Source organism: Lagopus muta, chromosome 7 (assembly GCF_023343835.1).
Source record: "Lagopus muta isolate bLagMut1 chromosome 7, bLagMut1 primary, whole genome shotgun sequence".
NCBI lineage: Eukaryota > Metazoa > Chordata > Aves > Galliformes > Phasianidae > Lagopus > Lagopus muta.
This window is the reverse complement of record NC_064439.1, coordinates 30,582,199-30,827,828: the sequence shown is the minus strand read 5'-3', so window position 1 is coordinate 30,827,828 and position 245,630 is coordinate 30,582,199. Positions and strand designations below refer to the sequence as shown.

At 42.0% G+C, this 245,630-nt stretch overlaps 6 protein-coding genes and 1 long non-coding RNA gene across 16 annotated transcripts; 3 read left to right on the top strand and 4 right to left on the bottom strand.

Moving 5' to 3' along the window:
* The first annotated feature begins 13,410 nt into the window (after positions 1-13,410).
* IGF2BP3 (insulin like growth factor 2 mRNA binding protein 3) lies at positions 13,411-116,397 on the top strand. 2 transcript variants are annotated; one of them, XM_048950994.1, is made up of 16 exons: positions 13,411-13,712; positions 14,144-14,345; positions 15,163-15,223; positions 34,592-34,640; positions 75,393-75,444; positions 75,537-75,600; positions 83,557-83,841; positions 86,639-86,773; positions 87,322-87,444; positions 89,038-89,173; positions 90,895-91,026; positions 103,736-103,855; positions 108,211-108,285; positions 111,693-111,824; positions 112,811-112,924; positions 113,773-116,397. In XM_048950994.1, exons 2-16 carry the CDS (start codon positions 14,171-14,173, stop codon positions 113,872-113,874), a joined length of 1,755 nt encoding a protein of 584 aa, XP_048806951.1. In that variant the 5' UTR covers positions 13,411-13,712; positions 14,144-14,170; the 3' UTR covers positions 113,875-116,397. The 2 variants fall into 2 exon arrangements, with proteins under 2 accessions (XP_048806951.1, XP_048806952.1); XM_048950995.1 differs by lacking the exon at positions 13,411-13,712 and adding an exon at positions 13,730-13,880.
* On the bottom strand, positions 114,218-125,064 carry MALSU1 (mitochondrial assembly of ribosomal large subunit 1). Its single transcript, XM_048950996.1, has 4 exons — positions 124,911-125,064; positions 123,698-123,876; positions 121,250-121,331; positions 114,218-119,903 (listed from the first exon to the last, which is right to left on the bottom strand). The coding sequence occupies exons 1-4, from the start codon at positions 125,062-125,064 to the stop codon at positions 119,746-119,748; spliced, it is 573 nt and encodes a 190-aa protein (XP_048806953.1). The 3' UTR covers positions 114,218-119,745.
* Positions 125,065-125,225: 161 nt separating this feature from the next.
* Positions 125,226-144,356, top strand: LOC125696152 (uncharacterized). Of its 3 annotated transcripts, none has more exons than XR_007378203.1 (5): positions 125,226-125,371; positions 127,348-127,451; positions 130,601-130,768; positions 131,746-131,918; positions 144,257-144,356. It is a non-coding gene; the product is annotated as an uncharacterized LOC125696152 (long non-coding RNA). The 3 variants fall into 3 exon arrangements; XR_007378201.1 differs by lacking the exon at positions 144,257-144,356 and adding an exon at positions 139,331-142,494; XR_007378202.1 differs by lacking the exons at positions 127,348-127,451; positions 144,257-144,356 and adding an exon at positions 139,331-142,494.
* Positions 125,523-142,548, bottom strand: GPNMB (glycoprotein nmb). Its single transcript, XM_048951447.1, has 11 exons — positions 142,479-142,548; positions 138,026-138,172; positions 137,211-137,354; positions 135,733-135,903; positions 134,498-134,656; positions 133,731-134,039; positions 132,516-132,638; positions 131,734-131,836; positions 130,665-130,870; positions 128,245-128,332; positions 125,523-127,471 (listed from the first exon to the last, which is right to left on the bottom strand). Exons 1-11 carry the CDS (start codon positions 142,546-142,548, stop codon positions 127,318-127,320), a joined length of 1,674 nt encoding a protein of 557 aa, XP_048807404.1. The 3' UTR covers positions 125,523-127,317.
* A 10,072-nt stretch (positions 144,357-154,428) lies between the features above and the next one.
* Positions 154,429-164,190, bottom strand: NUP42 (nucleoporin 42). The gene is made up of 7 exons (XM_048950631.1): positions 164,027-164,190; positions 163,258-163,501; positions 161,923-162,017; positions 161,529-161,605; positions 160,407-160,493; positions 158,893-158,977; positions 154,429-158,758 (listed from the first exon to the last, which is right to left on the bottom strand). The coding sequence occupies exons 1-7, from the start codon at positions 164,121-164,123 to the stop codon at positions 158,193-158,195; spliced, it is 1,251 nt and encodes a 416-aa protein (XP_048806588.1). The 5' UTR covers positions 164,124-164,190; the 3' UTR covers positions 154,429-158,192.
* Positions 164,191-164,628: 438 nt separating this feature from the next.
* On the bottom strand, positions 164,629-189,069 carry KLHL7 (kelch like family member 7). 2 transcript variants are annotated; one of them, XM_048950629.1, is made up of 11 exons: positions 188,732-189,069; positions 185,186-185,288; positions 184,331-184,424; positions 183,086-183,210; positions 180,936-181,111; positions 178,197-178,371; positions 176,742-176,884; positions 170,850-171,090; positions 168,132-168,333; positions 167,354-167,451; positions 164,629-165,819 (listed from the first exon to the last, which is right to left on the bottom strand). In XM_048950629.1, exons 1-11 carry the CDS (start codon positions 188,849-188,851, stop codon positions 165,536-165,538), a joined length of 1,761 nt encoding a protein of 586 aa, XP_048806586.1. In that variant the 5' UTR covers positions 188,852-189,069; the 3' UTR covers positions 164,629-165,535. The 2 variants fall into 2 exon arrangements, with proteins under 2 accessions (XP_048806586.1, XP_048806587.1); XM_048950630.1 differs by lacking the exon at positions 188,732-189,069 and having other exon boundaries at positions 184,331-184,447; positions 185,186-185,290.
* A 17,543-nt stretch (positions 189,070-206,612) lies between these two features.
* FAM126A (family with sequence similarity 126 member A) lies at positions 206,613-244,261 on the top strand. 6 transcript variants are annotated; one of them, XM_048950841.1, is made up of 13 exons: positions 208,108-208,211; positions 208,596-208,691; positions 223,732-223,811; positions 226,254-226,355; positions 230,057-230,236; positions 231,125-231,205; positions 231,610-231,725; positions 232,044-232,139; positions 233,749-233,865; positions 234,604-234,691; positions 236,082-236,241; positions 240,754-240,768; positions 241,886-244,261. In XM_048950841.1, the coding sequence occupies exons 3-13, from the start codon at positions 223,761-223,763 to the stop codon at positions 242,440-242,442; spliced, it is 1,563 nt and encodes a 520-aa protein (XP_048806798.1). In that variant the 5' UTR covers positions 208,108-208,211; positions 208,596-208,691; positions 223,732-223,760; the 3' UTR covers positions 242,443-244,261. The 6 variants fall into 6 exon arrangements, with proteins under 6 accessions (XP_048806799.1, XP_048806798.1, XP_048806804.1 ...); XM_048950847.1 differs by having other exon boundaries at positions 240,754-240,968; positions 241,886-242,007; XM_048950846.1 differs by having other exon boundaries at positions 240,754-241,043; positions 241,886-241,998.
* The last annotated feature ends 1,369 nt before the right edge of the window (positions 244,262-245,630 follow it).

Sequence of the window (245,630 nt, the reverse complement as noted above, 5' to 3'; positions counted from 1 at the left end):
TCCCTGAATGCTCTGTTGTTGACCAGAAGAGAGATAAAGAAGCAGAGAAATCAGGTTATAACCTGCACTGCATACTTGAAGGCCTTTCCTTGTGTGTGGGGGGCCGAACAGTAAAGCTACCAGCTTCTTCCTGGTGGACTGTATTGGGGCTGAGAGTAATACCTGGCAGGCAGGCAAAAAAGGGTGATGGTGGAGCTGGAGACAAGTGCTTGCTCACACTGAAGCTTCCTTCACAAGTCTACAATGAACAAAACAATGGCTGTGCAGGACCTGCGGCACGCGTCCAGCACTGCAGCTGGGGTGGACGCTGCATTCAGCTTTGCTATGTTATCCCCTGATCTTCAAGGGAGAAGGCAGTGAGCACAAGGCTTCGCTAAAAACAAACATCCAGTTCTGGTCTCTCACTCATAAAAGTGCAGTGGTTTGTTCTGGGGTTAACATACATCTTTCAAAATCTCGACTTCCAGGCACTCATCTACAGTGTATCTGACATCTGGCTGCAGCCCGGAAAGGAGCCCATGCAGCAAAGACCCCTGAGGGCTTCACAGAGAGCAGACAAGAAAAACAGGTATTCAAAATACAGGATGACAAAGCCTGACTGGAGCTGAATGCTGGACCAGACACTGGTCTGGCTAAGGATGTTCTCTGGTAAGTCTGTGCTGGGACAAAGTCACTCCATGGTCGTTCAGCTCCTGCCTCAGCTCGCTTTTAACCTCAGAGTGTGGCATCTTGCTTTTCTGGCTGTGAAGACAAGGATGAGAGTCTCCCTTCTCTCATTATCTTTTGTTTAGAAGACAATGGGCAGTTTGTGAAAGGATCCATGAAAGATCAAGCAGTGAGGCACCTAGCAGTGCCTGCAGACTGCACACCCCAGAGCAGGGCTGGGCCCTTGTGCCACGGGGCTGCAGGTATGCCTTGAACCAGGCTGGACATGGGGCTGGAGCTGGGCTGAATCAGGCTACAAGCCAGACTACATGGGGAGCTGGATATGGGCTGCAGGCACTTTACCCAGTCCCAACTCCATTCCCATGCAGTCATGCGATGAGGCAGAGGCAGAGGGACAGCTGCTCCCTCATCTCCCTCTCGTGAGTCTCCTCTGACAGCAAATATCATTAATCAGTTTAATTAATCGATGGGGGCAGGTAGTTGGGAGATGGCAAGCCCTGTGAAAGACATGCCTGTTTTTAAAATGAGCTCCCCACAGCAGGCAAATGGTTGCCTCGTTATTTCCTCCGTTATCCTCTTTACAATCTTTCCATTGTGGACACTCACTGTGTAGTTCTCCCCTGCTGAGGTCCAGGCTGAGGCCACGGATCCTGCTTCCTGGGGTCTTACCCTGCTGTATGCAAAGGGGAAGGCATGCGTGGCTTTCCTAATGCTCAGGAGGAGTCAGGAAGTAGGAATCGTGAGAATTAAGTTAATAATAGGGATGGATCATTCACAAAGCAGGGAGTGGGTGAACTGGCTGAATGAAGACTTGGCAGAAGTGTGTTGTGAAATGGGCAAATGGGACCTTATCTGAAACCAAAAGCTTTCAATCCTGCACCCCTTCCTCTGCAGAGGATCCTGAGCCTGAGCCCCATGGAGAGCCATCAGAAGAGCTGGTGGCTGTGTGCTGAGCAGCCTCTGAACACAGTATCTCCCACATTTGGGGAGAGCGCTGACATCAGCCTGGGAGCCGGGCAGGAATAGAAAGCAGTGAGTGATACAAGAGATTTTTAATGAGGTGAGCAGCACGGAGATCTGGAGAAGCTCCTTCAGACATTGTCATGGAAAAGACCCCCCTAGAAAGGCTGTTACAAGAGGATGAAAACTGCCACAGGGAAACACAGCAGCATCTCCTTGCCCTTTGTGTTAAGGGGATGCACACAGCAATTAATGCTCTCTCTGCTGGGATGTGGGCAGCTCTCACACACCCATGCAGCAGCGGGCAGCCTGTGAGGAGCTCATGCTGCTGCCTTCCTGCAGGACGCTGCTCTCTCCCCGGGCTCAGCAGCTGCGACATGGGGCAGAGTGGGGTGTAGTGTTCATTTATTTCAGCTCCTGAATGCAGCCAGAAAGGCTCAGCCATCCTCATCAGATGGCCTGTGCCCATAAAAGCACAGCAGTGCCTGGATGGCCACACTTGCTCCAAGCCTGCAGCAATCCTTCCCAGAGCTCCCCTCCTGCCCCGGAAAACGAGCCGGGCCATCTTTGAAGCACAGCCCACCCCAGGTGTTGCAGGCATTGCGCTCTTTACAAAAGTGATCCGACTGCCAAATATACCCCTGGAGGCACCTGGCGCCAGGGAGCAGCCCACAGCCAGGCGAGCGGCAGGAGGATTTCCACTCAAATCCCTTCCCACATAGCTAACGCCATCCTCCGTGGCATGTGGAAATGGAAACCTTCATTTTTCCCGCCCGCTGAAGCCACCTGCTGCGGTCTCCTCCTGCTTTCTACTTTTAGCTCGTTAGTCCCGCCAGCAGTGCCCTGCAGCCTCGCTGCCCCTCATTGCGGGCATGTCAGCGGCGCTGAACGGCCGCGGCAGCTGGGATGGGAGCAGCCATGGTGTGAGCTGAGCGGCGGCCCCACATGAGGGGAGCTCTGAAACCCCATGGCTGCACAGCCGTGTCCTGGGCTCGGCTCCTCCCCAGCTCCTGGCCGAAGCCTTCTATGGCCGTCAATTGCTTTCTGAGTTGGCTGCCGAGCTGTTGGCTCGCTGAAGGACGCGGCCAGCCTGCTTGTGGTGATGATACCCATTCAAAAAGTTGCTGTGATCTTCTACTAATCATGACGAATGAGAGGATATCTGAAGAACTCCCCAAGAATGTCCCAAATTTCATTAGGTGCAATAGCTCAGACTCAGAGAAGGCTCTGCTTTCATCTCTCCCAGGCTGGGGAGGCAGCCCTTCTCTGCAGCACTGCTGAAACTGGCACTGGCTCTGCTCGACATTCAACTCCTCTTTCACAAAGATGAGGGAGAAAAAGCGTCCTGTACATGGGGAGAGACAGAAGGGCTGGTTACGTTGAGTGTGGGGACAAAGCTGGGCGCCATTCCTGAGCTCCAGAGACTGCAGCACAGCGAAGGAAGGAAGAAAGGAGGAAGGTGTGATAAGGGGAATTTCCACTACTCTGCTGGATGGTGTGGGAGCACCACGGGGAGAGGGGAAGAAGCAGCAGGGCTGAAGGCAGCAAGGGGAAGGTCAGAGCTCACCCTGGGAGTTACAGAGATGCAGAAAGGAGCAGAGCAGAATGGTGTGGGTCATGGAGTGGGAGAACCTCAGAACAGCCGCAGTGAGAGAGGAGCCCGGTTCAGCCACACTGAGAGCCCAGCCATGGACTGGGGACTGAGCAGGATGCAGGAACGGGAGATGCAGGGCTTGGGCAAGAAGCAGCCTGGAAGGGGACTTTCTGCTCGATCCCAGCATTCTCCTCTCAGAGCCCCAGGTTGCTCTGCAGTGCTGAGAGCCATCTCCTTGCCTCCTACACAGTGGTGTTTCTCATTACGCAAAGTTGCTGTGGGATGAACCTGTCTGAGTGGTGCTTTGCTGAATATGAGCTGGTAACCTTTGAGTTACTAACCAGGGAACCTGTAAAATTTCAAAACAGCAGAGATCTGCAGAGAAGATAGGGGTGATGTCTGCTATCTTAAAGTGCTGACAGCAGTAAGTTAAGGAGCACCCATAATTTTCTGAGTGCTCCAGAAACAGCTTGCTTTTCCTTCTTGCGACCAGCAAATTGTTTTTCTCCTGCAGCAGAGTGACTGGTAGGCATCTAAGTGAACAACGTGGATTTTCACTACTGCCCTTCTCCTTTCTTCTTCCCTTCATGCCGGCATGAATTGGCTCTTCCTGTCAGCCACCAGTTGCTGCAAACCCACAAAGATCTCGTCTGCTTTTCACTTCCTCCCCAGCCGGGCTCAGTGCTCCCCTGCCCAGCACCCCGACAGCTGCTCACCAGGCGCTGCTCTGCATCTGCTGCACCCGACGTCACTCCACTGCCCCGTGTCTGCTGTGCTTGGACCCACTGCCATCTCCTACTTCCCTGCCACTGTGTTCCCACCGCTGTGTCCCCACTCTGCGACCCCCCAGCACTGATCTTGAGGAGTACAACCCCAGACCCAAGCAGTCTCCCAATGCTCTGCTGCTGCTCTGCCTTCTCACAGAGTTGCCCCAGAGAGAGACTGACCTATGCTGGATGCTCTCCCCTGAAGTTTATTGTGCTAAGTATTGTGGTATTTGGGGACCAGTGTTGCACCAGGGAAGTCTGCAAGCTGGGTGCTCCCAAGATGTGGCTGGTTTATGGAAATCCTGATCAGAGATGTTAAATTCTGACTTCTGGTGTGGGGCAGGACAGCAAAATGTACACGTGTGCCATAGAACTGGCACAGAGTAGAAGTGAGTGCGGGGCAGCCAGGAGATGGAGGCACAACTCCTGAAGAGAAGAGGGAAAGGAGAAGGGGGATCAGGGGACATAGCTGGAGGAAGGGTGGGAGCTGAAGGTCAGCAGGCAAAAAGGGAAGCGGGGCAGGAAGAAAAATTGGGTGAAACAGGAAAGGCATGCTATGAGCAGAGCAAGCGAGAGCAGGGAGCGGGTTGTGACATCCCTGCACAGAGGGGAGCAGCGAGTGTGACATCCCCAGCATCCACCTGTGGGTGGACAGGCACCGAGCTGGCACCTGTGCTGAGTAGGGAGAGGGCTGCTCACCAAGATCTGCTTCCCCAGAGCCGGGTTCTGTGGCCATGCCCAGTGAGCAGCGAGGAACCAGGGGTTGTGGAGACCTGAGTGCAGGCGGGCACGGCTCTCGTGGGTGCTGCCTTTGTGCCGCTGCCCTTCTCCCTTGGGCTTTTGCTGCAGGAAAAGGAAGTGCTCTGATCATCATCGCACAGCACGCTGTTCTCTCCAGGATCAGGTTCACCTATAGCTCTCGGGAAGGATGCTGTGTTGTAGCAACACATGTATGTAAAATACACTTTTTTTGGGATCCACACGTACACAATTTGCTCTGGCTCTGCCGCCTCCTGTTTGAGACCACAGCCAAAGAAAATAAGCGAAGCCAGCACCCCTGCTAGGGGCATATGTCTGAACAGGCACGAGCTTAATAATGTCCCTATTTAAATATGTATAGAGCCGATTGTTAATGTAAAGCATGCACATGCTAGAACATTTTCAGGCAGTGGTGGAGAGGTGAGGGCACCTTCCACGAGGTCAGCGCAAAGGAAATCTTGGTGTCTTCCCTTCTCCCGCTGCTCCAAGCCAAAAATTGCTGCTGATTTATCCCCGTCTTATGCCTTCACTACAGCGTCCCAGCATCCCACAGGCTCCGTGTTCCCCCCCAGACCACTGTCTGGAGGGCAGAAAACAGAGGCGGGGACATGATGTCCCCAGGCTGCCTCCTCCCCAGCCTCTGCCCCAGTAGCTGCCGCTCTCCCCCGGGGGGAGGAGGGACGGGCTGGGGAACCCGAACCCCACGGAGCCATCGTGGTATCTCTGGCTCCAGCCATGCCTCCCCCCTACCCTCACCACGGCAGAAGATGTCCTTCCCGCAGAGCTTCCGACGTGGGCTCGCTCAGCTCCTCCAGCAGGTTTCTTCCTTAGCTGCAAGCTGCTGCACTCCAAGGCAGGAAACAAAGGAGGGGAAGCGTTACCCACCCATTCTGAAAGCCCACCCGTTCTGAAAGCCTCCCCATTCAATTTTTGGTGGGATCATTGCACTGAATGTTCCCCCTTGCTCAGCTGGAGGTAGATCGGCTCAGCTCCCTCCAAAGAGTGCCCAACTTTGTGGGGACAGTGTGCATTGGAGCAGGGTCTGCTGGCCTGGCCATATAGCAGTGGGACCCACGCTGTAGCTTGTATGCGTGTTAAATCCAGGAGGTTTTATCTATTAGCACATATCTCTAAGCAATCTCTATTCAGGAACCTCCACAGCCAAAGTGGAATGTTACATCTGTGAATTGTACAGTTAAAACGGTGACTGTGAAGCCACCTTCCACCCACTGAAACAGCAGAGATCTGGCTCCCAGGTGCCTCATCACTGCTCTTTGTCAGATACTGAGCCATGATGAAGAGAAAGGCGACTATCTCCCATCCCCAGGGAAGGTGCCTGCAGAAGGGCTGTGGGAGCCACAGGGATGGCGCTGCCCTGCCCTGTGTGCACTGATCTCCTCCGAAGGTTGCTGAGCTTTGTCAGAAGGAAGAAGTCCTCCATGGAACCCCACATTCGTTTTAGGATAAAACCTCACTGTGAGAAGGGAACGCTGCCCACAGATGGAATGGGTTTAAGATTTGTGCTAATATAGTCTCCGTTGGTGTGGATTCCTCGGTTTAGTTTAGTTGCTAATAGATCTGAATTTAAAATAGCAACTAAAGGTGATGTGGTTTTTCATGGTAGAGCAAGGAAAGGCATCCCTCTGCCCCTCGGTTCTCTGCTGGTGTTGGTTCCAGTGCGGGCAGAAGTACAGAGCTCTGCTGTGCCTGAAACTACTTCCTGTGTTGTTGCAGGGGTCATACAGAAAGGATCATGGAAAGGAATGCCTCTCCTGAAAATAGTAAGTGCTGTATCTCAGCATTTCATTGCAAGAAATGCCTCATATCTCATACTAAAAACAAAACCAAAATTTTGTTCTGCTCTGCTGTCTTTATTCCTTGATTCTTATGGTATTTCTTACTTTTTGAGGTGCCTGGGCAAGATTCATGAATGTTTGAATCTGTTAAGTGTGTAAAAAGAATATGAACAACAACAAAGGAGGTACTATCGATTAAGCTGGTTTTGAGACCAGAAAACTATAAAAAAATTCAAATAAAAACCAGAAATCGTGTAAGCAAACTAATAGCAGTAAATTAACAGGTTCGCAAGAGCCAGTTAATGCAGGAGACAAACCCCACAAGCGCAATGTGTGAAGAGAATCCGAAAGAAAAGTTCTGCATTATTCGTTTAAAAACACAACCGTTGTGCCCCCCGCCCCACGAGCAAGCCCAGGTTCTGCAGTCTGGGCCATGGATGTCCTGCTGGAGGGCTGGGCAGCAGCACAACCCCCAGCCCCGGATCCCGAGGAGCTCAGCACCTCCCTGCTGGACCCACAGCTGCAGCACAGCGTGCCCTGGCTTGCTGCTGTGCTGCGGGGCTGCCAACGGGCACCGGCACGATTCCTGGTGGCAGGGAGCCCACTGCAAGGTGCCCGGCGTGAAGGAATTACCATTAAAAAAATAATAATTAAAAAAAAAAAAAAAAAAAAAAAGACATGCAATATTTTGTATGAGAATTGAAAGAATCAACTGCAACTTTATTTGTAGCAGAAGGAAACAGGAGAGGGTTCTGGTGGGGATTTCAGGTGTGAAATCTCATATATTTTTCGTTCCTTTTCCACACATAATTTATAGAGAAAACGAAATATTCCCTTTGGCTACCATTTGTTGTGTTTTTTTTTCCTGCTCAGAAGGGCTCCTGAGCTGTGTGAAGGCAGCATGGGACAGAAACAGTGTGTTCCAGGGGGAGCATGGGCTGCTCCCTCTTTCCCAATGATTGGGACAGCCGGACTTTGGCACCCGGCGCATGGCTGCGCACCCACGAGCAGCCCCTATGAGACAGGGCAAAGGTGGAAACATCAAACGCTGACCCACTGAGGGATGGATCTCCCCCAGATCCCCACAGAGGCCCCCAGAGTCCCCATTGCAGCCCCTGGCCAAGCCCCGCTACCCTCAGCCTGGTGGAGCTGGGTGGAACCTTTCAATGGCTGGGCCAGCTCAGAACAACACAACGGCTGCCATTGAAACGAGAACTGTGGGCTGGGAATATGGCATATTCCATCACTCAGTTAGACTGAGCCTCTGACAGGAGGCGTCTTCACTTAACCATTGTCTACAAACACGTATTCGATTGTTTTATTGTTATTTTGTTTTTATTTTGATTTGAAGAGACAAAGTTCTGTATTTTCGTTATCTTGCAGGCGCTGGGGGAAATTCAAGGGGAATTTCTGGAGTTTCATGGTTTAATTCAGCAGCTTTAGCACCCGTTTTGATTAAGGCTGCGTTTCATCGCCATCAGAACCAGCATTTGGATTTTTTTGTTTTGAGAAGAAACTCTACCGCTCTTTTGATTTGAACCACACCTGGGTTCAGTGTTGGGATGCAGCCTTATTGGCACCATAAACCCAAACAAAGCTGAAGGAAGGAGGCACGAAACACTCTCGAATTTCCTTGGATCCAATGCTCAATGCAAGACAGTACAATATTGTGGATAATTTCATTTTTTTTCACCCAAAGAGCAAAAGCAAACAAACATTGGCATTTCGTTGGTGGCACAACTTGCCTCTGTTCTTACATTGCTACGTTGTGGCCGGGAAGGTGGACAGGAGCCTTGCCTCCAACCGCTGCCTATCAGAACGCCTCGGTGGATGTGTGTGTATGGGCGGGGGCTTTATCATGGCTCTGATGCAAGAAAGCTGCATTTTTCCTCTGGCCCCGTGACCCCATCACAGCACTGTGCCCGCGCGCTCCGCGAGCTCAGCCCCACTGCCACAAGCCCTGATCCGCTCACACAATGCCCTACAACGCGCTCACGGCGAACAGCCTCTCACCACACCTAAATGTGGCATTTCTCTCATGTTTCCCTCTTGGATTTGCAAACTTTAGTTTAAGTAAGATCTGAAAAACATTTGAGTGTGCAGAAAAACTGTTCACTGTTCCAAAAAAGAAAGAAAGAAAGAAGAAAGAAAACAAACAAAGAAAGAAAGATAATAATTAAAACAAATTATCTGCTGTGAACCCAAAAATATTTTCTGCAGAAAAACCTGGGGCTAAAGTTAGTAGAAAGTGCTTCTTAGTTTGGGATACATTTCTGTGCCACAGTGGCATCAGGGATCGCCCCACTGAGATGCAAGTGGATCCTCAAAATGGCAATGAATGAGCAGAGAGCGGGGCTGGCTGGCTGCACTGGGGCTGCCGTTTATTTCCCCAGGCTGGAGCCTTGGGGATGCACAGCACTGCTGGGCTATGTTGATTTCTCTGCTCCCACTTCAGTACTTTTTTTTTTTTTTTTTTTTTTTTTAGTACAAGTTTTAGCTGCTCCCATTTTCTTTTTTAAATTAAATTAAATTAATTTTTTTCTTTTTTTTTTCTTTCTTTTTTTTTTTTTTTTGCAGTAACCATGAAGTGTTGTAGGAAAAAAAAAAACAAAAAAAGGTCAAACTTCATTAGCTAATTAATTGTCAGAAACCCATAACTTGGGGGGGTGGGGGAAACAACAAAGAAAAAAAGAAGAAAAAAAAAAGGCATTTCCTCCCCTCACATGGCTGTGCAGCCATTTTGCACCGACAATACCATCCAAACAGATCTCCCCTCATCAAAGTTCCCCACGTTTGTCTACCTAAAGCCATGAGCCATGCACTAAGGTAATGCACAGCACAAGGCAAACAGCTCTGGGGAACGGCTTTGTGAGGAGCACAGAGCACTGAGCAGAGCTCATTTCAGGGCAGATGAAGAAGGACAGAAGGACGCAGGGAGGAGGTTGGGGTGCAGGAGGGGCAGTGGGGTGGCCCTGGGCTCTGTAATTTGTGGGCTAAGCTGTCCAAAGAATGGGAAGAAAAAGCCAAAGCTCTCAGCACTGGGTCGCTCCTGAGCACAAGAAAAAAATATAAGGAGCAAATACGAAATTGTATATTGTGAAGGGAAAGGGCATTTTCAACAGAAGTGTTTGGGAGCTGGTTCTCCAGAGGGTATGTGGATTAATGGCTGAGTTGAAGCTGGTTTCAGGGGTGTTGCCTTGCTATTGGGATGTTATAAACCATACAAATATGGTTGGGTTTGTAAAAAGACAAAACCAAAATCAACCCCAACTATCACAGGAGCGGGGAGGGGCTGAGCTCTTATCAACCTCCAGCAAAGGAATAAATATCTGCTAAGATATTAAACCAATTTAAAATAAAACAACCAAAAAAGTAAACTCTGTCAAACCCCAGCAGCTAACATCTCCAATCGTGCTTATAAGATACCTAAAGAAACCATCGGAACTCAAAATAACGTCGCTTTTTTTTTTCTTTTTTCTTTTTTTTCCCCCCTTTTTTAAATATCTAAAGAAAAATGTTACAGAGCTTCCTCCGAGGCAGTGCCATACCAACATTTGTGGAGAAAGAAACGAAGATTTCTCCTCCGAACGCCTAACGACTGCTGGGCAGGAGCCGGGGGCGTCCCGCCCTGCCCGCGCGGGGCTCCCGGCCCCGACCCTCCCCCGGCGCGGAGGGACCGGCGGAGCCCCCGGCCCGGGCCCTGGCGGGAACCCAGCGCGGGGCCGCGGGGCGCCCATTGTTCTCTCCGCGGGGATTTCACGCTCGGGCTGCTGCCCCGTTTCCCTCCCTCGATATCTTTTTCCCCTCGGCTAAAAGAGCTCCTTGAGCGAAGCGGGAAGCGGAGCCGGATTTCTCCCGAACGCACCCGAACGAAACAAAACAAAAGCCGAACAAAAAAACACGTCCCGAATCGAGTTAAACCCCCTTCGACGGGGGAAAGCGGTCCCGCGGCCGAAGCCGCGCTTCGTTTCCAGCCCCGCGCTTCCAGCGGGAGCCCCGCGGAGCACCCCGGGCCGGAGGAGCCACGTGGGGAGGGCTCCGGCCGCCGGCTGGGATGGAGCCCGGGCAGCGCCCGCCGGGGTTCCCTCTTCCCGTCTCCGCCACCGCCGGGAGCAGAGCTCGCGTCCCGGACGCCGCAGTGCCCCGTCGCAGCGGGGCCGTTCGGAAAGCCCCGTTCGGAACGCGGCTGCGCCCAGCGGAGTCGGAGCCGATAAAAAGTTGACGGCCGGTGCGTGCCAACGTGACTGCAAATTGGATTTGGGTTTTAAATGCGCGTGAGAGGATTTTTGGTTTTGTACGATCGGTTTGCGAATGTTTTAAAGCTGAAAAGGAGATAAACCGAGCAACAGAACCCGGAGCCTGCGATCACAGTACAGAATGAAGAAATAAAACCTTTGCTCTCCGAGCTGAGCGCGCAGCTCCATGCTGAGCCACAGGCACCGCGCTCTGCACACCGGAACACTCGCTCAGAAATGGGGTTTGCATCGTTTCGGTAGCGCGCGGCGTGACCACCGCATTACAAAGTAAGGAGTCCCTGTGGCTTCCCGGGCGCACAGTCACACAGACACCGAGGCGATCTCTTTGCGGCTCTGCTTTATTGGAAAAACCGCCCTACCCGGCGCGGGGCCGCCCGCAGCGTTATCTCCAGCTCTCCGTCTTCATCGCTGTCCAACCGCCCGGCCGCGCCGCTAGCCCGGTACCCGGTTCCGAGCCGCCTTCGAGCGGCGCGCGGTCCGAAGACAAAGCCGGGACCGTACACCGGGGATCGGCGGCCGCTCGCCCTGCATCCCCGCGGCCCCGGGCCCGCCGCCGCCTCTTTTTCCGCCGCGCTCACCGGCACGGCCGCACTTACCGCGTGACAAAGGCCGGGCCGCCACCGGCTCTCCCCGCCCTCGCCCCCCGCTCCCGCGCCCCCTTCTCTCTCGCCCGCGCCCCCTCTTTCGCGCCACGCGGGCCGGCGCTTTAGCCAATAGAAAGCGGCGCAGCGGCGCGCTCGGCCGTCCGCTGGCCAATGGGAAGAGGCGGCGCGCCACGCCCCGCGCCGTTTTACTACGAGTGGCGATGGCCGCCCACGGGTGGGAGTGGAGCCGCGGCCCCGACGGCTGCCCCGGGCCGGCGCGGAGTGGGGGTCGCCGTACGAGGGCCCGCCCGCCTACTCTGTACAGGGCGGATCTCCGCACCGCGACCCCCGCTCCACCGGGTGCTCCTTTATTTTCTGGCATTTCAGCCTTCGGATTTACTCACGAAACCGCTACCCAACCCACACTTCTTGCAAACAAAGCTCCGTATTATTGAGCATTAGAGACAAACATTCCGCCTTATTAGCGAGATGTTTCCAGAGGAGCAAAAGAAAGGGACTGCTAATAAACGGGGTTTTATTTCTACATTATTTTTTTTTCCCAGCCATCCGATTGCGATCGTGCTGTGGACTTTCAAGCTTCATTTCTTACAGTAGATCTCCCAGCAAACACATCCGCAAAAGAGGACACTGCATGGGCGCAGCCCGGCTGGCGGCCGGAGGAAATCCCGCAGCCCAACCATGGCGGAACGAGCACATGCACAGCGCTGGGAAATTCGGCACGGATCGAATTCGTGCAGAGCGCAACGAAGCCTCGAGGACGGCGGCCGATGGCTGCCCGGGTCCGACCGAGCGCGGGGCGCTTGGCGGGGGGCTGCACCCGTCTGACACAATTGTTTCTTTCAACGACGCCATAACGTTTGAAACGATGCAACACAAATTCATTTCGGGAAATGCCTCAGCCGGCGTTAAAGAGCCAGGAGGAGGTTAATACAGTCGGGGGAAAAAAAAAAAAAAAGGGGTGGGGGGGAAGATGAAGAGAATTATTTGCTCATTTCCAACAAAACGGAAGTAGTGCTTAAATTCCGATGAGCGCAGCCCAGCCGACAATCCCTCCAGCCGGCTCCGAGCTGCCGCGCTCGCCCATCCCGGTTCCTGGCGAAGCCGCGGGCACCGCCGTGCACAGTGGGAGGGCCGCTCTGCGCGGCCGCGGGAAGGCCCCGCACGATGGCTTCGGGAAGGAGCGGCCCCCATGCCCCCGGAGTGCGGGGAACAAAGGAGCGGCCCCGTCGAGTTGTGCCGAAGTTGCGCCCCGCGGCCGCTGCGGCACGCGTGGGAACGAGCGCGGCGCGGAGAAAACAGCGGTCCGCCGCGCTCCCATCGTGCGGGGCCGCGCGGGAAGGGACGCACCTCCCTCGGGCGCGCCGAGCCCCGCTGGACGACCGCACGGAGCGCGGCCCGGCTCTCATTTCCGTCTCCTCTCCCCGCTGAATGCGCCTTCCCTCGGCCCCCCGCCCGTCCCTCCGTGCTTCCCCCCGCCCCGAGCCCCCCGCAGTGCCCGCCCGACCGAGTCACTAACGGCTCTGGGGGGAGGGGGCCGCGGCCCTTTGTGTGCCCCCGGCCCGGCTCCGGTGCCCCAAGCGAGGTTCCGCCGCTCCCCTTTCCCATCCTCCCCCGCTGCCCTCCGCCCCTTTGTCTTTTTTTTTTTCCCTCTTGTATTTTTCCCCCCTTTCTCCCCTCCTTCCCCTAACGCCCGCATCGCACAACCATTACCAGATGGGGCTCCGGAGGGGCTGCGCAGCCCCCCGCCCCATCGCAGCCCCCCAGCACGCAGTCGCGGCCGCTCCCCCAACCCCCCAATTCCCATTCCCATCCTCATTCTCCTCCTCCTTCTCTTCCTCCCCCCGACCCTCCCGGCGCCTCGGGCTCTCCGCGCCGCGCCACCGCTGCCCAATCCCCCGGCCCGGCCCGGCGGGGAGGAGCGGGGCGGGGGGCGGGCACTGCGGTGCCTTTTCCCCTCCCTCCTCGGGCCGCCACCCCTCTCCCTCGCTCCTTTTCGGGTGGCTGGGGCCCCCCGGCGGAAGGGCAGAGGCGGGGGCAGGGCTTGCGCCCACCCGGCTCCGCGTTCCCCTTCCCCCGCCCTCCGCTCTCAACTTCTCCCGTCCCGCCCGGCTCCCCTCGGCCTTCACCCCGACCCTCCTCCTCCTCCTCCTCCTCCTCCTCCTCCTCCTCCTCCTCCTCCTCCTCCTCCTCCTTCCTCCCACCCCCCACTCCGGCCCAGTCGCTCGCTAATTGAAGAGCCGGGATTCCTCACGTGAGAAGTTGATTTGTAGTTTGAACACGTGGCTCATTCAAAAAGCCGGAATATTCAAGTAATTTTTTTTTCTTTCCCTTCTCTGACTCCCTCCCTCCTTCCTTCCCCCTCCCCTCCTCTCTCTGTGTGTTTTTTTGCAGCGAGAGGCGGTGCCTGCGCGCACGTAGTGTGACATTTCCATAGTCCGCCCGCTGCTGCCGGAGGGGCTCGGGGGCAAAGACAAAAAGTACTTTTTTTCCCTCCCTCCCCTCCTCCTCTTCCTCTCGCAGCCCGCCATCGCGGCCCGGCGCCGGCTGTTCCCGCGGCCCCCCATGCGCCCGGGTGGCACGGCACGCACTTAGGGCTCCGTTCGCCTTCGTTTTCGTTTTATTTTTTACCCCTTGAGAGAGGGAGGGAGGGCCGCGAGCTGCGGAGCCGATTATCCTCCCCGTCCTCTCTCTCTCTCCTTCCTCCATCGCGTTTTGTTTTCTCCCCACCTCCTCCCGCCAGCCGAGGGCTGCAGCCGCCGCCGGGAAGATGAACAAGCTCTACATCGGCAACCTCGGCGAGAACGTCAGCCCGCTCGACCTGGAAAGTCTCTTTAAGGACTCCAAGATCCCCTTCTCGGGCCAGTTCCTGGTGAAGACGGGCTACGCCTTCGTGGACTGCCCCGACGAGAGCTGGGCCATGAAGGCCATCGAGGCGCTTTCAGGTGAGCGGCCCCGCGCCCACCCCCGACGGCCCCCGTTGCCCCCCCCCCGCGCCCAGGTGAGACTCCCCCGGCGCGGCAGCGGCCCCCGGGGGGGGGGGAAGGGGGGAAGCGGAGGAGGGCCGGGCCCGCGGCCCCCTGCTTTTTCCACACCCCGGGGCCCGTCGCGGGGGCGGGCGGCCCTCGGTGCCCCCCCTCCCCCATTCCCTCCCCGCGGCCCCTCGGCTCGGCACGGCGCAGGCCGCGGGCTGCCCGCCGAAATGCCCCGCAGCCGGGAGATGGGAGCCCCGCCGCCCCCCCCTCTCTCGCTCCGCCCGGTATTTATTTCGGTTTCTTTTCGCCGCTCTCACGCACCCATCACCGCCTCCAGCAGCGCTCCTGCTCCCGGCCCCGACATCCTGTTTTTGTGAATTAAAAAACAAAACAAAACAAAAAAAAAACCCAAAAATACACAACGCCGAAAAACCGCCAACAACAACAGCAACAAAAAACCCCAACAAACAACGTAATAATGACAATAATAATAAAAACAGCGGGTGAAGCTGCTTAGCGGAACCTCCGCGAACGGCGGCCCCGCCGCGGTCGGGCCGCTTTCCTTGCGTGCTCCCGGGCCGGCTTGGAGGCCCGCGGCTCCGCGCAGCCCCTCTCGCCTTCCCCGGGAGCAGCGGCCCGCGGCCACGGCTTTGTTCCCGCCCCGGGCCGCCCCGCGCTGCCCCGCGGCCGATGAATGGGCTCTAACGTGTTGCGCTCCGCTTTGCTGCCTCGCGCCGCCGCGAGCCGCACGGCCGCTCTCCAATATTTTCCCTTCTGTTCTTCGCAGGTAAAGTGGAGCTGCACGGGAAACTCATAGAAGTTGAGCATTCAGTCCCTAAAAGACAAAGGTAATTTCTCTTTTTTCTCATTATTATTATTGTTAATTCCCTCTGCGTTTCCCTAGTGATAAGTGATTTGAAAAATTGCATAGGCTTGGGTTTCTCATCCTTATAGATAAAGGGATGTCTTTCTTACACCCGCAGCTTGTTCTGTGCCTAATGGCCCCGTGTATTTCTATGTATTGCATTGAGCAGGGTTGTATTTAAAAAAAAGAAAAGTAAATAAAAGAAAAAGGCCTTTTTGTGAAATGATCAGGTTATTGCATTGCAATGGTGGAAGGTTGGTAAGATTTTAAAGTTCCCTCAAGGAGTGAAAATTCGGTGTGTGAGCAGGAGCTGCAGAGTGAGGGGCTGTGGAGCAGCGAGCACATGAGCTCCAGCAGCAGAACGCGTCGTGTAAATACGCTGCTGTGTACATCTCTGCTCCTGCCATGTTGGAGTCCAGAGCGTTTTATAGGCACGCGGTGCAGAGCTGTGTTTGACTATCTGTGTGCAAGAGGGTTTGTATCTCCTTCGAGTCGGTGTAGTGAAGCAGCAGGAGGATGACTTCTTCCTAAGAAAGGCTGGATTAATGGGTCCTTAATTTCAAAATGCATGTTTAATTTTTTTCAGGGTAGTAATTTAGTGGGCCTCGTGTATAGAAGCGATACTCGCGATACAGCAGGGCGGTGTTTTTCTGCTGCCTGTAGCAATTCAGCCACAAATGCTAGATTGCAGGGAACCTGGCGTGCACCAGATAATACCAGCAAAAGGCACTAAACTTTGCACGTGCTTGTTTCTGAGCTCCATTATTCGATCTGAGAAGTACATCTGTGTGGAACTTTGCGGGAGAAGGGCTTCTGCCATTTCAGCATTCATTTTAAAAGCACGGTCATTTGAAAATAGCTGATTGGAAAAGGAGAATTTGGACGTAGTAATGGGTTGCTTTGGGAATTGAAGTTTAATCACTGTTAGGTGTTGGAGGAAATCTTTGCTTGGGAAAGATGGGGGATTTTTGATCAATTTAAGGGGCATAAAAAGAAAAAAGCACAACTGAAAACCCTTTCTGGAGCATTTCACAGTGTGCTGATCATTGTGGTTGCATTTGGTATTTCTTTTAATTGAGAATTAATGTACTATGTGCGCTCCTTCATTTGTTATGCGAGATACGTGGCTTTGGTTTGCAGCAGTCTGCATTTCAGGTCTTCTGTATATAAAAAGAAATTATTGTGGAGGGAAAATATTTTTATGTTTAAGAAGGAAGAGTCCGTGGGACACGTAAAGACTGATCACTTCCTCTCAATTTCCATAATAAATGAGCGTATCATTCTTATTCATCTTAAGCTTGCACAAATTATTCTGTTCACATTGTTGAAAACAAATTTATTTTGCTTATGGTAGAGGCAAACTGAACATTGCTGTGTTCCTCTCCCCAAACTTTTTTGTATTACTGTTTAATGTGCTTCAGTGTATTTTCCTGCTCTCCGAGCTGTTGTCAGATGTGGATTAGTGTAAAAGTCCCTTCTTCACGTTTGTTGGTGTCTTCCTGTATTTGTGAATTCCCAGCTATCACCAGTGTGGATCTGTCTGCACTGGGGTTGGGAACAGGGCTGCACTGGACTTCAGCACTTCTCCAGCCTACATATGGGCATAGCAATAGGATTAAAAAAAAAAAAAAAAAAAAAAGGCAGATACAATTGTATCAGCCTAGCCGCCTTGTTTCTCCCCAAGCCCTCACTAGTTAAAGCACACACAGCTCCGATTTACGCTGCCATTTAAGAGAAAATTAACTTGCATTTCTCATAGCTGCACTTCCTTCCCCTTTGTTTCTACTACTCCTCTTCCAAAATCAAATATAGAAACCCATTTAGAATTTGTTCAGTGGCCTCCGTAAGTAAAATTGCCTTTCCTGCTCCTTTTATAGATGTAGGATACTCTTCCATTTGGGGGTGGGACTGGAAGGAGGGGGGGGGGGGAGGGGGGTTGTCAAAAAGTTGGGATTTTTTTGCGTCTCCAGACATTGCTGACTGGGTGTGTATGTAGAGTGGTGAGATGTGTGAGAGTACGGCCTTCCTAAGCTGGCGTTTTGGTGAGGCTGGTTGTTAACGTGTTCAGAGTAGCTTCCTGCAGCCCCCGTATCTCTTGATGCAGGGGGTGCTGGCTGGGCCTCCATGGGGCCTCACGTGCTGCTCTGCCTCCGAGCCGGCCGGAGGAGTGGCACTGTTCACAGCACCGGCGAATACACTGAACCTGTCCCTGCCTGTGAGCGTACAATTAAGTTGGGTCAAGTGATGTTTCTTAAGAGCAAAAGTTGGTTTGTGGTGCGTTGGAGTTGTTGTATTGCCCCCTGGTCACTGTGAGGCTGCTTTGTGGGGAGCTCCAGCTCACTGCCTCACAAATTCCTCTATTATTATTATTATTTATTTTTTTTTTAAGACTGTATGGCTCCCACTGGTGGTTTGTGGGTGTCCTTCCAGGGAAGGGTGGGAGGGAAGGCCGAGTGCTTGGCCATCCGTCTCCCTGTCATGCGCAGGAGGTCAGGATGCCATAGGCCGGGGCTGCCATGATGCTGATGGGTGGAGAGGGACTGAGGGCTGGGGTGGCTGCATTCCAGCCTCTGCTGGATCCCCATGCTGGGAGTGGGCACACCCAGGCCTGCAAAATTGCCTCCCTACCTGCTGTGCAGGACTGTGTATGGCTCTGCCTCCCCTCCCCCTGGAAGTATTTAAAGACAAGGGCTGTGCTGAAAGAAGGGGCCTGGTCAAGGTTTTCTTGATAGAAGGGTGGGGAATTATTTCGGGGGAGGTGCAAAGTCTTTAATAAGCTCAGCGTAGATTTCTGACTTACTATGGAAATCTCAAGGGAATGTGAAAGGAATGCAGAAATTCTACATTCGGACCCCTCTGCACGGAGGGAAGGCCATTGCAATATTTAAAGGTTTAGGTCACTTTATTCAAAACTCTGTGGAGGCATCGCAATCATCCCGCCCGCCACTCGTGTTCCTCCGAGGAACGCGGGGCACGGTTTGTGGCAGCCGTGCCTTGGCCCGGCTCTCCTCCCTGGGGCCAGCACGGAGCAGCACATGGCACGCCTTTGGGTGCTGCCTCGTGGCACGGCAGGAGCAGCTGGCACCTCGCGAGGCCGCCTGCGCTGTGCCTGGTCGCTGACGTGGCCCTGTGTCACTTGGGCTGTGCCATTCCCCCTCATCACACCCCAAATGGGGGCACCTGGGGCTGGCCCCTCCCCACCTCCCGTCCCTTCCAGGTGCTTAAATCACTCGTGACACCTGAACTGCATTAATGAGGAGGTGTTTTCTCTGATTGGGAGGTTAATTTTTTTTAACCGCACCTCTGGGGGCCCTTTGTTCTGTAGAGAAAATAAATTCCCTTTCCTTCTGCTGGAGGGGCTTTCTCTAGGAGAGGAGGTGACAGAGGTGTGCCACGTGGGTGAGGCCTCCTTTGATGTAACACCCAAGCGGGTGATGGCTGATCTGAGGGCAGCAGGCCCCAAAGTGCTCGCAAAACCCGTCTGTGGGAGCCTTGCGCCGTGCTGTCGGATTCGGTTGCTAATTTCTAGTATAATTAGGGCTTGTGTCTTCTGTGTGCGCAGGGCAGTGGGAAAAGGCTTCAGGGCCAACCTATGCAGGGAAGCTACGGCAGTCATGGGTATTTAAAAATAATTTTGTGGCAGACATTTTTAGTCTTGCTTCTGTAAACATAAAGCAAGGCTAAGCATGCTGTATGTAAGGAGATGTGATAGAAAATGTCATTCATTAACTGTATTCGTGCCCTTTTCTGTGGAACGAGGCTGAGGCCGCGCCTGGGTGCGGATCAGCATTTTAGAGAGCGGAAAGTCAAAATGCGCGATTTAAAATTGGAAGCTTTAGTCTCTGTTCTCACACTTCTACTTGCAGATGTGAGCAGGGATTTTTTTTTTTTCCTCCCCTCTTAATAAATAAATAATTGTTTGAAAGCTCGCTCTTGAAGTAGAAAATGTGATCCTGCGTAACTCTTGTGATTCCTATGTGGCCAAGTTGTGACGGCAAGAACAAGAAATTATTTGCTGACCATGTTCTCTTATGTTGTTGAACACTTAAATTTTACAACTACTCATACTATCTCATCACTTAAAAAATATGTATCCTTTTTTGCTGCAGTTTTTTTTTTTTTTTTAAATAAGCTAAAATACAGGAAATACATCCCCCAAGTTGTGCCCTGAAAACTCAGTTTCATTCTCTTTTTACTTTATGGGAAAGCATACCTGTAGTAGACATTAAGTTGTATGTAGATTGGTAAATCCTGAAGGGAAGGCATGAAAAATAGCATTTTTCGAAGAGTAATGCAGAAGTAGTGAAGTTTAAATAGGAAATATTTAAAAATTCCCAGTTTTTCTTTTTGTTCTTACTGTTGGAGTAATGAGAGCCCTTTTGCACCTTTTTGAGCCCTTGAAGGCGGTATTTTTGTAAAACGGGGGTATTCATATCAGTTGCTCTTTCAAGTGCAGAGCTTAGGACTCTGCAGTGCTGGAGTCCTTTTATAGCTTCTGGCTGGCTTTTGGGTGGACTTCAAATGCTCAGTTTTGACCTGAAAAAATCTTGAAGAGCTTGGCATTTATCTCTCTAACAGAAAACATAGAGCTTCCCACAATGCTTTTGAGCAAGGACACAGGCAGAAATGAAATGCACCTTCTTAGCCATGGTTAGGGCTCACATAATGAATCCTACCTCCCTAAGCCTGCTCCTCTCACTAAAGACATTTTAACTTTCAAGGCTTACTCCTCCCAAACTTCTGATAATGTGTGGAGCACAAGTACAGCTCTTTTCTGGTGGCTTTGTCCTGTGCCCAATGAGGCAGGCGTGGTGTCGTGTGGCACAAACTTCAGATTTTTGTTCTCGTAGTTTGAGCCAGTTTTGATTTGAAATTGAAATTAATTGAAACTTGCTCCTTTAAAACAAGAAAATAGGTGGAGTATGGGGGGAAAAAGATAAATGTTATAAAATATCAGGAGAATAACTTCATCTTTTTCAGAGGGACAAGGATAGGTGGAAAAGCCTGAGCAAGGTTGATGCATTCAGCAGTGCCTGTGTGCAGTAGATGCATCCAGGGTTCTGCAGTGCAGTTCTCTTCTGAAGCATGCTCTCAGTTTTTGTATGCAACGTGGTTATCTGCATGTTCTTTCTCTTGGCTGAAGCAGAGTACAAAGCTTTATGTTTGCTAGGATAAAAACCTAACTTTTCCTTATTTTGTCTAGATAGGTGACGCTGTCACCAGAAGTACTGGGGGTTCCATCCACACACACATGTACTTTTATATTTCCCTGGACGTGCAGAGAATACACATTTATATAGATTTCTATCTTGCATCTTTGCTCTACAAATCTTACATCTGTTGTCCAAATAAAGGCAATATTGTTGATAAACTGTGGGGAGACCCTTGGCATGGACTGCTGCGCAGAAGCAGATTAGGTGCTCCTCAATCTTCTGAGGCTCACTTATCAGAGCGGGCACTTTAGGGGCAGTTGTTTTTTCCCATTACCTACAATGTAAGCAATCTGCCTTTGGGAAGTTCCTGTACAGAAGCAGGAGTGTTTGGGCATGTTTCAGGTAATTTAAAAATGAAAATAATTTTTAAAAAATGATTGGGAAGATGGAAAAACAGGAGGAAATAAGAATCAGCAGTGTTAGTTGGTGTTGACAGATACACACGTTTGGCCATAAAGATCTTCGTGTTTTAGTTAGATATCTTTATACTGGGCAAATCAAATGTGCTGCTTGGGTCAATACTTGGGAAAATGTTAACCTACTGAACATAAAACAGCAGTAAGAAACAGATAGGAGAAAGGTGCTTTATTCATAAGTGTACTGAAATATGATATGGAAAACTATATTCAATCATAACGTTAATTGTTATTTTGTTGAAATGTGTTCTCAAAGGAGGTTGCATAAGAGAAACCTGCAGTGTAAGGGCCGCCTTCTGGGCAGTGCAACCCCAACACCAAAGTGCCTCTTAGTTGATTGCCTCTTCACCAGCATCACCCTAAATTGTCCTTGTTCTCATCTGAATGGAAAACTGACTCTAACAGGAAACATGAGACATTCAGCACTGTTAGTCTAGTTCAGATTTGGGTTGGAGCACAGATAACAACATAAGTGAAAGAAGGATCTGATACTTCCTGGAGATGGGACTAAGAATTGAAACCGTCTTGGAATGAAAGGTCTTCAGGTGGGATGGGCCTTATTCCATTTGATTTTTTTTTGGGGGGGGGTATCTTGAGACTTTAAAAATGTGAGTGTAGCTTGGTCAGAAATAATGCTGGGAAATGTTTCTAAGTGTGTGTATGTATATATAGCATGTGAAAAAATATATGTATATATAAAAAAAAGTATGTTATAAAAGCACGTTACTGTAAAATCAGTGCAGTTTAAGGAGAGATTTACTGAAAGTATCCAGGCAATCTATAAAAAACAGCCCAGGTTATTGGCAGTGGCTCTTCTCTTTTTGCTAGTGTTAGCACACTTGAACACAATCGGAGATGAATGTTCACTTTTGAAAGATTAACTTCATGCTCAGCTGAACCTTAGGAACGCAATTTTAAAATACGTAGTCTGTACTGAGTGTCCATTACATTTTTCCCCTCTGAAAATAGTGGAGCTTTGTTTTGGTAAATTGATTAAAAACTTAAGAGGTACAGACCCTGTCAGTTCTCCCTTAAAAATGGAGCTTGTTGCACCTTAATGGAGACTGAAGTATCGAGGTGCAGAAACGCGCACCAGCTGTACCAGGAACATACGTGCATCGTCTGGCAAAGGGAAAGGTATCCCTTTAAAATAAGTAAATGAAAAACAAAAGACAAAAACAAAACACACAAAAAACCCCCCCAAAAAACCGAAAATGAAAGACCAAACTACTGTTCTACAAATAAAACCCACCAAACTACTGTTGGTAGTTTGGTGGGTTTTATTTGTAGAACTGTTACATGGCCAATCCAGGAATTTGTTTTCAGCCATCAAGTGGACTATTGGGTTTACACGTGTGTGGAAGGCTCTTGATGTGCTGGTGGTTCTACAGTTAGCACGTAAGAACAGTTCAATTTGTTCTCTGACTTCTACAGTAAAAATTTCAAAGCCATGTGTCTTCAGGACAGTACTTGAAAAATATATTCTGTAGATGTTTGAGGAATTCAGGCAGTAGTTTGAGATAAGAGACAAGATAATGTGAAAATGATGTATTTTCTTTTTCTGGTTACGAGTTCTGGTAGAAGTGCTTCAGATGGCTTTCCAGTGAAAGTTTTGCAGCAGCTGCAGGCACATCACTTGGGGAGAAAACATTATTTGTCTACAAGTATTGCGCACTGGTTGGTCACAGATGGGTATTGCTGTGCCATCAAGGATGTGTGGGTCTTCTCGTTGAGGCTCTGTGGTATCTGGAAGAATCATGTTTTCCTTTGGAAAACCAGAACTGGGGTCGAGTGAGAGCTTCTCCAACCTTTAGCAGCATTGGTCTCCATGGGTTCAGGTGCTGGCAGTGTGAGCTGCTGTGCAGCAAGGCTGCAGGGATTCTGGCCCTGACAGGACAGCCGCACTGCCCTGTTGCTCATTCCTTACTGACTGTATGGACTCTGAAAGATTTTCATGTGGGATACTTTTTTAGCAACGTGTACCCCTCAGAGCTACTAGGTATTTGAAGCTGTATGGCAATTGAGATCATTTTTCAGTTTCAAGTACAATAAGAGATATTAAGCGTGTAGTTGAACATGTGTTCTGTAGATATACTAACATGTACTGAAGGAAGAGAAGGGTCCTATGATGCAGCATGGGTATTTAAGCTGATTCTAATAAACTGTGCTAAATAAAGGAGGAATGGACAGCTCTTAAAGCCTGAACACAGATTTCTTCTTTCTTTGCAGTACTGCATGCTCAGCATTAAATTTCTCCTGAGTTCAACGCTGGTGCTTTGTAGCAGTGGTGTAAAACTGCTTTCACTCTATTAATACTGCTTCATCCTGAGATGCACAAGAACTTTTTAAAAAAGACCTTAAAAAACTAAGTCACAGTAGGTGACCATTAGTTCTTGCTTCATTTCTTCATTAAATGTGAGGTTTGGTGCTTGGTGCTCTGGCTCCTGATACCAAATGGTGAAATCCTGGCACCATGCTTTGGGTTCTGTTCACCTTGTTTTCCTGAGCTGTGCTGTATATCTCTGTTTAGAAGACTTCATTTTCCCATTATGCAGTTGAGAGGTTTTTTTTTCCCCAAAAGAAATGTGATTTCCAATCTCTTTTTGCCCCAGCTGCTGTCTTAAACAAGAAATGCCTGTGCACACGTGAATGTAGTCCTGTTATGCACAGAACTGTGAACTCTGCTGAAGTGGCAGATTACACACCTTTTGTACAACCAGATTTGATGGTGGTTGTTCAGTTACACACAAGTTGTGAGTGGAGTTATCCTCTCAAGTGCATAGCATGCGATTTGTCCTCATGGAGGTGAAGCTCCGTTGTTCACTGAAAGTAGTATTGGAGAAAGACTTAGAGGATAAATGCAGAAGATGGATTTATCATTATAATTTGCAGGGTCCTTTTGGACTGAGTTAAAGATTGCTTTCCCTTTGTGTTTGAGTAGCTCCAGTAAAATCACAAAATTGCATTCATTTTGCCTGTCTCTTTGGTAAATAATAAGCTTATGCACGCTGCTCTTTGCCTCAACGCTTGTGTTCCCAGCACCTGTCCACACAGCTCACTCACTGAACTGTCACTGGCTTTGGTGCTTGAGATCAGCACCGTGGCATGGCAGTGCTGCTTCTGAGCGCCTGGCCGGCTGCGGGGATGCAGCGCTGCACGAGCGTTCATGACAGCATGCTGCAGAGCGCTGCTCCGCTGGGCACGGCAGCTCCGCAACGTGGCTTTTGGGATGGAGGCGCAAGCTGTGCTAACGGCTGAGCTGCGTGCTGGTGGGAACGGTGCTGGGCTGTGCGCTGCAAAGCTGCTGGGGGAGGGAGCTTTGCCTCGCGCTGCTCAGTGGGTCTCCTTGGGTGATACCCTTTAAAAGAGGGGGGGGGGGGAGAAATAAAATGATAAAAGGCAAGGCTTGGGAAATTCTGTTCAAAACTTGGATGTCCTGATCTGCTGTTGCTCCTCTGACATCCAACTCAGAACCCCCCAGTGCCCTGTGCGTGATGTGCACATGGTTTAGGAACCCTTAAACACTCCTTGAGGCTGGGGGGAGGTGAGGCTACTTGGGTTCTTTGTCTCGCTCTGTAGTCCCAGAATGGCATGAAAGTGGTGCAAGAGGAATTCAAAATGAGCTGAAATTTGAGGGGTGATGCTGGGGAGAAAAACGAGTATGCACAGGCACTGGTGTTAGGAGGGAGTGAGCCGTGGTTCGCAGGGAAGAACAGTTTCCTTCTGTGGTGAATGCTTATCTTATGGAATCATTGTCTTCCTTATGCTGGCTTTTTTTCTGGTAATTGGTATTCTAAGCTTTTTTTTCTGCTCTCTATTCCTCCTTTAATATCTTCTTCTTTGGTCCTCAGTAGCTGGGCACATGTAGGTGCATGTGGAACAGCTGAATTTCAGAGCTTTGTGAGGGGTGTTTGAGCTGTGCTAAGCCACGTGCTCGCTAATGGCAACTTGTGATAGAACGGGATAGGCACCACCCGATGTCAGCGTCCTTCTCAGTCATCTGTACTGCAGAACTGCAAGAAAGCTGGTAATTACTGTCTTGGTGTGATAGTAAGCTCACAGATCTCTGTACAGACTGAATCTGGAGCAATCAACTGCTAAATAATGTAACCTTGGTCAGAGTTATCATTGTCACTCATACAAACTCTGCTCCTTCTCTTGACTTAAATATCTCAAAATACTGTGTTTGAAAACAAGTTATTAAAGGCAAATCTTGCTTCTAATGATCATAAACTCATAATTTACATAAACTATAATTTACAAAATACTTATGAATTAGTTATTAGCTGCAGTATGGCATGCAGTTTTTTGGCTTTATTGAAATCTACAATGCTCGGCTTAATGCAGAGTGAACTAAAATAGTTTAAATGTTTGTTGGCTACACTGTGAGTACAGTGCAATCTTTAGGACTGCAGAAACTTTCCCTGGTCATAACAGTGTATTTTGAATGGGCAGTGAGAGTGGAAGAAGCTGATGCTGACCACCCTCAAGCGATTTTTCAGGATTCTGTGAAGAAGGAAATGAAAAATAATGGGGTTATTTAAAAGGTTGTTTAAATGGCTCTCCTACAAGTGCTTTCACAGAACTTCCCGCAATCGTGGGGGACTTTATAGTATTAGAAAGGTGTGGAAAAATAATTTAATAAATGTAAAGGTTAACAAAGAAAATGTGCTTATGCCTCTTACGTGCAAGTGTTTGTAAGCATAAACTTGATGCTGTGGCATTTCACAATTCGACAATTTTTTTCATATCTTAAGGTCTCTCACTACTTGTGTTTTAGTTACTGGCTTTTTCATTTGGGCAGATACTCGGAGGCCGTGGTGAAGGGCTGGTGTGAAAGTTCAGGGACTGCCTTCATAGTAACCCTTTATGTGCTGAGCAGGCCTGCTGTGGTGAAAACACAGAAGGTGCTTTGGCAATTCTTAAAAAATAGCATTTAATGAAGGTAAAATTAACAGTGTACTTCTTAATTTAAAAAAGCATTAGCTATGAGGATCTGTGTTCGCAGAGGAAGTGGTGTAGGTAGTACTTTACAAATTTGGTTCTAAAGACATGGAAATCATAAAGCTGTGTTTTCCAGTAATGTTTTTAGACCAACACATGTGTAAAATCATGCATGCATGCAAACTCTGTGCATGATGTAGTGCTGCACCCTGGCTGAAAGGCAGTGCTCCATAACATGGGAGAATTGAACTTCTTGAGGGCAGAGCATGCAGTTTTTGTCTTCACGTAATCATGTAACAATCGTGATTAAAAGTGCAGCTGTGAAATAAGTGTGGTACTGCTTTGCCCACATATTTTATGTGCGGTTGAATGGGATTTTTTTCTTTTGTAGGGAATTCTTCAGAAAATATTAATTTAGGAAAATGACAGTGCTGTTTGAAAGCCATGGGACTGATTTATTTGGCTTTCTTTTCTTGCACGTGGTGACGGTCAGCAAGAAGATGACAAGCTGCACAGTGGTCAGTTTCTATGATACTTGCTTTGTGAGAGGGCAATTGGAAAAGAAGGAAAAAAGATTTGGTGATGGAAGTGCGTAACTCGCAGGTTGTACTGCTTCTGAGAGGCATGTAATGTTTGGATAGATCAGTGTGCAGACCAGTAAAATAATTACTAAAACATCCATATAGGAGTCGATGTCTTGGTTACGTGCATCAGTTTATACTTTAAAGGTTTGATCTGCAAAAAACAAAACTTTTCAGTTGTCATTGAGGTTTGTTACACTGAATCCTTTGAGATGGAAGATCTCACTTAAAGCAATAGTAATAGGAAATGTATGACAACTTGGACATATCTAGTGTTGTAAGCCTGGCAAGATACGAATTCAAATCTATTCCTGTTAACTCAGTCTTGGGGATTTAAAGGCAACTGTTTTGCCATTGCATTTTAAATGTTTCTTGGTTTGTCTTGAGATTGAAGGGTGGACAGTAATAAGGAGGAAATTAATAGGTTTAAAACTTAAACCATCAACAACAATAAATAAATCCAACTGCAAAAAAACCATCAACACATAAGCAGGCTGGCAGTTGTCTAAGTAATTAGTACTTCTTAAATATCCTTCTTGTATCATGGAAATGCTAGTGAGCCCATCTGCTAGCTGAAGTTCATATGTACACTTACAATCTCCCCTTGGCTCTGACTTTCGTCGTATTCTAGTTACAGCATGTGAGCTTCTTGAAGTGCTCCAGAAAGTACTATCTACATCTCTCAGACCCTCAGAAAGATCATCATTTACTGAGGATCGGTGGAATTGGATGTTAATTTGTCTTTTTTTTTTTTTTCGTAGAATAGTCAATGAGAGGCAGAGAGGTTTTTCTTAAAAAAATAAAATACTATTATATATATATATAGTAATAATAAGTCCATGTGTGGGGTGAAATTGTGAGGCTGCAGCAGGGTGTGCACTGTGATGCATCCTTGTGTTCCCTGAACACCTAAAGCATCTCTCAAGTTAAGCTCTAGAGCATGCAGCATGCCCTCGGGCTGAGAGGCTTAAATCAGGTATTTACTAGTAAAAAAAGTAGCAAATAATTCCCTGCTTTTTGATGTTATACAACAGAAGTTCCATGCTGTGTGTGGTAGAGTTAGAACACCTCTTGCTATTTTATTTCAAGCCTTCTGTAACGTTCAGTGCAGAAGTGTGTTGGAATGGTTAATGTGTAGCATACAGTCACCTTAACCTGAGTATGAATAGCCTTTGTTTCAGTTGAAGTTGACCTGAAATTAGCCAAAATGTGTTATGCTTATGTGGTAACGGCGATGTAAGAAATCTGGAAGGCATTTCCAATATTCTTTGCAAATACAGTCTCATGGGTGAACAAATTGGGAATGTAATGGTGGGAAATCAGGCAGTTGGAAGTGCTGTAGAGTCTGTCTAGCAACTGCATCACGAAGCAAGGCGTCTGGTTGGCATCTCAGTTCCTAAAACTTTGGACCCTCTTTCCCTTTAGAAATGACTCTGAAGTGTCCTGCACCATTTCTTTCTACCTCTCTGCGTTTTTAATAGTATCTCAGTTCATCAAGATTATTGAAACTAAGTAATTCTTCTTTTCCTTAGAGATCCCTAACCCGGAGCACAATCTTATGTTGCAGGGATGTTGTACATTAACTTCGGTCTAGATCTGCTTCTGCAGCTGGTGTAAAGCTCTGCAATTGGTCCATGGGAATGTTGGCTGCTTCATCTAGTAGCCTTGTGGGCACCAGGAAAATAAGGGGATAGAAGGAGCATCTGACCCTTTTGGTGGCCAAGGGAAGGGATAGGACTGAGGAGAAAAGAGTGGGAAAATATGAAACAAAAAAATATTGTTACATTACCAAGGGATTATTAACTTGGTTGGGTTAGGATAGCTTCTAGACAATTTTTCATATGTCTAAAAAGCACTTCTGTGTTTAAATGTATTATTTTTAGTTCTTCTTATACATTCTGAGTATTTTTGGTGTTATCCACATCCCAGCTAATTGCAAGTTAGCTGTTGGGATGGGAGAATAAATGGCAAGTGACTATAGCCCTAAAATATCTGGTGAAAAAAGTCAACTCAGTAGTGACATTGTTTGAGCAATATAGACTTCCCCCTTCTAAGAGGGGAAGAGAAACTGTCATTTAATCAACAACTCTCTTCATATTTTCCCCCCTTTCCTCTCCCTTCCACCCCCCCTCCCAGTCCAAAACAAAACAACCAAAAACACACTTTCCATTTCTCCAAAGAGTTTGGAGAAGAGAGGGAGAGCTGAAATGTTGGGAAGCCACCAAGCAAAGGGGAGGTGAGGTGAAAGTTCTTTTCCTTTTTCAATATTGGTACTTCCCATTAATTTTGAAGCAGTGCTTAATCCCTTAATTAAAGAACAAATATCTTAACAGCCTTCAGTCATTAACAACACCTGGAAAATGTTTTTAAAATGAGACATTCAGCATTAATGTGGTAATGGAGGAATCTGAGAATTCTCTTTTTAAAATGTCTTAATGGAGCACATGTGGGAATTTACAAATAATTAATGTAAGCTTTTACTTTAATTAGTGGTGTGAGGAGTTGTCAAAATGAAATCTCAAAGTAAGTGGTAATAGGTGAAAGCTGACTGCCTGTCTTGCCTCAGAACACCACATTTACCTGTTCTGTGTGACTTAACTTGGATATGCTAATATAAGCCTTCTGGTTGTGCTTCCTGTGCTATGTCCTGCCCACAAATATCCAGTCTCTTCCACGCACTGAGGTGGAGCAACCCCAAAACTAGGGTGCACATGGGGTCTGGTGGAGCTGGGCTGGTGCCTTGGAGAATGGGGCCATGTAGTCTGCAGGCAGCTCCAGTTGCTCCTGGAGGGGAGTAGTAAGCAAATACAATGTTTTACAGGCACTGAGAGGAAATCTGATCATTCACACAGTAGAATCCATGAAGCAATCCAAAAGGTAGATTTTCACATTGAGGGTTTAGATGATACACCACTGCAGTACTGCTCCTGTGTGGGTTGTGTGCAAGATGAGGCGGGACAAGTGTACTTCAGATCCAACTGTAATGTCCTGTGTGAACCTTGAGAATTTGCTTTCCTGAATTTCATAGGAAATGCTTATTCTGAGTGTAGTGCAGTGCTTTTAAATCCAGGTGTGGAGTTAAATAGCGAGGCAACACAAAGAGAAGCACCGCTGCAGTTTGTGGCTTATCTAAGCTTTGTCTGCTCGACCTGCTGATTTTGGTCTGTCACAGGAGCAAAAATGTTTCATGTACCCTACTGTCCAGAGCTCAGTATTGAAATAGAAGGAGGTGATGTTTGTTAACAAGTTGGTACCTGAAACCATTCCCCTTTCTTATCTAGTAAGGCAGCAAGAGGAAATTTCTGGTTCACAAGCTGATGGCTTGCTTAGATAAAATACAGCAGTGGTGTCGTTAGCATGCCTTCTAATATACTCTAGAAATTAATTACCTCTTAATAGAAGTAATATAAAAATCTCAATTTGTCACTTTACTGAGTGTTTTTAACAGAAGTTACATGTGCTTCTTTTTTTTTTTTTTTTTTTTGAGCAACAAATGTGACCACGTGCTTTTGCAGGTACCCAAACTACTTGTTAGGACTAAATGCTTTACATACAAAATTTGATGAGTATCTTTATATTATACACACAGTTGTAAATACCATTATATATAAAACTGCATATATTTTTAAGGTATGTGGAAAAATGGTTTAGAAGTTTTACTCAGATTTATTACCAATGATGGGTGCTCAGTCCTGTCCTTTTTTTTCTATTCCTCAGCCACACTAATATTAACAGTCAAGGACTCTTTTATTTAGTACTTTTGCACTAGAAAGACATTTTGAACACTGATTCACTCTGTTGTGGTACAGCATTGCCTGCTTGAAGGCAATCCAGGGGAACAAACTAATAAACTGTGTGTGTGTGTCGCTTTTTGAGGTTTATTTGCCCATTTTTGTTCTGATGGTTGCAGAGTAACCAAGGTATCTTCTCTCCTTCCCCCCCCAAATTGATTTCAGTAGCAGCAGTTTTCCATTTGGGCATAGGAGTCACTAATCCTGTAACTGCAGTTGATCACATTGAGGCTTCTTACACCAAAATAGTTTTCTCTTTGTGGCTCTCAGTGCTGATAGATTGTGGTGCACGCTGCAGCTGTGCCCGTGGAGTGACGTGCCAAGGCTTTTCCCATGTAGCCTGTCCTAGAATGGTGCCTACCTGAAGTGAATGAGATGGATGTGTGCTTGCTCAGTGCCCAATCCTTGGAGTAGAGAAGAAGGTGGACCATTTACTTTCCATCCCATAGGTATTGAATTCTAACAATTGAATGGACTGATGTCACTGATGTTCACCCAGTCTCTTCTTAAACATGTTTAACTTGCTCCACAGAAATGTCTAAAGAGTAGTTCTGTGCTTTTGTGCTTTTTTTTTTTTTTTTTTTTTTTTTTAGCATTAACAGTGTGATGAAGGCAGTTCGTTGTCTGCTCAATTAAAACTGAGTGTTGTGTGGGGTTATTGTGGAAAAATGGGAATTAAAGAGAAGATGGCAGCGGCTTTGGGGTGGCGGGATGAAGGGTCTGTGGTGAGTGTGAGCACAATGACCATGCAGAAATGCGGTTACTTAGATACGTGTGTGTGTTTCTCTCCATGCTGGTCAGACTTGGGGAGATCTGTAAGATGCCCTTTAGCACAAAAAGTTAAGAACTCTAATTAAAGTGTGGTATTTTAATGTTTTGTTGTTGTTGTTTTTTACCTTATAAATGCATCTATTCTGTTCTTATTTAAACAAACAAACAAAAAATCCCTGAAGGAAAGAAGGGTCTTTTGTGCACCCAATGGTAGATGGAAGGGGAAAACAAGTGTATGTGATAGAACAGAGAGAAGGAAGGTGAGTACAGTACACATTAACAAATGCTGAAATTGTGGGGTTCCCTTCCCCACTTTCCCAAGATACGGTTAATGTTATTTCTGATATGTGAAGGTTCTCACGGGTTGTGGACATTGGCAAGATGACCACGGGCCTGTTTTCTGAATTTTCTTAGAGGAAATTGCTCTTCCAGAGAATGCTAAGAGCATCTTTTGTATGTGATCTATCTGATGCTACTTTGCTGTTTCTGTCTCTGTGTGCACATAGGGCACAAATGCTGCTTTCCATGTAAAGGGGCAATGACACCTTGTTTTGCTTGCTCTCAGTGCAAGCATGTGTCTCCCAAAGTGAAGGCTGTGTGTCCTCAGCGTTCACAGAATAGATGTGTTAGCATGTCTGCACGAACCAGCAGTGGGCTGGAGTAACAAGCCACTTACCTACATAGTTCCTGGAAAAGAGAGTTGGACTATTTGCAAATGGACTTAAAAAAAAAAAAAAAAAAAAAAAGTTTTTCCAAATAATAGTATGGACAACTCAGGAAACAGAGAAGTCTGCTTTCATCACCAGTAAGACATTCGATGTGCCGAATTCATGTGTTGCAAACCACAGGTAGCACGTGAAGGCTTTGAAAGGTATGGAGCAGAAACACAATTTGCCAAGGCTCTTCAGTTGATGGCCACTTGCACTGCCAGTTCAGAATGCATGAATAAAATAAGCTTGCTTGAAGTAGAGAAGGAGCATGCACCAGATGCACGATTTGTCACCTGGTGGAAATAGGCTGGCAGTATCTGGAAGAAATTTTGGTTTTTCTTTTTTTCCCCTGTAGGAGCTGATAGTAACTGAGAGAAATCTCAAATTTCACGAGAGAGAAATCTCATGCTTTTCTACCTGATGCTGTTCTGTGCAACTCCCCTTTGGTCTGCGTAAGGCTTTGTTTGCTTTCCCCTTTTGCTTGTTGCAGTACAGCAATAATGTAAAAAAACACCAATTCTTTTTAATTTTTCACATGCACCAACAGACAGCCACTTTAAAGCTTGTGAATTGGGTACAGAGCTAAAATTGCTTGTGGTGCAGACAGGCATCTGATTGTGGTGTAAATAGCGTCAAACGGCATGGTTCGTGTGGCTGCTCTCATGTTTTGAAGTGACCTTTCAGTTCTGTACAATAGGTGTCTCACTATAGCCACAAATTGAGGTGCACAGCAGGACTGTCCCCGTTCTGTACGCAGCTCTCCATTTCCTTCTGCTCTGTGTGGTGGAGGAAGGTGTAACTGGGAGGTGTGTTTCTTCTGTGCCACTCATCCCTTTCAGGATACCCAAGTTGTTTCTGTGCTCTGAAAGCTGGCTGGCAAAGTTCTAACTTGCATCAAACCACTCCATCCTTCAAAGCCACGCAGGAAGAAAGAAAACGCCAAAAGCTTGTGTTATGTGCTTTCATTAAGTGGGTGTAGAGGCTGCTGCTCGTGCTTTCAGTGTATCATTTGTGTGTCAGCTGGTCCAGCAGATATGCAGCTTTGCTTATGAAGGTAAATAGGAGGTGTACAGGACTGGTGTGCATGTTTCTGGATGGGATGCTCCCCTTCTCCCCACTGTTTGCTGTGGGGTGGCTATGGGGCACGGTTCTCTCAGCACGCAGCTGGGACCGTGCGTTCCCAGGCCCCTCTGCGAGTGGCACCGCTGGCTGCGAAACCCTCATGAATTTTAATTTGGGTCTAGGAGGGCGAGAGACTGATGGCATGACACAATTGGAAACGCAGTGAATAGCGTATTGACTGCCAATGATGTGGTTTGGGATTTTTCAGCGTTACGATTTCCCAGTATTTGTAATATTGAATGAGTGTCCCCTTCTTTGTTCCGCTTCAGGAGCGAGCGTTCAGCTTCCAGGTTGCTGTGTGAGATTCCCGTGATGTTTCAGAGCAGCGTCTCTAATTCACAGCCGTTTCATAGCAGTTTCTCTCGCTGAGAGCACAGCTGAGAGAAGTTTTCAGGCTCTGAGGAGCTTTCTCCCCTCCGTTACAACAACGCAGCGCCTGACTCTGCTTTATTGGAAATGACAGCTTAAAAGGGGTTGTGTGATCCGGGTTTTTGCTCAGCCGCTTCTTTGCCGATTTACGTGATCGTGATCAAACGCAGGAACGGGCTCTTTGCTGAGGGGGGCGGAGGGCAGCGCGAGGTGCTGCCCCTGCAGGCTGCCTCCTCTGTGGAGAAAGCACGGTGCTCGGGTGCACTTCTGGAGGTAAAACTATGCGCAGAGCGCTCCGAGCAGAGCAGCTTTGTGTGCGGGGAGCGCGAGCTGCACCCAGAGCACAGCCTATTGGGAGGAGCATTTCCCGACGCAAAAAAAAGAAAGCCCAACATCCATGAAACAACATTCGTTGCGGGGCCGCATGTGGGTGGCGGTGCTGAGGAGAACCGAGGCTCTGAATTAGGTTGCCAGGCGAGGACATCTCTGAAACTTGTTTTGTCGCAAGACTTTGTGAGATTCACCAACTTCCGTCGTAAAAGGGTCCCTAAGACGCGCCGGGTTTCTCAGTGAGGGGTCAGCAGCGAGCAGCTAAAGCGCTGGGAAGAAGTGCGTGTTGGAGCACGGGACCGGGATTGAGTCGCTGCGGTGGCCGCGGCCCCAGGCGCGCTCCCCGGGCTGCCCCGCGGCACTGCCCTACCTGAGCCCCGCCGCTCGCACATTCCTGCGAGTCCCCAGGGGCTGCTGGCATCTCTGGCATTTGTTTGTTCTCTCGCTTTGGGGGAAGGGAGGAGACAAAGGAGTTGGCTGTGAAGGCCGCAAACACGCTGCCGCCCGGCTCGGCGGGAGCACTTCAAAGTGTGGGTTCTCTTCACTAGATTGGTGGAAATGATATAAATTCGGGCTCGAAATGCAATTAAATTGTTCTTTCCCTTCCTGTCCTCTAACCAGAGATGAAGAATATCAGGCATATGTGTTAAAGTACAGCCCCTTGTTAGGCTAATGAAGAGCGTGGTGTTGGAGTAGATGCATTTATTCAAGTTTATGGCCCTTTCCTTAAGGGGCAGAAGTATACCGAAGGATCGTTTCAGAGAATTTAAAAGAAAAGAATCTTAAGGGAAGGGGAACCTATTACAAATACACAGGGTTATCACACCCGTTCATAATGGAGGGTGTTGGATACTGATGGCCTTAATGCTGAAACAGAAATAGTCTTCAAGAAAAGTGAGCAATTCATAAAACCCAGCAGCTGCCCAACAAATAACAAGGCGTACTGTAAGAGTTCTTTGGACACACAGGTTTTGACCTGATGTTTCACATTTGCTTTTGTCCCTCCGAGTAGAAAATGGTTAAATATGGATGCTGCTGTGTATAGATTGCCTTCTAACAGTGTTTATTTCTGTTTATTAACTGTGTTCTTTAATTAATTTGCAGGAGTCGGAAACTTCAGATCAGAAACATCCCACCTCACTTGCAATGGGAGGTAGGAAATTAATTTAGAATTAAGACATCCATGTTTAAAACTGCTTCTGTTTCTCTCGGCGTCCCCAAGACTCTTCCCCTTCCCCCACCTTTCATTGCTGTGCACACACCACCCATTCTTTTCTGGGGAAAAATCCTTTGGAAGAGGGAACAATAGAGCCTTCTAAGCAATTCAGATAACTGCCTTCATTTCTGCGCTCCGAGTTAACCATAAAAAATGTTGAAATGGATTCTTTGGTGAATGCTGACTTCCTGATGCAGTCACTCTTTGACTGAAAGCTTGTCCATTTCAGACCTCGTTGGTGTGTGTGTTTGGTAACCTTGGTGCACCTTCAGATTTAAATACTTGGCCAAAATCTTTACAAAAGGTGAACATTCATACAAATTGGTTTTTTCTTTAAGTTTTTTTCTTCCTCTTTTTCTCCTCTGTAAGTGGGTGTGGCATTGTGGCAAATTGTTTGCTCATGTTATTATAGTTACTGGCTTTCCCAACTGTATTATGAACTTGTTACGTTAATACTCTGCAAAAAGTGATACAATTTTTAAAATAGATGAGCAGGCATGAGAGCAGATCTGTTTTCTTTGCTGTTTTTCTTACCTTGTGAGTGTTTAAAACTTTGTTTTCATTTTTTGTAGCAGTAAGTCATCCTTTTACATGAGGGAACTTGGGTGGAGGGACAGAGAAGCAGTGCTGGTAGCATTGTATGGAGCACAGTTGGTCTATTCTCAGAGGGTCTGCGTGCCTCACCTGGCTTTGTCCACTGCTACTTCATTTGCATCGTTCCCTAGCTTAGGAGAAAGATGGAGGTACGACTTGCCCAGTCCAGGCTGTCAGCTGCAGCGTTTCTGTTGGGAATTGACAAACACCAACTTTTGCTGGTGTGTGCCATCAGTACCAGCTGACTGAAAGGACTGAGCGTCAGAGCAGGAGCATATGAATCAGAAAGACTGGGAATGAACGCTGATGTAAGCACTGCTGAGCACAGACATCAAACAGCATTCACCTTCTTGTTAGATCTTATGCACATGTAGCTTTTACTGCTTGTAGGTAGCAGCTTTCTACCCTGCTTTTCATCTGCTTCCTGATTTACAAATAATTTCCCTTCCCTTCTCCATTGCTTCCAAAATCATGGTCCCCCTGCCTCACTGTTTCAAAATGCTGTCTTCCCAAAGTTACAGAGCAAGACTTCAAATGAGTGGCAAGGGCACCACCTCGGTGTCCTGCAGCTGGCTGTACAGGCTGTGTCTGGGCACAGAAGTTGAGGGATCAGGCCCTGTGGTAATTTGTACAGTGCTTTGGTGCTTCCTCACAACATCAAGGCTGCTCACAAAATGTGTACTTTTCACAAACTTCCTGTCAACTTTTCTTTGTAAATGCAGGGTTTCTGTCACTTCTGTACTAAGCAGGTAAGTTTATAGGTTCTCAAAAAAGTGCTACTGGCAAAGTATGGCAACTGATGCCTGAATTCAACAGTTATATCAAGCTTTCCTTGGGCTCTGTTGTCTTCTGGTGTTGAAGAACTTTATCAGAACTTCTTTTTAACATCATTAAAAAAAAAGCTTTGAATGGTCACTACTGAAACCAAGTCTTTTTTTGCAGTCAGTTACTTAGTAGGGAGAGTAAGTTTGTGTGTACAATATGTACAGAGAGGAGTTTAGGTTGGAGTCATGTTCTTGCATGATATTTTCTGAGTGGTATATGTGCAGCAGCCGTGGTAATTTTACTTATTGAATTGTTTCTTATAGTCCCTCTGAGCCAATTGACTGACTTCATCACCCTTCTGTTAATTACTTGAATGAAGACTGACTTCTAATGGGTGTGAAGTTCTTAAGACCAGACCAGAAACAACCAACGAAGGAGATTTCTGGGTTAGCTCAGTCTATTAGCCCTCTTTCAGTAGCAAAACACAGAGCACTTATTATCCTGCAACACCTTTCTTTTTATATTGGTATGAAGATCTGAAAAAGAAACAAAGAAAGGTGAATGTTCTTGAGATTATTTTTTCTAGAGTAATTGTTATTATGAAGGTTACCTTGTCATTGCATGCAGAAGACACAGAAGCTTCTTAAGCTCTGTTGAAATAATTGTCATGTTTTGCTCTTTATAGAACACAGGTATTTTACATAGAAACCTACAGCTGTGCCCCAACAAGCACCATGCATGCCTCTGTCTCAATGACTAGCAGCTCTCCTAGCAGTATGTGTTTCACAGAGGTATCTCTGGGTCATGGGCCACATGCAGGGCTGCAGCTCCACAGGTGGGCTCCTTAGTGTATGTGAAAAATGGCCCACCAAATCTCTGCTAAGGAGGGAATCCACACTGCTCTGAAATGCAGCTTGCTCAGGTCGGAGGAGCAGGTTAACGTTAAGAAAACCTTGACTTCACTTTTGAATGAAGTGACTATCCTGAGGACTCATGCAAGAGGTAGTTTTACTCATAAATTTATTCCAAATGGGCTGGGAAATTGTGTGTGTAAATGGTCAGGTGGTGGTAACAAGCATTTATTAATAAGATTTTATTAAGAAGGTGCCCAAATCCATACCTTTGTTCTTCATTTTTCTAGATGTGTTTTTGGAGAAGAATGAACCTGCTACTTTCCTCTTTTACATAGGTAGAACGTTTTCCTGAAATAAATACTGACTTGACAGGCAGCTGTAGCAGTTGGATTTCTATCTGTTTCCTCTGCATTTCCTGTGTACTCATCAGACCATTGTGGTGTAAGCAAAATAGGTAAAACAACCCTTTTAGACCACGTTCAGAGCAGAGAGGCTGAAGAAAGGCAGGTGATGACCTGCTGTAATCTGCTGAGTTGCTACTCTGAAACAAGATTTCACACTGAAAAGCTTGCTCTTAAAGTGCAACTGTAAAAGATAATATTCTGATGTACTTCAAGGCATTCGTGGTTAAGTTTGTACAAAACTTGTCCATTTGTTTGAACTTCAAAAGAAGATTTTTTGCGAGGTCCTGCAGGTTGCAGGGAATTGAGTATGCTTGTACTTCTCTTCCAGCTGGGGGAGATACTGGAGGTAGGGAGGAGGGCAGCATCTCTGCCTGAAATAAGAATACATAGTTCTGGCCGTCGGCTGAGGCTGGAGGTGAACTGCTGGGACTTACCTGGGAGTGCATTCTCTGCTCATCCAGGAGATCACATGCAGTTTCCCCTTTCCTCACTGGACTGTTTGGGCTTGAGAACTCTGAACGTGTGTGTGTTTATAAAAGCACGGTCTTATTTGGAGTGATCTTCTGCCTCTTCCTCTGCTTGCATATGAGGTGCACACAGAGGCGGCTCTACCAATCTTGTAATTTGGAGGCCATGCGCATTAACAGACTTTATTTCTTAAATAAAGTACTTTTGCTTGTTATCAAGATTGTTTGGAGGAGCAAAGCCACAATTAGTTCACCCCTTTTAGTGACAGTGGGTGGGTATATGTATTTTTTCCCTTTCTCTCCTTCATCAAATATGAAGCACAAATTTGATGCTAAGAAGCATGCCAAGAGGTGGGTTTGCTGTACTGCTTCTTCCATCTTGCCTCTTTCTCATAGGAAACAGCTCCCTGGCTTTATGGTCTCTGCAGAAACATTGAGAGCTTTATTACCCTTTCTGGAACTACAGTCTCTTCCACAATACCAGTTTTGACTCCTAATTTTATAACCTCAGGTTGTCTTTCTTAGCTTGTAAGCATTCATTTGCAGGATAAAACAATGAGATCTCCAGAAGGGAGGTCTAGGCGTGGTGATTTCTAATCTATGATTTAAAGTGGAAGCATCCAGGCTCAGTTCCTGGTTAAACATGATGAGAATCCAGGTATAGGGTTCTTTTCCTGAGAAGGAAAAGTTGTGATTTTTTTTTTTTTCCTCTTAAAGCATTTTATAGCTAGCTTCTTTGGTGTATAAGATGCCTCAAGAAATTTGCTTTCCAAATATTTTTTCCGTGTTTAGTGAATTGCTAAAGAACAGATTTTCAGAACACAGATGGTGCCAGAAACAGCACTTGCTGGCTCAGGGGGAAGGTAGCTGCTGAAGAGTTCGCACTTAACTTCTGCAGGCCTGTTCCCTTACCGGTTTGTTTGGAGCAGATAAACAGATACGGTGTTGGTGAACTCTGTAATAGAAAAGGTGGAGTAAAAGCCCATCTCATGGAGTGTGAACCTGTTGAGCTAGCAGAGAGGCAAAGAAACCTTGTGAGTGTGTGTTTCTAGCTTTGCTGTGAGACCTGCGAGTTGCCTTTGGGGGTAGAAACACGTGGGATGGGAGGTCTGAGTTAGCTCCTCCAAAGGTAGAGAGGTGTCACCAACCAGGTTTTGCTTCTCCTCACTTTTCTGTGGGAATGAGAAAAGTCTCATAGTTACCCTGAGACCTGGTGCTTTAGATTCTCTATGTCAGGAAAAAGGATTTCTAGATCAGAGTTACAATGTAATTGCATGTTCTGCATTGAGATCTGTCAGTGCAAGAAGAGTGGAAATGGCTCAAACCCATCTGCATATATTGTAAGACAGTTTTCATTTTCTTTAAATGAAGTGAGACTATGACTGTGAGTAAAAGTTAGTAAATTTTACACTGCACATAATAACTTCTCCAGAGGATCTTACTAGCTTTTGTTATTACTTATTAAAACAGCTGAGCTGTGTGAGGTTTTTCTTTTGATTGTATTTTTGGTGTATCCAGTTTTGCTTTTGGACTAGTTTTGTTTTATTCTGTTATAACAATGCAGTGTGAAAACTGCTTTTGCTCTGAAAGGTAGCTACTCATGATGCAACTTACTCCAGAATATCAAAGATATGGAGAACGGACAGGTGGGGAACCCTGGTATTTTAAGAGAAGCATGGAAACATTGCATTTAAGAATGAATTAGGATTATACAAAGCAGATAATTCTCATAAAGCAAGTTGTAAAAGGAAGATGCAGAAATGAGCTGCACTTTAATGGAAAGAATTCTACAAGAAAGAAATGTCCGTACATTTGATTCTTAAAATATATTGAAATATGAGCTTTCACCTCAAGCCATCTCCAAGAATCATAATTTAATGTTATGCTATAAAAATAATATACAGCTATAAAAATGCTAGTAGAATGCTAAGCATGCACAAATTATTTCTATCTGCTGCTGCTGTCTAGGTGTAGGAATCTTTGTACCATGCTGAGGAAGAAACAGAAGACATCAGGCAGTAAGCTGTGCAGTTCTTGCCAGGTGCTACTAGCCCCAGTCTGCAGGAAGATGGAGAGGAGAGTGCATTACTTGGTTGTATGCAGCAGTTTTACATGTTTGGTGATTTATAATGTGCAGAGAGGGGTAAGGAGAGAATTGAAGCTCTTTGAGTATTTCCTCAACATTCATGCTTTCAGGTGTTCTAGTGACTGTCCTCTGGAAATGTCTCATGAGGCTTTACCCAGAATAATTTCTGTAGTTTAAGATCACTTTTGAGTTCTTGCCTTGTCCTTTGTTACATCTGCATTTCGTTTTAGCCTTGTGCTCTCTTTCACTGTAATAAATGTAAACACAATAAAATATTAGATGTGATTGTCCTTGCAAAACCTCATGAAATAGACATTTTTAGTTTGGTATTGTAATGGCTCGTATTGGCTGCTGTCTGCTTATAAAGTTAACATCTCACCTGCAGTTGTAGTGTTGCCTGTATTTAACTCATGAGTCTGCTGTGGGGAGGCAGCTGTGTAAAAAGATCTGTGGCATGTCCCATGCGTGCAGATTTCGCATAACAGAATTGCTGACTGGAGAGACTAAGAATCGTGCATCTCAAACAAAAGTTGAGATGTTGATTGTCACATTGGTTTTCACCCAACTGCTTTTCCTATTTGCATTGCACTGTTATCTCAAAGGATGGGGACCTACCATCCGCCTTCTTACCTTCTTCTTGTTGCGGTCTCTTCAGGAATATACGAGTACCCTGGCTGGTCTTGCATCTATGCTTGGGGAACACAGGGGCTTTGCTCTTCTGCTGAAAGGAAAAGGTGGTCCTCCTTACTTTCTGCTCTGAGCAGGGCCCCACACTTTGCATTGACTATTTGTGCAGATTTCCCATTCTCTAGCTGGTCGTAGCAGCAGGTGAGGCAACCTGATATAGGGAAGTGACCACCTCTGTGGCAGACCACCCTGTTTTGCACTTGAGACAACATAACGGCTTATATTGGGGGAATTTAATTGCCTGGCTTAATTATAGGGGGTGATATTTACTGGTATATGTGAGGTAATAAACACCTTTTGCAGGTGTTTAAAATGCAGGGTGTGGGAGTGGAGGTCCCCGGGTAAACATATGATATGTTTTTAAGTATATTTCTCACTTGAAGTGATTTATTCACACAAGTGTTGGCTGGAGCAGAGCTGATAATCAGCTTGCAGTTGTTGTAAACAAGGGGGAGAATAAAATGGGGAAAACCTTTATTTTTGGAAGATGGACTCCAAATTTCTACTCAAAATACTCAACTCTTATTTTTTTTATTGAAGTAAAAAAATAAATCAGGAGTTTATTAAAAGTAGCTGATGTTGATTTGCTTCTGTCAAATACGTCCCCATTTTAGAGCTAATGTTCCTGATGCCCCCGCTGGATATACTGTGGTGTGATACGTATATATTTTGCCTTTAGGGTTAGAAAAACAGTACTACATTAATGTTACACTTCCAACTTGTATTACAGCTGCACAAGTAAGATATAGAGAAGTTCCAGGTGAGCTTAGGGCTCAAGAAAGCGTAGAGGTTGTCTTCCAATGACGAGAACTAGAAATACTGTCAGTGTTCCATTTCCAAGAAATTGCAGTTCCTACCAGCTCAGAGCTGGTTTGATGAACGCAGTTTAGAGGCATTCTTCCTCCTGGGTGATAACTTGAAAGTGCAAGTGAAGGATTTTGGAGCTTGTGCTGTAGGGTGCATGGTGTCATGCAGATGCCTCTGATAGAGGCAGAATGTTTGGCTGAGCAACTTTTGAAGAAGATGCTCAAGTTCCACAGCTCTTCAGCTCAGAACATTAAGTAAGTGGAATAACTGCTGCTTTCTTTGACTACTGTGAGCAGTAAGCTGCAGAGACTTGCTGTTTGTTAACACTGCTGCGGAAGTAGGAGGGTAAGGAGAAGAGGGCAGCAACTGTTTGGGTTTGAGACGTAATCTGTTGTCTCATCTGAGCTTTATGATTCAGAGATCTGCTGAGATTTCCACGTTGAACTATGAGCTGGCTTAGTCAGTGTTGGGCTTAAATGTCAGAGCACAGAAAACTAGTGAGCTGTGTGTTTGATATGTGACTATTTCACCTAAGGCAGTCAGAAGCTTTGTCTTTGTGGACCCATAAATGCGGTCTATCTACATTTTCTTCCAGTGTTGAGATGGAGAAGTAGTTAAAACACTGTTTCAGTGTACCCCCTTGATCAGTGCTATGTCTGATCCAGCCTTTTTCTCCTGATCCAGACTTGCTCCATCATTTTGTGACTGAAGAAAAATTGTTTTCATGGTGAGTTTTTGATCTTCTAGGATACAGAAAGTCATAACCAATGGTCCCTCAACTTTTGAGAATTTTTCCAGTAACTAAAACTATTGGTGTGCAAGAATTCTGGCATTGTCTATCACCACAGGGTTACTTGGTGATGTTAGAGTAATGCACTGCTCACAGTCCTAGAGTAATATGATTACTTGTGTTGATGGGGTGGTTTTTGACCTGTATGCTCGTACGTAGAGTACATGGATTTAACAGTCTCTACAAAAGTTGAACAACCTAAAAAGATGCAGAAAGCTTGGTTGACTCAGCATATTTCTTGGGAAACCAGCTACCAAACATTTTATTTAAAATTCTAGAAAGATATATGGGAAAATATTTTGTCACAGGCTCAGCTGCCAAAGCCTTGCTGTCCCTAGTTATTCTTTTCAATTAAGGAGTAATTTTGATCATAGTGCAGCATCTTTATTCAATGTTGTGATGTCTTCTCACAGAATTACAAAACCATTCAGATCGGAGGGAATCTTAGGAGGTTTGTAGTCCAAATTTCTGCTCAAAGCAAAGATCTGAAATGAACTTAAACTAGATTGCTTAGGATTTTAAGTCTTGGAAACCTCCAGAAATTGAATTTGTGCAAGCTCTGTGAGCGACTTTGTCTAAGACTTAATCATTCTTAGTGAGAATTGTCTTTCTTCCTCAGTGAAGACCTTTCCCGTGTCAGCTTGTGTTTTATATTGTTCTCCTACCATGCATCTCTGATAAGCCCGGCTCTGTTTTCTCAGTGATCTCTGTGCCAAGCTGCTATGCCTCTTCCAAAGTTGCCACCTTGGGGCTGAACAAGCCCAGCTCTTTCAGCTTCTCACTGTGCCCAGCCACCTTAGAGGTCCTCTAATTTGTTCCATGTTATCAATGTCTTTCTGTACTCAAGGTCTCCAGATTGGATACCAAGTCTATATGACAGATCGTCCCTCATTATTCAGCATTTGTTTACTATTGTTGCCCTCCAGGTAGAAGAGTATTATCTATGTGGAGTACTGTCCTCTGAGCCAGGCTGTCTGACTGTCTCCAGTAGTTTCAGTTACCTGCTTTGTCAGAAGATGTAAGTAGTAGGAATTGTCTCTTCAGAATTATCAGTTGTGTAAGAAGAGTTGAAGGAGTTCTGTGAGTGAGATGTTCTTTAGGTAGTAGTAGGAGAAATGTTATGAGCTCTGATTGATTATAGCCAATGAAGGAGGAAAATGTTAACTTCAAGTGACCTCAATGATTCTCTTTCAATCCATTTACAGAGCATGTGCATAAAGAACAGAAAAGTACATTGAGTTAGAAGGTTGGTATATAGCCCTGTATTCTGACTCTTCTGAGCACTTGAAAGAGTATGGGAATAACGACAAGATTTTAGTGATCCTTCCCTATAGCACTCTTGTGGCTTTTTGTATTTTGTAGCCTTGGAACTTAGCAAGCCGGGAAATTATGCCTTCAGGCTTGAGAAATTAATCTAGAGCTTCTGCAAACGTGTTCTTGAACTAATGCAAATGCTTAGCATTCACAATATTCTGCGATGGAGAGCTGTATGGTTTAAAGATCCTTTTCAGGAAGAACCATCTCTTTTTGCTTGCTTTGAATTTCTACCAGCTAGTCTCAAGCGCCTCCCAGCTCCTGTACTGGGGGGAGCAGCACAGTTGTTAGATCCATGAGGTGCTTCTCCCTCTCTCCTTTCCTTATTATTTTAAGGACCTTTATTCCTCAACCATTACTTCTCCAGGCTGAAGAAGAGCCATACCCTTAGTCTCTGTGTTGAAGCAGGTTCCTGTCTTTTGATCATCTTCACCCCATTCATGGAGATTCTACTAAGTGATTTTTGAGTTGAGGAACTGGATCTGTAGAGTTATGTCATTCATTTTAAGTTATTTTGCTTCATGAGTATATTTGCTCTCAGAGCATTGTGTATGTCTTGGATTTGCTTCTCAAATAAGGAAAATACTGTAGTGAAACTGGTGGAAAGCTGATCTGTGGAATGGAGTTTGCTGCTGATGTCTCAAGAGATCATGCAACTTTTTTTCCCCATGGTTGTCATTAAAAAAAAAAATCGATATTATCAGTACTGCAGATCCTCCTCTGGGCTTGCTGCTGGCTGCCAGGAAATGTTACATTTGAATCATATGCGTACCACATGTTGACCAAACCTTATGCAACTGGCTCTTGTGTAAAGGGAGGGGGAAAAAAAGTGCTTATTTCCAAGGGGCCAACCAGTTTCCAGACCTCTTGATTCTGTAAGGCAATGGCAACAGGCATCTCTCTCCTCAGTCTTGCACCAGGGGTCTGGGTTATTCTTTTCTTGTTGATTAGACAGTTGGAAATGGCTTTTGGGCTAGTTTTTGTAGGAGTAACCCTGCTGACACTCCTGCAAAGGCTGCCAGGCTGCTGCTCCTTCTGCAAGCCCACTGCTTCATTATTCCTCCTGCAAGGCTCTTCACTGCCTCTGTGTTCCTCTTCTACTTCCTTCGCATTGACTTTCAGCTGAAGTCTTGGGCATCCAAGACTGATCTTTGTCTCTTCTTGCATCCCCTCTTGCTTTCATCTAGTATTACTGGGATATTTCCTGGACATGTGGGGGAAAAAAAAACAATATGAGCTCAGCTACAGAAGGAGGGAGATGCTTGACCAAGGCGAGCAATGAGGTCATTGTGTCAATGTGTCAAGCAAGTGGAAATGGCACAGGCTTACAGGAAGGCAAGAGATGCTGGCACATTTGCCCCAGCTGCTGCACAGTGCTATCTCATGGAGCAGCTAGCTCAGATGGTAGGAGCTCAGATGGTAGGAGTCCAGATGCTCCTGTGAGGGTTAGGTCCTTGCTGCTAGTGTGGGGCCTTGGAAAGGAGCAGCAAGGCCATGAAGAAGGGTTAGTATCTGAAGAATATCTAGATTCAGCTAGATCTTTAATATCTAGCTGGATGCCAACAGAGCTGAAGCATGCTGAGCAGGAGGAAGGGAGATCAAGTTGTGTTAATGCATTTCCTTTTTTAAGTTTTCATTTTATTCTGAAGTCTGAAGCTCCCTCTGATCCTGTGTCTCAAATTGGTAGCCAAGTATATGTGGGCAGAGAAGGAAGGGAATGTAACTTGAAATAGCTATCTTATTTTCAGATTCTTTAGAAGTTGTGGCAATCAAAGAGGGGTTGTGACTAAAAGCCATCAAAACCACTTCCAAGCACATGCCTTTTTGCGGAGCAAATGAGCAGAATTTTGAGAATATAATGCAAACAGGAAAACACTGAAAGCTATAGCTCACCATTAACTTGGAAAGATGGGAAGTTATATTAAAACTATCCTTGTAAACAGCCTTCTTGTTCTTGAGTTCCTTTTTTCCTAATAGGGGATTGAGTGCATGTGTGAGAAACAGATCCAAATCAACATATCTTGGGACACCTTTTATTGGGTGTTGGTTTTCTTTGGTTGCTCTTAGTTAATAGAATCAGGCTGTTATGTGAATGGCAAATAGCTATTTGTGCATATTCACTTGCATAGTTCACTTTCTGAACTCAGTTTTCTACTATGAGCAGCAATAAGGCCAATCTCAACTATTTACTCTAAAGTGGAGGCTTATAATGATGTGCTTGTGGCCTCTAGATAGGTGTTCCTTAGCTATTGGTTGCATTGGATGTATACATCCATAGCTGCCATCTGCGTACAGCAAAAAAAAAACCATCTGCCTTTTAGGATGTGGTCTTAGCTGTGCATCTGTTGCTGACATTCATGTGTGCTGCTAGGCTTTGTGTAAATTCAGAAAGCTTTTGGTATGGGAAAATCCCGCATACCTTCTCAGCACATCTTCTCTCTTTCAGCATGTTGTGTTCTAGTAAATCCCTATCCAAATGTCTAGAAGCGAACAGTTCCTCTAAATGTGAGCTTACAAAGAAGGGATGCTTGCTACATTCCATCTGCTGAACTTTTTATTCTGTTGTGTTGTGAGCATGGGCCAGTAGCAGTCCAGCAGACAGTGTGGGATTGGCTTGTTATCCCTAACCTTATGATTCATGGGACTATGCACCCCCAAGTGTTTGCTGGTTTAGTAACACAAACCATGATGACTCCTTAAGAACTTAAATGTCTGCATCTTTGTAGGAAAGTTTGTTTGTCCCCTTGTAGCAGTTCCATCCTAACACACATTAGTGTGTGTGTTGTCACCCAGTAGTACACCTGGGTTTTGTACCCAGGAGATGTGTTACTGTTTTCTGAACACATAGAAGAAAAAGTGGGGGTACTTGAGACTTGAAGAGGTTTTGCAGTCTGGGACTGCAGTGTAAGTGTGCTGTGGGAATTCATGACAAATCAGTAGTTGGGACTCTGACCATGAGAGCTCCATGGAATTTTTATGAGTGATGACCACATTTAGGGATGCGTGCAGTTGCTGTCAAACAGATATGAACTTATTTTATGCTGCACATACTCCTTATATCCAGCTCTCTGATCTCTGAGGCCTAGAGCTCACTGGCTGTGAAATCCACTATGGGATCTATCAGGAGGGTGGAAGGGCTACGGAGAGAGATCTTCGTCTTTTCTCACTGTAGTAGCTGAGTGGGAAAAGTCTGGTTGTGATTCTCAGTGGTAGAGATAAGAGTCCGTGGGTTTCACTGCTTTGCCATATGACTTTAATATCCATGCCCATGTCCAGTGATGCCTTTGTACTTTGTAGAAATGCACATGTTGGTAGTTATTTTGTGTTGTTATATGTTGGAAAGTTGCTTCAGTGTTCATGAAGCAGGTATACCTCTGAGTGGTTTCCTCACCTGGCTAATTAGGTATATTATCTGTGTCAGTGTGAGGCTGTGATTTTGTTTACAAAACAGGTAAAGCTACTAAACCAAAGCAGGCTGTGACAACTGTGATCTTACAGCTTCCCCTAGTTGTGGGGCACTGATGTGCTTGTAAATGTCTTCTATGTCTTACTGTTTAGAGTGAGCGGGTGATCCTCTATTGCTTAGTGAAGTTGCTGTCTGCTGCAAAAGAAAAGGCAGGAACAGCTGATTTCCTTCGCACAGCAGGAATACTTTTTTTTTTTTTTTGTGAGATAGTGTGTACCTGAATTTGCGTACTGGAGAATCAACGGTTCCAATTAACTGCAAAAACCAACCTGCCAAGTGGCCACACCTCAGTTTGATTGCTCATTTTCCTGTTGTAGAACATCTATTAATTTCTCTGCTATTCAGGCAATTACAGCATTAATGTAGCTTCCCAGAAGTGAGCCAAGCATATGAACATCAAAACTGGAATGTGCAAGGGATCTTAAAGCTGCAGCCTCCAGTATTCTTGGATAGTGCTGACCCATTCTATGTTGTTCCCCATTATTCTGCATGGCATCGGCAAGAGCTTTATGGGATGAAATATACTGCCTTACCTAGCTTGCTTTTGAATATCCTGCTTGACCAAGTTACAGTGCTATATCTTGCATTTTTCTTGCAACAAGATGAGCTGTTTTGAGTTGACGGGAGCATCTCAAAGGCAGCAGAACCCTGAGATTTGGGAGGATGCTCAATAGGTGCTGTTTGTAGAGTAGTGACACAAAAATCCTAGGATACTCTTGCAAAGCTGCTGGGAGAAAGGTGAAAGATGCAGTATGAGTGAACAAGCATGAAACTTCTGACTTTCAGAAAAATTTACCCAATTTCAGAGAATTAAGTGATGCAGGTTGTGTGAAAAGGTGGGAAAAATAAAGAGAAATGCTATTCTCTGTGCAGATATGGCCATAGAAGGAGGTCTGTGTGAGCAGCCTGTAGACTGCACCATAAGTGATAGGGTGACACACCTTGTAGCTTATGATATCTTGTCTCTTAAAAATGTCTCATTTTGGTGGAAATAAATGCCAGAAATAATCAACAGATGCTCCAGCAACACCTCAATTACTTTCTGTATGTATGTGGTAGAAAACTCTATCTGTGCCTTTCTTATATCTGATCAAGTTATGTGGCTGTGTATGATATGGAAAACTTCCATTCTGTGAGTAACAGGAAAGTTTGCCTTCAGTTGCAGTAGGAAACTTGCAATGAGTGACACAGCTCGTGCATAAAATCTATGGGCAGACACCGCTGACTTTGCTGCCAGAGAACTTTGTGTGTGCATGAGAAATACTCCTAAAAACAGAAATACACACAACAAAAACCTTACTGACTCTTGTTCAGTGCTGACTTTGTTCACTGTTGCACCTTCTGGTCATGGCAAATGCAGGTTAGCGGTAAAATGAAGTTCTTGAAGCCTTTAGAAGTGTTGAGAAGGAAATCTTTCTCAAGAGTACCTTTTGTAATCTAATTGGAGCAAATAAAGTTACCAAGTTACTTCATAACGATTTTCCTCTCATTCAGGCAATAGTAGCTTTGTAATCAAGTGAAGCATAATCTTAATAATGAGTTTCAGAATAGTGATACCATCAAATTTAATTTGTGACTAACAAGTTAATTATAGATAGTATATTAGTTCTGCTTTTTCTTTTTGACATCTTAAACTTGGCAAAAGGAAACTGTAGATTATAGAAAGATGGAAAATCAACGTCTCTAGTTGAGTTCCAACATTTAACGGCAGTTATCTGAACTTTTTAAAAGTGCTTCTAAATAGATCTTCCCAGGCTGTTAGTCTGACGTCAGATGAACGGTTCAGGGGTATTTCCATAAATCAGCAAAAGAAAACTTTATTGTCAGATGAATCCTGAATTTTCTTCTGTGAAAAGGAATGCTTAGAGGAGGGAAAAAGAAATGACACCAAAATGCACCACACACTCACCCATCTGCACTTATTAGTAAGCACTTTCATAGTATTATCAGAAACTTATGTTTGTCTGCAAATTATTCCCTTGTTCCAAGCTCCTGCCCTCTTCTTTCAAAGTATTTGTCATTTATTAATTAAGTTTTTCTTCGAGCAAAATGTAAGTAAAATCATGTTTCCATTTGCTTATGTGTTTTCTGGCCTTTATCAAGTTGATGCTAGGAGTAAAGCAAATGTGAGTGATGCATGTAGACCTGTTCTGTGCTTCAGTTTGTTCTTGGGAAGAAATGTGACCCATGGCTTCTAGGCTTTCAAAGTGGCACTTAAACTAGTGGGTGAGATTTCATGCTTTAAAGGCTTGCCTCCCTCTAAATTAAAACTCTCTGCAGCCAGTGAGCCAAGATCCTGTCCTTTTTGGCATAAGAGCATTCTGTAATGTCCGTTTTGTCTCCACTGCAACAAACTGGAGAAAGCTGTGTTTTGTTGGTTTTTTTAATCCTCTAAGAGCAGTAGCTTTGTGGTAGCACCACTGTGCTGAGTCCCCTGTGTCCTAGAGGTCCTGGGCTTTGTGGGACATGCAGAGCTCTTGGGCCGCTTGTTTCCATCAAAGATTGGGGCAGGATTGAGTGCTAAGGACATCTCTTCTCCAGGCTCTATTAGCTAGGATCTAATGCCCAGTCCCACTAGGGTATGGAAGATGGTTTGTGAGCTTGAACTAAAGAAGTTTGGATCAGTAGGTGGATTTTTAGCTGCTGTGATATACTGACACCAAAGGTGTAGGGTCTATAAACCCCATCAGGTAGCACAAACCTGAGGGATGTGGACATTGCTACCATACCAGCTGCTGCTTGAAAACAGATGCTGCACACTCACCTGGGCTACAGTGAAAAAGTCTTAAACATATTCTTTTTCTAGGTGAATAAGGGATTACTAGCTGGAACTATGCAGTTCAGTCTTTATTTGACAAAAATAAGCTTTCCAGATCCTTTTGATGTATTTTTCCTCTCATTCTTTTAAAATGACTTAAAGTGATTCTAGAATTTTTTTGTCATGATGTAATTTGTATGTGTTGCAGATATGTCCTTAAACTTAGACTACTTCTTCACTCGCAACTTGTGTGATGCTTTCTATGAATTCAGTGTAAAATTCCTGCTTCTATATTAGTTTAAGAAAAATTGGATTTGAGGTACTTTAATTGGGCTAAATAAATTTTTTAAAAAAATATCTTTATAACCAGAATTGTGAAGAAAGCTTATACTGTGTTGATCAAAGGAATTTTTAGTACAAAGGCTCTATATTCCGTGCTAGTACACAACAGGGATCTTTGCACCTTTGATAAATGTCAGCATGTATATCAGCCGCATGTGAGATCTTTATAGGGCAGTTTATGGCTTTTATCTACTGCATTATAAGACTTGATAAGTTGTGATTGTTCTGTAGAGGAAAAAAGTTAAAACCTACTCACTGCCTAATCTTCATCAACTGCTTATCCATTCAGAATGGAAAGAAAAAGTACAAATCTGAAGAAAATTTTCCTAGGGGGACAGGCTGAGAAAGCTGGGGCTCTTCAGGCTGCTGACCAGGAAGGCTGTGGATGGTCCCTTCCTGGAGGCATTCAAGACCAGGCTGGATGGGGTTGTGAGCAGCCTGGTCTAGAGGGAGGTGCCCCTGCTTGTAGTCAAGGGGTTGGAACTAGGTGATCTTAAAGGTCCCTTCCAACCCAAACTGTTCTATGAAATGAATAATAGGGAAAGGAAATTACTTGTAAGTAGGCCTACATCTGCAAACACCCTCTCTGCTACTATTGCTAGCAAGAAATACTGTTCTATGGCTTTAGAAAAACAAGGTTTGTTTTTTCCCCCTAGAATTTAACTGATAGTACCACTACAAATGCTTCCTACAGAATTGCTTGTGTATCATAGTCTTCTGCTCTTGGAATCAAATTCTGGTGGGTTTTCTTGCAGTTCTGCGTGTTACCTGTCTGTACAGAAAAAGCAGGAACAAACCTCCTTGTTTAGGCTTTCCAAGGTCTAGCTTACCTTGTGGTGCTGCAAGAAAAGCATTTCTAAGAGTATAACATGCTCTTTCTTAATTACCCATCAGCTGGCTGTAAAAAATTTTTAGTGATCAGTGCACTGTGCTATGTGATGTTTCTGTGCTTCAAGGTGTGATGATCACTTCTGATTTGCCTGCAGAGTGGTAACTTGTGGTAATGCATGTTGACTTTTCTTTGTTATTTCTGCTAGTGCTTGAATTCATCTAGTAGCTGCTTCCTGCATGATTTGTGGCTTTGATTTAACTGATGGTGCATCTTGTGGAAGCGTTGCTTTTCATTAACTTCTGAGAGCAATCCAGGAGTAGTAAGGCTGTCTTTGGGAATCCTGCTGTTAGACTCTGGCTGTAGCCATAAGGGCACCCTTAGCATGGGTTTTGCTCCTTGTGGCAACCTTGTGCCCTTGCAGCAGTAACCTCTGGTGCTGTATGCCTGGGAAGTAGCTTACCCTGTGTTGGCTCAGCATGGATGGGTGATGCTGGAGTGTATGTGAATTGTAACTTCATTCTTATGATCACTCAGTACCTGGAGTATGTGTTATCAACAGAGCTCACACCCAATAGAGCTGCAGATGCCTTGGTGTTTGCAGTTAGCACTGAGGTGCTGTGATCCACAACAATGCTGTTTTGGGATCATTAAAAAGTCATTTAAATGACTGGAGTTTTTGCTTGTTTATGTGCATCCTGTGAAAGACTTTTGGTGACTTTCATATAATCGCAGAATATCCCAAATTGGAAGGGACAGATGAGGATCACCAGGTCCAGCTTCTGGCTTCGCATGGCACTACCCAAAATTCAAACCCCGTGTCTGAGAGTGCTGGCCTAATGCTTCCTGAACTCCATCAGCTTGGTGCCATGACCACTGCCCTGGACAACCTGTTCCATGCCCACCGCTCTCTGGTGAAGAATCTTTTCCTGACATTCAACCTGACCGTCCCGTAACACAGCTCCATGCTAACTTCAGTAGAGTCTGTTGTGTGTGCGCGGAGGATTCTCTGTGAAGAAAGGTATTTGACATCTGAGGCTTTCTAGTTTGGCTTGGGTGAGGAACGTACTGCTTTTTTAGAAGTCTGGAGTGTGGTGTTTGTTCAGAGATCTGTGGCAGCGTCCCCTATTGCCTATGGAGGAGTTCACTGCATTTGGAAGATCTTCACAGCCCTTTCAGCAGCACTGGGCCGACTGCGTTCCTCATGGCCTAGCCCACAGTGCTGCATTGCCAAGGTTGCCCACGCTGCAGTGTAGCTGACAGAAGGGGGCTGTGCTGGTCTCAGATGTCGGGCAGGGTGTGGATGCGTAGCCTCCTCCGACAGGAGCCCTGCAGTGAGGCCGAAGGCACGCGGCCCTCCCTGATGCGGGCAGTAAGCTGAGTGCCGTTCCTCGAGTGCGGATAACGTCTTCTGTGTGATCTGGTTTGGGATGCTGCCCGCTTGGCTGTGCTCCTCCCTCCCTTAGTGACTGCCCAAAATAAACATGGCAGAAATTGTGTGTTCCTCAAACAAGCAATCAGCAAAAATTGCTGTACTGCCACTAAGATTAAGAATAATCCAAGTGGGCAGTGACTGCAGGAGGCTGTCTTTGTTTGAAGTTTGTTCTAATGAAGTCTTTGCTGCCCTGGGAAGGCGTGGAAGGAACACAAAATGACACAACCTACAAAAACTTTACCACTAATTGCTTTTTATGTTCTTCTGCTGTACCGCGCTCTCTTGATCGCTGGCCATTGGCTTTGGTAGTAAGCCCCAGTGGTAGAAAGGAAAATCTGGCACAGACAGCAAGACTTGCTGAGAGGTGGGGGAAAAAGCCTCTGTGGTAGATGTTCATTAGTGAGAAATTAAAAAAAAATAAAAAAATAAAAAAATCCTGTGCAGTGGTAATTAGGCTAAGTAGGGAAAAATAATTTGCATTGGAAATGGTTACGCTTTATGAAATCTAGTTTACTGTGTGAATAATCCCTTACAAAAATAGATAGTGATTTAAGAGATGACTCATTAATGGTTTAAAAGCAGTATAGTAAAAGTGAAACTTGATTCTCTGCATGAGAAATATCTTTAATGTTTTTTCCAAGTTGTTTTGGGAGACGCTTTCAGTGGGTTCCTTCTAACCATCGCCTTACCCAGGACTGCCCACCTCATGTTTTATTGCTGGTGTCAGGACAGTGAAGTTCTTCATGCAAAAAGCATGGGCAGATGTGCGGCTTAGGGGCAACATCAGAATGAAGCTTACCTTAAAGTTCTGGTAACTTGTTTGTTGTTGCATGAAATAATTTCTTCTTATTGTACTGAAATTAGGATTAAACTTTGATTTACTTCTAACTTGTACATCATTGCAGTGAGAGAGGTGGTTGGTTGTCTTGGCTGATGCAATGTGTGTGGCTTTCTCTCCCTTTGTTTCTGGGTTCCTTGACTGAACACTGGTGGTCACCTTAGCAAAAGGGAAAAGGAGCTTCAACTGTCACAAAGCTTGAGAAGAAGCAGGGAGTACAAGCTCTACATCTTATTTGTTGTAGTATCTCTTACTCAGTGTGAGACTTCTTTTGGTATGCTATATGAATCACTGTTTCATTTGCTATTTTAATGAGAACATTGGACATACTGAGAGTATGAATATCTTCTAGAAGATATTTTTTATTTGCATTCGTAGGAATTGAGTAGCATTAACACTTTACTGATGTCCTCTCATTTCAGAGGCGTCTCCCTACTTGACGACCCTGCTCCAAGAATGTGTTTTCATGGAGTTGTAGGGAAAATAACCAGTGGAGGCTGGGTTCTGCACTCAAGCAATGTCTCTTGTAGGAACACTTTTATCTTTATACCTTCCAATTACCAAAACTTAATTCTTCAGATTTAGAGACAAGCGTTTAGGCTGGTCTTAAAGTAATGGGAACTTCAAATTCAGTGGCTCATGGGAGGTTTGAAACCAGAGTGCTTTTCTCAGCTTGGCCTTCTTGTAAGTATGTAATCGTAGCTTGAAATATACCCTCATTTTACTTTGGTTTGCTTTAAAGCTGCATATTTTTGTGTGAAACTTCTGTCAGAAGCAGCCCATCTGAGTATTAAAAAAAAAAAAAGGCCCAAACACCAAAAAAAACCCAACATCCTATCAGAAGATTTTTCAATAAAGATTTAAAGTATTAAGTCAAAATTTAAAGTAAGACATATTTACAAAAGTTCATTTATAAACACTGGACCACGAAGAGTAAGCAATCTATTGATTTGTCAGACACTGAGTCTAATGTTTGCTACACAACTTAAGCAGATTCCGCTGGGAAGTTGGTACGTCTTATATAAAAGGCAGGTGACCCTTTTAAAGTAAGTACTTCCTTTCTAGGCAAATTCATTCTGAATTAATCTATTTTTAAATGACTTATGTTTCAGATGGTGGAAAATTGCAGCCTTGATCACGACTTTGATTCTTTCAGCTTTATGTAGCTTTACAGTGATGTTGCTGTACCTTGCTGCTGCTTTCCCCCTTTGCTGTTGATTTGTACATGCTTTGCTGGGTAAAGAACAAGCTCTGCTTCCCTGTGCCCCTGTCTCAGTGTGGCTTTGCTGTGGGCCAGGGCTGGGCATGACACTGGAGCAGAGTCCAGGCGGCTCAGGGTGGGACAATTTATGCTTTATGTGACTCTGACCTCCTGTGGGGCAGCAGGAGGGCAAGGATATCCAAACAGCACTGGAGTTTAAGGTTTTAGATAACGGTGCTACAGCAAATTCCTAGTTGCTTGGACTTGGAGAATGAATTACCTGTGTTCTTCAGGTTTTTGCAGGTGGCTTTTCAGCAGAGATGCATCCAAAAGTTAGAGTTAACTGCAAGTTGTATGGATGCTCACGAAATAGCTATGCTGGATTGTTTTGCCTATAATATGTAGGATGGCCTGAATAATGGCATGGGAGTGCAATTACACCTTGATGTTTCAGGAGAGAAACTGTAGTGTGAGGATTAAGCCTCTATCTCATCTTGTTTAAACAGGCACAGAAATATCTTGTAAGTTGGAACTGGTCTTTATTTTGTTCTGTTTTCTGTCATTCTTCTAGTAGTGCATTCTGTGTAATGCATTTTCTACAAGCATTAAAAGTGAAATATTGTTTGGTGAACATCTGTTCCTATGGAAAATTAGTAGGATTTGTATCACTCAGCAGCTTACTTACTAATGCAGCAAAAAGGAGGTACAAATATCTCTACCGTTCTTTGCCCCTCATTTGTACTTGTTTGCTGGCAATAATGTCTCCTACTTGTTCCTTGTTATCCTGCCATAAGAACAGCACGGCATGCAGGAGAGTAGCACCAGGTGAGGCCATACAAGGCAGTTTCTACATGTGAGTGAACTGGTCAGGATTTTTTGTAATTGTCCTCTGACTTGAGTCTGTATAGTGACCAAATAGATGCTTCTTCCACTGGAGACATGTGACAGCTAGATCTTGGTTTCTGTTTTCAGAAGAATAGGCTGCTAATGCTTAATTGCTGTTGTGTTCCTGTTCCTTGTAAATGTGCTGTGAGGTGTGAAAAGGTTTCTTGGTGCAGCAGGCACTAACATAACTTGAAATAGCAAGCAGCTTTTGGATACAGAAGTTCTTTGGTACCTTCAGGTAGAATGCTGAAGGTTTTGGTTTTTTTAGTTTGGACTTTTTTTTTTAGATTGTGCCTTTGTCCTATTAAATTCTTAATTTGTATTTACCTCCGTTTATTGCCATGCTTCAGACTCAGTGCTTTCTAGTCTTCTGTTTCATTTACATACAACGTACCTTCTTGCCAGATTTCTAATTTGACTGATGAGCCTTTGGCTATCAGACCTTGCCTCTGGCAAAAGCATTTGTTAAACTGCTCACAAGTGGCTTAAGCTCAGCTCTTCTGACACCAGCAGAACAGAGGCAGAAGGAATATCCTGTTTTCTGTACTTTCACAGCAGTCCTGTTCATCTTCAAGAGTGGACTGCAGAGGCTGCAAGCACCTCAGTGAAGCAGCCTTCTTTATGAGCGGTTGAAGCCAGGTGATTGTTGTTCCAACCTGGGCTGCTCTGTGATCATTTAGTCTTTGTTGCTTTCCTCACTGCACTGCTCATTAGCTAAAGTGTATTTAAGGATAGCCTAAATCTATTAAGGAATTATGTCTATATTAAGGAATTTACTTGAAGCTATTCAACTGATAGTTTGTATAAGAGAGACCTGCTAGTGGAGAAATTGCAGTGAACTTTCCTTGGAACAGTGCTTGGGCGCAGTTGCAGGTGTATAGGCATTTTTTGAAAGTAGAAGGTTGAGCATATGAGTATTAAGGAAATGTTTGCTAACTGTATTAACAAATAAGATCCACCGGGTAATGAGTAATGCTGTAATAGAGACTGTGGTCTGACTTGGGAGGCATTAAATTGTAGAACCACTGAAGTTAGAGAAGGCATCTGAGATTATCTATTCCAACCCCAATGCATCCCCACCATGGCCCTCAGTGCCATATCTTCACATTTCTTGAACATTTCCAAGGGCCGTTACTTCACTACCTCCCTGGGATCACCACTCGTAAAAGAAAAGTTTCCAACTTGAACCTTCCCTTGTGCAACTTGAAGCCATTACCTGTTGTCCTATCACTGTTACCTGGGAGAAGTAGCGGACTCCCACCTCACCGCAACATCCTTCCAGGCAGATGTAGAGAGCACTGAGGTCTCTCTGAGTCTCCTGCACAACAAATAATCCCAGTTCCCTGAGCTGCTCCCCATAAAACTTGTGCCCTGGATCCTTCACAGCTTCACTGCCCTTCTCTGGACATGCTTTGGGGCCTCAATGTCTTTCTTGCGGTGAGTGGCCCAAAACTGAATCCAGTACTTGAAAATGTATTAAAAACAATGACCAAGATGGTCAGGCTTCTTGCCTTCTTTAAATGACTCTGTGCACACTTTCATCCACAGATGAAAGATTTTGTTTTGTTCCTTTTTTGCAGCTGACATTGGATGTACTGACTAACAAATTGTCGTAGGTGGAACACAAAGTAGCAAACAACTGGGAATACAAGGTTTTCGATGATGCTTTGCTATTTTATCTTTATATGTAAATAAATAATATTTACCAATATTATCTAATATTCATTAGAAAGAATGTAACTTAATCCACGTGCTTTCAGCCTGTTCTGGTGCCCTGCGATTGTATGCCACAGCCTGCCCCCCGCCCATGCCACCCACATCACTGAGTGGCACTGGGCCGGCATTGCGGCAGGAGAGCGGAGGCTGCTCCATGAGTCACCTGGCAGAACTGAAACGACCCCATGTGATTGCTCACACATGAGACTTGGGCTCATCTGTCTGTAAATACGCATGTGCTTGCCTACCTTGTTTTTCCTGCAAACTGCTGAAGCAGTGAAAGCGCTTTCTAGGCATGTGCCCTTGACACACACTTCTAAAAATAGGACTGCTTGAAATCACTACAAGCTCTCAGGCTTCCTATTTGTCTAAAAAGATGCTCTCCTACTTAAGCAATCATATGAATGATCACGTTTTTTTCCGGAAAGCAAGTAGGAATTCTAAAATACTTGGATGTCACTTTGATTTCTATATATGAGTCCAGTACATAGAGCTCCCAATTCACCTCTTTACGTGACCGAAATTCAGTATGTGGCATATCTGTTCATAATGCTCAGTAACTTTTTATAATCTCCCTGGGGGAGGGGGGAGAATGTTCAGTCATTTTAACACATCTGAGCTCTTTCTGTGTTATGCGGTGCTTTTGTGAGGATTTCTAACACTGCTGATCTGGTTGTGAAGTCACATTTGTTGTTACCTCCTTGCAGATTATTGTCACTTGTTGTTACTGAAAGTACTCAGATGTGGTTGTGATGTGGTTGGAGAAATAATCAGCAGTATTAGCTAAAGCTGTCTATTTTTGACTGTGCTTTTATCGTCCTTTTTTTTTTTTTTAAAGAAAAAGAAAGCTGAACTATTGAAGCTAATGAAAACATTTCCTGCTGTGTGACGATGTGTATATCGTGTGAAGGTTTCTATATGTCTCTCAGATGCATTCCTCAAAACTTGCGTTTCTGACCCCGGCAGTTTGCAGTGTTGCCAAATGGCGTTTTGCCTGATCCTGCAGGGAGGGATCCCTTGGAGCACAACCCAGGATTTATTTCAGTACAAAGCTCCCATTTGCGCCTAAACTAGGCTTGTTGTGCTCCAGATAGGGAAGCAGGATAGGGAAGCAGCTGGGTGTATGAGGCTGAGGGCCCTGTGAGAACTGTGCTTGGCTAACACATGCAAGGAGCTGCCCTCTGCATCTACCTCAGCTTGTCTTAGCCTTTGGAAGCCTCTCTACCATCTCAGGTTCATCCGAAGACCAACTTTCTTCAGGCTTCTCTTTTGTAAGTGATGGGGCCGCAGGACTTTTGGTTATTTCTAGGAGGCCCCATTTTGCAGGCTGAGGGCGGCTCTTCACGCTGTGCTGCAGGTACCTTTAGGCAGTTTGAACATCTCCAGATGGTGGCATAGGGCAGCAGGCAGGGCTCCAGCGAATGACATGGATGGGAAAAGGTGTTTGGCATATTCCAAACTGATTGCCCTTGCAAGCAAATAATCTGTTTGCACTGTATCCCACTTTATAATAACCTTAAACTTTGCATAGAATTTTCAGACACCGCTATCCCTCAAATTCCAAGATGAATTTCACCACTTGTATAAATGATGATTAGAGCCTGCGTGTCATTCTCTATTGCTTCAGAAGTACGACTGCAGGTCTGCAAGCTGTACTTAGTTTTCTTCCCAGCTTGAACTGGCATAAAGTGCAAATTACACAGTGTTAACAGGCAGATACAAGGACGTAAAGTTGCCCAAATTAAGCTGTGCATTTCTAAATCATGACTAACTCTGAAAACTACTGTAAATATCCCCTTCAGGCGTTTTGCAGTAGGTGCACAAATGGCACGTGGCTGGTACAAAGCAAAGAGGAAGGATAGGACTCAGGAATACCTCACTCGTGTCCATGATAACCACCTCTGCTGGGACATCCTGTGTAGGATGTGGTGAGGTTGATGCTGGGTGCAGCAGAGCACAAGCTCTCTGTGGCGCTGCTCATGGCCACTGCCTCTTGTTGCTAGCTTTACAGTCTGCTGAGCTCTTCTGGGGAAGTTATAGTTGTAAACAGGCGTGTACTCCACACACATGGCTTTGTGCTGGTGTTTTTAAGGAGGGAGGAACATGACACACTACAACAAAATGTGCATGGCAGTTGTCATACAGATGGCCATGCCCTCATGTGGTCAGCTCTGTTACCAGATCAGTTGCGTGCTTGTTATTGGATTCGGGCTGTGTGCAAGCAGTGTTCATGTAGTTGCCTGTGTAATTTAAAGGCTACACAGATGCAAGTCTTGTTATGTAGTAGAAATGAAACTAGTATACCTGGAGGCTCTGGTTTTCTGTAGCTATATTAATTAGATCAGACTTCTCTTTAAAACTGGGATATTTGGCCTTTCTGCTTAGAGGGGCAGAGCTGTTAAGTTCTGCTGCTGACTTGTTCTGGGTTAAGGAATTTAACTTCTGACATCCAAGTTAGAAAACCCACTGCTTTTTTGATCTTGTAATTTGGTAGTTTGTAAGCACCCTTACAGCTGCAGTCCCCATTACTTTATCTCAGTGCATCTCTGCTACAACCAGGTTGTCTTCTGTTGTGTTTGGCTCTATCCCAAGTGGTGACAGTCTTCTTGTGTTATCACTTGCTGTTCTGCAATGTTCCCAGTACAGAGATTTTTTTTTTAATTGATTCCCATCGCAGTGTTAACAGACTTCAAAAATCAATGGAGAAATATACTGCAAGACCCCATCCTCAAAATGAAACAAACCCAAACCTTCATAATTGTTTACAACTTAGAGATACCATAAGTTTCATGCAGCTTTCCACGTATCTAGAGCTTTTTCACTTGCCTAAAACTACTGCAAACCTCCTTGATGCTGCTTCCAAGATGCTTTACAAGTCTATTTATGAATGCATTAGAAGTTTGTGAAGATAAAGGAAAGGAAAATGTATGACTTTTTCAGTGTTACTTTATTTCCTTGCATGTTTTGTATTTAAACTTCAAGAATGTTTACACAGCTGTCTATATTCATGTAAGTCTGCTCTCCCAGTATGTGAACTGTGTAATAGATGGATGACAACATTTTGTCTATGTGCTTGCACATAGATTTATGTTAACAAATTGTATTTGTTTTACGTTCCAGTTTCTTTTAATACAGAGTAACTTGCACTTTATACTTGGCTCAAGCTGGGAATGAAACTAAAGAGCTTACAAGCGCCTTAGTATTGTTTCGAAAGCAATAGAGAATGATGGAGTGCAGAGCTAGTCTAAGCATCCGTTTCCTGAAGTGTCTTGGTGATTTTAAGGTGAAATTTTATTCATGAATTTGATGGATATAGGCTTATGCTAAACCAGTTACTGATGCCTCAAATGATATTTGTGGAGATGAGAATTCTAGCAGATGAGATTTCTCAGGTGCTGAGGGAAATGACTCTGGGTCATTCTCTCCATACTGCCACCTCCTTTGAGGTGAGAACTCCAAACGTTCTCATTTCAGCTGGTTCTGCCACCTTAGTATTTTTATCCTGGGCTCTGTGGCTCTGGGCTTGCTCCTCAAGTGCCATTGTGTCACACAAAGCGTGAAGACTGCTTTTAAGGGCATCTTCAGCAAGGAAAAAAAAATCACCTCCAAGGACTTGAGGTCATTATATCAATCAACAAGTGCCTGAGATGTTTTAATATCTGTTGTAGATGAGAGAAATTGTAGAGGGCTTCAATAATTAAACTTGCAGCAATCAGGGAAGGGTATTTCTGATAGTGTCTAAAATTCATTCATAGTTACACGTCTCGACCTCTGGAGATATTGTATGTTTTTCTTGTTACTGAGGTGCAGGTGATGGTATTTCCAGCTGCTAGGTTAAGTGGCATGTTGAGATACTGTATGACTTTGGTGGTGTGTGAAACTTGCCTCTAGTGTTTGCACCTCAAATTCTAGAAGTCAAATTCAATTTCAGTCAAGGTTCTGGTTCATTAGATCAACCCTGCTTCTGGAGTCAGACTGCTAAGTCTGTTAAGGGACAAATTCTGGACCTCATCTTGCAAGTGTGGACATAGGCCATTAAATCACTTGTTTTAATTCAATGCTATTTATGTGTGAGTTTGATGTGTTCCTTTTCAAAGTAGTAGAAGAAAAATACTGCAAATATTTCAGTTTTAGGCTAAGGGAGCACCTGTGTGTGGTGTCAAAGTACTGGATTTCTGTCCCTGTAGGAGGCACGATTAAGTGGACATGAAGCCCACCAGTGCATATGACAACACTGCTGTTTGTGATGAGCTGTTCTTGGTGTTTCTGTCTAGTATTCAGTCACAGTATACAGAATGGAGGGATGAAGAAGTCTTAGCTTTAAAACTATATATTTTGAGCTGTAGTGTTGTAAAACTTCTGCTAGCTGACTTGCTGATATAAGTTCTGGTCATGTTTTTTCCACTTTGGCTGAGAAGTGTTTTCATTCTGCATATCTTTTTAGAGACCAGCTTGAGTTGTATTTATCAAGTAGCTTAAGTGCATGATGAGAGGCTGAATTGAGTAAACAATATTCCGTATGTGCTACCAGACTTTGAGATGTCACCTTTTAAATGAGCCAATCACATAAGTGAGATGAGCATTATTCATCTTACACTAACACTAATTCTTTAAGATGTGCGCTCTGCATGCATCCCACAACAAATGTTTTCACTCGTGATGCATCTTCTCATACCAGATTGCTTTTCCCCGCTCTAGTCTTGCTATCCTGCAGGTGGGTGGAATGTGAATGAATATGTATGTGTTGTGTGCGTATATATGTACATATATACTCAGAAATATTTATCAAGTAAGGGCAGCTAAGCTTTTGATTTAAAAATAACATAAAATAGCAGTCAGCTGCATGTATTCAAGCATTAGCAGTTGGAACCAACATCTGTAGCTTCCATAATGCAGTCCTATCCAGGAGTCTGGAGAGAATGGGAAGCAGGGCCATATTTGTGGACAGTTTTCTAAAAATCATCCTGAGTTTGAACTTGCTAAGATTTGTCTGTCAACCGCTGGGACCAGCCTGAATATTCGTGAGCAGGAGAACATAATAATGTAGTTAATACAATAACTTTATTTGTGCTGGTGAAGTATTCCTGTTTTTCATTCTCGCGTGGTGCAGCTTGAGGTGAGCACACTGCTATCTACATATTGTTCTGGTTAAAGCTCACTTTAGTGCTTCTCTTAGTTTTAGTGATGAAAATCTGGCTGGAGATATTGGTACCTGTACATTAACAAGAACCAGGTGTAAGGAAGTGGTAGTACACGTTTGGCTTTCTTAAATTAAGGACTGGTTATTTGTATAATATACTGTTACAGCCTGTAGTCAAAGCGTAGATAAATCAGGCTTTCTTTTTCCAGCATTTGGACAAAGACCTCTTGAATTATTGTTTCCTGACTTCTCATCTCAAGGCATAGAAATACCACGGGCATTGAAGAATTCAATTGTAGTTTTGATGCTGCTAAAACTGTGAGGATCATGATATAATAAGAGCGTCGCTGTTCAGAGACCTTGTCAGTGGAATGTGAGCAGCAACTTTCTTTTCTAGCCAGATGTTTAAGACTGACTTTTTGAGCTGAGCCTTTTTTTTTTTTTTTTTTTTTTTAATCGATAAATAAGTCATACTCTTTTAAATGGAAAACCCATTGCTACCTTTTAGGTACCTGTTATTGTTTATCCCAGGTTAGACCTTTGCAAGTATTACCTCTTGTTCTTGTGAATGTATTAAGGAAAAGGTTTGTCCTTAATAGTTTTAGGCAAGACTGCCAGAAGGAAAAAAGCAATGGGGGGGAAGAAAGCACTGCAACTAGCATTGAGGTGAGTGTAGGGGTGTGATTGCCAGAGTGGAGCAGTCTGGTGCATCAGTAACAAGAAGCTGGTCTTCCCATCCGGAAATAGATTGACATTTACTTGGTTCTCTCCCAGTACTTCTGAAAGGGGCAAGTGAAAAAACAAGTTGAAAGAAACGTTGGTCTCCGGGCACCCAGAAATGAACACAAACGTTTTTTGAATATTTTACCTGAGAAGATCCCAATGTACTGAAATTTGATATCAAGGATGGCATATCTAATCAGCTGCCAAAAAAAGAAAGAGAAGAAAAAAGAGAAAACAGGGGCCAAACTCAACTGTTAAGTTTAGCGATGATGATGCCTGGCGTGCACTTCAGAAGTTTCAATGGTCACTGCTAATTCAGGTTAAAAGAAGCCCCGTGTTGTGCTGGTGGGAGATGCAGAACAAAACCCATAGGTCTCCTTGTCACAGTCTGTTCATATTTTGAAGCATTAACCTTGGGGGAATTTCTTTTATCAAATTGGAAAGCATGATTACCTTTATTTAGTATAAGAAAGACACACCCTGCACATGTTGTAGTGTGTGCAGGCGAAGTCTGTCTGTCTTAATTGGGTTTTGTTCCTGAACCTTGCCCAGCCTGGGCTGCGGCATGACAATGAATTTTTTCTCCACTTCTAGGAAAAGCTAATATAGTCACGGGGGGAGGAGGGGGAGAAATAAAGAACACACGTGAGAAGTAGGCGTATCTCACTATCGGCCTCTTCCTTGCAAAAGCTCACCATTTCAGATAATGCTATGTACAGTAGTCTTCCATGTGCTGGCTGGGAGCAACAGCAGATCGCTTGGAGCCTGCAGCAGAGATGAGCTTGTTGCAGTGTCTGTTTACAAATCAAATATTGGCCTGGCACAGCATGCCCTGGCAGCAGGGCTGCGCACATGCTAAAATTAAAGAGGAAGGCTGGAAAGGGAGGCATTCCTCCTGCTCTGGGCTGGTCTTGTTGGAAGCTGACGCAGTATGGCTGCACGGTGTGTGCTCAAGCAAGGAGGAGATGGGAAAGATCACTTCTCATAGAGAGGTTTTTAGAAGGCTAAATCTTACCAAAACAAGTTCACAAAACTATGTATCTGAAAAGAAGCTCAAGTGACTGCCACTGACCTGCTGCCAAACCTCTTTGGGATATTTCTTTCCACGCGCTGCTGTTATCCCATCCTGTAAGATGTTCCTCTGCCATAGCTGAGCTTGCTATTTATGCTAGCTTGAAAGTTAAGTGTCCTCATGGATAGGCAGAGGGCAAAATAATTTCATCACTGGTATGTGGAAGACTGGCCAAATGTGTGTATTTTTGGGGCAGCACGGAGTGTGTATATCTTGAACCCTAGCAAAGGGCATTCGGGTTTCTGACCTGGCTTCTGGGGTAGTCACTGCGCTGCCAGGCAGAGGTAGCAACACGTGTGGTGCCGTGTCCTGGAGGGGACAATGTAGTGGCCTCCTAGTTGGAATCTCTTAAATCCATTTTCTGTCAGAGCAACTTTAAAAGTGCTGCTAAAAGGTCCCGGAATCAGCGGGGCTCTTTATAACATAAACATCTGGAAGAAGGGTGTCCTCAGTTACTGTTCTAACACAGTAGTGAGGAGAAAGTCTGCTAAGTGGGCTGTTTCTGGTGCTTCCATCAGCTGGGCTGGCACAAACACTCCTCTTCAGCATGCATATTTTATTTAGAGCTACTGACAAATTCTGGATTTTTGTTGTGAAATTTGCTGCTAGCTTCATGGGGGAAGAGGGTGGGTAGGATTTTCTTGTTTGTTTTCTTGGCATTTAAAGTATTTTGCATCTCCTCTGGGATGCTGTACTGTTTGTATCTTGCGTCTGTTATTCATAATTTAAGAACCTGTCTTCCTAGTACAACATTTGCACCAGGCCCATCTTTATTCAGTCAGCTCTTGTCTGAAGAGCATCTTGGAGCATCTCTGCAGAGTGCAGCTCTGCTTTGCTTTGTGAGAGGGTCCCAACTGCCATGCTTCCATTTTTCCCTTGTTGTTCCTTTTGACTATCTGGATGATGAAAATCATGTCATCAGTGCCTTGTCTTGTGCTTTTCAACACTGAAGCTTTAGTGTGCGGTTGCTTCTGCATGCTGAGCTATTTCTGTTGCCCTGAAACTGAGGACTGAGGTGTAGGAAGCAATATGAGATTAGGAGAGAACGCACATTGATCTGTGCTCCTGCTTTCTTCCATTTCTCCCATTGCGTTCAACATACCTTACTTACCCTGGAAGCTGCTCTTGCACATTCACTTGCCAGCTGCTGAGGTGGGATCCCATCTCTGTACCTATTCCAGATGGGTTGTGGTGCAGCTCCAATGCTGTTGGAGAGCTTTTTTGTATGTTGCCTTTCTTATTTCGGAAGTACTTACTTCAATAGCAGGCATTCTCTCCACCATCATCCCGTCCTACTCAACAAAGATCCAGTTCTCAGTGAAGTTTCTCCTGTAGGCTCCCAGAAGTCCAATGGCTGTGATGCTGTCACTTCCCAGCTGGGCTGGACTTTCTTCAGTGCTTGGGCTGGCTGATTCACATTTCTGCCAGGCTACAGCTGCAGCCCAGGCTGGATGGGAGCATCTGAACCAGAACACCAGCTGAATATTTTCATTTTTCTTCCTCTGATAATTCCCCATTTGGTTGTTCATAGAATCATTTGAGTTGGAAGGGACCTGTTTGGTCCGACTCCCCTGCAATGAACAGGGACACCTACAGCTAGACAAGGTTGCTCAGAGCCCTGTTCAGCTTGACCTTGAATGTCTCCAGGGATGGGGTACCCACCACATCTTTGGACAGCCTCCCTGTTGTGCCTGTTGGCTGCACTTCGTAAGCTCTGTGAGGCACAGTCTACCTCTTGCCTTTGTTATTCCCAGTCGCTGTTTAATGCAAAACGTGCTCCACCGTGGACTTAAAATCAAGTTTTCTTCTGCTCCTCTACTATTTCTTGCTACGTTAAGCTCCAAGTACCACATATTTCATTCTTATCCAGATGCCATGGTCAGGGATTGAAGAGCTGTGGCTCTCTAAATAGTCAGTGGACGAATGACCAATATTTCCTAGTTCCTCTTACACAGTCTTCTCTTTCTTCTCATGCTGATCACAAAGCACTGAAGTACTCTTCTGCTTCAAAATCTAGTTCCCCTTCTGCTGGGCTGAGGATTTCACTATGAATCAGAGAAAAATCAGAATGAAGTGTATATACATACAGGCATAAACTGAGGATTTACGTTCTCACTTCCCTTATTTTAAGCAAAAGCTGACTTCTTATATGTCAAAAACTTAAATTGTAATTTTTTTTTTTTTTTTTTTGATGAGGAGAAGCTCTTTTGACAAGAGCAGGTAATTCATTCTATAGTACATGTGAAACTGATAAATGGCATACAACTTCTTGGTACCCTTCATTATTGTTCACCTTTACTCTTCATTTGTTACTATACATTTATATAGGTGTTTTTGTTCCCTATTCAAGGGAATATTGTTGTAGTGAGTTGGAGCACTTTGAGCAGAGGATGGCTTGGAGAGCTACCTATGGTGGTGCAGTAGTGAAACAAGACTGGGCTTTTTAGCTGAAGACTTGCAGTGCCCATGTCGGGGCACAAGGGAAATCGCACTGAAAATGAGTGCCCAGCTTTCAGGGAAGGAAGCTTATTTAAAGCAAAGTGTGTTTTCCTGGCACCTGGTTCTACCAAACTGCTTAGATGTTTGTACAAGAGCTCCTTTTTTTTTTTTTTTTTTTTTTTTTTTTTTTTGAAGGATAGTTCTAATGGCTCTTTTAGCAGCTAAAACGTGATGTGCAGGATGGAGCTGATTATTTAGTTTGATTTAAAACTTGACTACAAAATGTAAGACAGACTTATGTGTAAACTTTGCTGTGGGGACACTGGAGCTGTACCAGAGCAGGCCTCTGCTGTGGCGTGTTTGATGTCTTGTGCTCTTTCTTCCTACATATGTCTGAACAACTGTAGGATCTAAATATTTTGCAGGTAAGCAGTCCCACTTGAATTAGAAAACAAAAAAACTGAACTACCCTGCAACATGTTGGTTTGTAATTGTTCTTTTCTCTATGACTTCCAGGATCTTCAATTCTCAGGTCATGCAATCATCAAGTGATAATTACTGCAAAGAAAGTGGAACAGTGTAAACTTGCCTCCATTGTCATTGCCTTAGTCTTATTTCTCTTCTCCCAATTAACAGTGAGGCATCCCAATAAAATTAGGGAGGTGGTGACTGATACACCTTACGGGGCCACAAATAGAAAACTTCCAATTTTTTTATAGGAGGCTCTGAACACAAGGAGGTGGACACAGCTTCCTTCTAAAGCACAGTAACACAAGTTGTGGGCAAATCATTTAGTTGTGGCTTTTCTCCTTGGGTTGTTCCAGGCATCTAGCTTGTCAGTTGATCGCTCATTCACAACTGACACTTAAAAGTAATTGATAGGCTGCAAGCTGTTAGCTAGCATCAGTATTCAAACTGAATTGTTTTGTTTGGAGATACATAGGTCAAATGGTATCAGCATAGACCATAAGGCTGGGATCCTTTAAGCCACACTTTAGAATCTCATTGATCTTGCTGAATGTGTGTTAACAAAATTTCATGGTCATGTCCCTTTAACTTGTGGTGGTCTTCTGAGTAACTTTTTTTTTTTTGTAATTAGCTTTAAGAAAAAAAAAGCCTTTGTTTTTATGACTGTCTGCATGTATCTCTGTCTGAATCTGTGTATCTGCTAGACAGTGGTTTGGTTTTTCACCATAAAAATTTTCTGCCCCCAAAAGCCTCATGATCCTTACTTGCTGTGAGGTTCATGTTTCCTCAGCTGGAAGGCTTTCACAGTGCTTAATAGCTGTTGTTTGCAAGGCTCTCATCTCTGCTTTAGTACTGTCCACAGGTTTATTGTAAGTTATGTTTTGACCTGACTGTGTCTCAAAGTAATTCCAGTCCTCGAAACCTGGGACTACTGAAGTCACTGAGCTGCACCTTATGCTACGAGGCTGCTACTGATAATGTGCATGAAGGTTTAGGTGTTCGCTGTGCCAGGATAGTAACAGTGTAGGTGAGGTCGGTTACAGTACCTTTCGTGCACTGTCAGCCAGATGGTAGAGTTTTGCGTGAAAACATCCAGCAATCCATATATATAAAATGAAGGTAACCTCTCTGTAGTGGTCCCTTACGTTTCAGACACCAGTTGCTCAGAGGCCAAGCCTCCTGGTAAGTGTCTGTCTGAACCACAGCAGTGCTGTCACTTGGGCTTCTGGTACGCATCTTACGGCTGGCTTGTTTTTAAGTAAAGGATGGGGGGGCTCTTGTAGTTGTAAATCTAGTAAAATGCTTCAGCCATCTTATGGGTTTTTTTCCTATGTTATAAGGAGATCTGAGTTGTTAAGGACACTTCCTGGAAGCTTTTCATCCAGAGTCTTGTGTGTAGTAGAAGGAATGACTTGGATGTGAGCACCATCTGAGTTCTAATATATTTTATTTTTATCTGTGTTAATCTGAGACCTAAATCCATTTTACAAGATTTCCCTCCGATTTGCTCTATCGCTTTCAGATAGTTACAAGCAGATTCTAGAGGAAATGCTTACAGCTGGGATATGGTACACACTTGCCCTAGAATCAAACCTGGGTGTGTTTCTAAAAGGCACCAACACAGCTGTAGCAGGAGAAGCACTTTTCATATATGCAGCCATGTGAAATGATCCTTGTGTCGTTCAGAGATCTCTTGGAACTTGCAATTGTTGATGGCTTCCAAAAGATGGTTCAAAAACTGCTTTGTCTTAGTCTGACAGGTTTCTTTCATAGTTGCAGGTTTCCAACTTTGCAGAAGCAGGTTTAATTTTTGTTTTAAATGAACAAATTATTATATTGAACTAAAACATATCAAACTAACAGCAGCCCTGTAGAGTGATAAGGAAATGGCATCAAGAATTTTTAATAAGTACTGGAAAATAGCTTCAAAATATGCCCTTTCCATCTGTTCACACAGTAGAAAAGAGTGAAGTGTGTAGTTGTCCCTAATACTTTTCCCAGTTAAAAAGACCACATTTCTCATTATGGTACTGAGTCAGCAAAATTGGAAAGAGTGAAAGGTTTTGGAAGGGGGAAGGAAAAATTGGACCGTTTTCTAAAGGGCTTTTTATGAGAGAGCAGGATGCTAAAGCCTGCCCCATGGAAGAGTTGCACGGCAGGCACTGTGACAGCCCTGTGCCGCGAGTGTCTAAGGCATAGTGTAGGACCTGTCAAAGGAGCACTGGTTGCATTCAAACAGTGAAAGAAGAAAACTCGCCTTTATCCCAGCCTGTTTTCCAAATGTTCTTTCAGAATTTGCTGTCTCTTGTGCTTTTGTACAGTCTACCATGTAATCTAAGTTGGGAAACTGATACTCAATGGGTAGTAATGCTTTTTCACAGTTAAAGTTTTGTCGTTCCCCCCATGAGTACCCTGTCTTTGGCAAGCTCTAAATGAGCTTGTAGAAGCAGAGGTGTGTTTCTGCTTGAGCTGGTGTGGGAGCTGGAGGCTCAGCCTGAGATGTGCTGCTGCTTTCTGCAGCACCACAATGCCCAGCTGCTTGCAGAGAGCCCTCTGCATGCATCCCGACCTCTCAGGAGCACTGGCTGCTGGGATTAGTGATCACCTGGTTTTATAAACTCTGATGTTATCTGTCCCTCCTCCTGTGGTTTCAATGGGAGGAGAGAGGGGATTAATATTGCGGCAGATATTGTGTGGTGCTTAATTGCATTCAGATAACGTTGCTTAAATAGTTTTCTCTGTTTTCAAACTTGTTTTCATTTAATTTAGATGAAGGGTGAATAGAAGCTGCCAATTTGGCCATCTCTACATGATTCGTTATTTCATAATACCTGTATCATATTCCCTCTCATTCCTTTCCAAACTGAGTTATCTTGCTCCCTTTAATCTCTTTACGAAGGAGGCCACCCATGCATCTAATAAGTTTTTACCTTTCTCTAACCATTTCTCATGCACTCTTTCTAACCTTGGACACTATTTAATGCTATTTGTCAGCATTGATAATATGATCCTCCTTTTTATTTTTTATTTTTCTGGCATCCCCTAACTCCTTAGTGTAATGCACACTAATCTTTCCTCCCTATCGCATGATCAGGAGATTTTCCAGCTCAGAGTGTGATGTGGGAACACAAAAGCACACATGAACGCTCAGCCTGCCAAACTGAGTACCTGGCCTAATTTCCACCTCCAGTGTTGTGGCCCAAAAATTCATTTTGCAATTTCTTCTGTTTTCAGAACTCCCTTGGAAAAACACACTGAGGGAATTCAATAACAAATCTGTATGCTAAAATGGGGGGAGAGGGGGGAGAAGGTATTTCTGATGCTGATCTTCATAGATAGTGATTTTAACCCATTTCTTTCATTTGTTGGATTCCTCTTAAGTTTTTCTTTGGAAACTACCTTACTCCATCTGTGAATCATGCTAACCATACTGTGTGATTATTTTTTTTGACTTAGCAGATTTAGGTTCTTTTAAATGTTGTTCTTGAATACTGTTATGGCTTTAAAGCGTTTACTTCTCTCATCTTTTGATTTTATGTGTCTATGTATAAAAATGTAAATGTTTGAGCAGTGTTACCTGAAATTAGTTGTAAACATGTGGTATGTGAAATCAGTTGCAAGGGTTGTAGTTATGGTTGCATGTGATGCTGTACCTGAAATCTATTTCCAGTTGCTTATATTTATTTTGCTTAATTTGAAATGCTGAAATTGATATAACCCACATCATCCCTTAATTTATTCTTTCTAATCAGATGTTCCAGATATTGGAGTAATGAGAGTGAGGGGAAGATGACGCCTGCTGTTCCTCCCTGTAGGGGAGGGACCTTGGCTTGGGGTAGGAGGATGGTTCTTTGGTCAGGAAATTAAAAAAGAAATAAAATTCAGAAAGTGCATGGTGAGTTGAGGACTTTCAGGAAAACACTCCCCTTTGGTTGGGACTGCTGTGGAAAACTGAATTCTATACCATGCCTCAGCTGCCTCGTACTGGGCAGAAGCTGCTGCAAGTCACCTGTGGTGTGTCCCGTGGTTGGTTTGTCCTGTCAAGAACTTTGGTTCCCTCTTGGAGAAATGCATGGTTTTCCTTGCTGCTTTGTGCAGCTTTGAAGTTGCACTTTGAATGCACAGAAGTGCTGAGCTCTGTGGAAAATGAAGCCTTTGGTGTCCAAATTGGTCACTCAATTAGTAGTTCCTTCTGACAATTTTGGGTTTGTTCTCTGTGGTTCAGTTCTACATTCTTAAAACCCTGGTAATGCCACCTAAACAGAACTGTATTATAGGGTAAACTTATTAATAGTTTTGAACATTTGGTTACAACTGTAAGTTCCCAGGAGAAGAATTCACTCCAGGGTTTGTATGGGATGTGGTAAATAAGCCAGAGTTATTGTTTTCAGGCACTGCCTTTCTGGTGTGTGCAAACAATAACTTCAGCAGCTTCCAGACTTATTTTTCTGATTCTTCCAGACTATGGTCGTGGTTTCACGAGACAGTAAACTGGGGACTGAAGGGCCTACAAGATGAAAAACACCATCACCACATGTTGCAATGTGTTGAGCCACTGCAATCTGGCTTTGCCTATTCAAATGCCTTCATAATGTTTTGAAGGAGCAGCTTTGCCCCAGCGGACTTCGTGCTGGTTTGGATACTCCATGCCTGTCCTGCTTTGCCTCTACAGGAGACCTGTGGGGTCTTGCTTTTTTTGGTTTAAAAAATAAAATCCAAAAAAGAAGCAAAGGTGCTCAGTTGATGCTCTGGCTTGAGGCAGCAGACAGACCAGCCTGGCACCACCTCAGCAGTGGTGCGGCCTTGTCTAATTGCACCTCTCAGAAATGACAGCTTCCTCAGGGATTTATGAGGCGCTTCTCATTTAATTTTTTCTGTAAGCCATGCTGTTTGGGCCCCCTACTGGGGACACAAGTTTCAGCAATGAAAAGAGTACATAAGCCAGAAGGAAGCTGCTCCAAATTCCTCGTTGCTGTAAATTGTGGGGCTGGGTGAGTGCAGGTGGCTCTGCTGAGGCATTGCTTCGTGCACTGATGTGCACCAGGGCCTGGTGGGGATTACATCATGTTGTTTTGTTGCATCAATGTATTTTAAAATTGCATTTTTTGTGGACATGAAAATACAGAACAGCTAAGGTGTACAGATGGCATCGGTGTTTCAAGCAGGCTTGAAATCTGGAGCTATACCAGGATTGCCTCACCCAGCTCTTTCCCTTTCTTTCACCTTGACTCTCTTCTCTGAAAACAGAAGCCGTTTCACCAGCATCTTCTTTCCTCATATTGTTGCCAGACCTTTTTTTCCCTTTTTCTCTTTTTGTTAAATCACCTGGAACACTCAGCATTTGCAGCCAAAAACATCCACGTAGTCTTTTACTGAATGACCCTAATCTTCCCGTCTCTATTTCTGCCTCTGCTACCTGTGATTTCAGTTGCTAATTATAACTCCTGAGCATGCTAGGAGTTGTAGAAATTAGGATGGTGGTACAGTGCGTTTGCTTTACATGAGCAGATTCTGCAGTAATACTTCAAGGTTCGTATGTTGTATGTGTGTGGGAAACAGTATGGAAAACTGTTCTCATGGACCTAATGCCTTGAGACTAATCCGTTCATGGTACAGGGCAGAAAACCTACAGTAAGAAGGGATGTATGAAATAGCGTGCTCTAAAAGAGCAGGAACAGGCTCTTCTGGCACATTCAAAGGGGCTCCACTTCTAAACCCATGAAATCTATGTGAGAACTGGAATATTTCGATGTGGGCTTCCTGATCTCAGTGCTGCTGAAGAGTAACATTTGCTTGTGAGGCAGCACTTGTAGAGCAGCCGCAATCTGTGGGGCTTGGTGTAGGGTAACGCTGTTTATAATGAAGTCAGAACTGGCTTTTAAAGCCTGATGAATGAAAGTCCACAGTATAAGACTGCGGCTTTTTTGTGTGAGAGACATCTGTGCTATAACAAGAGCAGGAGACCCAATTTAGACAACTGCTAGAACAAGAGCTCAAGAAAAGCGAAGCAAGGACTTTTTTTCCCCCTAGCTTAGATGAAAAGTTTATACAAATAAACTTCTCCTTTCAGCTGCTCATCAGAATTGCTGCTGCACCACCAACTTGGCTTTGAATTTTGTTCTGATGGTCCAACAAGGCTGTACACCAAGAGTATTACGGAAGAGCAGCTTAAACAAAACATGTTTGTTTTGCAGCCGAATTAGGAGGCTTTGAACTAGAGGAAAAAAACTGAGGAGAGGGGAAAAGACTGGATGAGGAGAAATGTGAAAAAATGAGGGATGTGAACAGAACCTGGCTGTTACAGTAAATAGATGTTAAGCAAGAAACATGCGGGACTGGATTTCTATGTTTTGCCAGTGAGTTACAATGGAGGGGGGGGAAGAGGGGAGTGTCTAGTTTTTGAGTAGTTGCAGTGGCTTTTAGCAGCTGGATGAATTGGTTCTGATAGTGTCCACAGCAAAGCTTGCTGATCCCTGGAAAATAGATGCATGCACTCCCATCTCCCCCAACCACTTCTCATACATTTTTTACTAATATGTTTCAAATAGTCTGCTTAACAGACTGTCTTGATGGTGCCGCTTACACTTACAACCTTCTTACATGAGCAAGATGAAAATAAGAGTGTGTGATGGGGACTGTGCTGCTAAGAGCGACTCTACTTCACTCAACAGGGATTGTGTATTTTGTTAAAGTTCCAGTTGTCCAAGGAAGCTTACCGCAAATCTGCTTGATTTGGTTCAACTCCATTAAAATGAAAATGGGAGCTCCAGTCACTTAAATTAACGCTCTGAGATGCACACTCTGCTCTCTCTGAGATAGCTCAGAGGAGGATTAAGGAGTAGTATAACTGGAGAACTTCAGATGAAGAGGAGTGGGATGTTGAATACTGAGCAATTCCTCAGTGCTGGCAAAAGAGCCTTTTGTTTCATAGGGTTCTTGGAGTAGATGCATGTCGAACATGTTGAGAGCATTTTGATAGCTGACTCTAAGTGTACTGAAAGCAGTAGTTCTGGGAGTGCATGCAACACCTTTTGGAATGCTGCATAGTTTCAGCTTGAAAGCATTCCTTTTCCTGGTGAAGATGGTGACTTTAAAAATCTGGTTCTTCATTAAAATGTATTCTTAAGTCAGAACATAAATTTAGTGTGGAAATAAATTGCAAAACGTTTAACTTTTATTTCAGCATTGCTCTTCTCCCGTATGAATGAAATGAAGTTCAGTAATTTTTGAAATCATGCAGCTTTTGGCTAGGGTGGGCTGTGGAGTTCAAATGTAATCAAAATTTGTCATAAATCACTAAAACATTAGCTCACACTTGTAATGCAGTCTTCTGTGTAGTACAGCGCTGGTGTTGACATACTGTAGGGACAAAAATTGCTTTTTTCTGACTAATGAACTCTTCAGTATCCTGTTTCCAGTAAACATCTCAAAGTGGGTCTCTGAGCCAGGGACTTGGCTTGCTTTTGCTTGTTTTTGAAGCACTCACTCCTGCTCATCTGTTGATCTCAACTGAGGAAAAATTATCATTTGGGCCATCTCTAGCAGAAAGCTTTTCACTAGTCACATGCAGTGACCCTCCAGGCTTGTGCTGATGTGCAACCCTGAGCTGTAAGACCTCCCAGGTCCCATTTGTCTTGGTGATCGTTTAAATGGTCTCCAAAGGTTTTCCCCCAGGCTTCTCATTTCTTCTGATGCCCCAGAACTTCTCTGCTATCAGAAATATTTAGTGAATTTCGGAGTAAATGTGTTCTTAGTTTCAGACTCTAGAATTTGAGGAGTAGCAGAAAAAACTCTTAGGGGATCACGAAGGCTTTTCTAACTTCTTAGTTTAAATTGGTTGCTTCTGCAGCATCATTTTAATTCTCAGAACAAAACACTAGACACAACAGAGCACAGTGGTATACTCGTGTTCTGTGCTAGCCACTGTGGAACAGTATGGAACAGTATTTCTCTGCAGGAGGAAAGTCAAGTTTACACCATCTGGATTTTAGAAGGGCTATCAATGTGTATTTTGGTCTTTTTATTTGAATGCTCTGATACCTTGATTTTTCTAAAGATGTGATTGTTTCTTGCCCTTTCATTTTCCAATTGACTGGACTAAAATTAATTATGGCCTCATGAAACTACTTTTTTCAGCTGCCTCTTCTTGTGTTTTTTTCCCCACTTGTTTTCTTCCTGACTTTCTACCAATGGACAAATGAAATGTGACTCTCAATAACTGTGAGGATGTTCTTGCTATTGATTCCTTTAGAATGGAGGATAACACTTTCCTATGAAACCAAAGAGTAATTATTCCTGACTCTGTTTTGCCCCGCACTGTGAACAGGTGGTTTCAAGGTTTATTCCCAAAAAGCTGGGACTTAGGTATTATATTGCTTTAGCTGTGTTCTTTGTTTTCAAATTTGTCAAGTTTTGTGTGGATTTTCTGAATTCAGAACAAATGTAACTAATGCATGCTTACTCTTTCCAAGCTGATATGACTTATAGCTTATCAGAGAAGTTGTCTTGAATGCTCACGTTCTGATAAAATCATTATAAATTTTAGTGTAATTAGTCTTTTGTTAACAATTTTGAAATTGAAACCTTTTATTTCTTCCCCCCTCTGTTAGGTGTTGGACAGTTTGTTAGCTCAGTATGGAACAGTGGAAAACTGTGAGCAAGGTAGGCACTCTGACCTCAAATTGCTTTTAAATTTGTAGTAAGAAGTGAATGCATGCTAAATTTACCTTCTTTCCTTTTGTTTTCCTCTCTAGTGAACACTGACACAGAGACTGCAGTTGTAAATGTAACATATGGCAATAAGGACCAGGCTAGACAGTAAGTATATTAGTATTTGCTGCTGTAGGCTGGCTTACATGTTGCAGTTCATGTTCAGATTTTATATGCATCTTTTCTTCTGATTAATCTACCAGTAAAATTATCATGCGAGTGATACCGCTTTAAGAAAGCCTCTTTGCCAAGTCTTGTGTGCTTTACCTTAGTGTTTGCTATTTTCTGTCATCAACTTTTCCTACACGTCCAGAGTGTGTGTTTGTGTCAGATAAAATTGAAAATTTGGGTAAAATTATTTGTGTAGAGAGGGTTGAAAGGCCATTGATCAGGTAGGGGCTGGGAGGATTCCTCTCTCTGTGTGCTCGTGATTATGGCTTTTGCCAAGCTTATGACTCTCTCAGAATGGTTGGTGTCCCAGCACCAGCTGTCACGCTATAGCTGATTTGCTTATCTGCTTATTTTGTTTGCTTATGTCTTCAGTAATCAATGATTTTTTTAATCTAGATCTTAAAATTTAAAACCAAAATGTTTTCTTAACCAACAGTTGTATAATTTCCCTTTGAATATTGATATTATTTCTTATGCTATAGGTTTAAATTTGCTTTTCCTTTGTAGCTAGGAACTCTAGTTCTTTTTCTTAATTTCTAATTTGGAGACTCAACCACTTTTTTCCCCCCCTCCTTTTTAATTATAGCAGGTTAAACAAAACCATACCCAAGGGAACAGCCTGCAATGAATTTCCTTTTTTAACTTTGAAATTTCTGCCACCTTGTGGCTAACTAGAATGAGCATTAAAGACGTAGGCTATGCTGATGGTATGCATTAATACAAAATTACAGATGAAATACATTTGTACACTTAAGCATTTATGAGTTCCGTGCAACTTGAAAGCAACACAAGTCATATGTCCAAATGTTAGGTTGCTTGTCAGTACTGGAACTGAAGGAAACTACTTTTCTTCAAATCACTATTGAACTTACCTCCTCAGAACCTGAGTTGATATTTTCCTCTCTGTAATCTTTTGTTTCTTCTAATTCTGCTGCAAAATAATTTAAAAATATGCTGGATTTCTTGTTCCGAAGGAGTCCAGTGGGGTGCAGTGTTAGAAATTGGTTGTAAGTTACCTCTTCAAAAATGTAATGAGGAAGTACCAAAAGCGCCACGGAAAGAAGCGTGATGCATAAATTTGATCTGCCACCTGTGATGTGGTTTCCTGGATTTGTGCACTACATTCTGAAGCTGAGGACAGCAAAGTGCAATTTCTTCTCCCTTAGACAATATTTGTTAAATTTTGTGGATAATCCTGAGAAAAATGCCACAGTAAGTTGAGTCTGTGAGGAAGTGATTGAGATTAAAAACAAATAATCTGGTTTTGCATGAGAAATTGCATGAAAAAATAATTGAAGGTACCTTGAGTTTGAAGCAGGTGAAGTAGTAGACATTATAGACATTGGTGGAGGACCAGATGTAGTGCAAGATGAACGATGACACGTAGTGTGTTTGCCTTGAGCATGTAGGGCAAGTGCATGAGCCTTGAATTTGCTTTTGTGAATACTGTGACAGAGACTCAGGCCTACCTAAGGGATTAGTTAATGTATGCCAAGAAAATGTTGGTTCAGGTTGTAACTCTTCAGCTACTGGAAAAAAACCAACCCAAGTGGCCAGATGGATGTTCTTCTGGTGAAAGCAGTGAGGAATTGCCAGGTAGAATCACCACAGGGCACGTGTGGCTGATCTCTAGGGACACTGGTGTTTCAGTTGAGTGTTTTTGCGAGACACGACTTAGTTGTGCTTCTTGGATGGTTGTGGTAGACAGCAGTGGCTTTAGAAGGGAGGAGTGGTACGTGAGTGTTTGACATCTGATAGAAGTCAGCACTGGTCAGCCCATGCAGTAGCGGGAGTAACAAGAAATACTTATTTGAAAGTTGCTCAGGCTGGCTGGGAATCAACAGCTAACAAAAAGTTTTGTATGTTGAGATAAAGCAGCTTAGGGCAAATATTGCTATTGGCAGTGCTGCTAGCACATCACAGCATCCTGCACACGTGACAAAGACAAAGAGATCATGCAATGCCTATGGTGCTGTATGCAGTGGCTCCCCAATTCTCAGTGTGTTTTACACCTTTTGCACACATGCTAACCTCATGGTTGGTGACAACAAAACAGGCTAAGCTCACTGCTTCCCTTCTGAATAGAAGGGGCTGTGTACTGATGGAATGGTGCAGTGATGGTGCTGCACCACAACCTGGTTCTGATTTAAACTTGTGATATGCAGTTTAAACACGTGGCGTGTATTGTTTGAAGGATGTTACTTTTGAATATAACTCCTAGTTTTGGCCAAGTTGGAAACTGAGCTTTCCTTGTCTTACTTGCTGTGGCAGAGGTTTTCTTCTCCCCCATTTTCTGGACTGGTGCTGCAGTTCTGGTTCTAAACTGAAGGAGCTGAGAGGTCGGTCCAAAGAGGTAATGCTATGCCATTGCAGTGAGTGGGAGAATAAGCCAGGCCAACCAGAATAGTGACAAATGTTCCTTATCTACCTCTCATGACCACAGCATCACGGGTCAGGATGTCAGCCATCTCAAGGGCGTGTAGAAATTGCTCACTTCTCTAGGGAAACCTGCATACTCTGCTCCCTTTACTTCTCTTAAGTGCATGTATACAAGTGTACACAGCACGAGAAGTAAACAGGAAGAACTAAGGATCTGTGTGCAGTCACAGAGCCATGGTCTCATTGCAATCACAGCAACTTTGTGAGACAGCTCATGTGACTGGAATGCTGTCATGAACGTCTATGTACTTTTTAGGAAAGTCAGACTAGTTAGGCAAAGAGGTTTGCAGAGAGGCATAGGGCAAGCAGTAAGAACTCTGCTCCCAGGATAGTGAGAAGAAATCTGGGACTGTCTGGGGAGCTCTGTGACCTCAAACCACTCCTCTTGCAAGTGGCTAGAAGGAGGAAGGAGTTGTTCCAACTCAAAGCCCTATCATTCTCATAAATTAGAGTCTTAACAAGTATACATGCACTGCTCTTAAACATGCAGTTACTGTTGTGATGGATTCTGGGATATCTGGGAGAGAAGTAGAGAGGGCAAGTGGCAGAGCCCAGATCATGCAGTGCTGGCTTGGTGTTCACCCTGAAACATGTGTGTCTTGAGGTGACCTGCTGGCTAAAGCGCCCTCCTCTTCTTCCCTTGTTGATCCAGGATGGGCTGACCATGTCTTTGTGGCCACCTCTGTGGCTGTCGTTGTCACAGTCATGCTGCCTTCTCTTTCTCTCCCCCAAATGTTCCAGAGTGTAAGCATTGAGTGCTACAGAATTTAGCTCTGGTTTTTGGAAGGGATTTCCATACAAAGCTGGTCTTCTGTCTGTGGAGTGGGTGCCTGTTATTTCAGGATGGGGCTGGATGACCATTTTTTATATCTTATTTTTCACCTCATCACTGAGCTATGGCTGCTGATTGTGTCTCATAACTGATGGAGTGTTTTAACTACTGGCTGTGATGTGAGGAGGTCTGTGTCTTAGCAGATACAAGCAGATATACTTAAGATGCTGATGATGGCTTTTTAATGAGAATATATACAAAACAAATGTTGTTACCCCTTTCATTGAAGCACAAAGCTGTGTGTGCATACAAGGAAGCATCTTTGACAAATGGGTAAGAGTTCACATAACTAATATTTTCATACACCATCATGGATCAGGATGGTAACGTTGCCATAGGAACGATAAGACTGAGAATTCTAAATGGTATGTGATTATAAGCTAAGATTTGTCTTTTGCTTTGTTTTTATTTTCAGAAATACTAATGAAAACTATATTTTTACTTAATGTGGGGGGAAAAAAAAGTTCAGCCAAAGAAAGATTACTACGTAAATCTGTCTTCTTGGTATGCAAATGTATCTGCTTAGGGAGGAAAAATGAAAGGTAGTGTATATATAAGCTGCATGTGGGAGTGAAATGTGTTCTCCATCTAGTGTTTAGCATTGTTGTGCTATCAATGGGTGAATGATTACCTGCACAAGATTTGATGCTTCTTCTGTATTTGTTAATTTAGAATGTTTAACCTCTACCAGTATCAGAAGGTAGAAGGCTGGTCAAATATCTTCTCATAGGAAGCTCGCAAGAGGACAGCAGTAAGATGCAATTTTGATGGGGGGAAAAACTCAACTGACTGCATAACAGAGTATTTATTTAGTGGCTTCATCCTCACAAAGTGATCCTCTTTTGAGTAGGTCTTACCTGAAGAGTAAGAGTTACAAGCCAAGCTGTAGTACAATCTAACAGAGCACAGACAGTGGTCATTGAAAAATTTAGTTTTATTTTATAAAAAAAAAAAGAGGAACTACAGTGAGATTTCTGCCAGCTCTTGCTGGCATTTGAAAGGTAAGTGCTTTCAGTTTTCCCCATTATCTTAATTAAAAAAAAAAAAAAAAAAAAAGATTTTGGGCATGGAAGTTACTCCTTGGTGAGGAAGCTTACTGAAGGTTTCTCCATCTCCATACTCATTAAGTCTCTGTGAGGCTTTTAGCCCTCATGTAAAAGGTGGTGAGTACCAGCAATGACTTCTGACAGAGGTAACCTGTGACATCTTCATAGCTGTGATCATGGGAGGGGAGATCCTTAGCTCTGTTTGGGAAAGGAGAGGCCTTGCTGAAAGGCAGAGGTGGTGTAGTTGGAGGTTCTGAGGTGGTCATCGTGTAAGAGGATATACTTGGAAGAAAGGAGTGGATTTAATGTATCTTTTGGTGGACTGCAAAAAAGGCAATAAGTATGGCATATTTTAAACTTTTCTCTGTATGTATCTGAACTAGTCAAACCAGTGATGCCACTGAATATTTCTACGTGCTCAGGTGCACACCCCTGCTATCTAGCTTGAGAAGCGAGCTTTAAATCATGCTTGCTTCCAAATGCCTGCTCAAAACCAACCTGTTCAGTATTTGATATTTTTTCTCCCCTTCTCATCATATGGCTTTGGTAGCCAGGGAGGATTGTGTACTGCTGATATGATTGGTTTTTTGTTTTTTTTTTTTCCCAAAACGGAAAAATGAGCTTTTCTCAGTTTGTTTCAAGTTTTAAGTCATATAGAATATCTCATAGAAATGCTTAACAGTTTATAAATTGCTTTTAAGCAGAAAAACTCAAATTCTTTCCAGAGGAAGTATGGTATATGTCAATTGTTACTTTATAATATCTGTTGTGACAACATGATGTGTCTGTAGGTTGGTTGCAAACAAAAGCCTAGTCTTTTCCTCCCCTGTTACTTCTCAGAAGAGTGGGATGCCTCTTGCACTGGTTTAATGTAGGATTTTGTAAGTGCTGGGATTCTGCCCTAGGAAGTTTTAAAGCCAGAGAAGCTGGAAGCACTTTAGGAAAGAAGCAGTGTCTGAACTTGTCAAATGAATGCATGGAAGGGAATGAGCTGGTATGAATGTCAATCTGCTGCCTACCAGCAAAATGGTTGGAGCTCATCTCTTCAACATCTTGACGTTTGATTCCAAAAGAAACAGGGCTTGGGCAACTGCTCTGGCTGATGGTGCCATTCCCCTTCCCCACAGCTTTTCAGCTTCTTGGCTGATTTCAGAAAAGCTCAAACCGTAAATAGAGGTTGCAGATATTTGCAATCAGTGAGAACTCTCTTTCAGGTTACATGAGAAGATGAGACTTCATACCCCTTCCCCAAATAATATCTCCACCAAGAGAGACCCACTTTGGGGAAATGCCTTTTCAGCGTTACTACTCTGTGCTGAAACTTGAGAGACAAATCCAAAGGACAGCAAGTTTCATTAGTAGTACTGCTCAGTCTTTTCTGTTCTTGCAAACAGCATTTTGTGTAATAAAATGCTCTCTGGGCTGTGGAGTAGAAATTCAGAAGCGACAGCTTTGAAATGACCTCAGCAAATTTTAATCCAGCTCTCTTCTGCCATATGCTGTAGGAGATTCTCCCATTATGGGAACAATTACACTTCCATTCCATCCCCAGAGGACTTCTGTCTCGTTTGGTGAATAGAAGTATTTAATGAGCAGTGATCAGTTATTCAATATTTTGCTTTTCTTTTGTTCAGTGGGATTGCCTTAGGCCTTATTTATTACCAACCCTTATTAGATGCTGCTCCAAAGACAAGAATTAATTTTGTAAGCTCTTCACTGTCCTATTGGAGTATTTCACAGACAGCGGTTTACTCCCTGAGATGTGAGGGTGTATGTTATCCTCTTTACTGTACCTGAAGGTCATTGTCTTGGTACCACTTCTGTGCACGGCTGCTGCTCTCTTCCAATAGTGGTTTGAGGCCAGGGGCCTGACGGTCAATGGGGACACCTGGGAGGTGAGCAGTACTTTGCTAACTGCCCTTGGAAATGGTTGGCCTTGTATCACTGTGGCAGACGAAGGAGTAAAGTAGTCCTGGGGAGCAGTGTGTTGTAAACCAGCTGTCGCTACACACATGTGAAAACTAGATTCAGTTTCTGTATCTCCAAGACCTTGCTCCAGAGTGTATGGTTACTATGAGTTACTATTAAAAGAAAATGTTGGTGGAATTCCTTATATGCAATACGAATCTCCCTCCCTCTCACAAATGTTTTTAATTTAACCTTTAAGCAAAGTCTCTTAGTAATTTTCTTTGTCCTAGATTAAGCCTGGTGTTCATAAACTACTCCCAGATCGATGCACGGTTCAGTGATATCAGTATATGGCATTTCTGATAATGTCAATAACGTGCCTTCTGTGGTCAAACTCAAACTTTTTCAAATAGATGCATGAAGCTTATACTAATATGTTTCCAGCATGTTGTGGGTAGCTTAGTTATCCCTACTGCTTCCTGGATCTTCAATTTTATTGACACGTCCTCTTCTGCTTGCAAGTGCAAGGTTGTCTACCTTTCAGAAATCAGTTGTTTTGGGCCCTGGAGTTGTGCTTCTGCAGAGAGGAGGCTGGGTCAGGTTGACCTGTGTATGTGGGACTTTGCTTAATTGAAAAGGCTGTTTACAGATGATGGTCTCTCCTTGTTATCATAATGTCCTCAGGGCTACGAAGGGGCATGGGAGCTACTTTATTTGTGGGTGCTGCTTAGAGCATAGGTGACCAGGGTATTTTTGTATTAGGTAAAAATAACCTGCTGCAATATGCCTGTCCTATGGTGTTCCCTCTACAGGAAACCAGCAATGATTTGCCAACTGATCCACCAAGAGATTCAGATTTAAAGCTTCCAGTAGCCGGGGGCCTCTACTAAATGTAGCCAATGTCTGAGTGGCCTTCAAGTGTTCAGTGTTATGCTGAGGATGTGCTCTACTCAGTGCAGTGGGATGGTGTGGTCTAAAGGGCAGAATAGATCTTGAAACACCATGTCTTCAAACACCTTTTCATCGATCAAGAGCAAAGATGCATTAGTTTTAATTTGTTGGTTAACTTTTAATCCATAACTGGTTGGTAAGCTGATGTTTCAAGTGCCATTGACTGGCTTTGAATACTTTCTCTCCTGCTGAGAACGAAGCGCGAGCGGTTTTTCCTATCTTTTTCTGTCATAGCTATGTCAGTTAGTGCAAAAAACCTCCAGCCAAATAGCTGTGCTGGCAAAAACTCTAATGAAGGTGCTGTGATATCAGCTAAAAAGTTTTCCCTCTGGTGCAGATTTAATTCTATTTGGGAAACTGATTTAAATTACAGCAGGCAAAAGAATGCTTTTGAGTATATAAGCCTTGTCTCCTGTGAGGTTTTGCTGATAGGGCTGCACCAGCAAAACCTTTAAAGTGCACAGAAGCCCAGAGCAAGCAAGAGCTAACTTGTAGTTCTTAATATGGTAACTTTACTGTCTTCAGTCAAGATTTAGATTAAAAAAATAAACAATTGAATATAAGCTTTCACCTGGGAACAGATTTTTAGCTTGTTTTACTTGGGAAGTGTGGAAGGCTACATCTGAATGATTTCTCATTCTTATGGTGTCCCACCTGTGACTTTCTTCTTATTTTTTTCTCCCAACCCCCTCCTACTCTTCTCCCCTTTGCAAACAGAGCAATAGAAAAACTGAACGGGTTTCAGCTTGAAAACTATTCCTTGAAAGTTGCGTATATCCCTGATGAAATGGCGGCACAGCAACCTCCGCAGCAACATCCCCAGGGACGGCGTGGATTTGGACAGAGGGGCCCTCCAAGGCAGGGCTCACCCAGCGCAACCGCGCGGCAGAAACCACAGTCAGACGTTCCTCTACGGATGTTGGTCCCCACGCAGTTTGTTGGAGCCATTATTGGGAAAGAAGGAGCAACCATCAGAAATATTACAAAGCAGACTCAGTCCAAGTAGGTTACTGTAAAGATGTTACTGTAAGTTTCAGTGTTGTGTCCTTGTCTACTGTGTGAAAGGAGAAGCAAAATTTCTGCCTCTTCTATGGGATGAGTGTATTTACAGTCTGTTCAGCAGTTTGTCTTCCTGTAGGAGCTGCTGGGAACACTTTGCCTTAGCACTGTGTGTTTTCTGCTGTGTTCTATGTGTGCTGTGTCTTAGTTTGTGCACACTTTTTGTTTCTGAAGGAAGCTCAACCTTACAAATAGAAGGAAGGGGGGTTCTTTTCTTTTTTTTTTTCTTCTTTAAATCTGGAATATTTATGCTATTGGAATGTTCTTGGTTACAGGACGAGATTGTCTCCCACTTCTCCCATAATACTGTTACAGCCTTTGAAAGGCTGCGGTTTCCTCAGCAGCATCATTTTTGGAGACCAAACATTTTTGTTTCAGCTTGTGTAACCAGTGCTGCTTTCTGTTCTGAGATGCCAAGTAGTGACTTTAGGAACACCTAAATCATGTGAAATTCCACAACAAATGAAAGTAACTGCAAATAGAAAATTTTGGGCAAGATTTAAGAGCTTGATTCTGCCCTTGACACATGTTCAGATACTTGCCTTTTTTTTTTTTCTCCAATTCACTTTGAATGAAATTAGCAGTGCTAGTAGGATGATATTGATGCCCGAGTTACTTAGCAGGTGTACTAATAAAACTTGGGGAATAAGAAGGAAAACAGAAAACTGAAATATATTGGTCTGCAAAATGTGTAGGCAGTGTGGTGACATATCCAAGCCTTTAAGTGCTTACTGTAGCTTTAGTTTAATTTAGAGTATTCTTTGGATTTAAATTTGTTCTCAGTTATGGGTGGGAAGCTGGGAGCAGGAAAAAGAACTTTCAGCTCTTTCTTCCTTTATACCTTGTTCTAATTTATCTAATATATTCTTTGCTATCAAATTGCAGACCATGCCAAAATAAAGATTAAGAAAATGCACAAGGCAAAAAGCAAGCTGCTGATTGACCCAAGAAGCTTAGAGCACTAGGGTCCAGAGACACAGAAGGAAATTGTTTTTAGAGTGTGTTAAATCCCTACCCACAAGGAAGGTGTAAGCACAGATGCAGAGGAAGGTGGGGGTCGCAATCAAAGAATTCTTCTAGGATTCTCCAAAAGGCACAGGATGAAAGATACTGCCTTGAGTAGTGCAACAAAAAAGAGGCCTCCTGCCCACCATACCCAGGATTATCTTGATGCTAATTTCAATTTCTCATTAGCATGCTGTAACCCAGGAGACTATTCTCTGTGTTTAACAACAAAGATTTAAGAGATTTGTGGTGTCCTAACAAGACTTGGTTGTAGTTTGTCTATGGGCAACCAATTCTCAGGTGATATCTAAAACTTCCAGGCTTCTTTACCATAGTATCTGAACTAGAATTTGTCATAAGAAGACTGAATAGAGCAGAAACAATTGCAGCTTGCTAGCTCTAAGGATACACTGCTTCAAGAATGATTTTTTTCCTGTTTGGGGGATTGAAGAAAGAGAAGTCTACTTCCAGTTGCACTGAGGATTGTCATGGACTTTTCAAAATGTTGCATCATGAAACAAAATGATTTTTCAATATCAGAACTGGAAAAAAAAAATACAGGGGTTAAGAAAAGAGTAATGTGGTTGTTTTTTTTAAATTCAGAAACAGCTATCATTTGGGGGAAAGGGGGAGGGAGGAAGCAGAAAGAAGAGATGGGAATAAAAATAACCTGCATTTATTGGCAGAGTACAGAAAATATTCAAAGTATTGTCTTGTAGGTTGTGATTAATTTTAAGTTCTGCAGCTACATAAAATGTGATGTAGATTCAAGCTGCTGGTTTCAGAATGTCAGAGTGTAGTTGGTGGACAAATTTTAGGTTTAAAACACATAACAAGTAGTCTTTAGGATAAATGCAAACCCTACTTTCCACTTGTTAGTGGGGAAGTGCTAGGAAAACCTGTTGTTGAGGCCATGAGAACACCAAGGAGGGACGAAGTCTTGCTGTACCTGTAGTTGCACTCATTATTAGTGGAGTGGTGGGGCTGCTGACAAACATTCAGAGCTTTGGGAAACCTTGATGAAATCTTCTCTTCAGTGGAACATCACAGATTGTCAATCTAATGTCTCCTTTGAATGCAGTTTGAAGAATGAAGATCCTAGCATTCAAATAGTACAAAGCTTGCTCCAAAAGTAATGCTTCCTATCTGTTTCTGTGGAAACTACACCAGAAACAAAGAGCACAGTAACTCTATTTAACAGAGCTGTTTCACAGTTGCTAGGATGATGATGTTGCTGGGAAAATGTTGTTCGTGCAGTCCAACCTTCACTGTGCTAACACACACTGTTTGGTCTCTGCTACTGCTCAGAAAGCTGACACTGATGGGTATCAATGGATGCAGATTCTTCCTCCTGGAGAAATTCAGTGCTACGTCTTTGCCTTCATACACACTTCCACGTCAGACACCATTTTGTCAGACTGCTCTCTGCTGCATCTATTTTGTGGCAACATAAATGACTTATTGGCAGGAAGGTTCAACCTCCACTGCTGTACCACCACCATCTGCCTCTGACATTGTGGGCCAACATTGTAAGAAGTACTTTCAGAGCAGCCCTTGTATTTAGGGAATGTTTAAGTAATTGTATCCTCTTGAAATGAAAGTACTGAAATGTAGTTGTTGCTAGCTCAAAGTTAATTAGTTCTATGAGAGTTGTAAGTATGCAGAGTGTGGTTAGTATACAGTATGTGTAAGTATACAGTATGTGGTTACAGTTGGTGTTTTTCTTTCTTCTAAGAATTGATATTCATCGTAAAGAGAATGCAGGTGCTGCTGAGAAACCAATTACCATTCACTCAACTCCTGAAGGCTGCTCAACAGCTTGTAAAATCATTATGGAGATCATGCAAAAAGAAGCTCAAGATACTAAATTGTGAGTAAAAGCCATTTCATTGTGAAGGCATTAAAAATTCTAAATCCTTGTTGATTTCATTTCAAGAAGGGTTCTTAAAATCTATTATGTAATGAATCTTTCCTGTGTTGTTATTTGCACTTAACTAGAGAAGTCTTGCTTCTTTTACCTTCTAAGGATGGTTTAATTGCTTAAGTATCCTTCAGTACCTGTCTACATTCCCAGCTACTCGGTGCCTGCAATTTTGAGGTGAAGTGGAGCAAATATTGAAAGTTTTTGAGGCACTAGTAGCTTCAGTGAACTATCACTAAAAGCTTTAATATCTTGCTTCCTTCCCAACAGCTCTTGCTACTTCAGTAGGACTTCTGTTTGCAGATACATCACAAGAAATCTTTAATTGATAGTGCTGAAATAGCATTGCACCTGTATTCATTCTGCATCTCTTATTATAAGCGTGTGGGGGTGAATAGGAGTGGTAGGCATTTCTGTGAAAATACAGTTTATCCATAACATGCATAAAAGTTTGCACTCTGGTTTTCAAGTCTCACTGGGTGTAACCTCTGTTACAGTACGGAAGAAATTCCCCTGAAGATACTGGCACACAACAACTTTGTTGGTCGACTTATTGGCAAAGAAGGAAGAAACCTGAAGAAAATTGAGCAGGACACAGATACTAAAATCACGATATCTCCGTAAGTTTTTGGTCATATAATATTTTAGTGAGATGTTCAATGCTGCTGTGGTACATATGTTTAGGTGCAGAACTCTTATAAATGTTGCATGTTTTGAAGAAAGCAACGACTGCTCAGGGACATGATTTAGTGGAGGGTTGTTAATTAGGGGAGTATGGTTAGGTTATGGCTGGACTCCACAATCTTTAAGGTCTTTTCCAACCTGAGTGATTCTGTGAGTCTATGACACACCTTTGGAGCCACATTCAAAATTTGGGTTTAACTGCTACCTAACATCAGTTACAGTGCATGTAAACATCAATTCTTCATTGCAAATTCAGCCAACAACACCTAAAAATAATAGAAGCTATATGGAGCTCACCTTAGAAATACATTTTAAGTGTTTGTTGTTTTTAATATATTATGCTGTGTGCAAGGAATGGTGTTTTAAACTACAGGGTTGGATTAGTTCTGTGTGTGTGAAAATGCATGAAACTACCAGTCTTTCTTGTAAGGATTCTGGCTTCCACTACAGATTAATTTTTTGACAAGAGGGAAGGAAATCAAATGAATACTGAAAAGAGTATTTTTAGTGGTGATTCTGTCCCTCTCCGATCACTAGCAGCTGAACTAGGATATGTTGACTAGTCTGCATCTGAGTAACAGATTTTGGTTTCTGAGTTTGTGAAGGTAACCAAGACCTATTCAAATTTATCTGAGATCAGGAAGGAATTTTCACTGTAACGGGAAAAGTCAGTGAGGTGAGGGAGGAAATCACTGATTAAATATCTCTGGAGAAGTTTGGCTGCTAATAGCAGTTTTACCCTGGGGAAATATCTTCAGAGAACCTCCTGTTCTGAATAACGAATGTTCTGGCATGAACTTCCAGGCATTTGAGAGTACTCTAGACTTAAACTTTAGCTGAGAAAGGAAGAAGAGGGCTCATAGGTTGTAGGAGAAGGAGCGAGGCTGAAAGATGCATGAACATGTGTGAAGAGAAGAAATGCAGGGATGGGGGCGGAAATAGTGTGCTGTAGAAAATAGCTCAGGTGGAAGCTAGGAGATGAATGACTTTACTCAAAATGAAGAGTACTGGAGTTTAATGCTGTAACCCTTGCATTTTCTGTGGGCAGTTACTACTTAATATTTCACAGCAAATGACTTAAAGTGTTTGGCTGTTCTGTCATGAGGATTTGGAGATTGTAGTCTGACTGGGTTTGGGCCTTTTCCCCTGTTTTCTTTGGGAATCCACGAGTTCTTAAGGAAAGAAAATGTCTTGCAGTCTGTGTTTTCTGGTACATCTAAAATACCTGAAGCCCTCTGGTGAGACTGAGCGCTGCTCATATTCTGCCTGTGTCTGATGCTTTCTATTTCATGTTGCACCTCAGCACATAGTACCCATGCAATGCCAAACCTTCACTGTGGTGATTCCTTTTGGATTTGTTGTGAGGGCAGAATTTCTCCAGATTATCTTAGAGCAGTCTGAGTGACATTTCAAATCGGCGCTTCACTCTTTAGAGGAAGTGGCACAATTAGATGTCATTGCAATTAGCTAACAAGCCTTGATGACCCTCTGCTTTTTGCTGATTAATTGTGCTTCTGTTTCATCCATAGATTGCAGGACTTGACACTCTATAATCCGGAAAGGACCATTACAGTTAAAGGCAGTATTGAAACTTGTGCCAAGGCCGAGGAAGAAATTATGAAGAAAATCAGGGAATCCTATGAAAATGATATTGCTGCTATGAATGTGAGTTGTTCTGTGGCATGAACCTCTTTTGGCTTAGATGTGAAGGACTGGTGGAGGTCATCTGGTAAAGCAGTGACCTCTTTCAAACCTAAATGGGGTTGTGTAATACCTTGTTCCTTTTGGGACATCTCCATGGATGGAGTTGGCAGCCCCTGGGGAGAAATTCTAGTGAATAGAATTTCCCTCTGCTGCCACTTGTATTTGCTTATGAGCCTTGGGTATGGTTTTGTTGTTGTTGTTTTTTATTATCATTTGTTATTTTAATGAGGGTTTCCTCTGCTAGTTTGTTTCAAGATAAATTGGTTTAGATTGAGGACATGGGTGATGATTTTACTTTTTTGTTGTTGTTGCAGAAGCCTGAAACAACAGTGTGTCCGTGCTGTTGTGGTTTATGTGCCATACTGTATAAGTTTCTTAGCTGTGTTCCCCAGTCTCTTGATGTTAAAAGCATAACATATGGAAGATGGATCTCTCCTGCTTTTAATTATTCAATTTAGAAGGCTATATTAAATTTTTCTTGATATAGATGATAAAGACATTCAATTATTCAATGATTGGGGATTATATAATAAAAACAACACACCTCATTAGTTTGCCAAAGTATTACTAATGCATATTGGGGAAAAATCTGAGATGGCTGATAAGCCACGAAAAGCTTCTTGTGTGTCCGTATTACCAAATCTTATGGTCTAGGATCAGACTGGAAATATCTTCTACTTTACAGTAGTCTCTGATTTTCTAGGAATGGCTATTCATTATGGTTTCTCTACTGGCTAGAGAGAGAACTTTGTTTTTCCCCTTCCTCCCATGCTGTGCCATGTGCAGGACATAAACTACATATGAGTACACAAAGTATTTTATTGTGGTACATCTTTGCCTCATATAGTGAGCTCTGCTCTGCTGTTTGGCAAAGGTGTGGCAAGCAGAAAACTGTCTCTGGTAGTTAGTACTGGGTTCATTTCAAGCTTAGTTATTTGTGATTATAGGGTAGATGGTAAAGCTTTTGGTATGTTTTGTGTGTCTTGCAAGTGGATTACCTCGATGGCCTGAGATGGTGTCAGTATCTAGCTGAAATATTTCTAAAGCAAAGTTCTGTTAATAGGCAATAATTTGACAAAGTCAGAGGTGGTGCTGGAAAGTTTTGTTGCAGAAAACATGCTTCCTAGTACTTGGTGCTACCACTTGCGTGGCCAAGTGAGGGACGCGCAACTGCATGGCTGATGTTTCCCCAGCAAGAACTGATGGGATCTTAGTTTATCTTTTGCAGGCATGGGAGGGAGGATAAGGTTTGTAGTGTGCATGATAAAGCAGGGCTTGTTCATGGGATTTCTCTGATTGTATAGCACTGCTTTCTTTAGTATAAAGCCAGAATGGTTGTCTCTGCTAGTTTATTCACTCTGAAAGTAAATGGTGCTATTCCCTGAATTCCTTGCTCTGAAGTCTGTGATACACATCACTTAAGTTGTAGTAAGGAATTCATAGCTGCCTCATCTAATGAGAATAATCTTTTCAACATTATTGGTCTGTACATGTATTAGGGAAATAAGTTTGAAACTGAGTCCTTGGGGTAGTGGAGATGGGGAGCATTGGGGGCTGAGGTGAGTGTTAAGGAACATGCTGACATCTTTTTGGAAGTTTAATAGCTTATTATATAGCCAGCTAAGATTTTGATTAAACTTAATCAGAATCATAAATCTAAAATTACTCTTCTGCCATTGCAGCTTCAAGCACATTTAATTCCTGGATTAAATCTGAATGCCTTGGGTCTGTTCCCACCTTCTTCTTCAGGAATACCACCTCCTGCAGTGAGTGTTGCCTCTGCTGCTGCTGCTGCTTCATATCCACCATTTGGGGTAAGACAACTCTCCAGTTTTGAGTGATTAGTGGATGGTAATGTTAATCTATACAATGCTGATGTTCCAAAACATCATTTTTGCCAAATTACCTCAAAGACCTGAGAACAGAACAGTTGTGTTCTCTCAGTTTTCTAAACATTGTTTGTCTCCTTGCTTTACACACTGAAAGTATTTCATGTAGCTGTGGTTGAGAACAGATGTTCATTGATCCTTTAGTGAAACACTCAGTGAAATCAGGAAATTATGTTTTCTGGAGAAGTACTAGATGCTGTTTTCTAGAGAGCTTGAATTATTACACAGAGAAATGAGATATGAAATGGAATTTTAGAGTTGCTGCATGTTTGCAGGTAACAAAATACTAGTTTGTAGTACTATTTCTGCTGATCTGGAAGGGGAAAAAAAGATCTGTAGTTGTGAAACAGAGATCTGTATGTAGACAAAATGTTTGCTTGTAGTAGATTTCAAAAGAACTTGTACTTTTATAAGTATTGCTAAATACATGCAATTTAAGTGACTTGGATTAATCTTCATGAAGCCTTGGTTTGTGCCACATTACTCTCAAAGAGATATGTGAAAAGGCCCAGTAGAGTCCACTGCTGCTTAGTAGTAGTTTGACTTTTTTGCTACTGAACAGAGGATAATTTGCTGTGTTAGCAAGCTCCAGAGCTTTTCTAGGAAGAGAAGGTGCTCTGCTATTCAAGAAAAGGCAAACTTGTTACATAGAGTAATGGATTAGTGATCTTTCCTGCTTCTGGTGACAGTGGTTGTTGTTAGCAACTCAATATAAGATTAATTTTTTAAATGAATGCTTAACAAGTGGATAACGGAGCTTTATAAATGCTGTGGCTGTCTTCCCCTTCCTCTTTGTTTAATAGTAACATGTAGAGAGAGAGGTCTGAGACTATCCATGAGCTAGAACAGTGAAAATGCAGCACAGCATTCTGAATTTCGCCAAATGACTCAAGTGGCCTACACAAATTACACTAAAGGGAAGCTATTGCCTAAATATTTTTCCCAGAGGAAGAAGCCAAGAAAATGTCATTGAAAGGAACAGGAAAAATTCCACACTCATAACACTGTTTGTGGGAATGAACAACTTGGGTGATATGAATGTATTATAATCTATATTAGGTATAATAGTGGCTTTATCAGAAAAAAGACTCCAATGAGAGCCACAACAGAAACATGTTTATGCCCAGTTATCTTGCTGCTAAGAGAAATGCCTCTGTGACAAACAAATATTCCCTCCCCTCTAATTGGTGGTAGACTAAACTAACAAGAAACTGTTTTTTTTCTTCATTGTATTGTGTAAAATGCCATCTGTTGCTGTAATGGAGTGTCTCAACTTATTTATTCTTTTTAAAGACAAACTAGAGATGATTTGTTAATGGTATATAACCTCCTTCGCTTTGGTGGTTTTGAAAAGTGTAGCCTCTTTATCAAATTTGCACGCTACTTTACTATTCTTGAGAGATTCATACTGTAAAACTGTAGTTTTGTTCCTTGTTTGTTTTGTTTTCCCTTTTCCCCCCCCCTTTTTTTTTTTCTTGCTTTTGTCTTAAAACATACCTAAATAGTGTTGAATTTGGCAATTTCAGTCTTACGTGTGTCGGTCCCTTTGCTACGGGGCTGCTCTCCCCCACAAATGCACCTTTCTTGCCCTTCTGGGATCTCTGGCTATCCTAGAAATAGGATGGCAGTGACATCTGGGACGAGCCCCCAAAAACAAGTGTCATTTTGTAGGAAGTGCAGAAACTTTGTAGCTGGAAGGACCACGGTGTCTGAGGTTTCCATTGCTCCTGTTTCTGCTATTTGCTCAATTCTTGCCTCAGGTAGTCTGAATGTATGATAAGCTAACAAGGGATAAACTCAATAATACCACGAATGAGCTCTGGTTTTGTGGATGCTGGGTATGATGCTAAGACAGCCCACTGAAGCTAATGGTTTCTGAAACAAGTATATGAGCGCTTGAAAATATCACACTTTCCTTTATGTGTATTATGATTTCATCTGGAAATAAGGAAATGGTTCCATGGGCTTCAGACAAGTCCGCCCCTCCGATTACTTGGAGTGCCTCTCCTCTCTGAAAGCAGAAAACAAGGAAAATGTGAGGTTTTGGTGGTAGTAGTTTTTTTCTTTTTAAATAAGTGTTTTCGGAAGAAAAAACTTCCTTTTTTTTTTTAATCTTGATCATTTTGCACACAGGCTTTTAAATCTTGCTTGTTTATGGTTAGCTTCTATTAATTTTTCAGCTTTACTTTCTCCTTTCTCTTTTTCTTCTAGTAACTGTAGTTGCTAGAAGAAGACTAGTAACTTAAATCCCTGTCCAAATGGAATACTGGGACTGGTAGAAGAAGTAGAAAGAGCAAGTGAGAAGGTCTGGCTATAGTTAGAAGAAGAAATGGAGAAAACAGGAAAGGCTGAAGGTAGCATCAAAGCCTTATTATGCACAGACTCGTCTAATTTTGGGTGGGAGATGTGACTTATCTCACTAGGAAGCTGGTGGTTGCTTTTCCCTTTGTTTTGATGCTAGAGTGCATACAGGAAGGTCTTTGGTATCTGTCTGCTTAGATATCAACACATATGCATGCATGTCTGCTGTATGTGGCTTATGGTGTCTAAGCACTGTTGTCTAGTGCCAGATAACCATTATTTGATATTTACCTATTGCTAGCAACAGTTCTTCATGTTGCAACTCAATCTGTTTGCAAAATCCAGAATCTGTTTGCATCATTGTGTAGTCATTTAAATGCAATGCAGTAGCATTGCATATTTTCTGGTCTCTTCTTGCAAAAAATTCAAGGTCTGCATTCTTTCTCTGTATGTCAAAAAGGCAAATAAATCAGCATGTGAGAATTGTTGAAACATTTTAAGGTTTGAGGAAAATGTAACAGTTAAGAAAGTGTTGATTAAGAATATTGAGTTTGAAACTCTTGGTACTGTCAAATTGGCATGGCTTTACTCTTACAGTTCTGATATTATGATTAATATGAGTGGTTTTCTGATGAATGGATATCCTTCTGTGGCCATACTAAGGACTAGTAGCCTTTCTGTGCCTGTTCGTAGCTGATGTGTTGTCCAGCTGTTTTTTGGTCTGGAGAACCACCACTTCCAACTTTTCTCCTTAGCTCTGAACTTAAGTATGTACATGTGTACAGTTGCCAAGAGTTTTGTTAGTTTGCCTACTGTTGCTTATAGACATTATGAGCTGAACATCTATACAGAGATCTGGGATAGGTGTGGGAAGGAAAGAAAAGATTTTGCAAAAATGAATGTGTCCATGTTCAAGTTTTCTAAAAGTGGTTACCACAGAAAATGTTTCTAGAAGCATCCTGGACAAACTGCTTCAGATGTAGTGTTGCACTGCTCAAAGTTGTTTTGATGAACTTGCTTCCGTCTTCTGAACTTTGGGGAGAATATGCACATACTTGCCTCTCAAGAACAAAAGTTCGTTCTTGTGCAAAGCTGAAGAGCTTGAAGCACCAACCAAACAAGAAATCCTTGTCTTGGAGTTCAACTATGTACAATCATTCAATTAAATACACTTGGCCCATCTACTTGGGTTAAGTGGGTTGCACCCTTCCTTTTATAATTGAAATTTTGCATGTTTAAGTGCACATCTGACTGCATTTCTCTTATAGCCTTTGGGTCTGAAAACTGGCATCCCAAGGAATGAGGAAGGGAGGGTTAACCTGTTGAGAGTTCATCCTGTCCTTGAATGTCCTGACACACGGGAGCAGAGTTAATTAATGCTCCTGGTAGGGCATTTCTGTCACGTGGTAGGTGTCCTCTAGCTGGAAAGTGAGAAGGAGACAGCTTTCCTCCATGAGAGGAAGTCATTCAGCTTGTTTCCTGCATCTTAAGAAATGGCTAAACTGCTCTGTAGAAGTTAGCTAGGTGAAGAGCTGTTCTTCTGCTCACATTGAGGTTGCTTTCTGTATCGGTCTTACGCAGTGACTGTAGCTTCTTGGAGCTCCACCTTCAAAATGTAACTTTTCTAACCATTTTTTAGCCTCACAGTTAATTTTCAGGTTACAGTGATATACAAAGACACTTTGAGGGGTGAGGGGAAATGAGAAAAGTTGTTTCCTACAATAAACAAAAATTAGAAATCAAATTGCATCTTGAATGAAGAATCATCCTGCATAGCTAGGCTTGACAGGTTGCTTTCCTTTTTCACTATCTTTTAAGGCTTTTTGTTGCAGGTGAGGAACATTCCAATGGAAAACTTTCTCCTTAGAAGATGTTGTGTTCAAGACAGTTTCCTTCTTTATTCTCCAGTAATTTTCGGAAATGATAAAGAAGAGATCTCCTATGTCTCATAGATGCGAGAGAAGAAATAACTGTATTGTGCTTTTGGCAGGAAAGAAAAGTAATTTAAAATGAAAAATTACTTCATTGAGGGCCTTCATTTGATGCCCTGGGCATATATGAAAGAGACAAGGAAGAAGAAAATCTGTCCTGTATTTCCAGGTACTTTGATTCTTTCTTGGTGGAGTTGGGCTCCTTTGGATGTCTGGGTTTGATAGGATTAGCTTGTGCAACTGTTATGTCTCAACTACCCAGGAGTTAGTTATGTATGTACATCTATAATCTGTGTAGTGTAAGTGGCTTTGCTGTAATTTGGCTAGCTTGTTAAGCAGTGGATGATTTTGTAAGGAGCTGTCCTGCAGCCAAAAGAGGATGTGGTTTTGGGGGGATGAAGGAGGATTTGGCAGTGTTTTCACAAAATGGTTTATTATCAGTGAAATGAAAGCCATACATTTGCAGCACACACAGTCTTGAGGAGGACACTGTAGGACAACAGTGCTTTCTCCAACTGCTATCAGCCCATTAGAATTCTTTTTAAGATTGTAACCTCAGTGCCTTGCGTAAACCTTCCTTGTTTGGTTTTGTATGTTTATTAACAAACCATAGTTGACACCTTAAAGAAGTTAGCTCTAGGTTGCATAAAACTGTAGGCTTATTCTGTCCCATGATAGAAATATTTGGTCCTCCTACTGTCTCAGTCTCCCATTCCTGCTGTGCTGTGTTGGCAGGGGCCTATGTCAAGAGTAATTAGAAACCATACTGCCTCTGGAGATGGACTGACCTACATTGAGGAGAATGGTGGGGAGTAAAAATGCATCTGGCACCATGCGATGTACAAAGATCTGGCAAGTTGACAGCTAGCATATTTTCTGAGGTGTTGAAGCTTCCAGCTGGTCTTAATAGCTCTTTGTACAGTTCTGAGGTTGTTGTAATGCAAATAGTGTCACTGGACAGCCAGTAATGCACACTTCAAAAAATAAAAATGGCACCTCACTGCAGTTTTTGAATACTTGTATGGTACCTTGTAGTTCCATGAGGCAAGAAGAATTTCTGCTGGTCCCCTGCTCCTCTGTATTCTTGTGGTGGGTAGAAGATTTCACTGACACTTCCTTGAGCATCAGACTCCCAGACTCTAATTAACAGGCTCAGCATCTTCCGAATGTTAAGCTAATTGAGAAATGTAATTCCTCGAGGAACGGAACAACAGTTTGTTACTACAGTATGCTGAGTACCTTCAGGCCAGAAACAAAAGTAGGTTAAGATTTCATTCCAGTGTCTGGCTCCATCTCCCATTTGTTTTCTTAACATAATGAAAGAATAAGTGACCTTCCTGTGTTTTCACAACCTGTTTTTCCTGCAGTATCTAAGGATTCTGAGATCAGTGTCACAGACCAGAAATTATGGGTACCTTAATCTTTCAAAGCCACACACTTCGTAAGTAACTTTGAGAATTCTGGAGTATCCATGTGACTTGTGTATCATGGCCAAATTTTTTGCAGCACATAATCTTCACTTTAGTTTTGGTGGTCGTGCAGTGCTGTAACACCAAATACCTATGTTTACTGCTTGTGAATGACCAGCAAAGTTTTCATTTACATGTTTTCGTGATCTGTACCCTGCATTGGTTTCTGCTTGCGGTTAACTATTCAGAATAAAAGGAGGCAGATTACTTTTTTTGTCTTAATGGGCAATCATATTTTGCAAAAACAAATTTCGTGCCATGTTCAGAAATATCAGACCTGTTCCTGCTTGTGAAACGTCTTATAACTAGCCTGCCAGAAAATGTTCCCTCTCTACTTCTGTGATGTCTGTTCTCCTCATTTCTGGCTAGGTTTTTGTGTTGGAAAGACTTCTAGAGGTCACTAATCTGATTGCACCCATCAGAAGTATGAGGAATGGCACATTGAAAAGGCAGCACATAGGGCATTCTGAAAACCAAGCAAGTCAGTGGTAAAAATGCCTTGCCTTGGTGATAGTGACCATGGCAGTTGGGATGGGGAGGATGGCAAATGAAAACAGAATTTCTTAAGGCAGTCATCTACAAGTGGTAATTGTTTTCTTTTACTTTACTAAGTGGATGTGTTTGTTATTTAAAACAAACTACAACAAAGACCAACAAAAGCAATAACCCGCTATGCTAGATGGTAGACAAACATTGGCTGAGGCTGTTTCCTTCAGCCTTAAAATAGTTCCTAATTATTTCCCTTACAGCTAAAAACTGATGCTGGCTAGAAATTAATAACATGACTTTGACATAAAATAAATGCCTCATCCTAAGGTAATTCATTTGCAGCACATTTACAGTAAATAAAAACATATACTGGAGATTCATAACAGACTTAGAACACAGCTATGATTTGATTCTGCTCCCACTGATGTCTGGCACAAAATCCTATTTACTTCAGTGGGTAAAAGATTTTAAAGATTTACAGCCTTATCCCAAATGTTACAATGACTTTACCGACCACATACGTTTGATGGAGCAGAGAGTCTGTGGAGAGGCTGAGAAACATGATTGGGAAAAGATTCAAACTGTTGGCAGGCTCGTAGAAAAAGACTAAGATTAATGCCCAAGTTAACATGAGAGATATATATAAAAGCCATCTCCCTTACTAGCCCTGCAATATGCAGGGAGATATGCAGCCTGACTGAGGGAGTGGCCTAAGCTAGCAGCAGAAAAGCTGAAAGCAGGGATGTTATCACGAGGAAGAAAGGGCAGGGGGGATTCAATTAAAAACTTTTAAAAAACTGACAATGACAAAAAAAAAAACCAAGACCATTCCTCTACTTATAATGCTTAGTCTTGCAGTGCTGGTCTTCTGAATTCTGCTTCTTTCTGCCACTATCCATCTGAAGAATCTTCTGTCGTTTTCTGAGTTTCCACTCTTGTTTAGCCATCCCTTGGCTGTTACATGAGTGCAGGAAGGTAAATACTTTTTCTTCTGACATTCCATCAAGTAAGGAAAATGCTTTCCTTTTTTGTGTGTGGTTTGAAGGACTGACACACCCACCCTTGGCAGAAGTATTCCAATAAGCTATTCCTATGGGCAGCCTGTGAGGCTCTACAAAATGTCCTATGTTTGCAAGTAACTCTGGAAGGCAAAGGAAGAAAAGTGAATCTGCAGATTTGCGTGGCTGGGATTCTTCAGCTTCTAGCTGTGGTGTGGAGTGATAGACCTCACTGAAGGGATCCATCCTGAAGATACCTGGAGTGCAGGGGCTTTGGGCAAGCCAGAGTAATGGGGAAGTAGCAGTGGGTTACAGGGTTTAGGAATAGGTTAAGTTAGATCTTGGAAAGAGGTGTGAGGGTTTGTTGTTTTATTTTTAAGTGTATATGCGCTGTTACACTACAGGTGTGGAAGGCTGGTGTTCATGAACTCACAGGAGGTATGGAAAGAGGTGCTTCCAAGCTGCTCTAAAATTGTTGCTTACTGGCATGCAGAAGTGGTTGTTTAGCTTCATCCAGAGGTGTGGGTTAATTCACATCTCTGTGGTGGATCATGTTTTCAGTCATCATTTAAATGAGCAAGCAAGAAATAGGATTTAACTCAGCGTCTCATTTTACATCTGAATTTAGTTACATTTCTGAAGGTCTGTAACACTACAACTGCTCTTCATTCATACTGAATAGGTAGACTTATTTGAATGACTGCTTAGTTCACTGTTTGGTGTAGACAATGTTTTATCTATTTTCTGTTGTTTTGTGTGTGTGTGTGTGTGTGTGTGTGTGTGTGTATGTGTGTGACTTTCTCTTAAAGGAATGGTGCTTTTCTTATTTGCTTGATTAAATCTTAAGTTCCGATTTCCATCAGGCTACTTTTTGATGGCAATTGAAATCCAATTAATAAACAAAAATAGCATTTAAAATTGTTTTCATTACTTAATTGTGCTAGATAGAAAAAAAAAAAAAGCTTATCAAATCTATTTCGTCTTTAAAGTGTACTGATTTTTGTAGCAACAAAGCAAGCAGTATCATCTGTTTATGAACTGAATTGTTTTTGGTCATCATGCTCTTCCAAAAGCTGTTTCCTAGAACTAAGACATCTCAGTTTCTGGAGGTGTTCTTTATTTTTTTTTATTCAAAGAATCTGAGCACTCTGAACATCCTGGTGGTGCCTGTATGCCCCACCTACCTGAGAAAAAACTCCCTCCCCACGTTTGTATTTTTCAGATGTATGCAGGCAGGAAGCCTGCAGGTCAAACCCAGCACAAGCTGACCAACACAGACCAACAGCTGATATCTAATCATGTAACACTAGTGAACAAAGTCCATGTCAAATCCTATCTCCTACCCCCATTTTTCCTTCCCTCTTCTCAGCTTATCTGGTGTTATTTGGACCTGATTAAGGTTAGGAAGCCCTGAGCCCATCCAGCAAACAGTGGTAGAGCAGAAGAAGGTCTGAGACAGTTACTTTGGAAGCTAAGGTGGATGTGTGAACCATAAGTCTTGGATAGCGTGGGTTAATATTTTATAACAGTTGTTTTTCCATATTTCTGTGTAAAAAGTTTTCTCCTGCACTCGGTTCCCAGGCTGGCCTTAGACAAGCTGTTTTGTTATGTGGGGGAAAATACAGTGAACAGGGTGCAGAGAGGCTCCGTGGGTCTCCATGTGAAGAAGACCTTTCTGTTGTAAAAACCACAACCTACTACTACTGATTCCACAATTAATAAACTTTACTACTTCAATAAGAATGCTTTTTAAACATTAAAATTTATAGTTGTACAGTTAATGCCCTTAAAATTAAATGTAATGAAGACAACATATTGCCAGTTAACTATCTTTGAGAAGAATAACGTGCCTTTAAAACTAAAACTGATTCATCTTTCCTTAAGGAGCCTATGAAAGTGTAAGGGGAAGTTGTAATTTTGCTGTAAATATTAGTGAACTCAGCAGTGCTGCCTCTGCTGTTAAAGCACAACAAACATGACCTGAAAAGGCATCTTTTCCCCCTGTTCAAACAGCCTTGAAATCATCTCTTTAACAGCACTTCTATTTCAGAGAAACAATTATAAGAAAAAATGAAGCGTGGAATGCGTCCAAGTGGATGTTATTCTCTTCTCTCTATACACATATATATTTATCTATTTCTTAAATTCTAACTATATATTTAAGTAAGATTCCTTTGGCCTTGTTGTAAGAGTGAATGTTGAAGCTTAGATTCCACATGATGGGAATTGAGCTCCCTAAATTTAGTGCTTCTAACATATGTTTAAGATCTAGGAATGTATTTCAGATATAACTCATGCTGGAAGTTCCTGGAAAGCTACATGACTGATGTGGTGTGGCATGGAGAAGATTAAATTATAGTTGATTTTCTTCCTTCCTAAGATCCCCTAAAGCATCTGTGAGATTGATGGGTGGTATAGTCATTGCATTACATTTCGATGTGTTTATTTTGGAGGACAGTCTTCCAGTATATATAAAAGGATTTTAAAATATTGTGGGTAAGGAGGTGGACAGATAATAAATAGAACTTGGTGTTACGATATTCTCTTGAAAGCTTTTGCTATACTTGATTTCTGCCAGAAGAAAAAGAAAGAGCGGCTGTTTTTGATGTTTGTGCTTTGAAAAATATCAAATGATTTCTTTTGACTGGTTAAAAGTCAGTGTGGGTGGAGAAGTGGACATAATTTCCCAAATTCCTACATTGTTGTACTGGAGATGAATTTGGTTATACATAGGTGTTCTGCAAAAAGAAAAGTGGAAAATGATGAGATGTAATCAATTCAGTAAGGGCAATTTATCGTCTGTTCCCTAATAAAAATATACTGCATTGCATCAAAATGGAATTTTAACATTAAGGAACGTCACAGAATGAACAAATATCAGTAAGTCAAAATGGTAAGGATGGACAGAGGGGGCAAGAGCTATAGTGAGCTGCTGTAGAGTTGGAACAGAACGTGCAAGTCTCCTGTCTGCCTTTACCTGTGTTGAAGGGTGAGGCAGCAGAAAGGAATTTCCGTGGTGAATTGAATCTAGCCAAGAGAGTGGCTCAAAATCAAGCTTTGGGAAGACAAGAGGAAAACTGCTGCAGGCAGATGGGCAACAGAGAGAAGATAGGAATCATCTGCAAACAAAAGTAAAGGAGTTTGACCTGCTTGTATGGTAGAGAAATGTGTCTGGAGTTGGTTTGAGGCAGGTTCTTGATGCCCAATCGAGTTACTATAAGCAATATTGTATGAATTAGTTCAAGTCTAGCTAGAGGATGATGGCTGGAGGTGCATGTGGGGGAGAAAAGTTTGGTGGGACTTCTGCAGGAGCTGATGTGTAGGTGATTGAAGGCAGCAATCACTGCAATGAGCAGCAAGGTTTTCTGGATTTTGGTTGGAAAGAGTCTGTGTACCCAGTGCAGCTACTGTGGGTCTTGCAACATAACTGGGGAAGCAAACGTCTCTCTAATTTGTATCCACGTAGGATCAGTTTTCCAAAGCAACAACATCAACCAAGTATCTACAGTGGCATTTTGGAATTACTGGAAATCTTGCTGGATTCATGATGAACACATAAAAGGGACTTACTGTGAGCATGCTCACAGTAATAATAAGAGGAAAAAATGAGTGATCTCCTGCAAAGCGGCTTTAACATACTGTAGTGACTGGTACCTTTCATACAGATACGAAGTTCCAGGGTGTAGTCTCCAAGATAGTTTCAAACCAATATCGAAGCAGATTAAAAGGGCTGTCCCTACCTTTTCCCATGCTTTGGCCTAATTGCAGTTGCTTCCTCCCTTGTTGCAGGGCTGCTATTGTGTGGCTCTGTGATTATCCGGGTCAAGGATCCTTGGCTGCTGTCACAAACCAGCTGCAGCCCCACTGGCCCACAGGGCGATGGGTCCAGAAGGCTGGAACTGGTGTCCAGAGGAAAACATGGCCTTAAAGCAGCGCAAATTGCCTGCAGGTCCTTGTACATGTGAAACATGGGGTCAGTTGTGTAACAGTTGCAATCACCCAGAGCAAGTGGCAGAATGTGTTTCTGGTCTAAATATCTTATTTTGGGGTTTCTTCACCTGGTGCATGGAGCTATGCCTGGAATTTTCTCCCCTGAGGTTACAGTTGATTTGTGTTTACCAAAATGAAGTGGTAGAACTTGGAAACAAGCATTTTGTTCTGATTTACAGTCAGTGCACTGGAGCAGCGCTTCCCCTTGAAAGAAGGACTGGGATACTTAAAAACAAGTTGAGATGTCTTGCTTCTTTGGTTTATTTTTTGGATTGCAGCTGCTTTTTGCTCTGTGTTGCATACAGCGTGTCGTCTTTTTAGAGTATCACAGGAAAAGCTGCTTTGGTGCTTCTACATGTGGGCCTGCATTGCTACCAGGAGCTGCAGAGCTATAGGAGCACGGTGCTCTGTGTGGTGGCACCGAGTGATGCCAACGCATCATCTGCAAGTATGTCTGCAGGGAAAGGGATTTTTAGTTCTCTGTTGCTGAGAATAAAGGGACCAAATTTTGCAAGCACGTAAAGGGACTGTGCTGAGGAGATGTGAATGGAGATTTTAAGTGCGTCTTCATAAAAGGTCTTACAGTGAAGTGCTTTTGAGAAGTAATCCCAACGTAAGCGACTGGCTTAATGGCACCGCAGTGTAGTGGGCACTCGGTGCTGCTCCGCCAGCCCAAGATGAGCTCTCCAGAAGCACCTTCTGAGGCTGGTAAAGCAATGATGGCTTGGTGCAGCCCTACGTTTGGCTCACTTCTGTGCAGTCCATACAGAAGAGCACAAGTACTGCACCGTATGGTGGCTGAGAGCAGCGACAGTTGTGGTGTGCTGGGTCCTGCAGGCACAGCGCCTGGCCCTGCAGCCTTGGGGAACACCTCATCTTGTTGGATTCACAGCCGGCTTCTGGCCTGCAGCCAGCACCCCGGCTGTTGCATAATGTTACACAGGAGGAACCACTGGCAGTTTTCATGCTGGCTATCATTCCAGAGCGCTCCCACACAAAGGAAATTGTAGCATCGATGCAACACTGAGGCTTTTTGTGCAGCCGTCAGCACAATCTAACCAAAATCGCTAGGAAAACTAGAAAGCATTTGGCTGCACCGCTGCAGCCTGCTCACTCACAGCAGCCTTCTCTGCAGTCTGCATGTGGAAAAGCAGCAAGGCAGACACAGGTAAGGACGAATGCCTTGGGAAGAAGCAACAGCTCGGTGGTTTTCAGAACTCCAAAGCGTTAGAATTGGAACTATTTCCTAAAAGATAAAAGAATTCTCTTTTGGCTCAAACTGTTCTTTCATGTCTTGTGAATTCCATGATTTCCAGAAAAAAAAAAAAGCCAGACTTCAGAGGGCATTGAAGATTTCCCCGTTGTTTCCATGCATGCTTGTTCCGTACCAGTTCTCCTGTCAGTCTGATTCATAATGTTCAAAAACACTCACTGCATATTTCCTTCTTCCCCACAGCAACAGCCCGAGTCTGAGACTGTTCATCTGTTCATCCCAGCCTTGGCAGTTGGAGCTATTATTGGCAAGCAGGGACAGCACATCAAACAACTTTCTCGCTTTGCAGGCGCATCTATTAAGGTATTATTACACTGACTAACTTTGTCTCTTCTCTATGACACTTCCAGCAAGTTTGCACAAGCTGTGTTTTCGTGCGTGTCCTCCCCCACTCCGTGCTTAGAATGTGATGTGATAAATGGTACATTTGTTTATAAATCATCCTTTAATCTTCCTCGAGACAAGATAATTAGAAGCATGTTTTCAAACGTCTCCTGAGGTGTGAAATATAAGCTGCAAAGAAAGCTACTTTGGTGGTCTTGATTTCTTAGAAACAGACTTAAGTCTTAATGATGTGGTGCTTAAAGGGTTTCTCCTTGCTTACAGTAAAGTGAAATTTGGTGAGATAAACTCCCTTTCTGAAACCAAGAGCACAGGTGAAGCCCACCGCTGCTGTGACTGCTCTTGTTCTGCTTTGGAAGGACACGTGGTGCTGGTCCCTCTGGTGACTCTACCCTGAAGAAGCTCTTGTGTTTTATTCTGATACAGCCTGAGCTCCTGGGTCAGCCTGCTGACCACACAGTGGTGCCCTGCTCTATTGCTGGTCTGTTTGCATCTTTGCTGCCCCAGTTTGTTGCCAGAGGTTGACCTCATGGAAGAGTAACTCAACTTCAGCCAGTTGCTGAGTATTTGATGCCCCTGTGCAGTTAGTACTAGTTGCTGGGAGGCCTTCTGTTTTGGCTAGTAATTGTAACCATAAATATCTTTTCTAGGTGCTGGAGCTTTTTTCTCATAAATAGTCAGCTCTGCTATTCTGTGCTGCAGAGATGAAGCCTTGGCCTAAATTATGTAGTATTCCACATACCGTTACTGTTTGTAACTTCATCTGCTGCCAGATTGACATTTAGCTTCTCCTGGAAGGTGTTTACTTGAGTGTGCAGGAACTGGGGAACTCTCAGGGTGGGCCTAGTGTGTGGTTTGCTGAATGTCGATCAATTTACTGGCCTGTTTGCTACCTGTTTCTATATGTTGTTAAGCCACTGTTAAATACTTCTACTACCTAGACAGTTCTCATTAGTACAGATTAATAGTTGTGTTTTCAGTGGATTGGTGGAGTAGAAGGAAGCGCAAGGTGTTTTCATCAAATCTGTCTTGCAGGGGATGCAGTGTACCACAACCACAACAATTTCCTACTCTCTGGTTTCTATCTATTGATGAAGTGACATGTGGAAGGCATTGCTAGGTGGAGAGATGTGAAATACCCTGGACTTCCCCAAACCAGTCCAAACCCAGTCCATTAGCTGGTCCTTGGAAGACGGTTCAGTGGAGAGGGAGTTCCCTGCATTTTTCATGTATCTGGCTAACAGTAGCCTCAGGCTGCTTCTGCTGGCTGGCACCCCTCTACCCAATGTATCTGTATTGAAATCCAGTTAACAGTTTATAAAACTGCAGGTTTTTTTTTTTTCTGTTCCTTCATTAAAAAAAAAAAAAAAAAGTGAGGAAGATTTTTGTGGAAGTAGGATTAAATCTTGAGGGAATTCAGTGTGAGTACAGGATATGCTTACTGAATTTGGAAGCTTTGCTTTTAATATATTTGAGGTCCTGAATAACACCCGAAGAAAGGCAACAAAGCTGGGGAAGGGTCTGGAGCACAGCTCTTATGAGGAGTGGCTGAGTGAGGGAGCTGGGATTGTTCAGTCTGGAGAAGAAGAGGCTTGGAGAAGACCTTATCACTCTCTTCAACTTCTGAAAGGAGGTTGCAACGATGTGGGGATAGGCCTTTCTCCCAGATAACAGTGGTAGGATTAGAGTTAATGGCCTCAAGTTATGCCAAAAGAGATTTGGTTTGGATATTGAAGAAAATTTCTTCTCAGAGTGGTGAGGCACTGGAAAGGCTGCCCAGGGGGGTGATGGAGTCACCGTCCATGGAGATGCTGGAGAAGTGTGTAGATGTAGCACTGAAGGGCATGTTTGGGATGGGCCAATGGTTGTACTAGGTGGTCTTAAAAGTCTTTTCCAGCCTTAAGTCTGATAAGTTGGATGTTCTATGTAAGATTATCAATTAGAATAAAAGCACAATTTTAACAGTGATCTGGCCAAACAACGTGGAACAGTGCTATTGCTTCTTAGAGAAAAATATAGAGAAAAATATGTTATGTGTGATGGCTGGTAATCAGACTTATTCAAAACTTCCATTGTGTTGATCACCAGTCCTTTATCATAACTTCTGAGCAAAGCAATATGTCATAATCAGGAAGGAGCCTGTGCTTTTAGCTGAGTTTGAGGGAGTGACTTTAGTAACTGAGTAACTGTTGAGTGCTGGAATAACTGTCAACTGTCCAAACTGGTAGCCATGGTTTATAGAGGAAGTAAGCCTTTGCTCTGGGCTTATTTTGAGTTGTACTGTAGATAGATGCATATGAAAGCATTGTACATCCACGTGTGTTGTCTTTGTGCTCGTGTTGAACTTTGTAGAGCTAATGAAACTAGCTAGCTACAGAACAAGACTAAATAAACTGCAGGTGCAGAGGGGCTCTGCACAAAGCTGTGGTGCCAGTCCATGGCTTTGGAGCCATAGGCAGCTGTTGGCAAGCTCAGGTTCTGTTCCTGTGTTGGAGGCTGCTGCCTGGTGATACAGGCTCGGCATGGAACTTCTGTAGGTGGAATGGTTTATCCAAGGAGCCAAGCAGAGGTTTCTGGACTGCTGGCTGCCCATTCTGCTCTGGAATACTGGGATCTGTTGGGGAACACTGGCATCTCCTTGCTTAGAAATGCTTCTCACAGTCCTCCTTGCTGCCTTTGAAGGGGCTGGAATGGGCGCTACAGATTTTGGGGGTATGAAAGCAACTGTCTGTCCTTACTCAGCATGTGGAAGAATGCTTTTTTCCTAGTCAGGGAATGTAAAGCTATTTCTCTCAGAAATTAAATATTCACCACTTGAGTACGATTTGTACGTGTATAAAGTCTCCATTCAAGAGCAGACAGTCAAAATGAACACTGCAGCCTCTAAGATTGTACCTCCAGACAGTGAAATGTTACGGTCATGATTCTTTCATAGAGTGTTACTCTACCTCTTGGGATCAAGATATTCTAAGATGAAAGCAAAGCAAGACGTCGCAGAACACTTAAATATGTGTAACATGCAAAGACGTAATGGAAGACTTGCTGGAAAACACTTTTCTTAAAATTTCAATAAAGGAGCAGGTGTTCACTAAGAAAATATGTGGTGACTGAAAGGCAGAAACTACAATGTCCATTTTGCCTGAATGGAAATCCCCAGGCTGAGGTCTGTTCAGTCAGCTGGCACCCAACATGCCTTAAAAATTCATCCCTCTAAAAGTTGTGTGTTCCATGGAATTAATGGATTTAGTTTGTGGCACACTTACCCACGGTGCTGTATGTTGGCATTTCAGTAAATGTACCCCTGTAAAGTGAATGTGTATTTTTAGAGCCAGCTGGAATGCAGAAATGGTATGTGAACTAAGTACGCAAACCAGATAACTAGCATGTAATGTATTCTCCATCTTAGGGTACAATATGAATAATTATATAAACTTTGGTTAGCAAAATTCTTTAGCGAAAATGATGCATGGTGACTGGTAATTTGTCTGAAATAAACTACAGCTGTAAAATATGAATAACATCCCTCTGCCAACAGCTAAGATGAAATCCTGTAGTGTTTAAAATATTGCCCATTCAACAGCAGCTATGTAATACTACACGCAACAATGGAAACGTCAGTTGTGATAAACAAAAGATTCATCCAGAATGTCAGAGGCTAGTTTGAATTATTTAATGCCATTGGAGTCTGAGAACAGCACCCACAGAAATCTTACTTTTGTGGTGACATGAACTGCCGAAGACCCTGAGAGCCTCTGTCTCAACTCTGGTGGAGATTAATTTTTATTTGGGTCACACACGTGTCTGAAGATACGAAGCCCTTGGAAACTGAGAACTCTTCTTCCAGTATAGAGGAATGTTTTGGACCTGATTAGTTACAACTGTGAAGAGATCATCTGCTCTAAGGGAGACAATTGCAAACTCTTTCTAATGGGCAAAACTTGTCAGAAAGTCTGTTTAAGTTAGTGGGCAAGGATAAGAATTTCAGCCTCTTAACCATATTTTTCCTATTGAAGGCTACATGTCTTGCCTCACAGCCACATTAAATTGCTTGTGGGATTTTGCCATGTGCAGCTGCATAGCTAAACCTTTAATTTTCAGAAGTAAACTTGCTTATGGTTTAGCCAATTTCTCCATGTTCCGTTACAGGTAATTAATGTACTTCAGAGAGCAAGCTGTCATGACCGAAGTGTAATGTTACTGCAGTAATGAATCATGTCTCACTCTTGAACAGAATGTGAGACTGAAATGGGGAGGAGGTGGCTTTAAATGATGCCTTCAAAAGATAGCTACCAAACAGCTATGTTTGTGCATTCCAGATTGCCCCTGCTGAAGGACCAGATGCCAAGCTGAGAATGGTTATCATCACTGGACCTCCAGAAGCTCAGTTTAAGGTACACTGCATAAAAACTTGTTGATATGTAGGGGGTCTTTAGGCTGCAAAGGCCAATACTAAAAACAAAACATTTGGTTCTAATTACTATTTCACTCAGAAATCTAGCAAATACTAGATTTTTTTGCTTTCCATTTAGTGAAAATTATGTCACATGAATACATGAGTAATACAGTACCATCAGAGGCAATGTTCTGGTCATCTGAACACTAGTAGCAACTTCACATCAGATTCACATCAGATATTTTCATGTTAGACTTGATTTTTTGACCATGTTGTATTCCTATTTTTGTTACCTATGGACACAGCAGTTCAGTCTTTCTAGCTCGTCTTAATGCATACAACAGTGCAGCATATTTAACAGAAATAACAAAGCTGACAAGATGGGAGACCGAGCCTTTTCAGGTTACTGTTGCATGTTGACTGGAAAATGTTTTTTGGGTGGCTCTGCAGATAAGGACCAAGTTTCTAATTGTATTTACACTGTAATTGCATGGAGATACTCCAATGTGATTATTCTATTTGTGTTCAAATTGAGTTATGGAGTGGCCTTCTGCCTTGAGTGCTGAGGGCTATGTCTAATTGCCCCCAAAAGGAGGTGACTGTTAGGAGTGCAGATGGCTCAGTACAGCAGCTCTGTTTCATCACAGGTGAGACACTGAACAGGTAGGAAGCCACTTGATAGATCATGTCCTGGCATGGCTCTCCTGCTGCTTTTTTTTTTTTTTGGTCTTCGCATTATTGCCTCAGGGCATCTTGCAGTAGGAGGAGCACAAACTTCAGGCATATCTAGAGTCAGTTTCATTAATGCCTTCAGGAGTTTTGGAGATATATCAGGGCAGGTATTTCACAGTGGTAATAGATCTGGATGCATTTGGGATTATTATTCAGTTTGTTCTTACCATATAGATTTGAAAACCTATCAAATGTAAAGCATAATTTAGAAGCTCCACCTCCTTGAAGTGTGTTCTGAGCTCGTAGGGGCCTACCCACATGGCACAATCCACATCTAGGGTGCTCTCATGACCTGAGATCAGCACAAGTTGGACTTCTGGTTACCTTCTCTTTCCATTGAGATATCAGTGAATTTACTCTCAAGCATTAACATGCTTGAAGATTAGGTGCCCTTATCCTGATTGTCATGTAGGCAAAGGCTTGTCCTCAAGCTTTCCCCCTCAGGTAGACTTGGAGTCCCACAGAACTCTGCTGCTAGCTCTTCTCCCCAACCCAGGCCATGCAAGGAGGAAAGTCTCCCCTTCCAGCACCCTATCAAGCAGTTACTTCTCTACACTTAAGCTTTTGCTTGCTAAGAGGGATTGATTTATTAGCTAGTGAACCTGAGAACGCTGGTCCTGAGAAGAAGAGCAGAGTCCTTCTGGTCTTCCATCAGCAACAACCTCCATAGCCTGTTACTATCTTTGAGCAACCTCTTCTTGCTAGGGAGGGGCAGAGGCAGAGTTCAGTTCTTTATTGCTGCTCTTAACATGAAGCAAGATGAATCAAACTCAAGCTTCACTAATTCTGTCCTTTAGCTCTGTGTAGGTGTCTTTCCATCTCTGAGCACAGACTCTTGCTTGCTGCACAACAGGAATGTAATCTGGATGCACAGCAGTTTGAAGAGGGAATGGTTGCTGCTTGGATGAGTAACCAGCTCCTGGAGAGGCCTTGTCAGCACAGAGCCCTATGAGTTTGGCACCCTTACGCTATTACATTGTGTTCTGCTCCCTGTGATTCATGTCAGTGGTAGCTGCAGTGGCTGCACCCTTTCTTTCTCAGCTGTCGTAGCCTGAGGATGTTGCAGTTTGCAAGGCTGTATCTGTGAGCAAGGAAGCTGGAAGAAGGGTGAGAATATGCCCCTGTTCACAGTCTGTGCTGCAGTGCACCCCAGAGTTTAGGCATACATGCGATAGCACTACTCAGGGGATCATGTTGCCTCCAGTCTGGGAAACCATCCAACAGTCTGCAGGTTGTCCAGGTGTTACCCATTTGAAAAGCTGTTGAAATAAAATGGGCCCTGCCACTGTTTGTCACGTAACAGATTTGGAAACAGTTTCAAAATCTCCAACTCAAGACTTGGAGCAGTACTTGAGCTGCTCTTCACCAACTTGCTTGAAGAATTTTCCTGCAGCAGGAATCTCTGGTTCTCAGATTGTTGGATGGTCCACAATGCAGTCTCTTGCTGCATTTGTGTGGTGTTTTAGTGGCTTTCTTGGTACAGACTTCTGCCCCACTGGCATGCTCACTTAGTGTCCTCTTAGTGACAGGATGTCCCACCTAGACCAAAACAACGTACTGCAGATTCTTTTCAAACTGTTCATGTGGAATCTGACCTTGAAAAACACTGTGTATTTTCAGCTCCAGTGTCACTCCATGTATTTTGTCTTACCCATTCTACAGTAGTGTGAACTTGACTAATCTTGAGGGCAAGCAAAAAATGAGAACTTGGCACTGTTTAACATAATTATCTGATCACTGAATTGTCTTGTATTCCATTGTAGTGGTAGACTGCAAGGTGGCTGCACTTAGTGACAGGGCTGGTGGATTTGATTTAAAGGAATAGATAAAGGATCTGAACTGGAAAGGCTTTGTGGCCAGAGGTTTCTTCACAGAGCATCTCTTCAGTATCTCAATAGAATTCATCTTCTGATGCCTGTAGGATAGACAGAGTAGAAAATCTAGTTACTACTTCTCAAGAATTCACTGACAAATGGCAGGGGATGAGGAAACATCTTTTAACATGAATAAGATTCAGCAGCTTAGTCTCAGTGGACTTTCTTCTGCTACCTGGCACTTGCATATGCTCCAGAAAAGGCAACTGTGCGCTAGCTGCAGCGATACTGTTCCCATGGTGCCATTTAGATCTAGACAGATTTAATTTTCTACTTCAGAAAATTGAGCAAGCTCTGATTTTTTTTTTTTTTTTTTTTTTTAAACAATATGTTGTAATTGAGTGTAAAAACTAAGCTGCTTATTGCAAGTGAAGTCTTTGTCCTGTGACTTTAAGTTTAGCATACTTAAAAGACCGAGTTTCTGAGCCAATTAATGGCATTCTGTGCTTCTGGGTGCAATTTAAAAAAAAAAACACAACAGATTTCATCCAGACAGTTCTCTCTACCTCTCTCTACCACTACAGAGATGTAATTGCTTCTTCTAAAAGCAACGTTTCTATGAAAAGGTAGAATAATAATCTGTGAAATCGTTCCTTGATTTGCTGGTCTGTCATGTAGTTTTAGAAGTTAGACGGCAGTGCTCCCTAGTTTGGTACAAAGACTTTAGAATAGAAGCTGCTGCGTTGATTGGGAAAATGCTTTGGTGAAGTTGTGTATTGAAAATTCTCCTTTCAGTGGAGCTTTTTGAAGTGAACTCCATCTCAATAAGCACGCTCTTTAACCAGAGACATTTTTGTAGGCTCAAGGGAGAATCTATGGAAAACTTAAAGAAGAAAATTTCTTTGGACCTAAAGAAGAAGTGAAACTTGAGGCTCATATAAAAGTGCCATCCTATGCTGCTGGTAGAGTTATTGGTAAAGGAGGCAAAACAGTAAGTAGCCAATATAAAACTTACAATGCTATTTTGTTATGTTTCATAATTCAGTGTATGTTAAAGGTTCAGACACATAGCTAACTAGTTAATAGCTAACCCTTTGAAGTTTCATTGAAGCTGATGCTGTTTTCTTAACTATACTTGTTAAACTTTTTATTGCCTCAAGACAAACCAATTTCAGACTTTTTAGAAGCACATAATTCTGACTTAACTGGTTAATCATAGTCAGATCTATAGGTCATATTAGAAATACAGTTCTTCCACTTAAAATTAAAACATAGCCATTAAGACCTACTTCTTTGAACTGTACCTTATGCTAGATTTTGGAATAAGAAAATAGAAAATAATCCACTGATCTCATTTGGTTTAAATCAAATCCAATGTGTACACAAGTGATGGCTTTGGACCAAATGGATTGAAAGCATAATTTCTAAATTAGTGGTAGAAAACTATAATGTGTTCAAAACTCAATATCAGAAAACAGCAATGACCAATGACCAGTAGGTAACTTGCTTTGTCTAACAGCATCTCCTCAGCACAGTTCTTTTTATGCAAAGATGCTGGTATTCCTGTGTTTTCATATGTCTGTGAATGAGGAGATGGATACTGGCGAAGAAATGGCATCAGTCTTGGGTGTTCTTTGACATTTTTTTCTTCCATACATTGTAGGAGTTCTCTGACCTTAAGCTTGTAAAATCAACTGCACTGTGGCATGTAATCTGCTTTTTATAAGCAGGATAGTTAACGTCTTCTGTGTGTTTTATTTAGACTTCACAGCACTTCTAGAAGCATAGAGAATTTGGTGCTAATTTATGTTAGAGAAAGGAGGCTCATTTTGCAAAGTATGCTGCTGCACAAAGATGGTTTCTGTAGTGGGTTTCCTTTTTTGGACAGGATGTTTCTAAGGTCAGCAGCATCTTTGAGGCATGGATGTTGTGGAGTATTTGTTTGTCTAAGATTTTTTAACAGCTCTTTATTTACAGGTAAATGAGCTTCAAAACTTGACAAGTGCAGAAGTTGTAGTCCCTCGTGACCAGACACCTGATGAAAATGACCAGGTGGTTGTGAAAATAACTGGTCACTTCTATGCATGCCAGGTAGGAGGACTGCAGTGAGGTTCTACATTGCCTTGATGTTTCTATGGACTGTCTTCTCCATCTATGTGTGTAGTGAACAGATAAAAGACATGCAGCCTGTAGGAAGCACTGCTTGCCAGGCTTGTCTAATTGTCTTGCTGTAATGAGAGAGATTTATAGCAGTGTTGCATTTATACATATGTAAAACAATCTTCTTGCAAGTCTCTGTCGCTATGTTTAGGTGCAGGCAGTTACAACTTCCAAAGCCAAAGAAAACCCAAGTTGTTGTAATTGGACTGAAATGCCGATGAAAGAAGGATGTAAGCTTTCTCATGATACCTGGCAAGGAATGCAATTTGTCCATATTTCCCAATCTGTCAATTTAATGTCATAGAAAAGGATCACAAGATCCCTTGCCTCATTGATTCCTTTGTTATGTTGCTGCAGGTGATTCACAGCTCAGAAATCAGGAGGGCTACTAAATTCTGTGAGATGTAACCTCCTGAGATCTCTCATGCAAAAAACAACAGCTTCACTAGAGCAGACTGTTCTTAGAGCAAGTACCTCCAGGGGAATAAAATGAAGTTAGTCTGGAACTTCAGTTAGTCTTGTTGGTAGTCATATTCCTGTGCTTTCTATATTACGCGTGGTAAACCCGAACATGGGAAGATGGAAAAAGTAGAAAAGTTTAAAAATTGTGCACTACAACTAAAAAAGATGATATGATGAGTAATTGGTAATGAGCAATCAGTTCTAGGAACTTGGTTAGTCCAGGTTTTATGGTGTCCCAGTAGCATCTTCAGGGTCTGTTGTGAACTGCAGTAACTTCATGCCATCATCACGGGTTGTTTCTTGTTTATTTCCTACAGCTTGCTCAGAGAAAAATTCAGGAAATACTGGCTCAGGTAAGAAGGCAGCAGCAACAGCAAAAAACATTGCAAAGTGGACAGCCTCAGCCAAGACGAAAATAAAGGTTTAGGAAATGGCCCATCAGAGACAGATGCCAGACCAAAGACAGACTGTGCAACAGAGAGACGGGTGGTGAGCACCTGTTGAAGTTATATGCAGAAGATCCACCAAGCCAATCACCTGTTCGAGGACCAGGCAACCGCTGAACGCTGTCTCTGAGAATGTATTCTTTAGGCTCTCTCAAACTTTTGAAACCCAGCTTTAAAATAAGGACCCCTTCACTTCCCTTTTGTTCTATTCTCACAATTTAACATAAACTCGTTAGTCTTTTTTATTGTTCTTATTATTCCCCAACAATTTTAGAACTTGGTTTAATGAAGCTTTCTCTTCTGAGTTCACTGGTTTAAAAACAGAAAAAAAAAAGAAAAAAAAAAAGAAAAAAGAAAAAAGGAAAAAAAGAAAAGGCATTGCTCTTATAGGTCCAGCGGTAAAAGAAGAAACACATTAGGAGGGTGGGATTGTGGGTGGGCTAGGGTTAGAGCAAGGGTATCGACAGGAGTTTAAGTGTTAGTCCCAATGTTGAAACAAGTGGCATTTTTTAAAAAGAATTTGGTTGCATTTTTACATAACACTGCCATGAATAACCTAAGGGAAGTGTTGAATGGTGTTGGCCAGGGCATAAAAAGATAAATATGCATTTTACTAAACTACCTCAGGCATTTAGTACCTCAATGAGAAATTGTTCCTTTTTTGCTTTTTTTTTTGGTATTTTGTATACTTTATAAAGCTAATAGTTCTTGAGCATTTTATTTTTTTAAAAAAAATTAAAATTTGATCAGCCACCAGCCAGGAGTACTACGGACTTATCGGGGAAAAATATAGCAGAGCACTTCTAGCTGCTGGCTGATGGGAGTAAGGTGGGTAAAAAAAACACAGCCTCAGATTTTCTGAGGGCTTCAACACCATCATTTGTTTAAAAAAAAAATTCAGTGAATGTTCAAAAGATAGTGAATGATGCCAACATTCTGATAGCAGCAATGCCGTTTAGTTTTCTTTTAAGATGGGATGAAAAAGTTTGTGACGGTACTTTTTTGGGAACAGGACAAGGAAGTGATGGCAAGAGGCTGGGGTTGGGGGAAAAATTTAGAAGGCTGCAAGAGGCTGAATTTTTTTTTTGTGCTACTTGATTGAATGCATGAACCCTTTGTGCCTTTGACCATCACTACCTAATAATGCTACATTTAACCATTTGCAGCCCATTTGGACTTTGCCATTTTGTTCAAAGAGCAAGCTTCATCTTCAGTTTGATAGAACACTCGATCTGCCAGGGCGTTTTGGAGGCCGCGAGGGTCTCTGCTGTCTGCAGATCACATCATACTGCTTTCAGTTACCACGATGGGGGAAGGTCAAACAGTGTTTGATCACGTTGAAAGATAACGAAGGCTAAGTTTACATATCCAGCCGCTGTTATGGGCCACACTAAGCCACTTTGAAGGTTTTAAAACTATTACAAGAAAAAAAAACAAACCAACAACCTCTCTAGCCTGGCTTATAATAGATGCAGCAGGATTTATGCACGTTCTGCAACCAACCATTAGAGAAAAAAATGTCAAAAGGCAGGGATAACAGGAAAGTTACCAAATTTTTTAATTTCAGAATGTAATTTGAATGCTGATTGTGGTAATAGTGACACATTCAAGTTTCTACAATAAACTTCAGTCTACCTCAGTTTAAAAAAAAAAATGTGGCAACACATGGTGCATAAAGACTGCTGTGTGTGTGTGTGTGCGCGTGCGCGCCTGTATGTGTGTGGTCGACAGAGCCATGCTATTACCTCTGAACCTTTTTTTGTGATGTTTTTTGTGCATGAGATGATCAGAATCACCATGCTGCACTGATTTGAGGGGCACAACGAGCAAAAACATTTGTTTCATCATTTTGTTATCTACCTCTTAGGTTCATGTTGAAATAGAGGCATTACTACATAGACTAGATAATTTTCCCAAAGATCATTGTTGTACAGATTAGATAATTTTGAAAATGGTCTGAAGTGTTTTTCCTGCATCTCTTCTTTACTAATTGGTTTAAAAACCACAAACTTATGTTGTAGTTTTAGCAAAGAAAAATGAGTTTCTTTTCCTTTTTTGACAGTGACCTTCATTCTAGCCTTTAGGATAATTTTTTTTCTTACAATGAATTTAAAATTACTGAAGTATGGAAAGTCATAGCATTTTAATTTTTGTCGAGGCTTAAGTCAGTCTGATGTTCCTTTCTTAACATTTGAGAAGGATTTGACTTCATTATTTTCCATAAAATTATTTACAAATAGGCGCTGCATTTACATCTACTGATTTAATTACTGTCATATCTCTTAAATTTCTAGACTTAGTATGATAAATCATGTTTTATTTTCAATTGAGACTTGGTAATTTGGAGTATTTGGGAATAGCTAGAAAGTAAATACTGTAAATGATTTCAATATCCACAAAGTATGGATCATTTTTCATCTGTAATGTGCCCCCCAATGCAGCTCCACTTGCCAGATGCCTCTGAATGGAATAAAGAGTTTAACTCCTATCATCAGATACAGTTGTGTGTTGTTTTTTTAAACTAATGAGGCATAATGACTGACTGCTCTAAGTATTTACTGTGCTTTGATCGAGTTGTTTTTCTGTCTGTAGTAAGAACTGAGTAAGGCTGAACAGTCACCCGCAGGCATTCCACAGCTGCGAGGGCATCCAGCAGCCAAGCTATGATGTTCACACTTTCCAGTACAAGTAGTGACTTCTGTGGCTTCCAGTTCACCTTTTCGTTTTCGTACAACAGCACTATGGTTTGTAGTACCACCTTTAGTTCAGTTTGTCTCGTGCAGATAACTTAGCGTGGTTTGCTCTGGAAGGAACATGTGCACAGCAGTTGTGACCCAGTGCAAACCCAAAGGGAGCTTTTAACAAGTTTCAAGGGAGATCCGAGTTGTGGTATAAACTTTCTTTTTTCAGCTGCTTTTTACCCAGTCTTTACTTTGATGCTTTGTGTGTGGTGCAGCTGGGCAATGAGCGTGGCCCCAGGAGCCTGGATTGCTCATTAGTGAGTAAATATGGCACCTTGTATCCCACCTTGTTCCACCTCCTCTGTCCCATACACACCCACTGTCAGGAAGGTGGTGCCCTCAGATCTCGAGAGGTGGTTTTTTTCTCTTGATTTTGATCCCTTTTAATGTTGTTTGAAATGAGATATTTCATTGTGAATGCTCCGAGGTGAGAGGGAGGTGTTGGGGAATGAGGAAGTGTTCACAAGTAACTCTATCTTTTACAGTGGAGTGGAAAACCAGGCTTCTTTTCCAATCTCTTGCATCTTCCCACTTGTCTTCACAGCTCATTTACTGAGACCAATCAGCAGAAAGAGAGAACTGAAGAAATGATGTCTGCAAAAACACTGTATGGTACTGCATTTTACAGGGAAATTGGGCTCATCTTTCCCTTGAGCTCACTTCTCAGTCCTGGCATCCCTGCCCTTTGAGCAACATAAATTAAGCTTCCCTCCTTAATGCTGGTGCATTGGCCATCATTAAACCTCTGACTTTTTAATCATTTGCTTAATCATGATGCTTTTATTTGCTTCTAACCTTATGAAGCTTTTACTCTTGAGCTGCAATTTCAAAGGCATGCGCTCTTTATGTTAGTTTCCGTCAAGTGAAGCATGTATGCTGTGCAGGACAAGCAGAGCCTCAACATGGTGCTTGAGCATGGGGTTTCAAAATGAATGTGAGAAATCAGTGGAGTAAGCACTCAAGCTGGGTAAGCTGGGCTGTAACAGCTGCTAGCTCAATTGATGGATGTAGACACTGCCTGATAACTAAGTTACTTAAATGCAGTGCAGGAAATTTTGTGATGTGGTGACCAAAGTTTCATATTGCTGTCTACCATTGTCAAGGCATCCTGAGCACACCTTTGTAGAAGACTGATCAGTGCATCTGTCTCGCTGGACAAACTACAGAGGAGCCTTTTTATTTTACATGAGGGTCTCACGTTATCCATGGAGGAGAAACATTCCCATGTGTTCTTCCCAAAGGGATTTAGTGTTGCACAGCAGTGACCAGCCAGACTTTCTTAATTCCAAGGATTCAAGAGTCAGACCAAAGGCTCTGTGAGTCACATAGGGTGATACTGATATGATGACAGATTACATTAAATGAGAGGTGAAGAAGTTTTCTTCCTGAGCTGGAATTTCTGATTAATAGCAATCAGTGGGTTTTTCAGCCAACTTCTTTTCACAATGTGCCTTCACAGTGAATTCTTTTTTTTTAATGCATCTTAGTGTTTTTGTCTCATACTTTTCTTAGTATCATTCATTGCTAATGGTAAGAGTCCTAGACTTCACATGACAGCTGTTCCCTATCACTTCCTGTTCTTTTCTAGGCTCTCATTACTGTTCTTTTGTTACTAAATGTTAAAGTATGGTGAGTGCATACAATAGAGTAATGTGTGCTGAGTCTGCCTCTATTCAGCTAGCTGTACATCTCCAGCACGAAAGGCTTTCAGGGAGCGATCTGAAGCTACTTTATGCATCTCTCCTGGGAAAAAATGCCTGATTTTGAAGCCACCACAATGTGTAAGAAAGCCAGTGTTCCTCTAGGTGAATTTCTTGTTGCTAAGGATCAGGAAACATTTTGCAAATCGTTTTTTGCAGACACGTTTACCACTAACACTTTAATTTTGTGGACAGATTTGGTGTTACTTCCATTCATTAACTATATTTATTATTAAAGTTCCTTGTTCAATTTGCATAACTATCTGCTGCCTTCTATCAAAGAGCAGGTGAGTTCACAGTAGTTACTCCTAAAATAAGAGGGCAGACTTGGCATGATAAATAACCCAGATTGGAATAGAGCAAATTATATTCTTTGTTTACAAACCAACCAAAATCCAGATGCAAAGCAAGCTTCTCCAGAAGGAAGAGATCCTAATCTAGCAATGAAAGCATTGTTCCGTAATGAGAAAACAAGACTTGTTACCATCCTGAAGCTCTTGTAGCTGGATTTTAGCAGTTGCTGACCAAGAACAGTGTGCAATGATACAGATATCATTGTGTGATGTCTGTAGTCATCGCTGTAGTCAAAATGATGAACTATCTGTCCAACAGCAAGTTATGCTAAGTAACAAATGGCTTTCTCTAGGACTATTTTCACCCACCTCAAAAGGTCTGAAGGCTTACGCTGCCACAGCATGTTCCTTAGTGTCCTTTTCCAGGAACCAGGTGAGAGGAAAATTTCTGAGAGGCTAGCTGTGCACTTATAATAAGCTGAATGTTTTAACACGAGGGCAAGGAATTGAAGTTCTTCAGTTGTGTTTTTATTATTAAAAACAGATTGGCCTTGGCTGAAGAACTGACTTACTATTCTGTTAATTCAAGACACATTTGTTACTGCTACTCTTGGCTTTTATGAGTTCAGCAACACCACTGTTTTCTCTCTTCCTTCAGCTCGGCACATCATTTGCTTCACCTCAACCAAAAGCAACTGACTTCACACAAGAAGCCTCACTTAAACTTTACTACTTAATGTAATTTTACTGTACAGCACTCAAGCCATTTTGCAGGAAAGGTACTTCAGCATGCACTGCCACCACAGGCAGGCCTTTCAAAGATGCTAGAAAAACAGCCCTTGCAGAGACTGTGCCTGAGTTTTGGGGGTAAGTAGCTTAAATGGTTGTCTTTTCCTACCGTCCTCACTGCAAACTCCATTGAGACATCTTCCAGGAAGGTCCCCTACGATACTGTCCCTTTATGACATTCCGGCAGCTCTTTTGATACACTGGTTTATGCTGATCATGCTAGTGATGGCCAAGTTGCTGTGCCTCCTGTGTCTGCTGAGGCAACTCATGTCTCCTAGTCAGGCACCTCAGCAGCTACGTTAAGTTCTTGTCACAAGTTGATCACTGCTGTTCAGAAGTCAGTCCTAGTATAAAGTCTTCTGGCAGTAACTGTGGAGTCATCTGTGCTAACTGGTCGTCATAGGAACCTAGAGTCCACAGCTTCTCCAGTTCGTAAGTCTCTCGTGTCTCTGGCAGCATGAAGTGTACCACTATGCTTCCTGCACAGAAGAAAAAAGCACAGTAAATAAGCACTGAGAGTCCTTTGCAGCATAGTTCAGGGCAATGAATCAGGTTAAGTCTGAAACTGCTCAAAAACCATGATAGGGTGGGGTAGGAATGCTTATTTTAGTGATCTATCAACAGTGAAACACAGTAGCCCTTTTTGTTAGTGACCTGTAAAGCTCTACCACACTTCCAGCTTCACAGAGTCTAAGTACTCCATCCTCATTCTGGCTCCGTATAACAGGTCAGCTGATGGGGGAGCTCTCTTCCTCGATCACTGATTCCAGCTCTTGAACAGAGAGGAATTGGTCATTCCTTATGCAGAATGCAAGAACACAGCCAGCAGAAGGACAGTGCTCTTGTTTAAAGCAGTGTCACAGAACTTCAGATCAAAGAAGTTGTCCTCCTGTCCCCAAGAAATTGTAAGCCAGAACTTCTTAAATGAACTCCTTCCCCAAAGCTACAGATGAACCTTCAGCTTTCCTTTATTATCAACAACGTACAGCTGTAGCCAATTAGTTTTCTTCAGGTTTCCCATGCTTCTTAGCTTTGTTCATATTTTTTAACATAAAACAGTTGAGCTCAAACTTTGACAAAGCCTCACCCTTTTACTGCAGTAAGTGTTTTCTTACAGGGTTTCATTCTGTTAAAACAATAGCAAAAAAGAAAAGCTCGTTCAAGTGTACTTCTAATATGTTTTCTCTGGTTATACCCTTCAATTTCAATTACTTCTCCATTTATAATTACCAAACATCATCAACAGTAATGTAACCGAAGCTGAACGCCACTGGCTGCAGTGCTTTCTCACCCGTACTCTTTTAAGCCAAGATACAGAGGGTGAGATTATAGAGATGGTGGTGAAGCTGCAATGCCACTCTGAGGGTAAAGCCTTGAGCGTTGGTGTGGAAAGTTCCACACTCAGGAACAAAATACTGAATTCAACTTCTTTAGGACTGTGGCTTTATCTGGTGTCATAGGATGACAGACAGTGGCAGTCTGTTCAACGCTTCACTACTCAGGCAGCATATCAAGAGCCCCTGCTTGCCCAAATGGTCATTCTACACTTGAGGAAATGTACTGAAGCAGCTGTTCTCTTCAGCAGTTCCGTGCTCAACTTCTATTAAGACTGTTTCAGCTACTGAAGAGTAGCTTCTGCTTCCTTCTCACTGCTATGATATTTAGTGGAAGGTAACTTAGTAGCTCCATGGGGCGCATCAACAACTGAAATTGTAAAATAGCAGAGTACTGATAACTGTTCACGGCAACCAGGGCTCACTGTGATGTTTCCTTCCTTAAAGAGCTCGTGCAGAATGTCATACAGGTCACGTTCACAAATACATACCAAAATCAATGCACAGCCAGTCATCTGTTTCTTTCCCTTCAATCCGAGTGTGAGGATCACTTTCTTCCTTCTGATGCTTGTACTGAGAGAGAAGCAACAGCAGAAAATGAAATATTTCACATTCATTTAAACACTCAGACCTGGCAGCTAAACTTGACTTTATCAAGCTGCGTAGAGTTGTTTTAAATCAGAAATGCAATAGGTAGACAATAACGGTGATTTTGAGGACTGCACAGATATATACAGCTGCAGCTCTGGAAAATAAGTACAGATCTCTCAGTGAGATTTACCATCAGACCTGGAGTTCCAATGTCCAAAGCTCCCAAGCAGTTACCCATGACGTTTGTGTCCATTTCTTCCTCAAGATGAATACTAAGCTGTTACTTAGCAATGAAGTAGCCTTGCAGGTAGATTCCCTAGCACTAGCCATGGGGAATCTAACTATCACCAGCATCACATTTTGCCTCCTTTCACGTATCTTTTGTTTTGTTTTATGCTGGCAGAAATGGAGATGCCCAATGGAACAGAGAGAGGGAGAGAAAACGAGTTTGACCCTGTATCACAGAAAAGGCAAAGAAGTCTCCTGCCTCAGGAGCATGCTCTGAGCACTTGTTGCATAGTGGGGAAAACATGATCAGCATTCAGGTTTACAAGTTATGAATTACTAGGACAAAGAGGAGGGGGCAGCTCACAGCAGGACTGCAGAAGCTATGGGGGCAAGGCAGGGAATTTCCTATGCAACACAGCAGCTTTTGCAGACACTGGCTGGAGGGGATCCAGTCTTCCTACTGGCAACACCAACAATCTAAGCATCTCCCAGAGCTGGAGAAATTTCACAACTGGAGGTTTAAGTACAGTTTGTTTATATATCAAGCATAAATTAAAAACAAACAAACAACAACCTACAATAATGAAATTGCTGAATCTTCACGGCTCCTTAATCAGTTTTACCTTATCTCTAGTTCATGCATCTTATCCAAAACATGGAAACCTTTTTAAGCTGCAATTAAAACAAGGAAACTAAGAAAATATTTCTGAACAAGGAAACAGTACAGGTGCACAGCAATAGCAGTCCCTTCTGCCTTGAAAATCAGATTACAAAATAAGACTGTAATAGTATGGCCAGTCAGGAAATGAATCCTACTTCAATATGAAATCAATTACCACCAAATGCAACTCTTTGTGGTTGTTCCATACAATGCTACCTGCTGGACAACGGTACCAACTTGCAAAGAACAGAGTGGCCATAACTTAATTAAGAAGTAGTTCTACATTTCTGTAAAGTAGCTTATGAGATATCCTTAAAAGAAGGTAACCAAAGACATGTAACTCAACATGGGAAGGCTGAGGCTGATCTCCACCACAGGTTTCCTTCAGCCCTATCTTTAAAGGCCGTTTAACGGTGAACAAATTATGAAGACAAGCATTATGTTCTTCCTCTAACACAACACCAGACAGGAAGGAGTAAGCAGCAGTTGGGACTTTGCTGCTTACAAGCTGCTAGAAGAGTGGGAAGGCCTCATGTTACACACAGGCACATGTGCATTTCAGTGCCAGTAAATCATCCATTCCATAACACTGCAAGTATGGTAGTACTAAAGCTAGCCAGCTGCCCCAGCACCTGCTATGCTTAGGCTTTAGCTTCCTTTTTGCCCACAGAGCTTCCAATGCCAGGTATGCTCTGCCACTCTGAGTACTGAAAAGTAAAACCATCTTCCCCTTCTTCCCTCAAGTTTCATAGCTGAAACCAACAGGACTCAAAGAAAAATGAAGCCTCAAAGATTTGCCCTCCCAGAGTCAGGTCTGCATCACTAAGCTCTACGTATATTCTTATTCTGACCTATGCTCCTGTGCTGAAAAGCACGTTCTGCCAAAGCCAAACTGCACAAGATTTCTATGAAGGATGGCTGCTGCTTCTCCTTCCCTTCTGCACACGCACAGCACAGTCAATAGCAGTTTGCTTTAGTAAGCCTAGGAGAGGATCCTTTGCCTCATTGTATGCAATCTTTCTTCTGGTCTTACAGTGTATTTGAAAACCTGCAGATTGGATGGATTAAGGTTTGAGAACAGTCAGATTAGGCTATTTTGAGGGAGTGGGAATAGCTATGAAGCATGCTGAACTGAAGACACAAACAGACACAGTTTGTCAGTACCATTTCTCATTGCCGATAAACTCTCACTGCAGCCACCAACCAGTGCTACCATCATCGGTGCTCTGAATACAGAGGTATGTTTTTAAAATATAATCTTTACATGTTGAGAAGCACTGCTAAAGAAGAAAACTACAGTCAGTTGCTGGATGCACTCAAAAATAAATTACACGAGGACATGCAATTTTATCATGCCCAGTGTATCTGTACAACAGTAAGCCCAGGGAAATTAATTTCACAGTTTAAATCTTCACCTAAAACCACTCCCACCAAGAGAATACAGTGGGAACTGTCTTACCATCTTCAGCATGTAATGTGCCATTGCATGGAGATGCCGTGTTGAAGATCCGCTCACAACTATAAAATAATTGCAGTACTTTATTTCTGGAGGTATTTGGATGACACAGATATCCTTCGCATTCTCTTGCCTCAGCAGATTTACAACAAAGTCAATGCTGAACTTTGGAAGAGAAGAGTCTAGAACAGAAAACATAACAGCAGTAATGATAACTTCCTTCTTGCCGCTTCCAAGTTATCGAAGATGCAAAATAGCAGTGATCTAAATAAATTAAAGCCACTCATAGTGAAGTCTGGTTTGGTACTGGCAATCCAACATGAACAGCTGATTTTTAAAAGCTACGTTTTAAAATCATCCAAGTTGAGTACTAAAGCTCTCTTCTGGTAAATAATGCTCTCTAGATGCATGGAGCAGTTGGCAAAAGTCACAGTTTCCTTAAGGTAACTTCTTTATTTCTCACAAGCACATCTTAAAGTCGATACTATCATCAGATATTCGACAATTAAAATGAATAAAACCAAAATACTTCAGCAGACATTCACTTCGAACACATTAAGAATATTCCACAACAGTGCTTGTTCAACAGGCCCCAGCAGGCCCAGGATAACGTGTGAGAAACCCAACTCTTAAGCAGAGAAAATGAATGTATTACAACAGAGCCGGTGCGACGCTGTGTTCTTTTCCTGCTCTGCCACTGGGGATTATCACAGCCTTTAAAGGAAAACACCTCTCACATCATCCAACCCAGCCACCAGGCCACCTAACGTCAGGCCATCACCTCTCATCCTGTTGCTGTTACGCGGGAGCAGAGGCCGGCCCTCGTCTCACTAGCCCGTCCTCTCAGGTAGCGCAGATATAGCTGGAGATAAAGCCCGTGTTAAACGCCTCTCAGAGCGGCGGTGAGGAGCCCGGCACACGGGTGCCGCTCCCTTTGCTCACACCACCGCGTCAGGTCAGCTCCAAGCTGCCCTAATCAGCAGATACGAGCCGTGCGCGTGTTTCAGCCCGCCGGCACCGCGCTGCGGTAGCACAGACCGAGCACTACCACAAAGCCGCGCTCCGCGTTCACCAATACAAAGACGGAGCCAAACAACGGAACGGCAGCTACGCGCAAGTATTGCCACGGATGGGGCCACGAAGCTGGCTCCGTATCCACCCTCCTGGCTCTCGCCCCCGACGACACTCGATAACGGCCCGCACGCTGGCCGCCTACCTGCCACCTGCCGCCGCTCCTCCGTCGCGGCCGCCGCTCCGCCGCCCCCCGCTCCCCTCACAGCTGCTCCCCCGCCCCCGCGCGGCGCCCCAGCCACGAGCGCGGCGGAGCAGGACCGCAACAGGCAGCGACCTCCCAGCAGCGCCCGCCACATTCCGGCCGTCCCGCGTCCCGCCCACGGCCTGGCTGCCGCACAGCGATTGGTCGGCCTGCCGGCCGCCTCTCGCGCCTATTTGCTTATGTCGCCGTCGGTCTGCTTGCACAGTAGGGCGCGAGACGGCGCGTGCGTGGAGGCCCTTGTTGGTGAGGCGGGGTGTGGAGGCCGTGCTGTAATGGCTGCCGGACGGCTCGGTGCTGCTTCGTGCGGGCTGCGTGCCCCGCTGTGAGGGCCGGCTTGAGCTGAGCATCTGGCTTGCACAAAGGCACCAAGGCTAAGGCAGGTCCACCTGTGTTTTCTGCAGGTAGGCACTGATTTGGTCAGTACTCAGCTCGCCAAGCTGCCTGTTTGACTCGTTGCAAGACAAATGGAGAGTGCACTTGACAATCGTTGGATGGTTTATTTGTCAATACAGCCGCTAGATTCCATTGTATAAGACGAAAGGTGTACAAAATGGAAGTTGCAGTTGAAAAGGCAAAATCAGATGATTAAAGTGACATGATATGTAAAAAAGATAGCGCACGCAGTGTCGTACTCTTGGGTGAAAGATTTTAAAAAAGTTACTGAAGTGTGCCTGAAAGCTCATTTCGGTGCAAAAGCCTGAGAAGACAGGCAGCGCCTAAAATGTTCTCCAAACAAGCTGCTTTCTGCATGTAGCTTGGGTCACTGGCAGCCCGCGTTACTCCTGACCCTGTGACAGAGCTCATCTCTCCCTGCCTCATAGCAGGTCATCATGGTGAAGTGTTGGTGGAAGCCCTGTCCTGCCCCAAGCCAGGGCAGCAAGTCAGCTTCAGGCGATGACAGGCCTTGTAATGTTCAGACAGCACATTTCACAGGAAAAGTAGTTTCTGTTTAAGTCAAGGAATTGTTTGCCCAGTTATGGTTAGATGGGTGTTTGCTATCCATAAGGAAGACATAACAAAACCAGACCTGGTACTTCTAATCATATATCTGAAATGGCTACAAAAGAAGTACAATTCATTGGAGAATGGAAACAAATATAAAATGGAATGGAATGCAAATGGAATCTCCTGCAAATGGAAACAAAATAAAAGGCTACTGAATTTTTATAGCTTTAGACCTAACCTCACAGGTGTGTCATAATCCATATATCCACAAGTGATGTCTGTGCACAGTGTGGACGTGATAGTGAAGGCTGTGTTCAGATTGCAAATGGTGAGCAGGCCTGCCAAGATGTCAGGAAAATACATCTGTGCTTCTTCGTTGCCTCAGGAATGGAGAACAATATGTGTCAGGCTAATTGTAAGATACATTAAATAAGCTAAATGTATTGAAATATAGATCTTCAAAGAATTCAGTGTTCAGAAATGAACTGTGTAGAGTTACATGCCCAGCACAAGCTGAGTGACGCAAAAGCAATAACTGAAGCATGGTGCCTTATGTAGATTGGGGTTTTCACTTGAGAAAGTGGTCGAAGAGAGAGAATGGAGAAATTAGAATTTCTTTAAAAACAAGTTTTGACAGGAAAAACCAAGCAGGTGGGCCTTGTTATCGTTGCTTGGGGTCTGTGGTCCAGGGTATAGTGAGTCTTGTACACTAGTAGCTATGTCCACAGCAGTGAGCTGCTTTGTCCAGCCTTGTCTGCCTGCACACTTCTGAATGCCATTGCCATGCAAAGCAGGGTGGCTGCCAAACTGCATGTGAGCAGCAGTGCCTGTGGAGGTTCCCAGAGGCTGGGATTTGCTTGGTGGGGAGCTGGTAGGTACAGGGCAAGCCTGTGCTAGGACCAACAGTGAACCAACATGAGCAGCTAGGTGCCAGTGCCTGGGAGTATAGCATGGCAGTTTCTTTCCACAGTTGTAGCCAGTGTCTGCCTCCTGTTTCTGACCTGAATCTTCTTTAAGGTGATAAGCAGCTATACTGGACTGTCTATTGAAGACTAAGTATTTATGCATTTTTGGTTTTCGCTTGTTTACATCATATTTTTTCCCCTGCAGGTTTTAGATCTGATTAATTTTATATCTAGTTAACCCAAAAGTGAGAAAACGCTAGGCATGAGGGTTAGTTATTTAGAAAAGCATATCCTAGATCACAAGCAAGAACAGCAAGTGCACAAAACTACCTTTGTTTTCTAAGAAGGACTATTTTGGTATTTCTAATTGCACCAAGCCCCCCAGAGCTACCAATCAATCTAGATGTGTTTTTATCTTACCCATTTCTTTTTATAGCAACAACAACAAATCATGATACAGTCTTATACATAATCTAAGTCAATGTTAGGCTAAAGGTTTAAACAATGCCTGGTTTGCTTTTCAACAGAGGATTTCTCTCGGTACTCTTAGGGAAGAAAAAGGCTTTGAAGCTGCTGACATAAGCACTCAGTCCCTCCTGGTTCTCTGCTTGTCCTGCACTTCTCTCAATAGGTTTGTATTGTTTGTATCTCCTGCAAAGAACATGTGCAGTTAGTTGCAGAATGACATTTGAACACAAAGGTCCACATTTAGCATGTGGCCCAGGGCAGAGGAGAATTGATCATATGTTCATAACATAATTCCTTCCCCCTTCTATTAAAACAATAATGATTGACTGCTGTAGTTAATTAGTTGTGACTAAGGCCTGGTTAATGAGAAGGCTCTGTTGCTTAGAGGAGTATTGTTGCTCTGTGTTTCGTCCTCACCACTGCCCGCAAAGGCTGAGCATACTCTTAACTCGGGAGTCTCAGTGCAGTCTTGAAGTTTCAGAAACATCGAAGGTAATAATACACAACTATGTTTCTTTTAACCACTTTCTGCATGCCCAGTACCCTTTTACCAGAGAATCTGTCAGTTATTTGATATATTTTGATGAGTAATTCTTGATCACTACTGTTAAGAGTTTTAAAGCTACATAAAATTTCTATTTGTTAAGTTCTACTGAATACTAAATCACATTATGCAGTTTGAGTTTCCTTACATGCTGTTCCCAGGCCTTTTATTACTGTTTATGCATATGAACACCAAATGTAATTGTCTATTAAATTCAAATATTCACAAATTTTCTGATGGCTTTATGGGTTAAGTCAGTAATCTCATATTCTTGAGTGTTTGCTAGAACACTTGTGAATAACAATAAAAAAGAAACAAAAATACAGCTAGCACAAATTTAAGTTGTGGGTTGTGCTAGTTTAGCTAATATTTTTGTCAGTTCCTTGAACTGTTTTTAGTCTTAGCAACTTACTTGTAAAGGACGAAAGCCCCAATGGCACCAAACACTGCCAACAAACCAAGGAAGATGAAGACACCTTTTGTTGTCCCTGAGGATGATCCTAGAGTTCAGAAAGCAGTTGGATTAAAAATTAGCCTTGTTTTAACAGTTAAATCGGTTTTCTCAAGAAAATATAATTTTTATCTGACTGTTTTAATGGCTGTATTACACTGGAATGCAAGCTAAGCGTTGGAAGTCAGAGACTTAGGCAAGAGATGGTACTTTCACAGCCTGATAGGCTTACTTCTGAGTGCCAGCACACAGTGGGCTGGCTCTGCTGGTTTCGCATGTGGATTGCTCCAGAGACACGCTGTGGCTCCTCCAGCCACTGAGGGACCCGTGGTGGCATCCCATGAGGTGGAGCTGATTGGCTCCCCACCGATTGCAAAGTTAGGGGACCATTTACACTGAAGTATGAAATGTTGTTTCTTTATAAGCTATAATGTAGGAATCAACTTTAGCCTATCAACTAATAGCCACAAGGTAAGGAAAAGAGAATAAAAATAGACTTTCTTAAGTGCTGTTTGTTTCAGCTCCACATATTAAGATGGCAAAGTTTGGCTGAGAGCCTAATGGACCCAGCCTTGTTTGCTTTATTGAAGAGCTGAGAGCTCTGCTGTTTAACATTCTTATCCTGGGAAATTAATTCTGAGCTCTGATCGTCATTGAGCTCTATCTTCTGGCTTGTCACTACAATTTCACTCTATTCCAAATTCCATTGTATGTGATAGAAGAAGGTGCATTGTTACAATTTTTTTTAATGTGTTACATATCTTAATTTTCCAGACCATTGGAAGGACTTCAACCCATTCACTGAGAATACTGAGACACATTATTACTCGTATTTACCACAGTTTTTATACAGTGAAGTAACCTAGAGGTGCATGTTGACTTACTTTCCAGTGTGTTGATTTATAATTGATATCTGTGAAAAATCATGACATTAAATCATTTACTTGGTGTATGTGCCTCATGCATTTTTCAGTTTGTTGATAAAATACCTGTGGAGGCTTGACTTCACTGTTTGTTCACATGATAATTTTTCTGAGAGTGCAGGAACTTGCACTGTTTCATTAATAAGGCAGGTCCCTGGACTAGCTTGCAAAGCAAACTGATGGGACAGGTCTAAATTGTAGGACTGCAATTCATTCAACAGCAGTTTGAACAGGTTAAAAGCTGCTTGCCTACAAACCCAGATACAGTCCTGCCAAACTTCAAAGGTCAAATGTTTACGTGTGCTCGGGTACCAAATGGGATTTTCCCTTGAAATTTGTGCAAAATCATGGCACGTGGGAAATGTTCGCACATTTTAGGTGAGCTCCTCCAGAAGGTGATTCGTAGCAGCAGCCTCTCTTAGATTCTATTTCCGAAATGATTATAGCGTAAAGCCCCAGACTACAAATTAGCTTTTCCTTCAGGAGGAAACCTGGGGACACAGTCTTGTTAGGCTAAATTTAGCTGCTGTGAATACACTTTTGTAAAATCCTACTTCATTTTTTTTTCCTGTCTTTTGGAGCTGAAATACAATTAGGTCAGACATTGTGTCTTAGTCACCATAAGTGATTTAGGCACAGCTAATTTTACAGCTAGATAGAATAAGAGCAGCCAAAATACTGTGGCAAGTGACTTCAAAGGGTCAGTTTCTTGGCTGATGCCAATTAAATAAATCAGAAGAGTCACTAGGATGTTCAGTGAGAGGTCAGGAGGGGAATGGGTTGGGAGCAGAGAGACAGCTTTATTGTTTAGGGTCCTTAGTGAGGCCAAGTTAATACCTGTTTCTGTCAAAGACTGCTTGAATAACTGTGAGTGAGATACAGTGATACTCATCTGACCAAGGTAAACCTATTCTGAAAACAGTCACCCAGGGCACGCTTTGTCATCAGTGAATGACTCAGGCCTTTCCAGAGCCTGGTTCATCTTGTGTAGAAATAGAAACTCAGTTAAGATCAATGAGCTACAAAGAGGGCACAGGGCAGCCTGCCCAGCTGTAGGCTTTGGTTCTCTTTCAAATGAGCCAAATCCTTCCTTACTGTCTTCTATGTATCCATGTGTGCAGTAGGATGAATGACATGTCCCTTACCTACTTTTCTGCCCAACAGAGTAGCAAAAATAACCTACAGCTAAAGAACATTTCATGTTTTGTGTTACTGATGGGTTTGTATGATTGCTGTACTCTGTAGGTTGTACGCATAAATCAAACCAAGTTCTAACATTTTAAATTTTCATAGGGAAGCAAATGTCTTTTATCGCTGTATGACCTTTCCCACAAGATGGCTGAGGCCTCCAGGCACACTAAAACTCCCATGTTTCTCTTGTGTTCCCTTCTCAGCAGATAAATGACCACAGGGAGAAACTGCTCACAGACCACCCGCATCTGCTCTGAACAGACTCACCTTCATTTACAGAAATAAGTGCACTGGCAAGGGCTTGACTCGTGTCATCACCCAAGGTGATGTTTATACAGTACGTTCCAGGTTCATCAAAAGCTCTCCTAATGGTGAGTAAGCATTCTTCAGTGATGACGACGGGGTCACATACCATGCCCTGAGACACCTGGCACGTGGGGTCAGAAACTGCTGTACAGACATCTGTAGGGAGACTGGGGTGGGAAGAGAGAATATGTTGCGTTGTGGAATCCTGTTAGCCCCACTTATGGACACCTTGCACTGCTGCCCCAGATTTATAGTGATGTTTGTTTGCTTATCAGTGATACCGTCGTGATTATGAAGATGGCAACTATATATTATCTATATTATCTATATTTTATGCATATAATATTTTGTGGTGATCGCAGGAAAAACCTGCCACAGATTGACTTATGAAGTTTGTTGCCTTTAATACACATAATTATGAAAAGAATACGGATTCTTATGTGTAATGTCGTGTGCTGAAAAATCTGAACACTAACTTAAGAAAGGCAAATTGTTTTCCAGTTGTGTTGCCAAGACAATTTTTGTAGTTCTCATGCCTCTCAACTGATCCCCTTCCAGGAGCTAGGAAAGTTAGTGCAACATTTTCTCTCTAAGAAACTGCTTAGACACACCCATTTACTCTAAATGTCAAAAAAGAGACTGAAAAGAGACTTTTTCCTTCCAACTTCAGTAGGCTGCTTCCAATTTCACATTGAGTGCTAAAATCCTGTCTTTGCCAGGAAAATATAGAATTGCTTCTCCACAGTAGCTAGTTCTCTTACTTTTAGTTCAGCCTGCCATTTGTTCTGTATCCTACGAGCCTGGCAGTAGCTTCTATTGACATAATTTACAAATGAGACTTTCATTATCTTTAGTTCCAGTCAAGAAATAGAAACACTGTGGTGTTCCCAACTTTTGTTCATTCTGCTGCGTGTAAGCGCAGACAGTGTTCCAGCACTATTTTTAAAGATAAAATAGATAAAAAAGATTTAAATTTCCAGCATTATTTTTAAAGAGGGAAGATGATTGACAATTTCATTTACATACTTACCTCCCTTGGCAGGTAACAACAAAGTCAACCAGTGGATTTTCAGCTTCACTTTCTGTCAACTGGATGCTTGTCATCCGAATAATATTTACCTCAAGGATTCCCTCTGGGAGAGGAAACAGATGTCAACAGTAGGACACATGACAAGCTTGTGTGTACAGAACCTCAAGTGTTTGGCTGATGCTCAGGTCAGGTCTTGTTTGCCATAACTTTCCTCCCTTTGTGCTCCTTTTGAAGGGTTTGAAAGCTGAGAAATATTCCAGTACTTTCCCTATGAGACCATGGCTTTCTGCTTCGCTTTATTTTTCTTGTATAGTTAGTTATTTCTTTCACAGAATCACTTCCACCTCCCAGTAGCCACACTTCCGTACATGCCAAGGTTAGCACAACCTTATGTGATCCCGCTGGTCGGTGGGTTTCAGAACAGAAAAGAATTATAGAGCTTGTATCCCCACCAGCTTTCTCCCAGCCCAAGTGCCTGGAAACCCATGTGTAGCATGGGGACAACCATCAGCAGGTGTCCAGACAAAAGAAGATCAAGACTTGTCTGAAACCAAAGTACCATAATCTTCACTACAGGCTGACCTGTCAGCATCTAAAGAAACCGAAGTAGGCTGGTTAACTATGTGTGCATTAATCTTTGAAAATGCCAGCTGTGTCCAAGAGAAGGATCTTGACTGTGGGACTCACATATCTGATAAAACTATGACTAAACAAACATTATCTTTGCCATATGTGTAGTACATTAGCCTCATTCTGCTCCAGCTATTGGCTCACATCATTACCTACAATGGCGATACCAGCTGTGTAGTATCCATATCTGTAAATGTGGCAGCCTCCATCAGGATTGTCTTCTGTTGTTTCATTGGGGACAGAAGGGTCTGAATTAGAAAATGCTTCTGTCGTTACTGTTGGTTTGAGGAAAGAAACATAGATACACATCTTTAGAATGAGTGTAGAAGTATTCCGAGCATGACTATCTCTCTCGATAGTATTAATTACACATGTCACTGGTTGTTTTGCTTTGCAGCTATGCAGTAATACATTTATCTTTGTGGGATCACTCTGAAAGAAAGCACATGTGGGAAGCTGCTCTGTAGAACCCTACAGTGGCCTGAGTAAACTCTGCCAGTCCTCTGTCTGTGTGAAATAAAAGTGAGACTGCAAGATTGGGTATAATTGAGCTTTAAAATTCCCACATCAATTATATTCCAAATGCCAACAAAAGCTCTCTTAGAAAGCAAGTATTTTTCTATTGTTCTATATTAGAGCTAATAAGGAAGTAGTGAAAATTCTCTTTTCTTTGCTTTTTAATTCTCACTTCATATTTCATTAAAACCACATAAAAATGTGAAATTTGAAAAATATAGCCAGATTTACAATTTGACACTGGTAGTGTTATATAGTTACCCAGGCTGAAACTGCAGGCCTTTTGCAAACTTTAAAATCCTTTGATATGTTAAAAAAATGCTGACCGTCATGAAGATTATTCTGAAATACAGTTGTGCATAAATTTAAAGTGAAAAAGCCATTCTTGGCTTAATGCAATGTGGAAATCCCATATTTTGAAATATGTGTAAATGTTTTTCTAGTTCAATCCAATCTCATTTAATTTTGGGTGGAGATTAATGCAAACCAGAAAGGAACTGGCTCTGAAATACTTCTTCCTCACTTAAAATTTACGTCTTACCTCAAAAGATGTCTCTTGAGTGGGCAAGACCACAACCACTCGATCTGGTGTAGTGGAGGATATGAAAATAGATGTATATATGCTTGGGTCTATGTGAAGACCCCTTTAAGTCATTGTGGTGAGAAATGGAAATTAGTTTTTTGGATATGTGTGTATGATGTCTGTGTGTGTATTGATTCTGTCTCTAAGCCAGTTTGTGAAGCTTGCAGACTTCACAGAACTTTTTTGATAAACCGAAAGTTCTAAATACATGTACTTAATGATTTAGAGATTTAGTATAGATCCTCACTACTGATAGATAAACTCTTACCTGCTGGGGTGGGCAATGATGGAGTGGGTGTTACTGGCTTGCAAGGCACGGGTATAATAGCTTGAACAGTTAAATTGAGAGTGAAGTTTCCTTGCAGAGCAAAGGTGTGAGATGTGATGGCACTGCTTTCTACAAATAAGCCACTTCCATCTCCAAAACTCCACTTGTAGGAGATGGCGGAATTATTAAGGTAGTGGCTGGGATCATGGATTTTCACATCAAATGTGATTGGTGAGTCTTTGATAAAAATGGAGTCTGAGATGTTACGGTCATGTTTTTGGGACAAGCTCACAGACAGTGGAATTTTGTCTGCCAGAAAAAAAAAAGAAAGAAAGAAAGTAAGTAAAGTGCACGTATCTGCCTCCAAACAACAAACAGCTCCAGAGCTCCTGAACAAGAGTCAGAATGTGAGACATTAGTATCTCTAACGTGGGTTTCTAGTTTAATTTGATTTACTGATCTTCCAAGTCAGTGGCAAACAGTTATCCAGAGAGGTATGGGGACAAATAAGGAATCACAGGCATCAGTGGAAAATTGCATTTCCTCCAGTAAATCACATCAAGTAGAGATGTCACAACTGAGATAGTTACAGAGATTAATTACATTATTCTAGGGAATTTGCTAGAGATATCACATTTGTATTAAAAACCTTTCTCAGGCTATGCATTCTTTGCATGCCAGATTATGTTTGTGGTGAATTCTTTCTTTTAACAGCGAAACAACAAATGCTCCCAGTGTTTTGTTGCAGTTTGTTTCAGCACACTCACCTGTTACAACATAAGTGGTACTTGCTCTTGCAATGGGAACGTATGTTGAGTGCCCTCTCCTGTAAATGGATACTGCCATGGTGTGTTTGCCAAGAGTGATATTTGCAGTGTTGACTGAAAAAATTACTGAAGATCGTCCAATCGTTTGATAGTACTGACCTGAAACAGAACATGAACTTGTCACATATTTTCCTTTGGGTCTAGCTACAAGAAATTATTGTTACAGAACCTGTATCTTTGTGACTCTTGGGTTGCCTAATCAAAATGTGCAGTTCAGACTTGTCCTTCAGTTGTCTGGCAGGTGTTTGGGGAGCACTTTTACAATGCATTTACTCCCATTTTTATTTTTTTTTTCCCAAAGGTGTCAGAAAGGTGTCCCACATTTCACTGATTTAAGGAAGACTGCATTTGCCAAGGCACTTACTTCTTTGCAAAGAAATTACATTATGTTGAGTAATTAGGATTATGTAGTGGATGGCGTTACCTTTTAGGCATTTTAAGTTTACCTTCAATGTAGCAAGAAGATATAATGCTTCATACCCCATAGCCCTTCATATACGTTTGTTTATTTGTCTTCCAGCTGATTGAGGTAGGTAAATAATATCACCTTTATGTAAAATTAGGGACAATATTATTATTATTCATGCTAATGTTGATGACAGTACTGATTTTCTCAAGCTAAATTAGGATTCTAAGATTTAGTATGTAGCCTGTGCCAGAAACAGCCCGAGCATTACATACTCACAGCTGGAAATACTGAAAATCAGCATCTGTGAATAGAACAGTACTACATGGTCAATGACAGTTTTTGCCTTCTCCCCAGAGTTAAGAATTGCTGTGCCATTAAACTGATGTGAACATACGCAGCTTTGTGCTCTCTATAAAATCTGAGAATCTGAAGAGGCAGCGACTGGCCAGCAGGTCATCTGACTGACCTCAGACCCTGTGTTTTCCTGGAAAATTGTATTGAGTACCACTGAAAGGAAATTAATTTTCTTCACTGGTAGTTCTGTGAATGCAGACTTAAAAAAGATCTCCTGGTAATACACAATTTCCAAATCTGGCAGATTAATAGAACACCTGGTGGCCTCTTTGAAAAAATGGGCAACGAATTCGGGGTCCCCATTCAAGAAGTGTGGAATCCTTTTCAAGGACTTTTAATGAAAGATACTAGAAAAAATGAGTGAATATAAGCTTTGCAGCATTAACCAAACTGAGTACATTGCAGTACTAACCAAATGTATGGAACAGATAGACAAAGTTCCTTCTCCTCCAGCCAGGATAATGAGGGAAGGGTCTTCCATCTGGGAATATATTATGGCTGTGGTTGCTTGTGCAGTTTTCCCAGCTGCAGTTGTTAATCCATTCAGTCCAGTTGTAGACGTACTGATCCTGGGCTGGAGAATCTAAGTGTAGAAACAGGACACATTCCTGGTCAAGTGAGAATTTCACAGCAAGTGAGGAAACGGGAGGCAGACACCCCAGGTTATGACAAAGTCACTGGCCTTAAACAACAGGGTACATTGGCTTATTTTTCGGCTGACATTCAGTTTTTCCACATATGTGGGTTTTTCTCTTGTTGTTTGCTTGTTTTTAATACAGACACCAAATTTTTCTGGCTTACAATTTTTTATTTGAGCCAGACATGATTTAAAGTTACTTCTCCAAAATTTGCTCACAACTACATGGCATTGTAGTGTTTTGCTGGAGCCAGTGAAGTTTCCCCAATATTTGGCAAGCAGAATTTAAAATTTTAAGTAGAAACTTCAGCCATGGAAACACTGTGAAGAAATGACTTTAAGTTTTGTCAGAAAAGTTCTCTTTAAATAACTTAGAGCTGAATTTCCTTTCCTTTTTGAATAATAAAATATAGGTTCCTTTCCCAACCAACACAATGAGCATTAAGTAGAGAATGGATATCAGCAGCTAACAAAATATTAGACAGTGAAAAAGTAGAATCTAGGCTGAAGAAAACAAAAAAAAGTTTTTATGCCTTGAAATGAAAATTACTTTCATCATTAAAAGATGTGCTGAAGATTTATGAGTTCACAGGAAGAAATGTACAACAGCCTCTTTCACTCCAGATCTGGCAGCTTCAAACATTGAAGTTGTTGCATATTTTTCCCCCATGAAACATGTGAATAAGATACAAAGATGGTTATCCTATCAAGTGATTGCTTGATTTTAAATTATTTGCTTTTCTGCTCCTTTTTTTTTTTTTTTTTTTTTTTTTAAATACTTAAAATGTGGGAATGTGAGATTTATTCTTTCTTGAGAGTTAGTTTGTTAGTGAGTTCTACAATCCCAAACTGAAAAAAAGGTCAATTTTATAAACCAGCAGCTTTATAAATTTTGAGGAAAGCAGCGTGACTGAGTGATCAATTGAACCTGCACTCAGCCAGGGACTGCAACATTGTGACTGAGCTGAAAAGCAGCAGCAGTTTTGTTATGAAGCCAAATTAAAGCCAATTGAAATATTTGGGAAGCCAGTTTTATAGTGAAGACGAATCTCCTTAAATTAACCGATCATTATTTGTAGGAGATGCAGAATGTTAAAAGCATTGCAGCAATGTGAAGAAAGAAAATAGTATGACAGGTTAGACTCTGGTGTAGTTACCAGTTAAGAGCAACATGACCACTGTTCATGGGGTGTATTTCTAATGGTTTCAACCATTTGCACTTTCACACCAGCATGGAGATTGCCACTACTTACCCGGGGTGCAGTTTCTGTGGTATATAATGTTGCCATCCTGATCTTCTTTCTGGCACTTGGGAAACTGCAGGGTCACAACAAAGGTCACATTGGATCCCACCAGTGCTGGGCTGTCAGTCACCAGTTTGGTTGTCACCTTTCCTCCTGTAAAAACCCAAACTGGTCTTCACTGTGTTTATCAGTGCAGCAGCTACCTTCAACCATGCACTGTTTACCTTGTAAGCATTTGCTTGGTTGCTCCTTTATATCCAAGGGGATTTGTACTCCTAAATCACTTGAGTTCTCATCAAAGCCCTAGTTTAGAACATAGGGATACCCCCAACATACTGATCTGTCATTCATTCCCTTTCTAGAGCTACAAGAGATTTTTTAGCTATGAGGTTGATATATCCCAAAGGAGAACATTTGTATTTCTCCCCTGTATTTAGAACTTGGCTCAGCCCAGGAGACAGTGAACAGGCTTTTCACAGAAGTTGTTAAATTGAAGCCTGCAGCACCCAACTGAGGTAGAAATTGAAGCTCCACGTCCTGTAGGGCATGTTTCAAACAAAGCATTATCCCATCCCTGGCCATCACTATGTCATGCTAAGTATTCACATCTGAGGCTGTGAGGTATGGGAAAGCAGTAACTGGAACAGCTCATTATTCTGTTCTTCAGACAACATGCTGCTAATGGTATCAGAGCAGATCATCCCTACTTTGCAGTGTTTGCAGCAGCTGAGAATATTGCACCTGTGAAAAAGTGCTGCAGCTCCAGTGAGGAGGATTTTCTGGCCAATTTTCTCTGTGTCTTTGAATTGTGTGTGTATGATTACCTTTCCAGCAGTCCTTCCACCGAGGGTCGTTGTCTTCCCAGAAAGGATAAAGTTTTTCGTTCCATTTGTTTTGATCACTAGACCAGCCTTGTATCTTATTGTGCATGACAGGAGAAGCTCTTCCATTGCTCAACACATCTTGAAACCCTGGATAGAAAAGGAAACGTGCAGTGGGCTGGTGTCCTCCTTCCCACCCTATAAAAGCACCACGCCTGTGCTGAACTGCCTTCCTGTTATGACTGTATTCTGGTCCTCTTCATCAGAGGAAAGTTACAGAACTTTATCACTGCAGCCCTAGACACTTTAATCAGCTATAATCAGCAATTCCATCTCTGATAGACTGATATTTTTCCACTTGCTCTATTGCAGGCTTTCCAGAGAAAGAAAACAGTGTTTTACAACATTTTGACCATATCAGAGCCATAGTTCTTATGAGTGAACATAAGCACACAACAGTTAGGACAGTTATAAAGAGGTTGCCTGACTGCTGCATGCCTTATGCTGGACCGGTGACAAACCTCTGCCTTGAAGGGAACAGGCAACATACATCGTGTCTGAGCTGTGCTCTAATGGAAGTTGTGCTGGAAATGAATTTTGACCCATTGATGCTTCTTTGGTGGAGTGGCTGCTAGTTTGTGTGAGAGGGCTGGAGCCAAGTGTAACAGAAGCTGGTGTTTGCAGAAAAGGAAATGAAGAGCTGAATAGTAAATTCAATGTATTTACAGTGTAACAGCAAAAACATCAGCTTCATGCCTATTACTTTCAAATGACTCAGATTAAATAATGTTAATAACCTCTTTCTTCTCATATTACTACAAATGAGGGACTCAGACTTTTCCCAGGCCTTCGAGGATCCCTCTCTATTATAAAGCACTCACGTAATGCAAAGCAAAATAAATTTTCAAGTAACATGTAGGAACATGTCAAACACTGTAGGATACCATAAAAATATGTTCATAAGTAGACTCATATGCAGAGTTCCATGAAAGCCTGGAGGCTTTGAACAACTCTGTCATCTTAATCAGGTAACTGCTGGGTGTGCCATTCTGTCCTAACATCAAGGGAGTCAGGATTTCTTCTTTATTTTAAAGTTTGTAGATACTGGATGCTTTTGAGATTTATACACGGGTGCAAGAAAGAGCTGGATGATTTCAGGGAAGATGCAGGGACCTGTAAGAAGGGCAGGAATGGCTATGTGGGCTGTACCAAAACCAGTCGTGTTGGAGTTTGTCCTGGTTTTGGAAAAGTTGCAGAGCAGGTGTAGACAATTTAAGCCTGGTCTTGTGACTCCTGATTTTACTGCAGGGAAGAGCCAGAAGGACAGCACCACAGAACAGGCAGGAGCTGCTTCTCTCTTGATGTTTTATCGTCCAGTGAGATGGCTGCTGGTCTGGGAGGGCATCCCTTGGCCAGTCCCATGTCAGTGGTCACCTCAAAGCAAGCAGATTTCTCCCTGGTCTCCTGAGGCTTCAGGACTAAAAGGTACAAGGAACAGTCTACAGATGTTATGAGACATATTCTCCTATACATTTTTGCCCTACAGGAACTCCTTGCAATCTCACTTAAATATCTTGAATCAAGACTTCCCTGAAGATTCAAGATATTTTGATGTGAGCAGAGAAGAACATCATGACCTGTATTTCCTCTTGGCTTGTATCACATGCTGTATTATGTTGACTCTTTGTCAGAGTTGGGTAATATTGTCCCCCAGGAAAAGAAAAGCAGATTAGAAGCTATAAAAACCATAAAAATATTTCACAAAAGCTTTTTGTGCTTAATCACATGTTATGTCAAGAAATTAATGTCATCTTATTTGAAAGTAAGTGGTTATGAATTTTATCCTTTTTTTTCCATTCTCTTTGACTTTATCTAAAAATTGTGTGATGAATAAAAATGTTTTGATTTTGCCCAATCAAAACATTTCAGTCATTTTTTCCCCAAATATTCAGTTCATCAAAATGAGCTGGAAAAGTTCTAATTTTATAAATGCTTTTCATTTTGAATTGCCATCTTTGAATTCAGAAGTCATTTTTCCTGTCCAGCTTTAGTAATAGCTGTGGTCACTGCTTCTAGATCACGAGCTCCTGAGGCATTTCTGTGCCTCCCCGTTGTGCTTTGTTTATTTCAATCAAATATAAAACATTTCACAAGAGCTTCAGGACAAGACAAAGACATTTTTAAGATGAGAAAATGCTTCACCACTAGTTCAGCTAACACATGGAACTGAAGATTTTCCACTGCTGAATTAAAGGAATGGGAAGCTTTAATGTATTTCTTCTGTAACAATGAAAAACACTCAAGCACAGATGTTGGTCGTAACATGAAATTAGAGCAGTTTAATTCAAAATAGATGGGCTAATAATACAATCTAAGGAAATGATTACTGTAACAGTTTTGGTGAGGTGATCATAAGAGAAGAGATCACACTCTGGTGGACGTTCTTCTTTCTCATTCTGGTTCTCATTTTGGTGAAAAACACAGAGAAGACAAGTTCAGCATTTCCTGTGCTGGTGTGTTAGCCACGAAAGGGAGAAAGTCAGCGTTAGAACAGCAATAAAAAGATGGCATAATTAAAAAGCAGAACGTAAGAAGGCTGATGTTATGGCCAAGCTAAGAAGAGAGAAAATGACGTAAACTTTCTAACGTTGCATGTGGAAACATAATAAAGTGGGACAAAAGAGAACTTGAGAAACAACTTACAAAAATGTAAAACTTACTAATTAATTGTTTTAAATACAGAAGTAGTAGAAAGCCTGCCAGAAAGTCGGTAGGGTGAATAGAGGGTATAGATACAAAAAAGCAACATTTAGGGAAGATAAAGTGGTGGCACAAAAATAAAAATATGCTCGCTGACATTTTCATGCTCAATGGAAGAGCCTAAGAGACTTCTGTGCCAGAATTTTCTTCACAGCGATGGAGAATCTCTCTCAAAGTGAAGAAAAAAGATAGAGCAAATCAAATCAAAAAGCCGTCTGGATCAGGTGGCTCAAAAGGTGTGGAAGCTGTTCAAGAGTGAAATAAATGAAGTGTTCACCATAACGTGTAACGTCTTGCTCCAAGCTGCTTCAGTGGTCATGAAACAAAAGTTGGCAACTGTGCTGACAGTTCTTAAAACATTTCCAGGGAAGATTTAGAGGATTATAAAAGGCGTGATGCTCAAATTGGACAAGCTGGTAGAAACAGCAGTGAAGAACAGAGTTGTCAGAAACAGCAAATTAATATGATGTGCCGTAAAGGAGCGCATTCCTCGCAAATACATTCAAGTTTTGCCAAAGGAGCTGGAGAGCAGGTGATCAAGGCTGACTGGGTTGATACAGAACTGTTTGTACAGCACGAGAGCTTCTAATCTACTATTGCCACTTGAAAATGAGATCTTGTATCTTTACAGTTTTGAATACGGTGCTCAGGAATAGTTGAAAAAATAGGTAAAGGTTAAAGAGCAAAGATGAAAACATTGTTGGAGCGCTGTGTAATTCCCCACGTGCTAGTTCATGTCTTGAATACTGCATGCTGCTCTGATCTTTACAGCATGAGCAGGGCATCAGAGAAGTGAAAAATACAGAGAAAGGTGCCAAAAGGATGGAATTGTTTCCAGATGAGGAACAAGCAGATAGCCTAGAGAGTGGGTGACAGGTGATTCTGTTAAAACCGAATCGTGAACAGCATGGAGGAAGAAGCGTTTTTTCACTGTTTCTGAAAGTCCAGGAGCTAAGGAGAGTAAACGAACCTAGCAGTTGATAGGTTCTAAGCACAGAAAATACACTTATTTCTTCAAGTTAGGCACAGTTTGGCTGTGACATTTCTTGCTGGTTCAAAATATACATGGGCTACCACCAGAACTAGAGTGCACAAACTGATGGGGGAGAAATCCTGTTAAATGCAATGGTTTTACATCTGGCCGAGGAAGTTCTGATGCTATACACCATCAGAGTCTGGGAAAGTACCCATTAAATACAGGTATAAGGCTAGAGATATGCTCAGCCTGACCTCAGTTGCTAAGGCCTTCAGTTTCCTTCTTGCAGACTCTGGAACTTGACCCCCAGTTCCCATTTTGGGTTACCAGCACTGAGCTCAGTGAGTCAGTAAGACTGGAAATCAAGCTGGGAGTCTGGGAAGAAGCCAAGGACCAAGCCTGACCACCACAGCTGGAGGGTCTAATTCCTGGACTCCTGGTGTCCTGGAGCTCTGGCAGCCTCACCCAGCCAAGCAAACTACAAGAAATCCATCCTGCCTCTGCCTTTCTGGCTATAGTTGAGCCAAAGAAATATTGTTTGAAATTTGAGAAGATGAACCAAGGCTCAGCTGTTTACCCGTGGAGCACAGCAAACAGCTCTTGGCATTTTTCTGCAGCTCAGTATAGCTTCAGCAATCACTACACATCAGGGAGCAAATAGGTTTTACAGCACCATCGCAGGACAGGAGGGAGGAAGGGGTGAGGGAGGCAGGCACTCACGCATGGCAGCAGCACACAGGACCGCTTCGGCCAGGAGCAGGAGCGCGACGTGGCGGTGAGCCCCGCACATGGTGCCAGGCTGTGCGTTGGCCGGTGCGCACGGCGGAGCAGTAACTCCTTCAGCCTCCACTGAGAAGTGGGAATGAAGTTTCTCCACTGCTCGGCCCTCCGATTAAATGAAGGGCCCCAGGACTCATCATGTGATGGAATTAAGCAGAGATGCATGATTTTGTCTTCAGCTTCTTTCAGCTCATGTGCTTATGACTCACTCCCTTTGCTTTCAGCATTCCCTGGGATTTCTGTGAGACCTGTTTAGAGCCACACCATTTACCTTGCAGGCATTTTCATATTGGTTTTGCACTCTGATCAATATTTATACCTAATTTGTTTTTAAATTAGGATTATTTACTTCCAAAAATCCAAATTAACTCTCACCCTAGCCTGATTTGCTAGCGTTACTGCAACAGCTCATTGCATTTGATGAACTGGTCTCTACTTTTAACATGTTTCTCTTCCCACACGCTGAGCAGCAACCATAAACTAAATGAAAACTGGCTGATTCTAGCACTTCCCTGGACTTGGCTCTTGATCAGAGTTGATCCTGAAGGCAAACATTATTTAAATGTTCACTTAGTGGGTACATGCACGTACCTTACTACCACAGTTGTGTGATACGACACTTAGAGGTATGATCACAGACTATGTTGTGATAGACAGTCAATATCTAGGTCACAAGTTGATCTACACGCTAACAAGTACTTCACTGTAGTGTGTGATGAATAGGGATGAAGCAAAAATAGATTTTACTGCCCAACCTAATAGTGAAATGTAATCAGTGCCTGAAGAGAAGAAGGGCAACATTGGCAAACACTGCACTTTCTGGTTCACATTCAGCTTCAGCTTGCTTCACCAGACACAGGTGGTCTTCTGCAGGCAGTGCAATAACTATTTTGCAGTTCTGTCAGCCTGGTGATGTTTCTTTTGTTTTCAGCAAAGCAGCAGCTTTGGTGAGCTATGGCATGGAATCAAGTATGGGCCTCAAGAGTGGTCTCAGTGATCCCAAAGTAGAGCACTGGCAAGGGAGGCACCAGTTAATGAGAAATCAACAAGTTGGGCAACACTAAACTATATTTTATTTGGGCAGAGCAGATGGAAGTCTGTAAGCCAAGGTACTGTAAACAAAATGAAGAGATTGCTCAATGAGAGGGAAATTTACAACTATGATAATTTATTATTTTTATTTTTAATTTGTTCTTGGTATCTTTCATTTTTTCTCACATTTTCTCTGCACCCCTCTGTCCTCTAACACACCATGTTCGGGGGGCTTTCAGAAGCATTAAGTCATGGCCTATGTTTATGAAGCTGCACAAAGGGAGAAGAGAGCTGGATGTCCTTTTTTCCTGCCTTCCCAGTAGCACCAAGAGAAGGATCCCAGGCTGTGTGAACAGCAAAGTGCATCCTGCATATGTAGGCTCCATGCTTCAGCAGCCTCCTGTCAGCCAGGGAAAGGGGTGAAGGCAGTAGCCTTAGGGATGCCAGGCTTGCTGGGACTAAGCCCTCATTATCTGGCAGAAAGGAGAGAAGCATAAATCAAAGTTAGAGCTGTGTCTGACTATGCAAAAAAATCATATGATTGCAGCGTCCTCATGTGATTGTTGCTTTCTTGTTGTTATTAAATCAACTCCATTCCCAATTGAAATGCCAGGTTACGAAGTCATTCACAATTTTTTTTTTAACCATGTGGAACATTAGCTTTAATTGCACTCCTTTGTTTCCAGGTTGTTGATTCTTGAAGTGAAAAGTGACCTTCAAAGACCATGTTTCAGCATGGTTGGCCTGATCCAAAGCCTGATGGGGAGAAAGGAGGTTTGAGCACTGCTTCCCAACGGGGTTTTTTAGAACCTTCAGGGGGAAAACTGCTGACAACAAATGCCTAGTAATTAAAACCAAAAATTTATCAGCCTAAAAATAATGAAGTTGGTTAAGACAGAGATTTTTTGCCGTGTTATTTGATACATGAAAATGTTACATAAATATTGAGTGACACTCTCAATAAGAGCCAGCTGGTGAAAATTACTGAACACGTTGTAAATAGACTTCAGGGGCACTGAGGATTGGGTGTGTGGTTAGAGGAATCCAAAACCACCAGGGCTGGTGGTTGACAGCTAAATGGTGGCTGTGCCATTGAGGATCTGGTCCTTCACATTCTCCCTCCTCAGCTCTTGGGCATTAGATTAAACATTCCAGAAGGGCTGACACAGAAAACTTTTGGATCCATTTATGCCGTGGCTGCAGCCAACTCATTAGCAAGAAAAGAGAAGGGGAGGAAGCCATGTAAGCAAGAACTAGGAAGAATAGTGATGTAAAAAAGAGTAAGGAGAGGAATAAAGAGGCCAAGGAAAAGCAGTAGAAGTTAGAAATGAAGGCTGAAGTGATTGAAGTAGTGATCTGTGTCACAGCCTCAGCTGACTTCACCATTTACATTTGGAGTTCCTCTGAAATACTGAAGACTTGCTTGAAGCTGGCTGATCATCACTGGATCTTAAATTAACTTTGTAGAATTTACATTATTGTTCTTGGTCCCTTGAGAAGCACCTTCACAGTTAAAATAGCTGAACTAAATATCTATAAAGGCAGAAATATTTAAAATATATCCTAAATGTTCTTCCAGCAAAGAAACACATTCAGAGAGATTTGGGGCTTAATCTTACAAAGAAATGGGTGGGTACTTCACAGCTTTATTTCCTCAGTTATTAAAACTTGTCCAAGAGATACAGATCTCTGTTACCTGAAGGCTTGTCAGATGACAGGGTGTGATCAAATCATGTGTACCTACATGTCTAGATTGTGACAGAGCTGGCATGTTCTCATGCTATCACTCTTCCATCTCAACACAAGTACAAGAATTATTAAACACTTCTCACAGGAACTTAGAGAAAAAAAAAGGGGGGGATTTGAAGAATGACCTTGATCTTTGGCCAAACCAGCACACAAAAATGAGACAATCTCATTTGAGTTAACCAGGTATGTGCAGGTATAAACTGTCTGCCATTCCCTGGAGTCTCTTGAGGGAACGCTGCTTAAGACTACACAAGTTCCCTTTCTGGGAGGAAATCACCTGTGTCTCACTTCTCAAGGGACAGGGGCCCATCAGCTGAGAAAACTGAACACGTAAATAAAACTATGTTAGCAGTTTGCTTTTTTTGTTTGTTTGTTTTAGAGGGGAAAAAAAAAAAGAGAAGAGAGGAGAGGAAAAAGAGCCCTACAAAAGTTCCTAATCAGTTTACGGTGCCATCCAGCTCAGTTCATCACTGAAGAATAAACTAACCCTCACAACTAGGTGAAATGGCTTTTAATAGTTTCAGTATCTCCTTTTTTTAAAATATTTTTATTTTTTTATTATTAATTTCTTTTTGTCAGCTAAAGCTACAGCCAAGATTGTACCACTTTCTAAGGGAAGACATTTCCACACAGTTACTCTCCTGTGTTAGCACTGATGCTGCCCAAACTTTGCACTTGACCAGGGTATAGAATTCTGGATCTTTCACGTGTTAGATGTCACTTTTGACCTAAAGCAAAGACTTGAATGAGCATTGCCATCCCTCTGCTTCTTTAGGGATGTCTTTGTTGTTTCCTCCACGTTAATGCTAGCCTCGCTGCTCAGATACAGCCACATTTAGGATAGTGTCCCAGAAGCCTTGTGAAAGCAGCTCTTAGGAAGGCATAGAAATCCCAGGTGTCATTCCATCAGGGTAAGGCTGCAGCTTTTTGACATAAAAAAAATCCACAAGAGCTCAGCCCTGAAATACAAATCTGCACCAACCCACACATTCCCCCACATGTAGATGTGTTTTCCTGCTGATGGGAGTTAATTCCTGTAGATGACCAGCAGTTGCAGTTGAAGCACAGTAACAGATGCTGGTCCTTTAGATATCACATCTTTTCTTAAGGTGTTTAGATGAAGCAGGTGAGCCTCATTTAATGTCTGTAGGCAGGTTTTTAAAGTATGGTGCTAATGCAAGGAGGAGTTGTTATGTGGTAATCCCTGTTGCAGTCTCTAGCTGATGTCCTCAAAGGCCTCTGTGAGCTGTTGCTGGCTTGATGCATACCTTAGCTGAGCCTTGTGTGGAGTTGTGGAGCTGTCACCAATTGTTTCGGTATGGACATTGGTTTTACTGTGCTGCTTTTCTCATACTGGTTTAATGAATGGTTAGTTATGTGGTTTATACTCACAATGACTCATTAAGGCACGATCCTCTGCTCGTTGAGGCAGATAATTGCTGTGAGAGTGCATGATTACGACTGTAGTGCCCGTGTTTTATACCATGTTGTAATGAAATCTATTCAGACCTCTCTGCTGCTTGTGGGGACTGTAAAAGGAAGATTCTGTGTCCATCAGCTCAAGACAGAGCAGCCAAGTTATTGCTGAAAAGATCCTATTGCTGAAAGTTTTCCCTAAAGACTCTTACTGATATTTTGGCTGTGAGAAGAAGAAGGGTATTTTAAAAAATAATACATGACCAATCAGACAAATAAAACCTAAACAAGAAAATAATGTAGTAAAGAGAATAATACGTTATGAAAACATTAGCTGTGTAGTCATGTTAGTGGTAGGACACTGAAGGCAAAGTGATCTCAGAGTCAGAATCTGCTCCTTTAAAGGTTTTCTAAGAAACAGAGTAAACTTAACATGCTAAATCATATCTTGTTCTTGTACAGAGGTATGTGCTGTGTTCCATTCATTATGAGCTGGCTACAAGGGCGCAGCACAGAAGGTGGTATGTTGTTTCACAGCCCAGTGCAATTGTCTTGACTACTCAAGAGTTAACCTCAGCACTTCTCTGAAACAGTCAGAAAAAATGGAAGTGCTGGAAGATGAACTTTAGCAGAACATTCTCTTTAGCATATTAAAAAAACAAGAACATGGGCAAAATCCTGCATTTTTTGGACTACGTTATTATTTAGACTCCACTGGCACGTGGCAGTAAATCAGAGTCACCTGTTCCTTGGAGGCCAGACCCATGGGTAGAGGGCTTCCTACCTGCAGAAGCTTTAACAGAAACTGAAGGTTTTCTGAAGGTCACTATGGGGGGAGGGGTGTGTGTGTATATATATATATTTTAAATAATATGTATATGTATTAAAAAATTTGTGTGTGTGTGTATATATACATTTTATTATTTTTTTTAATGCTCTACTGCCAGAAATCATATGCCAAAATCTTTAACAGTTGTAATCACTTGTAGGTGGACAAATATAATATTACATACATTATGTGTATTGGAATGTCTTCTTAGTTCATCTTGAACACTGACATACTTCATTTATATTTCCTGTGTTGCAAGCAGTAAATTTGCACTGATCCTGTTTTAAATCTGTATTGGATTAAGGTTGTTTTATTTCAGCTTTCTTTGCCAGTACTGGAAAACCTAACATAACTCTTACTCTACAAGAACCAAAAAATTGATTTAATACAGCAGCACACTTGAGATCCGTGGCTTAAGCAAAATACAAAGGCTGAACTGTCTGTCTACTAGGTGTGAAGTGCTGATAGCAATAGCTATGAGGCCTGCATGTGGAATGCTGAATGACTTGATAACTATTAGTAAAGAAAATGTGTGTGCATCCTATAACAGAAAATGTGGTTCTCACTCTTAAAAGAGCAAAATAGCTTAGCAAATCTTCCCTTGGATGTGCTTAGTTACAGCTGCTTGCTCCAAGCTCTACTGTTTGTCTGCCATAGCCTGAAAGGGACAAAGCTCTTCCTTGCCCAATGTGGGGGGTTACATCTTCACTGCAAATGGCTTAGTTTTGCTGTAGGTGGAGGGAAGTTTAACAGTTAGTAAATAATTCGGATTCACTGTTATCTTCAGTTAGAGATGCTACTTCCAGTTCAAATAGTTTAGATTTAATCCTGTACTATGTATGATGTCAAAGTTAATAATAATAATAATAAAAGGGATTTTTTCATCATTTTCTTCATCAGGAAGCCCTGATGAAAAGAAAATAAAGAAATGACAAGTGTAAGTGAAGAGGAGGAAAATGGACTGTACTTTCAGTCCTCTAAAAACTTGCTCTGTTTGTTATTGTTTGTTTTTTTTTTTTTTACACTGCAGTTGCAATGAGAGTAGGGATAAGATGAACACAACAATATATATTCTTATGAACTAAGAACAATGTAAAATTATTTAGAAATAACCTGATCTTTAGATTGCTGTTCTTTTTGCTGCATTCCCAAGTACCAGTTTCTACTATTATTGTGATACACAATACCTCTCAGCATTAAAAACTGGCTAGTGAATGGTGCTGTGTAGTACTAAAAGCATAAGAAAAATCAGCATTTGCTAAGATGGAGCCACCAAGCCAGCCTGTTACTCATTTCTGTTTGAGTAACATTTTGCCTTCTAAGAGTGTTCTGGTAACAAATAAGGACATCATATGGGTGCTGAGGATGGGCAAATTAATTACAAATGCATTTGTATGTAGTCCAGTTCTGTGCAAATCAAGAAGTTGACAAATTCAAAGCAATGTAGTACCTAGCTTAAAGTACCATGTTCAGTTTGTTTAGGATATAATGTTAAGCCAGAGCTTCTCCCTCCAATGGTGGCGTAGTCAGGGATGAAATTCAGAAGTTTAAAGGCAGTTGCAACCCCACTGAAGCTGTTTTCCTGCTGTGACCTCTGAGTTCTTGGGTTTCACACTGATAAACATTTATGTTCCTCCTCCCTCCCATGATTTTAATTGGTGAAATTGCCCATGTTTATGGAACATATGGATGCTTACATTCTTAAGCAGAAGTAATCTATTTGAGTATAAAAGCCCGCTGGAGATCACTCACAGTGCCAATGCTCACATCTCCACACTTAGCACAATGCTCACTTAGGATGCCTGTCTCTCTGTGTGGTTGAAGAGAGAGCAAAATCTTCATAAGTAACATGTAGGGCCACATAACTGAGGAGAGAATATAGAGAGAAGGGTTCTGTTTTTTTTTTTTTTCTTCACCCCCCCCCCCCCCCCCCCCCCAAACAAATGGGGAAAAACATTGCTAGTGTTTGGGTAGGCTTTGCGGAGGGTCTGCAAGTCTTCCTCCTCTTCCTTTAATTCATCTGAAATGGGAAGGCTGTGAGTGAAAACGAACAAAGATGATGCTTGTGTTGGGTGGAGGAGTCCACTGAAGTACCCTAAACCAGCTTTCTTTCCTCTGAATAACTCAGCAGGATCTTCCCCTGAGCTCACACTGTCTCTTTCTGGAATGGACAATATAATGATGACTGCTCCTCTGTTTAAGCATTTGAAAATTGTCTCTGGCCATCTGAATTCTGTGAGGGGGGGGGGGGAAAAAAAAGCCTCCATTAAAATCACAGAGTCTTCCATTAAGAGTTTAGTGCTGTTTCTTCAGGGCACTAATTAGAACACATTAATTATAGCATCAAGAAATAAAGTGGGGAGCAAACAGCATTATGAAATTTTTGAAGTCAAATGTAGCAAGAGTTAAAGTTCCTTTAATGTCTTGAAAAGGTACAGGGAGTACATCTACGCTGTTATGTATTCATGTGCTTTGGATGTTGGGTAGATTTTACTGGAGGGCTTCAAGGCTGTGTGTTCATTCAGGTAGGGCCAAAAGCCCCAGCAAAGAAAATCTTTGTGAAATTTTTGCCCAAATTACAGACCCCACCTCACTGTCACAGATGTACTAAAAGTAGGAGGATGTACAAACTCTGCATTGTATTTATTTATGGTGTTTTTATGGTGTAAAAATCATCCTTCTGAATGATTTTCATGCATTTCTGTATTGTACACAACTCCTTCTCATAATGTATTTGTAGCAGTTATTAACTTTAAATATCTACAGATATATTTAAAGCTTCAGGTTATGTGTAACTGAAGGAAGGTCATTTCCTGCTGGGTGAGGGTCTGCAGCTCATGCAGAGCTTTGATATGGCTTCTGCTTAAAATAAACTTCCACAATGCACAAGGAAGGCTTTGGCTCTCAAGGGCTAGGTCTGATTAAAACTTGGTTCTTAAGAACTGTTAAGAAATGAAAACTATTCACTTTGCAATGTTTTTGCAGAAGGTTGTGTAGGAAAAGAGCTGATGCACATGAGTTCTTTGCTAATAATGTTTTTCAGAATTCATGCCGAGTGTGGTTCAAAATACATAATGTTCTTCTCAGAGAATTTTTAAAATTCAGTTTAAAAAATTGGCCTGCAGGTTGGCGATGGACAGCTTAGGAGAATAGGAGGATGTTTAATTCCATTTCTTATGTACCTGAAAAATATTACATGGAAGAAATTCTGTACCAGTCCATGTTACCTTTCATGTATTTTTCAAAGCTTCAGGTAAATGTGTAGTGATTTAAATCCCAGCACCTCAGAGCAGGTTTTCAAACTGAACAGGGTGTGGAATTTAAAAATATTGCGGGAGAAAAACAGACGTATCTGGCTAGGGAAAAGGATTTCTTTGATGTGCACGTCTTTCCAGCTTTCTCTGTAATTAAGAACCAGGAAAATAAACTTGGTAATGGAACCACTTAACATTAGGGCCACAGTAGTATGTAGTCGGCAAGATCCACTCTCACTACTTTGTGCTAAGCGCTTCATGAGCATATATTGATATCCAGGGAGCCAGGTGCAGAGTGGCAGCAGGATTGTCCTGTGCAGCTGTCGTGGTTCTGCAGTGTGGCCTCAGTTTCTGCCACGTGAGCTTTGGTGGCCTTCAGGAAGGCAGCCTCCCTGTAATCCCTAACATTTACTGATTGCAAGCAGACATTGTTCTTCTGTTTACGCTGTGGTAGCTGAGCAGGCAATGTTTGGTAGCTTCCAGCTTGGCCAACGCAGGCAGCCTCACACAGGAGCCTGGAAGGGAGTGTGGCAGGAGGGAATGAGGGCAAGCATTGCCATCAGATTGCATCTTGTGGTTTGATGAGCCAGAACCCAAACCTCTGTGGAACCTACATGCCTGCAGACAGGGAAAGATACACAGAGGTGCAGTTCTCTGCTAGGGATCAGCACAATCTTCCATGGTCCTTGTGGTATCAGTATTATTGTAAAGACCTTTCTGGCCCCCGACCCCCAGCACCTGGCCTGCAGGCCACAGTGAGCTGTAGGTGAAGCCAGCAGGAGGCAGGCTGTGCCCCACAGCACAGCCACAGGGAGACATGCAGGGGGCAGGAGGTCTTATCTGGTGCCTTTCTGCTCTCTATTTTATTGTCTTATGCTTGAGACATGCAACTCTTCTTTGACTGGCCTGGTAGGATAGCTGCACAGGAGGTCGCCATCTGGAAAGCTTAGGTTGTGAGCAGAAAAAACATCTCACTCTGGAATTCATTCACATTCAGACTGCCTTGTATTGTAAGGCTTAGGAGCAGAATTTGTTAGATTTAAGGCTGGAAGAGGAATGAATAAGTTGCAAGTCTCCTCAGCTGTGATATAAGGTGGTTTAGCAATAGGGATCAGTATATTAGTTTAAGGACTAATATATTAGTTTAGTGAATGGAATCAATGAGTGCCAGTTCTAAAACTTTCCATTTTAGCATTGGTTGGTGTGTGGACAACCTTGTTTTTTCTCAGTGATCTTGCCTCACAGGATTACTGGAGCCACAATAGGCTACTTTTATCTTTGCATCCACCAGGTGCAAGGACTTTTACCTTGGATATATTGTATTACCTTGGTATATTGTTCTGAGTTACAGTGCTCAAAGAGAGAAAGTTGCTCATTATGCCCTAACAAGCAATGGGAATTTGCCAAATGGGGGAAAACCAGCTAAAAGTCATCCGAAAGTCACTGTTGTGAAGCTGATGATGGAAAACTGAGAAGTAAGCAAGCAATCTATGACCACTGGAGGCCACTACCATGCACACTCAGAAGGATATTAGCATATATTAACAAGTTTTGGGAAAGAATGAATAAGTGTGCGATGTATTCCATATGTAGGTGTTAACTATTTAAATGTAGAACTTGAACTCTGGGAAGGTGTGCTTAATTGATCAAATCACCCAGTATGCATTGTAAGGAATAAAGGAATGCTGTTTTCTAATGGAGTTAGAGAATTCTTCCTGATTTTTGGATGACAACTGCTATGTGTGGCCAGCACCTGCTTCAGAACAACCTGAGTATTTGTGAAATGTCTTGAAAATCTCCACGTGTGTTGGCAAACGTGATTTCCTCTGCCACAAGATAGAGCAAGAGAAATTGTATACCATGTTATATCATGTGATAAAGGGTTAGTGACAATTGTGGCCAGTAGTGGGAGGGGAAAAAAGAGGTCTTGGTTTAGTCAGATAGTAATTTCCAGTTCCTTTTAAGTGAGATATCCTTCACAGTCTGTTAGTAGAACTGCAAAAGCTTGTTTTCCAGCGTCTTGTTCTCCCATCAGCTCTGAGGGGTGAGGAAGTCACATGTCGGGTCCTAGAAGGGAAAGGGTCTGGGATCCATTGGTACAGCTGCTGCATTATGGATAATTTAACCAGTGTTAACTAAGTATGAAATCAGTAGCAAGTTAGCAAACCAGCAAGGAGCTGAGAGCTGCAGTTTATATTATCTGAACTTACAAACATAGCATTTTGGTATTAATCTTCAGTCTTGGGTTAACTTCACATTTGGAAGTGACAGAACTTTGCTTTTGTGTTTAAAACAAGTTGGCTTTGACCCACAGAACATGTTTATGAAATTCAACTTTCTATAGATTGGTGTCCTTTGCAACACCTCAGTAGGGCAGAAGCCTGGTAAAGTACTTACAAGGGTGCTGGTCAGCCAGCCGGCTGCCAGCAATGTTAATAGCAGCTGAGTTTTACTTGTTTTTCTTTCAATTGCAAAACGAATTTTGGTCTCCCTCCTCATCCAGCTGCTAATTCTTCTTGCAGCTATTAGAGTAGAATAATCTTTGAGACTTGACTGGTAGGAAGCTGGCCAAAGGGATTTAAAAAAGGGACTGGGGCAGAAGAAATGACAGACAGATGATCAGACAGTCTAATCAAAACCATGTTATTTTCTTAGGAAACCTGCTAAAATGATTGAGTAATTTGACTGCAAAACAGAAAACAGTATGAATTGGACTCAGCAGTCTTCTGGCTCTTGTGCACGATGTCAGATACTTAAATTGACATTTGGGAGTTCTACTTCCACAGAGTAATTTTTAGACAGCCAACAGGCAGCACTGCAGCTCTGCAGCATCCTTTCTGGAGGTTGCCTGGCATGTGAGGTGTGAATGCTGTAAAATGCAATTTATTTCCTCTTCCTCTTCCACTAGTAGCATCAGGGATTTTCAGTATGCTTCCAGCAAAGTTGCTGGATACTTTGTGCCATTCTTCCTCTCTTATTCTCTGTACAACATTGCTCCGAGCAAAAAATAGAAGAATGCCAACAGATAATTAAGCAGCTGTCAGCAGAAAGGTGATGCTCATTAAAGGAGGGGGCTCCCAGAGGTGTCCCCACCCTGCCCTGGGTGGCACACTGGGGCCAAGGACAAAGCATTGGTGCAGCTTTTTGCCTCCCCATCATGTCTTGGGATGGGACCATTCCTGCAGCAGGCCCTGTACTAAAGGGCTGAGGCCCAGGGGACAAGTCAGGCAGGAAGGTATGTCATCACACTGGTGCGTTTCAAGAGGATAAACCTTCTGTCCTGTTTTGGTTGGATATCTGGAACACCAAAAGAATGCTCTTGGCGGAGGGAGCTTTCGTGTCTCTGGCTTTTCTACATAGGTTTTGAGAAGTACAAGGCAAAGATAGAGAAGAACAGGCAGGAGAAGCTGACCAGTGATTATATAAGATGATTGAATGCTAAGGGTAACTGTTTTGTAAGAAATACCACATTCACATGTTTAAATCCCGTATCTTGAAAGGACACGAGTGGGACAGACACTGTAAGGATATTTCTGCCCTGAGTATAAAGCAACAACTGCTGTTGTGTGAGCAGTCATCCAAAGCCAGGTTTTGTTCTACATTTTGAAGGGTTTTGGTTTTTTTTGTTTTTTTTTTTTTTTTTTTTTTTTTTGTATTTTGTTATATAGCAGATACAAATTGCTACTATTTCAGTTTAATGTGACTTTGGCATTATTTCATCTTCATAGTTAATCCAGTTAGGTTGCGGGGTGACCTCATTGCAGCCTTTCAGTACCTAAAGGGAGCCTGCAAACAGGAGGGGAGCCATCTCTTTGAAATGGTAGATAACAGCAGGACAAGGGGAAATGGTTTTAAATTGAGGGAGGGAAGATTTGGGTTGGATGTCAGGGGGAAGTTCTTTACAGAGAGAGTGGTGAGGTGCTGGAGCAGGCTGCCCAGAGAGGTTGTGGATGCCCCGGAGGTGTTCAAGGCCAGGTTGGATGGGGCCCTGGGCAGCCTGGTCTAGTATTAAATGTGGAGGTTGGTGGCCCTGCATGGGGCAGGGGGGTTGGAGATTCATGATCCTTGAGGTCCCTTCCAACCTTGGCCATTCTGTGATACTCACTGGAAAACACCTCCTAAGAGTGTTCCCCCATAATGAAACAGAATTTTGGGTGGAATAGGATACGATTGCTACAGGGGCTTTAAATCCATCAGTTCATTTTTCAGCTGACTGCTCTGCATTTAGCAATGTAACAGATCCTCCTGCTGGAAGATGCAAGATGCAAAACTCGTTTCTCATGTGACCTAGTAGGAGTAAATCCCACTCCCTGCCTGTCCAGGGAAGCATGGAAGACAAAGCAATCTGTGTAACAAGGGAAAAAATGTTGATCAGCCTGCTGGCATTTGAATCTTGCTGTTCTTGCTCTTCTCCCTTGACATAAGAGCTGTTCTTACCATATTGCAGGAGGGGAAGCCCCACCAAAGAGCCTGTCGCATGACAGCATGTGGTAGGAGTGCCTAGCTTTATTGTGCAGAACAGGCTGAAAACTTGCAACAGCACTGTGGGTTGAATAAGTATACAGCCTTGGGCTGAGTTACTGATAACTACTCTTTGTTCTTCTACTTGGCTATCCTTATCAGGGAAAGCAAACAATTGTGTGTGAGAGTTTCAGAACTGAGGAGTGTATTTGCTTGCAGTTTTAGAGCTCATCTGCCTCTTTCAAGTGAATGGGGAGAGGTTCCCTGTTCACAGCCAGAGCCCTCAGTCTTTCCTAGCAGAGCTGGCACTCAATGCTCTGCTTTGCACCCTTGTCACCCTTCACAAATGCTGGTGTGTTTTAGTTCAAAGGTATGGGATCAGAACTGTTTGTGCAGTGCTTGCCTCTGGTTTCTGAGGACTTGTGCTGCTAGCCTACAGGGAGGAGTTTGTTTCCAATGTTTTACTTTTGGCCTGGCCAGACCTTAACAGAGGGTTAATAGGACTTCCTGGGGGGAAATGTGCTGCCTAAGATGTCTCTGAGGAAGGACTTCAGTACTCAGGTTTACTAGTCTAGGTGCTTTAAAAATTCAATTTCCCCTCTTCTGAGAGCGTACCCCAAACAGGACAGCCATTCCATCATACAGCCTTTGCTTTCACCACTCATTTCTCTGCTTCCAAGAAAGCCTTGCTTCCAGTTGTCCATCACTTTGGCTGCTCTCTGAATTTCTAGTAGCCAAGCTGCTCTACAGTGACAGATTGAAATGCAGCAGTCCTCAGTGAATGAGATTTCTGTATCTCAATCTACATTTTTTCTCATCTAAACAACTGCAAGTTCTTCTACAGACAGTGCCCTACAACTCTACATTTTTTTCTGTCTACCTGTAGACATCTGTGAAAGCTCCGTTCCTCACCCTTGTTCCTTCATTCGTGTTGATACCCTGATAGCCCAAGCCGTGGCACTGAGGCCAGTATGGATGGGACAGGATGTAAAGAACATCCTCTACACTGCTGCTGGAGACAAAGGTCCCACTTGGAGTCTGTGGCAAAGAGCCTCAGGAGAGACCTAAAGCTGAACCCCTGGGGTTCTGGAGTTGGGCACACAGGGTCTGAAGAGCACTACACTCCAACTGAGAGGGATCTTAGTTGCGTGTGAGGGAGTTCATGGCTGCTGTCTGAACCCTTCTTTTTCTTTTTTTTTTTTTCCCACCTGACTTCCCTTCCCCATCTCCCTAAGCAACTGTGAAGGGGTGAGCTAACCCCTTGTTAGCTCAACTGCATGAAAGGCTCCCTTCACCCATCATGCTACTCGTGCCACTTGGAGTAAGTGTATTGTGTTGATTACACAACAATGTCATGTGGGGAACCTCAGTAGTCCAGGAATCTTAAAAGTGATCACAGACTGGCCTGAGGATATAATGTTTGGAACAGCATCAGGAGAAATATTGCATGCTACAGAGGCCCACAATCCAATGAATTGCCAAAAAACAAAAAGAAATATGTCCTGTTCACTGATGGGCCATGTCGAATTGAGGGGAAGTGCTGCAGATGGAAAGCTGCAGTGTGGAGCCCCACACAGCGAGTTGAAGAACCCACTGAAGGTAAGGGAGCATTGAGCTACTTCGCAGAGGTAATGGTTGTCCAGCTCACCTTAGGTGTTACTGAAGAGGAGGGGTGTGTGGGGAGAGTCCTTATACTTTATACAGTCTTTATACTGACTCATGGATGGTGGCAGCTGCCTTATGGGGCAGTTGCAACAGCAGCAGTGGCAACAAAACAGCTGACAAAGAGGGGGTAAACCTATTTGGGCTGCTGAACTGGGGAAAGTTGCCCAAAGAAAGATACGGTTGTAAAGGTGCGCTGTGTAGATGCTCATGTGCCCAAGAGTTGAGCTACTGAAGAAAACCAGAATAACCACCAAGGACATAAAGCTGCCAAAATTGAGGTGGCTCAAATGGACTTGGACTGGCAAAACAAGGGTGAATTATTTCTGGCTTGGTGGGCCCATGAAACCTTGGGCCGTGAAGGAAGAGATGCACCGAGTAAATGGGCTAGAGACCAAGGGGTGGATTTAATTATGGATACTACTACTCAGGTTATCCATGACTGTGACATATGTGCCACAATTAAGCCAAGCAAATGAAACCTCTCTGGGGGAAGGGTGATGGTGAAAGTATAAATATGGGGAGGTGTGGCACCTTGCTACGAACTCACGATGGTAAGCGTTATGTGCTTACTGTGGAGGCAACAACTGGGTGTCATATGCAGTACCCCATTCTACTGCCCAAGGTCTGGAGAAGCAAGTCCTATGGTGACATGGCACTCCAGAAAGAATTGAGTCAGAAAATGGGACCCATTTCAAAAATTCCCTTGGAAATACTTGGGCATTGAGTGGATTGATCATATCCCCTCACATGCACCAGTCTCTGGTAAAAAATCAAATGGTACAACGTATTGTTAAAACTGTATTGAAAGCAATGGGTGGTGGAATATTTAAGCATTGGGAGCAGCATTTGGCAGAAGCCACTTGGTTGGACCATATTCGTGGATCTATCCATCACGATGGTTCTACCCAATCCAGCTCCCTACATAATGTACAGGGAGATAAGTTCCCTGCAGTACCATGTAAAGAACATGTTGGGAAACACGGTTTGGGTCTTCCCAGTTTCTGGAAAGGGCAGACCTCTCCGTGGAACTGTTTTTGCACAGGGACCTGGGTTCACTTGGTGGGTTATGCAGAAAAACAGGGATTGTTGGTGTGTATCACAGAGTGTATTACTACAAAAAAGTAAGAGACTAAATGAAAATTTTAGTCAGAGGAAAGCATTCCAATTCACTACTCCATCACAACATTGTTTATTGGAGGTGTCACAGAACAACAATTAAGACATTTATGTTCAGAATAAACTGGAGGTCTAAAAATTTATAAGGTCTACGGGTGGTGGTTTAAGAGGTATCTTTCCTAGTGTGAACCTTTTGGCTTCAAACTGTTCCAACTCTTCAGCTGTTAATTCACTCCTTGGTGTATATAACTTGTCTGATGTGATACCATTTAGGACTGCAGAAGGTGTGGCTGTGACGTTATGTCCAGAGGCACTGGCAGCCTGTGCAGCTGAAGTATTGCTTGCACCTGACTGAGAAGTTCCTGTCGCTGCATTAGGGGTTCCAGAAACTGTAAGTGGAGCAGTGCTTGAAGAGTTTGCAGCAGCAGAATTTCCAAAGCCTGAGAGTCCAGAAGTTCCAGAGCCACTGGTTGTTCCAGAAGTTTTAAATGAGAAAGAGGCTGCAGATGGAGCTGAAGAACTGCCAAACCCAATAGAAGTGGGAGCACTGTGGGAGGACGTCACACCAAATGTAGGGGGATTGGAGGCGGCAGCAGAGCTCCCAAAAGCTGTAGCATTTCCAGAAGGAACACTGGGATTTGCTTTAAAGGAGAAACTGGCAGCGCTGCTGCTGCTGCTGCTGCTCCTCACTGGAAAGCCTGCAATTATGAAATGTATAAGGATGGTCAGAATGGGTCCACCTGTGATACTGAAACACTGCTGCATTTCAAAAACGCAGAAGAACATTTAAAAATATCTGTTTAAGTGCTGGTTGTTTATGCATGAAACTTACTTGGAAAACCAAAGCTTGAGGCTTGCTGTCCTCCAAATCCAAGAGAAGGTAACGGTTGACTGACTGCATTCTTCAACTGAGATAGCTTAAAAAAATTCCAAATACATAAGTGAAAACTACATTCCAACACAGGCAAGTATCTTTCAGTCAGTGCTTAACACGAAAATGTATATGTGCCATCCATTTTAACATTACTCAGACGAAGTTAATTAGACACTGATCACAAACTATTGCAGCTATAAAGAAAATGCTCTCAGGCTATTCTCTCAAACACCCTAGAAGCATAAATCTGTAATTGTAATTACCAAAATCTCTTGGAGCTCTCATTCTCATCTCAGTCTGCTCTCTGAGTGTTGCACAACAACCATCTGTGCTGAAGTCTGGACCCCACCTTTTTAGCTTCAGAACAGAGTAAGGGCTCCAAATCACATTACAGAAACTTCAATGCACTTCATGCAGCCATCACCTAAATTGACTTACACCATCTCCCTGATCACTGAATATTGGCTTGAACTGTTCTGCTGAGTGTCCTCTTCTGACACACCTGATTCACAATTGTTATATGATCAAGACACAAACTGAAAGTACAGGTATTTCCATGCAGCTCATAATGATAATTTTCCAAAACTGAGATCCAGCTACTGCCTTGCTATCTTGGAATCACCCTTATTCACTCCTTTCCTTAATTAACTAATAAGGTTCATTTATAATACAACTTGCAAACAACTCATTGATTTCATGATTCTAGAGAAAGGTAGATTGATGAACCTAAGCTGTGTTCACAGACTTCCATGTTCATCTGACTTGCACAGTGCTCAAGTATTCGCTCAAACTCTTCTATCACCTATAAAAACATACTGAAATAGGGACAGTGCAGATTTCAAACTGCAATTACTCCCTCATGTAATTACTCCTTTTAACCTTTCCAGTTTCTTTAATGCTCCCAGGAGCACTCTAAGATTACTCTCAAGATCTTCATGCCGCTGGTCAGCCAGACCCTTTTTTTGCCAGATGTTTTCTTGTGGCTGCAGTGCCAGAATAAAGCACATCACGGTTGAGATACTCAGAACAGTTCACATATTTACCATTAGAACTGCCACTGAATGTAGGAATGAAACTTTCTCAAGCCTCAGGTGTTAAGGCACAAACAAGGATGCACTATCACATGTATTTGGTAGTAAGTCTGTATCCTAAAATGCTCAAAGCAATACCTGTCACCTACTTTAGTAGTAAGACTGCAGGAAAATCCTTTGATAACAGCAGCAATATCTATAGTAAATTTGCAAGATGTCTTTATTGAAAACAAGGTTGCATATTATAACTATTGTGCCTTAGAAATTGTTTCATTAACAGCCTTTCAACCAGAAACCAATGTTGGTGTAAGCAAGACAGCTTAATTGGCTCTGACTAAAAAATCTGACTAAAAAACAGAATTGTCAGAAAAACCTCCGCTCAAGATTTAAGAGAAAAGCATTATCAGGAACAGAAATAATTTACCTTTCTTTAACACTTACCAAGGATGCTTTTCCTGAGGCATTTAAAGCCTTCAGCTCTTGCAGCCTGTCTCTCCATTGCTGCACTAACTGATTGACAGAGTTTATCTAAACATGGGAAAACACAAACATGCTCTTATTAAGTGTTATTAAAAAAAAAAACTAGGAAGATAAAAACTAGTAAGATTTAAAACATTTCCTGGAGCTTTCTAAATTGAGGCTCTATCACTATCTGAATAGGGTGCTTGCAAAAGAATACAAAAACCACAAGTCTGAAATGTAAAAGACGAAGCTCTTCTGTTCTTGTTTTATTTCTGGCCCACCCACATATGCGCTCAATCCTTAAGCTCATGCCCTAAGTCTGTCTTAGCTTCTATCACGTCTGCAGAGAAACAACAGCCATTTTCAAAACAGAACAATTCCAAATATTTTAGCAGTTTCACCTTAAAATCTTTAGCTTTGCAGAAATGAACTCGCTTAATTTAAATCAGTTCCTTTATTGCAAACCAACAGACTGCTGCACACAACTTACGCAGCAATAAATAGTACCTGTGCCTTAGTAACTATGACTGAAGTGCTACGTAAGAAAAGTGATTAATATTTTTCAGAGATTTCCACACTTAAATTTACAAAAACACCACAACTGAAGCTCTGCCTACCTCAGTTTTCCTGGAAAAAAAAAGTCAACTCATGTTCCAAATGCTTCCAAGAGCAAAGTGCTGAGTATTTTTATTACTGGATTTCTTAATTTTTCCAAGAGAATCTTGCACCACAAACATCAGTAATTCTTTTGTGTCTAGTCACATGCTAAGAGATCACGTTGTTTGCTATCAGCTCATATAAAACAGACTGGAAAATACAGGTTTTGCCCCACATGATGCACAGAAACTCATGCTTTGGATAATACATTTTGTACCTGCATAATTTGTGAGGCCTGTGTCACGCAGTTATCAGAAAGAAGAAGGTGGAATCATAGACCTGTTTGAGTCAGAAGGGACTTTTAAAGTCATCTGACCCAAATCCCCTGCAACAAACAGGGAACCTACAGCCAGACCAGGTTGCTCAGTTATGGCAAAACATTCAGGCCAGCAGGTCTACCTACCTTGAACGCACCCACACAAAAGGTCAGTTTTAAATACTTACGTAGTTCTCAGTGTTACTGTTTGCACTGCATTTATAATACTCCAGACGCACCTCCTCAGGTGAGAAATCTTGAAAACCTGCAGGGAGGCAAACAATCAACATGCTCCAAAGGAAATACAACAAAGATACAAAATTGCCCTTCAGAGTTTTACAAGAAACTGCCCTTGCTACACCACCTGTGACAAGCCAGTTCTGATTGGAGATGCAAAAAGGACTCCTGGCGCAACTTTGGAGGTGCAAACACACAAATACCATAATGTAATGCCCTACCTGCTGCATCACAAAGCAAGTCATCACCTTGCAAGTGGTTACATTGAGGCACGGCAGTGTGGACAAGCATAGAAATACATTCCAAACAGTAGCAGCACTCAGCAACGCTCAAAATGTTACCTACCTGTAACATTAGGCTTATCTTTCATAGGTGAGTAACATGAAAACATCCACTGTCTAGATGATTCCCAGCTTGCCATGTCTTTTGCTATACAGTCACTAGAAAACAAAACGTAACAACAAAAGAAGAAATTACACGGTCAGAAGCAAAACTGTGAAAAGCAAAGTCAAACTCCAATAGCCAAAGCCATTCAAATGAATTCCATAGGACGCTGCTCAGAGGGAACAGCTGAAGTATTCAGTTATCTGTGAAAGACACAACAGTCACTCTGCTGGACACACAGATTCCCTACAAAGCATTTTACCATATCATCGAACCGCAAGTAAATCACATCAGATCTTTACGAGAAACAAAACCACACAAGGCATTTTTAATCCTTGGCAGCATACACTGTTACAGGTTTTTCCCTGAAGCTGTTTGACCACAATAAAATTGAAAACCTTCTCAGTACCAGCTAATTTTACAATATGAATGAACACGTGTGGTACTGAAAAGCAAAACTCCGTAAAGGGGAGTGGAGATGAGAAGAGTTCTATGTTTTTTTCTTTTATTTTGCTAAACAATCAAGAGCACTGAAATCCAAACTTAGCAAAAGCACAACAGAAGCTACAGCAAAAGAACGAAAGCCCAATGGTTAAAGTGGAGGTTAAAGAGTAGAAGCAGGTCACTAAATACTAACTGCAAATATTTCAGATGTTTGCAATACTACATACATTTACATTTCAGAAGCCAGGTAAATAATTTGTTAAACATTTTCTTAACATAATCATAAAAAGTAACTGCAGGTGCTAGCGCTGCTCACTTTCCAGGTTCCAAAGCTCTATTTCTGCAGGAAATCACACTGCTTGTTGCATCTCACCACATGCCTGGTAATGGGTATGAGCACGCTGGTCACTTTCAACTGGGTCTGAAACCAGGTCTCATTAGATTCGATATAGGTAGAATAATGTATTATCTTTAATATCAGGGAAACTAAGCCAACTAAAGGCTCAAATTTTAACAGGCTGAAATGCCATTTAAGGTGCTTTGAGCCTTTAATTTCAAGCACTGAAATCTTAGCTTCTCCTTCATTACACTCCTGTGGGCAACTTAAACACCATACTGTCTTCCTAAGATCACAGCTGTCCAGCTGCCCTACCCAGCCTCAAAGCAAAGATTGCTTTCTTCCTGCATCTCCGGATCTCAAGATAATTAAACGAAGCAGTGTTTCCTACAGTTCTCCCCACACGTCCCAGCTTCCATCCCCCAGAACACATCCTCTCCATTATCCAGAGGAAGCCAGTAGGCAGTTGAACAGCTCATCGCAGGCACTTCCCAGGGGACAGGGCCATCACTTACAAAAGTCTCTGTTCTTCATCACTGAAGCCATCACCAGAGTTTGCACTGCTTAAAGCAGAGAATCTGTTCTGTGAGAAGACCGCGCTTTTGTCGCCCTGGGATCCAAAACCGGATGCGCCAGAGAATCCTCCTCCATCACTGCTGCCACCCCACGTGCCGTGCTTAAATGTAGGAGGCTGGATGACGTTCGCGTATCTCTGGGTAGCGGCACCCCATCCTCCTCCGGCTCCTCTGACAGGACCCGCTAAGGAAGAAAAAAGGACGCAAAGCGTTTCACACGGGACGCGACTGGCACAACGCCGACGGAAACGAGACGTTCTCCCAGCGAGTCACCCCGACGCAGCCCTCCGCGCAGCCCCGCCACGGCGTCCCCGCGCGCACAGCAGCCGGCCGGCCGGCCCGCAGGACGCGCACACGGGGGTCCCGTCCGGGCGGGGGGCGCCCGCGCAACGGCTGTGCCGCTCTGCGGAGGAGCCCCGCGGCGCTTCCAGACGGGTCGGCGCGGGCACGCCTCCCGTCCGGCGGCCGCAACGCTGCACCGCAGCCGGCTCGGTGCCGCCTCTCGGCTCTTCTCCAGCGCTCGGGAGCCGCTTTCGAGTTACGGCCGGGAGGCAGGAGGCGCGGGTGCCGGACACGCGCACCCAGAAGCGACGCTTCGCGAACGACCGCCTCACCTCGCAGCCCGCGGCGACTTCTCTGCAGCGCGGCGCGGCTTTGCTCCCCCTCCCTCCCTTCTTCCTTCTGTGCCCATCTCCCCACCTCCCGGTACCTGAGTGAGGGCGGCCCCCGCCGCCGCGGGGATGCTCGTTCCAGCACCTGTCGCCGAAGCGGCAGCGACCCTGCAGGAAGAACTGACAGATGGCCATGGACAACCTGGCCAACCGCCGCCGCCAACTGCCGCCGCCGTGACGTCATAGAGAAGCGCCGGGCGGCGCCGAGAGGAACGCACGCGCGTGGCCCCGCCCCCGAGCGCCGCGCGGCTCCGCCTGCGCCGGGCCGGCTGCTGCCGGTAGCTGGCTTCGGCGTAGGCGGTCCTACCCCGAGCCGAGGTTCGGCTTCGCCGGTACGCATCTCTGATAAGCAAGGAACCAGAAGGAACGCAATGGCGGAGGCTGCAAAAAACTTCCGGTACGGCCCCGTAGTTGAGGTACCGATTTCAACACGGCGCGGGCCCGCAGTAAGCCGTAAGAGGAGAAAAAGAACAGCGCAAGGCCCCTCTCCGACTGAGGAAATGTACGCAGCATCGCCGCCCGCAGAGCCTGACAAGTTTACCTTACGCTGGAAAAACCACCGTCGTCACATTTAATGTCGTGCTTGCTGGAAACTTTTTCTTATAAACCAGAGCAATAACCAGGTGCAACCTCAGAAGACTTCTATAAAATAACTTTAATGACTTGGTTCATGCCATTTTAAAAACAGCCATTTTCAAGAAGAAAAATCAGTATGTTTCTGGTACTGACTTTGCTTTCTTATTCTTATTCCCATCTTTGCTAACAGCTTGGCATTCACAGTACATCCAGTCGTTTGCCTGGGAGGGTGTACTGAAAATTAACCTCAAGTTCCTAACCTGCTTACACAGTCTACAATTACTGCAGACCTTCCCCTGCCACCTCCATCTACTAAGAAAGTCTTTTTGTGATAGCTTTCCAAAATGCCAAAGATGATACTAAGCTAAGTATTCCTCAGATCTGTGTATACATACATATATGGTCTGTCTGACTTGGAATTCAATATGCAGTCACCCAGATGAAGATGAAAATCACTGGCATAAGACAGTTGTATACTCTATCACTACAGGAATCAAACCTGTTCTTGGTCTTTCCTGAGCAAAATGTTCACGGCATCGGAATAAGATTTTTGCAGGTATGTATAAATGAGAAAAATTTGTGTTCCTAATGATGCAAGATATATTTACTCACCTTTATCAAATGAAGAAATATGTTTGGGTGTCATTTAACCACAAATGTTATTTTTATCAAATGGTTTGAGCTCTTCTAAATAACTGGGTTGGGTCTTTTTTTTTGACAAGGCAGCACACAGAGTCCTTTTAAAGGAAGATGTGATGTGTTCAGGTAGGTACGTGAATTCTCAAAGCACATCCCCATCTCAAAACAGACAATAAAATGGGCATCACAGAAATCCATGTTATACAATAAGACTGCATTTCAGTTTTTCCTATTACTTGGTATAACAAGATTCAATAAAACACGGAAGCAAAGTACCAATGGCCATCTTTCCCCAAGTCCTTGAAGAATTTCTTTGCATATTCTACAGATCTTCAGGTCTCTAAAGTTTCTTCATTTGCACCACAAGTGTCTACAACACAGATTAAACAACTTGTCACTGGGAAAGCACGGACTTTGGAGTTGGCTATCCACTTGTCTGTTTCAGTATTATACTCAAGAATGTGCCCTAATCTACCAACACCCTGAAAACCAGCCAGGACATAAACTATGGATCCCACAGCAGCACACTTCACTGTTACACCTTTCCATGGCATTGGAGACACCATCTTCCATTCGTTCATCTTGATATCGTAATATTCTACATTATCAAGGCCACCTAAAAAGCAATGAAATAGAGAACTTACTACAGCATACTGTCTAGGATGAACTTGAGTACAGAATGCTACATAAAACTTTTCAGAGTTTACATTAAAATATATAACAGACAAAATCCTTCAAAGGAAAGGTCACGATTTTCTAAACTGGCTGTTACTCACTCTTCTTTAAATACAGAAACAGAAGGCAAGAAAGACTGAAAATGAGATGCACTGCTACAAATTTCACATTGTGAAGATTCTAATGAGTTGCTCCACAAACACAACAATGCCTGATTTCTCATGGATTTGTGGGTAGTAACCAAAAATTAAGAATCCACCTGAAAAATTATCTCCAGTGAAGCCATGTCATTCCAGTTGGTTCATCCCCATACCTTTACATCAGTAGGCCACTTACTGATGAAACTTCAAATATGTTTATATCGTAAAAACCTAAGTCACTTTTCAAAGGCCAACAGTTTCAAAAGTTATTAAGGAAACTACATGAGGTGAAGTATGTAAGAATTTCTTTAAGACACAGGTCACACTTCACAATATCTACAAACATCTTATTATACATACTTAAATGACTACGAGGCACAGAGAAGTTTTCACTTCCAGTCCTGAATTATTAGATCTGAGAGATTAACTTCTATAATCACAGAAGATATTTCATTCCAGACATAACTCTTTGCCATTACATTAAATTAAGAACAATTTATCATTGAAGTTGCAGAATATGAGCAGCAAAACAATATTTTGCTTATTAGTTCAGCAACATGCATTCAGCAAACACTAAAACCTTGCAAAGTGACAGTTGTGGCTATAACTGTTTAGTGAAGTGCACAAAAAATTATACATACTAATATTTTTGAATAGGAGTCAATCATGCTGGAATAGTTTTAGTGACTAATTAAAATACAAGCTATATTCTAGAACAGCATTAATGTGAATTTAGATATTCTAGTTACCATAAATAGTAATTAATAAACCTCATAGCTGAGAACTTTCATTTTCAAAAGCGCCTCAGAAACCCTATGTAATTAAAATTGAAGTTCAACTCTCCTGGGAAATCAACTATCATTCTAGTTTTACAGATAGAGACAGACCATGACTGTAAGTCACATTTCATTAACTAGGGCAGTCACGAAAATTCTCTATTTTTCACCACTTGAAAATAGCTGACTAGCTTTAAATCTTCAGACTGAAGTTCCTAGAATAGTGATGACACTTTCACCTGTTTTGTTTAGAGGAATGACAAAGTCTCTTGAAATATAAAATGAAAGACTTAAAGCAAATACACAAACTAAAGGATTGCCTTTTGTTAAGATATTTGACTTGGCTATATTAGTATGGATGCATTTCTGAATTTTACAGTACTAAGAGATTGGAAAACAAGATATAATGAAGTACGGAGGTGAACAAAGGAACGCAACAATGTCAGCAACAGAACATGTTTTATAGTACTGCTCAAAGTTTGTCCAGCTGAATAAAGTAGAATTAAGGCCCCAACAAAACTTTGCAAGTCCAGCTAGAGAATTAAAAGAACTGGAGTACCTAAGCCATTCTGTCCACCCACAGCAAATATTTTGTCCTTTACAAACACCAGTCCATGATTCTTCCGGGCTTCAATCATTGGACACAGCTCAGTCCATCTGAAGAAACAAATGAAAAAAAAAAACCAAACAAAATCACAGGAAAATTCACTGTTTGATTTCTTAAAATATACATATTAAATAAATCCTGGGGTTAGGAAAAAGAAGTGTGAAAGAAAGCTACTGGATAAATTAACTTTTTAAGTAAAACCACAAGTAGCTGATATACTACTGCTTCATTCATGATTCCATACAACTTATCGAATCCTAGAATCATTAAGGTTGGAAAAGACAACTAAGATACCCAGTCCAATGCCAGCCCATCCCCACTGACCATGTCCCCACCCACACGGTTCTCAAACACCTCCAGGGACGGTGACTCCACTGCCCCCCTGGGCACCCTGTGCCAACACATCACCACTCTGAGAAGAAATTTTTCCTAACAACCAACCTGAACAACTCCTGGCACAACTTGAGGCCATTAGCTCTCATCCTATCAGGAGATAGCTGGGACATGAGCTCTTCTCCCAGCTCTTCCCTGAGCCTCTACTTCTCAGGACTCAACAATCCCCGTTCCCTCAGCCTAACACCCGTGCTCCAGACGCCTCATCAGCTCCACTGCCCTTCTCTGGACACACTCCCAGGCCTAGCTGAGGGGCCCAATTCTTCCTGTTCATCTACATTACATTTTGCAGGGTGAACAAAAGCGACCATAAATATTCAGTTGACACAACACTTACGTTTCTGTGGCCGGATCATAAACTTCACAGGAATTTAGTACTCTTCCGGAAACATTGTTTCCCAAGCTCCCTCCACACACGTAAATGAGACCATTCGCCTCTACCATTCCGTGACTGCAGCGTTGAGTCAGCATGCTGGGCTTTGTATGCCAGCTTTCGGTTCTTGTATCGTAGCATTCAAACAAATACAGTGCAGAATTTCCTTAAAGAAATAAGAAACCCACCAAAGTGGCATTAATTTTGATGGTTGTCCTCCAAGAGAAGAGACTAACAGTACTTATCAAATTGGCGCTTTGTTAGTTGAAAAGGGAAAGCTGCTTTCCGCCGCTAAAAACAGAGCTAACCAACTTGAAATTTGGGATACTCAAAAAGCACATACTTGTAATTCTTTTCTTGACTCTTTTGTTCCAAAGGATGTGAGTTTATATAATTGCTGTTTGTGTTTGAAAACAAATACAAATGATACAGATTTATTTCAGGAGGGGCAGGGGGGGACTGGGGGTAGAAAGACTGAACAAAGTTGTATATAAATTACTGATCAAATTTCCATCATCTCATGTTACTCAGTACTGAGAAGTGTACAGAACGTGGCACCTGTTCTGTAAACCTAACCGATTCACCTGAGTCTCTCTCTAGCAAAGTGACTCACGCTACTCCCAGAATATTTGGTGCTTTTGGAATTAGATAGCTAAATTATGTTGCAACATATTCCTGAATTATTAGCAATCACAAAACAGCTAACCTTCACCATTTTACTTTCTTTCCCTGGCAGACACTTGTATTTTCGCAAAGTGTGAGGTCTGTGCCGTCCCCTCTCACGGCCCAACAAGCTATTACTGAAATCAAAAGCAACTTTTCTAATGAAGGTAAGTGGGAGTGTCAAGACTTGTCCTAAAATAAGCAGCCATACTTAAAGCAGAGTAGACTGGGCACAGCTTTCATAGAAAAGAGCTAGGTGTGTTACACTAGCTGCACTCACTGCCAGCTGGGGAACTGGGCTGAAAAAAATCACACGGAACAGCACTACTTTTCCAGGTTCAAAAATGCAGGAGTAGATTTCTGTGAACCGTGTTTGCTTACTCCTACCACAGTGCTCAAAATCAGTAAGAACTGTGGAATGAGCCATATTTTTTTCCTTGATGTACATACACATCCATTGCTTGGAAGCTGTACAAATTCTTATACAGAGGAAATATAATAAAGCTGTCTTTAATGTCGTTTTAGAGGAAAGCTTCTATTTCAGTACACTGTATGTGGCTCTGGGCAGCCTGGTCTAGTGGCTGGTTACCCTGCACACAGCAGGGGGGTTGAAACTAAATGATCATTGTGGTCCTTTTCAACCCAGGACCATTCTAAGATTCTATGAATTACAACACTTTTAAATTAATAGTTTCATATAATTGTTTGCTCCAGTTTAGAAAAATGTGAGACATACTTTTCTAGACAAGCAATATTCATTGGATTCCAAAGAAAAAATAGACTTGCAAAATAACCTGTTATTAATTTTTAGATTTTACTATTCTGTCTTAAATACGTATAGAAAACAAAGTAAAACAGTGCAGTACAGCAAGTGTAGACCAGAAACACCTTTGAAGTTGACAATACTGTAATGGAGATGTGACTAAAATGCATTAGAAAATAAACTATCCAATGAAAGTTTGGATCACAGTTCCTCATGATCATGGAGTGTGGGGAAACTGGGAAGTTCTAAAAGATTTTGCAGTTTTGTAGTGTTCCAAGCCTTAGCCTGTTGCAAATAATGGGAGAAGTGTTATGTCACATTTACCACACTAGGTGGCAGCTACGAACTATCTGCTGCTACATCAGATCTCTTAACACATATTAGAAGTCAGATAACTTCACCTAAATGTCACAGCTTTGTATTGAGTGATGTATCAATTTTAGGCGCTCCTTATGACCCTTTTTGTCTCTTCACTTCCCTCTGCAGTGAGACAGAACTCAGGAGGAACTACTAGAAATTTATCTGTAGGCATAGCGTTTTTTTGTTCCTGTTGAGTTTTTTTGGGGAGGAGGCAGAACTTCAAAATTGTTTTCTTTTTTTTTCTTTTTTCCTTTAAGCTCTGTTTCTACGGATATGGCATATTTACATCCTACTTTTGGTTTGCTCAAGATGTACAATTTAGACAGAAATTAACAAAAGCTGTACTGCACTGCAGTGTTTCTTTACAGATGTTTTTCTTTCCTGGGTTGGGGAGAATTCAATGGTCTTTCTTCAACTACAATGAGAGATACGATTTCACCACCAAAACCAGTCAATTACAAAGCTTTTTATCATCCCTTTTTTTCACTGATAATCAAAAAGCTCATCAGGCTCAACATATAAAATGAATAACACAATGCAGCTATTCTGGCCATTTGTCATGAAATTTTAAACCACACTGAGATCTGCAAATTTGTGTTCAGTAAACTAATAGCAGAGTGAGACTTTCAAACTATATTTGCTAGCTAACTAGCAAATATCCCTAGTTAACTCCTAATGCGAGTAACACAATTTCAATCAGAAACAGAACACAACAGAAACAGGGTGTTGGATTTCAGGGAGAAGAGAATTCTAAATATGGGAAAATTAACTCATGAGGCTAACACAGCAACGTGCAGTTTCTTTTCAATAGAGTCATGCAAAAAAACAGAACATTTTCCGGGTATCTTTGTTTGTGCTTTTTGGGGGGTTGTTTTTAAAGATTTTTAGTGTCTTACCCACTTCTGAACCACCAGATGTATAAATTTTGCCCTCAGCAGCACAGGCTGCAAGGCTATCTCGAGGTGTTGGAGGTCCTAGCTTGGAATACCAGCTATCCTTCACCACATTGTAGCAGTCCATTCGCTTTATAGGGAAGAGCTGGGAACCACCCAAAATATAAACTACGTTGTCCCAGAAGACACAAGCTGCATCCCTGCGCTTTTCAAAGGGACATCGGATGTCTGTCCAGCTGTAATCCTGCATTACAAAGAACAAGTAATGTCTAATAGATTGTAACACTTACCTGCACAGCGAGTGTTTTTCAAACAGAGCTTTCATAGAGATCTAGATACGGTCAGTTTTAAATTTCCTTTTCAAAACAAACATGAACACTGTTTATTGAAGAATACTCCTCAGGCGTACTCTTGAAAAATTCACTTAGACACAGACATAGTTAGCTGCAATGAACCATGACATAATCAATTTCTATTTCCTCATTCCCTCTGTAGACCCAGTACAGCTTTCCTGAAAAACAGGGTTCTTTTCCCTCAACAGAATTGATGCCCTGCTGCTACCAAGTCAGAAACAATGCATGTAATCAATAAAGCAGAATTACTTTTTCTTTTATAGAAATGGAAAAAACATCTTACATATACTAAGAAACTCTTTCTCTCTAAGGAAAATAAATACAGAAAGTAAAACCAAACAAAGGCGATGGAAAAAGAAGATAATATCTCAATTGACAAGCAACTCAGTTGAAAAGCTCCAGTACATACTTTATTACCATGACAACTAGAAGCTTATTTACAGAATTTGCAAAACACAAGTGATCTATAGCTATCCACAGTTGATAGCATGAGAAATGGTGTAATGCTTTATCACAAATACTGGCAGTCATGTTGCCTAGAAACTGCTTTTGCATGGGTTGGCAAAACCAGCAAGTATCAAATATAGGCATTAATGCTACCCAAAGCCTTAAAAACACCAAACTCAGCAACTGATGGCAGACCAGGATAGCATACAGCACAAGAAACACTTCTGGAATAATTGCATCTCACATATTCCATGCCATCGTAAGCATAGCTTTTATCTTATGCTGAACAGGAAAGTTTGGGACCTTAACTGTTATCTGTCACCTCAAGATGGTCTAGCTAAACCAGCTGCATGACCTTCATTGTAATGAATCACACAAGACATTACAAGATTACATTTTCTTGGCAAGGACATACTTCAAACACCTTGGTCAGTGAGGAAGAACAGCGACTTCTACATGGGGGTTCAAAGAAAGAGGCAGAGCATGTTATAGTCCAAAACATCTTACAATCTTTTCCTGTAGCATCCCCCTTAGCAAGAAGAGCTGGCAGGTGCATGTGGCCCTTTATGATGAGAAACGCGTCCTGGGGCATCCTAGAAAGGAAAGCCATACTACAGCATGGCAAAATAAATAGCTGCATAAATCTTAAGAAAAACGTCTCAGTGCTTTGTGCAAGATCATCATATTTTCTGGCTCAAATTTCCAGCATTTTTACCAAAAAAAAACCAACAACAAAAAACAACCCTGTTGTTTTCCCTTACTGTCGTAAGGGCTGCAATCTGACCCACTTCTGTGGCTTCAGTTCATAACTACCCTTTCATCCACACCTTTATCAAAGAAGCGCAGGCTCTCCCATAACCTGAGCATACTCAGCAGAACCCGCCTCCTCCAGCACGAGGCACTTCAGCTCCTTCTCTTGGAACGCTCTTCAGTGTTGGTCTGCACCACACAGAATTTATTTCAACATGACTTACGCATTTAAGAACAGCTGCCTTCCGCCCCAGTCAAGATCCATACAACTCTGGGCAGTGGCAAGACTCATTTTGGGAAGAGGACCATTAGGAGGAAAGAAAGAACAAGATATATGGTGACAGTTTGCCTGCTGACCTTGGCTCTCCACAATTGCTCATGCAAGGACACCAGAGGCAAAAGCTGCATTAAATAGTTTTTGAAAGGCTTTTTTTTTCTTTCTTTTCTTTCTTTCTTTCTTTCTTTTTTTTTTTAAGACAAAACCAAACAAAACCACAGCTTTCATGAATTTAACTTGCAGTGATCTGAACTGTTGTCAGCTACAAGACCCCGTGACAACAACTCTTATGTAGCTACGGGCAGTGTGAAAGAGTGGATCAGTGTGATTAAAGTGTTTTCTTCAATTTCAGTTGATACCCTGAAGAATAGCAGACATGTCTACCATGGACAACCTTGCTATTAATAGCCTAGTATTGACAACTCCTTATCTCCTCCTAAGAGGCATGCTGGTTCTCCCAGTTGTCAAGAAATAGCAATGCCAGGCACCTGTTTCATTTCCATTGGTGGATTTTGTATCATTAACAAGTTAGCACTACCAGCTACTTCTCCAAAAGTATATTCCTGCCTCAAAATCCTATAAACTCATGTATAAATTTTAAATAAGAATTCAAAAAGTATGTATTTTTGTTCCAATTTGGGAAAAAAAAAAACAACTTTTTTTGTTTGTAATGTTCTGTGGAAAATTCAACAAGAAAACACTTCCCAACACCACAAAAATGTCATCTCAGACTTTCTGAATAGTTCTAAAACCAAACATCTCTTCTCAAAATAGTGCCAGATTGCTCCATAGGAGTTTTATGCCCCAGACTGCATCTGTTCCATCACTTTGCTCTCTTGAAGTACATGCATCAACACAAGTATCAGATACAGCATAACAAGGACAACAAATATAGACGAAGTAATATTGTTAAACATTGACAAATAACAGTCTATTCATCCATTAAAAAAAACCCTTTTTGACAAAGGAAATGAAGATCAACGTCAGAGACTGATTTTTGTATGCAAAGCGATGTCACTGAAAATAATTTTTGCACTAACCTTGCAGTATGAGAATTACTGAAAGTTGTATCATTCAAACAAGACAATATTTTCAGGAGAAACAGCCTAAGTTTGTCTTGAACCACCTCTTCATCTGATATATTAGATTGCTGAATTTAATTACAATCAAAAATAAAGGATTAGGGCACTATTCAGTCAGCTCAGCAGACAAAAAAATCCAATTCCTTCCTAAGGTCCTAACCTTGCAGAAGTACATATATAACCTTGATTTCTGGCACAGTGACAGCTCCATTATCTTTTGATGAGACTAATTAAAGCAAGCCAAACTTGTGATGTAGTGCCTTACATCCCACACTTCTTATTTTACATGCACATGATATTAATCCAGCAGGGGTTCTGGATCCTTGGTTTGTGGCATTTAAGCTACCATCATAGTTGAAGATTAAACTGAAATACTCAAATATCCAGGAAAATATGTTTAAATAACTTAAAAGCTGTAAATAAAATAAGTAAGAGTGACTGAATAAGACACAACAGATTAGCTAAGAACACTCAAGGAAGCATATAAGCACTAGAAATAGTATTCAGTGGAGACAGTGCTTATTAGAATCAGCCACTCACTTCTTTCCTTCTCCTTCCCTGCCCACCCCCAGCTCCCTACTGAACCCACACGTAAGGCCATAATGTTCCATCAAGTGAAAATCCTAAAAAATTCCCTTCAAATTCTATTTATTTATTTATTTGTATTTAGCCTGGGCAAATATTCTAAGGAAAAAAAGAAAAAAAAAAGAGAGATCTTAATCCTATGCATTATGCAGCTTTATGTAGGCATGACTTTTCATCCACAAGCCAGATTTCTGCAATATTCTAGTTTTGATGACTGAATATCCCATAACTACATATAATTTTCCCTCCAGCTGATGTCACCTCTTGCTCCCACACAGCATGCCTTGAGGTTATTATTTTTACAATGACATCAAGTTTAAAAAAAAAAAAAAAGGAAAAAACCCAGTATTTTTCAAACACAATTAAAACCTCAAAAAAAAAAAAAAAAAAAGTCAACTGGAAGATTATATATTAATGCATAAAGAGTGATGAAGCCACTAAACCACTACTCCCATTTCTTCAGTTCTGACCACTGCTGACATACTGAGTCACGGCCTGAACCTCTGATTGATCACCTGAGGTGAGCCATGAGTCAGCCAGAGGAGCACAGCTGAAGGCAATTCACCTGTGCTGCTGGAAGGTGACCTCCTAGACCTATTTAAGAGCTGGCTACCGGGGGGAAGGATCTCTTCTGGAGATTCCTCCTGGTGTTTTGTGGTGAGCCCAGCATAAGGGTAAGCCTTCCATTTATTCTCTTTTGTTATCATAGTCCACTTTGCCTAACTCTCTTGTTTATTTTGTGATTGTAACATCTTGATATCCATTGATTATACATTGTGATTGTAACATCTTGATATCCGTTGATTATACAGGCGCTTACTTTGGAATTTCATGTGCCAGTTAGATTGGCAAAGAGATCAGTATTACCTATGCTGATAATACTCTTGCCAGCTAACAACTAGGACAGAAAGCCTCAAAGCTAGTTTCCACACTGCCTTAGAATAGCTTTGTTCCAACCTAAGTTACTGTAGATCAAGAGGAAGAAACATCAATCCAATTTTCTTCTAGTAGGAGAAAGGTCAGAGCATGTTAGATGGATTACAACCTGTTAAAATGCCTAAACCAAATGACCATTTGGAGATGATGAATGCCCCGATCAAAGACTTCCCCAGTTCAGATGTTGGAAAGAATTTATTGCTTCACAACAGGAAAAAAAATATCTTCCCAGTTCCTCCCACCCTCAGTTGGAGCACTATTTATATCGCTTACTTAAATAAGGAGGGAGATGGACAACACTTAGGAATTTGGAATTCTCAATTAAAATTCAAATTAAATGCCTCAAACTAAGTTAGCAAATCTGGCAACTTTTTTCAAACTCAATCAGAGCTCAGAAAAGGTGGCTTCAATTCTATTTTACATACAGGAATGCAAATTTGTATCAAATGAGCTCAAAAGAATGTCCCAAGGGTTCATTCATCCTGAATTAGATCTGACAGGGCTCACACTGACAATGTACTTCACACATGACACACTGAACTACTTAACTGTTTGAAACTGCAATGGGCATTAAATGTGCTCACTTGGAAAAGACAACTTATTTAACAAAATATATGATGTATATAATTTCAGAACTTATCAGAGCAGTGATACTTGAGTAGAAACTTATTTCTGTACTATTGCAAATGCTGTCTGGTAAAACAGCATATGGATAGTCCTTCTGCAAGTAGCTGATGTTTCTAGATCACCCAGTCTGCATAGCTGAAACAAACACAATTCCTGTGGCTTGATTTCTTTCAGAAAACATGGAAACAAATTCCAGGCAAATATTGACTGATCTAAAGTGATCATCTCTAAGGTTTTTGCAGAAATTCACTTTTTTCCCACTTCTGGGGTACTTGGCTCTCAATTCTCTTTCTTACATATTCTTAACTAATAGAATTGTGAACCATTGGATTCAGAAATGTTTACATATTTAATAAGAGTATCAAAACCCCTTGTACTCTAAAACAGGTTCTACACTGTCACAAAAGTCAATCTTTCAAATTACACTAAGAAAAAATGTGCTCAGAGACTAACTCAAAGCAGTAAGTGCAAGCACATGCATATGGATTTATATATTCCAAACTGACTGCTTGGTATTTCTGTAAACTTTTATTTATTTCCAGCTATGGGATGCACATACCAATAAATTCTGACTCAAAGGCATTTCAGAACCCTATATCTAACACTGGCAACAGACAAGCACAATCATTCTATTCAAAATCAAGTATTACATCTAGAGCACAGATCTAAAAGCACCAAATTAGCTATACCTTCCAACTGTACACTCAAGAGACAGAGAATAATCCATCCTTCCCATTCCATTCTGCAGACCATGATGCTTTAGTTAATACCACCAGCAAATGTAAAACACGTAAGCTTACAAACAGTGAATCTTAATGCATTCTGAGGTAACGATTACCTTTGGATTAAAATATCTGCAGGACTGGGGCTGTGAGCCTCCAAACAAAGCAATGCGATAATCGTGTTTCTTCCTTCTTGGTCGTGTACCTTCCACTAGCTCTTCTCTGTCTTCTGGGGAAAGGAGATGGTATCGCATCCCACCTGGAGGGAAGACAACTGTTGCAGACCCAGCCTAATTCACAGAGAAGGGAATGTTTCAGAGCTAGGAAAGGGGAAAAAGCAGGGACTCAAGTTTCTGCAGTACATCTATGCAGCTTTGTTTTCATTCTTAAATGAAAGAATGTGAATGTGAGTGTGGCAGAATACATCCAGACTTGCATCTTATTTCAAATTTCCTACTCTGCGTGAAAACAGGACTTGGATATGGACTCGTGTTAGATTCCAATTTATCAATTAGCTCTTTTAGCTAATAACTATGTCTTCCATACTGAAACTGGCAAAAGGAAGCGTGACTTATGAAAAATATTGGCAAAACTGGGTGTCTGAAAGTGAAGCATCTCTAGCATCCTGCATCTTAGGAAAAAATCCCACTGTTCACAACTTGACAATGCAAAATAGGAGTTAAATTGCTTTAAGAAAATAGGTGCTTTCTTTGTCTCTAAGAAACAGTCCAAATTATGCAAAAACATTACTGATCTTACAGGTCGTTAAAACAAAAACCCTTATTTTTTCAGCAGTGCACCTAACTCCATGTCATGCAGGAGTGCAACTGAGATGCTGATGGTCAGCAAATACTTACCAACGTACAGGTTAATCTGAATCTTACTCATTGACCGATGGAAAAGAGTTGCATGCCATTTCTATATCTACACTAAAAGGAAGCTGACTAATTGCCACTGAAATTTTAAAAAAATCTTCCAGAATACTCAACATCTAAGCTTTATTCTCATACATGATAAAATGATAAAAATGATAAAATGATGAAACTTCAAATTTGATACCTTAAAAGAAGAAAAAGAAAGCTTGTTTTCCCTTCTCATTTGTACATTAAGAACATAAGCGTTTACAGCCTCAGATGTCACAGTGTGAGAGATGAGTGCAACTCAGGCTTAACATCCTTATTTGCTTAGGGACACTTCATAATATTCAAAACTTCAAACTAATTTTTAATAATTCACCTCTGAGCAATGACAGACACTGAGGTACTATCCTGTCCCAAAGGCACATTTCCAGTTACACCAACTCAGTGGCAGAAAATTCATTCCATTATGCATCGTGAAGTTAATGTCATTTGCTAGCGATTCTCACTTCTTTTCTCATATAAGAATAGATGTTGTGTTCATGACAATCTGCTAACGCAACTTCAACTAAATGCAACACCCTAGAAGGAACAGAGATGTTTTTAATGTGAAAGCATCATCAGAGCATTGGAAATAACTTATAAAAAATTTACATTCCACATCATTTTTAAAATATATAGAACATCAGAGATTTCAACTAGAGGTCAACTTACTGATCACCATCTTAAGGCATTCTGGGTTATCCTGAATAAGTGGTTCAGCCTGAACTGTTTTACTTAGGAAGTTCTTTGATATAAGAGGAAATCGGACTTTAGCAAGAATGTCAACCATGTATGGCTGGCGATTTGGTTCATCGTACTTCAGCCACCTGACTGCTGCATCATAAACCTTAAACAGAAGAAAACAAAAGAAAAAGGTAATGTACATCACCACAGACTCGGGCAAACACTAAACATCAGTGCTCCAATCAGATTCTTCCATCCATTGCAGGGTAACTCATAATAACATTGCAGTATGCAGGGGCTTCAGTAAAACTATCTATGCCACCATGTTCCAAAAAAGGCAAGACAACGCTCAGGCACAAATTAAAACAAATGAATGGACGCAAAATAAAACCCCTCTGTTTTTTAAACCAATAATTTCTACTACCATTTAACATTTTTCCCAAAAGGAAGCATGAATCTGTAATTCACATCTACACACGTAATCCCTGCACAACATACAAGACAAATATGCTTTGTGTTCAGTGTCACAACACTGCTAGTGCTTAATCAGGAATGTTGAAATAGCTTGTACTTCACAGTGTCCTAAGCTGACAAACGGAGTTATTAAACCATTCTTAGGAAGTTCCAAATTGTCTCTTAGCAGACCATTAAAAAAAAAATAACAAAAAAAAACTATTTTTTTTAAAGCTACAGACTGCCTCAAGTATAGTATTCTGAAACTTTCCTTTGTTATCTTCTCTTTACTGGCAAAGCTAATGGATTTTCTTGGCAGGACAGAGCAGACAGGACAGGGAAGGTAACCAAGAAACCTGTTCTATTTATGATTATCCACTGAGTCAGGAAGGAATAGAAAGGAAGTCCAACATTACCAACGTAGTAACACTCTTCAGTGCTGCTGCAGACATAGCAAACTTATCCAGTACACTGCCATGCCAGAGTCAGCACTAATTTTGTTACAGGTAATAACGCAGTCAATACCCACTCACTGAAACTGATCACAGCGATCAGTGAATGACTGAAATTAGTTCTGCCATTAAAAGTTTCTCCATGTCATGAGTTATTCAGAAGGGCTGCTAAACCTTCCCAGCTGCAATGACCAGAGAGCAAGGGAAAAGAAATAAAGAAACTTAAGACTTAAGTTCCATCAGCTAAGGAAATTCAAAAGAATGTTGGGATGTAGCGTTGTTTTCTCAGTCACTAACTGAAACATTATTAGCATACAGGAAAAAGAGGCCAAGTAGTAATGAAAGCTATCCTTCCTGCTTCTGCTAAGTGAAAATATGCTTTATACCAATATAAAAATGAAAGTACACTAACTTACTATTGGTATTCCTGAAAAATAAGATTACTTTGGTATGCTGTCCATTTATAAGAGGAATTTTAATCATGCCATGCTCCTACTTGAAATTTCTATCACTGCTGCCAAGTCGAAGCATGCCGTGTTACTTTATCAACTGAACTTCAAGAAAATAAATTCTAAAGCATAAATTCCACTGCAAGATAACAAAGCATAAAACACTCCTAACTCTGGGAAAGTTACCTGGGGCCTGAACTCTTCCCAGTTCACAGTAACAATTTTGATCTTGTCACCTGATATTATTTCCCAACACAGCAATTACTATTTTCAGGTAACATGTATTGAAGAAAATGCATTCATTCTATGAATACTTAACTTCAGAGTCAGTAAAATTCCCGTCTCTATTTAAGTGCATATACGTACCACCTTGATTACAAGATCCTTCTGATGCACTTCAAAGAGTGTAAATTCATGACAACATAGCTAAATGAATTTAAATTACCCAACACAAGCACCAGAACCAGCTAGAAAGGCAAAATTTCAGTGAGGATGTGACTGAGAACCTTCAGGAAGTATCCAGCAGCTACAACCATCTCGCAATCAGCTCTTTTAGCTGCAGTGCAGACACACCTATACTCCATTTCCCTGCAGCAGGAAGAATAAGCTGGCAAACACGTTCAGGGCTATGGTATACTGAACCAAGTGTTCAAAATGGGACAGCTGTGACTAATCTCCACCACAGTTCACAGCTTTTAAATGAAACTTAAGGCACTTCCCATTTACTTAAGCTTTTTTGTATCTATTCCATAAACAAGGGCCTTCCATCAATCTGTTGCTGTCAGTGCTTCTAGGTTTGAGTGTTAGGTCCACCTTGTTCTTAAGTTCTTCAATTTTGCAAGTTTTTTTTATGAATACATGTCTCTATCAGCAGCAGCTCCCTTCTGAAAGAGGCTGACACCCAGCACATAGTCAGGTAGAGACATCACATGCAGTTTGCTCCTCACTTTGAGGTATTCACTTCCACTAACAGCGCCTAAATTCCAGACTGGGAGCAACTGTTGTAATACATTAAACTTAATTCAACTCATGTTACATGGGATCAGAAGCCCTGTATCTCAGTAAGGGAAACTGTTCTGCCTACATCATTTATGACTTTTCTTTCCATTTTGCTGATATTACATATATTATATCCAGATTAAGTGTGGATATTCATTTTATGTTTGGTTTTGACCAAGCAGGGATACACTTGCTAGCTGGTTGAGTGAAGGACTGTACTGCTTTGCTCTGCACTGGTGTGGCCTCAGCTCAAGCACTGTGCAGGAATACCTGAAACGAGACACTCGGAACTTTCTCTCAATTAAAAAAGAGATAGTGAAGTTTGATCTTCTTAGCTGATAGAAGAGCTCTTTTCACAATGAAACAGATCTCACCTGGTCTTCTGCCCTCACAGTCAGTGTATCTTGGTTCAAGAGGTGTGTCACACGCTTAACATCAAGCTGAAGAAATTCATCTGTCTTGTAAACCTCAGTGAAATGCTGATGGATAAAGTCATCTGCGGTGGCTTTCAGTTCTGGACAGTCTAAGCATTCTGCTAACACACTTATACCTGTGAAAGAAAAATTAAGAAAACCTTTCCAAACTGAACTGCAATTACCTTTAATATATTTGACTCAATAATTCCAGTGATGCTTAGAATACCAGTTTAGTACTTACTGATATGCTTAATGAAAAAGATACTATCATAATTCATCTGTAACTCAAGTCAAACTAAGATAAGCACAAGTATGTGAACCCCCCCCCTCTACAGGGCAAAGTGCAGAGTCAGGCCTGTAGCACTTGCTGTATATTTCTCCAGCACTATTTCCTTACCATGGAAAATACAACAGTATATTAACTAGGTCTGAGCCACGAAACACCAAAGTCTAACCAGAACAGCTTGATATTTCCAGGTTTCATGACCTGCCCTGACCTGCTGAGGCAGCAAACATCACCAACCAAGCACAACTAAGAGGCACAGTGAGCTGGACTCTTCAGTGTAGTAGTGAAGACTGCTGCAGGCCAACACAAAAAAGTCAAGCTAGCACTGAAGCAAGAGCAGAAGCTTGGCGTAAAGCTATGAACAGCAAATGCTGCTGAGAATCACAGAATGGCCAGGGTTGGAAGGGACCCCAAGGATCATGAATCTTCAACCCCTCTGCCCCATGCAGGGCCACCAGCCTCCCCATTTAACACTAGACCAGGCTGTCCAGGGCCCCATCCAATCTGGCCTTGAACACCTCCAGGGACAGGGCTCTGGGGAGAAGTACTATTTCCAACCTCCTCTCTAGTTACCAGGTGAGCACAGAGCTGTTCAGTGGACACATTTTGCCCACCACGCTATGGTCTTCCCCCTCCTCCTCTTTTGGAGGATGGCAACAAGTGGAGTAGAAGCAACCCTAGAGTGAAATTCAATCCACAGGACGCAATTAGAGTGAGCCTCTCTACAAAGCAAAATGCGAACTCCAATGATAAAATTCAAGAGTATGACCTAGCTGGTTTTCCAGTGAGAAATAACAAAACTTCAAGAGATTCAAAATAAGTCATGGTTTATTTCAAATATTCATTTTTGTGAACTGTGGGCTTGCCTGTAAGTCTACACAGAACTCATAAGGTATATCTTCAGGAAAATTTGATTTAATTTCTATCCCCTTTTTGATATGAATTAGCGAAGTATGCAAGTGTTAAAGAATATAATTAATTTTCTAGTTAACAAAGACTGCAGAGGACTGAACATGCCTCAAAGCAAGTGTAAGTTGCATTTTCCTTAGAAAGTAATGCCTTCCTTCCAGCAGTTATTTCAGAGCCACTGCTATAGTACAGCATCACAGCACATCACCTGAATCTTTGTAATTCAGATCTTTTGCAAAACATTTGTTGATATTTAAACATTTGTAACACACTTAATTGAGATGTCATTAGGAGAATTGCATAACTAACATCAATAATTCTAAATATTTTCTTACATCAAAGACCAAAGATTAAGTACTCCAAATCCCTAAATAATAGTAAGCACCAAGTTCTCCTTGGTGTTTGTATTTTTGTAATACTGAGTTTGCATTAAGGCTACAGGGCACATCAAACATCAAAACAGTGCAGATGTCTTTCATAGATTTCACTCACTTTGGTTTTTAGCTGCTGCTTTCTCCTTTTGATTTCACACAAACAAACTCATTTTATTTGGAATTTTTAGAAGGTATGTTAGTTTTGTATAAACTACGACCGTCAAATTTAGTCTCCAAGAACAGTAACAACAACTGAAAGCATCACCTTGTTAAACAGCCGAGGATCTGAAACAAACAAGAATCTCCAGGCTGTTGTTAAACTGGGATGAGACCTTGCAAAGTCAGTGGACCCTGACACTGGCCAAGACAACTGACAAATTATTTTGTTTATGGCAAGGGGAAACAGTTCAGATTCAGAGCAAAATTATTCTTTGCATGCATTTGGATTTAGCCAAGTACTACTGTCTGTTATACTATTATACTATCTGCTTTTCAAGAACAGAAAAGTTAAAAATGTGACCAGTCCGTATTTCTCTTACCAAGACAATTTGAAGCATCAACTTGTTCTTTCAAAAAGTCCACACACATTTTTTTCACAGGTTCAATTTGATATTGGTTTGCTGCATCTAGTAAAGACTGGACATTATTGCTGTTAACAGAAATTCTGCAAAACAGAAGGTGCAATATTAGCATCACTAAAACTACCTTCTTAGTCGTAGCCAAAACACCGATCCATAAGTGGCAAAATTATTCTCCTGCTATCTCCCCAAGCTTCTTGAACTCACAAACAGTTGAGGCACAACTTCCCTTCATAGTCTTTTCAAATTGCTTTCATTTGCTGTACATTACTGAGGAAGGACAGAGAGCAAACAGTGCAGGATTAGCCTGTTAAAGAATTGGCTAGTTAAAGAATTAGCCTTTAACACAGGCCATCTGGAACACCATGCTCTGATTTGTGTGGTTAGCCATTTTCACAAGAACAGAAAAGGAAAAGAGCCTTCCCCTGACAGCCTCCCACTCCCAAACGCACATCAGTGAAATCTGCCTAAACTCATTGTCAAAACTGCTACAGTTTATTTGCCTAGAGTACACAAGCAGAACAACCATTCTGACTGCAAGGCACCAAAAGGGCTAGGGTGCCAGCATCGGCTGCATCTCACCACAGATAAGCACACACAACTTCTCTCAGAAAGCAGAGAAAAAGCCTTCACCCCATCACTACAAAGACAGGGTCTGCCATCCATCATAAGAGCTTGTTGCAAAGTACTGTTCAGAATCAAAGTCTTTTGAACAAGCTCCGTTTAAACGTTACAGTGCCTGCAGTGCTATTTAAAAACAAACGCATGGGAGTCTGAGATAGAAGGGAAATGCATTTTGCAAAGCAGCTTCCCACTCAGACTGTGCAGAGGTGAAGGTGTAAGTCCCCAAAATAGCTATTTGTGATAGCTGTTAGGATCATGAGGAGAAGCCCCTGCTTATAACAAGAAGGGTCTACATTTCAGAACAATGGTGAATATAATTCAACTCCAACACGGACGCCAGAAGTATTCTTAATTACTTTCTGATGACAATTACCACTCTCTTTAGTCCACAGGGCTTCCCTACTGATGAAATAAATAGGAAAAAGGAAGGAGGATATAAATTTAGTCACAACAGACTTAAAACAAGTGAAGAATTGTAATAATATGAAAACTGATGAATCATAAAAGCATTGTTTTAAGATTTCATCATTTAGAGTTGGCAGGCTTTCTAGCAGAAACATCAGTTTTAAATAACAAAACTACCTTGCAGTATAAGCAAACTCCACAAGCTGTTCAATAATGTCAGGTTCCGCATCTTTCAGCTCCACCTCAAAGGACTTTGATTCAAGCATATTTGCTGCAAAAAGGTTAAAAGACAAACTACATCAATAAGCCACTCCAGTTATTTTCCATGTTAAAAACTAGGAAATAAAGTCATTACACAAAATGGGAACCTGCTAAAAACTGCACACAGTTGGTTGCTGCTTTTCCCTTACAAATGCAAGTCAAGAAAGAAAGGAGACAGTGTGATAACCAAAATAAGTGGTGTGTGCACATGTTTGCATTATGTCAATTTTGCTGAAAAGTGCCTTAAATAGGAATGGTCAAAAATGCTGTCGGACTGCAATGCAGACTGCCAAGCCAGCATGACCAAAGATAGGAAGCATGCTCTGCACCACCAAAGGCTATTTCCATATTCAAGCTGATAACAGCAGAGCCAGCTCAGAGCTCCCACGCTGTCACAGCACTGCAGATCTACCCACAGATGGATACAAGCCAACCACCAGAAGGCACAGACATTTTACTTCTTCAGTTTAACATGTGATTTATAGCACAGCAATTTTACTTCTGCATACCTGACCTACGACTTGTAAGATAGATACTATGCAGTTGAATGTACAAAGGCAGAACAAGCACAATAATGCTTACATTTCTGGAAACAAAAATAAGAGGAATGGTGAATAGAGATGAATGGAAGATGGATAAGAACTGAGGAAATCTTCACTTACGCCTATCCCTGAAATTAATCACTTCATAAAAAAGAAACTGTGACTGACAAGCTGTTTATCAAGATGTGTTCATGAAAGAATAAAATTAAGCAATCTGGAAAATACTTACTAGTAAACATCAAGTTAAAAAAGTGGCTTGCTGAGGCGAGCACAACACGGTGAGCTGGGATCCTCCTTTCCTGAACCATAAGAATAACATCACAGAGCGTTCTCTAAATCAGAGGAAGAAAACCAGATGGAAAAACAGAAGATCAGCATTCCTGAAACACTTTCAACAATATTTCTCTAAAAACAGCTTATGAAAATTCATTGGTCTCCTTTATCTGCATAAACCCAAATAATATCACACAATAAAAAGATTTTCTGAAAGTCAACAAAGCTCAACAACCTGAAAAACTAGGGAAGCTCAATGCTCCCATGACCTTGTGCCTTCAGGCTGGTCACTGATAACATGAGCTGTGATTAAAGCTTTTCCTGTGGCATTTATGTCAGCCTCCTGCTAAAGGCTCCGCAGGGACTACATTGACATTCCATCCTTTTCATCCTTATCTACTCAACTGCCAATCTATTTTTTAAGCTTCTTACAGGATACTCATCAGAAAGCATTCACTGAATAAAACATAAATAACACATTTCAAAAAGAAGAGTCTGAATTACAAGTGCAGATTTGGGGAGCGTATGTGTCGCTAAACTTCCTTTGTACATCCACGACTTTAAAACATTTAAGATTGAAACAGTAACAAAAAAGACCATGTGACCAAAGTTTCAAAGCTGGAATTCCCAGCACATCTGGCTCCAAACAGGTACATTAGCAGTACACAACATCATAGGACACCATGGCTGAGCTTTGCTACGACACACAACTGCTGCTTTAACTACATGCTGTGTTTCTAAGGCAAGTTTGATGCCTCAGCTTAGTATTTGAAGCATCTCAGATACCCTAAAGCCTCACTGGATGTGGGAAGAAATATCTGCCAACCAAACCAGATCATCATTCTCCTTTCTTTTCCTGTGACATTTCTGGGTGTAACTGTTCTGTTTCAACCATGGTACAGAAATGCTCAGAAAGAACTTTCCAAAAGGATCTATTTGCATCACTCAGTAATTCTGCTGATGCAACCCATGACTGCTGCTTCATCGACCAAAGCACACACCCCAAGCGTCACCCAGCATTTCCAAGCTTCATTAACTCGATGACACCTTGCAACTCCATCCCAGCTTCATTCCCAGCTTCTTCCTTTTGACCCATCTCCACTCAGCTACAAAGTGGCAACACAGGATGTATGCACATGCTGTCAAAAAAGCTCATTACGTACACAGAGATACATCCATTTCATTTTTGAGGTCAGCAATTAGTCCTTATGCATTGAACATACTCCCAGTATCTCACCAGAACTGAATGCCGACATGCCCACAGTCTACTCCAAAATCCCACACACAGCAGCTGACTATAGATCACAGTTCACAAAAAGAAAAAAAAAGCAGCCTCTTCAAAATTAGCTGTGATTTATACCTGTCCCATTTTCCTACATCATTAACCAAATGCATATGAACAGGTAGTGCTCTGCACACAGGCTGCTGCTTCCATAACAGGAGTTTTAACTCATAGTGCACTGAGGTTTTATAACCACAGCAGAGTTCTCAACTTACCAAAATACGACAGCAGCTTCCTGCAGCACAAGGAGCAAGCTGAACACTTTCCTATGGTTGCTGCTCCTCCTACACATAGCTAATAGAAGCAGGAATGTCTCAAACTACCCAAAAGTTTCTAGACTAGTCAACTGGCAGGGGTGAGCAGACATAAAAGCCACCATCTGAAGTCTGGCTAAAAGTAAAAAGTAGCAGGCAAAATTTGGAGTTGCATCCCCAATCCCTCAAGCACAGTTAGTTTGAAGACAACCAGAAGCGGCACAACACTTTGGTTTGATCCTCTCACACTGGGGGCTGTATCTCCTCTGCCTGCTTGATGTCTCAAAAGCTGGTTATTTGACATTTTTGTGTGGCTGAGGGATTTTGCTCAAGGTTGAAGCTCTGCTTTAAGTTCCAGATGTCCTGCTTATTTAGGATAACTAAACTTCCCAAGGCGAGCTGTTTCTCTTCAGAGATCCAAGATGGCCATAAATAAGGAACAAGAAAAGACACCTTTGAGATGAGACACGAGTCTAAAATAGTAATCAATCAGTTGAGACTAAGTATTGTGCTCAAACACAGATAAAGTGAGGAGTGGGACAGCTCCCCAAATGATCACTGAAGACCACCAAAGAACCCTGCGCAATCGCAGAAGATTCAAATGTTATGTAAGCTTACATAACTCTATGAATATGTCATAGGTAGGCGTGACTTATGTATTAGGTAGGTGGATAGTGAAAACATTTTGGACTATAAATAGAAGTCAGTGTAAAGACTTTGCGTGCTTGATTTTTGGGCATTTCACGCCTTGCAGCCCATGTAGAATAAATGCCTCTTCTAAAAAGACTTGTCTTTTCAAACATGTTTCGGGAAACTTAATTGACAACGTGTCTCCAAAGCATAACAGCACCAGGCATCCCCTTGTCAACAAGGAGAGAGGTAGGAGCTCAGCTACACCCCACCAGAACAGAAACAAATCCTACATCAATAAGCAGATCACAGCATGGCTTAGGTTGGAAAGGGACCTTAAAAATCATCTAATTACCCCCCCCCCTGCAGCGGGCAGGGCTGTCATCCAGTAGGTCAGGCTGCTCAGGGCCCCATCCATCCTGGCCTCGAACGCCTCCAGGGATGGGGCATCCACAGCTTCTCTGAGCAGCTGTGCCAGTGCCTCACTGCTCTCTGCTTAAAAGGATTCTGCCTAACATCTAACCTAAACTTCCTCTCTTTTAACTTAAAACCATATTCCCTTGTCCTGTCACTATTAGAACATGTGAGAAGTTGGTCCTCCTGCTTATAAACTCCCTTTAAGTACTGGAAGGTCACAGTGAGATCTCCCCAGAACCTTCTCCAAACCGAAGCAGCACAGCTCTCCTCAACATTTCTTCATAGCAGAGGTGCTCCAGCCCTCCCATCATCTTCGTGGCTCTTCTCTAGACCCGCTCCAACAGCTCCACATCCCTCCTGTACTCCAGCCCCCCGGGATGCAGTACTCCAGATGGGGCCTCGTGAGGGCAGAGCAAAGGGGACAGACAATCACCTCCCTCTCCCTGCTGTCACCTCTCTCGAGATGCAGCCCAGGATACGGCTGGCCTTATGGGCTGTTTGTACACTTCTGGCTCGTGGGCAGCTTTTCATCCATCAGGATCCCCTGGTCCTTCTCAGCAGAGCTGCCCTCACAGCTTTGAGTCCCTGCATAACTCTTAACATTTAATTACCTCAAATCACCACAAAGTTTTCATGGAGACCGACTTAGTCCTTCACACACCGCTGAGCTGCGTGAAGTTCTACAAGTACACGAGAGTAACTGACGGCCCGTCAGATGGGAACGAAGGGAGGAGCAAAGCAGAACCAACGCCGCCGCTGCCTGCCGGTTTCTGACGGCAGGACGGCGCCCTGTCCAAGGCTCGCACCGGGAGAAGCGCAGCCGAACGGCGGCACGTGACGGCGCCACGCACGGAGCCCCCGGCCCCAACCCCGCCCGGCTCCGAGCGCCAGCCCCAGCGCCGAGCAGCCCGGCCCGCACCTGCTTGCGCATGCTGTTCATGACGCCCATAAAGCCAGCCAGCAGCTTGGCCTCCTCGCGGGCTGCGAGCTTCTTCTCCGTCTTCTTCTTGCTGCTCTTCTCCGAACCGGGAGCGGCCATGGCACCTCACCGCCGGCACCGCGGTCCCGCCACCTCCGCCCACGGGGGGCATGCGACGACGGGCGACGAGCGGCCGCCTCGGGCTCTCGCTGCGCCGGGAGCGGATGGATGACTAGACAGACCGACGGACAACTGAACGGACAAAGCCGTCAACCAGCAACACCGAAGATCTCCGCGGCGGAAGCGGACCGGGGCTGGTGGGCGTGGTTGGGGCGGCGCTGCGCATGTGCGGACGCCGCGAACCGGAGCGCTGCCCCCGCGCGAGGTAAACAAAGAGCGGAGAGGCCTCGGCGTGTCACGTGGCGCCGGGGCGGCGTGTGTGCGCCATGGTGGGGATGGGCGGAGAGGCGGCCGGGGTGAGGGGGGCAGGCGCTGTGGTGTGTGCAGCCCAGAGAGCGGGCTGTATCCTGGGCTGCTCTTAGTAGTACGCTGTAGGAGTACGCTGTCAGCTAGTTAAGCGATGTGATTTCCCCCCATTGCTAAATCCTACCTGAAATGCTGCGTCCAGCTCGGGGCCCCTAGCTCAGGGCAGGCATGGACCTGCTAGAGTGGGTCCGGAGGAGGGCTGCCAGAATAATCAGGAGGCTGCAGCACCTCTCCTGTGAAGACAGCCTGAAGGAGTTGGGCTTGCTCAGCCTGTTCTAGAAGAGAAGGTTCCAGGGAGACCTTAGTGTGGCCTTTCAGTAAAGGGTGCTTCTATGAAAGGTGGAGAAAGGTTTTAGCAGGGCTTGTAGTGGTAGGATGAGGAACAATGCTTTAAAACTAGAGAAACAGATTTAGTCTGGATATAAGGAAGAGATTCCTTACTCACAGGTTGGTGAGGCACTGGCACAGACTGCCCAGAGAAGCTGTGGATGTGCCATCCCAGGAGGCGTTCAAGGCCGGGTTGCATTGTCGTCTGAAATCTGTGAAGAAAGCTGTGTAACTTTCTGTTGTGCTTTCTGTGTAAAAATAATAGTGTTGACACACTTTGCTTTCTATATCTTAGTAATGTAAAAATGAGGCATCTGTACTTCTCATGCTGCGGCAATAGGCTATTATCTCCAACCTAATACATCTGCCTTGGTGATGAACTGGAAACACTGGGACCGTGCCTGGCTAATCTCATATTTCACAGGTGAGGTGCTCATATGAGAACGGTGGGGGCTGGCTGCTCCAAAAGGGTGGTGAGCTGTGGGTGAAGCCATGTGGAAATAAACAAAGCCACTAAGGAAGAACATGTCAAGTTGAGAAAAAATAAATGGACAACAGAAACTGGTGTAATGTCAAGGATAAAATCTCTTACTCCAAGCTTTGAAATGAGTATTGGCAGAAGTTGGCTCCTCTTGAAATCTGAGAAATTAAGTTCAAATCATTTAAATGAAATGGGCAGTCTGTAACACAAATTGGGAGTTTCATACAAATGAAACCGTTGTAATGTCTTGTGTCTCATCTAAACATGTTATTAATTCTCAAAGGACTCTATAAACTTTAACAACTGAATGATGTTTTAACCTGATTCCCAAACAGAGGTTAACATTAAGAATGGAAAAGGATTATAATTTTTTTCTAAATTGCATTTTACATGCGAGTTTGATAGGAGAACAATTGGCCTAGCATAAACAGTATTATATTTGTTGTGGCTTTTAAAGTGTATCCAATTATATTTTGAATGATAAACTAGTGCTGCTAACCAGGTTAGTGCAGCACAGCTGGGCCCTAAAATGTTTTAGTGAACACTGCATGCTTAATCCAATAATCTCTAATCTATGGCGTGGGAGGAATGTTTCCATCAGGAAGATGTGGTAGTGTGTATCATGTAATTTAGAAGATTAGCCAGACCTGCCTCTGCAGTAGGGTCTTGGCAGGATGCCGTGTACCAATCGTGTCCAGCGCTTTGCTAGGCTGAGACCAAATCTCAGGATATTTGCAGCAGAGTGCTGTTCTGTCACCTTGGCACTGGGGTCAGATTAATTCTCCTTTTGTCACACTAGTGATAATAACTTCTTACATATGTCAGTAAATGGTAACTGTTGTCCCTTGTCTTTTGCAATTCACAAAGCAAGGCTGGAATAAAAGTTCTGAATTTAAAAGCTTGTGACATCACCTTACATCACCATGATACGGACTCATTATGGGAACTACTGCCATGCTATTGATAGACCTGTCTTTCTAGCTTTGTGTCTTGATCTCTCAAGCCTGGCTCTGCTCACCCTTCTCATGCCACTCCTGTATTCAGATGAGACAACACTATTGCTGCTTCCCTGTTACCTATCTGCAGAGCTTTCTGCCTCTTGTGGGCAAAGTGCATATTTGGGAAAAGGAGGAAGATTAGGAGAGCTGTTCGTCCTTAGGGAAAAGCAAGAGGGCAGGAGGGGGTTGTTTTGAACTTGGAAAATGTCTCTGGCACAGTGCAGATTTTGCCACTGAGACGAGGATGCAGGGAGAGAAATCCTTCCTGTGCCAGGCCAATTTCCTTTGAAAGCAAAGTGATCCTCTCCAAAAGATTTGATGTACACAGTGCTTAGCAGTTTTACAGTTCTTGGCAGCCCTGTAGTGAGAGATTCAAGTGCCCTGGGTTGGCTTTTGTGGCAGGTTGAGTGCCCTCTGCTTATGCTGGCGTGAATGACTGATGGATGTGTTCGGTGCTGCTGTGCATAGTGCTCACAGTTCTGAGGAAGCACTGAGGTCAAACAGAAAATCATGGCTCTGGGGAGTAGTTCAGGCTCAGTTCAGCATATTAGGACTGAAGCAGAGCAGGCATGTTTGGCAAGAAAGGAAGATTGCCCAGATGAGGCTCTGATTACATATTTAACAGACAGTGCTTTTAAAGTCAGTTCTCCTCTTGAGTTTGTGATCAGTTCAAATTCTGTGGATTAGAGAAATACGAGCCAACACGTCACAGCAGAGAACAAAAAGATCGATGACAAGCACTCACTTCAGACACAGCTGGATGACTGAGGCTATGACACCAAAGGTGAAAATAGATGCTTGGCTGTGGTTGGTATTAAAATAGGGATTATCAGCAGGTTGCCTCTTTGCAAAGGACTGTGTGTGGGTCTCAGTTACATTTTCTTGCAAAGTGGCAAAATGCTTTCTGAATTTTGGTGTTTCTGATTCTTATTAACTTAGTCCATGCCAGACATTAAAATATATGTATATCTTAAGGCTGTTCTTCATTTATCCCAGACCAGTTCATTTTCACAGTATAGCTACGAGTGAAAATCTTAACTATGTTAAGAGAAGAGCCAGGACACACCTCAGCACTGACACTAGAGGCACAAGCAGGAGATGAGCTTATCACCACATCAGCTGGGACCCCTTACTGAAAGCATTAAGGAGATGAAACAATGTTTGTTTTCTTGCACTCTCAGGAGCAGCGGGACAACTTAGACTTGCTGAAGTCAGCATTTTGGCTTTGAACTGGTACATTTTTAAGTGTTGTGGTCTCCTTTGGAGAATTCTCTTGATGGCTGCCAGTGGTCTGTTCTGCACAGGGACGCCTTGTCCCCCCTTTATGAGCCCTTCTGAGCTGTGCCAAAGTGCGGTCTGAATTCTGTCTGAATGATTTCCTTGGGTTTGAAGTATTTCCAGGGTACCCCTGCCTGAACAGTTTATTAGAGGTTTTTCTGCCTTCTTGGCTTGGAGAGTTGTTTTACTGTTTTGGATGAAGGCTTTCTCGGTGTTCTCTGTTTTCTTAAGTCCAAGTGCCCTTTCACATGGTTTTATTTCCTTTTTCTTAACAACATTTTCCCTGTTTTTCCCCCATCATGATTAAGACTTGTGCCTTCAGTGTTAATGGAGGGCAGGCTTACAGCTTTATGAACTATGGCTTACAATGCCCCCTGCTATTCCAGATTTTCTCTTCTGGTAGATGTCAGTTGAATTAAGGCGTTCAAGGCAGGGATAAAAGAGCCTAAAATTGGTTTATTCTTTATTTGCTTGTTCATGATGTTTGCTTCCTTTTCGCATTAAAGATTAAGGTCCCCCTGGAACACTCTGGACCACAAAATAATTAACAAGTGAAGCCTCATCTGATGATTTTTTTTCTCTCCATGTAACAGCTGTGTTTACTGTTTAATTTTTGTTGTGTGATAACCTAGGCAAGGACACTTATCAGGCAAGGACACTTATCAAGCAATGCACTCCCTGGCTGAATTTTATGCTGTTTGTTTGCACTATTGTAATGCAACTCATCTGTATCCTAGCAATGAGGTTTGGAACAAGATGGGTTAATAACCAAAATGCAGCTTTGCCTTGGCAGCACGGGTTCGTAGTGCCTTTTCTCAGTTTGTCATCCTTCCTTTGTCAGCACTTCCATTCTAACTCATTGTGGAATAATTTATTGTCAGAGCCAGCCAAAGGAGGTGATTATGACAAATATTTGTAAACATTCTGAAAACAAACTCAATTTTGGAATGGATAAAACAAACAGTGGAAGAAGAAAAGCAGAGGACTCCAGATTCCCAATCCCTGTCTGGCTGACCTTCCCCCCTGTCCGCTTCCCATGGGTGAGATGAGGTTAATTCTGCTGCAGGACGCATTGCAAAAAGTCATTTTTTTAGTCATTAACATCTGTCCTACACTGAATACATCTCTTGTATTTTGTTAATGTTTGGAAGTAATTTCAGGCTTTCAATTTAGCTTTTCCACTTTGAAGAATGGTAAATATTTAGACTGCCTGCAATTCTTGCCCTTTTCCCAGGGAAAAAAAATCATAGAATTATAGAATAATATTTATACATGTATTTGAGCCAGTTCAGTAACTGTTGTAGTGCAGGCTGTAATAGTGTATCAGGAGGGCAGCAGAACACAGCAGGGCTGTGTGTGCAGCAGGACTTTGGAGTTGGCGTTGCTGTCTGCTGGTAGCACTGCCCCTGCTGCCTGGAGCTGACCCGAAGGGCTGGTTTGTGGAGTCTGCTTGTTCTGCTGGCCGCTGCATCCCACATGTGTCCTGGTCTTCCTGGCCTGAGATAGGGGCAATCGGCCCCAGTGTGGGAGACTTTGCAAGGTCATAATAATCACAGATTAAAAAAAAATAAAAGAAAGCTAGAGTAGAACCAAGTGTGAAAAAACAAGACTTTTTTTGATTTAATTGCTTGAAGTTACTGGGCATCAACCTGATGAAGTCTGGAGCTGAGTTTTATTGAGTTTTAAATACCACAGCCTTATAGTGACAACTTGCTATAGGGTTGCACCTGTTTCTCACCAGCACCTACTGCCCTTCCACGTGTTCTAGCAACTGGAGCCCCTAAATGCCATCTTCTCCTTCTTAGAACTGGTCTTCTGGTAGAAACCCAGAAGGTAAGAAGGATTACCTCAGTATCTCCCATTGGGGATGGCCCTGTGCCTGTGTGCAAGGAAACAAACATTATTTCATCTCCTTAATGCTTTCAGTAAGGGGTCCCAGCTAATGTGGTGATAAGCTCATCTCCTGCTTGAAGTTTGTGCCTCTAGTGAGTGTCAGTGCCGAGACTTGTCCTGTCTCTTCTTCTGCCATCACATAGTTAAGATTTTTACTTTAGCTATACTGCGGAAATGAACTGGTCTGGGATAAATGAGGAACAGCCTTGATATATATATATTTATTATATATATATCAATGTCTGGCATGGACTAAGTTAAATAGAATCAGAAACACTCAAATTTCAGAAAGCATTTTGCCACTTTGCTAGATAATGTAACTGAGAATAAGCCAGTAATTTACTTCTTGTTCAGCAACAAAACTAAACAAGCAAACAGAAAATACAGGCTTGCCATCTGTGGGGAAAACCCCTTATAGGATGACAATTTTAATGTTTTGGGTGATTTCTTTTTTGTGGCAGCACACATGGAAATAGCAGAACTGCCTTCATGGTGATGTTGTGTTCTGCCATCAGTTGAGGGAACTTGCAGCCTCTGCACCCCAGCAGTCCATGTGATTATAGTTCTATATATACATTTTTAAACAAATCACATTTTTCCAATCCAAAGGCTGCCTGGAATGGGATGCCTTCAAGGAAACAGTGTATGAGTCACCCTCAAGGGACGTGCAGTTGAGGCACCTCCTTTGGAACAAAGTCATGTACATTCAGCTAAAATATCCAGTTATAAACACTATTATGTTACTTGCATAATTGCCCAATGGCCTTGTAAGCAATCTATTTTTTTAATGACAGTAATAATTAGTGTTGACTTGTTGTTAAAAGCTAGAATAACATTACATGAAGATTAAAATGCCATTTCAATGATAGTTTGTTCTGGATTATGTTAAGAAAAGAAGCATGAGCCTGTGATCAGTTAGAACTCGTAAAACTTCTATGCCTTATTAAACTCTTCTTGTTTGAATGTCTGAATGTAAGATATACTGTCTGAGGGTTGGTGCTAGTGGGAACTTCAAAGTGGATGGAGAGCTTACTGTGGATTTTGGTGGGTAAGACAGCAACACTAACAAACTCCTTTGAATGGTTTTGTTCTATGCCTGTACTATGAAATGCTATTACAGATTTTCACAAATTTCCATTCATACATAGGCTTAATGCTGGCTGTATTTCTCAGCCCCTTGGTGCTAGTTTCTATTTCTCCCACTCTGTGAGATAATGCGAGGAGAGAATGGTTTGAGAAGAGGTAAGTATATGCCAGACCTTGCCTGTCTCAGCTGTGGAATGGAGGGTCTCGGAGCCTCGGATTGACTGCCAAAGGGGCAGCAAGCCTTGGTGCTCTGAGAGCTATTGGGAGCAACAAGCTTTGGGGAGTTATCCTGGAATGACACTGATATGTTTGTCATTTTCATTTGGCTAAATATTTGTTTTATGGCTAGCAAGAGGCTGGTTTTGAAAAAAACAAAACACAGTGATTAATGATGATTGAAGGAAGCTGCTCTGCAGTTGACTGTAACTGGCCCTTTTGGGTTTCAGCACATTTAAGCGTATCTAAAGAGTCTGCTGCTGTCAGGACAAACACAGTTTAACAAAATAAAGTAACAATTTATTTGCTAATGCACACACACAATAGCCAGGATCTAATAAGCTACTGGAGTTGGTGTGCTTACATCCCTCGAAAGGCACTGAAGAGTCCATGCAACACCAGGCAGGAGGCCTGGGCTGGCCTCTGCTGCTTTCTGTGCAGATTGTGGAGATCATGGAGTTGCTGTCTTTTACTGTGCCTTTCAGTGACAGCAGTAGCTCCCTGTTCCCAGTCTTTAATATTTTATGCCTTTTTTCCTCTTGTCCCCTCTTGGAGCTCTTAACTTCCTCTGTTCAACCATCCCACCTCTGCAACACCTCAGTAACTTTATCTTCCCTTACTTTGCCTGGACCTTCTCAGCTTTTGGCCACAACATTGCGTTCCTCTCAGAAGTGCGAGCCAAGGTTGTGTCAGAGTTAGACCTTGGCACACAGACAGCAAAATCGATGCTGTCTGAAGAGGTGGCAGAGAAGGTGACAGAAAATGGGCTGCAGGACGCATGAGATGCACTGATCTCTCTGGACACAAGCTCAGGTAATGTTAAGTGAGTGTGTATTGCAAGGATGCTGGGAGCAGTACAGCTGCTTTCAACAGCATGTGTTATTGCCACTTTAGAAAATAATACAAATTAATGAAGAACTTATGAATACCTGAAGGTCAGATGCACTTCAGTGTCTTACTTTGTCAGTCACAGCAATACATTGGTATCTCCCCAGTAGCAGAGACACAGCTGCATAGATATAATGGAACAGGCCCTGGTTTCCAGCAGGCAGCAGAGGGCTGTGACAGTCTCCAACCCACTTTTATCTGAAATACTGAAATACTTCTTGCCACACCCCTCCTGCCCACAAACCCTGTGACTGTCAGATCCAAGGCCAAATTCATGTTGTTGTGAACAGCTGCAAGTCCACTGATGTCAGCAGAGGTGTAACCACTCAGTAGAACAGCAAGTCCATCTCGGGTGGAATTTCAGAGGAATGATTGTACTCAATCCTTCTGACATTCTCCTGAAATTTTCTTAAGCTGGTTGGGTTTTCCCTGTCCTGCACAGCCCTGGCTCATGCTGTCAAGTGGCTGAGGTACTGCAGTGCCATGCAAGTGATGGTGTCAGCTCTCTATTATGAAGCAAGTGAGCCTACTGCATCATGGAAATGAAACTGTAAAAGGTGAAATGAGGCTTTGGAACTCAAAACTGAGAAACATGATGTCTCACAATGAGGGAACTGCGAAACATAACAGGGAGGCTCAGGCCCTGCATGGCCAGCAAGAGTCAGGGTTGTGATGTTCAAAGGGATTGCTATAACTAGCCTTAATTCTGCAGGATGGATTTCCTCTGGCTTGGTCTTGCAAAGTTTCTGAAATCATCAGTCTTATTGACATAGATCTTGAGTTACAGGGATCCAGGTGGAGTGGAGAGCCAGCCCTGCAGAAGGTCTGGATTAAGAACAGACAGTGAAGATCACAAGGGCTTATTTTTGTATATTCTGCTAAGAAAGGAAACTGTAAATGGAAATCTCCATTCCCATAGGTCTTGAAGGAGGGCAAACATCTCCAACAGCTTCTGTACCAGCTGCTGTGCCTGAAGGACAATGTGGCAAGCTGTCTGAGTTTTGGCACAAGAAATTACTTCTGATAGGTTTTGTCTGCTGTAGATGAGGTTGTACTGGCATTCGTATAAGTAAGAAATTCTGATAGCATAAGAATATTCAGTCTTAATCTTCCTTTAAGTTGTATGATGGAGTATTTACAGATTACTAATGTGGACTGGGGCTGACATGAGCAGAGCAGAAGATAAGTGATTAGGGGCTGCTGTTGATCTTTCCACAGCCACCTCAGCGTTTAGGCTGATCTGTGACCTGAGCAGCGTGAGTGATGACTGGTTTGGGATGCTCACAGTGGGTAACTGATGAAAACGAAGAGATATAATAAAACTCTTAGCGCTGGGATGCAATAGTTTGATGAAAGGTAAATGTCTGAGTCATGGGGAGAAAATGAGTTTGGTGCAGGCTGAATTCTGGATGTCTCTAGCTTAGCCTGGGGCTGTGGGAAGGGCAGACAATGAGCACGCAGTTGGTTCCCACACGGAATCAGCCAGGCTCACAGTGAGAGATAATGGACAAAGGCAGCAGTCTCAGGGATCTTACATGCAGTCTCCAAAGAGAAACATCCTTCAGTCTGAGACCTTGATGATCAAAAGGAGTCAAAACACTTATGAGACCTTTGAGAAGAGGCGGAAGGGGAAGATCGCTTATCGAGAGCTCCCTGTGGGGACAAACTGACAGAGGCAGGAGGAGGGAAGTTGCAAAAGAAATTAAAATAAATCCAGTCCTCCCAGAATGGCAAACCTAACTACTGTATGTAGGGACGTTTTCAGTGTTTTAGGGATACGGTTTATCTGAAGGCTTTCATACGCAAGTAAAAGTTAGCGTTTAAATTGGCCATTCATTAGCACTGCCATTGACACTGGGGAAAACAAATAGTTATGTGTGAAAGACTAGGGAAGTCATGATTAATAGTCTGGAAAGTGGAGACAGGGCCCTGGCTGAAAGCAGAAGAATCGTATTTCAGCACACACACACAAAAAGAAAAAGATAGCTAGTGGCTTTGGATGTGGGAAGAAACCTACTGAGACTGCTGAGAAGCATTCTCATATATAAAATAAATAAAAATAAATTTGGAGTTTTTTCTTTCCTTTCTACTCTTCTTCCTGCTCCATATCTGTGACTTTACCTTTCTCTGCCTCCACCATTATGACACATTTAATCCTCCCAAGGGTAGTGTTTTATGCAGGGAGATGTTTAATAGTTGCAAGCACTGGTAGTTCTTGTAGTCCAGTGAGCTGGGAGACGTCCTGTAAAGGAATTCATGTTTCCTAAAATTGTGATTTAATGTAATTGTTGCTGGAGTTGTTTGAAGAAGTCTTTTGTAAGATCCTTTTGAAGCATTATTTTTTGACAGAGGTACATCATTACTGTGGGAGTGGTGCTCTCAGCTGTGTGGCTCCTACCTTTCAGCACACTCCAAGCTGCCAAGCACTGACAGCACGTTTCTGGCGTGCCAACCCTAGTACCATTGTAGATGGCTTCTTTTAGTAGCAGCCATCTGCCAAATTACTTTGCCAGTGCTCTTCTGATTTCTAGGCAGCTTGAAATCCAGGACAGGCATGCTCAAGAGGTTTGGCAGAGGGCATGTCAGGCTTGCCAGTTCGCAGACTGTACAACAGCTCAGCACATGCAACACACACTGCTCTTCCTCTCTGGCCTTCCAGCCATAGGCATTGCTTCTTTACTGCCAGGAGCAAGAGCCTAATTTTGCACTTTTGGTCCCTGAGTGTGCCTTTGCCCATTGCTGAGTCTGAATCACGGGGCTTCACCTTCTGAATCGCCAGCGATGCCCACACCAGATTGCCCCAGCACTCTCATTCTTTTCATCATGGATGCCACTTGCAATGATTCCTTCATTTTCTTCTGTCCTCATCTCTCTTTATTATTCCATTGAATTCCCTTCTTATTGGAAAATTTTCTGACTTTGTGTATTGTGGATTTTCTAAAGAATTTGTAAGTTTTAGAACACCTACTCATCTGCATTACTCTGTTATAGTTTCTATTGCTAAGCTAGAAGGAAAGGGAGACTCTGGAGACTAAAACAACCTTATTTTGTTAAATTAAATCCTCTTTTGGGGTTTTCCGGTTAGTCTGGATTTGTGTAATTGTTGAGCTGAAAGTTTATATTGTTTGGTTTCCTGGCATAATCCAGCCCAACATGTTCACTTCTTTCCCAGGAAATCCTTGCAGAAACATACTCAGTAGCAACAGCCAAATGCTTCCTCTCCATCTCAGGCACAGACTGAGCCTATGGACATCACAGGTCAGCAGGGCACACGATGTTTGCCCTGCAATGTCATCCTCTGCTTTTCTCCAAGAACAAGGGCGGAGCAGCGTGAAGAAGAGGACAATAGATGGGCACAGCATGTGCCCTGCCCCTTGTAGGTGCTGGGACAAGGTGCCAAAGTGAGGCTGTGGTCCAGCACCAGTGAATGGCTTTAAAGGAAAGCAAATGTCCTCCCATTCAAAATTTTATTTTGAGAAAGCATCTTGCAATCTTGGCTTCTCCAGTTCCATTTGAACAAATTGCAGAAACTCACTACCAACCAAAGAAGTTGTATGTGAGACTTTAGAAAACATATTCACTCTTAATTCTTATTTTCAAGCATTGCAACTATATATTTGCATTTGCAAACATGAAGTGAAAGTGTAGCAAGGATACAATTTTCTTTAATGTAAACATACGGTAGTTTTATTGTGGAGAAAATTAAACCCTTAAACATATGTACAAGCGTTGCTTGATCTTTTCAATTTTTATTGTCTTGCATAACAAATTGCTAATATCTCATCTGTTTTAACAAACCTATGCTTCAGAGTGCCACGCTGACATATCCTTCTACAATTAGTGCTTGTTATTATCTTTCAAGTGGTATTGAATGAGTTTATTTCCTTTTCATCTAAGCATTAAAAATATCTGGCTGGGTCATTTCTATTTACAAATTGCAAACAAGGTTTGAATCATTTCCTCTAATTGTTTTTTTTTAATCATGTTTTTCTTGAGATACGATTCAAGATAGCCAGAACAATGGCATTCTCATGTTGTTCTCTGTATATTTCAACACCTCCTGTACACACAAATGTGTTCAGCCTCATACCTCCAGTAGATGTCATCATGACAATGGAAAATATTGCTGGAGATGCTTGTGACGAGATGCCCTGTGCCAGGGAAGAAGAACTTTGCTTCAGTAGACTTTGTTTCTGTTGAGACAATAGTTCACATTTAGAGAGAGTATTTAATTTTATAATGCATTCAAAAGCATGATGAATATCAAAACACAGTCATCAGTCAGGTCACAGGGCTGTGGTTTGTGGTGTTATACACTGGGAAGGTCACAGATACAGATGTATGTGGTGCATACATGCACACACAGTACACAGATTATCAACTGCTTAGTTTTTTTTTTTTGTTTTTGTTTTTTTTCCCAGCAGCTATATGGCTTCCTTCATTTGGCATTCCTTGCTCAAAGCCATCACACTCTTACTCTTACTCTTACATATAGGTATTTCTTTTTTTCCCTTACATCCTGCTTAAAGGTAATTTCTCCAAAGGAAAACCAGAATTCCTCCTTCATTTCTACACCAGTGAATCTCTGCACCTGCCGGCCCCTGACCTGCTGGCATCCCATCCACTCTAAGATTCACAGCGTTCTGAGTGAGTGATGAATTTTTATTTAGCAGTGAGTAAATCTACAACCCTACATTATAACTGGCTATAATTTTAGTCTGTCTAACAGAGAGCAAGTCCCCAGAAAAGGCAAGCGACAGGTCAGTCATTGGCAGTGACATGCACAAGAGCTGCAAGGCTGGAACGCACACACAGAGAAAGCAATTAGAAAAGTGTTTGAAAACGTGTTTAGCTATTGTCAAATGCTGGACTTATTTTCTCAGGCAATAGCATCTAAGATCAGGATGTCTTGGCATAGAAAAAGGGCACCTTTTCCCCCCTTGGAAGCCCCAACAGTTTGGTTGCATATGGTACATATCTAATGTGTATGGTCTGTGTTTAAATTCAGACAGTGCTACGCTCACGCTCTTTGTGACAGAGTGATATTATGGTAAGATGCCTTCAGATAAAATAGGACACAAGCTGAGCCACGTGAACCAAGAAGGCTGCTGGTCTGAAATACAACTTTCTAAAAATCAACAGGGTGCAGCTATATCAAATACCAAGCCCATAATTTGAATGTTCTCTTTTCTCTAGATTATAGCCCTATGAATAAGTTTTTTTTCTTTAAAATGTCAGGCTGTGAGGAAGTACATAGCAAGAAAGCGGGGCATTAATGGCCTGATTAACTGAAGAGTCTGCTTTTCCTCCTCTGTGATTGTTGGTGTGAGCATTATTAGTTCTGGGAAAAATGGCTGAATGATTAGACCACATTTGTGACCTCCCACACTAAGAGGAAAGAGAGCCTCATTGGAAAAGATCTTTTTATTGTTCACATTCTTAAAAAAAAAATAAGAAGTGGTGGAAATTTTTTCCTTCACTAAGTAGAAAGCCTCTCTGCTGGGAGGAAAATGAAGTACATAGTGAAAATAAACATCTGATGCTCTTGTCCAAGGAAGAACAGAAACCTGGTCTAACTGTTTGAGTAAGTGAAACCATCTCTTAATATAGCAGAAAAGCCCCATAAGCATGTATAAAGATAAATAGAGAGAGAGGAATGCAGAAACTTGTTTAAGTTTGGGCACTGTCAAAGTAGTATGGAGCTGGCAAGAAAAGCAGGTTTTTGTCGTTGTGAAACTTTGGATATTTTATTACCAGAATTAATAATAGAAGAAAATAGTAAAAAAAATAAAAAATAAAAAATAAAAAATCCCTAAACAAACACGGTAATATTGTAAGGACAGGGATGATGTAGGTATTAACTTGAAAAGCAGAAGTCAGAAAACATAACAGAAGACATTACTTCATGACTAGTTTGCATTTTGCTTCAAGTATATGACTTCTTTGTTACATGTATGCTCCTATTTAAGGATACATACATCCCCATTAACAATGATCCCAGTCTAAAAGCATTCCATAACACTGTAATTTAGCACTTGAAGTTTCACTTAAGTCTTAAAATATTCAGTAACACGTTACTTTCAGAGGAGAGGATAAGTGTTGCTGATAATAGCCCAAAAGATCACAAAGAGCTATCATTCAGCTCTCTGCACCTGCCTTAAAGCAGGATCAAATGCAGCTGAACTGTTCTTGAAAGCTGATGGTAATTCCATATTTTCTTCCCACAGACTGCTCCAGTTGCAAAGCTGAGGCAGGACTCCCCCACAGCTACCTTCTGCCTCCCTTGCTGCAGTTTAGCCCTATGGTATGTTACCCTATCTGCTCTATAATAAATACTACCCACTCTCAGGGTACCACACCACCCTTCTCATCAGTATGCTGAGGAGGTAGCAGTGAGCTTGGCCCTCACATACCCCGAGCACTATCAGGGCAGCCCTGTTCCAGCCTGGTCCCAGGGACAGGCAGGTGGTGGAACGTGGCTGGGTTTGCTCCCTGGGAGCAGCGTGGGGCTTCTAGCTCACACCTGACCATCAGCATCTTCCGAGAAGAGCACACAGCTGACAGCCCTCAGGAACCCAGCTGTTCATCTTCCTATGGGCAGGCAGCAAGGCAATACATTTGCACATTTGCCATACTGTCAGCATGCTCAGACATGCATAGTTTGGGAAGGGAATTTTCTGCAAAAGTAACAGTTAGCAAATATCTGAACAACCATAAAAGCACAAGAATCCTCAAATCACCTTGCATCATTTTTTTCTCCTCCTTCCTTCTCCCTTTCCTTTCACAACATCTCTACCAGCCCTCCCTGCTCCTTATTTACACAGCGAGAAGGAGCTCCATGCAAGCACCACAGTCATAGTCAAGAAGAAGAAATCTAACTCAGCTGTGATAATTAGAATAGCTGTGATACTTTAATTGAGCTGCTAATACCAGTGCAGGGATGTTGCATAAAAGCCTAGTGTCTGGCAGCTTCTTCTTCAGCCCTTCTTATAGTTAGGGCTATGCGTGTGAATGGGTGCCTGCTCCTTTCCTTTCAGCTTTCCCTCCCAAATGCATCCCTTCCTGGTTCCATTGTAATGCTGTGCAGTTTGTGTGTATGTTCTCTGAGCGTAACTCCAAGCATTTTTTTTATATTTTTTTCTTTTCCTCTCCCTTACCTTGAGAGCTGGTTTCTACAACACTAGCCTGCATGGGCCCTGCTATGAGGTCTGTGCCAGTCCCCTCAGGCAATTAATCTTAGTAGCAGATGCAGTTACAAACCTACATATGTGATTTCAGCCACTGCCTGGTGCTTGTGGCAAGCCTGATGCAATGTGCTCTCAGAAAAGTGTGAGGAGGAAGTAATGGGCTTCCTTACTCTTCTGCAGTAAGAATAGCTCATTCATTATTTATGTTCACTTGAGTTTGGTTCCTGTTTTTTTTGTTGAACTTTGCCTTGCTGCAGTGGCGATCTTTTTCAGTTACTGAATCCTTGTAGTAGCTTCTTAAAGCTTATCAAAATGAGGGGACATCGCTTATTATTTCATAGTGTTATAAACATTATTCTTACTTGCAAAGCAGTGATATGGAATGTGTTTAGAGAACTGGCCTTTAAAAGCAGATTAAACTTGACTTTACATTTCATTTATTGCTGTAAACTCCTTGGAAACTCTCTGAATAGTGTTTGCGTAAAAATATTTCTCTTGAATATCAGCAAATTGAAGTGTAGTAGTGGAAATTGATTCTAGGAAAGCTAAAAAGGAAACCTATGGAGAACTGCAGGTTGCCTGCAGGACTTCAGGTCAGTAAAAATCATAAGATAAAATTGTTTATTATTTTGAGTGAGTGAAACTTAGCATACTTAATAATGTAAAGGCATTTTTGAAGTTCTGTGCCAATGTATCATTTTCTTAATCTGAGGTTGTACTAAAATCATAGAATCAGAACATCCTAAAGACTGGAAAGGGCCCATAAGGATCATTGAGTCTATCTCCTGGCCCGCCACAGGACCACCCGAAGCCTAGACTGTATGGCTGTGAGCATTGAAAATGATTGTATTCAGCCGCTTGATCAGTGCGATGTTTATAGAGGCCTTCTTTCTTGAGCATTTTTCTTTGAAAGGTTTTGTGATAATATGAAAAGTTGGAGACTCAGATCTTCAATGTTTGAATCAAACAGATGTTAATGATTTTTCACTTTCCCAGAAGATCTGGTATAGAGCTTTCTGTTACAGCAAATTTCTGTCAAAACATGAATTTGATGAAACTTCTTGTAGGAGCAGAGAAGTTTCATTTATGTTTTCAGGAAAAAGCTATCAAAATATTTTATTTGTGGTTAAAGCTAGAATATTAAGAAGAAAACTGTACGTCAAAGCTGAATGTCTGACACTGTCAAAATAATCTGTCAGTCAGTTGTTTCCTAAAATAAAAATAGCAGAATTTGCATTCTATAGAAAGTGTTGTTCGTTTATTTCCTTTTGAAAGGGGATTTCAGAAGATCTGTGTTTTTTTTTTTCTTCCTAGGCCTGCAATATTACTACTATATTTTTTTCTTTCAGGCTTTTAACATGTAGTTACTTTTAACATGTAGTTACTAGAACTGTTTTCAAGGAGAACATCACACCAGGAGCCCACAGAGTGCTCTGTGTTTGTTACCAAACTCCTGCAGCTGTATTGATTTGAAGGATGACCTGGTGCTTGCTCATGGTCCCAATTAGAGGCTCCTTAGCAGAGCAAGTTTTGGATATCATTGACAATGTTAGCTGATTTTCTAATCAAGATTAAGATGCTGTTCATTCTGAAGTGAGCATTGTTCCACCCTGACTGAAATTGGATTGCTCTGCAAAGGTGCTAACAGAGAGCAACCACAGCAAGGCTAGGACAGAGGGCTGCTCCTGCAGTTCTATCTCTGTCCCTAAACAGTGCCTGTCTCAATGTCTTACAGCTACGGATTTTGTATCAGCTCAGATGACTGGAAATATCTGCTGTTTTTTCCCCAATGTCCAGATGTGCTGTTTTCTTTAAACACTGAATTGTGCTTTAAAAACATGGTCATATGATGGAGATTACAGTTACGTATTCACTTATCGAGGATTTCTATTTTTGAAGAGGCAAACAACTCCATTATAGCTTCCAATCTAAATATAAGAACTTACAACGAAAAGCACGCATGAAAAATAGCAAAGATGGGCTGAACCTTTACGTTTCAAACTATTTTCCTGAGCGATGAGAATACTTTATGAAATCTAAAGAAAACTGCTTCCTGGAAAACCTCTCTGAAACAACACTGAGCTGCCCTGACAGCTGGGGAAGTGAAACAAAAGTTTAGATGCTCTGTAGCCCTCCCATGAGAGGACAACTTGAAATAGATTTTTAATGGGAGGGAAAAAAAAGTTGCTACAAGCATAAGGTTAAAAGGAAGTAAAATGGGATGTGTGTGCACAGAATTATCAACAATTACTGAAGGGAAGATGTACTGCAGTTTGGAGCATTTGAAGTATTTAAGGCTTATGTCATAAGAATGCCTGAAGCACTACAATAATTTAAGTAGAAGTATTAAAATATGCTGAATGAATGCCAGCTGAACTGTTTTATTTAGATAACGTGACTTGAAGTTGCAGAACTGTCAGCGTATCTCATATGCTGTACGTGAATTGTTTGCCTTTTGTGCACGATTCATTAATTTTACTAATTGCTAGAGCTGTTACACATCAGTACCATTAATAACTAATGACAGCATGACCTCGCTGCATTTCCTGCAACTAACAGGGTCACTTGGTATGTCAGCTGTGTCACAGCCCTCATCAGCACTGGGATGTGGTGCTCCCAGCAGTACCCACTCCCCTTCCTGATGCTATATGCATGCCAGGTCTGAGGATACAGGCCAACAAACTGGGTTTTAAGCTCCTTTTGCATTGCAGCATCACATGCTGCTCCCAGATCTGCAGGACTAAGCATGAAACCAGGTCTGGAAACAGAATCCTGTTTTTAAAACAGGCTGTTTTTCACTTGGTTATCTTTATGATGAGGTGAATTGGTTTGTCTGTTCAGGTAATTGGTCACTGTATGGGAACTGCTGAATCATGGCCTGAACCTCTGATTGATCACCTGAGGTGAGCAGTGAGTCAGCCCTGGGAGCACAGGTGAAGGCAATTCACCTGTGCTGCTGGAAGGGGTGGAGCCTGGCTGCACCTCTCCTAGACCTATTTAAGAGCTGACTACCAGGGGGATGGATCTCTTCTGGAGATCCCTCTGGAGCTTTGTAGTGAGCCCAGGATGTGGGTAAGCTTTCTATCTGTTCTCTTTTGGTTATTATAATCTGCTTTGCTAAACACTTGTTTATTTCATAATTATAGCATCTTTATATCCATTGACTGTACAGTCACAGAAACCATGAGGGTCTTAGGAATAGATAGAAAGTGTTCTGATGGGACCTTACACCTGCACTGTTGTTAGTAGAAAGCTGGGGAAAAGCACTCTGTTACTTGATGATACATAGAAAGGAAAAGATTCAAATGTTCTTTCAGAGGTTAAGAAAAAGCATACTTTTCATTCTGTTGTTTCTGAGATTGTCATTTAATTGTCTCTTCATCATGCTGTAGTACAGTGACAAAGCTCCCTCACACCTTTGTTGGAACCAATTCCATCTTTCTTTTCAGACCTTTCTATCCACTGTCATAGAAACTGATGCCAGAATGAATTTAGACCATGAAAACAGTAGGAGTAACACAAAGAGAAAGGAGTTAAGAAAGGCATTTGTGTTCTGAAAGCAGTCTTTCTGTCTTTGTATTATGAAAGAGCCTTGAAAATAACCTATATATTTCATTGTCAATGCATTAAGATGATACAGAAGACACACAGAGGATACCTGGCAGCACTGAGTGCTGTGTGGGCTCTGTCAGTGAGCAGCGTTTGACACTGACCAGCCGCTGCAGTCTCACCACACTGCAATTAGATTACTGATTAATTTAATCTTTATTAATTCTGGAGCTTATCAGAAGCATGTGCTTCTAAGGATTATTGAAACTTAATCTTCAAAGCGTGCCTGCAAAGAAACTCTGTAACATGCAACAACAACAAAATATACATATATATATATATATATGAAAACTGTGCTATAATTGAAACAAAAAGTAGAGAATTATACTGCATTCAGCTTTATTTTAAGTTAATTCTTCGGAGCGGTCCGAGGCTTAAGACAGTAAAAAGCGGCCGAAAATGAAGAAAAGGCATAAGCGTTCATAGCTGAGAAAGGCCGTGGAGTGGCGAGGATGCCACAGCCCCGAGAGCGCTGAGCGCAGCACGAGCCCCGGGCACAGGGACACGCCCAGCACCTCGTGCTCCCGCCGGGGCTGCCCGCGGCTCCAGGGCCGGTGCCGGCGCTGTGCAGCCGGACACCTAGCTCGGGGTTTCGGCGACCCGGTGGCATTCTTCTCCCGAATGCCGCTTCCTCGGTGAGGTCGGCGGCTGCCCGCGGCCTGAGTCACTCCGGCTTAGCGCCGCAGAGAACGCGCGCTCAGCCCCCCGCCGCCCAGCGCCTGCGAGAGGCCGCGGCGCCGCCCGCCCTCCCCAAGCGCCCTCGCAGCCCCGCGGGTCGTCCGCCCCGCCCTCCTCTAGGGGCGGTGCCACCCACTGGGAGAGAGGAGGGCGCGGGCGCCTGTCCGCTCCGCTCTGCCTCCCCATTGGCTGGCGTCACCGCGCTGCGCCCTCCCATTGGTCGCCGTCGCCGCCAGGCAGTGGCCGCTCGGGCGGTGCCCGCCCGCCGGCTCCCGCCCTTAGCGCCGTCGCTCCCCGCGGGCGAGGGAGTCCGTGAGCGGCGGCGGAGGCGCCGCGGGGCGGGCGGGCTGAGCGTGAGTAGCCGCCCGCTGCCGCCGGGCCAACTTTTGAACGCCGCGCGGGGCGCCGGCAGCTCTGGGCGCCGCGTGGGACGGTGGCGGCCGTTGGATAACTAACGGCGGCTGAGGCTGAGGGGAGCCCGGCGGTCCCGCGCGCCTTCTCCTCTTCCTTCTCCTTTTCGTTAGCGGCCGGGCGGGGCCGGGCGGGGCGGAGGGGCTCCGCTGGGCCGGCCGCGGGCACCGGGCGGGCTCTCCGCCGCGAGGAGGCGGCGGGCGGAGAGACAAAGGGGCTGCCCCGCGCGGGGCACGGCTGCGGGCTGCGCCGCTGCTCGGGAGAGAGCGGATCCGCGCGCTACCCGTGCGTCGCTCCTCACACCGCTCTTCTGCCTTATTGTTAAGGGATCTCTATCGCCGCGTCGACTTCGGCGTGCCCGGCCGGGGATGTGAGAGGCGGCGGCAGCAGTTCTCGTCGCCGAGAGCCTGCGGTTGCGGTCGGTGAGTAGGAAGTGCCGGCTGCGTGCGGGACGGCCGCGCTCCTGCGGGCTTCGCCGCTGAACTTGGCGCGCGCTGAATCGCGGCCGCTCGTCCGGCGCCGCGTGTGCTGACGGCTGCGGGGAAAGCGAGGCGGTGCCGCGGTGCTTCTGATCGCCGCTATCCCGAAAGGCGATTAGGGCTTCTTTTAAAAGCGGTAAGACGCCGCTGGACGGTTTTACGTGGGGAAGTATAGCGCAACATCAGTACTGGGCTTTCATTGCCTCTGAAAGAGTTGTCTGCGGTTGTTGCCTCCGAGAATGCATTTAAATGCTACAAAGCACCTTTTCAGAAGCTTGTGCTTCTCACAGAATGTCTTTCTCGCTGGTGGTGCCCTGCCTTTGTTGTCTTCTTCCAACAAGTAATTTTCTGTTCGAAAAGCCAAACACGGTCAAGTTAACAAACAATCGATTTTACTTTTTATCGGTGTGGTACTTTAGGTAATAGTGATGTACTCCTGAGTTGAATCCATCCAGCTTTGTTCTGGGATGTATCTTCTGACTAAGGTGACGACATAAAAATACTTTTGAGATGCAAAGCTCAGTGATGATCTTTTTGATGAGCAGAAGGGTGCCACTTCTGAGGAGCGGCAGTCTTGCTTTGGATGATCTATTAATTTTACTTCCTGACAGTGTTGAGCTGTCTTAAGGTACTATCTATTCTGAATAGTTCTCACAGGGAAGAAGGCTTTCATGAGGATAATCATGCCAAGCTTCTGCCATAGATTTATGAATAGGAGGGTTCTTTTTCACGAGTGTGAGTCCATGGTAGACGTGTTCACAGACATAGCCAGATAGTTAAGTCACTCAAATCCTAATTTGTAAAGACTTGTATTGCAAACAAGCATGTGCATAACATATTGCCAGGCTAGGCCCTGTAAATGCTATGTGTCATCTGTATTTTACTCAACACAATGGGGCTGGCACTAAGCTGTGAGCCTTCCTACTGACGCAGATGTTCTGGCTGTGTCAAGCCTGATAGTAAGCCACAGAGTTGGTCTGTTTCTTAGTATATGCTAATGTGCTATTTTGAATGCCAAAAAGCCCCCGCAAATATCTTGATATTTCCCCTTACGTTCATGTCAATAAATGCTTTTTCATTAATGCTTACCTGATGGTATTAGGTTCCCTCTAACCTATGACTAATGTGTGCAAAGTGAAAACGACCTCATTCCTTCTGGGGATTTACTTTCTTGCTATTAATTTTCAAACGTTGACTAATTTAATTAGAAAATAAATACACATTTTTTGACCCAACTTGACACTGTTGTTTGCTTCAGTCTGTGTAGAAGATGCACAGTCTGCAGGCTGTGCATGATTTGTAAGAGGAAAGTCACAGTTTCCAAGCTTTCCTTTGACACTAGTAGCCAGTGGAGTGCTCTGTAAATTTGAAGCTTCCAAATGGAAGTTGAATGAAGCTTAAATGTTGATAGCATTAAAATGCAGTAGGTCTTAAATGCTTACAGAGATCACCTGCGTGCTCTGCAAAAGCACAAAGCCTCTATCAGGGACAGCTTAGACTTTAAATCCGTTAGCTGGATCACCAGGTTTCATTCCCAAGCCTTCATTTAGGCAAATGCCCTCTCAGCATGAACTGGCATGCCTCCCATCTAGCAAATGTGAGATTGAATACAAAGCTTATACTTCAGTCTGCTGTGGGGTTGGTGCAGGTAGCTTTGATAACACACATGTAATCTCCACCTCTGATATATACAATAGTACAGGTATCAAGTAGTCAGTCTTCCAGAAGTAATAGTCATGAAGTTTAAGCAGGAGATCCTGTCCCACTGTACAGGAAATGAGAAGCCTGATGATGTGACCTTTACTGTGTGTATGCTGTCGTCTTTGAGGTTAAGAGATATTGAGTCCAAAACTCTTATGCTTAAAAAACTAAAGCCAAATGGAAGGCCATGCAAATGTGTATTGATCTTCTTATGAGCTTGATCATGAGAGTGGCTTGTATGTAACCTCCCAGACTTCTTGTGTGGTCCTATGAAGATAGGATGTGCTTAAACTTGCATTCTGTATGCAGTACTTCTTGTATTGGTTTAGTTATGATAGGACATATGTGAAGGTTCTTAATGGTATACTGTAATCTCATAATTTGCATGACAAGGTTATGACAAGCTTTTGATTTGCTAATGCTGGTCTGTTTCATTATGGGAGTATCTGAAAGGCCCCAACATCCAAACCCGAAGTAGAACTGTAGGTATGCTATTTTTTCTTTAAATCCATATAATTTAAAAAAAAAAAAAAGCCTTTTGGACATTCACTGGCCTCAATCACCAGCAATGAAATGTTGGGATGCTACATGCACATTTGAGAGCAGAGAATGTGTTAGAATTAAAGCGCTGTTTTATTAGCATAAATCAATTAGGAACTTAAATTGGGTTAGTGTATTTGAAATGCTTTGTGAGATAGTCTTGGAAAGCAATAGCAGAGTAGTGTAGTGTCGGGATGGAGTCTGAAATCTGTGTCAGGTCAGTGGCTGAAGGGAAAGTGAGTACTCAGGTATGGAAAAATGATTTTATTGCTTGTCAGGGCTGCAGGGTCACGTTGGAAGCTTCTAGGGCACTCAAGCTCTGCATGTTATTGAAATATGTTCCTAGCTCCTGCATGGACCAAAATCTCCCCTATCTTTATAACATACAGGTTACGTTAAGTGGGCTCACATGCTTCTAAGATGAAGTGTTTCTGAATGCTCTCAGGTTTATCTTTAGAAGTAACTGGCACTTAAAATATGTGGTGTGTTTTTAGAAAGCATTGGTGAAATTCAAGAAAAAGTTTTCTCTGAGGCTGAGAGTTTTGTTTCTGCATCAGTTCTTGCTGTACATCGTTAGGGTTCCACCAAAATTAGTGTTGGAACTTCGCTGGCTTGAATACTCAAACACTTCTGGTTTGGATAAAAAAGCATCTGGCAGAGCCCCCCACAATACTAGCTCTGAACTGGAGCACATAAGAGAATGTGGGGTATGTAGTGTTTGCATGTACATCTGGCAAAACTTTTGTGAAGTCCTTTTCCTAATTAGGCCTAGGCTTAAGAACAGCCGAATAAAAATAGCGTGTTGGCTTAGGCTGCTAAGGCGACTTGTAGCAGTGATTTCTTTAGATGCATCCCCACGTGAACTTGCATGCTTTGGTAACAACTGGAGAGCTGTGAGTGAAAGTAACGTGACTGACAGCCTGGGTGAGTGCTGAAATAGCCTGAATGCAGCCCGATCTCATTGCAGTGGAAGAAACAGGAGAATGGTGCCGCACTTGATGCGGTGTGATGAAGGACTCTGTTTATAAGGCCTCAGTGTAATTTCTGAATGGTGCAGTGTAATGTGTGCTCAACCAGCAGTTGTTACCAGGAGTGTTATTTATTAGAACTGAAATCAATAAGGTGTGTGGAATGCAGATATGTTCTCAGTAATCATCGCTCTTGTCTGTGGAGAATGCAATGAAGAATGAGGTGATGCACAAAAACATTTTTTACCCTATTTTAAATGGTCAGTGTTGCAGAAGATACAGTCACATATCACCTGGCTGTTGAGAGGGAGATTGGAAATAGGTTATCTCTCCAAAACAGATACATGTTTATGTTCTGCTGTCTCTAACTGTGGGTGAGAAGAAACGCTGCCCAGCAAACGAAGCACAGCAAAGACGTGTAGGTAAAAGCAATAGTAGCTGAACAGTGAGGACATACCCATGGCTGATGCACAGGTCAGAGTATCTGCTTTCCATTGATTGGAGTAAGTACTCCTATTCTAAATTTAGTGACAGAAGCTTTGTGTGTTTCGAGTTCTTCTGATAGCTGTTGAAGACAGCTCTCTTAAGTAAGAGATAAGATATCCTTTGCTTTTGGTTACTTTTTTTTTTTCTGTTTGGAAGCTAACCTTTAATTAAAAGTAGCATGGCATGCTCTGAAGCTGCACTGGATACTAATTAACTCACTTGAGTGCTTCAAGCCATGCTGTCTCCTTAAGTTTCCTGCTGTTTGCACTGGATGAATAAAGCTCCAGCAAGGTGTTCATTCAACGTGCTGAATAGTGCATACAACCTTAATATTTTTGTTAGCACTAAACACCACAGTTCAGTGCTATTACTGTATTTATTTCAATTATTATTATTATTTTTTCTTTTAGAAAAGTGGAGAAGCAACCCACTGCACTTTGAATGTGTACTTTGTGCAAAACTGTATAGATTCTTGTGGGAAGATTTTTGATTGGAGTTAGAGAATTAAGTCTAATACTCACTAATTAAGCTGTCTAGCAGTCTGAGTGTTGTATGTTAGCTTGTGTTGGATAACAGAAGATCTTCGTGGGTACCTGGTTAGTGGACAGGGCTGTACTATATCACTGTGCTTTGTTTTCAAGTACTTGAATCCTCTTCTCAAACCTAAATACAATTGTTTTGTAATTTTAATTTTTTAATCCTGATGTATTCCCTGTATTGAAGGAAATGACTCGAATCTGAGAAAGCTTTAAGTTGACCTACTAACTATTAAAAATGTCTAATAGCTCTTATTGCCATATGTCATCTCTCAATCTTGGGATATTTGCATGTTTTCAAACAGTCTGTTCTTTAAGGCATGCTATTATGCTATATTACCATTACCCCTCTGTGTCTTTATAGGATGTTCAGGTACAGAATTGGAAACTTTGTTCCACAATAAGATTTTTTTTCTGTGCCTGCTGGCTAAAGGAATTTATGCAGTTCTCTTCCAGAGGTGAAATAGATTGTAAAGTCAGACTGCAATTTCATGTATTTTGTGTTAGAAGGGACTTCCATAGCTCTTGGTGCTTGGTACTGGAGCAACAATTTAATGTTCCTTACGGTAACTTCACACTGCATTTTGGCAGTGTCATTCTGACTGCTGTCCAGTTTGTGGTTAGTAGCACTGAGCTGAGCCACTTACTGCCTACTTGGTTAAGATAATACCTTTCTTATTGCCTCTCTTTAGGTTGTTTAGCTGTTTCATGCCGTGCTTTTAGGCTGTAGTCTTTCCTCATCTCTCCCACTGCCAGTTGTATTTATTCTCTATATCAGACTGAGAAAGAGTAAGAGGTTCCTGCCTTTTTTTCCCCCTTCTTTGAGCTGTATTGCCATTGCAGCCAAAGAAGCATGTGATAGCTTTTTGAAAGTAATTCTGTACATCTGCTCGCACAGCTTTGTGAGCACTGGTATGGTATTTACCAGTTTCTCTCTTGCTGAAGAAAATGTGTTTTACATTTAACTGTGAAGTTTATAGGAGAAATAAAAAATCAAGCTGTCTCTCTCCCCCTATTATCTCAGCAGCATTTCACATAATTCCTGTAACTGGCAGGTATTTTCACCACACTGTTGTTGTGCTGTCATGAAGCACTGTGTTTCAGACAATCACTTTTGTCACCTCACGTAGTGAAACACAATCAAAGGAAACATCTGTTAGGCAGTGTAATTAATGATGCAGTTTGAAGTATCTGGATTCTGTTTTCAGCTAGGATTGGTTGAACTCGGTCAAGATACTTTATAGACTTGATTTCAAATTGTGTTGCTTTTTCAGTTGTTTGTGCAAATACAGCAGAACTGCTCTTGCAGCACTTGGTAATCTACTCAGTCAGTCTCTAACGTGATGAAATCCCTGCTAACTTTAATTTGTTTGCTGCCTTTTTTTTTTGTGTATGCATTTTTAATATGACCCTTTTTGTCTTGCGTCAAAATGATGAGTCTCCAAAGCATTAGCAATGATTACCAAGGTCTTATTAGGCTGTAATGGTTATTTTGACTGATATGCCAAACTGTTGGTACTGGCGAGCTGTCAATGTATTGGGAAAACCCAGTAAGGATTTTCCACCAGAAACGTAGCCAAACTGGAAAAGATTTCTAAGCTGTGCAGCTCCATATACATACACATTTATTCCTTAAGGAATTAATCAAAATCTTTGATTCATTCCTGTTTCAGTGGTATTTAAAAATGTCCTAGATGCTTTGCCCTATTTTGGTAAAGCAGTCCAATGATAGTCCAGCTTTGTTCCCATGAAATAAAGTGACAAGAGCTAAATCACTTAACCATTTATAACTGCTTTTCAGTGTGGTTAAGCCAAAGTCCCATATAAATTTAGTAACTTTGTAGGGTGTGAGTATGCTTGACGTCAGAGGGAGGAGAAACCCTTACATGAAGTCCCTGCTTGCACAGTAAACTGAAGACTTGAAAAATGTGGATAGGAAGTTAAGTGGATGATGAAACCAACAGGAACCAGCTGATACCACATTTACCCTTTAAGAGGTTCCTCAAATGTTGCTCATTTTCAATGATGGGAGTACAGTCCTTTTGCATTGAGCAATTATACCTCTCTCTCTCCTTGAAAACAATGCCATACTGTTGGAAGTGTGACCAGTCACTGATTTATTTTCATTGTGTTATCTGTCATTTCCTCTCGTGGGATAGCTTGCTTTGCTTTTGCTTCATTGCAACTCCTCTTTGCTGTGGGTTTGACAGTGTTCATGAACATAACCTTTTGCTTCCCAGGGCTATTAAGCTGTCCTGATGTTGTTCTGCCCTGGTTCATTTGAGTCCACTGTGTCCTAAATCTGTGTGCAGTCAATGACCAATTTCATGCATTGTCATAATCGCCTCAGCAGTTCAAATGATTTTTCATTTGCCTCTTGGAACTTGATTTAGTGCATTCTGTTTACAAGTTGAAGTCCCTCGAGTTGAGACTACTATAGAAACAAATTTTGACTGCTTTGTTTTCAGGCTGCAGACATATTTATTAGACTGAGTCCTGAAGTCTGTGCTCCAGAATAGGGCTCTGAATTTGTAACAGAACATTAGCATACTGATCACTACTTCTAGAAATACCACTTCAAGCAAACAAAGTTCTAAGATTATTTTCAGTGTTGATGTACCTCTTTTGGAAAATGCAGCTTCCTGTAACTTGTGTATGGCTTCTGTCGGTCTGGAGGCAGGCATTTCTGCCTTTCAAATTAGGCAAGCAGTAGCTACCTAGACTGGAGTTGGAAATGGGCAAATCTCCTGAAATTGTGCTCTGAGAAAGGAGAGCCAAGAGGTTTTGGCCAAGTGTTGCATTCTTAAGGTTGCTACTGAAAAGTAGTAGGTGAAAGGCGTCCTCTGATTGCTGCCCCTTTGTGAGCTGAGTCTGTTGGTAAGAGCCACTGCTTAACTCTTTGCTAGATACACTCTTCTGCTTTCTCTAGCTTTCTTCTTTCATAACTAGCTGTTATGCTAGAAGGTGTTGGAATTGTGCCTTTAACAGTTGATGCTGAGCACAGCCTCTGCTCAGTACTCTGCGTGCTTTTTAGGTCATGCTCAAGCTGTTGTGCAGCATCTGCTTATTCGCTCATTACACGGACAGTCTTTTCCCAACTGCTGAATTACCTGACACCTTTCTTTTTGATCTCTTACAAAGGAACTAATTGGAAGTGACTTACAGTTTTCACAGGAGGGAAAACTTGTTTTTAAAATTAGCAACAAACGGACTTTACAAACAGCTAGATGAAATGAGCAACTGTTAGTAAAGGGAAACTACAATAAAACTGAAATTTGATGATGCAGAGAAGGTAACTAGAGGTCATGGCATTGCTAGCATAATAATGATTAGTGTTCTTGTTAAGGTTTTTGGTTGGTGGTTCCAAGCTTGCACGTGGCACTGAAACAAAAGCTGCAACGTGATCGTTCTCTCTGCATACTTTGTTCTATTTCACCATTTTGAATTTGTTGTAGGGTTTCAGGGGTACCTCCTGGCTTCAGCATGGTGTTGCGTTCTTTGGGCTTAGGGGAAAGAGGTCCTGTGAGAACAGTAGCTTTGCTTTGTTTTGAGTTGTGTGGAGAATTCTTGGAAGTGGACAACTTCTGCAGCACCGTGTTCCCTTACAGAGGTGGTGAGAGCCCTGGGTTGTGTACTGTGCTTCTTGACATAAGATACAGCAATGCTGACACGTAAGGAAAGCATGTAACTTTTTTCTAAAGCCTTTCAATTCTTTCAGAGAGTAAAGATAATACCTTTATTTTAATATTGTGAAATTTTCTGACTAGAGCAAAACCCGGAAAACCAGTATGGATTAGGTGACTTCAGTGGTATTAGCACACTGTTCCCTTTCACATAATTCTTTTTGTTAGTCCAGATGTTTGGTTGAGCTTTTGATTGTACTCCCTTTAACATTGCCTGAGTTTAAACTCTCTTTCCTTGTGATTCATGTAGTTATTACTTTGAGTTTTCTTTATGTATGTGAAACTGATAACTCTATTAAGCCACAATAAGTACAGACGTAGTTTAAGACAAGATTTTTCAACCAGTTTTCTTATTTTGTCTGAGGCTGGGTTGTTTATATTTGCTTTTTTTAAGAGATTGAAGAACAGTGTGTGCGTGGAACAGGACAAAAGAGGAAGTAAGTATATTTAGGTTGCTCAGAACAACTGTTTTGAAAGTGATAGCTCTTGCTTTATTTTCCTATAATGCATGGAGGTATTGCTTTATTACAGTTCACTGGAAAACTTTCATTTGCAGTATATGCTCAAGTGTAACAGAGTAGGGCATCTACAAGCTGGAGAATGGCATGTAATTAGGGCAAATTGGCTTACTGTGGCTGGTTTGGCTGATGCTGTGGTCATGAGGACAATGGTTTTGTTTAAGGTGTGCTTTTTTGCAGAAGGCAGCAATGAAGAAATGGTAAAGTAGAACTAAAAAAAAAAAGTAATCAAGCTATAGAAGTTACTTAATTTACTCCAGTTTGGTACTGTACTGTGAGGGTTGCTTTTGTGCGGCTGTAACAGTTTAAATGTGACTTACTGTGGCTTGTATAAATTCAAGGGACTGTATCAGTATTAAATCTTTCTTCTGTATCATGATTTATTTAGCTGGAATGAGTCATCTGGTTGTGTTTGAAGAGTTATCTTCTGCCTGGTAGAGGGCAAGTACAAAGTTGGTTGTGTACAAAGGTGGTTTATAATTGTTGCTCTCTAATCAGAAATCAAAGCGAATGTAATTGCCAGGAGTCAAAGATCAGAATAAAAATCTGCTACAGCACATGCTTAAGGGACCCAAGCACTGCTCAAGACTATAGAGAGCTTTCTCCAGAACTGGTTTGGGTCACCTGTGGCCAGCCTGAGAAATGGCACTGTGACCTCAATTGTTGCTTCCAGCTGTGTTTACAGAATTTGAGGGTTGTAGAAGGGTGAGTTGTAGTTTATACACCCAGTACTTGTGTGTAGGTTTTTGGGCAGCATAGTGTCAGCATTCTGTGGTGCTGTATCCTTAACATAAGAAACAAATGCATCTGAGGCAGCTTTCTGTCATTTCTGTGCATTCTACTGTACGCTTTCTTGCTTCGGTATAATTATTTTTTTCATTATCTGTGAGTGCCAAACATTCACATATTTCAACAGTGCGCCATTTAAGAAGCATATGAGCACAAGATCAGGTAATCTTATTTAAGTCTGTCATGGGACAATAGCACTGACATTTCAAAGCTGTTGTTCTCTGATCTATAATAAAATATTAGCTTCAAGTAAGGCATTTGCTTCTTGTGCTGATGGACTGGGTGCCAGAGGAGAAAGAAGGCACAAGACTGGAGAATAGTTCATGAAATTCACATTCATTGCATTTTCAGCTCTTCAGGTTCTGTAACCTTTACGGGAAACAACAAAAACCAAACACAGTGGAAACAAGCTGAGTGTTGGCATGAGTTTGGTGCTGCAGTGGTGAAGATAACTGAGGTATTGACCATACTGAGTCAAACTAGAATTTCTGAAGCTGGTTTGTCTAAAGCTGTTAATAGGCTCCTAGACAGGAAGGCCAGGCATGTGGTGATAGGGAAAGCTAGATGAGTAGTCAGCTTCTTGGAGATTAGTTTCTGACGTGGACTTTCTGAACTAGAGGATGTGTTCCTACATTTAGTGGCTGCTGATGGTTTCTTCTTCCCTGGATGCATCTGGGCTTTTTCTGTGCGTTTATGTAAACTTAATGTACTCTGGCCTGGGAATCAGTACATGCTTCCTTGGCGTTGTTTTTGGTATCTCCTTCTGTTTTGAGCCTTAGCACTTGTTAGTTATCATATTAGAAGCAGCTAAATGGCTGTCTCTTGTCGTTTTAGGAGTTTGAGCCTGTGTCAGTGACACTTGGAGCACCTTTAGCTGTCTTGTTGACAATGCCTGCTTTCACAACGAAGGCAGCAATTACAAGAGAATATTTGATGCTGAGTCTATGAGCGTTGTATGCACTGAGCATGTGACTGTTTCAGGCACAGTACAGTGGGTTTTTTTGTTTCTTCCTCTTTGTGCAAGTTTGAAAAATGTCGAGAAGTCAGACCTGGCCTTTGTGGTTTGTAGAACGTTCCAAAGTGCTTTTCAAAGCCCGGAGCAGCATTGGTTTCTTTTCTTGACAAACTTTGAGTAATTTGCTATCCACTACTGCAACTGTGAGAATCTGTTTTAAGATGATAGTTTGACAGTGTCTGAAATTTCATAATTAATGAACAGATCACTGTATTGCTAGAGTATGCATTAGTCATGTGTTAACACCAGGGGAAAATAAGTTTGCTTCATTGCTGATTTAGTTAAGGATACACTTTCCTGAGTGCTGTGTCCTCTTCTGAGGCCTACCAAGGTTTTGTCTTTGTCTATGTAATGAGCTGGGAGAGCAAAGGGCTTAGTAATGTGAGCTCCAAGTATAGACTGTAATCCTTAAGTGAACTTGACGTAATATACAGAGCTGACCAAAAATTTCTCCCCACCCAAAAATGTTGAGTCCTAGTGGGCTGTTCCCTACTTCTGAAAATGAACTACATAAAAAAGAAATTAACGTGTACCAGGGACTTGGTTTCTTATGGAACCGGTGCATTGTAAAGGAATGCTCAGAATTTTGTTTTGTTACTTTTCCGAGTTGAGTTCACAAATTTGGCTGGTAGTTGATTAAAAAAAATCATTATGTTTTGCAATGTATTTCCTGTAGTTATGTTTAACTGAATACTGAAAAAAAACCCTGTTTCTTAGCAAGTGTACAAACTTCCAAACAGATGCTTTTCAGATTAGGTAAGGGCACAGTCAGTGCTTTTCCTCCTATTCCAGCAGTTCCCAAAGGATGGGACATGATCAGTTTTTGGATCCTGGTTTTGTTTTTTTCCACTATCAAATGCCTCACACTGTGATTCCAGAAGGTCACTTCTGAACTCAAGTGTTCATTCTTCATCCAAGTCCAGCCTCCTTGTACTTTATCCAGAGTTCATTCACACACGCACACACATCCTGTGGATAAATTCTCCAAAGGCTGGGCAGCTTTAAAAAAATAGGAAAGCCATCTATTGTGAGATTTTCTTCTTTATTTGTTAAGAACAGCCTGCGTGTCTGTTGTCTGATTTCATTTAAGGCCATCATTTGATATTAAAACATGAAGAAAAACTTTTGAGTGACTGATACAGAAAATTGAAGTCATTTGAGTAGATGAATCTGTCTGTAGATTTGCCAGAGAATATATTTTCATTGATCTTGGCTTGCCCTCCACCAGCTTGGTGCATAGCAACTTCTCCCTGCCTCTGTTACTGAAGCAGTAAGTTCCTGACACCAAAGGGTCTTCGTAGACATTTGTAGAGACCTTTCCAAATAAGGCTTGGCTTTTCTCAGGTAAGCTTATTTTATATCTTATTCTAGATGCACTGTTTATCCTGAAACAAAGCAAAAATTGCCATCTCCTATCAAAGGAGAGTTTTCTTACAGTATTAGAACAGAATAAGATCAATTTGTTGCTCTTACTCAGCTTATTGCTTGGGAACATACCAAACTATGTCAAAATGGATTGCAGACTTTCAATGGAATGTGAGTTCGAGTCGTCTTGTTGATATTAGTGCTCAAGTGGCACAGGGTTCTAATGTTAGAGATTAGTAAGGTCTATATGGTTTTACGTATGCTCGTTTGAAATAAGTGTTCTACTAGCCAAGCTTGTTTGTTACTTATTATTTAGTATGAATCCTATTTCTTGCTGCTAATGCAGGTGTAAGTCTTGTGGAAGGTACTCCAAAATGCTTTCAACTCGCAGGTCTAACATAAACAGTTAAATCTGCCATATGTTATCTGGGCTGCTGTGCTTATGCTTGTTTTCATCATGTGACAAGTGGGAAGTAATGTGGTAAGACTTGCAATGAATAAGTCTTCTAAAGTTGCTTTGCTTTGTATGTGGCACAAACTAAGAAAATATGTGTCTAGTGCTAAGAAAAACTTGCATTGTTAAATGTGTTAGTCTTTTAGAACAATCTCAGTACGTGTTTGCCAAATCTGTCCATTGCTGAACACCAGCATGGTCTATCTAGCTAGTGCAAAACTTGGCAATCCTCAGCAAAACAGCAGGTTGTCTGCTTGTTTAAATACTTGCACCAGTTTCGTACTTGCTGTATGAAATTGGTGCTTCTTCCTTCTGGGGACATCAGCCTAGTAAGTAATCATAATATTTGTCTTCAAGGAAAAGAAGTAGACAATTAGGTTTTATCTGTGACACTTGTAAGTGTATTGCTGTAGATGCATGTGTGCTTAAGTTTAAAACATTTGTTTAGAAGGGTGTGACTTTTTTTTTTAATGCATCAAGATAAAATAAGTACAGTCTGCATTTTCTGTGACACAATCAGCAAAAATGCTTCCTTTTTCTTTTAGTTCAGCTTTCTATAGCCTATGCTTGTGCCTGACACACCAACAAGAAGACTTACCTTCAAATACAATGTCATTAAGTCTTGAAGTGTCATTTTTAGCCCAGTGGATAGTGCCAGGCAAAGATGCTCTTACTATTTTCACTGGTCAAATACATTTTGTGTTCTCTGGAAGTCTTTAGTCTGAAAATAACATTTGATAGATCAACATAAATGGGTAAAAAAGAAAAAATTATATACTGAATATGTAATAAACCATAAACTTGGTGTCAGCCATGAACTGGAGTATCCAGGAATCCTGGATGCAGAAGTCAATATGTACAAGCATTTATGCTATAGATGAGGCTCAGTAAAGAATGGTTACTATTGCCAGCCCTGCTGAAACATAAGGCATTGCAGAAGCCTTTATCTGCCTTCACAGGAATAAAAGTAGGGCTGGCAGATGTGACTGTAGGAAACGATGAGGCTGTTGGTTCAGGAATTGCAGTTGGTCTAGCCTTTGTGTTCATTAGCACACAGTGGTGTTATCATGAAAACTACACTTTTGCATCAGGGTTTGGCGCAGAAACCTGATTTGATTCAGAGGCTACTAATCCATATCTTCATGACACCTTTGGAGATCATCAGAGCTGGTCAGAAAGAGCTGATATTTAGCTAGGTGAGTTTCCTTTGTGATTTCCTCTCTTGTCTTTCTGGAGCAGCTACCTGCACTAGCTGTTTTCAGTAAGAGCTTAGGTTTCTTTCCCTGACCAGACTGTTGATTTACTAGGCTAAATTCTTTCCCAGTAATGCTGTGAGTTCTTATTTTTTGCTTGTGCTAGCTGTGTCAGTATTCTAACTACAGTGAACTGTTTTTCAGTCGTCACTTAAAAGAGAAAGCAAAACCCAAACCTGACTATTTTCAAAACCAGAAACAAACCTTTCTTATGCTTTCTTCCAGAAGAGTTTCTTCTCTGAATGAGAGAAAGAAGGAACTGTCTTCTTAGTGGGTTTTGTGGTATGCACTGGGTCTTTCTGATGCGGGTTCATAAAGATCATAGCTGCGCCTCACGGTCATTTAAAATGGATCTCGTTTTCATTGTGCCTCTTTATTGAATTTTAGATTGTTAAGGACTCATGACTTCAACTAGTGACTAAGCTGGTCGTCTGTTCCCCTCCTTGCCTTCTCCCTTTCCTTTGGCATTATCTGTGCTGTGCTGTTGTTTTGTATGAATGTGATGCAAGAAGTTTCTAGATAGCCTGTCCAGTCGTACTGCTTTTGCAGTACATGTTGGATAGTTATTCTCTTACAAACCTTACAAGATTCCAGTACTTCTTTTTTTAAGTGAAACCTCTCTTAAGCAAATTTTTCCTCCTCTTTACTGGAGGCCTTACGGCCTTACAGCTCTCACCATTATCATGCTTGGTTCTTTTCTTAATTCTTCAATTCTTGAAATTTATTTATGTTATGAGACAATTCTTCCCCTCTTTCCTTGTTTGTAATTTCTCATATACGCCCATACTCGGATATCAGAACTTAATTTTAAACTGGAACAGTCTGATAAGGTATCTCACCCATGTCTGAATGTTTCTTCAAGTAACTGTTAATTTTCTCCTGAGATGAGTATTTGTCATTGTTTGGTATACCTGATCTCAGTTTGGTAAGTTAATGTAGAATAACGAAGATATGCCTAGGGCACCCTCCACAGCATGCTTTTAGTAGTTTTTTATCTTAATGGAATGCTGCCCTTAGCTTCAGAATAAACTGTTCCAAAGAGCATTTGTTGTAAGATGTTTTTTAAATTAAGGGAAATAAGGGATGAGTTTCAAAAGCCACTTTGCATCTTTTGTATTCATCTGAGTACCGCTGCCCGTGCTCTGACTGAGGAATTAGGCAAGGAATTCTACCTTGGGCTTCATGCTGAGGCTGCAGGCTCGTTGTCTTGTCTTTCAGCTGTAGTGATAGAGGTGGATTGAAGGGTTTTCATCGTACTTTCAGCATCCTTCTCCAAGTTAAGAAAACAGTTGTTTAGAAAAAGCTTGGACAGTAATTCCTATTCAGTGAATTCCTATAGTTTTCTCTCTTTCTGTAAGCTGAAAAATAAATAGAAATTGAGAAGGTAATATTTTCTGTTTCCAAAATGCCCCTTCTGCAAATCTTTGACTTGCTGAGCTTCCCACGCAGTACGTATTTGGGATTTATTAAACTGCTGTATCTGACAACTCATGCTTAATGCTTCCAGCAGCTCGCAAAAGCAAAGTGGAATAAAAGTTCAAAGTGTGTCAGCATGTGAAATGTTAATGAGTAAAAGCATGATGAGATTCCCTAAATATTTGCAGGAACTTAATCTAATCATGTATTTAATGCAGTGATTGCACAGTTCTTACAGACTGTTTGCACATTCTTTCAGGCTGAAGGTTTTGTAACGGATGTTGGAAGATGTTAGCTGTGGAAACTGGGCTTGTGGAGGAGTGGTTATCGGAGTTCAAGGTAATAATAACACACCATCAGACACTTAACCTGTGGTATCTGAATTGCTGCTGGAGTCGTATGCAAGAGTGTGTGACTTTTGTAGAAAATGAAGATGATTAGCAACCTTGGATTTTAAGGTAATCTGATGTGTACAACTATCTACTTGATAGATGTCTTCTTTTCATTGTCTTCTTTGGGATTGCCTACTTCCTGATCCAGGAAATAATCTTCATTGGCCTATGGCAAAAAATGTACTGCAGGCTGTAATGTTGTACCCCAAATCTCAGGCTTTCGATTTTTTCCTTTCATTTACCTTTTTATGGACTACATGAGTGAGTTATTCATGCTCATTCTTGCTGGTGTAGCTTCTTTAAGTTTTACTATTAGAAATTCAGTGCTGTGTGATAGATGCTGTGATAGCTGCTGATCACTTTACCTGTTGAACTTGCTGAACTTCCGTCATGTGCTGTAGTTCTGATTGCTTATTTTTTCAGAGCACTTATTTACAGTCAGATGTCCAGGTGTGTTCCTTGCAGATGGCATTTCTCAGTCATTGTGCTGTCAGTATGTGAGGTCAGTTCTGACTTTGAGAGGGGCAAATGCTATGGAAGGAAAGATCTGAAAGCAGGAAGTGGATATCATGCATTATCTCTGTCTTTACCACAGGAAAAAATGTTTGGGTTTAACACGTAAAGCCACATTTATATTTTTTTTTTAATTCCGGAGTGTTCACTCTACCAGCAGTAAAGACAACTTTGAAGTAAAGAATTGTCAGTTTTCTATGTCTTCAGGCCTTTATCTGGCAAGCGCAACAGCAGATAGAAATATTGGCTTCCTTAAAACTAGCTTGTCTGTATCTTATGTTATGAAGCCAAGATTTTCTGTTACTTCACAACAAGTTTGCTAAGCTTGCCCAGCACTTTATCGGTGTGTAAATGTTGTTTATGTAACTTGAAGTAAGGAGCAAGTGGAAGTAGCATCTTTCTTACAATATTCTGATTCAGTGTTTTCTATTCTGTTTCTGTTGATAGGAATTTTGTGGCACAGCTAATGGTCCCTACCTTCAGAGAGGGATGAATCATACAGCTCCCTTTTATTAAGTTGCACTCTCTGGTCTGCTAACAACCAAAAAGTGGAACATGTCTCTGTTATGTATGCTTTGTAACAAAGCACAATGCTTTTGCAAGCTTAATTGCTAGAAAGAAAAGTTGAGGATTATAACCCTAGTTTACTAAACCATATCATGTAATCATGGTCAAACTGTGTTCTTGAAACACCCTGACTGGAAGATTCACATGCTGTATGTGTATCTGTAAGATGCTGAAATTAAAGACTTTTAAGAATGCTGTGACTAGAAGAAAATGCAGCATACCTCCATTTTGGACCCAAGTGGATTCTAGATCAGCCTAATTTCTTTGTGTTAGACTGTCTTGAGTAACTCCTTGGATGGCTCTTGCTATTGTTGAAATGTCTTGGGAGTCCTCAGCATGGTGTTCAGTAATCTTGCTGCTGAATAACTGGAAAATTTTTACAACAGAAATTGAAAATTGGATGCACACACACAGGCTAAACCCCAGAAACTGCTAGCTGGCATTTGTGAAGTTCTGCTGGATTTCTTTTCAAACTTTGGTACTGGCTTTTTGTTCTGTTTTTTTGTTTCTCCTCCCGATATTGACAGTGTGGTGTGATCTTGCTGTTCTGAGTATGGGCTGGGACTTATGTGAGTACAGATTTTTGTCCTGGTCCAGCTAGATATCTGTTTTCCTGTCTTTATAATGGGATATGATTTCCTTTGTAGGGCTGCAGAAAGGTAGTACTGTGGGAGCTATGAATAATAACTTTAGATGTGCAGCTTCCGAAGGATTGTCAAAGAGATTAGCTTTTTAACCTCTTAAGTACTGTAAGGAAACCCATTTATATTAAAGGATAGCTGTTCTTGTCAACCTGAGTTTATGCTCTTTCAGGTAATAATGTGTCCTGTAATAATATTTACAGTCTGTGTACTGTCAGTCTTGACAGTAAAGTGCAGGTCTGCAAGCAGCAAGCTTTCACAGTATTTAAATTTCACAGTGGGCACGTGTTGTCACTGACACCAGCAAAGAGTGGGAAGTGCATTGCCATTTTTTTCTGGTTTCAGAACATGATGTATTTTCAGTGGCACTGCACTTCTGAAACTCACCCCTTTTTTTTTTTTTTTTAATGATTTCCCATTGAATGTCATTGATCTCTTAAAGAAGCTCTCTGCTAAATGATAGCGCTGTGTGTCTTCTGGCAACTTTGCTGCTGTGAAAAATGATGATTTCTATAGCAAGGATTTCTTTATGAAACAAGTTTTAGTTCACTGTAGACTCTGATAAATAGTAACTTTTAAGGAAAATAGTTGTTGAAATAGCTGCTACACTTTAATGATTAAACCTTATTTTTTCTAGTAACTACAATAAATATCTATGTATTTTTCAGACGCTGCCAGAAGCATCCATATCCAGCTATGCTACAAACCTGAAAGACAAGAGTGCTCTGATTTCATCTCTTTACAGAGTAATTCAGGAGCCACAAAGTGAAGTGAGTGTGGTGTATCTCTGGTAATGACTGATGTAACACCAGCAGAATAGAGTAAAACCTTGCATGCTGTGTAATAGTTAATTCTGTTCTAATTATGTGAACTACATGAAGAGTCTTCATCACAGTGTTTTCCTTTTAATTTTATTGGAATGTATTCTTAGCAAGAATATAGTACTATGGAAACTATCTGTAGATTTGTTTCTTATTTGCTGATTGTGACTGATCTTGTAGATCATAATCAGGATCTGTGTATGGAAATGAGAAATATGTTAAGGAATTGAAAAGATGTTTGACTGAATTATTTTTGTGATTCACCATAACTTGAATGTGAATCCGTAGCTACCAGAAGCTTGCCTGTTTATATGACAAGAGATAAATGTTAGGTAGTTTTGCATTCCTTTCATATTAGTGCTTTGGATTTAGGGCTTTATGCCTTTCTTCCATCACTTCAGCACTGATCTGTCACTTCCTTAGAAATTCTGAGGTGGCATGGGGCAGGTTTGCACTGTACCCACGTAAAGAATGGCTCATGCACTATGACTGTGCTTCTCTTGAAATGTCTAGGTGAGAACAGAGCATCCCAAACTGGTGTTAGTTGTATCCTGGTCGCACTCTCTACCACCCAGCAAACCTTTGTGTATTATTATTTTTGAAACTACATGGAGTCCTCATGCCTCTTCTGGAAAAGGTGCAGCATAAGGAGCCTCTCCAAAGTTGAGATAATGCCAATGGTGGGCAGAGGGTAAAATGCTTCCAGTGTTCATACATTTTTAGAGAGGATGCTGGTACAGAAATACAGGTTGTACAGCGGAGAAGAAATGTCATTTCACTTTTCTGTGCTGCTCAGGAAGGCATTCTGAGTCATTCCAAATACTGAGTCAAGCTTGCCTGGTCTTCAGAATGCACATCAATGTGTAAATTATAGCGATGAGTCTCCCTGTTGATAGCCAAACTGATACTTTCATGTTCTGTAATTTTATTACTACTGATGGCTATCACTAGTTTTGTCACGGACTTTTGCAGGATGGTTTCTAAGCCATGAAAAAAAAAATTAAAAAAAAAAAGCCCCCCCCAAAAAAAAAAAAAAAAAAAAAGAATTTTGGGAGGGGCTAAGTATTGAAGATTCCCGTTAACTGAATCTTGACATTAAACTGCCAATGCTGACAGTTCTCCTAAAAATTTTTATCTGTGCTATTTATTCTTACTGCCTGAAACTGTGGAATGGGGTACCTGGAGCTTTCCACATAGAGGAAATACTTCTAAACCAGCAATTTAAAAAAGCAAGCAACTTCTTTCTGTTTTTGAGATGTATTACCTGCATTGTATATTTGCTTTTCATATACCTTGTTTGCATTTCTGAAAATGTAGCATTTGGTGAGAGAAATGAACTACCTGTGTTTGCTATACTGAGAAACAGCAGTTTCATAGTAGCTTTGTTAGCAAAGGCTTTATTGGTTATTTTGAAGTTCCTGGCCCACTGGTATGGAAAATATAATTCAGTAGAAGAGTCTTCAATGGATGTGAAGATTTAAAGGACTTTCAACTGAGCAGACACTCAAGAAATTCACTGGCAAGCTTTTTTTCTGGAAGATTTTGTTTCTTAACAAATTTCAGATTGTTTATTGTGTACCTAAAGCTGTACTGCTGTCCTTTCAGATAGCAGCCATTCAGTTATTTGCATTAGGAAATGTAAGTATTAGAAATTGTGAATTGAAATGTCCAACGTGTCTGGACGCAACTTCAAAGGAGGAGGGATGAAATTACTTCAATGTTCTTCTGTTCCAGCGCTAGAAGTTTTCATGCTTTTTAGAACTGGTTTAGTGTGAAAACATTATCTTGGAACAGCAACAACTCGTGTGTTTTGATATTAGGTTTTAGCATGTGGTGGCATTTCAAGGAAGAATATCTGTTTTTGTACTGATTACGCATTGAAACGTGCTGATACAAAGCTGTCTCAACTGAGATAACGATATGAACGTGGATACCTGTCAGAGCTATTTCTGTGCCTTCAACACAATGATGTGTTCAAGCACATCATTCAGAACTGATACTTCATTAAAGGAAGCATGCAAATTTTGTGAAATATGTAAGCTGAAGATGGAAAGCACTTGTGCTGGTAAAGCCTTCTAGAAGGATCTTTGCTAATCATCTCTGGGAAGAGACTAGTTGAGCTTGGTATGCTTTTTTGCCTTAGGTTTTCACAGTTTTCTGAGCCAAAATGAATGGCAAACATGATCTGCATGTTACTGATAAGAAAGTACATGTCTGTACTTCATATCTGTACATGTCTGTACATGTATCACAGTCTTTAAGAATTTTCAGGAAGATGCTGGATAGTACCTTCCTTTCTGAAGTGCAGTGGCAATTCTCATGATTACAGTGTCTTAGATATGCATTTTAGAGACTAGCCTGTTTGGTTTTCATTCTGTCACTTTCAGGTTGAAGCTTCTGGGGATTTTTGTGTAGGAACACATTTCAATCTATTACTAACCTTAACATTCCTGGTATTTAAATTAATTTAGAGTCTGTTTCTGTGAGTCATACAAATGAACCATTGAGAGATATTAAGCCTCCGAGGTAAGAAACAAAGCAATAAAACTAATCCTTCAGATGTGTTGCATTTAAATCCAGTCTTTGGAGATTTGCAGTTGGAGAATGTCACATTTTGTGTAATGATTTTTAATATACTAGCTGAGGTTGAGAAATTGAATTCTAAAAAGCTGGAATCTCAGATTTCAGTTTGTAAAATTTGCAAGTACAAGTGCAACTACTACCTAGATTCTTTTAAAGGAGTAGTTTCTGCTATTTGTTACTGCTTAAAAACACTTGATTTACAATGTTTAGTTAAACATCTTTTTTTTTTTTTTTTTTTTTTTTAACCCAATTCCATTTTTTAGGGGCATTTTAAGGAACATAAAGAACAAATCCTCTAAGAGTTGCAAATTCTTATGAGCAAGTTGCCATGTTTGCTGTCAAAAAGCATTTTGGATTTTTTCATTTTTATATTGACTGAGGCCTCAGCATCCTGTTCTGCTCACTTTGAAAGTATCTGCTGTTGTGGACAGTCTTTACCCCCATGTAGTGACACATAGTTAACACTGTATATTGACCTTTAGCAGCTTTTTAAAATTATTATTATTTTTTATTTTTGGCCTTAACTCCTATGAATACATTGAAGCTTCTGGATGAATGGAAGGATTTAGTTTATCTACAGTACACTAAGTTGTTGCGGCACTTTGAGTACAAGTGTCCTGTAGCTCTTCTCAGTTACAGAGTAAAATCTTTAGACTTTTGTGTGTTGGTTGTTGGAGCTCTAGAACAACAAGGCCTTTTGGGCTGTTGTTTTTTCCATGTAGATGATGTATTGAGGTCATGGTATGAGATGCAGTGATAGTAAGCATCCTCTACTAACTTAAGCTGGTGAGGCTAGAGCAAATGAGCTAAAAAAGGAGGGGATGGAGCTGTTACTTCCAACAGAAATGGAAGTATTTCTGTTGTGGTGGAAGACTCCACTTGTATCATCTAAAGTGTAGAAGACTGAAATTGTGCAAGGTGACCTGGTAGTTAGCAGGCTGATCACTCAGGTAGCTACAATGGAACATCTATTAGCTTTTCCCCTACTGAGTGGTTATGCTTCTACACAAAGTTGTGGTTTCTTGTAATTTTTTTACTCATTAACAGTAACCTCGTTGTAATTGCAGCTTCTGGAGCCAGTCTGCCATCAGCTCTTTGAGTTCTATCGCAGCGGTGAGGAGCAATTACTACGATTCACACTGCAGTTTCTGCCTGAACTGATGTGGTGCTACCTTGCTGTCTCAGCCAGCAGAGATTTGCAGAGCAGTGGATGTATAGAAGCCCTTCTTCTAGGAGTGTATAACTTGGTTTGTATTTACACCTAATTATTCAGGCCTAAAAATATTAGTGCCCTTTTAAGGGGATACTGCAAAGTGTTTATGGAGAAGGGATAAGCTCTCTTATTTCAGAACTGAAAACAAGTGATTGAGTGTCGTACTTTTCTCTCTTTAAATTTATGTTCAAGTTGGAAATCTGTAATGTGAACTTGAAAAGGGCTCCTCTTCAGTTCTTGCTTTCATTAATTCTTGGTATGGCAATTAAATTTGCGTTTTGCTGGAGAGCCTTTGTGGGTGCTACATTTGAAGTTGTTGCCTGTGCTTTCTGTGGTATTCTGACCACGTTGACTAGAGATCATGCATAAAGGCACTTTCAACAAATTCTTAGTACTTGATGGTTGAACAGATTGCTCACTCTTGAGAAAATAAAAGTCTTTCGTTTTGTAATATCCTTGACTTTCTTGTATATTTTGCATGAAAATATACTGTTTGCTGTTAAATTAATCCTTTGAAAAACAGAATTCTGAGGGAACCTTGAAAAGCATCGTATTTTAGCTGTTACAGGCAAAATGCAGTCTGTGCTAGGAGATGCTTTACTGAAACTCCTTTCTAATCTCTGCCTTTGGATAAGTGAAATTTGCTGCTGAAATTTAAAATTAAAGGCAGTGTGGTTTTGGTTAGGTCTGCTTCAGAAGTTGTTGCTGAAGGTTTTGATCCAGAGTACTTCAGTGTTCTTCTGTGATGTGTGGTCCCTATTTTGTTGTTTGTTTGCCTAACTCATTAGCTTTCTGCTAACTTACAGATGTGAGAGGCCTGCCAATGTTCCACTCCAGTGATATACTGCAGGAAGGTATCTTCTGTCTGGTTTCTGTAGAACAATATAACCCTTGGTGTCTTGTTGTCTTCTGCCTTTTTCAGGAGATAGTTGACAAAGAGGGACACAGCAAAGTGCTGAGTTTCACTATTCCATCTTTGTCCAAACCTTCAGTATATCATGAAGTAAGTGGCACTTACAGCATAAAGTTGTCACTGATTGTGAAAGGCAGTGTGATTTAGGGCCTGTGAGTGAAGAATGAAAGTGAAAATTAGTCTTTGCATTTTGCATGACCTAGTAACACATTTCTCAGTCTACTCATTGCTGCTCACTGCTCTTTGAAGCCTTTTGAAGACTCAGTAGTCATAACTGAGTGATATGCATGTACCACTTGTATTTCTTCCTGTTCTGAAACTTTATATTTTACCTGCTGCAAAGTGATTTCTTAAGTCTAAGGTATCTAGGTGTTCAGATAAAATTGATGTAGAAATATGACGATACTGATCTCTTGTCTGTTTTTACTTGCATTGTAGCAAGACTTCAGGTTGGATGTGTTTTAATTTTTTCTTTTTTTTTTTTTCCCCTATAGCCTTCCAGCATTGGCTCCATGGCTCTTACTGAAGGAGCTTTATCCCAGCATGGTTTGTCCAGGGTGGTGTACAGTGGACCTCATCCTCAGAGGGAGATGCTGACAGCGCAGAACAGGTGAAATTGTATAATAGGATTTATCTTCATAATCATTTAAGAATCTTCTAAGAATTTTTAATAACTATAGACAGAAGATGAATGAGTGTGTGCTGGTTTTTCTTTCATTTGTTTTTCTGCGTGTGTTAAATTTAGATGCAGGATGCATAGGAAAAGGGAAGGCTTGTAGTCCCAAGTCATTGATCAGTAATTTTATTGAATTAAACCAAGTTTGTTCAAATAACCCTTGCAAATTTCTCTGTAAAACAGTTTTACTTGTTTAAAAAAAAAAACAACATAAAATTGGTAATATAACCTGTTGTTTTCTGTAAACTCCAGGTTTGAAGTGTTGACTTTCCTTCTGCTCTGCTACAATGCTGCCTTAAGCTACATGCCTGCAATTTCTCTTCAGTCATTGTGTCAAATTTGCTCAAGGTAACTTCTGTAGGCTGATTATACTTAAAATGTTATCAAGTTGAAATGCAATTTGTTTGAACTTAGCAAACAATAATGAAAAAAGTCCTTTCATTCCCAAAGTTTGCTTGTAAACTTGATTTAAAAAAAAAAAAAAAAAGTATAGCTGCATTACTTATCTTAAAGTATCTCTTAATTGGCTGTAGACTGAGATCTCAGAATTGGAGAAGCAATGACCTGGTTTATAAGCAGTGCTGTAAACTGGAGGAAGAAGTCAAATCTAAGGAATTATGTTTTTATTGAAGTAGTACTAGGTGTTTTATCCAAGTAATTCAGAAAAGTTTTCTAAGATCTTGGTTAACTTTGCACTGCATGCTTACTGAACATTTCAGTGCTGTACAAGTTGAAACTTAATTGAAAATATAGTAGTTACTAAAGCTAGAAATATGCTCGTTCCTACGGATGTTTTGGATATTCCCTAAATCTGGTATAACAGCAACTAAAAACACAAAGCTGAGGCATTCATCCTTTTTTATCTCTTTCTTTTTAAAGAGAAAGAACTGCTAGTGAACTTGTCTCTCTGGAATTTTGGAAGTTGACATTGAATCAAGGAAGTTTGAGCATTCTTGTTAACCCAGGCAACCGAGGAGACCCAGAGCAGCTGTTTGCCACTAGTAGCTCTGAGGTTCTAGATTCCTCATACAAGTAAACAAACAGAAAAATCCAGAAAAACAAATGAGTAATGGATGCTTGTTTCTTCTTGCTTTGTTCTGTTTTGAATTAGTCTTAGCAGAAGATGCATTGCACAATAGAGAAGAAAAAAAGCATAGTAAGTTAGTGGCAAAGTTGTTATTCATTTAAAAAAAAAAAAAAAAGTCCTGAATGCTCTGTTACAGCTGTAATTTGAACGTTAAGAAGCAATACAACCTTAATCTGTTTTTTGCTGGGGGCCATAAATGAGTTTTAAAGTAGTGTTTTAGGAGCTCTCTGGTAGTAATGAAGCTGAAGGGTTGAAGCTTTTTGAAATGGATACTTTCTGTGCTATGAAGAAGGAAATTCTGTTATTAATGTCACAGAAGTCATTCCTTAAGTCTGGAAGTAACAGTTAATAAGTTAAATATTTAACTACACAATATCTTTGATTTCCTGAATCTTTTGACTATGAAATTTGATGTGGAATTTGGATCAGAATTAAATTCAAATGCTGACTTCAACTGGAGTTTAGAATGTTTTTTTTTAAATGTGATTCTTCTAGTCTTTTTGCTTGAAATTTGTGTGCTATTTTCATACTTTTTTTTTCTGTTTCATTTCCTCAAATACCATTAATATTTTTTGTCTACCCTGCTGAAAATGCTTTTAATTGAGAATGACTTTAATGGTAGTTTTCAGTGTTCAACTGTGGTATAAGCATTGCCATCAAGGGTATCTCTATTTTGAAGGATTTGAACACTGCCAGTAGAGGGCATTCCCTTCTTCCATACTGAGAAATGATCTGCTCTAGCTCTCAGTTGATGAACACTGTCCTTGGGTCTACTGTTGTTAAAACACACACCAAACATCTATTTTAGTGGTGTTCTATACAAAGGTGGTTCTTCATTATTTACTAGTGACAAATGCCTTATTTCTTTAGAATCTGTGTCTGCGGATATCCTCGCCAACAAGTGAGAAAGTATAAGGGAGTAAACAGCAGGATTCCAGTTTCATCTGAATTCATGGTGCAAATGCTAACAGGGATTTATTATGCCTTGTAAGTGAGAGGTGTTTTTTTCTTTATTATTCACACAAGATAAAGAAGCACTAGCTTAACTTATATGTTCATTTAGGCATGCTACTTTTGAAGTGTTTTATTTTCTAATGGACACGTGCTGGGTGTAGCAGTAAAGACTTCAGGATTAGAACACAGTTCACCAACTTGTTAGATGACATTACCAGTGTGATACTGAGGAATGAAGGCTAGAATAACACTTAACAGTTATAACTGATGGTGTGGAAAAAATACCTGAAAAAACCTTTTCCAACTTTTGTCTGCTGTCCACGTTTTTGACATCAATCTAGTTAAGGCAAAAAGTCTTAGCATTCTTTCTCTAAAATGTTGAATGTCATCCACCCTTTGATAGTCATGTTGATATGTAAAGCTCTTTCATTAACTGAAATAATCAGAGGCTAGTAACATGGGGGTATTCAAAAGGTGGCTTAATATTAAGACCATCCTATTGGAATTTTAGAATATTTCATTACTAGCTGTTCAATAACTAGCAATATTACTTTTAAGCTGCTCAGAGAGGTCAATAAAAAATAAAACTAGTGCCTCCATATGCACTAATTCAGAACAACATTTTAAAGTAGCAGGCTTACTGATAATAAGCACAAGTAGATTAACTCTCAGTTGAGCTCCCAAGGGACACTAATTTCTTGAAAGCCATGACCAGGAAGGTTCATCCATTGATACAGGTGCTTACTATTAAGTATATGTTTAACTTTGCAGTTATAATGGAGAATGGGATCTGGCTCGTAAAGCTATGGATGACATTTTGTATAGAGCACAGCTGGAACTGTATCCAGAACCTCTGCTGGTAGGTGATGTAGTCCAACATTTTTTAAGTGGTTTTTAATTCAGTAAATACTTTCTGTGAACATCATGTGAGGAACCTGAATCTCACGAGGCCTATGTGTCTTGCTTGTTTGAGTAGCTAGATCTATAAGGATATATACACACATTTTCAGTGTACTTAGTTATTTTATCATCTTCCCAAGTGAATAAGTGGTTTACAGTAGAACACTTCTAAGACTTGAAAGTGTAATGATAGTGCAGAAGCACTCTGGAGTTAATATTAAGTAGTAGTCATATAGTCATTAAACTGAAGACTCTGCTTTAAATAGTGACAGATCTTAAATACAAATTAATTCTAAAAGCTAATTGCACCACGCATTCTTTATGACTTGTGCAAAATGCTAGTGTGCTTACTTGACATAAATTGGAGTTGTATGCAATAACCTGCCCAGGGAGGTGGTGGAGTCGCCATCCCTGGCAGTGTTCAAGAGGCACCTGGACGAGGAGCTACGAGATGTGGTTTAGTTTGTGGTAGCAGTGGTAATGAGAAGGCAGTTGGACTAGATGATCCTACAGGTCGTGTCCAACCTTGTGATTCTATGATTCTATGAACATACGTATCGTGTGTAAAATCCTCTCGCTTAAAAGGCAAGAAGGAAATTTATAGAATGGCTTAGAATCATAGAATGGCTTGGATTGCAAGATCATCTAATTCTGAATCTTTATGAACTGCTAGGGATCCCTAGTAGTGACATAATTATTTTCTAAAATTTCAACCTTCATGTTTAAAAACTTCATAGAATCATAGAATAGCTCAAGTTGGAAAAGACCTTAAAGATAATAAAGTCCAACCGCACTGTAACAATGCTACCCTGACTCTAACAACCTTCTGCTAAATCATGTCCCTGAGCACCACATCCAAACGGTTTTTAAACACATCCAGGGATGATGTCTCAACCACCTCCCTGGGGAGCCTATTCCAGTGCTGAACAACCCTTTCTGTAGAGAAGTTTTTTCCTGATATCCAGCCTAAATCTCCCCTGACACAACTTGTGGCCATTTCCTCTTGTCCTGTCACGTGTCACCAATGAGAAGAGACCAGCACCTTTTCAGATATTGGAAGAAAACAGTGAGGTCTCCCCTCAGCCTCATCTTCCCCACACTGAACAGCCCCAGTTCCTTCAGTCTCTCCTTGCAGGGCATATTCTCCAAGCCCTTCACAAGCCTTGTTGCCCTTCTTTGGACCTGCTCCACCACCTCAGTGTCCTTTCTGTACTGAGTTGCCCAAAACTGAACACAGTACTCGAGGTGAGGCCACACCAATGCCGAGTACAGGGCCAGGATGACTTCCCTAGTCCTGCTCTCCACACCATTCCTGATACAAGCCTAAACTGCATTTTTCCTTGCTCTAGGTTGCTAATGCAATAAAAGCTTCACTGCCTCAGGGTGCCATGAAGTCTAGTAAAGAAGGTACAAAATGCATTCAGGTTGAAATTACACCTACTTCATCCAGGATATCAAGAAATGCTGTGACTAGCATGTCTATCCGAGGGCACAGATGGAAAAGACACGGTAAGAGGCACAATTTACAATGGTTTCTTAGTTTCTTACACCTGTTTAAAATAATATTGAGGGTTTTGTCTTTATGCATTGTCACTGCTAATGAGAATGCCCTTAGTGAACTGACACTGTGCTTTTATTCCTAAAATTATATAATTTCTCTTAAACTTACATTATTAATGTGGGTCTGGAACAGTGTGAAGATGCTATATACTAGATGAAACATGTCACAGTTGGACATGGGTGCTATTCTGCTGATGATGGTAAGCAAGTGGCTGATATAACTGGTAAATGAGAAACTTAGTGGATCAGAAAGTATATTCTCTATTTCCTCAATCCTGTTTTTTTTTCTTTTAATGGAACACCTTTTTGTTAAATGCTGCTGTACAACGTTTTTGATTCTTTCAAGAGACTTATGTTCCTGTTCTCTTCTGAAAAGTAGTGTATGATACCTGAAGCAAAGCAAATGTTTAATAAATATGCTACAGTGCCTCATTTGTTTTGAGTTATCTAAATAAAAACAATATTTAAGGCTAGAGGGGGTAAATTATTACTTTTGAGGTGAAGTAGCGTAAGGGCTTCAACAAAGTGAAGCACAGGTCAATGCTGAGGAGTAGAAAAAAATGGTGCTGAATATACTGCAATAGGACAATCAATGTATTCCACTTTTTCTACCAGATTCAGGTGGGGGAAGAGCTGCTGAACCAGAGATCAAAACTTCCAGTGGCTTGCTGTGCTGTGTTTGTAATTCTGATGAAAGGGAGGAGTCAGTGTAGATAAGTGTTCTTTTAATAGGCTAAATAAAGACTTTAAAACAGTATCATGATGATTTCTATATGATGTGTGCTATAAGAACTTTTTTGTAGTATATATAAAGTTGTATGGGAACTGCTGAGTCATGGCCTGAACCTCTGATTGATCACCTGGGGCGAGCACTGAGTCAGCCATGGGGGCACAGCTGAAGGCAATTCACCTGTGCTGCCAGAAGGGGTGGAGCCTGGCTCCATCCCTGCTAGACCTATTTAAGAGCTGGCTACCAGTGGGGAAGGATCTCTTCTGGAGATCCCTCCTTCTGGTGTTTTGTGGTGAGCCCAGCATAAGGGTAAGCCTTCCATTTATTCTCTTTGTTATCAGAGTCTACTTTGCCTTAACTCTCTTGTTTATTTTGTGATTGTAACAGCCTAATATTCTTTGATTATACAAAGGTTCAGTTCAAAAAATTATTGCATAGATCTGTGTTAAAAAAACAAACAAACAAAAACAACAGTGCACCACACAGGGATATTTCAGGTAACTGTTAAAGATTATAAATATTCTGATAAAAGAGGGCTTAAAAATAACAAGAAAGATTTCTGAACAGTGATGATACATGCTGGTGTGAGTTCCAGTGGTAAGCTTTTGAAGGCGAGGAAGGGCAAAGGAAGTTAAAATAGTTAAAGTTCTTTTCATTTCAATAAAATGCTTGATTTGTTGACTTAAACTGGTAGGCGAAGACGAGGAGCAGAACATTAGTGTCTTTGATATGAGTGTGGTTCAGTAGTAAGAGTGTAAGTCATTTCTGAGATTTCAAGACTGCTAAGGAACGTTTTAGCCTTCATTGTTTATTTTCCTTTCTTCCTGCTTAAAAGGAGGAGGAAATATTGACCTGGTGTCAGGATACTGTATAATAATGGCTTCTAAATGCAGACATGTCCTCTAAAGCTTGGCAGTTTTGCTATCATTTTCAAGCGGTAAATGGGAACGCAGATCAGGGACACTGAGTGTTTATACTCATTCAGAGGAATTGGAAGTATTAAAACAAAGTTTCCTTTGCTCTTGCATTTACAGAAGAAAATGAAATATAAAATTATCCTAATGGGAATCCAATTATTTTCAGCAAGTACGAGAATGTGAAAGTTTTTACAACTATTTCTTCTTGGAGGGCCAATACTGAGAGAAAGTCAAGAACCAATGGTGGGACAGGTGTTCACTGTAAGCAATAGCAGTAAGGTGGAAGGGTAATAAGAATATAAGTAGGATTTGTAGAAATGGGGTGAAGAGAGCAGGAAAAGATAAACAGTGATAATCTAGTTAGTATGACAGAAGTGAGAAGTAGTGAGTATTTAGGTCGAGGACTGAAGATCAAGGAACACCGAGGACCTTCCACTAATGAACTCTCGTCATCATTCTATTTGGGTTATTGAAAAAGCTTTGTATTGGTCTAGTGGTACAGGATGTAAAGAAGGACTGTATTTCTGACTGATCAGCAAAATCTTTTTTGGTTTACATGGCAAGTGTTTCAAGTACGTAGCACTTGAGCTAGGCTACCCCAAAACCTCATCAGAAAATTCTAAAACAGAACAAAAAACCCTGTTGTTTATGACTGGAACAGAAGCCTTTAAAATCAGAATGAAATGTCTCCAATTCCTCATAAAATTCAGTGTCCCACAATCCCCTATGAATGATGTGGAATAGATCTTCAGGGTAGGTGTACAGAAAGAATAATGAGGCTAGCAATGCTTTTCTTAGTAATCTAAATCTGAGATCTCTCCAACTTCCCCACAAAGAGCTGTTGGAAAAACTTGTGTGCATGTAAGGCATGCTGTGATGGGGCAGACTGAGTAAGTGGAGCTGAGCAGGTGACAGTAGGGTACGTAACAAAACTAAAGATGTTGACTAGAGAATCAAGTCAAGCTAATTTTTCTCACTGCAAGAATTGACTTCTAGATTGTGCACAAGGCATAGGAGAAATGTCAGTCTTTGAATCTCTGTGGAGAGAATTTCCCTTTATTTTATTTATTTTGAAACAGTATTACCTGAAATAATGACAGCTTTTTGGGGAGGGGGTTCTGGAATGAATACTGATTTGGGGAGAGAGGAGCTTGATACTCCTGTGAATAATTCAAGGTGCTGATGTTATTATGTAGGAAATGCAGCTTGAGCCTGTGATGGTTAAAACTGAGTTGCATTCCATGTGGGCAGTTTACTTATACAAGAGGTAAATGATAAAGGCAATTATAGCAGTAAGGTGGACAATAGTTGAAATCATTTTTATTAGTCCTTACCACCTGGTAATTGTGAAATGCAGATGTTAAGGATGGTTGTACTATTCAAACCTTCAGAAAGCATAACTCAAATGCATTTTCCTACAAATGCTATAGCATATATCTGTTAGCTTTCAAATCAGTGTAACTGTTCAGTTTTGTCTATAAGACTAGTTTTGCCAGTTTTATGCTAAGACCTATTTTTTTCAGCTCCTTACTGTAGTGGTGACAGCAGTGGGAATGCAGCAGCGATGGGGAGTGTTGGTACACAATAGGACACAATTGCATTTAGAGATGCACATCACTAAACCACAATAATTAATTATTGCTATTATCACCCAATGTGTGATGTAGAAAGGTTCTCCTCTTTTCTTCCAGTCTCTGCTATGCTGTGGACTTGGTGCATTCTGAATCTCCTTTCTCTAGAGCAGCTGTTTGTTAATGCTTTTCTGCTCTTAGTGGAGAAGGGACTGACTGCAGGCTCTGTTCTGCCCTCTCCTCAGCCTGGTTTCCCAGCTGTAAATGAAGTTTCCAGAGTAGACTTGTGCACGTGGAGTTCAGTGGATCCTGGGAAGTAGCTCTGCTGGAGTAAGATGCCTCCAGTGGCACTGACAGGGGAAGAGGGAACCGGTTTGGAGATTTGCTGTAGGAGAGGCACAGCTACCCCAGCCCTGTGTAATGAGACCATTGGAGCCAAAGAGCGGTGGTTTCCTCACTTAATTTTCTGCTCATGTGTCTCTAGAAAAAGTGCTGTGTATAATGGTATTCTAATATAGCTGCAGTTCACAGTGCTCAGTTGCAACTGTTACTGTGTTACTGATAAAAGAACTCTGTGGAAGGGATGACCTCTTAGAAGGAAGAATAATTGCAACTTTTAATTCGTTTCTTGACAAATATTAGAAAATTAGTAGCTAATGACAGCAGCTATTAATTCCATTTCCATTGACTAGTGCAACTTGTTAAATTGACACTTCCACAAGTAGCTGACTAGTCAGTTAGAAAGAATCATGTTAACAAATGATGACAGGTAAAAGCAGGGATAGCTTCTTAACTGAGGGATGGTGATGTCCATCCCTGTCAGAGTATCTTTCTTTGTCTGGGACTGACTTCTCTTCTGTGATGAATGCAGACAGCAGTGGCGTTAGCAGAGAGCCAAGGGCTGCAGCATGCTGCCTGGGAATGCACTGTGCCTGCACAGGGATCCTCAGGGTGGGAGCTGGGGGAGGGTCTCCTCCAGATAAAATAGTGTTTCAAAACTGAAATGTTGAATGTGGGACTTCCCAGTATGTGGGTGAAGGATGATTATTGGAAGGTAGACTCACACTATTTAAGAGAACTTCATACTCACTAATATTGCTGATTAACAAGAGGTCAATGTGTGAACATCTGCTTTAATTCATAATGCTTTAATCATCTGTTTCTGTTGTTTTTTGTTCCATGTTTTGTTTCAGGCATCATTTTTGTCTTTTTTTTTTTTTTCCTTATCCATCTTTAATTCTAGAACAAGCAGAGAATGGTAATGATGCTACTGAAATGGGCAACTTTGTCATACCTGAAATTAGTGTCACAAATGTGTCTGGAGAGAAAACCGGGAATGGGGAAAAGAGCAGAGCACTAGCAGAGAATGATGCTCAGCATATACAGGGAGTACAGGAAACAGCTACAGACCCTAGAACTGACAGCAAATGCATGCCAGAAATCAGGAGGCAAAAATCTGTAAGAAAAATGATGGAGGATGGAATAAACTCATCTGGCAGAGTGCAGTTTTAGCACTTGTAGCTGCACTCTAAGGTACCACTGATTGAAAGGATCACTGCTGCATGTTTGAAGAACTGAAGTATGCAGTTAATATATTGCATGTGTAATAACACAAATGCATGTATTGCACACAGCTCTGTCTGTGCCATGGACAATGACAACATACTTACAAGCAGATATTTTTGATCTGGAAACTGTACACTGTGAGACTCAACATTTCCTTGAATTTCCTAAACAAATTTGTTTGATTTACAAAATCCAGTGATGAACATTATGAAGAATCAAAATGGAAGTGAAAATTGTTTCCCTGTATACCTAAAATATTCCAAATTCCACTTGTGGTATACTGGAGACTTCATGTCCATTGTGCATGAGTTTCCAACTCATGCCATGAGGCCTATAGTGCAGAAGGTGACCTTTCAGTAATAATGCACTCTTGGGTTGCTGAATGAACAGCTGCCATGCTGGGTTTTCTGGGCCGTTGATCACAGATCATTTATAATTACTGAGCTTTGCAAAAACTTGTATTGGAGCACTTGCTCAAAATGAGATTTGCACTTTTGTGTGGTATCTTCTAATCCATTTCTAATCTGCATGAATTAACAATGCTGCATTTTTTTTTAAATCAAAATCACTACAAAATGAAATTTTAGGCATGCTTTTTGATTTGGTTAATGCAGCATTATTTGCTGGCATTTTATATCCTAATGATTCTTGATTACAAAATGCAATAGGTAAGTTTTGGTCTTCTATTCTCTGTGCTGTTGCTTTATGGCTTCATGCTTGTAAATATCAAGGTCTAGTAATGCATAAAGTCAATGTGAGATGTGAGAAAGGCAAATGTTAATTATTTTTTTCTTTTTTCTACCACACAGGAAATACAGATTTAGGAATTGAAGAAGAACTGATAGAAGTATCTGAAACTGATGAAGGGTTTTACTCTAGGGCTGCTTCTAGCACAAGTCAGTCTGCTTTATCTAATAGCAGCAACACGAGCAGTAAGAACCTTTTAGGGAAGAGCCAACGAAGATCTGGAGGAAGCAAAGCTGCAGGAAGAGAAAAAGAAGGAGAAACCTGTAGAGAACACTTGTCACGAAAGCAAACTCAGAGAGCCCTGAGTGAGAACCTAGAGCTTGTCTCTTTGAAGAGACTGACTCTGACAACAAGCCAGTCCCTGCCTAAACCTGGTAGCCATAGTTTGGCCAGAACTACCACGACTGTGTTTAGTAAATCCTTTGAACAGGTCAGTGGTGTCACAGTTGTGAATAATCGTGGAGGTGTATCTGGTACAGAGGCAAACAGGTTCTCAGCTTGCAGTCTCCAGGAGGAGAAACTTATCTATGGAACAGAAAGAACAGACCTCCCAGCATTAAGCAAACAACCTAATCAACAGCGACCTCCTAGTATTAGCATAACTTTGTCAACAGATTGATATCATTACATTGGCAAAATGAAATATGGGGTTTTATGCAGATATTGGTACTGTACCTTAAGCTCCTAGTTTGTCCTGTGTTACTTTCTTAAATCTCAAACCTGTAAATTCTTATTCTGCTCACGTTTGACAGTAGTGGTAAATAGAGTTCTAATTATTCTGCGTCAGCTTCTGATAGGTTGGAAAGTTCCTCTCTGACATCCTGCGTTTATCAACCAATTGTTTATGACTTCATGCAGTTTGCATCTTTACCAAATTAACAAATATTGTTTGTTTAGCTACTGACCAAGATGTCTGGCTTTTTACAGACGCACTATATGGGGACAGAGAGATCCTCTATCCCAGATTCTACTATTCACTACTACGTTGCATACATAAAACTGCAAGTATCTCTTTTAAGAGGAGCCTTGCAGCATGAGTATAATATTTTGGAATGGCACTGTAAGAATACAAGTGCTCTTCTGTGAGTTATGAGGAAGGTATACTTACATGTGAGGTTAAAACTAGAAGCATCAGTTAGTGTTTGATGTAATGGTGGTTTTTGTCAGTATACACTGCAGTGTTCATGTTTCTGTACGCCTACAAGTATCTGAGGTAAAGATGCATTTTGTTTTATATATGAATCTTTGAAACTGGGCCAAATGTCACGTGGTAGCAGTACTTGTGGATGGCAGTTCTTATCACCGACTCTAATAGTCACTTTTCAGACAAGTGTGACTGACTCTGTATTCCTTTCAGTTTCTTAAATGTTGGGCACAAAACTTCTCATGGAAAAGTTGCTGTCACTGGTATTTGCATTATTTATGAGGAGGAAGAGATGTGCTTATGTAGAGGTATTGTGTGGAAAATAAGGTATGAACCCTTTGCACTGAATCAAACAATTCAGGAGTGTAACTGCATTTACCATGAACTTGTTACTTGAGACTAATAGTACCAAAGGATGTGTACTTTCTGAAACTTGCAAGCACAAAGGGAAATTACAATGTAAATATAACTAGCAATGTAATTGCTAGTGTTTTGTATCTATTATTTTTCTAGTTAGAAATTGTCAAAGTGTAACATGTTCTAAGTTACCTGACCTGTATGGTGACCTTGTTTGATACCAATTTTTATAAGCTTCAGGCTTTAATTAAAAACAAACATTAAAATGGTTTACGTGGAAATTTGGAGAAGCAAAAAATCAGTGGCAGTGATGATCTGATAGACAGCAAATCCTGGTGCGTGGTGTGGAATCGGGGTGAGGATCTAATGGCTGCTAATTCCCAGCAGTCCTGATTTCTGCAGCTAGTGATCCTTTGTGTCAAGGACGTAGAAAGACCTCGGAACAGACCCGAGCACTAACGTGAATGTTCTGGTAGACTTTCTGATCTGCCTAGAGATGAATGTCGGTGTCCTTTTTTTAACTCAAACTGAAGCACAAGTAACATTTAAGCAGCTAATGTTATTCAGGTTTGTAGGTGATTAATTAAGAGATGAGAAGACGTAACTGATAGGCGGTTAGTCGTATGATTCTACTTCTAAGACAGCAAACTAGTCGTGCACATTTCATGATATTCCTTCAACTTGTTGAAGTAGCTGCAGCAGTCCAAGGTGTTTGTCTTCAGCTGAGTCTGAGTGTAAATGAATGTACCATGCTTTCTCATGTTCTTCAGTTCGTTGAATGACACTGTTTTGTTTTTGCATTGTAGTATTTCACCTTCTCACAGTGAAATGTCTTTTGAATTGTACATGAAAATTTACATTCCTATTGTACAAACTATTGACTTGTTTAGTGTTTAATACTTTGGCCAGTAAAATAAACTGGTAGTTTTTGAAATTATGTGCTTTTGTAAGTACTTCATACAGCAGAAAATTTGCCTGTATTGTTACTCTTTTTTTTTTTTTTAATTATTATTAGACTTTGTTGAAATACACATTTGATACTAATGTGTTTGTTTCGCATTGACCAGCATTTCTGGACTAACATAAGTAACAATAGAGCGAGGCAATAGAAGGGTTTTTCAGGCAGCTGGAGAACTGCAAGCACATACTGAATGTAGAGTTCTTCCTTTCCTTGACATTTGTGTTGGATATGATGAAAAATAACCTGCAGAACTCCCAGCTGCCACCTGATTTCCTCTTGTGGGGTTGTGTTTAACAATATCATGGAAACACAGTAATTAAAATTGAAATAAAAATGAGAATACGTAGATAAAATTGCAATTGGCAAATGTGACTGCACTGATTATGAGTTAGCACTGAGGAACTAGAACTACCATGTAATTCTCTTGGTTTGGATTCATGTAATTCATGACTGTGTCAGAGTAGATGGTGTTTCAAACCAGGTGTTTATGTCAAAGGCATCCCTTATATCTGGGAGATGTAGCCACCTCAGCTGCAAGTCATGCCAGTCCTGAAGCATCTAAAATGCCCTTGAGTGTAGATACAAAACATGACTGGGATGCTGTTAAGTCAATAAAGTTAGTTTATCCTTTTATTTTATACAAATAATGATTCTAGTTGTGGTCTCACTTGAACCTGAAACAGAAACTCATGTTGGTACAACCAGGATTACATTGAGTCTTCATGTTTCCTTTAGAAAGTGAAGGGAAATTTTCTTGGTACCAGAGCCTGCTGCTTCCATAGGAGTGTGTCCTTGTAAGTACGTATGCTTAAGTCTCTGGGGTGACACAGGCAATAAGCATGTCTTAGTGAATAGTCATCACTCCTTGATGCTGACAGAGTCTCAACAATTTCTTTACTAATGAAAATAATATAACTTCCAGCTGTGCTGCTTTCTTCAAAAGTATGCAAAAATGCAGTGGGGGAAGGAAGGCAGAACTATTTGTTGTCTGAATGTCTGCAGTGTGTTCCAGAAGATGTGCTGCACTGCTTCCAACGCAGAATCGAAGGGAAGGTGGGGCCAGAAACAAAGCTATTAATTCTTTCTTGTTACTTCTGAAATATTAAAAGCCTCAGTTTTTTTTAGCATTATCTGATCATTTTACACTGAAAGAAAAGTATACTAAACAAGCAATCTTTTTTTTTTTAAAATATATATATATGTACTAAAGAAGCAGTTTTTTCCTATTTTCTGGCTATTTTATCATTACATATTGTAGTCTACCCGGTAGTAGGTCGTTCTGATGAATGCACTCCAAATGTCGCACATAGTTGCAACATTCTGCAGGGAAAAAATGTTATGTAGG

Excerpts from the sequence above, each read along its gene's own strand:
- IGF2BP3 (XM_048950994.1), top strand. The coding sequence starts at position 14,171 with ATGAACAAGCTCTACATCGGCAACCTCGGCGAGAACGTCAGCCCGCTC. Across the intron at positions 15,224-34,591 it reads TCAGTCCCTAAAAGACAAAG|GAGTCGGAAACTTCAGATCA; the intron begins GTAATTTCTCTT and ends ATTAATTTGCAG. Across the intron at positions 75,601-83,556 it reads AATAAGGACCAGGCTAGACA|AGCAATAGAAAAACTGAACG; the intron begins GTAAGTATATTA and ends CTTTGCAAACAG.
- MALSU1 (XM_048950996.1), bottom strand. The coding sequence starts at position 125,064 with ATGTGGCGGGCGCTGCTGGGAGGTCGCTGCCTGTTGCGGTCCTGCTCC. Across the intron at positions 123,877-124,910 it reads GGAGCGGCGGCAGGTGGCAG|ACTCTTCTCTTCCAAAGTTC; the intron begins GTAGGCGGCCAG and ends TTTCTGTTCTAG. Across the intron at positions 121,332-123,697 it reads CACATTACATGCTGAAGATG|TACAAGCATCAGAAGGAAGA; the intron begins GTAAGACAGTTC and ends CTTCTCTCTCAG.
- GPNMB (XM_048951447.1), bottom strand. The coding sequence starts at position 142,548 with ATGTGCGGGGCTCACCGCCACGTCGCGCTCCTGCTCCTGGCCGAAGCG. Across the intron at positions 134,040-134,497 it reads TACCACTTATGTTGTAACAG|ACAAAATTCCACTGTCTGTG; the intron begins GTGAGTGTGCTG and ends TTTTTCTGGCAG. Across the intron at positions 132,639-133,730 it reads ATCATTGCCCACCCCAGCAG|TAACGACAGAAGCATTTTCT; the intron begins GTAAGAGTTTAT and ends TCAAACCAACAG.
- NUP42 (XM_048950631.1), bottom strand. The coding sequence starts at position 164,123 with ATGGCCATCTGTCAGTTCTTCCTGCAGGGTCGCTGCCGCTTCGGCGAC. Across the intron at positions 163,502-164,026 it reads CGGGGGCCGCCCTCACTCAG|CGGGTCCTGTCAGAGGAGCC; the intron begins GTACCGGGAGGT and ends TTTCTTCCTTAG. Across the intron at positions 158,759-158,892 it reads CTCAAGCTTTGGTTTTCCAA|GCTTTCCAGTGAGGAGCAGC; the intron begins GTAAGTTTCATG and ends TCATAATTGCAG.
- KLHL7 (XM_048950629.1), bottom strand. The coding sequence starts at position 188,851 with ATGGCCGCTCCCGGTTCGGAGAAGAGCAGCAAGAAGAAGACGGAGAAG. Across the intron at positions 184,425-185,185 it reads TTTTAACTTGATGTTTACTA|CAAATATGCTTGAATCAAAG; the intron begins GTAAGTATTTTC and ends ACCTTTTTGCAG. Across the intron at positions 171,091-176,741 it reads GCAGATATTTTAATCCAAAG|GATTACAGCTGGACAGACAT; the intron begins GTAATCGTTACC and ends TTTGTAATGCAG.
- FAM126A (XM_048950842.1), top strand. The coding sequence starts at position 223,761 with ATGTTAGCTGTGGAAACTGGGCTTGTGGAGGAGTGGTTATCGGAGTTC. Across the intron at positions 231,726-232,043 it reads ATGCTGACAGCGCAGAACAG|GTTTGAAGTGTTGACTTTCC; the intron begins GTGAAATTGTAT and ends TGTAAACTCCAG. Across the intron at positions 232,140-233,748 it reads TTGTGTCAAATTTGCTCAAG|AATCTGTGTCTGCGGATATC; the intron begins GTAACTTCTGTA and ends TTATTTCTTTAG.